The sequence below is a fragment of the Eretmochelys imbricata genome, chromosome 9 (assembly GCF_965152235.1).
Source record: "Eretmochelys imbricata isolate rEreImb1 chromosome 9, rEreImb1.hap1, whole genome shotgun sequence".
NCBI classification, from domain to species: Eukaryota; Metazoa; Chordata; order Testudines; family Cheloniidae; genus Eretmochelys; species Eretmochelys imbricata.
In genome coordinates this window covers 84,417,730-84,697,570 of record NC_135580.1, presented here as the reverse complement: position 1 = coordinate 84,697,570, position 279,841 = coordinate 84,417,730, and the positions used below count along the sequence as shown (strand labels likewise).

At 42.9% G+C, this 279,841-nt stretch overlaps 2 protein-coding genes across 3 annotated transcripts; one reads left to right on the top strand and one right to left on the bottom strand.

The window, feature by feature from the left end:
* The first annotated feature begins 72,044 nt into the window (after positions 1–72,044).
* TMEM164 (transmembrane protein 164) lies at positions 72,045–156,523 on the top strand. The gene is made up of 6 exons (XM_077827298.1): positions 72,045–72,571; positions 114,224–114,273; positions 126,052–126,118; positions 145,718–145,796; positions 150,333–150,433; positions 150,891–156,523. Exons 1-6 carry the CDS (start codon positions 72,104–72,106, stop codon positions 151,092–151,094), a joined length of 969 nt encoding a protein of 322 aa, XP_077683424.1. The 5' UTR covers positions 72,045–72,103; the 3' UTR covers positions 151,095–156,523.
* Positions 156,524–161,618: 5,095 nt separating this feature from the next.
* Positions 161,619–265,571, bottom strand: AMMECR1 (AMMECR nuclear protein 1). 2 transcript variants are annotated; one of them, XM_077827299.1, is made up of 6 exons: positions 265,150–265,571; positions 224,147–224,257; positions 193,407–193,521; positions 184,053–184,143; positions 182,042–182,138; positions 161,619–165,927 (listed from the first exon to the last, which is right to left on the bottom strand). In XM_077827299.1, the coding sequence occupies exons 1-6, from the start codon at positions 265,569–265,571 to the stop codon at positions 165,813–165,815; spliced, it is 951 nt and encodes a 316-aa protein (XP_077683425.1). In that variant the 3' UTR covers positions 161,619–165,812. The 2 variants fall into 2 exon arrangements, with proteins under 2 accessions (XP_077683425.1, XP_077683426.1); XM_077827300.1 differs by lacking the exon at positions 224,147–224,257.
* Between the last annotated feature and the right edge of the window lie 14,270 nt (positions 265,572–279,841).

The following is a 279,841-nucleotide window of genomic DNA, read 5'->3' as shown; positions in this document are numbered from 1 at the left end:
AACTTAATTCATTAAGATTTTTTTCAAGGATATTGCAGAAAATTGCCATAATCTGTTACACCAACAACATGCTGAAATGTTCCCAGGACACAAATCTAAAGGTTTCCTATCCCAGAGAGCTTTCAATCTAAGAATGGAAAAGGAAGAGGCATTAGGAGATCCAGATGGCAGAACTTACTTAGACATACGGATTCAGATTTATTTAAATATTATTTATTTCATTTGCTTATCTCAGTGAACCTCATGGAAAAACTGAGTCTTTAGTACTGTAATGTCATGTTTGCTGGTAGAAAGTTAAAACATTCAGTGTACATGGAGCAGAGGCGGAGCTAACCACAGGCCTAAGCAATGAATCAAAACACTTGGAGCCCCAGTCTACAACCTTGTAAGGCACATGCTGACCCAGTCTCTTCTTCCAATAGCAAGACCAAATGGGGAAGAAACCCATCACCAACCCAGATCTCTCTGCCTCAGAGTAGAAGGCAACTTATCACCTGATCTCTCCCTTCTTACAACCTGGAGGCCTGCAAGATGTAACAAAGGCCCCTGTGTTTTTTATCTGAAATATAAATAATGTGCCTCATAATCAACACTGGTGAGAGCCACTCAGATTATTCATGCAACAATCTGAGAACTAGAGCCTGCTATCCGCCCCGTGATTCACCCCCAAATTTGCAGACATTCCCAGATTAAATGTGGAATTGTGGAGTCTGCAGCTTATGTGGAGAAGAGGTAGCATAAGATCAGTGTGATACTGACCTCTGAAGAAGGACATGTGGTCAGTCAGCCTTCCTCTTCCTTCTAACCTCCAATCCATGTGCAGGGGAAGAGAAAAAATTTTGTTCCTCTTCTTTGAGGCTTGAGCATGTATTCCCTTCTCGAATGGAGGCATGGCCAAGTCATTAGTTTAATTTGTTTTTCACTTTTCTTATGTGAAATCTTACACATGGGCTTTACTACTTTCACTTTGCTAGACTTTATTGCAACACTCTTTGCCTTGTTTATTGTCTAGTGACCAGGATCATCATTAAAGATAATGGCTGGCTTGCACAAGGCACCACAGGGTACATTTTGTGCAGAATGTATCATTACCTAATCTGCCTAATACGTGTTTAGGAATGGCTAGGCATGAAGATAAACTTGCTATGGTATTTTAAATAAATAAAACATAGGTAGAGTAATATGCCATTTCTTTTTAAAAAACATTGAAAGGCATAAGAAGATGTACTAATTTGCAATCTGTTCTGACTTGTTTTATACTTCCTTTAAACTAAGGCTTCAAATTAGCTGATCTTGAATTTACAGATGACATATTAGTAGGCAAGAAAACACATGTCATGTTATGTTTGATGACATAGTCAAGACTCTTTCATATAACTATATTAAAATATTATCTTTACAAAACTTGAATGGTTGGGACATATTAAAGCTGAAAGTTTTATGTTCACAAAGAGCAAAACACTTCTGAAAGAGACACCACCATCAACCTGAAATTGAGTAAATTTTTAAAAATTAGTTAAAAGTAGTTTCAGATACTAGACCTGGCCCTGAGTTACCCTTGCTACTTTTTCTAGCTTACAACCATATTTTCCTACTTTTATAATAAGGAAACAGATGATACGCAAAATTCTGACATATGCACAAAGTTAACAAACTAGAAAAACAGATTTTTCGCCTCTCCAATCTCTTTCGGTTATAGACACCGTGTGTGTCACTTGTAGTTAAAAACATGAACTGTGATTTTTAAGTGGATGATGTCCCTTTTAAGAGCTCACCCAAGACACTACACTTATTAAACTGTTTTGAATTTTTTTTCTGCCTTTGAAGAATGAAGGGCTAAGTCGACACTGCCAGGATTCAAAATTGTGATTTCAGGGAATCCTGACAGTGATTCTCTGGTCAAACAAAATTCTAAACTGTCCCCTTCAGTTTATATTAATGCTATGGATTCTTGACTTAAATGTATATAAGCCAGGAAAATCAAAGTTAAGATTCAACCTTATCCTGTTCTGTAAGGTTATGTAGGCAACACTACATGCTAATATAGGAAAATCCTTGCAATAACTTGGCATTATATGCTCCAAGATCCAATCATACCTTTTCTGGCTTTGGTTGTTTAAAGTTTGGCAACCCTATGGTTATTTTTTTCTGTATTTCTTCAAATAAGTTTGTAGGTGATTACTGTTTCTTTTCCGTAGAATGACAACAGTGCACTATGTACTTTGAAGGCAAGTCTGAAAACAAGGGCCCTGATTCTCCCCTACACTACAGCTGCTTTAGGCCTTTCCAGTAAAAGGGAGCAGAAACAGTTCTTGGGGAATACCATCAGTGTATGGAACCTCCCAGCCAGTATAACCATTCTGTGCCAGCTCCTCTCCTGGGCAATAGCATGAAGGGAATGCCAGGGGAGGGAGGAATGTTGAAGCATGGGTGGAGCAGCCTAATCTATACTGTAATTTATGCCTAAATCTGGGCAGCAGTGCTTAATTTGTAATGAAAGAGGTGACAGGGCTCAAGCAATTAGGTGTCATGGCTCAAGCAATTTCTATACCTTCATAATTGATGTGGCAAGTCGAGAGGTGCCAGGGCTATGAACTGCCAAGCCTAGAGGTGCCGGAAATTAACCACTGCTGGGCACACTCCAAAATACCAGAAATTGCTTCTCTGTTCCTGCCCTCAACAAAGGAATTAATTAATGTTACCCCTTTTTGACCCAAGAGGTTAGTATTTGGGATCTTGCAGGTTGATTCCCTTAGGAGCAGAAATTGATGATATACTTTCAGGTATACTTTGATGCAATCCTCTTTATTTACAAAGAATGTACAAAGTCCTGTTTCCCTGAACACAGTAAGAATCAAACAGTAGGAGACAGATTCTTTGCTGACAGTTCCGTGTGTTGCCCTTGCCTCCAGGCACCACCCCCCGCAGCTCCCATTGGCCAGGAACTGGGAACCGAGGCCAATGGGAGTTTCGAGGGAGGTACCTGGAGGTATGGCAAGGGCAGCGTGGGGAGCCCTGTACTCCCCCATCCCCCAGGGGCCGCACAGGGAGGTGGTGAGCGGCGCAGCGTGGGGCCAGGGCAGGCACGGAGTTGAGCCTGCTCTGGCCCTGGTGCGTGCCGCTGCCACCCTGGAGCCACTTTAGCTAAGCGGCACCGGGCCAGAGCCTGCACCTCAAACCCCTCCTGCACCCCACACTCCTCCTGCACCCCAACTCCCTGCTCTGAGCCCCCTGCCGCATCCCTCCTCCATTCCAACCCTTTGCCCTGAGCCCCATGCCGCACCCCACATCTCTCCTGCACTGAGCCCCCTGCTGCAGCCTGCAGCCCCGTGCAGCCCAACCCCCTGCCCTCATCCCCCTGCTGCACCCTTCCTGCACCCCAACACCCTGCCGCACCCCTCCTGCGCCTCAACCCTTTGCCCTGAGCCCCCGTCGCACCCCATACCCATCCTGCACCCCAACTCCCTGCCCTGAGCCCCCTGTCACATCCCACACCCCTTCTGCACCCCAGCCCCCTGCCCTGAGCCCCCTCCTGCACTCTGTACTGCTCCTGCACCCCAACCCCCTTCCCTGAGTCCCCTCATACACCCCACACCCCTCCTCTGCCCCAATCCCTTGCCCTGAGCCCCTTCCTGCACACTGCACCCACTCCTACACCCTGCACTCCCTCCCACACCCCAACCCCCTGCCCTGCATACAATTTCCCCAACCAGATGTGGCCCTCGGGCCAAAAAGTTTGCCCACCCCTGCTCTAAGTAGACAATGTCTAGACAAGGTTAGCACTGTGAGTAAACAATTTTCACACATTAGTCATTTCAATGATTTTTTAAAACAAATCTTCACTAGTTTAGTTAACAATTCTTTGGTGGAAACATGACCTTTTTAAAGTGTGTTTTATGGAGGGATTTAAAGTAAGAGAGTGCAGAGGCATGGTGTGACTGGTCCTAGTGGGGAGCCAGCTGTGGTCACTCAATTAGGGTGAACTGCAAAGAATGGGGCAGACAATCCCCATAAAGCTGGTGGATATTCCAATACCTAGATTTACCAAATCAGCATAAAAGAGCTTCTTAATAGAGACTGGGAGTGGCTGGGTAATTACACATTTTGAATCTATTTCCTTAAGTTAAGTATCCTCACACCTTCTTGTCAACTGTCTAAATGGGCCATCTTGATTATCACTACAAAAGTTTTTTTCTCCTGCTGATAATAGCTCATCTTAACTAATTAGCCACTCACAGTTTGTATGGTAACTTCCAACTTATCTGTATGTGTGTATGTGTGTGTGTGTGTGTGTATATATATGTTCCATTCTATGCATCCAATGAAGTGGGCTGTAGCCTACGAAAGCTCATGCTCTAATAAATTTGTTAGTCTCTAAGGTGCCACAAGTCCTCCTGTTCTTTTAACAACACAGTTCCCTTAAAGTGATCTGGCCTCAGGTCTCCATCCAGGTACGCACGTCAAATATGATGAAAATTTCTGTAAATCTTATTTCATCATATAAAAGAAAAGGTTCTACCAATCCCAAAGGATCAGACACATTACCTCCCAGGTTTCAGAGTGGTAGCCGTATTAGTCTGTATCAGCAAAAATAATGAGGAGTCCTTGTGGCACCTTAGAGACTAACAAATTAATTTGGGCATAAAACCCACGAAAGCTTATGCCCAAATAAATTTGTTAGTCTCTAAGGGTATGTCTATACTGTGAAATTAGGTTGAATTTATAGAAGTCGGTTTTGTATAAAGCGTTTTTATACAGTCGATTGTGTGTGTCCCCACACAAATGCTCTAAGTGCATGCAGTCGGCGGAGTGTGTCCACACTGCCGAGGTAACTGTCGACTTCCAGAGCGTTGCACTGTGCGTAGCTATCCCACAGTTCCCGCAGTCTCCGCCGCCCATTTGAATTCTGGGTAGAAATCCCAGTGCCTGATGGGGCTAAAACATTGTCGCGGGTGGTTCTGGGTACATATCGTCAGGCCCCCCTTCCCTCCCTCCTTCCGTGAAAGCAGCAGCAGACAATCGTTTTGCGCCTTTTTTCTCGAGTTACCTGTGCAGACGCCATACCATGGCAAGCATGGAGCCCGCTCAGCTAACCATCACCGTATGTCTCCTGGGTGCTGGCAGACGCGGTATTGCATTGCTACATAGCAGCAGTTTATTGCCTTTTGGCAGCAGACAGTGCAGTATGACTGGTAGCCGTCGTTGACGTAATCCTGGGTGCTCTTTTAACCGACCTCGATGAGGTCAGGGGCACCTGGGCAAACATGGGAGTGACTCAGCCAGGTCATTTCCCTTTTAAGTTTCGTCTCATGGCGATTCAGTCCTACCGGCAGTGCACTGTCTTTTAATCAGCAGCCAGCAGAAGATGATGGCCAGCAGTCATAGAATCATAGAATATCAGAGTTGGAAGGGACCTCTGGAGGTCATCTAGTCCAACCCCCGGCCCAGAGCAGGACCAATCCCCAACTAAATCATCCCAGCCAGGGTTTTGTCAAGCCTGACATTAAAAACTTCTAAGAAGGGGATTCCACCACCTACCTAGGTAAAGCATTCCAGTGTTTCACCACCCTCCTAGTGAAAAAGTTTTTCCTGATATCCAACCTAAATCTCCCCCACTGCAACTTGAGACCATTACTCCTTGTCCTGTCATCTGCTATCACTGAGAATAGTCTAGATCCATCCTCTTTGGATCCACCTCTCAGGTAGTTGAAAGCAGCTATCAAATCCCCCCTCATTCTTTTCTTCTATACACTAAACAATCCCAGTTCCCTCAGCCTCTCATCATAAGTCATGTGTTCCAGACCCCTAATCATTTTTGTTGCCCTTCGCTGGACTCCCTCCAATTTTTCCACATCCTTCTTGTAGTGTGGGGCCCAAAACTGGACACAGTACTCCAGATGAGGCCTCACCAATGTCGAATAGAGGGGAACGATCACGTCCCTCGATCTGCTGGCAATGCCCCTACTTATATATCCCAAAATGCCATTGGCCTTCTTGGCAACAAGGGCACACTGTTGACGCATATCCAGCTTCTTGTCCACTGTCACCCCTAGGTCCTTCTCTGCAGAACTGCTGCCTAGCCATTGGGTCCCTAGTCTGTAGCGGTGCATTGGATTCTTCCATCCTAAGTGCAGGACTCTGCACTTGTCCTTCTTGAACCTCATCAGATTTCTTTTGGCCCAATCCTCCAATTTTTCTAGGTCCCTCTGTATGCTATCCCTACCCTCCAGCGTATCTACCACTCTTCCCAGTTTAGTGTCATCCGCAAACTTGCTGAGGGTGCAATCCACACCATCTTCCAGATCATTAATGAAGATATTGAACAAAACCGGCCCCAGGACCGACCCTTGGGGCACTCCACTAGATACCGGCTGCCAACTAGACATGGAGCCATTGATCACTACCCGTTGAGCCCGACAATCTAGCGAACTTTCTACCCACCTTGTAGTATCCAGCCCATACTTCTTTAACTTGCTGACAAGAATACTGTGGGAGACCGTGTCAAAAGCTTTGCTAAAATCAAGGAATAACACGTCCACTGCTTTCCCTTCATCCACAGAACCAGTTATCTCATCATAGAAGGCAATTAGATTAGTCAGGCATGACTTTCCCTTGGTGAATCCATGCTGACTGTTCCTGATCACTTTCCTCTCCTCTAAGTGCTTCAGAATTGATTCCTTGAGGACCTGCTCCATGATTTTTCCGGGGACTGAGGTGAGGCTGACTGGCCTGTAGTTCCCAGGATCCTCCTTCTTCCCTTTTTTAAAGATTGGCACTACATTAGCCTTTTTCCAGTCTTCCGGGACTTCCCCTGATCGCCATGAGTTTTCAAAGATAATGGCCAATGGCTCTGCAATCACATCCGCCAATTCCTTTAGCACTCTCGGATGCAATGCATCCGGCCCCATGGACTTGTGCATGTCCAGCTTTTCTAAATAGTCCTGAACCATTTCTTTTTTCACAGAGGGCTGGCCACCTCCTCCCCATGCTGTGCTGCCCAGTGCAGTAGTCTGGGAGCTGACCTTGTTCGTGAAGACAGAGGCAAAAAAAGCATTGAGTATATTAGCATTTTCCACATCCTCTGTCACTAGGTTGCCTCCCTCATTCAGTAAGGGGCCCACACTTTCCTTGGCTTTCTTCTTGTTGCCAACATACCTGAAGAAACCCTTCTTGTTACTCTTAACGTCTCTTGCTAGCTGCAACTCCAGGTGTGATTTAGCCTTCCTGATTTCACTCCTACATGCCCGAGCAATATTTTTATACTCATCCCTGGTCATTTGTCCAATCTTCCACTTCTTGTAAGCCTCTTTTTTGTGTTTAAGATCAGCAAGGATTTCACTGTTAAGCCAAGCTGGTCGCCTGCCATATTTACTATTCTTTCTACACATCGGGATGGTTTGTCCCTGTAACCCCAATAAGGATTCTTTAAAATACAGCCAGCTCTCCCAGACTCCTTTCCCCCTCATGTTATTCTCCCAGGGGATCCTGCCCATCAGCTCCCGGAGGGAGTCAAAGTCTGCTTTTCTGAAGTCCAGGGTCCATATTCTGCTGCTTTCCTTTCTTCCTTGTGTCAGGAACCTGAACTCGACGATCTCATGGTCACTGCCTCCCAGGTTCCCATCCACTTTTGCTTCCCCTACTAATTCTTCCCGGTTTGTGAGCAGCCGGTCAAGAAGAGCTCCGCCCTTAGTTGGTTCCTCCAGCACTTGCACCAGGAAATTGTCCCCTACATTTTCCAAAAACTTCCTGGATTGTCTGTGCACCACTGTATTGCTCTCCCAGCAGATATCAGGATGATTGAAGTCATGAGAACCAGGGCGTGCGATCTAGTAGCTTCTGCGAGTTGCCGGAAGAAAGCCTCGTCCACCTCATCCCCCTGGTCTGGTGGTCTATATCAGACTCCCACCACGACATCACCCTTGTTGCTCACGCTTCTAAACTTAATCCAGAGACTCTCAGGTTTTTCTGCAGTTTCATACTTGAGCTCTGAGCAGTCATACTGCTCCCTTACATACAGTGCAACTCCCCCACCTTTTCTGGCCTCCCTGTCCTTCCTGAACAGTTTATACCCATCCATGACAGTACTCCAGTCATGCGACTTATCCCACCAAGTCTCTGTTATTCCAATCACATCATAATTCCTTGACTTTCCCAGGACTCCCTGTTCTCCCTGCTTGTTTCCCAGGCTTTGTGCATTTGTATATAGGCACTTGAGATAACCTGCTGATCGCCCCTCATTCTCAGTATGAGGCAGGAGCCCTCCCCTCTCACACGCTCCTGCTCATGCTTCCTCCCGGTATCCCGCTTCCCCACCTACCTCAGGGCTTTGGTCTCCTTTCCCCGGTGAACCTAGTTTAAAGCCCTCCTCACTAGGTTAGCCAACCTGCTCGTGAAGATGCTCTTCCCTCTCTTTGTTAGGTGGAGCCCGTCTCTGCCTAGCACTCCTCCTTCTTGGAACACCATTCCATGGTCAAAGAATCCAAAGCCTTCTCTCCGACACCACCTGCGTAGCCATTCATTGACTTCCACAATTCGACAATCCCTACCCCGGCCTTTTCCTTCCACGGGGAGAATGGACGAGAACACCACTTGCGCCTCATACTCCTTTATCCTCCTTCCCAGAGCCACGTAGTCTGCAGTGATCCGCTCAAGGTCATTCTTGGCAGTATCATTGGTGCCCATGTGGAGAAGCAGGAAGGAGTAGTGGTCCGAGGGCTTGATGAGTCTCGGCAGTCTCTCCATCACATCGCGAATCTTAGCCCCTGGCAAGCAGCAGACTTCTCTGTTTTCCCGGTCAGGGCGGCAGATAGATGACTCAGTCCCCCTGAGGAGAGAGTCCCCGACAACCACCACCCGCCTCCTTCTCTTGGGAGTGGTGGTCGTGGAACTGCCAACCTTGGGAAAGTGCATCTCATGCCTTTCAGCTGGCGGAGTCTCCTTCTGCTCCCTTCCCCCAGACATATCATTTGGGCCACTCCCCATAATGGTACCTGTGGAGAGAACATGAAAACGGTTACTTACCTGTATCTGCGTTGCTGGTACATGGACGTTCCCCCTTCTTCTTCTGGAGGTCACATGTTGCCAAATTTCTTCACTGGCCTCCTGTCCCCACTGTGCAGCCTGCTCTTCTTCTGGAGGTCACATGTTGCCAAATTTCTTCACAGGCCTCCTGTCCCCGCTGTGCATACTGCACTGTCTTCTGCCGAGCACCCAGGAGACGACGATGGCTAGCGGTCGTACTGCACAGTCTGCTGCCAGCAAGATGTATAAAGATAGATGAAGTGGATCAAAACAAGCAATTGACCAGATTTGTTTTGTATTCATTTTCTCCTCCCTCCCTCCGTGAAATCAATGGCCTGCTAAACCCAGTTTTGAGTTCTTGAGGTTTTGAGTTCTATCCTTGAGGGGGCCATTCTGTTTCTCAAAAAGCCACCCCCTTTGTTGATTTTAATTCCCTGTAAGCCAACCCTGTAAGCCATGTCGTCAGTCGCCCTCCCTCCATCAGGGCAACAGAAGACAATCATTCTGCACCTTTTTTCTGTGCAGATGCCATACCACGGCAAGCATGGAGCCCGCTCAGATCACTTTGGCAATTAGGAGCACATTAAACACCACACACATTATCCAGCAGTATATGCAGCACCAGAACCTGGCAAAGCGAAACCAGGCGAGTAGGCGATGTCAGCGCAGTGACGAGAGTGATGAGGACATGGACACGGACTTCTCTCAAAGCACGGGCCCTGGCAGTGTGGGCATCATGGTGCTAATGGGGCAGGTTCATGCGGTGGAACGCCGATTCTGGGCTTGGGAAACAGGCACAGACTGGTGGGACCACATAGTGTTGCAGGTCTGGGACTATTCCCAGTGGCTGCAAAACTTTCGCATGTGTAAGGGCACTTTCATGGAACTTTGTGACTTGCTTTCCCCTGCCCTGAGGCGCAAGAATACCAAGATGAGAGCAGCCCTCACAGTTGAGAAGCAAGTGGCAATAGCCCTGTGGAAGCTTGCAATGCCAGACAGCTACCGGTCAGTTGGGAATCAATTTGGAGTGGGCAAATCTACTGTAGGGGCTTCTGTGATGCAAGTAGCCAATGCAATCAAAGATCTGCTGATATCAAGGGTAGTGACCCTGGGAAATGTGCAGGTCATAGTGGATGGCTTTGCTGCAATGGGATTCCCTAACTGTAGTGGGGCCATAGATGGAACCCATATCCCTATCTTGGCACCAGAGCACCAAGCCGCCGAGTACATAAAGCACAAGGGGTACTTTTCAGTAGTGCTGCAAGCACTGGTGGATCACAAGGGACATTTCACCAACATCAACATGGGATAGCCGGGAAAGGTACATGATGCTTGCATCTTCAGGAACTCTGGTCTGTTTCAAAAGCTGCAGGAAGGGACTTTATTCCCAGACCAGAAAATAATCGTTGGGGATGTTGAAATGCCTATAGCTATCCTTGGGGACCCAGCCTACCCCTTAATGCCATGGCTCATGAAGCCATACACAGGCAGCCTGGATAGTAGTCAGGAGCTGTTCAACTATAGGCTGAGCACGTGCAGAATGGTGGTAGAATGTGCATTTAGACATTTAAAAGAGCGCTGGCGCAGTTTACTGACTCAGTTAGACCACAGCGAAACCAATATTCCCACTGTTATTACTGCTTGCTGTGCACTCCACAATACTGTGAGAGTAAGGGGGAGATGTTTATGGCTGGGTGGGAGGTTGAGGCAAATCGCCTGGCTGCTGGTTACACACAGCCAGACACCAGGGCGGTAAGAAGAGCACAGGAGGGCGTGGTGCGCGTCCGAGAAGCTTTGAAAACCAGTTTCATGACTGGCAAGGCTACGGTGTGAAAGTTCTGTTTGTTTCTCCTTGATGAAACGCCCCGCCCCTTGGTTCACTCTACTTCCCTGTAAGCTAACCACTCTCCCCTCCTCCCTTCAATCACCGCTTGCAGAGGCAATAAAGTCATTGTTGCTTCACATTCATGCATTCTTTATTAATTCATCACATAAATGGGGGGATAACTACCAAGGTAGCCCAGGAGGGGTGGTGGAGGAGAGAAGCACCAGGAGAGGTGGTGGAGGAGGGAAGGACAAGGCCACACAGCACTTTAAAAGTTTAAAACTTTGAAACTTATTGAATGCCAGCTTTCTGTTGCTTGGGCAATCCTCTGGGGTGGAGTGGCTGGGTGGCCGGAGGCCCCCCCACCGTGTTCTTGGGCATCTGGGTGAGGAGGCTATGGAACTTGGGGTGGAGGGCGGTTGGTTACACAGGGGCTGTAGCGGCGGTCTGTGCTCCTGCTGCCTTTCCTGCAGCTCAACCGTACACTGGAGCATATTGGTTTGATCCTCCAGCAGCCTCAGCATTGAATCCTGCCTCCTCTCATCACTCTGCCGCTACCTTTCAGCTTCAGCCCTCTCTTCAGCCCGCCACTTACTCTCTTCAGCCTGCCACTTACTCTCTTCAGCCCACCACCTCCCCTCCCGGTCATTTTGTACTTTCCTGCACTCTAACATTGTCTGCCTCCATGCATTCGTCTGTGCTCTGTCAGTGTGGGAGGACAGCATGAGCTCAGAGAACATTTCATCGCGAGTGTGGTTTTTTTGCCTTCTAATCTTCGCTAGCCTCTGGGAAGGAGAAGATCCTGTGATCCTTGAAACACATGCAGCTGGTGGAGAAAAAAAAAGGGACAGTGGAATTTAAAAAGACACATTTTATAGAACAATGGGTACACTCTTTCATAGTAAACCTTGCTGTTAACATTACATACATAGCACATGTGCTTTCGTTCCAAGGTCGCATTTTGCCTCCCCGCAGCACGTGGCTAGCCCCTCCACCCTCCCAGTGGCTAACAGCGGGGAACATTTCTGTTCAGCCACAGGCAACCAGCCCAGCAGGAATGGGCACCTCTGAATGTCCCCTTAAGAAAAGCACCCTATTTCAACCAGGTGACCATGAATGATATCACTCTCCTGAGGATAACACAGAGAGATAAAGAATGGATGTTGTTTGAACGCCAGCAAACATACACTGCAATGCTTTGTTCTACAGTGATTCCCGTGTACATGCTACTGGCCTAGAGTGGTAAAGTGTCCTACCATGGTGGATGGAATAAGGCTGCCCTCCCCAGAAACCTTTTGCAAAGGCTTTGGGAGCACATCCAGGAGAGCCACAAATGCCAGGGCAAATTAATCATTAAACACGCTTGCTTTTAAACCATTTATAGTATTTTAAAAGGTACACTCACCAGAGGTCCCTTCTCCGCCTGGTGGGTCCGGGAGGCAGCCTTGGGTGGGTTCGGGGGGTACTGGCTCCAGATCCTGGGTGAGAAATAGTTCCTGGCTGTCGGGAAAACCGGTTTCTCCGCTTGCTTGCTGTGAGCTGTCTACAATCTCATCATCATCATCTTCCTCATCCCCAAAACCTGCTTCCGTGTTGCCTCCATCTCCATTGAAGGAGTCAAACAACAAGGCTGGGGTACTGGTGGCTGAACCCCCTAAAATGGCATGCAGCTCATCATAGAAGCGGCATGTTTTGAGCTCTGACCCGGAGCAGCCGTTCACCTCTCTGGTTTTCTGATAGGCTTGCCTCAGCTCCTTAAGTTTCATGCGGCACTGCTTCGGGTCCCTGTTATGGCCTCTGTCCTTCATGGCCTGGGAGATTTTGACAAATGTTTTGGCATTTCGAAAACTGGAACGTAGTTCTGATAGCACGGATTCCTCTCCCCATACAGCGATCAGATCCCGTACCTCCCGTTCAGTCAATGCTGGAGCTCTTTTGCGATTCTGGGATTCCATCATGGTCACCTCTGCTGATGAGCTCTGCATGGTCACCTGCTGCTTGCCACGCTGGCCAAACAGGAAATTGAAATTCAAAAGTTTGCGGGCCTTTTCCTGTCTACCTGGCCAGTATATCTGAGTTGAGAGTGCTGTCCATAGCAGTCACAATGGAGCACTCTGGGATAGCTCCCGGAGGCCAATACCGTCTAATTGTGTCCACAGTACCCCAAATTCAACCCGGCAAGGCCGATTTCAGTACTAATCCCCTTGTTGGGGGGTGGAGTAAGGAAATCGATTTTAAGAGCCCTTTAAGTCGAAAAAAAGGGCTTCGTCGTGTGGACAGGTGCAGGGTTAAATCGATTTAATGCTGCTAAATTCGACTTCAACTCCTAGTGTAGACCAGGGCTAAGGTGCCACAAGGACTCCTCATTATTATTACCTTCCAGATTAATGCATGTTTCAGATCTTACCCAAATACACGCTACAGTCAATTCTTATTAATTAAACTAAAATTTATTAAAAAACAAAACAGAGAAAGTATGATTAAAAGATCAGTATACATACAGACATGAGTTCAATTCATTTAGGTGCAGATTCATAGCAGAGAGAGTGAGCTTTGTGGTTGCAAAAAGTTCTTTCAGAAATAATTCATAGTTTATAGTCCAATGTCCAAATATCACATTCAGGGCGTACCAGCATAACTGGGACCTCAATCTTGCGACTCAAACTTCCCCTGAAGCAGCTTAAGCAGATCTGAGATGACAGACTCAGGACCCCAGGATCTTTTATATAATTTCATGTCCTCTTTGACAAGTTGGGATTTCCTCAGGGAACAAAAGGTAATTAGGATGGCTTTGAAGGAGGTACATCACCTGTACTTAGCTATACAAATTAACATAAGGCCATTTGCTTTTGCCACCACCGTTCACAGTACATTTCAAAGAGAGATGAATCCCAAGATATCCCATGTTTACAATTCATTTAAATGATATCAGAATACAGCATAGACAAGGACTGTTGATTACATTGTCCACCCTACTCATACATATGTAAATACACAAAAGTGTCACACATGGCCTATTGAATTAGCGGAAGGGTTCCAAGAGTAGCCCCTCCTCTAAAAAATGTTTGAATGCAAGAATTTTCCTTTCTTTTGGTAATGATTTGTTTAGGCTGGTCCCAGTCTGTTCTTATGGTGGTAAGTGTGTAGTTGCTGGTGAGTATTTGCTTCAGGTTGGGGGACTGTCTGTAAGTGAGGACTGGCCTGTCTCCCAAGGTCTGTGAGAGTGAGGGGTCATCTTTCAGGGTAGGTTGTAGATCCAGATGATGAAGATGTCATCAATGTAGCTCAAGTAAAGTAGGGGTGTAAGGGGATGAGAGCTGAGGAAGCGTTGTTCTGTCAGCCATAAAAATGTTGGCATATTGAGGGGCCATGCGGGTACCCTAGCAGTCCCACTGACTTGAAGGTATAAATTGTCCCCAAATCTGAAATAGTTGTGGATGAGGACAAAGTCATAAAGTTCAGCCACCAGGTTTGCCGTGATAATACTAATGCAAATACTCACCAGCAACTACACACCACACAACAAAAACACCAACCCAGGGACCAAACCCTGCTACAAAACCCGGTGCCAACTCTGTTCACATATCTATTCAAGGGACACCATCATAGGACCTAGCCACACCATCCGGGGCTCGTTCATCTGCATATCTACCAATGTGATATATGCCATCATGTGCCAGCAATGCCCCTCTGCCATGTACATTGGCCAAACCAGACACTCTCTGTGCAAAAGAATAAATGGACACAAATCTGACATCAGGAATCATAACATTCAAAAACCAGTAGGAGAACACTTCAATCTCTCTGGTCACTCAATAACAAACCTCAAAGTGGCTATTTTTCAACAAAAAAACTTCAAAAACAGACTCCAACATGAAGCTGCAGAACTGGAATTAATTTGCAAACTAGATACCATCAGATTAGGCCTGGATAAAGACTGGGCGTGGTTGGGTCATTACAAAACCTAAACTTAATTTTCTCAATACTAATTTCTCCCTACCGTTACTCACACCTTCTTGTCAACTGTCTGTAATGGGCCACTCTCTTACCACTTCAAAAGTTACTTCTCCTCCCTTGGTATCCTGCTATTAATTGATTTATCTCATTAGACTGACCTAACATTTGGTAAAGCAACCCACATCCTTTCATGTATTTATACCTGCTCCTGTATCTTTTACTTCATGCATCTGATGAAGTGGGCTCTAGCCCACGAAAGCTTATGCCCAAATAAATTTGTTAGTCTCTTAGGTGCCACAAGAACTCCTCATTTTTTTTGCTGATACAGACTAACATGGCTACTACTGAAACCTAAATTCAATATAAAATCCTTTTTTGGAGAGTCTTTATCCCCATATGAAGGTTCAGATTCAGTGATGGCATTGACTTCAATGGGATTGTGCCTGTACAGGCCAGGGGTGAATTTTGTCCTGACAGTCAAGAGAATGCCTCTATAAAATGACATGTGAGCAATATCACAAACCCAGGCTCCGAAGTGAGGGTCCTCGTTCCATATTTGGGTTTTCCATTTAGAACCCGAGTATCTAAAATTGGAATTTCTGCACCTAAACTTGGTGCTCAAATTTGAGAGTTGGGCTCACATTTGATATAATGCAACCGGTAGCAATTAAAAAGTAAATCAAAACTCAGTTTTGTGTGTCTGTCAGCAGTCAGCCATGTAAATGAAATTTCAGAGGAATGTGCAGTAGAGAAGTATAAACCATACTTCCCTCCCCCATCCTAGCAGCCTGTAGTAATGGGGCTGTTAGAGATTGAACTTGCACACATTCTTTTGTAACTGTAAGGACGAGCTGATAGTTATCAGATCTATAAGACCTTAAATGTGCATGTTTCTCTTTCCCAAAGATTCACTGGGCAAAACTGACTTCAGTGAAGTTAGAACAGGGATAAATTTGATCCATTAGCTCCAGAATGTATTTTCTCAAGTGAAAGAATCTATTATAACTATTTTAGTATAAGTAGGCTCCTGTGCAGCTGCACAGCTATTACATACCCAGAGATTAAACAGTATTTTTGCTTTCAACACTTCGTCATTATTTCAGTTTTTAAGGCAAAACAAGTCATCAATTTGAGGTCCTCAAGAGTAAACCAATATCATGCTCATTTATATATTTACTGGTGTAAAACCACATATTAAGAAAGGAATTTCTGAAAACCCACAGCACAAAAGGGGATCAGAGACATGATCCAGACATGAATTAGAACAAGACTTAGAAAATGGCTATGGAGGAAATGAATATGAAACACTTAGAAAATCAATTCAAACTGGTTTCAGTTTCAAGTTTCAGAGGCTCCTATTTACAATGGGAGAGATGTTATACCAATAAAATAAAAACCAGCAGGATCTTATTAAAGGGGGTAAGACAAAATGTCACATTTATTGTGAATACAAAAAGAATCGTAGCAGGCAGTCAGTTATAGCTATAATATTTCATTCAGTTTCACATTCATTCAAACATTCGTTCATTCACACACACAGGTTCTGCAGCTGCTGTATAGTTACCAGTCCTGAATGTAGCTTGAGTTCGTGGCTTGGGTTTGCAGCTTGTGGCGGCTAACTGGCCAGGAAAGCCGGGCACAAGGAAGAGCTGGGTCTCTGTTGGGCATGCACCGATGCCCTTCCATCTTGGCACCAGAATGTTACCCTTCAAAGTCTTCCATCTCACCCACCCTTTTTGTAGGCTTTAGTTTGAATCCAGAGTCTATAGGTCTTGCTGTGTCACGCTTCCTCTGGGTTCGGTACGATTGATCACCCGTCAATTGCAGACATGACTTTCAGCCTAGGACCTGGCTTTGATGTTTCTTCAATTGTACTTTTGTTCTTTTCTTTTGAGGGTGGACTCCTCTTACTTCGTCAGGGCTGTTGTCTGCATCTTCAACCGTTGGGTGTTTACACTTTATTTCATCAGGATGGGCTGGGGCTGGAGGTTGATTCCATCATCCATACATATCTCATTCACACATCTAAACTAAACTAATAAGATTACAGCAGGGTTTTGCAAAAATGAAGGTTGCAGCAAGCTTTTACAAAATGGAGTGAACATTTTAAAATGGAGTTTGGGACAAGTTAAAATGGAGTTTGAGTTACAATATGGACAAGTGTAAGGAATAGCAAACAGTGAACAGAAGTTACAATATAGACAAGTATAATGAATGACAAACAGTGAGCAGAAGTTATAATGTTGAAACAATGTAAGTTTCAGCGATTTAAGCAGCAATTGGATTGAAAGTGAAACTCAATTAGCCAGGTATTGGGATAACCGGTTTTATGAATGAGTGTTGTTTCATTCATAAAACTTTGCTTCCGAAGTTATATTAATAGAGTGAACGATTAAAAACAATTTCATTGATCAGTTCTACACCAGCGGAGTGGATGTTCCTTTTCCTTTCTTGGAATGTCCCTGTTTTAGCATCATACAAGGGAGAAGTTACAGGTGTTGCATCCGGTTCTTCAAAGGGGTCTTTTATTGGCAAACTGCTGGTGGCTTTGTGCATCCAAAAGAACATAACAGTGTCATGAAAGTTCAGCAATAGTAGCAAGAACATAGTTATGCATACGAACCAAACAGAAGGCATCAGCCATTTTCGCACCATGGCTGATTCCTTTATTCTGACCGCGGGGCTGGTCATGGCAACTGGGTGCCAGCAGGTGCTAGGCTCTCCTCTGGACTTCTAAAGGCTTTATTCTGGCCTTTGATCTCCAGAGTCCCCTTTACCAGCAGGCCTGAAGCCTTAGCTGGCTATAAAGGCGAATCACTGGAGATATCACTTTCTCTTCCTGAGGTTGAACCTAGGTTCCCTTTTGGGGCCTGAAGCAGGGTTGCCGTCATGATCACTCCAGTTGTTTCAGAACTGGATTTAGAGGTTGAAAATCCACAGCGTCTGGGTCCCAGGGTGGTGTTATTTTCTTGCAGTGGGAGGCGTGGATCCAGCTGACGAATCCCTTGCACTTGACCGCTGTATGGGTGGTCAGTAGGATCTGGTAGGGGCCTGTCCCACGAGGTTCTAAAGAAATCTTTCTCTGATATACCTTAATATAAATCCAGTCCCCAGGCTGAAGGGGGTGGCACAGTGTGTCAGCTGGTTCCACCAGGGCACTTTGGACCTGTGAGTGGATAGACCTAAAGCAACGAATTAGCATCTGACAGTATGTTATAACAGTATCATCATTTAGTTGCAGGTCAATTGGCAAGAGAGTAGGGGAGGGGATGCTGGCATACGCATAGATCTGGCCATAAGGATTTCATATGGGGACAGACCATGTTTGTGTGTAGGTGTGCTCCTCATGTACAAGGGGTAGGGCATCAGGCCATTTAAGGCTGGTTTCAGCACAGATCTTAGAGATTTTGTTCTTTAGTTCCCCATTCTTGCGCTCAACCGCCCCCACACTCTGGGGGTGATGAGCACAATGCAAGTGTTGGGTGATGTTAAGAGCCTTGCAAATCTGTTGCATGATTTGGCCTGTAAAATGGGTATTTTGGTCGCTGTTACTCGAAAGAGGTAGACCAAACCGAGGAATGAAATCCCTTAACAATTTTTTTGCTACGGTGGGGGAATCGGCCTTAGCGCAAGGGTAGGCCTCTATCCATCCAGAATACATACAGACACAAACAAGAACATATTTATAAGAACAACATTTTGGCATATTGATAAAATTGATTTGGATATTTACAAAAGGTCCCCATGGAGTGGGGTGCACAGCGGATTTTGTCCGAACTGGTCTGCTGCTATTGTGGGCTAGGCAGGTCGGACAAAAATTGCAGTACTGCTGTGCCATAATGGAGAAATTTGGGGCATACCAATGACGCAGTACTGAAGCGATCATCCCCTCTTTGCTCACATGCGCCAATCCATGGGACGCACGAGCGAGATAGGGGAGCACAGCCTTAGGCGCCACCAAGCAGCCGTCTGGGGAGCGCCACAAAGCGTCTGGATGCAAAGTACATCCATCCGGCCTCCATCTGTCCTTCTCTGGTTCTGGGGACAAATCTTGCATAAGAGCTAAATCATGGAGAGAGGCAGGCATGGAGGGGAACTGTGAACTAAAGAAAATAAAATCAAATGGAGCCGGAGACCCGGAAAGGGCCACCTGTCTGGCAGTAGCATCTGCCAGTGCATTTCCTCTGGTAACATCATCATAAAGTTTCTGGTGAGCACTACATTTTACAATGGCAATGGCAGAAGGGAGCTGAAGGGCAGAGAGAAGGGCATCAACAAAAGGCCCATTACTAATCTTTGCCCCCCTTCCCCCGAAGTGAGAAATCCTCAGTGTTTTCATAGTTGCCCATAATCATGAACCACCCCGAAGGCATATTGAGAGTCTGTGTAGATGGTAACAGACTTGTCTTTGGCTAAAGTACAAGCACGGGTAAGGGCGACAAATTCTGCGACTTGGGCTGAGTGTGCTCCCGTAAGGGAGGGGGCCGCCACAGGCTTGTGTTGGGAACAAACAGCATAGCCGGCCACAAGTAGGCCTGCAGGATTTCTGAGGCAGGACCCGTCTACATAGAATAGTAGATCAGGATTATGAAGCGGGGTATCCTTCAGATCAATTCTAGGAGTGGAGAGTTCTGCTGTCTCAGCTAAACAGTCATGGGGTTCTCCAGCTGCTGTGGGAAGTAGGGAAGTGGGGTTAAGGACAGGACAGTGAGTAAGAGTTACATTTGAAGCATTTAAAAGCAGCATTTCATATTTAGTTAGTCTCGAGTTAGAGAGATGCTGGGTTTTGCTTTTTAGAAGCAGGGTGGTCACAGCACGCAGGATGGCAACACATAAGGGGGAACCCAAGACGAAAGTAGCAGAAGCCTCCACAATGGAAGCGGCTGCAGCTACCGCCCGAAGACAAGGAGGGAGTCCAGCTGCTACAGGGTCCAAAGGCGAGCTATAATATGCTATGGGGCGTTGTTTGTCACCATGCGTTTGGGTAAGGACCCTCAAGGCTATTCCCTCCTTCTCGTGGCAATAGAGAGTGAAGGGCTTCTGGTAGTCAGGTAGGCCCAAGGCAAGAGCCTTGGTAAGAGCTTCCTTAATTCTAGTAAATGTTTCCTCGGCTTTTGGGGTCCATGGAAGGGGTTCAGGGACCTTATCAAGCGTTAATTCTTGCAGGGGCCTAACAATAGCTGTATACCCAAGGATCCACTGTCGGCAATACCCGGCCATACCTAGGAAGCCGTGCATTTGTTTCTTATGGTTGGTTTAGGGACCTGGAGGATGGCTTGTATTCGTGCAGAGGACAAGCGTCTCTCTCCAGCTGAAATATCATGTCCCAAATAGTGGACTTTGGGCAGACAGAGCTGCAGTTTGGACTTGGAGGCTTTATGACCCTTCTTGGCTAGATCTTGCAATAGTGTAAGGGAATCAGTTTTGGAGGCCTCTAAAGATGGCGATGCCAACAGCAGGTCGTCTCTGTACTGGACCAGAGTGGACCCCATTTTGAACACAATGTCATCCAGATCCCTTTTGAGGATCTGCGAGAACAATACGGTCGATTTGGTATAACCCTGGGGTAACCTGGTCCAAGTGTATTGACACCCTTGGTAGGTAAAAGCAAACAGATATTGACTATCTCTGTGGACAGGGATAGAGAAGAAAGCCGAGCAGAGATCAACAACCGTGAAATAAATGGCAGAGGGAGAAATATAGGAGAGAATAATAGCAGGGTTCAGGACAACTGGGTAGGTAGGGAGAATGGCGGCACTGACAGCACGGAGATCCTGGACAAAGCGCCAGGTCTGCTTGCCAGGTTTCCTTACAGGTAAAATGCAGGTGTTACATTTACTGACTGTAGGAATAACAACTCCTTGCCTAATTAGGGAGGTAATCACTGGGCGAATTCCCTCCTCGGCCTCCCTTGAGAGAGGGTACTGCTGAACTCTAGGAAGGGGTTTTGCCGGATCTAGGCGAATTTGAACCAGTTGGGCACTCCTGATGCACCCTACTTGGTTGGCATGCTTGGCCCATAAACAGGGAGGAACCTTGGCCAGCAATTCCTGTTGCAACAAGGAAGGACTGGGATCGGTCTCCTCCTTTGGAGCGCCCAATTGCAGGACTGCCAGGACCTCATTTTGGCTGGGATCTGGGACATCCAAATACACACCGTCTGGGGTGCAATAAATTGTACAATTTAATTTGCACAGCAAGTCTCTTCCCAAAAGGTTAACAGGTGAGCAGGGGCTGAGGAGGAAAGCATGGTGCTCAGACAGAGAACCGATAGAAACAGTCAGAGGTGAGGAGATGGGATGGGGAATAGGAGTGTTGCTCACTCCTACTGCATTCACTATTTTTGAGGTTACTGGAAGAGAAGGGAAGTCGTCCGCATGGAGGGTGGACCGCGAGGCATGGGTATCTAGCAGGCAAGAGGTAGGGGTGCCATTAATTATACAGTTTACATATGGTTCTGTCTGGTTTAAAGGGACAAGTGGAGCGATGATGTCACCTGTCTCCTGGCTATCCTAACGGCTTTGAGGGAACAGGGGAAGAAAATTGCGGTGCAAGGGCAGGGTCAATTGACCACTCAGGGTGATTGGGACAATTGTTTTTCCAACGGCCCACTTGTCCACAATTGAAATTGTTATTATTTTTTCCCTGGGTACGGAGATGGTAGGGACCTTTGTTGGGTCTCTCTCCTCTTCCCCTTAATGGGCGCTTGTTGTGGGGTTTCTGTATATTCTGGATCTGGAGGGTCATTAATTTAGTTTCGATGTCATCCTTTTTCTTTCCTAACTGACGGGAGTAATTCTGGGCTGCTGCCAAAATTTTGTTAGGGTTTTTTCCCTCCCAATCCACAATACCAATCTTTAATGGTTCCTAATTGTGAATTGAGTCCCTGGACAAAGGCGGCCACTATGGCTTGTTTGGCACCTTCCTCTGCATTACCTATGCCAGAATATCTTTCAAAAACCTGCTTAAGGCACTGCATGTAATCAGCAGGGTTTTCTCCTTTGTTTTGTCTACAAGTACTAATTTTAGTCCAATCTGTCTTTTTTGGGCAAATTTTCCTGTTATTGACGGGTTTGTTTTTTTGCGGTTAATGGTCTTTCCTAATTTCTAGCTGCTATGGTTACATTTCTTAAGCCGTGCTGTTGTAACTGCCCTACAATGGAATTTTCCTCACCCTCTTCTTATGCTCTGTATACATAAGTTTCAGAGTAACAGCCGTGTTAGTCTGTATTCGCAAAAAGAAAAGGAGTACTTGTGGCACCTTAGAGACTAACCAATTTATTTGAGCATAAGCTTTCGTGAGCTACAGCTCAATTCATCGGATGCATACTGTGGAAACTGCAGAAGATATTATATACACAGAGACCATGAAACAATACCTCCTCCCACCCCACTCTCCTGCTGGTAATAGCTTATCTAAAGTGATCACTCTCCTTACAATAAGAAAAGGAGTACTTGTGGCACCTTAGAGACTAACCAATTTATTTGAGCATGAGCTTTCGTGAGCTACAGCTCACTTCATCAGATGCATACCGTGGAAGTGGGGTGGGAGGAGGTATTGTTTCATATTCTCTGTGTATATATAAAGTCTGCTGCAGTTTCCACGGTATGCATCTGATGAAGTGAGCTGTAGCTCACGAAAGCTCATGCTCAAATAAATTGGTTAGTCTCTAAGGTGCCACAAGTACTCCTTTTCTTTTTGCGAATACAGACTAACACGGCTGTTACTCTGAAACCTCTCCTTACAATGTGTATGATAATCAAGTTGGGCCATTTCCAGCACAAATCCAGGTTTTCTCACCCCCCCCCCCCCACAAACCCACTCTCCTGCTGGTAATAGCTTATCTAAAGTGACACATTGTAAGGAGAGTGGTCACTTTAGATAAGCTATTACCAGCAAGAGAGTGGGTTTGTGTTTGTGTGTGTGGGGAGGGGTGAGAAAACCTGGATTTATGCTGGAAATGGCCCAACTTGATTATCATACACATTGTAAGGAGAGTGATCACTTTAGATAAGCTATTACCAGCAGGAGAGTGTGGTATGGGGAGGTATTTTTTCATGCTTTGTGTGTATAAAAAGATCTTCTACGCTTTCCACAGTATGCATCCAATGAAGTGAACTGTAGCTCACGAAAGCTTATGCTCAAATAAATTGGTTAGTCTCTAAGGTGCCACAAGTACTCCTTTTCTTTCTGTGTACACAGTTAGCTTGACCATAGTTTTAGGCCTATAAGCACTCCCATCTCAGAGAGATGCTTTTTCAAACTTTTACTGGAGTCCCAGGTGGGCTTTAATCCATCATCCATTACCTTTAATCCTTTGAGAAAGCCTTGTGATTGTCTTGAATTCATGTGACTGTGGCATTAGACTTCCCTGTGCTTTTAAAATGAAAGGGAACTTCAAAAGACTCATTCATGCAATCTGCCTCTTGTCAGTAGCTGAAATCCATAAACAAATATTGCCCTGGAGCTTGCATGTGATGATGTGGCATGAAACATTTAATTAAACTGAAACTCTGATGGAGCATTTCATACATATATAGTAATGTTAATGATTACACATTAATACATATTAGGCCTAGATATTTTCGTGGCTCCATATTTAATTTACTCATATGTAAAAACATTCAAAATGTTTTAAAAAAATATACTGTAATTGCAGTAGCAGTTACAGCAGTAAGAGTATTGATAAAGTAAGAGTAAATGTTTGTGAAAAACCCTGGTTTCGAGCACCCCAAACCTGGGGAGAAGTTTAGATTCAGATCTGAATCTGAACTCCAGTCCTTTCTCTAGTATTGAGTTCCACTATATTAAAAAGTTAAAGCCACCTGAAAGTAGATTCCATTATTTGTGGTGCAATCAGGTTCTGACCATCTGCTCAGGTATCAGTATTATATAACACCAAGAGAGTCCATGATAACTATTCATCTGTAGAGAAAGAAACTGTGTCACACACAGACCTTTTTTTTTTTTTTTTTTTCACTGGACAAGCAGAGATAGTTCAGTTAGATGATTCCAGATGAGTTTCAGCTGAAGCCCACGTTGTGTGTATATTAATGAAGAAGTTAATTCATCCAGCAGGAATGTCCTCAAACAGAGGAGATGGAAATATTTTTGGAAACAATCAGGAGGTACTGAAAAAAAATTCTTAATGATAGCACAAGATACATTTTGCTTCACCAAGAAAACAACTGCTTGAACTACTCCACTTCTTGCTTCTTGTATTTTTAATTAAGTATTAATCATCAGTTGTTTAATAATAATAAGGTTCTTCAGGAGCAAAACGGGGGACTGATTTGTTGTATGGGCAGTGCAAGTCCACACAAAGGATTGGATCTAAGCTGCACTTCTCAGGAAAGTCTTCTCAGGAACAGCGTTGGGGCTTGACATCACCCCTCCTCCGCCTGAAGTGTGCACCCTGGAAGCAGCCCTCTGTGGGGCTGCTTTGCTGTAGAGAATAGCTTGCGTGCACAGCATGTAACTAAATGCTGCTTCTCAGCAGCAGTGCTGGCAACTTCATGCCTGAACACAATGTGGGTATGTTCCTAATGAGTCTATGTACATTTATAACATTCCTCTGCACACTATTTTAAGCCCTGAGCTTGCCCAGTACCTGCCAGCAATATTCCTGGCTTTGGCTTGGTGCCGCAAGTGCATTCCTCTTCTGAACAACAATTTTACTCATCACTAGAAAGTAAATTCTACACGACATACACATCCGATGAAGTGAGCTGTAGCTCACGAAAGCTTATGCTCAAATAAATTTGTTAGTCTCTAAGGTGCCACAAGTCTTCCTTTTCTTTTACTCAGAGTCAGGTAAGCAGAACACAACACACTGAGTTTAATTTCACTCACTGTTCATTTCTTTGATTTCTCTTCCCTCCCGTAGTTTGCTTTCGTTTTACATTCATTTGGTGCTCCAATAGAAACAAACAGTCACATTATCTGCTTTAAACACTTTTTCCTGTGAACCCAGGGCCCAATCCTGCTCCCACTGAGATCAATTACAAAATTCTCATTGTGTTAAATGGGAGCAGGATTGGGTGTGTTGTAGGGCGGCAAACATTTTTAACTACTGTAGTTAATTTTTGTCTTTTCCTTGTGCAGAGGAGAAGAGAGCCGAAGAGCAGCTACAGCATGGTTTAGTAAACTAAGCGTGGGAATAGGAGCCAGGAACACTTGAATTCTGCCACTGACTCCCAATCCGTAAAATAGACACAATAATACCTACCTACCAGGATGTTGTGACAATTAAGTAGATAATGTTTGTAAAGCATTTTGAAGTGTTTATTAGAAGGGAGAAAGGGTAACATTACAGATCCTTACTCTCCTTTTTTGTTTCCAAAGCAATTACACACTTGACCAGACAGCCTGCTTTCTCAGACATTCCTTACAGCTCAGATACAGAGGAAGCGTATACTCAAATGCCATGATGATCAGAGAACTATAGAAATTAGATAATTAGATTAAACTTGAAATGTTAAGGATTTGACTATGGAAGTGGGGTGAGATTGTGGATGTATCTTAGTGCTATAGAACTGAAAGACCTGACATTGCTGTCTCTATTTTCCACTATTAACTGGCAGATTAGCTGGGAAGTACTCAGCCTAGTTTAGGGGAATTACAAAATTCTGGCCACTATAGTTTTATCACCCTTGCAACAGACTACATAAAATTATCAGTTTCTTTGTGGCAGGAATTGTCCACCAAATAAATCTGAATGAAAGTCCCCTAAATTGTTATACATTAATAAATACAGTGATAAAGTCATACAGTAAGAGCAGGGGTTCTCAAACTTCACTGCACCATGACCGCCTTCTGACAACAAAAATTACTACACAACCCCAGGAGGGGACCGAAGCATGAGCCCACCTGAGCCCTGCCACTTCGGGTGAGGGGAGCCAAAGCCAAAACCTGAGCCCCACCGCCCTTGACAATGGGGCCAAAGTCAAAGCCCAAGGGCTTCAGGCCCAGGTGATGGGGCCTGGAACCGGAGCCCTGCCACCCAGGGCTGAAGCCCTCAGGCTTCGGCCATAGGCAGTGGAGCTCAGGCTTCGGCCCCAGGCTCCAGCAAGCCTAATGTCAGCCCTGGCGACCCCATTAAAATGGGGTCACAACCCCACTTTAGGCTTCTGCCCCACAGTTTGAGAACTGCTGAATAAGAGCATAATCAGGAAGAAGGTTCAACATATATGACACCGCACATGATTTGATCTATGTTGCTGTTGTGCCACTCAAGTTTCCCCACCGAATGGCAAGGGGCAGCTGGTACAAATGCAAACTCCCATTTGTACAGAATGAGCTACCAAGTGGAGCAGCAATACTGAAAACTGAACATTCAGAGATCTGCATCTGTCTAATCTATCTGCATTTGAGCCACGATGATACAATTTATTTGAAATCCCTGTTGAGCAGTTGCCACAACATTGGTTAACTGGGAGTGATTAAAAACATCCTTATTTGGGGCTGCAGTGACACCCACTTCCTTTCCGAGAAGCTGGCTGCCCACAGAAGGGAAACTTTATTCACCTCACAATTGCACACACATAAGAAAGAATAAAATGCTAGGTCACTGTACATGTTTACTGAAAGAATATAATACTCATTACTCAGATGAATTGCTACAGACAATAAGAATAGCATTCCCCTCTGTCTATGTACTCTACGTGCCACGATATTCAAACTACATTACTAAGTCAAAATCTCTGGTCTAAAGGATTCATTATATTCCAATGATTTAAATGACATGTATATACAAGTTAAATCTGTGGGTATCCAGAACTAACCAGGCCACTCAAAACTTCACTGGAAAAGTGGGGATAGAGCTCAAATCCTCGTGCTCCAAAAGCAAAGTCCCTGCTACCACAAGAACTGAAGGAGAATTCCTATTAGCTACTAGTAATATAGGCCTATGACACAGAGATTAGCTGTTCTAAATTTACAGAGCAGAGGGTATGATGTACACACACTAGCCAGTTTGTTACAATATGCATGGTAGGCTAACATAAATACCTGTTTACAAAAGAAACAATTATGTAAAGTAGATAGTTCCTGACCTGGCCACCATAAACAATAGAAGGGAGAAATATCTTTTTTCCAATAAAAGAGGACAGTGGGATGGTTAGGTTATACAACACCTCAGGTATTAGAAATTCTGCTGCAAGCCAAACAGTCTGTAGACAAAAACAAGGTTGTTGCCTGCAGAGCCCGCTGTACCCCTGGCACATACGAGCCCAACAGAATTGAAGATATTAGATTCCAGTCCTACATGAGGAGAGATTCTTGGAGCTACATACATTCTTTCAGAAGAGCAAGGCTCCAGGGGAAAGCATTCTTTAAACTCTACACACCAGGGGAAGCTTTAAAAAGAAAATACTGAGCCTATTTACACCAGGTGCTGTTACGCAAAGAAATCTGGCTCTGTGTAAGCAATTTACTTTGCCCATGTTTTGTTTCTCTTTTAACCGTTCTGACTATTATTGTTTGGAAAGATGGTTCTTCTCTCACAACACAGCAGCTACTGCTTCTTGGTCATAAACTGAACTCACAGCTAGAGCTCTGCAAAACTCTTGTGGTTTTGTTTCAAGGAGATTTATGTGAACTTTGTCTTTGGTTTTGATCAATGTGGATTTGCACTCGTAAATCTTGCTTAAGTTCCAGATTCACCAACGTGAAAATCAAGTGAAAGCACTGACCTTCATGTACATTTGCTTTACCATATGGTGAACAACTCTCATTTAAAGTCAAATCTTGTAAGCAGCACAGATGGTTTCAGAAACAATGAACCCACATGTTCTCCATCCCAACTGTAAACGACTTGGAGGTAATGGATTTGGGGGATTTCCTGGGACAATTCCCAGATGTAACTGAGTCATTTTATGTAAATTGTGAAGTTAGTTTTGCTCCAAAATATCCTGCCTGTTGACCCTCAGAGCATGGTACAAAGTCCATCTCTTACTTAGGTTGAGACTGGCATTTGTGGGTGAAGTAGGCTACAGTTTGATTTAATTTCTGGTTGGTTATTTTCTCTTTGGGGAAAGAGGACATTGCTGGCTTTATGTTTTATGTCATCCAATTTTTAATTCTATTAAAAGCACTTAGAGACTGGGATTCTTTCTTATATTTAAATATAATACTATCTCTGGTTTTATGTTATTGCTGTTTCCTGTCCTCAGATGCCCTTTACAAACATACCTTGCTCTATTAATTCTATTTTAAAACGCTCCACACACAGATCTGTTTTGGTTTGCCGTAAGGTTGCAGGAAGCATTACATTGCATTTGTACAGTTTTACAATTTACTACCAGATTATCAAATTAACAATTTAATTTTGCATTCATTTTTGATCAGGTTAATGTGAGAGAGGAGAATAGAACATGGTACTATAAATACTTGTGGGTTTGCTTTTCTTTTTTTGCAATGCCTAGACCTGTCAGATACATAAAAATAAAACAATTAATCACGTCTTGAAATGTTCCTTCAGGGGATTCCAGTTGTGGTCTGCAAATAGAAGCTAAAGCCAGTTTAGATCCTACTTGAACTAAAAATATGGTGGTTTAACAGATACTGCTGTACTTTGTAAAGGAAACTTGACATTACAAAATAGATATTTACATAATTAAATGTTTATTAATGATATGTCACTTTTACATATTTGTTCATAATCTATTAGCAGTTGGATCAAATATTTGGACATTACTTATTTAGGGGATGTCACAGGTTCAGTCGAGCACCTCTCCCGGTATTCACCAGACAGCTGTGACAGGATCTAACCATTGAATCCTTGGGCGTTTTAAGCCCCCAGAGTCTGAATGGAGTCAAGGCACTGTTGCTATCTTAAGGCCTTGGGGCAAATTCTCAAGGTACAGACTGGTCCAGCGCTCCCACCTGAGAGAATCACTTGATCTCCGGACGAGTCCCTGGAACATGTGTTGACCCCTCAGACTTCCCAGTAGCTTAAACACACCCTCTCCCAGAACTCCACCCAAAGACATGAGCCTTCTAGTTTACCTTCTTAAGGAGGCATGTGATAGGTTTAGATGCTTAACACACATAAAGACAGACTGTGCACAATATTCTCAACCACCATTACTCTTTCTTTAATAGCATGAGAAAAATGCTGATGTATGCAGAAATACTAAACCCTACATACGTTTCCCTTTCTCTATTTCATTGCCACTCCTGAACATTCTCTGGACTCAGGACAGAGTCATCTGAGGCCGTCCAGTGTCTTTCTGTTCACAGTGCATGCCTTCTCCCCACTGCTTGTCTCCTCTCACCTTGTCCCCTTCTCCTCTCCTGACCAAATTTCCTGGGTGTTTTCCTGAGCCTTCCCCTACAAGTTATTTTATAACCTCCTGCTCTGTCACCTCTGTCTCTTTGTCCGTCTGATGGGGAGTCTGCCCCACACTGGCCCATAAGAAGTAATAGCGCTCTAGGGAGGCTGTGCAGGAGGCAGCCAATTAGAGAGGGTCTGCGAGGAGCAGCCAATCAGGGCTGGGCAGGCCCATATAAGAAGGGCTACAGGGCAAAGCAGCTTCAGTTGCACCCTGGAGCTCAAGGAGGGAGGACTGGCTGCCTTGCAGGTGGGAGAATGTGTGCACCCTGGACAAAGCAGTGCCAGGGACCAGGGGTGCTAGGGAAGAGCCCCTGGCTTGTGGCTGGGAGTTGTAGGCTGACACCCTGAGGCAAGGGCAAAGAAGCTGCTGGGGCTGCGGGGAAGTGGCCCAGGGAAACAGACTGAGAGGTTGGAAGGGATGCAGCATGTGGCTGCCATCTACAGGGTCCCTGGGCCAGGACCCAGAGTAGTGGGCCCAGATCCCTCTGCCACTTGCCCCTGAGGAAGTGGCAGGATTGTCAGACTGCAGTGCTGTTCCCTGGAAGGGGGGGAGCACAGTGTGTAGCACAGCTAGAGGGCTGTGTCCTGAAGAGGATGCTGCAGATCTTGGAGTGACACAGGTCCAGGAGCAGAAGTGACAGTGGGTGAGACATTACCAAGAGTCAGCGTACCAACCTGTGGAGCTGGCCTGCAAGATGACCAGCAGGAGGTGTGAGCATGGTGAGTTGTATCCTGTCACAGTCCTGCTTAGGAACTATTCACTCTCCAACCCTGGTCCCAATCCCCCAGTCTCCTGTTGAGGGAAGCTGGAAAGAACTGTAGGATGCAGTTACTTTTTTGTTCTCCCAGATAAGGGCTATTCAGGAGCTGAGAATCCTTAATGATTGGCTGTGATTTCTGGTCTGGGCAGTACATGCTTAAAAGTTTGCCACCACTGGTGGATACAGAGAGGCATTCATGATATAGCAATTTTCACAGCAACAACTGCAGAATAACATCATAATATCAACCAGAATTTGTAAGTCATATATCAGTTCCCCAAATCATCATAGAGGGTCTAGAGACAGATACACCTAAGTAAATGAGAATAAAAAGTCTGGAATAATTCCAAGGAAGTCAGATCAATTACTCTGGTTTAAACTAGTGTCCACAAGTTTGAAATCTGTCCCCATGTCTTCTCTTGATGTGAGCATAACCCCCACTAATGTTCATGAGGGATATGTGTAGTATAATTATTAATACAAATAAAAATAATTCATGTACAATTAATTTGCACAGCACTTTACAAACTGACGATTTGGGCGATCTGTTTGATATTGGGACGGGAACTCTCTCTATATCTATGTCAGACTGCAAACTCTATTTAGCATGTAGGGCTTGCTACTTTCTCTGTTTTCACCTCCAGGTGGGACTTAAATTCCAAGGGGAGGTGACACATAGGTAACAATGGAGAATCATTAAACCTTGATTGTTCTCTGTTCACATGGAAGCATCTTTAGACAAAGAGTTGTGTACCACCTAGACGAACCAGTCTGCCTAGGTGGGTTGGTAACTAAGCAATGGATTATCTGGTGAGGCTCACCAGGATCATCTGACAAATGGGACTGGAGGTTGTAAAAGAAAGGGTCCCTCTTATCAGCTGTCTTGAGGGAGAAGAGACCAGAAGCAGAAAGCTGGCTGCAGGAGTGAAAGAAGACTCCATGTTCTGGAGGGTAAGCCATGTACAGGAGGGCAGAGGGAGAGGAAGCCTCAGCTCAAAGAATGTTCAAGAGGGTTAGGAAACTAAGGCAGGGAAATGAATGTAAGTGTTTTATTGTTTTGTCAGGATATGTATGTTTCTTGTGCTAAACAAAGTAGAGAGTAAGTGTGACCCTGGAACCTCTTGATACTGATGGACAGAGGACACAGGGTGTACATAGAGATTTACAGGGATCCTCTGGGTCAGTTAAAAAATTGACTAAAGGGTGGCATGCAAGGTCTTTACTGAGAGCCAGTAACACACTGGTCATCATAATCACTGTGAAATATTTAATATTGCAGATATTTAAAGATTTACGTACTTATGTTGGAAATTATATTCCTAAAGTGTGTGAGTTAAAGCAGGTCACCTGGAGTGAAACGTGTTCCTTTCAGACAGGCAGAGACATTTATTGCCTAGTTATATCAAAATTTAATACGGAATAATTTACAATGGAAGCCTATTTGTATACTAAGCCACCGGCTAATCAAGATTGCAAAATCTACAGGAAGGACAACAGCAGGAGTGAGTCAAGTTTACGGGTAATGGTCAAAGGATTGTTTTGATATATCCTTGGTTGCTAAAGGACAGCCTGGTATCCTTCACCCAGAAGTAAGATGATGGGGAGTTGCTTCATAAACAGAATTTCACAAACACACCTAGCTGTCATATGCTGGAAGGATTTTGGCTGAGCTTTCGCTCTTGTGACATAACAATGTCCTGTTAGTTAAGGTTAGGCTCTAGTATGAGTTTTATTTTATTTTACATGTAACCCTTTGTTTCCAATATTTCTACGTGCTGTCATTTGAATCTCTGTTCTTTATTAAATAAAAAGACTTGCTTTCTCTATGAACAAATCTAAGTGTTATGTGTTAAGTGAAGCTGTGCTCTGCTATGTAGCTGGGAAGCTGTGGTATACTGTTCTTTTGGGAACAGAGCCTCTGGGACTGCGGAGCTGGTGCTCAGGCTGGAGGCAGCATGTGGAGCCCTGTGGCCCCCCCGCCAAGGAACCAGACCTGCTGGCTGCTTCCCGAGTGCAGCACGGTGCCCCAGCACGGTGCCCCATTAAAGCACGGTGCCTTTATGGCCCAGCCAGCAGTGCTGACTGGAGCCGCCAGGTTCCCTTTTCGACTGGGTGTTCTGGTCGAAAACCGGACACTTGATCACCCTATGTGAGGTCCCTTTTTTGTGAAGGGGTAACAGACAGAGTCTGTGCCCAGCAACTGGGCCAGAGAGGCCAAAAAAAGAGAATGCTGGAGCCTACCCAAACTGTTAAAGCTTAAAAACACACAGGCCTAGTACTTGGGGGCCCATACAGAGCAGCCTGGTGAGTGAGCAGGAGAGCTTTACCAGGGCTGTGACACAAACCAAGAGTAAGATATAGCCATGTCCCAAAAGCAAGGCCACATTTCAACTCTAGGACCACATTTCAACTCTGGGAAGATGTGGAGAGATCATTAGGGAAGAGAATGTGGCAGGAAGAATTCCTGTCAGAGTGCGGGGACCACAGAATGGGTGCTTAGCAGGCAGGGAGACTGTTCCAAGAACTGAGTGTATGAAGGAAGTCTCACAGTTTCTTGACGGTGAGAAGACAGAAATCAAATTTTAATAAGGCCTGGTCTACACTACAAGTTTGTCGGATTTAGCAGCATTAAATTGAATTAACCCTGCACCCTTCCACACAATGAAGCCATTTTTTCAACATAAAGGGCTCTTAAAACCAATTTCTGTACTCCTCCCCAATGAGGGGATAATAAACAGGAAGCCAAGGAAGAGGTTGATGTGGTTGTCGCAGGAGGCCAGGAAGTGGTGTTTTGAAAAGGCTGAGATGGGAGGCAGCCAAGAGAAGGTTGCAGTAACCTACCAAAACTTGGACAAGGATTTAAGCCAGGGGTGGGGAAACCACGGGCCACTTCCGGCCCATCAGGCCTTTTAATCCAGCCCCCGAGCTCCTGCTGGGGAGCAGGGCCGTAGGCTTGCCCCACTCTGGCGCTCCAGCCGCCAGGGAGTGGGGTCGGGAGCTTTCTGTGTGGCTCCCAGAAGCAGCAGCATCTCTCCCCTCCATCTGTGGCTCCTACGCATAGGGACAGCTGGGGAGGGGGCTCCGCACACTGCCCTTGCCCCAAGTTCCACCCCCACAGTTCCCATTGGCTTGGAACCACAGCCAATGGAGCTGCAGGGGTGGCACCTGCAGACGGGACAGCATGCAGAGCCACCCAGCCGGGCCTCCACACAGGAGCTGGAAAGGGGGACGTGCCGCTGCTTCCAGGAGCTGCTTGAGGTAAGCACTGCCTGGAGCCTGTCCCCCTGCCCACATCCCAACCCCCTGCTCCAGCCCTGATCCCCCCGCTCTCGCCCTCCAAACCCCTCAATCCCATCCTGGAGCACCCTCCTGCACCCCAAACCTCTCATTCTCAGCCCCATCCCAGAGCCTACACCCTCAACCAGAGCCCTCCCTCTGCACCAGCATGGAGCCCCCTCCCACACACTAAACTCCTCATTTCTGGCCCCACCCCAGAGCCTGCACTCCCCGCCACAGCCCTCACACCCTAACCTCCAATTTCATGAGCATTCATGGCCCTCCATGCTATTTCCATACCCAGATGTGTTCCTCACGCCAAAAAGTTTGCCCATCCCTGGTTTAAGCAGTGGGGACAATGAGGATAAGGAATAGAATCCGGTGGTACTAAAGAGGGAGACCGGGGGAGGGACAGACAGGAATTAGTCAGAAACTTGGCATGAAATGAGAAGGAGTCAGAGATGACGCAAGTTGTGAGTCCAGAGTACTGGAAAGACAGAGTTGTCAGTGATGACAGAGAAGGAAATAGATCCCTTAAGCAAGAGTAACCTGACTCCAGCATTTCCACTATCAACCCTGAATGTAGCATTATTACTTCCAACTTATCTATTGTGGGACTTTAACTCCTTGCAAAGTGTAAATACTGACTATTAGCCCTTTGACCAAAAACAAGTGAAGCATATTTTCCAGACAGTACTCTGGATGAATTTAAATTGACAGCAGTTGTGTTTGTATGTTACTACAATGAATTCTGGTCGAGGAGACTGAAAAAAGACAGAAATGGGGACCATTATTTCAAAATAGCTAGAAAAACAGGGGATCAGAGTGTTTCTTACATCAAGACAACTGGAAATACACTTAGCAGTCAGGTTTTAATTTCTCCCTCTTGTTTTATTGCATTCAGTGTTTGTTATTTGACTTATAACACTACCCACTTATGGTGCTAACATTAAGGACCATTCAAAATTTCCATTATATATCATTGTTGTTGCTTAGCTGTGTGTATGGCTATCTATACGTGTCTATCTGACCTGAAAATTGGAATTACAAAGGCATTTGTTTGAAAAAACTAATTGGATTTTGTTTTAAAGTTCTAAAAATGTTTTAAAAGTGAGATGTGGTGTTTATACTGTTGTCTGGTTAGTTATTTGTGTGCTGCAGCCTTTGCATATAATTTTTTGGAAAGCCAATGGCTTTCCATGTCTTATAGGGCCTGACTCAACTCCCATGCAAGTTAACTTCCATAGGAGTTAGATCAGGCCCCTCATGGGCCAAATACTCCTCACCTTACTCCTGTGAGTAGCCCCAAATGCCAAGGGCAGGTGTTTCAAGTGAACAGTGAATGTAGCAGCAGGTTCCCTTTAGAGGTCCAAAGTTATTTACAAAAATAAGTCTGAAAAGTAAACACCCCTATTTCTTCCCTTTCCTCGACTGGTCTCATCTCTTCACCATTTTACACCTTTTTGTGTTTTTTTTTTTCTACAACTCTTCCTTTTTTCTTTCTCTCTATTTTCTATTTCCTCTCAACACCTCCTGGCCAATTTTCTCCCCTTAGGGAGGAGCGGGATCAAAAACAAATTATCCTTCAAAGCACAATGGGCCAAGTCAATGGGAACTGCAAGCATTCAGCACCTCTCTGGATTTAGCTCCATAAAAACTATAAAAGAGAAAGTGAGCAAACAAATTCAGAGGAAGGTACCATATGAAACAAAGAAAGAATGATCTATCGTGTCCAGAAACCAATGCTTATTAAATGCTTGATCCTTCTCCCACTGAAGACAATGACTTAACTCCTTTGCTTTCAGCGGTGTAGGATCATACTCTAATTTGAGGATTATCAATAAAGATGAATTAATATGTAAGGCCAAATTCATCCCAGCATGACTCCACTGATTTCTCTGGAGCAACACTAGAGATTAATCTGGCCCATATGTTGTAGAAGGTCTTGGCACCGGTGCAAGATAGTTTAGGAAGAATGGTAGGAAAAGGAACGTGTGATAAACAGAAGATTTACACAGTTTTAAACTGATTAGCCAGATTTTGACTTCAGACTAATTATTGTTCCACAATGTAACTTAGTGGAAATTCCTCTTAATACTGGATTAAAAAGTTTAATACAAGCAAGCCCTGTTCAGCACCATAGGAAGTCTAAAGTAATGCTAATTCTGATAATCTCGTAAATCTATAGTTGTAAATAGTGCTCTTGGCTGTTAAGTGATACTTTAGCCTCATACTGAAATTTCTGTAATGCAGGCTGTTTGGTTTTAAAAAGATGAATATTGAGGTTTATTGGGACAAGAATAAAGTATCTGCCATTCCCAGGAAATAATAAAATAATTATTACAAAATAATAATAATTATCACGAAAGCTCATGCTCAAATAAATTGGTTAGTCTCTAAGGTGCCACAAGTACTCCTTTTCTTTTTAATAAAATAATTACTTACTACTGTACAACTACAAAGTGCTGTACAAACATCAACTAATTCTCACTGTATCTCCATCAATAGGAAAGGATTTTTCTCCCTGCTCTACAGATGAGGAAACTGATCAAGAGAGGATGAGGTCAACATCTTAAAGTGACCTCCGAATTTTAGGTGTCTCAGGTTTTGACTGTCCAGCTTGAGAGAGCTTGATTTTCAGAGCACCTGAATTTTGATTGATTTAAACTCTAGTTGTGGGTTCTCAGCCACTCTGAGAATCAGGCCCACGACATCTCATGCCATGCACCCCAAAATTGGGGCATTTACAATCAGAGGCCATTTCTGAAAATGAAGGTGGCAACTTGTGCAAAGTCACAAAGGAAATAAATTCCAGATTTTGCATTAGAACGCCTACATTCCTAGTTCTACTCCTGTGCTCAGACCAGTAACCATCCTTTCCTTTACTTGCAAATAGCCAAGAAAATTATCTGGTCTATTGATCCTAAAAGACATATTGGTTCACTGAAATGGTGCACCTCTTTAAGGCTGCTATGCAGCTGTAATCTGAGAAATCCTAGATTGCTGACAGAATCTGTCAGCATTGTACACATGCCATTAAGGAGTGTGAGGAAGCCTGATGGGCGTTGCTATTTGTCTCAGTGCTGGTGTGCATAGGGCAGTGCTGCTCAAACTTTTGTACTGGTGACCCCTTTTACATAGCAAGCCTCTGAGTGTGACCCCCCCTTATAAATTAAAATTTTTTTTATATATTTAACACCATTATAAATGCTGGAGGAAAAGTGGGGTTTGGGGTGGAGGCTGGCAGCTCGCAACCCCTCCATGAAATAACCTAGCGACTCCCTCCAGGGTCCCGACCCCCAGTTTGAGAACCCCTGGCATAGGGGCATTCACTCTCCACAAGACAGAGCTGGTGTATTCAGCAGCTGAAGAAACTGCCTTAGAATAACAGTTGGTATATTTATCAATGGCTTGCCTCATCAAGACTTCCTTGGGGCACGTCTTCACTAGCAATGTGGCTCTGTAGTCGCAGCACCAGCACTGGGGGAGAGTTCTCCTGGTGCTATAAAAAACCCACATCCACGAGGGGGGTAGCTCCCAGAGCTTGCAGCACTAAGGGGCGTGTTTTTTCACACCCCTGAGCGAGAAAGTTGCAGCACTGTGAAGTGCCAGTGTAGACGAGGCCTTTGTGAGAAAAAGCGAGACAGGAGGAGCAGCAGGAGAAGAACAGATGAAAGGTTAACCAGGAGGAGAGAGAAAAACAGGGCCCAAAAGAAGAAATAAGAATGTAACCGAAGTGCATAGCTACATGCTCAAGCCTCATGCTGCTACTTGGTCACATTTCCCTGCACAGCCTGCCCTCAGCTTGTGCTTACATATGCAACACTCCACTGCTATGTCAGATGTGGCCCAAATTGTTTCCTGGCCGCCTTGTGAGCGTTATCCCTAACTGTTTGCCTTCCCAGCCCACCTCAAGAAAAGAAATTCTGGCATCGATGGCAGTGGCATGTTAACCGTCAGCAATGGGGTGCTTCAGGCTTCTTTGCCAACCAGCCAAAAAGACACTTGTTTCAAAGAAAGCAAGGAGGAAAGAGTTGTCTGGTGGCATTAATTATACTACAGGGATTGAGAGAGTGTCATGTCCCACTTCCCTCTACACAGTCAAAATGGCAGAGTGGGCTGAAATTAAACAGCATCTGTGCTGCCACCTGCTGCAGGATTTTACATTTATTCGCTACAGTAGTTCTTGGCTTCCATTTTCAAATAGTGTGTTTGAGGAAAGAGGACAACGGGGCGTATTACAGACAAGGTGGAGCTGGTGCACAGTATAAATTCCCTTACAGAAAACCTTTTAGGTTGGAGTTAAAGGTGAAATATCTATCAATCACTTAAAGGGGAAAAAATCTTTAAGAGAGCAATATGTCCAAAAGCTCAGTCATGTGTGTGCATACATACAATCAGTGATTTTGCTTGAAATCAACAAGGTAGAAGCCTCGCTGGTAAATTTGCCTGCATAGCTTCTGTGACTGCATTTATAATCACACTAACTGTGCATTCACAAGCCTGTATATATGGGTCTCTGGTTTTCTCCACAAAATAAAAAAAGGAGCCTGAAAAGTCAAAGTAACAGTGACATTCCCATTTTAGAAAGTATGGGCATGTCCAGTTAAAATGACTGAAACAGCCTTTGACTACATAGATACTGGTAGGATTTGGCTAGATATCAGTGCTGCTCAACTGTACTCATCCACTCGCCTTAGGTAAGTAAATATGGGGGGAGGGATAGCTGAGTGGTTTGAGCATTGGCCTGCTAAACCCAGGGTTGTGAGCTCAATCCTTGAGGGGGCCATTTAGGGATCTGGGGCAAAAATTTGGGATTGGTCCTGCTTTGAGCAGGGGGTTGGACTAGATGATCTTCTGAGGTCCCTTCCAACCCTGATATTCTATGATAGGCAGGTGATTGAACTGTCCATATTTTCACAATCCCCATGGCAAGAATGGGAGAGTAGATTTGATACTTCGGGTAGGAAGGTTTCCTTACCGTTTTGCAAGGCTGCCCAGTAGGTTTTCTTCAAGGTTGTTATGTAGTCTCACCATGAGAAAATTACTGTCTATATAGAATTGTCTAAGGTGCTTGGTCACCAAGGTACAAAAGTATCTAGGGGATAGAACAAAATACTGTGAGTCAGGAGTGTTAGCAGTGCTTTTTGAGACCAACTGATGACAGGCCCTATATAGGTGCAAAGTATTAATATTAATAGTATCCTGTCTCAGAGGTGGAGACAAACTGAAATAGCTACCCGCAGACAAGGTTTGATGCATGCCAGCAAGCCTGGGGCAGGCTCACCCTGCCTCTGGCCATGCTGATCCTGTTACATGGATAGAAGACTTAGGGCCAACACCAGCATAGCATTCACTACAAAAAGACTGTGAATTCTGTTGGGGGAGGAGGCTGGTAACACTGAAATAAATTTATGCAAGCCCTAAATAATATACACAGTGGACTTTTACATAAGGGTTGCAGGAACTTTTGGACTGTTTCATAAAATTAAAAAGCACAAATTAGCAGATTCTATTTACAAAGGACAGGGAATACCCTAAGCAACATTTAAGTATTTTATATAAAGTGGAACAACTTCACCAGGAGACATGAAGAGACCCATCCAAAAATACCTTGTAGCCTGGTGCACTCACCTAGGAGGTGAGAGACCTGGATTTAAGTCCCTGCTCTGAATCAGGCAGAGTGAGGATTTTAACCCAGGTCTCCCACTTTCTGGGTCAGTGCTCTAACCATTGTGCTATAGGCAGGGGTGAAAGTAAGTTGAGTGACTTACCAGTACGCTGGGGCCAGCTCTGGCCCCTGGAAGGGGCGGGGCCTAGGGCAGAAGGGGCAGGACTGAGGGGGTCAGAGCCAGCCCACCCTGTAAGGTAAGTGCCCCCCCTTTCCTCCTCCTACTCTGGGGTAGCAGCAGCAGCCCGGGGCTCCGGCGGATATTTAAAGAGTCTGAGGCTCCCCTGCTTCTACTGCCCCGTCCTTTAATTAGCCACTGGAGCCCTGGGGAAGCAGCGGGGCTCCAGCGGCTATTTAAAGGAGCAGGGCAGCAGAGGCAGCTGGAGCCCTGGCCCTTTAAGAAGTCCCAGGAGCCCCCGCTACCCCAGAGCTCTGGGGGCTATTTAAAAGGCCTGTGTCTCCTCTGCTTCTACCGCCCCGGTCCTTTAAATAGCCCCCTGGAGTAGCGGTGGCGGGGCTCCGGTGGCTAATTAAAGGACAGGGCGGTAGAAGCAGGGGAGCCCTGCAGCCGCTACCCCATGGCTCCAGCAGCAGGGCTCTGGAGGCCATTTAAAGGGCCTGGGGCTCCAGCTGGGCTGCCCCTGTATGGTGCAGCGGCTCTTGCCGGTATGCTGTACTGGGGCGTACCGGTTTACTTTCGCCTCTGGCTATAGGATTTAACAGTGTCACCACTCCTTCAGGCTCTGTTTTGTTCTGGGCCTGATCCAATAGGCATGCTCAGAGTCTGCCTTTCAGATTGTGCCCTACAAGGCAGATCGTTTGTGCATCCCACTGGGGCTTAGGCGAGAGTTGTTAGGCGCCATGCTGCTCGGAGGTGTCAGGCCTTAGGGAGCTTTGTCCAGGCCTGCTGGCAGAAATTTAGCTTCCTAGGGGATTTTAGTGGTGGAAACTTCGGTGCCATGGGAATTCAGGCACTACAGGGTTAGGTGAAAGCTGAACAGGGGCGGGGGGGTTGTTGAGGAACTAAATTTTAGACTTAGCCCTGGTCTACACTGGGGGCGGGGGGGATCCAAGTTACGCAACTTTAGCTACGTGAATAACGTAGCTGAAGTCAACGTACTTAGATCGACTTACCATTGTGTCTTCACCGCGGTGAGTCGACTGCTGCCGCTCCCCTGTCAACTCTGCCTGCACCTCTGGCTGGAGTACAGGAGTCGATGCAAGAGCGCTCGGGAGTTGATTTACGGCGTCTAGACTAGATGCGATAAATCGATCCCCGCTGGATTGATCGCTGCCCACTGATCCGGCGGGTAGTGAAGACATACCCTTAGGCACCTAAAGTTGCAGTTAAGAACCTAAATCCTTTTGTGGAAATAGCTCTAAGTTTTGCAACATAAGAATTCTGAAAATTCTCATTGAAAAAACAAAGCTTGTGCCTCTTTCATTCTTATAGAACAAAACAAGTTGGCAGGAAAAATCAAAATGAAAGATGATCAGATTATACCAATGAAGTAAATAAGGGCTGGCATCTCTATCCATCTGAACAGCAGCAGCCTGAGATGTTGTCACTGTAAATTTTTTTGCGTTGGGGGAGGTGGATGAAAAGTAGCAGCAACTTTGGGGATACAGTAAAAAGTTTCAGGAGAGTGGACTGTTATTGAAAACATTCTGTCCAATTTACTAACATGAAATTAAACTGATACAGAGCACGAAGGGCAACCCCCTGTTTTAGATATCTCAGTCCAACACCAGTGCCCAGTTCTTAGGGAGAAAGAACTGACTCTAATCCGAAACCAAACTCTTCTGCTGCTCACACAGCTCCCTGTTCAGGGACCACTGCCAGTGCACAGAACCTTGCATTACAAAACCTTGGACCCACACAGCGTCTCTTCCCAAGACTGAACATTTGCTCACATGCCAAGAAAAAGAACTTGCACGACTATATCCAACAGCCCCTCCTTGCGACACCTACTACATCAAGTATAGACATACCACGCTATCAGGCAATAATTTATTGTACAAAGCATTCACTCTGCTCTCATCTAAATAAGAATTTCACCTTAGACTTCAATGGGAGCAGAGCCAAGGTCCCAATCATGCAAATCTTTACACCAACGAGTAGCCCTTCCAGGAGTAGTTCCATGGATGTTAGGGAAGACTTGTGCGACGAAAGCTTTGAGGGACCAGGCCCAAAGCCCTTAACTAGGTGCATGCATGTGTGTGAAGTATACAATAGGGAAGTGTATTAGCTGGTGTGGGGCAGCTCCAGTCAATGAACTCAATGGAACTACAGCAATTTACACCAGTTAAGAATCTGACCCAGCGTTTTTAATGTTACTGCCCAGGACTCAGGAGCAGAAGGTGGCATTTCATTTGACTACAGTTGCCTTTTACAGGCATTAATGCAGGGCTAGGCTGTATGCAGAAGAAAATAGTTATCCAGTTTCAACGATTCATGTCCAGTAATAGTAGAACTACTCTCAGTTGCAGGGACTGAGCCCACTGACTTCGATGAGACCACTTGTGTAAGCAAGCGCCACTCCAATAAGCAAAGACTGCAAGATCAGGCCTCTAACTGTAACCAATGATAATGCAACTTCTTGTAGTTGAGGATAACTTAAAAGGATGGCTTAAAAGTGAGATGCCACCCACTATAGTATGCTAAAATACCTAATGCTAATATTTCATAGTTCAGTTGTGCTAGGGATTTCACATTAAGGTGATGCTGTGGATGATTTTATTTATTTATCTAAAATTAAGTCAAAGACAGAATACAATATATGTCACACTCTTAACAAGGCAGTTCACTCAGAATGGACCGGAAAAGGGGACAGAGGCAACTAGCCCTGAACTGTTTCAGAGTAGCAGCCATGTTAGTCTGTATTCGCAAAAAGAAAAGGAGTACTTGCGGCACCTTTAGAGACAACCCCTAAATCAAACCAGTGCAGCTTTCTTATTGAGACAACATTTTAATGTTTAGAGACCTCTGGGATAGACATTTCCCAGGCATATTCGCCTGACTAACTGAAATCAAAGACAGGTAAGCCATCAAGAAATCACTGTACACTTTTTAAAAAAAATCCTCTTTCACTTACCACTGTATAAATTAAAACTATCAGCAAGCTCTTCCTGTGAAAGCATGAACAAGCAGAGGAGGCACTGACTGTGGGATTCATCCCAATTCTGAGATAGGGGAAACAGCCCCAGTCACTAAACATGCAAGGAGGATAGTCCTCTGTTTGTTTCAGACACTTCCAACTATACAGGTGTACCTGAGCCAGACCCTTAGATTCGTGTCTCAACTTCCTCCAACCACCGTCCCCTTCCCCCTACCAAACTCCCCAAAATCCTTTTGAGAAACTTGGACTCAAACCTTGTCAAGGTTCCTCCCCCACTCTGAACTCTAGGGTACAGATGTGGGGACCTGCATGAAAAACCTCCTAAGCTTATCTTTACCAGCTTAGGTCAAAACTTCCCCAAGGTACAAAATATTCCCCCCCGTTGTCCTTGGAATGGCCGCTACCACCACCAAACTAATACTGGTTACTGGGGAAGAGCTGTTTGGACGCGTCTTTCCCCCCAAAATACTTCCCAAAACCTTGCACCCCACTTCCTGGACAAGGTTTGGTAAAAAGCCTCACCAATTTGCCTAGGTGACTACAGACCCAGACCCTTGGATCTTAAGAACAATGAACAATCCTCCCAACACTTGCACCCCCCCTTTCCTGGGAAATGTTGGATAAAAAGCCTCACCAATTTGCATAGGTGACCACAGACCCAAACCCTTGGATCTGAGAACAATGAAAAAACATTCAGTTTTTTACAAGAAGACTTTTAATAGAAAATAGAAGTAAATAGAAATGAAGAAATCCCCCCTGTAAAATCAGGATGGTAGATATCTTACAGGGTAATTAGATTAGAAAACATAGAGAACCCCTCTAGGCAAAACCTTAAGTTACAAAAAAAGATACACAGACAGAAATAGTTATTCTATTCAGCACAATTCTTTTCTCAGCCATTTAAAGAAATCATAATCTAACACATACCTAGCTAGATTACTTACTAAAAGTTCTAAGACTCCATTCCTGGTCTATCCCCTGCAGAAACCAGCATATAGACAGACACAGACCCTTTGTTTCTCTCCCTCCTCCCAGCTTTTGAAAGTATCTTGTCTCCTCATTGGACATTTTGGTCAGGTGCCAGCGAGGTTACCTTTAGCTTCTTAACCCTTTACAGGTTAGAGGAGCTTTCCCCTGGCCAGGAGGGATTTCAAAGGGGTTTACCCTTCCCTTTATATTTATGACAAACCTAAACTTTGTCACTCAGCTCTAATTCAGGGGCAGCTGCAGTCCAAAACTGGCTTTTCCCTGCCCCACCCCAGTAAACTACCACTAAACCTGCTTTCTTTTTTTACTGCCAGCGCAGGAAAACAAGTAATTTCCTGTGCCCTCTTCCTTCCCACACTGCTGATCTCTGCCTTCTGCCTCCTTCACTCCTTTATTGCTTCTGCTACTCTAGTCTAGGCCCCTTCTCCATCTGCCTCCTTCACTCCTGTGCCTGGCTTTGCTTCAGGGATTCACTCCAGCCACTCATTCCTACCATCCTCTATTTAGCCTGGGAATGACTAGGGAAGTTATGTTAACGAGTCCAGTCTGGGCCCTTCCCTTCCCAGCATGGCCAGCCATAGGCAGACCATTACAGTGCTCAGATGTGAAATGGGGCTTCTCTCTGGCTCCTGCTCTGAAGGGCCTTAAGAGAATTAGCCACTTACCTGCCTACAAAATACTTTGCCTGGGATCTTGTCCTGCTGTCACACATTCCTGGCAGGGCCAGTCAGTGTCAGAGCAGTCAGTGTCAACTCAGCCAGCTGCTCCAGCTTAGACCTGGGGAGAACGGACAATAGACACAAATTTAAAAAACAAAACAAAAGACTCTCTTTCCAGCTCTATCCACAGTATAAACAAAAGCCTTGCTGGGGCTGGGCCCCACTAGCATCTAATGGCTAGGGGCACTGCTCTAAACCAAACCAAACAGCTTATCGATTCGCTGCCTTTTCATAGATGGCTGGATGTTAAAGCATGATCTGAAATGGCAAAGCCCATCAGCTAACCCACTGAGCCATCACCAGGCTGACTTTCAGGAGATTCTCTATTTTAGTTAGTATAAACTGAACCACGGAGCTGAGCACCCTCCATTCCCATTGACTTCATTTTGTGGGATCAGGCCCACTTCTGGGGTTCACAGTGAAAAACAGCATCACGCTGTGTGAATCTGCATCTCCCCACCATCAGAACTCATCACCATTAACTAAAATAGAAGAGCATTCACATTTCTGAGGAATGGTAACATCTCCCAGAGTTAAAGGAATAAGAATTGTATTGCTAATTAAAAAGAAAAATGAATTCATTTTTCTAGCGTAATAGTGAGTCAAGAACAAGACATACATATTTTAAAAGGGCGAATAACCACTAGGGGGCACGTTACTCCATAGAGTCCTTTTAATGAACTGGTAAGTAAGCAGCATTGTTTGAGTCGAGAAACTAAACGTGCAACTCTGTCCTGACTGTAATATTGATGTTGGGCCCCCAAGTATTTTACCACAGGCCCAGACTTATGCGGCAAACTAGTGAATGTTCCTATTTTTCTCAATAATTGTCCTGTCAAAAACCCTAAAGAGGTTCTGTGTAATAATATAGACTCAAAGTGGATATTGCTGTGCCTTATCTTTGGTGAATCAGCATGGAAAAACAAGAGCAACCCTGAAGGAAAGCTCACTCCCCGGAGGCATCCTACAGCACCTTAATGAGAAAGAGAGGGATTGATCAAGAGGAGTTTCATAGCCATTATTCTTAGCAGGTATATGATGTAGAGGAAGAATCATTCTGTATTATACAGCACCTATTCTCCTCACTCACCATGAAATTAATACAAAAATATCTTTAGTGCAATTCTGTGGGAATTTTTGATGCTTGACTCTGTGTTTTCCTTTACATAACAGACTTTAGAATCAGATACAGCATCAGGTATTTCGCCTCTGTAAAGGCCAGGTTCAATCCTTGTTATGTCAATAAAGGGAAAGAGTTACTTGCTTGAGCAAGAGTTGTAGGATTGGGGCTAATCCTGCAAATGGCCAAGTTCAACTGTAAAAGAAGTTGAAAGTACTAACTTGGCAAGACTGGGCCCAAAGTTAGTGCTTTGTTGCTTTGGCATTGAACTCTAGTTTTCCACTCTCCGATGTTATATTTTTAAAAAAATAATAGGAAATGCTAGAAAGAAAGGAGTCTGTAAAATCCCTTTGGTTCTGAAAACTAAACTCCAGTGCCTTGACCGTTTGCTGAAGTACGCAACAGGAGAAACTGCACTTACCATAATCAGCTCATTTTCATAATTAGATGGAACTAATGTACTATAATAGGTGTTAGGTAGCTGGGAAACTATTCTACGTGGTCTCCAAACAAACAAACCTCATAAAACAAAACATCTACAAGTGTTACTTGCATGTTGCTTCTAGCACACAAACACATTACTACACATCACCCAGCAAACACATCTACATTCATGTCTAAATGCAAACAACCACATGGATGCAGTGTTAATGTTGCAGGAATAAGCATTCAAAAGGGAGGAAATGTGGAAGTGAAGGTTCAGTGCACAAATTAAACCCTGCCTCCTTCCACAAATGCATTACGGTATTACCAAACCCAAGCATTCAAAAATCATGAGTCAGGCCCACAAATCATGAGATTGGCTTACAAATCATGAGATTTTAAAAAATAATAAAGATGAGGCTCTTTTTATTTGCCTTCTAACTTGTGAGCCTTTAGGCTTAGCGTTTCCAAACTTTCCTCTGCAAACACTGAGGTAGAAACTTACTTTTTATGTTTTTATTTTATTTTTATCAATTAAAGCTGAGTTTCTGGTGTTCTCACTTAACTCCAGGAGCTGGGGCTTTAAGAAAAATACTAAATATTACAAGACTCATGATAAAATCAGAGAACACTGCACTCTGATTCAGTAATTATGTGATCACATACTTCTTTACAAATAATATAAAATAATAGATTTTTTTCTACAACTGTAGTTAACTAGAGATTGCACTGTTAAATACTTTCTCTCTTCCACCTTCCATCTTGTCTGTTTAGATTGCAAACTCTCTGGGGCAGGGACTGTCTCTTACTATGTACAGTGCCTTGCACAATGAACCCCTGATTTCGATTGCTGCTTCTAGATGCTATTGCAGTGTAAATAATAAAGACAATATTAGGTTGGTGTTATACACTAAGTACAATTTGCTTGCCATCAGTTTTACCTTGCTCATTTCAAACACAGGGCTTGATCCTGATTGGTGTAAGCAGCCACAACTCAACACTGAAGCTAAAGGGAGTTGCAGGTGCTCAGCAACTCTCAGGGTCAGGGCCTTAAAATTTACCAGTAAATTTTCAATTTTTAAAATTTTTCCAATGAGCTCAGTCTTGAGGTTCAGATTTAAGAATCTTGGGCCAGATCCTCAGCTGGTGTAAATCAGTGTAGCTCTAGTGACCTCAGTGACACTACACCAATTTATGCCAGCTGAGGATTCTATGATTCTATGATTCTATGATCTGAGCATCCCCTTCTCTTACACTGCTGTCATCCTGGGCAAGCAGTTTGCGTCGCTCCTGTCACCATCCTCGCAAATTAATTTCAAGCTCTACAAAAGTGTTATTTCCCATCATTTCCTGTTAGTCTCTGATTGTCCAAGTAACATCCATCCTCATCCTTCATTGTCATCTTCCCCAGGATACCTGCGTATTGCTACATTTCTCGCCAACTCACAGGTTTATTACTCAGGCACTTGCCACCCACCACTTCTCATCCATGGCAATTTGAATTACCACTGAAATGACAAAACCAATACAAACACTCATTATGTGCTTTCATTTGATAATGTGTGTTCACCTAACCCATTATCTCTCTAGTCATATTGAAAAGGCAGGTACTTGGCCTTACAATTTTTGTAACACATCCTCCTCATGCAATAAATACCTCAAGTTTAGGGCCAACTTCTTGTATAATCTTGATTAATTACATGGGCCAACTCAGTGCAGGAAGAATACTGACACACAAACCATAATTTCTGAACCTTTCATAAAATATTATCCAACCTGAAAGCAGCCATGAAGTCAAACAGAAAAAAATAATAATTTTGATCCAAACTGAGGGATCCATCCAATCTGATCTGCCTAGCAAATTCTAAGCAAAGATCAGAAATAGACAAAAGAAACGCAGTTCCCTCTAAACTTATTTTCCAGTGGTGTTTATAAAATGTCTTTATTGTAACCTCACTGGGGCAGGGACTGTGTTTTTGTTCTGTGCTTGTACACTGCCTAGGACACTAGGCTCTGTCCATGACTAGGGCTCCTAGTCATGTACTGTATGCTAGTGCAATACAAATAATAGTAATAATTAATAACAATTTATTTGTGAAATATACTCAATACAGAGTAATATGGAATTGGTACAATATTGACACGTGGAGCTGAATTCTCTGTTGGTGTAAATGAATGGAACTTCCTTGAAGCTAGTCGAACGCTTCCCATTTATAGCAGCATAGAGCTTAGCTCCTAATGTAATCTGTTGAGTCCAACCAACATATGTGATTATTCTAGCATTTATGCACTCTTGCTTTTGTTTCTATGATATATTTGGCCAAATTAATCCCTGGTGTGAATTCACTCATTTCAGTGGCATTGCATTGGGGACAACTGTGGCTCTCTCTTTAACACAACTTTAAATAACACAGAACTACTGGGTTTTCTTTAACGTTTTCCAGGTCAAAATAGATCTAGCTGAAGTATTGCCAACTCTCTGGAGAGACACAGGATTTTGACTGAGGCTGGAGACTGGAGCCCAGTCTAACAATGATGTGACAAGCTCCAGAAGCGCCTAGCAAATTTGAACCTTTGTGTTGGCTGTCTGCCCCATTTGCCCATCTCAGGGCCTGGGGCAGAATACCATTCAGATCTGCTGCAGGCAGAGCTCCCTCCCCATAGAAACCTGAAGAATTCTCAGAGGAGGGGGAGCTGAAGAGCCCAGCAGCTCAGGGAGATGCCTCCCCTCCTGAGAGCAAAGTGGACAGGACAGTTCCTCCCCATGCAGCGCCTGGCCTTGGAGGGGGCTGAAGCCATCCTGGAGCTGCCCCTCCTAGTTTGGAAGTGAGGAGGGGACCCTGCTCCAGCCCCTGCCCCGAGGCATGGAAGGGGGGAAGAACCGCAGGAGGAGCAGAGGTGAGGCTGGTGGGCAGACCTGATGTGGGGCAGAACTGACTGTGTGGGGGAAGAATTAATTGCTGGGCAGAGGATGGGCAGATCCGAGGGTGAGAGCTCCTTACGCTGGGGTGAGAATCACCTTACCCACTACATTTTGGAGTGTGGCCTACACTAATTTTCTCTCTTTTACCTATGCCCTGTGGAGATGGGCCGGGAGAGTTCAAGAACCAAAAGACAAATCAAAAGCCCTTCACATTATAGTCTCTTTAAAAAAAACTCATGTTTTTTGGATCTGACTCATGATTTTTTATCTCTAAAGTTTGGTCATATTTAACATACTCATTTTCCAAATTGTTTTCTCATCACGTCTTAAGGTGCTTACTTCCAGAGTCCGAATAAATTCCTTGCCCAGAAGCTGCTGAGTAAGGGCCTCTAATCTAATTCCCATTAAAGTCAATGAAAAAACTTCCATTGCCTTCATTGGATAGTAGATCAGCCTCTAAGCTACTATATCTGCTCCCCAACCACCCATCTATGCATAACCAAAAACAAAAATACAGAATTGCATAATCATTTCTGCACTTCTCATACACAGAAGCTACTTTGTTATGGAATTTGTGCATTTAATATAGTGACTAATAACTAATGCCTGAGGACAAGGCATTGTTGAGTCTGTTTATGTTTGCTATTATGGCCCTGATCCTGGAAATAAGCATGTGCTCACATTTACTTTGAAATCAATCAGAGTACTCACAGTAGTAAAGTTAAGGATGAGCGTAAGTGTTTGCAGAATTGGGACCTAAGTGAGACAATGTGTTATAGCTTAGTTCAGTTTATATGGGTCTGCACTCTCTGTTCCCATTGTTTGAACACACAAACCTCTGGTGCAGGAGGAATCCATACTCTCTACTTCACATTAGAGCTCACTGAAAAGTTAAAACAAACGTTTTCACAAGGATAAAAACTGAAATTCTAAGTTGCTTCCATTTCACGGGGCTCAAAACAAGCCCTTTTTTCAATATTTTTTCCACATTTTAAATTTTTATTGAAAACACCAAAACTGTTATTTAAACGGCAAACAATTAAAAAAATATATGTAGATAATGATTGAGATAATGTGTTTGATAAGTTTCAATAACAATGTCAATAATGTGAAAAATTTAGCAAAAAAACCAAAGTTCCAGTTTTGTTGTGAATGTTTGTTTCGAAAAAAATGATCTTCTCTTGAAAATAAAGAGGTGGAAGAAACTGACCAGACCCTGAAAACAATGAGCCATTTCCAAATTACTATTCCATGTGTGCCATATATCCCCCTACTTTCATGTGAACTAGGGAAATAGCCCAGGGTGAAGAGTTATTTCCTCCTAGTCAACAAGGAGTTAAACATTTCTATCAGCCTTGCCCCGGCACATTAAAAAAATATTTTCTAGAACTGCAGGGGGAGATCCTAACCAAGATCTAGTATGTCTTGTGACAGGGTCGGGTCGGATGGCTACAGGAGAGTATTTTTTTTTTTTGAAGCAAAAAAGCTATTTTTTTTATTTGCATAACACACTTAGAAAACAAAACAACAACAGATGCAATGTGTAACATAACAACCAATCACAATTGTTTTCTCATTAGCTTCAGGGGAGGGAAGTGTTCAAGCTTTCCCGGGCCCAGAGCGGGGGGTTTCCTCGACTCTCGTGGTCTTCCACCCTTCCGAGTTACCTGGTGGTCCAGAGCAAGGGGGCTTCATCGACTCTCAAGGTCTGCCACCCCCTTGAGTTACCTGGCGCCACGCCCGAGTGTCACCAACAATTCCCTCCTCTGAAAGCACCCAACAAAAGGGGCAGGCTGTGGGGTGGACAACCCGGGGGGGGGGCACATGCACCCACGTGTGAAAGGACCCCTCTAAGGTGGTGGTGTCCACAGCAGCAATGCCTGGGGCTGGGGTCCCTTACTCTCTCCCCCAGTCAAAGGGTCAAAACAAAGGGAGCCAGATGGGGACACCGAGCAGAGAGCCTCGGACAGTGCCCACCGCTCCTCAAAAGCATCAATGGAGTTGGTGGACGCCGCCCAGAGGAACTCCGCCGGGATACGTGAACGAACTGAGGATCAGAAAACAGCCCCACAGTCACAGGAAACTCCATCGGCCAACCTCCTCTCTCTGGTTTTATAGATGGCTGTTTTAGCCAGGGCCAGGAGGAGGTTAACTAGGAGATCCTGCGACTTTGTGAGGCCACGGATGGGAAGTGCATAAATAAAAAGGTGAGGAGAAAAATGCAACCAAAAACGTAATAAAAGATTTGTGAGGAGCCGGAAAAGGGGCTGCAATCTGGCACACTAACTATACGTGCACCAGGGTTTCCCTCACATTACAAAAAGGACAAGTATCCGGAATTGGGGTAAACCGTGTCAGAAACACGCCCGTGCTCACAGCTCCGTGAAGGAGCCGCCAACTGATGTCCCCGAGGGGCCTCGGGACCAAGGTGGAATATAGGCTGGCCCATCGAGGTTGCTCACCCTCCAAAGGTGGCAGGAGGTCCCGCCACTTTGTATCGGGGCGGGGCACCAGGGTGTGGGCGTGAAGGGTGTGAAGCGTGAGTGTGTATAAATATTTCCGTGGTGCTATTTGAAAACTGACCGGCTGCAGTTCATGCAGCCGGCTTGCAGTGAAAGGGTGAGGGGTTTGTTGGGATCGGCAGGGTAGGGGCCCAATGGAAAGGTCCGGTGGGCCTGGGGTAGAGGATGGGCGGGGTGGGCCCTCGCGCAAGGCTCGGTTGACATAAGCCCGAGCAGCGGGGGTCAAAGCGGCCTTCACCTCCTGAAGTACGCGCCGGGGGGTACGAGGGCTGGAGAGCCCCATGCACCAAGCGAGTGTCAGGGGATCCAGCCAATCTCTCTGGTCGTAGTCCAGGAGGTCTCCGACCCTCATGACTTCCGCCAGGACCAACCTCTGGTGCACCAGGCGAGACTCCGCCGCCTGCACACGGAGTTGGGGATTGTGCAGCAGGGGCTCCATGAGGAGATCTGCTCCCACGGTGGCCGCCACGGACCTGGTCGTTAGAAACAGTTTCCAGGTCCGGAGGAGGTCCTGGTAGAAGACCGGCAGCCCGGAGAGGTCTCGCGGAAAACCCCTCGGAGAAAGAAAAGAGCTGCCGGTCGTATCGGAACCATTGGAAGTGGCACAGGAAGGCGTGCGCCAGTATGCTCCACGCCGAACTACTTGCACTATAAAAGAGCCTCTGCAGGGCCTGGAGGCGGAAAACGCGGACCTGAGTGTACAGACACTTCAGGCCCTGCCCTCCTTCCTTCAGGGGTAGATGAAGAACTCCAACAGGGGCCCAGTGCATTCCTGACCAGAAGAACTCTAGAATCAATCTCCGGAGGTGGGTCAGGAAACCCGGGGCCGGGGCCAGGGTGTTGAGCCGGTACCAGAGCGTGGACAGGACTAGTTGGTTAAGCACCAGTGCTCTCCCTCAGAGGGAGAGACATCGGAGTAGCCTCGTCCATTTCCGGATCCGTTCTATCACCCCGCCCTCTAAATTTTGCCAGTTCTCCGGCGGGGAAGGGTGCGTGGCGGAAAGGTAAACGCCGAGATAGAGCAGTGGACCTGCACTCCACCGGATGGTCTGAAGTGCGGGTGGGAGGGAGCTTACCTGCCGCCAGTCCCCCACCGCCAAGCCAGAGCTCTTGACCCAGTTGACTCGGGCGGAGGAGGCTGCCGAATAGATGGCCTGGCATGCCTCCACTCGTGCCAAGTCGCCCGGGTCCTGGACCACGAGAAGTATGTCATCGGCATACACCGACAGGACCAGCCGCAGCTCCAGCTCCCGCAGCACCAACCCTGTCAACCTCCTGCGGAGGAGACAGAGGAAGGGCTCGATCGCCAGAGTGTACAGCTGGCCCAAGAGGAGGCACCCCTGCCGTAATTCCTCGCCCGAAGCTGAACGGTTCGGTCAGGGTCCAGTTGAGCTTAACCAGACACTCTGCGGAAGCGTACAGCACCCGGAGAAAACCCACAAACTGGGGTCCGAAGCCAAACGCCCTCAGAGTGCTCAGGAGGTACCCGTGGTCCACCCTATCAAAAGCCTTCTCCTGATCTAGGGACAGGAGGGCGAACGACAGACCCTCTCTACGCCCGAGTTCCAAAAGGTCCCGAACTAGAAATAGTTTATCAAAGATACTGCGGTCCGGGACAGTGTAGGTCTGGTCTGGGTGGATCACGTCCGCCAGCACGGACCCTAGCCGCAGCGAGATTGCTTTTGCTACAATTTTGTAGTCCGTGCTGAGGAGCGAGACTGGACACCAATTTTGTAAATTGCGGAGGTCCCCCTTCTTCGGCAGTAAGGTGAGCACAGCTCGCCTGCACAAAAGAGGGAGGACCTCACTCTGCAGAGACTCGGCCCAGACGGTGACTAGGTCTGGGCCAAGGACGTCCCAAAACACGCGGTAGAACTCCACAGTCAGCCTGTCCATGCCTGGAGACTTATTAGTGGGCATACGACGGAGGGCTTCCGAGAACTTGGCCAGAGTGAGAGGCAACTTTAGCCGGTCTTGGTTGCTCGCGCTGACCATAGGGAGCTCCTCCCAGAGCACTCTGCAAGCCCCAGAGTCGGTCGGATCTGGGGAGAAAAGACTTGCGTAGAAGGCTCGGGCCCTCCCGCACATCGCCACCAGTTCCGTGAGGGGGGTGCCGTCTTCTGCCAGGAGGCAGGTGACATGTTTCTTGGCCCCCCTCGTTTTCTCCAGGGCATAGAAGAAACGGAAGCCACGATCCATCTCCCGAAGGAGGCAGATGCGGGATCGAACAAAGGCGCCCCGGGCCCGACTGTCCTCGAGGGCCCGGAGCTCCTCCCGCTTCTCCCGGCACGCTCCGCAGAGGAGCGGGTCCTCGGGGCTGGCGGCCAGACGTCTCTCCAGCTCTAAGACCTCCCGTTCCAACTGCTCTATCGCCGCATTTCTCCGTTGGCTGGTGCCCCGGGTGTAGTCGCGGCAGAAAAGCCTGGCGCACACCTTCCCCAGGTCCCACCATCGCTGCGCCAAGGGAAAGGCATGCCGCTGCCCTCGCCAGGCCAGCCAGAATTCCTGGAAGGACATCACGAAGCCCTCATCCTCCAACAGGCTGTTGTTAAAATGCCAGTAGGCCGGCCCCGGCCTCTCCACACAGAGGGAGGCTGTCACGGTGGATAGATGATGGTCAGAAAATGGGGCCAGCTGAATGCTGGAGGAGTGGGCTTGTGAGAGATGGAAGCATGATAAATAAATACGGTCCAACCGGGAGTGGCTCGACCGATGGGCTTCCACCTGGACAAAGGTGAACATGGAAGTGTCATCCGGATGGTGGTCGCACCAGATGTCCACTAGGGAGTGATGTTCGACTATCTCCCAGAGGGTGTCCGCGGCGGCCGGGCACTGCTCGGTCCCCGAGCGGTCCTGTTCCTCGAGGGTGGTATTAAAGTCCCCTCCCAGGACCAGGCACTCGTGAGAATCTAAGGTGCCAAGGAAGGCGGACGCCCGCTGGTAGAATTGCAGCTGCTCTGGGCCCGATGTCGGGGCATAGACGTTAATGAGCCCCTCCATACGGACCCGGAGATGCAGCAGGTGACCTGGCATGGCCTCGGCGACCCCTAGCACCTCGGGCCGTAGGTCAGGGGAGAACAGGGTCACCACTCCAGCCTGTTGAACTGTGACATGGCTAAAGTAGACCCTGTGCCCCCACTCCAGCCGTCAACTGTCTTCGGCGGTCAGGTCCATATGGGTCTCCTGCAGGAAAATCACAGAGTACCCTCCCTCCCGAACGAAGGAGAGCACCTGGTACCTGCGGAGAGCCATCCTACAATCCCAGGTGTTCAACATTGCAATGGTGAGAGGTGTCATGGGGAGGGTCGGGGGAGTCCTCACTGGCAGGGATGCTCGCATCTCCCAGCGGGCCACACAGCAGTCCATGACCCATCCCGTAGGTGAGTAATTTTTCATGGAAGACGCGGACCAGCCAGTAGGCCGCAGCATCCTGCTTCCCCATCTCTTTACCTTCCCCCATGAGGGCCCTTGTAGTCCGGAGGATTTGAGAAAAGTCCCCCCATCGCTGGAGAGCAAGTTGTACCTTGTTGTGGGAGCCACGGACATCCTCTAAAAACTTCTGCAGCTCTCCTCACAGCTCATGGGGGGATGGGGTTACGGCTTCCCGGTTGTTCCCCGGCAGGGCCCTTGGTGCAGCCCTGTGGTCCACTACAATGGACAAGCAGGGTGCGGACCCCTGACGGGGTGCCTGATGGGCTGGAGCTTCTAGGCCCACCTCAAGCTCTGGGGCAACAGGGGGCGGTGGAGGGAAAATAGCAGCTCCTAATGGGTCGGGGCAGGAGAACACAAAAGCCGCTCCCTGGGGGTCATCATTTGGGAAAGGGAAGGAGATAGCCCCGGGGGTGGCAATGACATTGCAGGAGGTAAATTGGATAGGGGTAGGGGCAGGGGCAGAGGCAGGGGCAGAGGCGAGGTTCTGGGTTTCGGGAGGCAAGCAGCTGGATGGTGGCGCCTCCCGATCAGGCTCAAGAGTTAAGGGGGTGGGAAGGGAGCTCTCAGTGACACTAGGCACGCGCTCTGTGGTGGATTTAGCGGCCACAGCATCAGGAGGTGGATTATCTTCTGTAGGGCCCCTAGCCGGGAAGGAAGTCGATTGCTCCACACCAACGGGGGTGCTCCTGGCGACTCGTGTCCCGGCCGCGTGGCACCGGCTGTCACTTGAGCAGGCTCGGTGGTCATCAGCGGGGTGCCATCAGTGGCTGGGTCGGTGGAGGAGTCCAGGGGCTCCTCGGAGGTGGGAGCGGAAGCAGCAGTTAAGGGGAGGGAGCATGGGGAAAAGAGGGGTGGAGTGAGGTCACCCAGATCGAGATTTGCTGGCAAAAGGTCGTCCTCCCCCTGGGTAACTGGGGTCAGATCTAAGGCCTCGATCTCCTCGAACATGGAGGAGAGGACACTTTCCGCTGCCCCGGGGTTCTCCCCGGCAGCACCTGCCACGATGGTTGCCTCAGAGTTCATGGGGGCTTCGGGTAGCGTCAGGACAGAAGGGGCTTCCTTGAGGGTCTCGGAGGGGAGGGTCTCCCATGGAGGGGAGACACTACCCTCCGGTGCTGCCACGTCTTTCCCGGCTGACACCGGTGGATGGGATGCACTCGTGGGCAAAGCGGAAGGTTCGGCATCGGTGCCTCCCTTCCTGGTCTTCCAGGGGGCCTCCACCTCCCGTAGATGAGGCGGAGCTCGAGCCTTCCACTTGCCTCGCTTCCCCTGGACTAGGGCCCAGTCCTCCATGGCATCATCTGGGGGCTAGTTAGCAGGGGTCGTGTCAGGGGGAAAAGGTGATGGCTCAGGGACTTGTGGGGGGGGGGGAAGGGTGGGAGGATTCTCCCTGGGGCAGGCTCTCTCCCATGCCTGGTGGTATCTCTGCCACACCCTCCTCTATAGCCCCCGCTAGATTGTCAGCAGTGAGGGCAGGACTCTCCCGCTCGTCTGGGCATCGTAGGGGAGGTGCCCCTTGGGCCTGAATAGGAGTAGTGGTGGTCCGAAGAGGAGGGGGGGGGCGGGTTCGGGTACTGGGCGGCCAGGGGCATCGGCAATGACGGGGCCAATGTCCTGCTGGGTCTCGGGGATCCCAGGTGCCCCTCCTTGCCGGGCTAAGGAGCAGTCCCTCCGGACATGCCCCAACGCCCAGCAGAGGTAGCACTGGGCTTCCCCCGTGGAAAAGTACACCCAGTAACGGGCCCCCTCGTGGGGGACTAGGAAGGACCCTTCGAGCACCACTCTGTCATGCGCCGCTGATGGCAGTAAAAGTTGCACTTGCTGGTGGAAGGAAAAAATGTGACGGAGGGTGGGGTCCTTGCAGCCCAACAGGAGAGGACTGATAACAGAAACAGGTTTCCCCAGGATGGAAAGGGCAGGTAGCAGGGCAGCACTGGGGAGAAAAGGAGGAACAGAGGTCAGGACCAGGTGGATGCCCTGGTCCTCTAGCGCCTCTAGGGGGACAAACACCCCCCCCCACTGCCAGGCCCCTCTCCACAGCTTCCTGGGCGGCAGCCTCCAATGCTAAGAAGAAAACGAACTTTCCATACAATTTGGAGGCCACCACAATGGCCGAGGGCCCCACCACCCTCGCCTACGCCCGCACGTAGGTCTCCACGTGGGGCGAGGTGGGCACCAGGAGGCATCAGACACCGTGTTTCCTTGTCATGGTGGGAAAGGGGCCCCGGCCACTATTAATGGTGGCGGAGGCGGTGGGCGGGAGAGATGATGAGGCGGCAGGCAGGGGGGCTGCTGCTGCCTGGGCATACGTCCTGGGGGCTGAGGGAGGGACATCCACAGAGCTGGCGGAGGGGGCAGCGGGGGAGGACGCCGTGGTCGGTGGCGGGGCTGCAGCAGTGGGGGTGCCCCTGCCATGGGGGGCCCCGTGGTTTTAGCGGGGCCCTTCTTCTTGCCTTGGCCTTTCCCACCGGCTGGGGGGGCTTCCCTAGAGTCTGGGGAGGCAATGGGCATGGCAGCGGCAGAGGTCACCCCGGTGCCCTCCATTGCCGATGCCCCAGCGGGGACGGTGGCAGGTGATTAACAGGAGTTGGGGTCAAGTAGAAAGGAATAAGTTGTGGGGTGGACAATTTGGGGGGGGCCACATGAACCACACCGTACACTTGTCCAGAGAGTCCTGTTTGGTTGGCTGGTGCTTCTGGCCCATGCGATGGAATCAGGGCGAGGAGCTGAGTCCAGGGACAGATGTTAGTCCACCAGCAAAGATGGTGGAGTGAGGGGGTGAAAATCGTAGTGTGGGGGTTGGGAGGACACAGATGGATCGGGGGGAAGCTCCGTGCCACACACCCTGTGTCCCTACAAACACAGTTAAGACACAGTCAAGGCCTCCCCCCACACGAGAGCACAGTTCGAAAGTTACTCAGTCTTAGGCCCCCTCCACGGCGATTTGTAGATTCCCCAGGCGGTGTTCCTCCGGTGGACAGCTTTTTCTCTGTCTGTTCCAGGCTTTCTTTTTTGCTTTCTAGAAATGCTGGAGCAAGTGATAAGATTCCTCTCGACTGGAGACGGGTCCGCAGACAAACAGCAAGCGGCTGGGTCTGGGGGCTGGGTCCTTCCACTTCCCCCCACCCCGGGGAAGTGGGCCAGCAGCCCCCCCCCACTTCAGGCGGGGATTTCAGCTGGAGTGGCAGCAGCATCTGAGGGCGGGCAGGGGGTTAACAGCCAGCCGGCAGCTAGCCAGCACTCTAGCAACAGCAGAGAAAGAAAAAAAAAACAACAAAGAGAAAGGAAAGGGGGAAAAGTGTCTAGGCCGGTCAGGGGGGAAGCCAAAAACAGGAGCAAAAAGCAAGGAAAGCCTAGGCCAGAGGGTAGCAGCAGGAGAGCAGGCTAAGTAGGTCCCCTTTCCTGGGTAAGATAACAGGGAAGGTTTTTGTTTTTTTTTTGAAACAGAAAGAAACCTTCTGGAGACAATTTAGACAGACAGGCTGATTAGAACACCTGCAGCCAATCAAGAAGCTGCTGGAATCAATTAAGGCAGGCTAATCAGGGCACCTGGGTTTAAAAAGGAGCTCACTTCAGTTTGTGGTGTGTGTAAGGAGCTGAGAGTGAAAACACATACTGTTGGAGGACTGAGGAGTACAAGCATTATCAAACACCAGGAGGAAAGTCCTATGGTTAGGATAAAGAAGGTGTTGGGAGGAGGCCATGGGGAAGTTACGCAGGGAGTTGTAGCTGTTGCACAGCTGTTCCAGGAGGCACTCTAGACAGCTGCATTCCACGGGGCCCTGGGCTGGAACCTGGAGTAGAGGGTGGGCCTGGGCCCCCCCCCCCCCCCCAAACCTCCCAACTCCTGGTCAGACACAGGAGGAGTTGACCTGGACTGTGGCTTCATGAAAATGGCCAAACTGAGGGCTGCCGTGAAGCTCCAAGGTGAGCAAATCCGCCAATAAGCGCAAGACCCACCAAGGTAGAGGAGGAACTTTGTCTCCTTTGAAAGTATTAAAATAGCCAAGTGTCTCCCTCTGTCCTGCACTTACTCTAGAGAAATATACTATGCAAATATCCTTATCTATTAGGGGTGGTTGCCTTGCCATGTTATAAGGGTTATCGCCATTCTGGAACACATTCTTTATCTTATTAATTATCAATGGCTGTATGGTCCAGATCTGTGAACCAACTGGTAAGCGGAGTCTTTGATCAGTTATTTAGTCATCCATTTCCCTTGATTTGTCTGAACAGTACCTCGTTGTTTTTTAGATGATAAATGTTGTATCCTTTGTCATAAGTTTAACAAGTCATACTTGAGAGATCAAACACTGGATGCATCTTATGTGGATGCACTTTATCTAATTCTTTTAATGGTTATTTCCCCCCCCCCCCTTTTTTTGGTAGAAATAATTTCCACATCTTCATCCCTGCTCTATTCAAAATGTATTCAAGTATCCTGAACTCTTTATGATAAAGAGTCTGATCCTGTTCCCATTGAAGTCAATTAAGTCTTACCATTGATTTCAATGGAAACAAGATCTGTCTCAAAGCCACAACAGGACTGATGACAGGGAGCACTTATCCTGATCCCTTGCAAGAATAAATGTTTCCAAAAGTCCTGTTATTGACATTACAGGGGTTATAAGAGCACTTCCACCCACTTTCTACAGTTGAACCCAGGCTAGCTTTCTTTTTTGGAGACCCCTCAAATGTCTGTGTTTGATAAAATCTGTAACAGCCCTTGGGCTGAAGATCCTTGAGCTAAGCCAGCCCTGATTACAAGAGGAACCCCATCTGAGGGGAATCAGGTGATCTAATATAAAAGGCAGGAGGAAGCTGCAGCTGGGTAGCTAAGAGGAGCAGACAGACAAATCTCTGGATGGAGTGGAGGAACTGGAACTAAGTATGAAGTGGATTATGATTTTGGATTTTATGTTGAGGACTCATTGAGGATTGTTTGGATTATTTTGTGATTAAGGACTCTGAAGTTTGTGTGGAACTTCATTTGATGTTAAACCAGCCCCAGAAAAGGGTGCTGTGAGCCACAGCAGAGTCTAAAGGGCTCCCCAGATGAGGCTACCAGGGGTAGGCTGCTTGCAGAGCAACCTTTGGCCAGATGCTCAGGAAGTGGCTACATCTCTCTATAGTCAAATATCTCCTTGCTCTTTATCGCTGCTGCCTGTCTTTTGGGCTGTAAGCTGTTCAAGGCAGGGTTTGGGTTTTCCTATATATCTGTATAGTACCTAGTATGCTTTAGTTCCAATGTCATAGAATTATGGTAATTGGCTTATTTATAGCTGGAGTAAAATAGCAACTGTTTTACAGAAGTGCTTAATTAGCTGCCACGGGCAAGAAAGCTGGTATGACTAGTTCAGACTGGCTTTATAGAACTCTCCCAGCAGTGTCAGCAAAATCCATTTAATGAAACACAAGATTGCTGATCAGTCAATGAGAATTTATTCTGACAATTAGCTATCTCTAGGGTCACTCTTGCTTAGCAACTTGGAAGAGATAATTGTATGCTCATCATGTGAAGCACAGTCCATTGTATGTCTACTGTATAAATCTTAAGTAGTTACTAACAAAAGAATGCCCTGTCTTGTCAAAACATTTAGGATCAGATTTTTGGGGTTTTTTTAAGGCCGCTTTGGGGTGCATAAGTGGCACTAAGTAACCTTAAATGGCTGGAGAAGATGTCTCTGCTAGCAGAAAACTGGCCTCCTAGACCAGCCACTGCCCCTTCCTCCCCAGAGTAAGGGCAGGGGGTGCCATTCTGGAGATGTTGTGAAGCAGAACTCTACCCAGTTCTCATCTAGCCTAAGTTACAGCCGCTTCTGTGCGAGTCTAGCCAGGGCCAGTTTACAGCTTTCCGCTTCCATCAGCATCCCCTACTGTGCTGGAGCATTGGCTAGAGCTAGGGCAGGATGGCAAATCTGCCCCTTATGCCCATCCCACTATTAAAGAGGAATGAGCATATCTGAAGCACAGTTAACTGGTTCCTTCTGTGGATTGATCACAAAGATGCAGCACTAGCTGTATCTTGTATCCGTGTCCCTTCAATAAGCAAATTAGTCAGGTGCAGTTATAAAGTAATTCTTTAGTGGACTATACAACTAAATAGGCTAGGCCAATTTACAGGGGTCCCATCTCCTCTTAATTTACTCAGAGGCTCTTTGTCCAGCGTGTTTCTCTTCTTCCTCCATAGAAGCTGGAAAAACCATTGTCAAAATGCTCCTCAGTATTGTCTTGTTCCTTCCTTGATTAAGATACTTGCCCGTTACAAGAACTAGCAGCAGGTTGCGTTGCTGTAAACGTTGGAAAGAATGGTATTGTGGCAAAATGATCCCCATCTAAACTATTTGCAAAGGCATTTAAGTTAGCAAGGAATTTCCTAGGGACTCCTTGAACCAGGAGTAGAGTTACACTGGTTTCCATTAAAGTCTTTTTGTTTTGCCTTTGGAACTGTGTAGCTTTATTGGCATGTATCTCTTGTCTGCCATAGTCACCATCAGCTTTCTATTTGCTTTTGTGAGCAATTCAAGGTGTTGACTTTGATCTCTAAAGTCCTGTTTGGTTTGGACCCTTGCTTCTTTATAGATCACATCTCTCTGTGCGGCATAATAGTTGAGATCAGCTGGTATGGTCCCTAGCTATTAATGTCTGGGGCTTGTGACCAGGTGTTCAGAGAGGGAAACCCACTGTGCCATGGAAATCAATTCACCATTGTTCCCCTGTTTACTGACTTTCAGGACACAGTCTAAAGTCAGTCTCTTCACTCAGGCTTTCCTGTGAGGTCAGATGGCTGGAAAGACTCAGTGACTTTGCTGAATTTTTTTATGTTGATTATAGTTTTTGCTGTGCATGTGCTGGCAGGCCCAAAGATGGGTGAATTTTATAAAGCTATAAATAAATAAACCCAGGGAGATCATTCAAGCTTGATCTTCATTCTGAATGAATCTACTATCCACGTCTTTAAAGTTTCAATTCTCTATTGTTTGCTATCCATGTAGTAATTCTTATAATCTAAGTGTGGAGAAAAAATACCTCTTCCATTTAATTGTCTGTTAATGTACTTTTATGGAAAACTCAGTCTTTTGTATAAATATTATTAGATTTTTTTTATCCTTAAAATCCATCTTCAATTTTCCTTTAACATTTAGCTGTTTCCTTTAGCATTTAATGACAACCCCCTGAAGCCACAGTTAAATGTCACAACAAAAAAAATTGGTGGTTGAATTCTTCAGAAAAAGGAAATTAAGGAGAAAAACCCTTCCTTATGCTAATCACTGATATTATTCATTCTCCTCCTCTGACAGGCAAGTTTCATTGCCACTCTGTTTAAAAACACTGATCTTTAAAAAGGTCTCACTGAAAACAGTGAGCCCGGTAAGCTAGTAATAAAATAGAGCAAGAATTTCAAACTCAGTCGAGATGTTGGGTTTTTTCCCCATGTAGTCATTGCATCCCATACTAGGCGAAATCAGGGACGAATTTGGTCTGTTGTGACCATGTGTAGCTGTTTCCAAAAGACTGCCTCTCGCTGTGCACCATGCAGTAGCAGCTCTGGTCAGTGCAGACGCAGCAACAAACGGAGGAACTTGAGAGGTGATTGTTCTCAGGGAAGGCTCTTTGGCTTGAAATGCACTGCTTCTGGAGTGAGGCTTCTTCCCCTATGGAAAGATGCAAGACTTGCCTTTTTTAATACGGACAAAGAGGCATAGCAATTCCTATAGTGGATCAGAGCCATAGTCCATCTAGTGCAGTATCTTGTCTCCAACAATGGCTAGTATCAGATGTTTCAAAGGAACAAACCTTCCAACAGCCAAGACTCTGATCCTGCAAAACACTACTGAAACGTATGAGTAGTCCAGCTGAAGTCAATGGAACTACTCAACCTAAAAGTTAAGCATGTTTGCAGGATTGAGGCTCAAGTACAGTAAATGGTTCTGTCATAAATATAAAGGGAAGGGTAAACCCCTTTGAAATCCCTCCTGGCCAGGGGAAAGCTCCTCTCACCTGTAAAGGGTTAAGAAGCTAAAGGTAACCTCGCTGGCACCTGACCAAAATGACCAATGAGGAGACAAGATACTTTCAAAAGCTGGGAGGAGGGAGAGAAACAAAGGGTCTGTGTGTCTGTCTGTATGCTGGTTTCTGCAGGGGATAGACCAGGAATGGAGTCTTAGAACTTTTAGTAAGTAATCTAGCTAGGTATGTGTTAGATTATGATTTCTTTAAATGGCTGAGAAAAGAATTGTGCTGAATAGAATAACTATTTCTGTCTGTGTATCTTTTTTGTAACTTAAGGTTTTGCCTAGAGGGGTTCTCTATGTTTTTGAATCTAATTACCCTGTAAGATATCTACCATCCTGATTTTACAGGGGGGATTTCTTTATTTCTATTTACTTCTATTTTTATTAAAAGTCTTCTTGTAAGAAAACTGAATGCTTTTTCATTGTTCTCAGATCCAAGGATTTGGGTCTGTGGTCACCTATGCAAATTGGTGAGGCTTTTTATCCAACATTTCCCAGGAAAGGGGGGGTGCAAGTTTTGGGAGGATTGTTCATTGTTCTTAAGATCCAAGGGTCTGGGTCTGTAGTCACCTAGGCAAATTGGTGAGGCTTTTTACCAAACCTTGTCCAGGAAGTGGGGTGCAAGGTTTTGGGAAGTATTTTGGGGGGAAAGACGCGTCCAAACAGCTCTTCCCCAGTAACCAGTATTAGTTTGGTGGTGGTAGCGGCCAATCCAAGGACGACGGGTGGAATATTTTGTACCTTGGGGAAGTTTTGACCTAAGCTGGTAAAGATAAGCTTAGGAGGTTTTTCATGCAGGTCCCCACATCTGTACCCTAGAGTTCAGAGTGGGGGAGGAACCTTGACAGGTTCTAATCCTAGTATGTGAGAAGAGCCTAGAATCTTAATCTTCTTTATCATGTTTTTGAGATACTTAAATTCATGTAATGGCAGCTACATACGACTGTGATGAGCACTTTAATAATGTGTAATTTTTAAAGGAAGCATTTTTTCTTTTACCAGATTCAGTTCTCCATACTCATTTGAACTATAGTATTTTCCTGATATGCTCAAAGGATATTTAGTACAGCTGAATCCTTTATCACATGGACACACAAAGAAACGTCTCCGGTTCTCAGAAGTGTCCTAGAAGTTGCATCAGTGTCGTCAAGAAAACAATTTTGCCTATTTGCTCTAATATGGACAGAATGGCTAGGCTCCAGATGAAATATTAACCAAGTTTTTCTGTCTGTTGCACATAACAGATGTTTGTTTCCTTTCTCTTTTGCAGCCAATGTTTGCATCTATCAATGCTACAGTGTTTTTGTATGGAGGAAAACTAATTTAACCTCAGGAAACAAACGACATAAATGTTCCACTGAAAGCTGGTTCACACATCGTTATCTAAACAGACTCACTCACTTACTGCTTTATAACTAAACCTTCAGCTCACTGATTTAAAAACATGAGAATTTGACATGCTTTTTTAAAGCATTTATTTTGGATGCTTTGTGTTGACATTTAATTATCTTGATACTCCCTGACATGTGTTCTTGCTACATTAGCTGACAGAAATATGGATAAATGGAGCAGCCTACTAACTTCTTCCTAGAAGATACATGCTAATGAGTCCACACTAGAGGAAATCGGCAAGTATGCTACTTTCTGGGCTTTTCAGTTGAGTAAACAAGCCTTTCTTTCAATTAATTAAACAAATGTACTTCATCAACTACTTAATGTGCAGAAGATCAGAATGATTAATGACAATCACTGTGGAACTGGATTTATGATGGCCCATGGAAGGTTGGACTAGGCTCACCCATTATGGCTTAGCCAGAAGGAATAGCGGCTGACCTTTGAGTTGTTCTTGGTGCAAAGGTAACCTCCCAAGTGTGAACCAGACTTACAACAAGGCAGCAATATTTGCCTGACACAATTAATACATGATAAGTGTAAGTAGTCCCAGTTTCTCAGCTAAGTGTTTACAGTGGAGACTGTCCCAGTTCCAGCAGGGTCACTGACTGTGGCCGGGAGGCAGGGCTTGGGGGAGTGGGTCTGTAGGAAATCTAGGGGTGGTGCTGGGCTGTGAAGGGGCAGGGAAGATCTGTGTGTGTTGGGGCACTAGGGAGTGGGTGTTCTGTGGGGGATGCTGGGCAGTTGTGGTTGGGATGTGGGCAGGGGTGGTGTTGTGCAGGGCGCTGTGCATTTGTGGGTGGGTCTGGGCATAGGGAGTCGGGGTGTTTGGGGGGGGGGGTTGGAGCTGTGTGGTGTGACATAGGCCCACCCCCAAGGGGAAGGAGCTTGCTGGCAGCAAAGGGCCGGGCAGGCCACTGTGCGTCTGGCAACTGCCAATTTGTAAATAGTACCCTCACATTGGGCAGAGTGGGGCTTGCCATGCCATGCCCCATTGCCTCTGGCTGGCCCATCACTCCAGGGACTGACCTCCCCACGCCACGCTCCATTGCCCTCATGGGGGGCCACAAATATGTTTGGCGCCGGATCCACAAAAGGTTAATCCGGATTTTGCCTCTGTTCCCATGGAGTCAATGGGAGACTTACAACTGACTTATTAGGAGCAGATAGGAACCTTCTTTATTCTTGGGATGGAAGACATTTATATAAATTATCCTTTTAAATTCCTATATTTTTGCATTTCCTCACAGATTAAGTTTAGATCTCACTATGATAGGTGTCTGAGAAATACAATAAACTGAGCCACCGACAGGCAAGCAATCCCATGCCAAGTAATAGGAAGCACAAGCCTCAGCCATGTGTGCAAACATCAGACACAGCAATTTATTTCCTTTTAGGTGATCAATTCAATTATTGACATAAGAGATGTCTGTTTACAATGGCTTTCAGGAAAGTGATAAGATATCCAGTGAAAGGCAGAGAAGGAACAGCAAATAGGAAAGGCTTATCATTTTGCCAGTAAGAGGATTGTATGTGCATTAAAGAGTGTAAACTCCACAGGGCAGGAACCATGTGTTCTGATTTATTAGCAGAGCACCGTGCACATCAGCAGTAGTATGGGCCTGATTCAAATTCCACTGAAGTCAGTGAGGGCTCGATAGAATGAGCCTGCTCTTTAGGATCAATGTTCTTGTTTTAAAATGTTCTTGGGCTTTCCAAGGTAGGTCATGTTTTATTAATCAATGGCCCTACTGCATTACACGAGTACTTAGGCCTGGACTACACTGGGGGTGGGGTTTCGAACTAAGATACGCTATTTGCGTAGCTGAAGTCGAAGTATCTTAGTTCAAGTTCCCGCCCGTCCTCACGGCAGCGAGTTGACCGCGGTGGCTCCCCCGTTGACTCTGCTTACTCCTCCTGCCGAGGTGAAGTACAGGTGTCGATTCGGGGATCGGTTTATCGCATCTAGATGAGATGCGATAAATCAATCTATCGGGGATCGATCACTACCCGCCGATCCTGGTAGTAAGCTGGGAGCTCTCACTACTAACTATAGGATTCATCTGAAGTCTGACTGGTCACTGTATTCAGGTAGAAGTAGTTTGCAGATGTGAGGATACAGTGGCAAACTCTTCTTGGAGCAGTACACTCCATCTTGAAAAATAAGTTTTTGCTGAAATCTTCTTTGGTTTTAGTAAGAAGTCTGTAATCCATTTCATCTTGATAATGTTTAAGATGAGCCCTTAATAAATCCTGAGATTTATTCATATAATTAACTTCATCTGTTACAAAGATCCTCTTTGTTCATACTAATAAAAGTGAGGGCTTTGTCTGCTGCTACTGATTCCACTTTTCAATTTAAAAAGGGGGCTGTTATGGTAATCTTTGATATGTCTGCTAGTAGCCTTGCTTTCCTATTCTAGTGGGCTTCTAATTAATTCAACACTAAGATTAAGATCTAAGATATTCTATAAGGACTTTCCCTGAGACTTATGCCCAGCTATAATACTGACCTTACCTAAAAGGACAGGCTACTCAGTCTGGAAATGCAACACTTAGGTGGATCAGTTTCAAACGTGTGTGTGTGTTTCCTCTGGTTATATACTGTAATTCTCACTGCTTTCACTTCTTCATTTTGTGCCTTTGGCTATAAATTTAATTCATCTCTCTCTCTCTCCAAAGAAGGTTCCCTATAACACTGGATTCTATTTTTAAAAATAAACCAAAACTCTCTCACAAGAAGCTCAATGCTAGGCTTGCAGTTCTCTTCTCTACCCACTTTTCTCAAAGCAATAGACCATAGTTTATGAACAGTAGCACAGAGTATTCTGTCTCATCAGGACAGCCTATAGCTTGTTTCTTTCTTTGTGTGTGTGTGTGTTTTTTTTTTTTGCTGCCCTGAACAACTTGAAACATATCCATCCCTTCCGCTCCCTCAACTATGTACAATAAAACCATCACTGTTGCCACAAACACCACCCAGATCTGCTTTATATTAGAGACAGCAGTCCAATTCCCTGTTACTATGTTTCTTCCAATTTTCTCATCTTTTGTAGGGTCTATCTCAGGGACTTCTTTCCTAAACCCTTCTTTTGTGAAGAGAAACTGACCTACTAAGCTGCTTAATACACTATTTTAAACTCTCCTATGTAGTATTTATCTTACAATACATATAAATGTGGAGCTGGAGGGGACCCTAAGAGGTCACCAAGTCTATTCCCCTGTGCTGGGGCAGGACCAAGGTATTTGTCCAACCTGTTCTTAAAAGCCTCTAATTATGGGGATTCCACAACTTGTCTTGGAAGCCTATTCCAGAATGTAACTGCCCATGTAATTAGAAAGCTTTTTTCTAAAATCTAACCTAAATCTCCCTTGCTGCAGATTTAAGCCCATTATTTCTTATCCTACTGTCAGTGGACATAAAGAATAACTGATCACCATCCTCTTCATAACCATCCTTAACATATCTGAAGACTGGGAGAAGTAGGACAGTCTGCTTTTAAACAGAGGAGGAGAACTAGTTTTAAAAAAACCCCAAAAACTACTTGATAATAGAGTTAGAAAACCTCTCAAACAACCACTTTTTAAGAATTGTAAGAATATATGAAAGCGTCCCTTTGGCTTCACAAACACAGAAATGTTAATCTTAGCATTTCAAGGAACAGGAGACTGATTGGATACTATCCCCTATCCTTTTTGTGCTGCTAAATGATGCAGTGCACCCAGTATTTCCAAAAGCATTCCATAAGTGGTAATGTAAGGAAACCAAGAAAATAGCACTAAAACATTCTCTCTTCTCAAAGAATATTCATTGCAATAAAAACATATTTGCCTTTTGTTAAAGATAGAATTTGTTTTAACTGAAAATCAACTGCAATGTTGTTTAATGTATGAAATTTTAAAGGTTTCACATTGAAATTGTAGCAATAATTTCACACCGCACTGCCACTTCACAATTCAATAATTTTCATAACTCTACAAAGAAGGTCCTGATTTTCCAGACTTTATATTATAACCAAGAATAAATACTGCCCTAGAAATTAAGTGTTTACATCTGAGACCTGTTCTAATATTATAACCTGTAAAAATCTTAATGGCACAGAAGTTCAAGTTTCTATAACTTTGTAACCCTCTGGATGACAAAGCATCTTGGTTTTGAAGAAGAATTCTCTATCTGAGGACAGGTACAACACTCTACCACAATGATTAAATTTGTAAAAAGACAGATGGCTACTTGACATGTCCTTAAATATTTAAATTTAAACTAATGTTGCTTTTAGAATTATTGTTTTACAAAAAGAAAAGGCGTACTTGTGGCACCTTAGAGACTAACAAATTTATTAGAGTATAAGCTTTTGTGAGCTACAGCTCTCTTCATCGGATCTGATGCTCAAATAAATTTGTTAGCCTCTAAGGTGCCACAAGTACTCCTTTTCTCTTTGCGAACACAGACTAACACGGCTGCTACTCTGAAACCTGTTTTACAAAAGTCACTCTTTGAAATACCAGATTTTTATAAACAGCTAGTAACAGTACTTACATATTTTTCTAAATGCTAGGTATGCCAAGTCTCTAGATCAGTGGTGGGAACAGTGAACCACGGGCACCGGGAGCTGCAGGCAGCAGTGCAAATGTAAACAAATGGTCTGGCAGCCTGCCAGTGGATTACCCTGACAGGCCACCTTGTGGCCTGCCTGTTACCCACCACTGCTCTGCATCTTAACACAATTTTCCTGTTCTATAACACAAGTTAAAAATATTAAAGACCAGATACTAAGGGGATATACAGAAAACACCCACATCATTAATAAACTTTGCTCTTCCTCCCACGGCTTCCTTATGTAGAAGTCTGTCAATTACTAGATACAAAATATCACCTAAATTCCTCCTTTTTTGACCTTGCCTCAGCTCAAATCCATATTCATACCTCAGTGCTCAATAATACTCAGCACCTTATAAGTTCAGGCCCTCTGGTATTGCCCTCTTTTATGGATTTACTTAAGTCCCATGCTAGCCAGACTACTCCCTATAATTATAGGATGCAGGCTTTTTCTGCCCGACTGATTTCTTATCCACCTCAAAATTCAATTCAAAATCCCTCCTGGTTTTCTAATTTACAGATTTACACATTTCTGTCTATATAACGATTCAGCATTTCTATACCACTTAACCAGTTCATCACCTACACCCCCATAGAGATAGCATCTTTATTTACTGATGGGAAAGTTCAGATAGAGATGGCTGGGGCAGGAGTTTCTGCCTTCCAGTATCATGCTGAAATCACTGGACAAGACTGATCCGGTAATGTTAATATCCACCTATTTCCCCACCTTTTCATTCCACAACTCCAACCCTAAGAGAGAGGTTTTTGGGAAATCTTGGTGGGAGTGAGAGGGCAAGGAAGGGAAAAAAGTATATTCCATTCACTACTGTTACCTCATCCTATCTAGAGCTTTAGATCCTACAGCCACACATTGTGCTGGTGGCTTCCTGGCTCCATGTGTCCTTCCCACCATTACATCTACAACATGTATTCAAGAAGGTGTGAGTGACAAAGGAAAACCAGTCTGGTGCTGCTATTTCACCTGATATGCAGTTTTATTTATAGAGCAACAGGAAAAAGTGTGTTAATAAACAAAAAAAAACCCAACTACATACCTTATTTTGTTTTTTAGGTCTGACATGGCATCTGTATCTTTAAATTCTCTTGCAATTTGCACTGTTCCATAACCCCCACCTGCAAAGGCAAGGCCAACTGTATTTGAGGAATGATTTCTGACAAATAGAAATACAATACACATAGGTTGCTAGATAACATAAGAGAAGCCTTGTACAAAATTCTCATATTTGTTCCCTCATTTTTTGTTCACAGTTGACTTAACCAATAAGCTTTTATAGTGGGTTTTTCAACCAATAGTTGCCAAGTGGTTGAGGCAAATAACTTCCTCCCTATTTTAATGGGGTGGGGGGAGACTGAGGGTAAATAACTTGTCCAGGGTAGCACTGAAGGCTATGGCAGAGCTGACTGGAGGTCCTAGAATAACTACAATGAAAGTGGTCTTATTTACAAGTCCTTATCTATACTAGTTTGCCTTTGTAGTTTATTTTGAAAATTGAATGTACCTGATGCTGACAATTATGAAGATGGAGGGCCTTAACTGTTGCATTGGAATACAGAACTGGCACACACATGCTATAATAAGACAGACCAAGTTTTTTCACAGCACAATATGTCTTAAGTAGTGACATTATTATTTTTAAGTTGAGGTTGGCAGCAAGAATTGGTTCAGATCATCATACACAGTGGGTGGAATCTTTGAGAAAAGTTTTATCACATGAGACAGTTGTCTAGATATGTTCACTTAAAGTCCTACCAAGTTTGACAGCATCCCCTTAATCCCACAATTCTACTTTAGTACTAATCTTTCCTATGGCAGCAAAATTATACAAACACATTTTATAAGTACACTACACAGCTACAGGCCAGATAGAGTTAGCTCTTGCCAGTTCTTAAGATCAAATTTGCAAAACGAGGGTTCTATTTGTGTGCATATAACTTTGCATCCACAATGATTTGCAGTGCCAATGCACACACAAAATTCAGCATGTGTATACTGAGTATAAGAGGAGACAGAGTCACTTCTGTTTGAGAACACAGTGATAGTACAGAAAAGTTTCCCTTCAGGGTTGTGAGCACTTTAAATATATGCAAATTGGGGGGGGGCAGTTGAAGCCCCTTTTGAAAATTTGGCCTTTAATGGTGCAGCAGGTGAAGTAGTGGGCTGCTACATCTACTATGACCCTTTGCTTTGGAGGCACTTGCACTAGAAGCTGGTCCTTCTCATGGTAGTTGTGCTGTTTTTGATGAACTGATTCGACAACAACTACAATTATGATCATGAGAAAACAACCCCATCCACGCCAGCATTTAATACAGGAAACAGCTCTAGTAACCCCATTGCAGAAGTGCTGTGTGGTTTGTTTGGTTTTTTTGGGTGGTTGTTTGAAAACAGCACGAAGGAATCTGTCCTTCTACCTTTTTTTCACTCTCTTTCCTGCTCCAGTGTCTGGGATTAAAACAAAACACATGGGCATTTTAAAGATGTCTGAGCTGGGGCATAAAGGAGGTAGTGGCAGAAGCAAGAGGGAGCAGGTTGGGCCAGTGGCATTGAAACAGTTTTTATAGTGGGGGTGCTGAAAATCATTGAACCAAACGGTAAATCCTGTATATGAGGAAATCACTTTAAGTTCCATCACCCAGGAGTTGTGGTGAGTGAAGAGGAGGCAAGAAGTGGGAAGCATAAGGAGGAGACTGATGGCACGAGGTGAGTGGAGGAGGGCTGAAGGAGGAAGGAGGGTGCAGGGGTGGGTGAGGGGAGGAGGAAATGGAATGAGGGGAGGAGGAAAGGGGCAAAGGAGGGCGCGGGGGGGTGAGTGAAGGAAGGTGCAGAGGGTGAAAGGGGGAGGAGGATGCAGAGGTGAAGGAGGGCGCACAGGGTGAGTGGAGGAGGAAGGATGGCACAAGGAGGGGAGGAGGAGGAGGAAGGAGGGCGCAGTGGGTGAGGGGAAAAGGGGTGGAGGAGGGCACAGGGGGTGAAGGAAGGTGTAGAGGGTGAAAGGGAGAGAAGAGATGAAGGCAGGCACTGCAGGGGGGGAGGGGAGAAGGCAGCAGGAATGAAGGAGGGCACCGGGAAGAAGGGAGCAGGACGAAGGAGAGGGGTGGGGAGAGAAGGCAGCAGGGGTGAAGAAGGTTGCAGGGGGTGAGGGGAGGAGGAAGGAGGGCGCAGGAGAGAAGGTGGTGAGGGGAGGAGGAAGGTGCAGAGGGTGAAAGGGGGCGGTAAAGGTGGGCAAGGGGGGTGAGTGGAGGAGGAAGAGGGCAGCAGGGGTGGGTGGAGAAGGGGGAAGAGGCAGCAGGGGTGAACGGGGTTGCAGGGGGTGAGGGGAGGAGGAAGGAGGGCGCAGGGGAAAGGGGGTGAGGGGAGGAGGAAGGTGCAGAGGGTGAAAGGGGGAGGTAAAGGCGGGCAAGGGGGGGGTGAGTGGACGAGGAAGGAGGGCGCAGGAGGAGAAGGGGGAAGAGGCAGTAGGGCTCAGTGGATGGGGAAGGAGGGCGGCAGGGGCGGGTGGAGAAGGCGACAGCAAGAGGGCGGAGGAAGCGGGGAGCGGGCGGCCCGGCGCAGCCAATCGGGGCCGGTTCATCCCTGTCTCGGTGTGAGTCAGGCGCGGCGCTGGGGTGATGTTGCTGCGCCGGGCAGGGACTGGGAGAGCCGCCCGCGCCACAACCGGGGCGGGCGCCCCCTGCTGCCTGGGCAGCTGCTGCTGCCGCCGCCTGCAGCCGCCGCTGGCCCCGTAGCCAGGGGCGCTAGGCCTGCCCGCTCCCGGCGCGCTGAGGGATCCGACCCCTCGGCGCGCGGGGCCCGGGGCGGCGGCAGGGGCCGCGCGGGGCGGACACCAACGGGAGGAAGGGGGCGGGGCCCGGGGGCGGGGCTGCCGGTTCCCCTCCCGCGCTGAGTGGTTCCCTCTCTCCGCAGACGCGCCGCCGAGGGAGCAGGGCTCGGGGCTGCCGGGCTGGGTGCGGCTAGCTCCTGCCGGGGGTCCCCGCTTTTCATGCTCCGCCAGCCAGCCCGCATCCTGGCTGGGGTCCCGCCCTGGTCCGACTTGCTCCGGCACAGCGAGGGCGAGCAGGAGAGGCAGCACCGCGCCATGGCCCGCTACAGCCTCAGCAACCTCCTGGACTGGCTCTACGGCGGGGTGGACCCCAGCTTCGCGGGCAACGGGGGGCCCGAGTGCGCCGCCTTCCTCACCCCGCAGCAGCGCCTGCTGGAGAGCCTGGTCTTCCTCACCGTGGGCGTCCTGGAGATCCTGGTGTCCCTGCGGAAGATCAGGCGGCAGCTGCCCTCCAGGGAGGAGAGAAACCATCCGGCCCAGCAACCCCAGGCCAAGCAGGAGAGCCTGGGCAAGAACCTGCTGTTAGTGGCCCTCTGTCTCACCTTCGGCCTGGAGGTGGGGTTCAAGTTCGCCACCAGGACGGTCATCTATCTGCTGAACCCCTGCCACGTGGTCACGATGTTGCAGGTAAGAGTTATGGGTCACCTCTGTCCGCGCTGGGAAGTTGGAATCGACCCCCTTCTCTCAGCTCACTCACCTCATGCGTGGAGAGACGCTAGCAAGAGGTGCCTTGCCAAAAGCCACCTGTTAGGATGTGAATGGGGTGTGGGGTGTCCTGTGGGAGGCTGATAGGATGCTGCTGCAGCCAAATCCCACGTTTAAAAATCTCTCACTATGTCATTAGAAACATCTTGAATATATTAGGTATTAATTGAAAGTTTTTGAAATAATCTGAAGAACTTTTTGCCCTTGTATTGCCTTTGGCCCTGATGAAGCAAAGATTTAACCTGCCTGCTTAACAGTATACACTCGGGACAGTTGTGTTGACTTCAATGGGGTTCTTTATTCCCATACTTTACATATTGCAAGTTATTGTAGGAGCAGATCCCTTGTTTGCATCTTGTATTTGTTCATGCTGTGAAAATGAAAAGAAAGTAGTCAATTTCATTTCCTGGCTCTGATACACCAGTCCAGGGCTGTAGTGTTAGGGTTGCAAACACAGCAGGGGAGTGTGTGTGTGTACTATTTTCACTGGATTTTTTTTCAATGTTATGCAGATATTTCCCTTGGTTTTAGGCTTTAGATATGTATGTTCATCAATTTTTTTCACCACCCAGTACAAGATAAAATGATACAAATATCAGGAATTCAAGATCTCTAATGTTTAATAAGCTGTTATATCCGGGGAGGGCAAACTACAGCCCACAGGCTGGATCTGGCCTGTCGGGGATTTCAATCCGGCCAGTGGGATTGCCAGCCCTGTGGTGCAGCGGGGTTTAGGCAGACTCCCTGCCTGACCTGGCCCCACGCTGTTCCCAGAAGCCGTCATCATCATATCCCTGCATCCCCTGGGTGGGGGTGGGGGGGCGCAGAGGGCTCTGTGCGCTGCCCTCACCTGCAGACAACTGCCCTCTGCAGCTCCCATTGGCCAGGAACAGCCAACTGCAGCCAATGGGAGCTTTGGGGGTGTACTCGTAGGTGAGGGCAGCGTGCGGCGGAGCCACCTGCCCTGCCCCACCCTACCCCTGGGAGCCACTGCCGGACATGCTGGCCACTTCTGAGAGTGGTGCGGGGCCAGGGCAGACAGGGACCCTGCCTTAGCCCCGCTGTGTGTTGCTGTCATTCCGGAGCTGCTCGAGGTAAGTGCCGCTTGGACGGAGCCTGCACCCCGAATCCCTCCTGTACCCCACACCCCTGCCTTGTGCCCCCTCCTGCACCCCAGCCCTTTGCCCTGAGTCCCTTCCTGCACACCACACCCCCTCCTGCACACCAAGCCACAGCCCTACATTCATGGCCCTATATACACTTGCCCCACCCAGATGTGCAGGTTAACAAATCCAGGCTCTGACAGATCAAGCAAATTCCAGATAACACCAAGGGGACTCAAGCATCTGTTCTTATTACAGTAATTGCTAGGGCAGAGAGTCAGTCTTTTAAGGAGTGGGACTGAACTGTTTCCAGGGTTGTCAACTAATACCAATACTTTGAACTGCACCCGAAAACTAATTGATAGCCGGTGAAGATCCCATAACACTGATATAGTGTGTGAGCTGTGTGTCACACCATTTAATAACTTTTGCACTAGCTTCCCATAAAATGGTAATGATTCTTGGTGGAAGAGAGTAACATAGTGGCATAATCCATCAGTCAACAGTGTTAATGTAATGAAAAGTGGAAATTCTGCAAGGGCTTCATAAATATTTAAGCAATGAAATAATATAGCCATACTCCTCCGTGCATTGAGTATGTTGCAAAGTAAAATCTTTTACTGGAGGAAAGCTTTCTCCTAGAAGCTGTGGAGAGACTATCTAATATCATTAAAAGAAAAGGAGTACTTGCGGCACCTTAGAGACTAACCAATTTATTTGAGCATAAGCTTTCGTGAGCTACAGCTCACTTCATCGGATGCATACTGTGGAAACTGCAGAAGACATTATATATACTGTGGAAACTGCAGATACAAACGTTGGGGGGGGTGGGGGGGAGGAGGGTAGGAAAAAACAAGGGGAAATAGGCTACCTTGCATAATGACTTAGCTACTCCCAATCTCTATTTAAGCCTAAATTAATAGTGTCCAATTTGCAAATGAATTCCAATTCAGCAGTTTCTCGCTGGAGTCTGGATTTGAAGTTTTTTTGTTTTAAGATAGCGACCTTCAGGTCTGTAATTGCGTGACCAGAGAGATTGAAGTGGCGGATGTGCAGGTGAACGAGCCTCTGATAGTGTGGCATTTGTGCTGGAAATGGCCCACCTTGATTTTCATACACATTGTAAGGAGAGTGGTCAGTTTGGATGAGCTATTGCCAGCAGGAGAGTGAGTTTGTGTGTGTGTGTTTTGGGGGGGGTGGGGGGTGAGAAAACCTGGATTTGTGCTGGAAATGGCCCACCTTGATTATCATACACATTGTAAGGAGAGTGATCACTTTAGATAAGCTATTACCAGCAGGAGAGTGGGGTGGGAGGAGGTATTGTTTCATGGTCTCTGTGTATATAATGTCTTCTGCAGTTTCCACAGTATGCATCCGATGAATTGAGCTGTAGCTCACGAAAGCTTATGCTCAAATAAATTGGTTAGTCTCTAAGGTGCCACAAGTACTCCTTTTCTTTTTGCGAATACAGACTAACACGGCTGTTACTCTGAAACCTATCTAATATCATTATGTCTTGAAGTATCTATTTCGTGCCCTTGAAGGGAATGGCATTTTGCAATAATACGGTATTTCTATATGTATTTAGAAAAGCTTGGCACCTAACAGCTCCTTAATTTATGTGTAACGTTTAGCCAATGCCTTTTTTATTAATGGTCTTTTTTTTCCATAATGAAAACAAAACATCCAACAGCTTTTTTACTCAGTCAGGTGCAAGTTCTTTTTAAAGCAATTTTTTCCAAACCTTGGTTTCTGACCAATTATCAGGCCTTTTGTAAGTGATGAATAAGATTATGCTGGGTCACCCACAGTTGGAGTTTAAATGGGACTCCTGTAATTTCAGCCTTTCACATTTGAAGGGCACAGGATTCCCATCTCAATATATGAAAACTCACAGAAGGAAAAAATCAGGTATAATTAATATTTATCTGGTGCCCAAAGTGCTTGAGGTACTTCACAGAATGTAGGAATGATTTAGGTCTCTGCCCTTTAATTTGTGTGTGCTTTTGAAGTAGACTGTATTTAGAGGTGCCTTTATTTAGATGAAAGCCTTTCTTGGTCCATGTTTTTGTAATAATCTTTTATGCTTTTAGAGAGATCTAATAGATTCTTATAGAGAACAGTAAGTATTACTGCATCCCTGAGATATTTTTAGTCCAGACCTCCCAGATGGCTGACAGAATGACAACAATGAGCTCGGAACAAAAATTGGCTGGTGTATTTTATTTTCAACTGGTCATTTTCCTCTTTGTTTCCCAGCTTGCTTAACCTTTCCTTCCCATATATTCCTTTCTAGTCTCTCTTGGTCTCTTCTTTCTTGTTCTTGTTCCCAAGTTTCTGGCTCCGTAATTGGTACAATCACTTTTCCAGGTGATGATCAGGAAATGAAGATTTTTCTATTGTCTAATTCTACAGTGAAAGTAAAAGGAAGTCTTCCTGGTTCCTCATAACTCCTGTTTACTGGAGTCTTCTCCTCACTTGCTAGTTCAAGTCTTTTGGGGGTTACCTCGACCCCAGCTTCAACCCCTTCAAGATGGCTGTCTTGCACTACAACACATCTTGCATTATATCCACTGCTAATGAACTGGTTAATGCAGAGATTATTTCTACGTAATCTCAATTTGTTCCCAGTACCGTCCCTAAAAACATATGAAGTGAGCTGTAGCTCACAAAAGCTTATGCTCAAATAAATTTGTTAGTTGCTAAGGTGCCACAAGTACTCCTGTTCTTTTTGCGAATACGGACTAACACGGCTGCTACTCTGAGTACCTTCCCTGCTATTTGCCCTCCTGCCCCCGACTCCACCCTGGGGTTAAGAAGGAACTCTCTTTTGTTGCCCTCCTACAGGTAAACCAGACTGCTTTTTTGAGTTACAGTGAACTGAAACTCGAGGCTAGCCGAGAGGTTATGTTCCTGGGAGGCTACAGTAGCTGAAGTCCCATAAGAGCTTACCTTCAACTTCAGTCCTGTTGATCTCTTAACTGTCACAGTGCTGAAGCTGACCCGCAGAACTTCTCTGCAGACGCCCATCTTTGAGATTGGCACTCTATGGAGTACTAACCCTTTCTTGATTTTTCCTAAGGTTTCTGATGATCTTCTGCAGAGCTTCATAAAACTAGAGTTAAATTAATCTTGATAGCAATCATGGGCAAGAGGTCAATATTTTTTGGATGATTAGAGGATTACATACTTTCAAAGGTCACTGAAGGATCTGAGAGAAACAAGGTGGGTGTGGTAATATCTTTTAGCTTCTGTTGGTGAGAGAGAGACTAACAGAAGTTGGTCCAATGAAAGATATTGCCTCACCCACTTTGTGTCTCTAATATCCTGGACTGACATGGCTACAATAACATTACATACAACAACTGAAGGACCCGGGCCTTTCTGTTGTAATAACTCTAGATTCATTCTCTTGCCTTCTCCATTCCAAACATCGTTAACTGTCTCTTATGTGATGATGATTTTTTGGAGGGGGGGGTAATGAATACTTAATCTGAAATTATATTTAAATAGTCTGGTCTCTGCCGTTCAGAGCTCTGGATTAGTGCTGTAGTAGTCTTACCGCCAGTACTCTCTTTCCACCTGCCTCTGACAAAGGCTACTCCAGTTGCCTTTACTTCCACATTTTCCCCTTTAAAATCATTGCTTCATATGCTTGACTCAGTAGTAACAGCATCCTAGGTGATAGTTAGTGCATCTTAAGCAGCAAGTTTCAGAGTAACAGCTGTGTTAGTCTGTATTCACAAAAAGAAAAGGAGTACTTGTGGCACCTTAGAGACTAACCAATTTATTTGAGCATAAGCTTTCGTGAGAGAAAAAAACCTTTTGTAGTGATAATCAAGGTCGGCCATTTCCACCATTTGACAAGAACATGTGAGGAACAGTGGGGGTGGGGGGGGGAGAATAAACATGGGGAAATACTTTTACTTTGTGTAATGACACTGGGAGTGGATTATCAGTACAAAAAGTTTTTTTCCTCTTCTGCTAGTAATAGCTCACCTTACCTGATCACTCTCGTTACAGTGTGTATGGTAACACCCATTGTTTCATGTTCTCTGTGTATATAAAATCTCCCCACTGTATTTTCTACTGCATGCATCCAGTGAAGTGAGCTGTAGCTCACGAAAGCTTATGCTCAAATAAATTTGTTAGTCTCTAAGGTGCCACAAGTACTCCTTTTCTTTTCATAATGAGAGATTATTTCAGGAGCTCTCAATGAGGCTCATTTCATTTCTCTATGATTGTTGCCTTTTTTTTGGTGAGGATGGTTTTCTTTTAAAGCTATGCCAGTCATGTTTCAGCTTCTATTCCAGCGTTGCTGTTTCGCCTTTTAAGATGGTTAGGGGAGAGAGTGACTCTCTGCCTTGCAGATCTTTTTTTTTCCATTTCCATCACAAAGAGACAGTTATTAGAACTGTGACAAAATTTATGCCCAGGGTAACTACTAACTTTCCATATCAATCAGGAAATTTATACTGCTGGATTTCAGTTCTGATTCTGCCTCAAGAAAGTGAGAGAGAAACTGGTGATATCTAGATTTCAGAATATTACTTCCATTTAAATACTGGATGTTGAGACTAGCATCAGACTACATAGCCTTTAATTGCCTGTCAGATGAGGGCATGCTGGACGCATCTGAGCTGTGGCACAAGCAGGTGTTGCTCCCTGTTGTATAAGGTTAGCCGTAGGATGTCAGGATGTCCCTACCCACCACAGGCAGAGTGGGATAAAGGACACAGAGAGAGACTTTTCTGACACCCAGGTCAATTCCCCAAGTAATGTAAATCCCAAGGTCAAATCCTGACTCCAATGAAGTCACTGGGAATTTTGCCATTTGCTTCAATGGGCCAGGATTTTACCTCAGGAATTTATTTAGTATGAGTAGTTAACATCTAAAGGTATCCAAGCAGGTGGATCCCTTCCCTACCTGTATCCCCCACAGGTTTTACGTTCCAGGCTCATTTTCAGTCCAGTAGAGACCACTTCCCCCTCTTGAGGGAGAAAAGCCAAACTGCTTCCCTTTATGATATGCTTTGGCAAATTAAGAGAGACAGCCAAAGCTTCCCTTTCCCACTGTTAGCCAAATGGCTTAGTCAGGCTTGCATAGCTTACTTCTGTCAGTGTACTGTAGCCAGCGTCTGCATTGTATCATGCATGAAGTTCATCCTTCAAGTAAGAGGAGGAAACTTTCCAGAGCCTGCTTTCTTGCCTTTTTTCTCTCCCTGGAGCCTAATCGCACCGCTCATCTGTCAGAACTTTAGTGTTGCAGACCTAACAAAACCAAAATGGGGAGGACAAGTTTAGCTTGTTAAGCATTGACTTGATTTCCCACCCTCAAATGCTTCCTTAATCCCCAGGTGTAGCTTGCCATGTTCCACTCCCATTGCTGATAACAGGCATTTGTCCTGTGTACAGCAAAGCTGAACTTGGTCTAGTGTGTCTCACTTGCTTGTTGCTAAGTAGATTAGGTCATGTTTGTCTGGAGATCTCCCACTTCCCTTTCTTTTAGATTGAGGGTAAAATTTTCAAAATGTAGGCTCTTGAGTCATCTAGATGCTATTTTCAAAAGTTACTTAGGTCCTATACCCTTGTGACTTTCAGTAGACAAAAGTCAGATGGACTTAAGTGCTTTTGAAATTTTACCCCTAGCTATTAAACTAGGGTTGCTGATTCAAGCTCTTATCTGGTTACAGTATAACAATAAACCCATATCAGTCTTCCTGGGAGCTTCTGTGTGCCTGCTACCGTCTTACTCCCTTCTTACTCCCTCACCAAAGGCTCTTAAAGTAAACTGTCATGGGATAAGAGGGAAGGTCCTCTCATTGACTGGTAACTGGTTAAAAGATAGGAAACAAAGGGTAGGAATAAACGGTCAGTTTTCAGAATGGAGAGAGGTAAATAGTGATGTCCGCCAGGAGACTGTACTGGGACCAGTCCTATTCAACATACTCATAAATGCTCTGGAAAAAGGGGTAAACAGTGAGGTGGCAAAATTTGCAGATGATACTAAACTACTCAAGATAGTTAAGTCCCAAGCAGACTGCAAAGAGCTATGAAAGGATGTCACGAAACTGGGTGACTGGGCATCAAAATGGCAGATGAAATTCAATGTTGATAAATGCAAAGTAATGCACATTGGAAAACCTAATCCCAACTATACATAAAAAATGATGGGGTCTAAATTATCTGTTAGCACTCAAGAAAGAGATCTTGGAGTCAGTGTGGATAGTTCTCTGAAAACATCTACTCAGTGTGCAGTGGCAGTCAAAAAAGCAAACAGAATGTTGGGAATCATTAAGAAAGGGTTAGAAAATAAGACCGAAAATATCATATTGCCTCTATATAAATCCATGGTACGCCCATATCTTGAATACTGTGTGGAGATGTGGTCTCCCCATCTCAAAAAAGATATATTGGAATTGGGAAAAGGTTCAGAAAAGGGCAACAAAAATTATTAGGGGTATGGAATGGCTTCTGAAAGAGGGGAGATGAATAATTAATAATAATTTAATGGGGCGTGGGAGGGGGTTCAGGGTGCAGGCTCCGGGAGGAAGTTAGGATGAGGGAGGGGACTCTGGGCTGGGGTTGGGGCACGGGAGGGGTGAGAGATCTGGCAGGGGGTGAGGGCTCTGGGGTGGACCCAGAAATGAGGGGTTCAGGGTGCAGGAGGGGACTTTGGGCTGGGACAGGGGGTTGAGGTGTGGGAGGGGGTTCAGGGTGCAGGCTCCAGGAGGAAGTTAGGGTGCGGGAGGGGACACTGGGCTGGGGCAGGGGGTTGGGGCATGGAAGGGAGGAGAGGTAGATACACTGGAGGGTAGGGATAGGATACAGAGGGCCCTAGACAAATTAGAGGATTGGGCCAAAAGAAATCTGATAAGGTTCAACAAGGACAAGTGCAGAGTCCTGCACTTAGGACGGAAGAATCCCATGCACCACTACAGACTAGGGACCGAATGGCACGGCAGCAGTTCTGCAGAAAGGGACCTAGGGTTACAGTGGACAAGAAGCTGGATTTGAGTCAACAGTGTGCCCTTGTTGCCAAGAAAGCCAATGGCATTTTGGGATGTATACGTTGGAGCATTGCCAGCAGATTGAGGGACGTGGTCGTTCCCCTCTATTCGACATTGGTGAGGCCTCATCTGGAGTACTGTGTCCAGTTTTGGGCCCCACACTACAAGAAGGATGTGGAAAAATTGGAAAACATCCAGCGGAGGGCAACAAAAATGATTAGGGGACTGGAAGACATGAGTTATGAGGAGAGGCTGAGGGAACTGGGATTGTTTAGTCTGCAGAAGAGAAGAATGAGGGGGGATTTTGATAGCTGCTTTCAACTACCTGAAAGGGGGTTCCAAAGAGGATGGCTCTAGACAGTTCTCAGTGGTAGCAGATGACAGAATGAAGAGTAATGGTCTCAAGTTTGCAGTGGGGGAGGTTTAGGTTGGATATTAGGAAAAACTTTTTCACTAGGAGGGTGGTGAAACACTGGAACGTGTTACCTAGGGAGGTGGTGGAATCTCCTTCCTTAGAAGTTTTTAATGTCAGGCTTGACAAAGCCCTGGCTGGGATGATTTAGTTGGGGATTGGCCCTGCTTTGAGCAGGGGGTTGGACTAGATGATCTCCTGAGGTCCTGATATTCTATGATTCTAAGACTGGGATTTTTCAGCTTGCAAAAGAGATCATTATGGGGGATATGATAGAGGTCTATAAAATCATGACTGGTGTGGAGAAAGTAAATAAGGAAGTGTTCTTTACTCCTTCTCATAACACAAGAACTAGGGGTCACCAAATGAAATTAATAGGCAGCAGGTTTAAAACCAGCAAAAGGACGTATTTTTTCACACAATGCACAGTCAACCTGTGGAACTCCTTGCCAGAGGATGTTGTGAAGGCCAAGACTGTAACAGGATTAAAAAAAAAAAACAACAACCTAGATAAGTTCATGGAGGATAGGTCCATCAATGGCTGTTAGCCAGGATAGGCGGGGATTGTGTCCCTAGCCTTTGTTTGCCAGAAGCTGGGAAAGGGCAACGGGGGATGAATCGCTTGATGATTACCTGTTATGTTCATTCCCTCTGGGGCACCTGGCATTGGCCACTGTCAGAAGACAGGATACTGGGCTAGATGAACCTTTGATCTGACCCATTATGGCCATTCTTATGTTCTAATGACTGTTTTGTCACTAGGTTCCCTTTGGCTTTTCCACATAGCATATTCAACTGGCAGTGTTCGGTCTTTGGGAATGATCTATGTTGTGTTGGCAGGGAGTGGTAACAGAGGAACAGATTTATATTGCTCACAAAGTAGGAAGCACCCTACTTCACTTATGGCTGCCCAAAGGAACTGCCAAAAGGAAGTTGCCCATTGGAATGGTTCCTGCTTTCTTTTAGGAAACAGCAAGCGGGAGAGAACTTGTTAGTCTGTGACTTCATTAAAGAAACTGGTGTGTATCTGTGACTATGAAATCACCTAGCCCAGGGGTTGGCAACCTTTCAAAGAAGAAAAGCCATTTTTTTGTTTTTGTCGTTGACCAAAATATTTGAGAGCCGCATCACACGCAAAGCTACTTGTAGAGTTAGAATTTATCAACTAATAATAATTGAACATATTAAAGTTATTACTACTCACCAATACTTCTAATGCGACTAGCCTCTAGGTGCTTCAGCGAGAACTGTATCAGACTGCCCACAGCATGGGTATGTAGCCACAGTGTTAAACCCTCCTGGGTCCATACTGCTGCATCTTCGCTGATATCTTTAGCCAGGGTAGCTAGATTAAAGCTAGCAGAGTTGTGGTCATGCTTCTTATTGCAATGTAGGCACACCCCCTGCATTTGTACAGTTCCTAGCACAATGGGGACCTGATCTCAGTTGGGGTGTACTGCTGTTACTGACATACAAATAAGTTTGGACCCATCTCTCCTGCAAATACTTGTATTCAGATTTGGGCTTGTTAAAATGCATTTGCTACAGGACCTGCAGTGACATGACAGACCCTCAAGTGAGGCTCTGAATAAGGCCAGTATCGCAGGGGGTCACAGTAATGCGATGTCACTGTATAATATATGTGCTCCCTGGTGGCTGAGTGGTCTCTGCCCTTCTGAATCACAGAGTGCCAGGAGTATTGCGTACCCGAGATGACACAATAACTACACCCATGCTGCAGTGGATTATGTATTTATGAGAACCTCACCCTGGCTTTGTATCAGACTCCGAATCCCCTGCATGCAAACCTCCCACCACTTCTGTTGGGTGCTAGTCTTCCTTCATTACAAAGCAGGGGATTGGGGTGCAGGAGGTGGTGCAGGGTCTGAGAGGGAGTTTGGGTGCAGGAGGGGGTTCTGACCTAGGGTAGGGGATTGAGGTGTGGGAGGGGGTGTGAGGTGCAGGCTCTGGCCGGGAGGCAGCTCCTGGCTGGTGGCGCAGCAGGGCTCGGCTGGCTGCCTGCCCGCCCGCCTGCCCTGGCCCCACGCCTCTCCCAGAAGTGGCTGGCTGCTGGTACATCTCTGTGCACTCTTGGGGGGGAAGGCAGCTCTGTGCGCTGCCCCAGCCCCCAGCACTGTCCTCACAGCTCCCATTGGCCGGTTCCCAGCCAATGGGAGCTGTGGGGGCGGTGCTTGCAGGCGTGGTAAGCGCCTCCTGGCCAGAGCCTACACTTTGCACCTCTTCAAAAACGGCTGCCCTTGGCTCCAGAGCCACAGGTTGCCAACCCCTGACCTAGCCAGAACAACTGACTGATCAGCTGATGTTGGGGACCCATGGCCAGAAATCTATGTAGCAAACTTTTAAAATGATCTGTGTCAATGAGCTCTCCTAGGAAATGGTGTTACAGGCCTGATGTATATTTAGTTTTCTGTTTTTCGGGATTTATTAATTTAATATTTCAGTGCTTTTTTAATAATTCTTGAGTTTTATGTAGATGTTCAAAATTAGGTTTGTTTGGGGTTTTTTTGAGCTTTTTCTTTGTATGCACTACAGGTATATTATCTACATTACTCATTACAGTAGTATATGTTGTGTCATGAGTAGTCTTTTTGTATGGTTCCTAGTGTGCTTTCATTAAGTTTCAAACAGCACTATGTTAAAGTGAAATAGGGAACCTTTAGTGTGCACCAGCAGTGTCTACATGGACCAATTAATGCACAACACAGTAATGCAATTCAGAAATCACACCTGCATAGTCCTCATTACTGCTCCATATAGACAAGCCCTTAGATACAAGTAACCATTTTTGGTGTTTTTCCAGTGTCTAATGGATAAACACAGATTCCATTTTGTTAATATGAGGATGTTTTATTGGCGTTTCAGGTAAAACTGAGAATCAGAAGCCCTGCATATGTTCCACACAGCTCGAAAGGGTCTGGTGCTCCTGTGATCATGCTCAACGAGCACCCTCACAATATACAGAAGTCATGGCTGTTCATCTTCAACCAGCCAGAGATAGGAACTGGAAAGGGGATGGGCCTTGTGTAGTAGGCAGAAATGGCTACAAAATGGCAGCCACCGAGACAAACAGGTGGAATCCCAGTACTGCCGGTGTCCTTCCATGGCAGAAAAATAACATTCAGTAGTTTGAAATCTCGTGTGCTAGCTCTCTCTTTCTGTGCTGAGGACAACAGGTGTTGGCAAGATGTATGTAAATGTTACTTTAGCCCTTTTCTCTGTTCTTATAATAGATTCCAGATAATCCTAGTGCTGGGCCTAAATATTAGGAGACAAGATAAAGGAAAAAGAATTAAATCTGCTGCAGCAGTTTAGATCACTCCAAGGGGAAATCAACAATAGCTGTTTATAAAGGTCTCTTCCTCATGCAAATATTTTCTGTTTTCATTTTTTTTCCAATGAGAGTAGTTTACTTCAGAACAGCAAAGGCCTTGGGCTGTGAGCCAAAAATACTTTCTGGAGGTGAAGTTTCTCTTCAGATACTGTGTTTTGAAAAGACAGTAAAACACCTTAATCATAATTGTAATGGTGCAGTCTGATAATGAAGTCACATACCTTACTGGATGCTGAGTGCTGCAAATTAAAGTTTCTTTTGATCAGAAGTGCTGATGTCTGCATCTCTTTAAGCTAAGTTGTGTTCAGGTCAAACCCACATTGGCTTTTCCTACTCATGTGTTTTCACAGAAAGGGCAAGGTGGTGTTGAGGTTGCGGGGTGTTATGAATCATGGGAGCTACCAGGTCAATGGAAGCTTATTTGCTTTTATCAGAGATTCAGAGAAGTTAGTCATCCTGGATAGTTGAGTGATGTCTTGGGTTCCAGATCTGCGCTTAGGTTCTGGTCGCTTGTTTTCTAGCCTGGCAGCCTGATTAGTTCTTGGAAGAGGAAGGGGGAGCCTCACATTACTCAACTGTGACTCCTCTGACAAAGTGGCAACAGTGTTTGTACCAGTGGTCCAATTCATTCTTTCTGTAGCCAGAATGGCAACTGTTTTGTGGGCTTTCCAGTCTTAGCCACCTATCACCATAGTATGAAGTGCTGAGACAAGGAGTCTGTGCAGCTGAGGAATTAATTGGGAGTGGGGTGGAGGCAAAGGAAGGCTTTTTCTGTGGAAAGGGAGGATGATGTTGATAGTTGAATCTGATTATCTGATTTTTTTTAATTTTTCCTTTACATAAAAAAAATGGGTTTACCCCAGCTGTTTCAAACTCCTCCTAGGACTGTACCTCTCAAAAAGAAGACAGCATTCTCCTGGTGACCAAAAAAAAATAACCAAAAAAACCCCAGCATATAACTGCCTATATGCTGTAAAACATGGAATGAACCAGGTCGCTGTGGAGGAACCATTGTAATGTCTCTACAGCTAGTAGTGTGTTGTAATTCTTTTTACCCTTGCCTGGTTGGAAAGGGCTATTTTTAGCCTTGGCATGTTTAGGAGAACAAATGCTATATTTTTAAACATTTATGAATATGTTAGCACCTACAAATATGCTGAAAAGATGTGAAGAAAAGCAGCTGACAAAAGCAGATTCTTCTGAGCAAGAGACAGATGGAGGGAGGTGTCAACAAACGTGGACACGTGTGATCCAGTGGATATAGTGCATTTGGACTTTCAGAAAACCTTTGAGAACGTCCCTTAGCAAAGGCTATTAAGCAAAGTAAGCAACCATAGGTTAAGAGGGAAAGTTGTTTTGTGGATCAGTAACTGGTTAAAAGAAGTGAAACAAAGGGTCGGACTAAATGGTCAGTTTTCAGAATGGAGAGAGGTAAATAGCAGGGTCCCCCATGGATCTGTGTTTGGACCAGGGCTGTTCGACATATTCATGGTCTGGGGGAAAAAAGGGGTGAACAGTGAGTTGGCAAAGTTTGCAGATGATACAAAATCACTCAAGATCGTTAAGTCCAAAGCAGACTGCAAAGAGTTACAAAGGGATCTCACGAAATTGGGTGACTGGTCAACAAAATTTTGGATGAAATTCAGTATTAATAAATGCAAATTAATGCACATTGGAAAACATAATCCCAACTATACATACAAAATGATGGGGTCTAAATTAGCTGTTACCACTTAAGAAAGAGATTGTGGATAATTCTCTGAAAACATCCGATAAATGTGCAGCAGCAGTCAAAAAAGTGAAGAGAATGTTAGGAACCATTAGGAAATGGATAGAAAATAAGACGGTAAATAGCATAACACCACTATATAAATCCCCAGTACACCCACACCTTCAGTGCTACATGCAGTTCTGGTTGCTCCATCTCAAAAAAAAGATATTAGAATTGGAAAAGGTACTGAGAAGGGCAACAGAAATGATTAGGGGTATAGAACATCCTCCATATGAGGAGAGAGTAAAAAGACTGGGACTTTTCAGCTTGGAGAAAAGATGACTAAAGGGGGATATGATAGAGGTCTAAAAATCATGAATGGTATGGAGAAGGTGAATAAGGAAGTGTTCTTTATCCCTTCATGTAACCCAAGAACTTGGGGTCTGTCACGGTTCCCCTCTAGGGTGCCACCTGTAACTGGGATATAGCTAAGCCCTCTGTTTTACCAAGCTAAGTTTCCTCTTGCATTATGATGTTGTAACAAGCTGCAAAGCCCTCCAAGCTTGCACTCTCAGCAACATCCACAGGCAGGGACCACACCCAGCTGTGTTCATGAATGCTCTGACCAGCCACTCATGAACTAACAGTAGAGAGACTACAGCCAAATACCCCCAAACTCCCCAGCCTAGGACCCTGGAGCTGTACCGTCCTGCCCTAGTCAAAAGCCTGACCAGAAAACATTATAACAATTACCCAATCTGCCCCCCCCCCCCCCCCCCAATGTGGAGAGGAATATGCACTGAGCTGAGATTTTTCCCCAAACAATTCACTCAAACCGCACTGTTTTTAGGTAAAAATAAAAACAGAAAACAGATTTACTAACTATAGAAAGATAAATTTTTTAAGTGATTATAAGTTATAGCAAACAGATCAAAGAAGGTTTCAGAGTAACAGCCGTGTTAGTCTGTATTCGCAAAAAGAAAAGGAGTACTTGTGGCACCTTAGAGACTAACCAATTTATTTGAGCATAAGCTTTCGTGAGCATCCGATGAAGTGAGCTGTAGCTCACGAAAGCTTATGCTCAAATAAATTGGTTAGTCTCTAAGATCAAAGAAGGTTTCAGAGTAGCAGCTGTGTTAGTCTGCAATACCCACCTGCTGAAGTGAAGAAACAGATTGACAGAGCCAGAAGAGTACCCAGAAGTTACTTACTATAGGACAGGCCCAACAAAGAAAATAACAGAACGCCACTAGCCATCACCTTCAGCCCCCAAGTAAAACCTCTCCAATGCATCATCAGGGGTCTACAACCTATCCTGAAGGATGACCCATCACCCTCACAGATCTTGGGAGACAGGCCAGTCCTTGCTTACAGACAGCCCCCCAACCTAAAGCAAAAACTCACCAGCAACCACACAACAAAACCACTAACCCATAAACCTATCCTTGCAACAAGGCCTGTTGCCAACTGTGTCCACCTATCTATTCAGGGGACACCATCATAGGGCCTAATCACATCAGCCACACTATCAGAAGCTCGTTCACCTGCGCATCTACCAATGTGATATATGCCATCATGAGCCAGCAATGCCAAACTGGACAGTCTCTACATAAAAGAATAAATGGACACAAATCAGACGTCAAGAATTATAACATTGAAAAGCCAGTCGGAGAACACTTCAATCTCTTTGGTCACTCGATTACAGACCTAAAAGTGGCAATTCTTCAACAAAAAAAACTTCAAAAACAGATTCCAACGAGAGACTGCTGAGTTGGAATTAATTTGCAAACTGGATACAATTAACTTAGGCTTGAATAAAGACTGGGAGTGGATGTGTCATTACACAAAGTAAAACTATTTCCCCTTGTTTATTTCCCCTCCTACTGTTCTTGTCAACTGCTGGAAATGGCCCACCTTGATTATCACTACAAAAGGTTCCCCGCACCCCACCCCACCCCCCGCTCTCCTGCTGGTAATAGCTCACCTTTCCTGATCACTCTTGTTATAGTCTGTATGGTAACAACCATTGTTTCATGTTCTTTGTGTATATAAAATCTCTCCACTGTATGCATCTGATGAAGTGAGCTGTAGTTCACGAAAGCTTGTGCTCTAATAAATTTGTTAGTCTCTAAGGTGGCACAAGTACTCCTTTTCTTTTTATAGATCAAAGAAGATTACTTGAGAAATAAACAAAAATGCAATCTGTCTTATACACTATACAGGATTTGAATCAAACAGTGTCTCACCCTGTTAAATCATCTAAAAACTGCTTGTACAATCTATACACAGGCAAGAATCCTCTATTTCAGTCTGGGACCAGCACTTCCCCAGTTTAAAGTCTTTGTTCTTCCAGAGCTATTTCCATGTGTTGAGTTGTGGGGAAAGTGAGGTCTCTTGGTGATATCACTTCCCCCTTCTATAGCTTTTTCCATATGGCAGGAACCCTTTTGTTCCAAGACAAGTTCCCAGCCCAGTTAGTGGAAAAATACTGGTACCAAAATGGAGTTCAGTGTCATGTGATTTAGTCACAAGACCTTGCATGCTCCGATGAGTCATGGAAGCCATTATCCATAGGTTGACTGAAGTGTCCACAGGTGAGGATAAACTCTTCCGTGGCCCATTGTCTTCTTTGATAGGCCATTCAACTTGGATAGGCCATTCATAATGTGCTGTTTAGACTATATGTAAAGCTTTGTGGGTGTTACCCAAAGCAAGCACATTTGAAATACAGCTGCATAGTCAATATTCATAACTCCAGATACAAAAATGATACATCATATTCTGCAAATCATAACTTTTCCATTGACACCTTACATGACTAATTATGTCATCATCATTCCACTATAGTGAATATGGGGTGCAGAGTGTCACAGGGTCATCTAATGAAATTAATAGGTAGCAGATTTAAAACAAACAAAAAGAAGTACTACTTCACACAGCATACAACACGTGGAACTTGTTGCAACGGGATGTTGTGAGGGCCAAAACTATAACTCGGTTAAAAAAGAACTAGATAAGTTCATGGAGGATAGTTTCATCACTGGCTATTAGCCAAGAGGGTTGGGATGCAACCCTATGTTCTGGGTGTCCTTAAGTCTCTGACTGTCAGATGCTGGGACTGGACAACAGGGAATGGATCACTCGTTAATTGCCCTGTATTGTTCATTCCCTCTGAAGCATCTGGCATTTGCCACTGTTGGAAGAGAAGATACTGAGGTCTCTTCTAACCCTGAGGTCTCTTCCAACCCTAATATTCTATGATTCTATATTCTAGTGGGCAAGATGGACCATTGGTCTGACCCAATATGGCCATTCTTATGTTCTTAGATGCTGCTTCACCCAGTAACTAATACTGCAGAACTGATCTCTGAATGTTAAATTCAGGGTATGAGATGTGGAGCAGCACTCTGAGTGGTTCATAGAGAATGCAGCATATACCAAGAGGGTCTGACCAATATTGTCTCGTTGTTTCCTTGTGCTCCTCCATTTGTCTGTCAGTATCCATCTTGTCTTAGAAAGTGAGCTCCTTGGGGGCTGGGACTGTCTTTTTGTTTTGTGTTTGTACAACACCAAGAACAATGGCGTTCTGGTCCATCACTGGGACTTTGAGCGATGATAATACAAATAATAAATCCTAAGAAAATTAGATTTGGTGTAGGCAAATGCAACAATACGCAGGAGGAAAAGTAATTGAAAGCAGATATTGGGAAGGAGAAATTGGAAAGCAGGAATATAAGAGAGAGCGGGAGTAATAGTGGAAAGTAAATTGGATGAGAGTTTGCAGAGAAAGATGAAGGAATGAAGTATGGGGAGACAGCAGGGAGTTAGTGTAAACTTTGGGCTGAATGCACAGAAGATTCATCACTTGGATCCTGGAGCCGACTGTCCCTTTCAGTTTGGCTTTGTGAGTTAGGCAAAGATTTAGGAAAAGGACCACTTGGAGTTCCTGTTTCCCCAAAATATCCCCCCAAGTCCCTTCACCCCCTTTCCTGGGGAGGCTTGAGAGTAACCAAGGTGAGCACAGACCAGACCCTTGAGTTTTTAGGACACTAAAAACCCAGTCAGATTCTTAAAAACAGAACTTTATTTTTAAGAAAAAAGTAAAAGAAGCACCTCTGTAAAATCAGGATGGAAGATAATTTTACAGGGTAATAAGATTTAAAACACACAGGATTCTCCTCTATGCAAAACTTTTAAAGTTACAAAAAACAGGAATAAACCTCTCTCTTAGCATAGGGAAAATTCACAAGCTAAAACAAAAGATAACCTAATGCATTTCCTTGCTATTACTTACAATTTGTAATTTTAAAGCCATATCTGAAATAAGCATCTAGGAGATTATTTTTCCTGCTCTGGTCCCTCTCTGTCCTGGAGAGAACACAAAGCGAGCACAAACAAAAACCTTCCCCCACAGATTTGAAAGTATCTTCTTCCCTTATTGGTCCTTTTGGTCAGGTGCCAACCAGGTTATTTGACCTTCTTAACTCTTTACAGCTAAAGGAGGGATTTTATGCTACCCTTAGCTGTATGTTTATGACAACATGAGTGTTTCTTACATGATACTTGCCTAGGGTCAGAAGATACAAATTGTCAGAGTTCTTTGGTGGATCTGCCCCTAGAAAGTATCCCATAGGAAACACTCATGCAAGGGCAAATGATTCCACTTCTAACTTCTATAATTCTAAAAGGAGAAAACTACAGGAGTGGGGTCTGCCTGAGTCCTTCATTTAAAAAAAACAAACAGTCCAGTGATTTGGGAAAATCTGTCTTCCTATAGTTTAGTATTAGAGTTCATCTCTGAGATGAGTGATTTGATTGCATATCTAGATTGATGCTAACTGCAACTGATGTGCCTTAGTTTTGTTGGTCACTGTAGAATATTCTGTTCCAGTTAAGAATCTTGGTGAGACAGTGGAGTCCCTAGAAATGTCTCTGGGGGTTAATTGAAATCCTGATTGTCTTGTGAAGTTTTCCTCTGAGGCTTTTAACATTGTAGAGTCATTTTCTGCAAGTCATTTTGTTCTTTCTAGTTATTCCTGATCACAACAGTTTATTTTTGAATAATGGGACTTTGATATTGAGTTTAAAGGGACATCCTCAACTAGAGGATCACTTTTCTGCCTGAAAATTTTAACCTCTTTTAGGTTTCAGAGTAACAGCCGTGTTAGTCTGTAGTCGCAAAAAGAAAAGGAGTACTTGTGGCACCTTAGAGACTAACCAATTTATTTGAGCATAAGCTTTCGTGAGCTACAGCTCACTTCATCGGATGTAGTATCATCAAGGGGAGCACTGGGCAGGTGGCGTGGGGCAAGCCCCTGAACCCACTCCCTGGCTGGAGCTTGAGGGTTAGATAAAAAGGTCTGATGGGCCAGAAGCGGCCCGTGGGCTGTAGTTTGCCCACCCCTGGACTGTAGTGTCGGGCAGGAGTAGAATGAGTGCTTTGGTCACTCTGCAGTGTTCCTTTTGGCTTATTCCAGAATCATGGCTTCAGAAGAACCTATGTCAGGCATTCTTAGGGGGCAGGGAAAGACTAGAGAGGAAAATGAAAAAGAGGGAACATGTAAAGGGTTCCTTCCCTTTTTTTAGAGAGTGGGAGAGGTGAATTTTGCTACCAAGTTCTAGATGTTTTGCCCCACATGAACATGGCTTGAAATTCCAGATAATTTCAGTTTGCTTCCTCACAGGCACTTTGTTTTGTGACAAGGGGCTACTAAATGAGTTAAGAAGTGGTTATTGGCTGCTTTTGAGGAGACCATCCAGATTTAATGACCTGGGGACTAAATAGTGACCGTGGTACAGCCTACGCAGTTTGATCAACAATGTTCTGATGCGATAACTAGAAACATATTCTCTGTCTACACTTGACAATGTAGTTATTGATAATTAAACACATGTAAGATCCAGTGGTACAGTATGTCTACACTGGCTGTCTTGTTTAGAATGTGGTTTTGTCCAGGGTCCACACTTAACACTTTGTTACATTCCTGCAGTTGCACTGTCTTCTGGATACCTGTTCCACGGTTCCAGAAGTCCTTGCTTCAGGTAGCTGTGCCTGGAAGATTTCAGAAGGTCTTCAGGCATCCCAGGGGAGTTGTGGAAAAAGTCAAACTCCCATAATTCCCATGGGGAATTCCTATAGGACCCTAGGAATTGGTGATGTTGTCAAGTTCTCGTCTCAAGATGGAGGTCAGGAGCTCCTTGTTCAGCAAGACAGGTTTCTGCTGGACCTTTTTGAAAAGCTGTGGTGTAAGGGTGTTTTGCCAGTACCTATAGTGATTAAGACACTAAGACTAGCAGTTGATAGGGACTATATTGCGGTGATTGTGCTCCCAACATGTCCAGAATAGCTGTCTCCCTGTGGTGTTGAAGGATTATCACTAGGAGGAATGCTGTGTTTGATTCTGAACCATTACAGCAGAATAGTGAAACTGAGTCATTCTTGAAATTTTAAAAGGGCTTTAGAAATTGCAAGGCATTATATTTACCCCGGTTGCCAATTAATCAGTGCCAGGTGGATTTTACAAAAAGAAAAGGAGTACTTGTGGCACCTTAGAGACTAACCAATTTATTTGAGCATAAGCCTTCGTGAGCTACAGCTCACTTCATCGATGAAGTGAGCTGTAGCTCACGAAGGCTTATGCTCAAATAAATTGGTTAGGCTCTAAGGTGCCACAAGTACTCCTTTTCTTTTTGCGAATACAGACTAACACGGCTGTTACTCTGAAACCTGTCATTACGGTGGATTTTAGTTGTTAATGCTGTAAACCAATATTGTGTTAGCTGGTGAGATGGTCGTTCAACCTACAGAGACTAATGGGGCATAGGCTTAGGCTAGGATGTGGCCTTTCTTGGGCCACTTCATCTAGCAGGACTGTTCTGCTTCAACAAAAAATGGTGAGATTTCTATTGTGCTATAGTTCCTACATTTATCTATTATGCTTGGCTGTACTTAGTAAACTAGTACAATGCACTGCAGGATACAATCATAAAGCAGATCCAATTCTCTTATTAGTAAATTGCTGTGACAACAAATGATTTGTATTTTATTCAGAGGTATGATACTGTAGTCAGAGTACAAAAGATGGAGGGGAGGGAAAATAGCCACTGATTTTTGCTCTGTAGCACTTTTTTTTAAAATATTTGTCATCTTTTTAAATGGAGATAAGATGATTATTTGGATTCTGTGCTGTGAAAGAGGACCCGGACCAGTTAGAACTCACCTTGGTAGACAGAAAGTAGAGGAAGGTTGGTTTCCTGTACATTTTAAATACTATGTATATAGGGTGTCTGCAGTGGTGTTGTAGTTGTGTTGGTCCCAGGATATTAGCGGGACAAGGTGGGTGAGGTAATATCTTTTATTGGGCCAACTTGTTGGTGAAAGAGACAAATTTTCAAGCTGCACAGAGCTCTTCTTCAGGTTGGCGGAAGGGGATGGAAATTAGATTACCCAAAGAATGAACTTGGAAAATCTCTTTAGGTTTCTTAGTTTATATCTCATAAGCTTTGCACATCTATAACTTTGTCCATGCAGTTATTTTAGCAACCGCACAGCAACTAGCAGGACTTTTCTTATATTGCGTTTCAAGCTAGGGGTAGGGTGTATGTGCCGTAATGAACAAGTCTGTTAGTGGAGATGAAAGTTTTCTTCTGAGAGAACACACTTGCAATCCAACCTCATTCAGTACCTCTCTTATAAGGGATGAGTCTAATAGTATGTATGCGGATCTCTACTGATGATACTGGTTTTGGGAGAATAACTGGGCTGAATTTTTAGGGTCTAAAATATATGCCCTGTGTAAAACTTGTAGTCTGTTCTCTACGTTTAGCTTTATTGATATTTTCTCTGAAAAGTTTTACTGTTATTACTAAGATGTACTCATCATAAACAAATATCCGAATGTGCTGAGCATTTACCTTATCTAATTACCATTATTTGCCCAGTATTAAGTTGGTATCTGTTGCAATTGATGTCACACATAGCCAAGAAGTTTATTCACCTTTTTTTCCCTCCTGTTTGCTCATGCTTATCTCTTTCTCCCCATCTTTACTGGAAAGACAGAGATTTGTATATAATGTTGTTTGAGTGGGTTTATTATTGGTGTTTCTCAGAATGCCTGCCTTTTTAAATTCCCCGAGACTTTGCTTGCATTCTGGTCAGTCTATAGTCATCCCAACAAACTTCTGGGGAAATTGGGACAGTGAAATTAGTAGATTAAAAATGAAATGTGATTGAATAATATGTATATTTTTTGAGTAACTTGTCAGTGGAAATTAAAACAATTGAATAAATTATTTCCCTAATAGAACTTGGCTGAATAATGCAAAAAGTTATTTAGTTGAATAATTTAAGTGACTGGAAAAAAATGTCTGAATCATAGAATTGTAGGCCTGGAAGAGACCTTGATAGGTCATCTACTCCAGTTCCCTGTACTGAGGCAGGACTATTATTTCGATTGGTGATGCTTATTACAATCTTATTACACAGGAGGGCCATATAAACCTAAACACAACCTTGTTTTAACATACTTTAATAAGATTTATAGTCACCTATATTGATTTATATTTTAAGTTCAGTTTGTTTTGTATGTATTTAGGACAGTTGTTCCTATGTATAGTATTGTCTATTTAAAAACAAATAAAGAAATCAGTGCATAAAAAGTATATCAGAAATATAGAAAACGAGGGGGGGGGGGAAAAACCAGTAAAAAATACACAACCCAGGGGCGATGGGGGATTGGTGAGGAGGCAATGGGAGACAGGGTGTTTTTCCCTAAGGCTGGCCCTGGAATTGGCCATTAGTATATTATTAGTATATTGTTTTTGAAGCAGGCCTTATGAAATGCTTTTGTGGGCTGTGTATGCCCCTTGGGCTGTAGGTTGGGCACCCCTGACTAGACCATCCCTGACAGGTGTTTGTCTAACTAGTTCTTAAAAACCTCCAGTGATGGAGATTTCATAACCTGCCTAGGTAATTCATTGCCGTGTTTAACTACCCTTGTAATTAACCGTTAAACAGCCATTGCTTAAACAGTCAATGGTAGTTAGGTGCCTAAATAGTTCTGAGGATCTGGGGCTGGAACGCTACCGTGGCTTAGGCCAGGAAAGAGATAATAAAATTGAAGAGAACCAGACCTAGAAAGAAAAGGCAATGGTATTGAAAGCAAAAGTCCAAGCCACAAATACATTCTGAAATACATTTTTCCCCTTCTGAGGATGGATTAAATAAATAGATCATGTCAGTGTAGTGTTAGTAGTCACCAGTGACGGGGAGAGAAATAAGTAAGGGCTAAGTCCTCAATGGCGTTGATTGGTGTAACTCCATTGACCTCAGTGGAGCTACACCAGTGTACACCATCTGAGGATCTGGCCGTGGGTCTCTTTTCTCTCTAACTTCTGTAATCATAAGCCCATGTTTTATGACTGGACCAACAGTTAGATTAGTATCTGTTCTGTCACGATGTTACAAGAGAAGAAGAAACTAAAAACATTTGCATTATAAATGGGGCTGGTAGCACAGCCATTTAAAGTTGTCCAACACCTCCTGTTATAAGATCCTGTTTTCAGTTGCTTCTAACTCTGCCAAACCATTTAGGCTGAAAACTTCCATGCCAGGTATATGCTTCAGGTTGAATTTTGGAAAATTTCAACCAGAACATTTCAGATGTTTTTGAGAATGAGGCTAGGGAAAATGTTGTTTTGCCAGTGTTGATACATTAAAAAAAAAAAAATCTGGTGACCTTTTCTGTGAAAACCTGTAGTGCCCCCATGCTTTGGAGCAGGAATGTGAAATTTGGCAGGTAGTTGGACTTTGTTTCAGGGATGTGCATTTTGTTTACCCTGTGAGAATCTGTCCAAATTTTGCCAAGTTATAAGCCTTTGAAAAAATTGCAGTTTTCACATGCTTTTTAGACTTAGATTTTAGCAGCTAAATTTTCTGAAGATTCCTTCCACATTGAGCATGTGCCTGGTGCTGAACAAAACTTTCCCTGCAAATGCAGCTTGAGGCTGCTGTGCTGGGTCCAGGCACCTGAGCTGAGAGCTTCTGTGCTCTATGACTGCACCTACTGGGCTCAGGCAGCATGGAGGGAGGAGGAAGCTGTCTGATTTGAATAAAGAGTGGACAAGAGCTGGACTTGCAGGGGTAATGACTTAGGACAAGGAGCCTGGGAAGAGAGGGACTGTGTGGAAACTGGGCCTCGAGGCTGGTTGGAAGTGGGAGAGGGAAACTGAGACAGGCAGCTGGGAAATAGTTGGGTACTGTGAGCTAGTATGTGGTGGTGGGAACTGCTGAGCTTGGATGACAAGATGGGGGGGATTGGAACTGATAGGGGAAGGAGGCAGGGAGTGAGCCTCAGTGGGAAGAAAGGAGAGGCAGATCTTCGCCATCTCCTCATCAGAACTGGTATTAGCTGGGGAAAGATCCTGGGACAAGCAGCCTGGGGTGGAGGAGCCAGAGTTGATGGGAAACGGGTGGAGGAGTGTCAGCTGGGGGCCAGGATAGGTGAGAGAGATTGGGTGAGAAGCAGGGAATGGGGGAACTGTGACTGGCTGGGCAATGAGACTGGGAGTTGAGGGGAGGGGGGAGCCTGCCATGGGAATGAAAAGCCTGAGAAGTGGATAATGAGACTGGGTTGAGGAGCCAGAGGGGGGCTGGGACAAGGACATATTCTGCAATTAATAAAGAACCATATTTTCAACTAAATTTTGTGATCTGAATAGATTATAGGACTGAGAACAACATATTACATGTAATTCATTCACACACAGGCCTCCCATACATTTCATGTGCTCAGAGTGAACTAGAGTAAGAAGAAGCTAAGACACATTTTCTGCTCTGTTTGAATTGCAGTAAATGTTTCAGTGTTTGAATACAGGGTTCTGTTCTAAGCTGGTCTGTAGAATCGTGCCATAAAGGCAACTTCTTTGAGATGGGCACTGGAGGCCTGCATGCTGCTGTCTGTGAAGTATGCAACCGATAACTCGGTTGGGGAGGCCAAAGGCACTCAACAGAAAATAAAGAGCAATTGTGTTCACTTCTACTGCTGAACTGAGCTACTGTAAATCTTAAGAGCAATGTTAGAAATCTAAAGAGAGATGGATTAGGAGCAGTTGTAATATAAAAGTGCTATTGAAATTGGCACAAGAACCACTGAGAATAAAGAACTGGGAAGCCAACACAGTGATAAAGAGTTGGGTAAGAACAGCAGCAAATACTATGCAGACCCTTAATTGCACATTGCTGGGCTTTGTCTGGGCTGTTCAGACTCTGAAAGTCTCACATTATTTATTCAGTGATATTAGGTTACTATATATTAGTTCAACTCTTAAAAATCCATACTCACTTCTGGATATCTCCATTGATGTCTATTGGTCCCATTTATATTAAAAGGACCGGGACACTCGTTCAGGATGGTATAAAATCATCAAACTGTCTGCTAGTCTGTTTTTTAGCTTTCTGCCAACTGCAATAGCTTTGCCTTCCTTCTCTAAGTGCAGGATAGTCACTAAAGAATCTTTATTCTGGGATGTGTCATAGTTTAAATATCTTGTTGGAACGATATTTAGAAAAGAGAGATTTCAGAAAAGCCAGAACTGTTCTCCTTCAGGAGGAAAAAACCAACCTATCTGAATAATTTTCTTATTCCAACTTATTGAAAGTCAATTGGACTTCAGGTAAAATTTTCAGAAGTGCCTGAGTTCATGTACAGGCACCTACATAAGCGGTTTGTTTATTTGTTTTAAGAAATTAAGCGACTGCTGAACACTTTTTGAGTATCCGGCACTTATGTAAATACCTAACTGGGGATTTCGGGTAACATTTTAGAAAGTGCCTAGGTCCCACTGACTTTCAGTGAGATCTAGACTCCGAAGTCAGGTAAGTGCTTTTGAAAAATTTATCTTTAAGTTCCTAATTTTAAACACACACTTCTGTAAATCTTGGCCTTGTCTTTGTTTTGTTGGGTACTAGATGTAAGGGCCCAAACACAGATGCTGCATCCAAACATCCTCAAAGTGTGGCCAGTTCTGTTCTCACACAGTGTGTACTTTCTCACTTGAGCCTTTTTTTTTTTTTTTTTTGAGGTTATACTGAGATTGACCCTAATTCAAATAGTCCATTAGTCATAGGAGAGAATAACCTGATTGATTTAGCTGTAGTAAATTAATAATAGGTGGTATGTTTCATGAATGGGGTGTGAGCTGAGTCTTCCAGACTCATGTTAATGCTTGTGTGGATTATTTGCATTATCCACCATTGTTTGCAGATGATGCCGTTTAGTCCATGAGTAAGGCTAAAGCTTTTGTCATGGGTATTTTTAGTACAAGCAATAAACAAAAATTCATGGAAGCCTGCGACCTGTCCCTGACTTTTACTAAAAATACCCTGGGGGGAACAAAAGAAATGCATCCTTGGCTTGCTGCTGCTCCTGCGGCAGGGGCTGACCGCTGCTGCTCCAGCCCCAGGGAGCTGACCCAACCCCAGCCGCTGCTCCGGTGGCCCTGGGGCTGGCCACCAGCCAACTGTTCTGACGGCCCCGGGGCTGGCAGCTGCTCTAGCCCTGCCCCAGAGGAAGTCCCAGAAAGTCACGGAATCCATGACCTCTGTGACAGAATCGTAGCCTTATTCATGATCAAGTAAACTTTACTCTCCTATGAGACAGCTCGCATGCCATTAATCGGCCACATGCAACACGATGGATCTACCACTCCCCCACATGGGTACTGTGAGGATTAGTTAGTTAATGATGTAATGGGATGTGCAAGTGGCAGTTTATTTTAATAAATTAAAAAACAAAATAATGCTTAATGTAGCTCTGGTTTGACTCATTTAGAGTAACTAAAATGCATGCTGATTTTGCAGAGAAGAAAAACAGAAGAGTTGAACACATGCAAGTGTTTCCCCAAATGTAGCTTGGAGGTTAAGTTTAGTGGATAAATGAACTCTTGTGCCTGTGGATCAATTTGCTATCCCAGCAGCTCAAGCTGCATAATGTGGTAGAGTAGCTTGGTATGGCTTGGGTAATCTTTGTTTTATTTTATAAGGGCTTCTTGAGAAGAGGGATGACCAAGTTGCTTTTTAAACTATTGGAGAAAGTTACCCAGTACTTTTTCAGTGGATAGTTACTCTTCCATAATCTTTTGCATTATTAATGTTTATCTAGTCAATGATTGATCTAGCACTGGAGAACTAAATGTCTTTTATTGATACCATATACGTATGTTAACTTCAACTCCATTAAGCATTTGTTTCAGTACCAGCAGTATGCTTGCACTTTTTATGGCATGAATAAAGACACCATCTCTTGCTCCAAAGAGGTTGCATTCTGAAACACAATCTGACAAGAAAACACTGGGAAACGCCTAAATTGGGGAGAGGGTGGGATAATATTGATAGGAGTTAGTTAGTGGATCTTGCAGAAGAAATGTTTGCAAGGGGGGTCTAAACAAAGAGAGAGTGGGAGACTCGTACTGGCAAAGGGTGTTTGTTGTAGGAGGGCAGCCTGTGAGAAGCAAAGTAAAGGAGCAGTGATGCACATGTCATTACAGAGTAAAAGGGCTGCTGGTGGCTGGGATATGAGGAAGTACAGATTTTCTCTCTCTCAGATGTCATTGTTCCTCTTTCCATTTCGTCTCCCCCAAAGTGGTCCATGTTAATGTAAGCAACCCACAGTATAGTCAAACTGATGACTGTCAAAATACAACCTGTATTCTTTTAAACTGGCTGTTCTAGTCTGTTAAATAATACAAGAGTTATAAACTCTAAATTGCTACCTGTCTGTGTCAAGCTGTTGAGCCTACAATTTTGTTTGTCTCAAAATATGAACTTAAAAAAAAAAAACAATTTGAAAGGTAAAGGTGACATTGTTGAATCTGAACATGAATTTTAACCTCTCTCCTGGGCTTTCTCTCTTCTAGCAGTTAGGAGAGTGGGGATTCCTTTCCCTCCTTTGTGGCTCATGCAGGGGATACATGAGTAGGACCGTGCCCGATTGCCTCCTCTTTTTAATTATATCATAGAGTTAAAAGGACCTGCTAGTTACTTAAATGGTTTGTTTTTTTTAGTGCCGCTCTAGAAGTATGAATATAGTCTTACCAGTTTTTGTTCTACGTTTGACCGTGTCTCTTCCTTCCCCACCTGTTTCTAGTGAAGCTAAATTAAAAAGGGTTTCTCTGTATACATTTGTCAGTGATAATAGAATGGAATATAGGCCTCAATACGAGTGAAGATGGCACTGGAATGTCCCCAAAAGCATGTTTTTATTCTCAACACCGTAGGTTTTCCTGCACAATTAGAGGATAGATGTTGTCAGCCTTGCCACAGCTCTCCTTATTCCCTTGCTCCACGGTGAAAATAATCTGCACAAGCTCTCTGCCGCTAGTAGGTTACTTCTTCCCCAGTGTTAGATAAGCGTTGCTGACTAATGTGTTGGGGAAGGTGGGACAAAAACTGCCCAGGTTGGCAGAATAGGCTGACTTAGTGGCACCCCAGCACATCAGGTGACACTCCAAAGGGCCCAGACCCGTCACAACAAGCCTCTCAGTCTCAGCTGTTGAGAAAGGAAAGTGTTGCATAAATGAGGTTTTGATTGACTTCTAAAGCCCGCCTATCTGCTGATAGATAGGAAAGGGAATGTAATCTAGTACTGTAGTTAAGAGTAGAGCATTGAGAGTCAGGACTTCTGGGTTGTACTCTTATTCTGCCATTCACTCACTGTGACTTCACCATGTCACTTAACCTCTCTCACTGAATTTAACCACCTGTAAAATGGAGATAAGAAACTTAGTCTTAGGAGAGCTTGAAGCTCTTGTTGGTTCCTGGAAGATGTGCCAAAAAGTGAAACTACTTATAGCTGGCATTCAGCCAAATAATACAAAAAAATCACTGGATTTCCCCCATCTAGTATGGATACTCACTAGTAGATGTGGTAACATTACTAATAGACAGATGGAATCCAGGTCTAAATGTCTGAAAAAAGGCAACTGGCAAAATTACCTTTAATTTAGATGTAGTAATACTGTTGTACTCTTTGGTCTATATATTTTTCAGAAGAAGCGTTTCATCCTTTGGAGAATAGCAGTAGGGAGCTTCAGAACCACTAGTCGCTGGAGGATTTTTGAAATGCAGAACAATCCAGATGTGGTTGACTAGAGATCCGAGCTGAAAAAATATAGATCCATCAAATCTCAGAGGAGCTTGGAAAACCCAGCCAAGAACTCTCTTATAAAATGAGCTCTTGTGTTTAAGTGGAAACCAATGGAGAAACTTTCTGAGCTGCTCTTTTTAGAAATTCTCTTACACCAACACTGTCTGTCACCAGAGTAGGGCTGTCAATCAATTAAAAAAATTAATCGTGCGATAATACAATATCATTTATTTAAATATTTTTGGATATTTTCTACCTTTTCAAATATACTGATTTCAATTACAACACAGAATACAAAGTGTACAGTGCTCACTTCATATTTATTTTTGATTACAAATATTTGTACTGTAAAAAGCAAAAGAAATGGTTTATATTTCAATTCACCTAAAACAAATACTGTAGTGCAATCTCTTTATAATGAAAGTTGAACTTACAAGTGTAGAACTATGTACAAAAAATAACTGCATTGAAAAATAAAACAATGTAAAACTTTAGAACCTACAAGTCCACTCAGTCCTACTTCAGCCAATCGCTCAGACAAACAAGTTTGGTTACAATTTTCAGGAGATAATGCTGCCCATGTCTTGTTTATAATGTCACCTGAAAGTGAGAACAGTTCACATGGCACTGTGGTAGCCGGTGTTGGCCCCAGGGGGCTACTACCACTGAATGGATCTTTAATGGCTCCCAATGGAGAAGATTACTGTCATACCAGTGAAAAAGGTCCACAGTAATTAACTTGCATACACTGCAGTTTATTTGAAAAGGAATTACACAAACAGTAAAGGGTTACATTAAGCACATAACTCCTGTGTTAGACATTAAAGAACTATATGTTAAGAGTTATATGTTCCTCTTAGTGAGCCTCTCTTTCACAAACATACACAAACAGGCTCTGTGCTAACCTCACACAGTCCCTGCTTGGCAAACAGAGAAGGTGGTTACCAAATTCTATGGATGATGATGTCTCTCCACATCTGGTCTCCTCAGCCCTCTGGTCTGTCTTGGATTCCCTCGAGGCAAGGCCTTGGCTGCTTGGAGACCCCTCTGGCTCTCAGTCCTACTCGAGCCCACGGAGCAGAGTTTTGGCTACTCTGTCTAGCAGCATCTTCAAATTTCGATTAAGGAATTCCCCCAACAGTAATTTAATTTGTTTGATTTTTATACTTTTTTTTCCTCAAAGGAGTCACATGTCTTAAAAGCGTGCCCAGTGGGCGTGTGGCTACTAATTTTTACTGAATTAATACTTTAGGAGGAGACTGCAGAGTGGTGCCAACTGAACATTAACCCACATTCACTTCCTTATCAATCATTCACTTCAGCCTCCTGCATGATGTCCTTCAACAGGGTCAAGATGCCCCGGTCAGCCCATGCTCCACTCAGGATGTTCTACAAGTGTTGTTTGCTTTCAAGTGGACATATTTGCTGACCCAAAGATCAGTACTGATCATACACGCAGCATGGAGCCAGTCAGTTTCACCTCTGCCATCTGTCCGATGCTAAGAGAAGGCTTTTGCTCACAGAATCTTCTTTTGCAGTCATGTCAAGCCATGTTCTTACCATTCGTTCAGTATGTTCCGTTTCATCATCTGAGTCAGATGCCACCAGCAGAAGGTTGATTTTTCTTTTTTGGTGGTTCAGGTTCTGTAGTTTCTGCATCGGAGTGTTGCTCTTTTAAGACATCTGAAAGTAAGCTCCACACCTGATCCCGCTCAGATTTTGGAAGTCACTTCAGATTCTTAAACCTTGGGTCGAGTGCTGTATCTATCCTTAGAAATGTCACATTGATACCTTCTTTGCGTTTTGTCAAATCTGCCGTGAAAGTGTTCTTAAAATGAACGTGTGCTGGGTCATCATCCGAGACTGCTATAACATGAAATATATGCAGAATGTGGGTAAAACAGAGCAGGAGACGTACAGTTCTCCCCCAAGGAGGTTAGTTACAAATTTAATTAACACAGTTTTTTTTAATGAGCATCATCAGCCTGGAAGCATGTCCTCTGGAATGGTGGCCAAAGCATGAAGGGGAATATAAATGTTTAGCATATCTGGCACATAAATACCTTGCAATGCCAGCTACAAAAGTGCCATGTGAATGCCTGTTCTCACTTTCAGGTGACATTGTAAATAAGAAGCTGTCAGCAGTATCTCCTGTAAGTGTAAACCAACTTGTTTGTCTTAGCAATTGGCTGAAGAAGAAGTAGAACCAAGTAGACTTGTAGGCTTTAAAGTTTTACATTGTTTTGTTTTTGAGTGCAGTTATGTAACCAAAAATAAAATCTACATTTGTAAGTTACACTTTCACAGTAGAGATTGAACTACAGTACTTGTATTTTTCAATTCACCTCATACTATTTATCATTTTTACAGTGCAAATATTTGTAATAAAAATAATATAAAGTGAGCACTGTACCCTTTGTATTTTGTGTTGTAATAGAAATCAATATATTTGAAAATGTAGAAAAACATCCAAAAATATTTAATAAATTTCAATTGGTATTCTATTGTATAACAGTGCAATTAATCGCGATGAATTTTTTTTAATCGCAGTTAATATTTTTGAGTTACTCGTGTGAGTTAATTGCGATTAATGGACAGCCCCACACCAGAGTTTTTCATGACCTGTGACATATATAGAAGGCCTAGTCAGCTAGATCAGATTTGCCTTAGTCCAGGCTTCAGCACATTCTCCAGCCTCTTGCTATCTACATTCAACAGCATAGTTTTAAATCTAGCAACACTCCTAAAATAGACAATTGGAAAACTCTTAAGTAATAGCCTGGTAATAAGTTGGAGACAAGTTTCCAAATGCAATGCCTCATGCAGTTGCTCCTCTAAATTCCCTGTATGTGGAGGTTATAATAGTGCCACTTTAGTAAAAAGGCCAGTTTACATAATAAACTTGGCCTCCTTCTCCCCACCAAAAAAGACCTGTAAAATGTGAAAACAAAATGCATTAAAGAGGCACTGTTAGGTTTAAAAATGTTTTCTTACTACCTTAAATATGGTATTAAATGTTAGATTCCAGGTTTTTTTTCCATTTTAATTGACTGTTCAGTGCTCTGTTTAGTTTTTCCATCTCTCAGCCTGGTTAATGAGAGTAGATTAGTCAGTTTCACACTTGTTTAAAAGTCATTAGTCAACTTCATTTTTAAGATCTCCTGCCACTGGCCCATTGCTGCAGTGCTTTGTTTGCAAACACTGCAGGAGACACTTATTTAAATAACTCTGTATTTGGACTGGAGAAACAAGTAATGGAAACGTTTCTATTTTGCCAAATTTGACCTGACAATCAAAGCACAAAGTGCTATAAAGAGCAAACAGTGAGAAAATGGTGTAAAGGGGCTACTCGAACCTCAGAAAGACAAGGAAATCAGAGCAAATACAAAAATGCTGGGCTGTTAGTAGAAGAGCTAGATGAATACTGCAATCACTTTCCTATTATATATTTCAAAACAATAAATAAATTTACTTTTACTACATTTGCTTTTGGCAAGTATTCTAGCAGTCAAACTTTACTGGTGTGAATAAATATGAAGGACAAATTTCAAACTTAAATATTTGATGGAAGCAAATTTCCAATTGTATAACCAGGAATGCAAAATCAAAATTTTACATTCTGATATTCAATTTATGTTGTTAGGATGTATGTAATTAACCACCAGAAAACAGAAGCAGTATCGCATGACTTATATGACTACCAGCATGACCTTTGAATATCCTTAAACTTTTTGAAGACCAAGAAGAATTTGCTGAATTTTTTTCCGGTTAATTCTGAATAACAAATCTGAGAATGTTTGGCTCTCTGTAAGCAGTGAAACAGGGTAGGGGTGAGGGAAGAGAGATTCATTGAGTATGATCTGTTTGTTTATGATCTGTTCATCCAGCTGTTTTCTGTTCCTTTGCAATTATTCATGGTTTTAAAAAAAACAAACATCCACCCCCCCAGAATATCTGTTTCTGAAGAGTGGTATTTAAGGGGGGGTGCGTAAGGCTTGATGGTAGACTGAATGCGGCATTTTCTTGCTTTGGATGACCTTCTTTTTTGGTTTATGTGTCGACTTTGTTAACAGAGTTCTGTGCAGTTTAATAAAATCATTTCTCCTTGTTGCTCAGGCCTCCCACCCTCCACTGGATTTTCTCTTCTTTCTCTGCTGGCTTTCCCCCACCCCATGCCAGCTTAGTTTGGAGACTTGTATAGCCTGAGTCCTGGTTTTTACCACTGTTAAAGCTGATGCATCTGTTAGTAAAGAATATGTTTGCTGCTGAAGGCCACCCTCTGACTGTCTATATCCCTATACAAAGCTTGTACATACAACAGCTAAATAGATGTTCACAAAGTCACTGGCTTTTATCTAAATACATTTGTTGTCCTGTCAAGGAGTACGTTGGGTTTTCTTTCTTTCTTCCCATTTCTTGAACACTTGGATTTTCAGAGTTTACAAAAATAATCTTTCCATCTATCCGTCCATCCGTCCTTCCATCCTTCCTAATTAATCATATTTCCTCTGAGCTGAATAACTAGGTAGCTGTATTCCCCTTTTAGTGATTTTAAAAAGGAAGGGAATTGGCAGGGGATTCTTTAAATAGCAAATGTAACATTTTCTGACATCCTTCTCTTCCCACCCAGTCACTCCTGCCCAGGTACCCACAAGCAGCGAAAGTACGTTTTGAAAAATGCTGCTCTTCCAGTACTTGGGAAATGGATGGTTGACATTTTGACAGTATCGTCGCCACCCTGAAATGTGCCTTCTGCTGTGTGTTACTGGAGGATAGTGAAACCAAGGTTGCATTCTCTGCTTGCCTTCCTCCATCAGCTACTGCTCCTTGCTTGGGAGGGAAGGAGAATTGACATGGAATGATGATGCTCCTCTTTGGCTGATTTATGAGTGTAATAATAGGGGCCAGATACTGATCTCTGTTATGCTGGTGAAAAGCCAAACCGAATTTGATCCTGTTTGTTCATTTTCCTGTAGAGCACAGTGCATCTGTCTTCAAATGGAAGGATCCTTTCCTGTGACTTAGATTACCTTTGATCTGGGAAAAGGAAGCATGGCAGACCAGACTAAGGGCTTGTCTGCACTGGCAAGTTTCTGCGAAGTAAAGCAGCTTTCTGCGCTCAAACTGCAGATGCGTACACACTGCCACGCCACTTGGTAGAAGACTTTCTGTGTCTGTTTACTTTACTGTACCATGGAGCTGTTGCCTGCTGTAAGGATAGGTATCAAGTTGCTGGTATGTGAGTGACTATGCCAGTATGGGAGTAGGTATATAAATACCCGTCTTTAAACCTTTGAGGATACCCAGTAAAAACTAGATATTTTCAGAAGACTGAGCAGATAGCAAGCCGAGGGTACTTATGCCATCATTTATAATTTTAAAACCAATCCTATGATACCTTTGCCTATACACCATCCCAGCTCTCTGCCAGGAGGTTGTGAAGCTTAGTCTGTTAATCACTTTGGATGCTAAGGTGAAAGATGCTATACAAGTATGTAATTGACATGAGACTTGAAAATAAATAATGTGTCTAAACGTATGTGTTTTACATCCATTATTTTAAAATGTTCATATTGGGCATTCTAGGTAAATCTGCACTTTTGGGAAGGTGGGGAGGGGGATCACATACACATTGCTTTAAAAGGTCAGTCCCAAGAGAGAGACTTGCGAAGCTAAAAATATCAAAGGCCTCAGTAACCCCCATAAAGCCCTGCAGCTCTGTCTCCTGCTGAAGAGGCTGACCTGAAAATGAGAAGCAGTGAATTCTGTTCTCTTCTGTATTTACTTAAGAAAATACTTCCTTACTTGCCTCTATTGCAGTGAATGTATTTTCTGTTAGATCTATATGCCCAGGCTGGGAGATCAATCTTTGTAATTACTAGAGTGACAGAACTGTTTCAGTAGATGCCATTTCTTGTTCTTCTCTGGTGGAAGTCGGCCATCCTACAGAGAGTTACGTTACAATGTTTCATATACTTTTAAGTAATTGGATCTTTCTGCAGTGTGTGCCACAATAGGAAATGGCTGGTCCAGTTTGATGGCCTGTTTTTTCTTTTGACCATTTGTTTCCCATATACAAAGTGCAACCACATACATATATTGTTTGTTGTTTTTTAAGATTAAGGGAAATACCAAACAAAAGTGAAGTCTCCACTGGGAGAGTGCTTTGTGTGTCTCCTGTGCAACATGTGGCATCAACTTTACTCCTCAAGTGACATCTGCCTTCTGCCAAACTGCTATCAATTTAAACATGCAGTGTATGGGAAACGAAACCACAAGGTACATGGAACCACAATGATAAATTCCTACCATTAAGACCATCAGTTCAAAATACATTTTTAAAGTAAACTAAAGGGGCTAGAAATATTGTTTCAGAATACTTTTTTAGCAGGGGAGGGAAATTACAGGCCCTCTGTCAAATGCAAGTAAGAAAATGTACTTCAAATTTTAATGTGCTTGGTGGCTAGAGGAAAATCCAGGCACTTTAAGTGCTGTCCAGAAAGTTGTCATGGTCCCCATGGGAAAAATGGTCTGGGCCGCAGTTTGAGGGATTAAAAAATTCCCAAAGGAAGCAATAACTAAACATGAGTGGGGAAGTGTGTAATGTTTAGCGTAAAGGTGAAACATGCCAGGAGCGTTATTACTCAGTGTTTTACAAACATTAATCCTAACAATCCTCTGTGTGCAGTGGGAGGAGTGTCATTAACTTCTGAATGGTTGGGGCATCTGTAGGGGAGACGTTGAGTTCGATCTTGCAAGGTGCTGAGCATTGTCCTTCTAAGAGGTGCTCAGTATCCTCAACATCACTGGGAATTGAGGGCACTCTGGATTTGCTCAGCAACTCACAAAATAGATCTTTGTGACTTGCCCAAGGTCATATAGGGAGTCAGTCCTTATGGCCATAAATTGGGGACCTCTAGTCCTGTGCCCCAATCACTAGCTTAGGACTCTCTTGTTTTAAGAAATAGGTGTGTGAAGTTTGTATGCATGACCAAAGGTAAATTAATTAGAATATTACTATGGCTTGGAATTGCTAAGAAAATTTTTGGTCACCTATTTTCATGAACCCTCCTTTTCAGGGGCTGAGGCTGCCTTAAAATTTTGGACTGGGATGTGAAATGTTTTGTCTCTGTCTGATGCTTGCTTTAAAAATGGCTCTTCCAAAGACACTACTGTGCAAATGTGATACATCCCTCTTAAGGAAACAGTGATTATAGCCCCAGTGCTACAAGATCTTACTCACACGCTTAGCTTTGAACACTTGAGTAATTCCATTGGCTTGTGTAACTGCAGGGACAGGAGTCTTGGTGCCTAATTGTAGGGTTTAATATGCTTTATTGGTAAATAAAATACAGACTGTGCACAATTAAGCAAAGTAGAAATTAACCCAATTGACTGAAGTGAGGCATTTTGACCTCTCACATAGATAACATGCATTTAAAAGAAGTTTAATACATATTCCTATCAAAATTCTGCTGTCCTTCCCCTATCTCTGCTGTGCTTTCTCTAACCTTTCATGAATGATTGGGCTTCTACTGTGTTAACCAGCTTTAACATATTGAACTGTTAACTTGTGAATTGTATGGCTATGACAACGCTAATCAGCGCAGAATACCCAGTGCTTCTTTAAAATAACAAAAAAAAAATACCCTCTGCAAGCTTTGGAATATCTTGCGGGTGGTTTGTACCATCTGCTGGGTCAGAGAATCTGTCCTTGGCCAGTAGCTTTTGACAAAATATTCTTTAGAGGATTCTTAGCTTCTGTCATTTGGGAAGTTGTCCCCATGGGTCAAAACTTCAATTCTAATGGAGACAGTGATGAGACCTGGATGTAAATTAAACGTGTCTTTTATTTCACAGGCTTCTCATGAGGCTGGAGAAGGACCATTCCCTATAAGGTGATGAATACCCTCAGTTCTCACTGAAGTGAGCAATATTGCCAACCCCAAGCATTTAAAAAAAATCATATTAGCATTTCACCTGTGAGTTGATACCTTTGAAGAAATGTCACTTTTTAAACACGTATGAAGATTTGTCGGATATCAGTCAGATTTGCTCTCAGTTCCTTGGGGTGGTGGTAGTGGCTGTGTCTGCCTTTCTCTCCTGCAGAAGGAGAAGGCACTAACTGGGTGCTGAGGTAACTGAATATTTTTTCAAGTTGGCAGATTTTCAGACTAGTCTTTTATTTCTCTGAGGCATTTTCTTGGTTTTGTTAGGGGCACATTCTTACAAGGTGCAAAGTGGTTAGCTGCTCAAGAGGGATTGAGTTAAATCCATCCTCCGATCTCCCTCCTACAAATTCAACTCCTTGGCAGGTGCTCAGGCTCTAACCTCGTGCCTTTGCCATGTTCCATCTTGTATTGATTTTAATGTGCTCGAGGGATATGTTAGAAAATGGCTGCTGCATAATTTAATCGTTTGTTTTTGTATTCTAACAAGTTTGAACTAAATGGAAGAATCTTAACTGTGTATTTATTTCAATGCTGGGGAAAAGTCCCGGGGCAGGTCTAGATACTGTACCGATGCAGAAAACACACCATTTGTGGAGTGGTCACAGCAAACTCCTTTTCTCCACTGCCTCATCAAAGTCCCACTGCTAGGGTGCAGGTAAAGTAGTCTAGTTTCTATTGCCAATTTATTTTGTGGCCTCTGCTGAACTACTGAAGTCTCATTCCCAGCTGAGAGTGCCAACAAAGCTGTTATAGTGCCTAGATATTCTTTGAAAACAATGCATGATAGAGCCCACTTAAATTAAATGAATTTATTTGTTCAAAAAGAGGAAAGTTCGTTACATAGAAACTTAAATGTTACATGAAAAGAAGGCTTCTATTGCAGTATGAAAAAATCAAGGCTTTCCCCCAGAGGACCCACCACCCTTTTGGTTTTGAGCGCTTCTCTAACCATACTCAAAGTGCAAGATTCAGATTTGGATCCAGACTTTAAACACCCCAAAGTTTGTGTGTAATGCACTGGTTTTGTATGTGTATAATGTTGCTCCCTAGTTTGTGATCAACAGAGACAGGATAAAAGATCTACAACTGCTGTCTGCTGAGAGAGTGCTTCTTTAGCTCAAGTGACAGGTCTTTGCTTTTGGAGCTGTAACCCCAGAGTTCAAGTCTCAGCTGATCCTGGGTATAATATGCCAGGATTGTCACTCTGTCGGTGTCGCTTTGAAACCTAGAATGTCTGAGTCAGTGTGAAGCAATGGAAATAACAGCAAGTATGGTTGAGAGCTCTTTTTGTTTAGAGTATCACCAGGTTCAGTCATCACATCTGAGGTGTGTTACTGTCCAGTTTTTAAGTTCTCAGCCATTTTGACTTTATGAATTATACCTGTGCAGAATGATTGACTAAGTTACCACACTTTTGCAACAGTATGGCTTTAACTACTACAGTAAAAGCTGTGTTATCTGGCCCTTTACCATCCAGAAAGCTCTATAAACCGGCATTTCTGATCTTCATTGAAATTCTGGTTTATAGTCCGGTTGGTGCGGCGTCGGCAGGCTCCCTACCTGACTTCATGTGGCTCCCCAGAAGCAGTGGCACGTCCCAGCTGCTCCTAGGCGGAGACACGGCAGCTCTGCACACTGCCCCTGCCCTGCCCCGAGCGCTGGCTCTTTAAGGTTTTGGATTTTTTAGTGTCTTGGGATAGATTTAAAATGTGTCTAACTGCTCTGCTCAAGAACTCTCTTCTGTCTGTGTCACTTTGTATAACATGTCAAGATTGCTGGGGTAAAATACGATAAAAGGCCACGGAGCTAGTTTAGTATTTTAATATTTCCCTTGTGCAACATGAGTATCTTTGCGGTACAGACAGTAGGCTAATGCAGCCACTAAACCCATTTTGGAAAGTTTAATTCAAAGCAGAATCTGCCTAATCCTTGGCGTGTGTGTGTGTGTGTGTGTGTATGTGAGAGAGTCCTACAGGGGCTATATGCTATTCAACTGATATGCGGGAAAATATCATCGAAGAAATATGCTCCTTTTTTTGCCTCTGCACACAAAGCATCAGTTATTGGACTGTTCCTACGCAGCCATTGGATTAACTTGATTGTTAACATAGTGAAGTGAAATGATTTGCTTTTTTTAATGCAAGAAATTCTGATTTGGTTTTGAGGTTTCTTGGTAAGTAAGTGACTTGAGGCCTTTTCAGTTAAATTTAATTGATATCTTTTTTGTACTTTGCAACCACAAACGTTCTGTCTGCTGACTGAGATGAGATTTTGAATGCTCCAAACAGTAACTGAGACTCATTCATTTGATAGAATGAATGAAGCAAATAACTTGAGTGAGTGAATAATCCAGTGTATGTTACCCTGTTAAAAACCTGCATTGGAATCCAAATATTCACTGTACCAATAGCTGTCTGGTTAAAGGCTCACTTTCAGACTCTAATGACACAGTTCATAATATTGTGGTGTTTAACCTTCCCACTGTTGCTGTAGCATGGTCATGGTCTGGTAGTAATTAAATTGAACATCTACCAGGTGCATATACCAGGCATGCCCTGCAGCACCAGAGAGAGGTATGTTTGCTGAATATACCTGATATTTCACTTCGGAGAAAGAGTTCTCACATAGAGCAATTTGATATTTGGAGTACTGGCCTGGCAACAAAAGAAGTCATTGGATCCTCCTTTTAACCAAATAGAAGATATTTTCCACTGATGCCCTCTATTCACGAGGGCAAAGTAATGAAGTTGAATTGTTCTGCAGTCCAAATTATATTAAGATCTTGGCTAGTTTGGTGCTTGTGTGTGTTGCACCAGAAGGCAATAGGTGTTAAAATGTAATTCTTCTTTCCGCTAGTGATATTAATCACTTTGTATCCTGGTTAAGATGCAAAATATTTGAACAATTGGATTTGAATTCCAGCACTGGGGGATGATGACTTTAGAACTAGTAGATGTCATCCTCTCATACCTAGTTTTTATTCATAGATTGGAAAAGAGAAAACAAGCTTTCCCACTTTTTTCAACTCCCAATTGTTTTCTTAATTGACTGAAATGAATTAATTGACTGAATAAACCGAGATGAAAATATTGTTACTGCACCTGCAGAATAGGCTACTTCTGTCAAAAGCTGGTTTAGAGACTCAGGTCCTGGGTGACTTGTCAGTGACATCTGTTGTCAAATGTCACCGGTGTGGTGCTCTACTCTGTTCAATGTTGATAACAGTTGTGCGTGTGTGTGTTCTCCCTGTGTGCTGTCCCAGCTCTGCACAGATAGCTGGCACAGCAGATCTCGAGTGAACCACCCAATGACCACAGACTCCGATAAGGTACGAAGGCATCCGGCCAGGTTTATTGCCAAACGAAACAGTCTCTAGCTCCCCGGATCAGATGTCTACAGTTCTGCTAGTACATATGTGCTCCCTGACAATGGACCAGCTCAGTCAGTGGTGGGATTCTCCACTGCCCACTAGGCCAGAAAAAGACATCCACTCGGGGTTGCATTCTTATACACAGGTACAAACAAGTTATACATCACTCCTGACGTATCGAGGTACAATCACTCTGTGTGTTGGGGTGCTGCCTCTCTTCTAGTACATGTTGGTTCGAACAAACAAGTCTATCCATCATATTATCCTTTTGAGCCTGTCTTTTAGGATGGGTCAGCCTGTTCCTCATTATTTCTGTGGATTGTGTTTGTACCGGACTGTTCTGTTGCCATCCTGGTCCATGTTTATCCTATTAGTGCTTGATACCCTTTAGATATGTGTATACATCCAATTAGCAGCCGCCTTCTTGTCAACTTTTTTGAGCAGGGCCTGCCTGTGGCTCACAGCTAACTTTGCTTTATGTTAACAAAGTCTTGACCATTCCTTTGGTTCAGGCCTCAGGCACCTGATACCAAGGGTTTATGTTTCAGGGCCTCATCTTACTACAACTTCCACCAGTTGAGTAATTTGACTGTCTTTAAAACTTGGCAGAAAATACGTACTACTTAATATCATTTTTTTATTTAATTTAAATTATATTAATATATTATAAGAAGGCTAGGCCTTACCATAGGTTGTCAATTTGAAATTTAATTTTAAATTATATTAAATTTGATTTTCTTTAAAAAATAAACCTAGTTAATTTAAACTAAAAAATCCAATTTTTTTTTTTTGTTCTTAAAAATCATCAATTTTTACCCACCTTGTCTGCTGTTCCAGTATCATTGCATTATCCTTGATCTCAGGAAATGTATATCCATTTACTGCTGCAGTTCATACCAGTGCTTTGGAAAGTCACCACTGTTGCCTTAGATAACTAGCTTCAGTATTTGCAGTATTTGCCACCTCTTCCCGCAGTTCCCATTGGCTGGGAATGGTGAACCATGTCCACTGGAAGCTGTGAGCGGCTGTACCTGCGGACGCTCAGGTAAACAAAGCGTCTCGCGGCCCGCCAGGGACTTACCCCTGAACAAGCTGCTAACCAAGTTTGGGAATCCCTGACTTAGCACAACAGGGCCTTGCTGCTGATTGGAGCTCTGGCAGCTATCACAGTAGAAATAATTAATAATGATGTAGTTTGCTCTTGCACAGCAACAGTATTTGAGGAGCTCTTGTAATGGGGGAGCATTAGAGATGGCCTGGACATCAGACTTGAGCCCTTTGGACTTGGGGAAAGAAAGTTTTAGATGCCACTTTTGCTGCTCAGATCTATGTGAAGGTGGTGTGGAATCTTTAGCTTGATAATATTTTTAAACCCTTTCCTGGTACAAAGGCCTGCTGTAGCTGGAACAACTTCTGACTGGATGGACTATCTGTGACATGTGGGAGAAGGAGAGAAATGTTGAGGAAATTAATTTTTAAAAAATCATATCGATAACCAGCTTTTTTTGTTTAATATTTCAGATTTTTCTCCTCGCCTGTCCCCCATGTCGTGGTGCAATGATTCTGTTCAGGTAACATCAGTTCTCTCTCTTACTGCTTTCCTATCTATTTGCATAATGTATATAGGTTGTAATGCTTTGACTTCAGCTATGTTTTAAAATTATATATCTGGGCTCTGTGTGTCATGCACTGTAGCCCAGAGCTGGCTGGAATGAAAAGTAGAAGGCTGTCTGAAAGTGTACATGACTTAAATCAGGGCTTGTTGCCATACTTAAACTTGTTTCCTTATTTTAAGGGTGTTTGATGTCTCTAGCAATAGGCAGTGACCCAGCAAACTCAGTGATGGATGCAGGTGTTCTTGCACTGATTAGATTCTGGGCTTGTGTAATCTACATCACATGCCTTATGCCCTTTGATTATCTCCCCCTACCATTTTTTAAAATGTATTAATTCCTCTATGTCATTCTGCAGGTTCTATAGGATTAACAGATCATTCTAAATGCCATAAAGATAGAGTTAAACATTAAATAGTTGTACCAAAATTCTTACCAGTTGCTCAAACAGATTGACAAATATTTAAAGCTTAATTTCTTTTTTTAAAACATGACTTACTGGTGCTAACTGGAAAGTTAGAGTTTTTGCAGTAACACTCTGTTTCCAATAAGAAACTCAGTGTGACCCAGTGGATAGAGAGCTCTGGACTGGGCCTTGTGAGACCTATGTTCTATTCACAGCTTTGCCTCTGGTTTGCTGAGTAACGAGGGGAAGTCACTTCACCTTCCTGTGCCTCAGTTTCCCTATCTGTAAAATAATGTAACTTAACTCCATTTGTGAAGTGCTTTGAGATCTATGGATCTAAAGCACCATATGTGAGCTATGTATTGTTGTTGTTATTACTTAAGATGGAAGCTGTAAGTTACCAAAATGCAAGACAATGACATTCTTGCAACGATTAACATCACCACATTTAAATCCCAGTAAGTACTGATCTCAAAGTCCGGGTGTGCGCAGTCCTGGCCCTTTAAAATTCCTTTTTTTTTTTTTTTCAGAGAGAGGGCATTGTAATTTTTTATGTATTGGAGGAGTTCACCGTTCATTGGAACTCACCCTGCAGGGCAAGAGGAATTTGAAAGGGCTGGGATTCTGTGGGTGTGTCCAGTGATGAGCTGCCAAAATCTTAACAAGCGGTTCCCTCCTCACCCCACGAGGGGGTTGTGGCTCCCCCCCCCCCCACTGAGCCCTGTCCCATCAACCCCTGTCCCCTGACTGCCCCCGGATCCGGGCAGGAGGGTCTCGTGGGCCACCGTAGTGGGTGCCCACCCCGCCCCGCTCCTAAGAGCCAGAGGGACCTGCCGGGGGGCGAAGTGAGGAGTCCCAGCAGTGCTTACCTGGGGCGGCTCCCAGGAAGCATCCGGCAGGTCCCTCTGGCTCCTAGGGGCGGGGTAGCATAGCTGGGGGGAAGCAGGGGGAATGGCCGCTCCCCCCACTGATCATATGAAAAGTGGCGCCTTAGGCACTGACTCCGTGGGTGCTCCGGCAGCTCCATGCCCCGCGCCCAGCCCCAGCTCACCTCCGCTCCGCCTCCCCCCCTGAACACACCATCCCGCTCTGCTTCTCGGTCCCCCTGGGTTACCTGCTGTGGCATGGCCGGCCCTCCTCATGCCCCCCCCGTCCCCCATCCCAGCTCCCCTTCGCTCCGCCTCCTTGGGCCTGAGCGCGAAGCCGCTGCTGGCTTCTCAACCCTCCCAGGCTTCCCGCACGAACAGCTGATTTGCGGGAAGCCGAGGGGGGTGGTGGAGAAGCAGAGTGGGGTGGTGCATTCAGGGGCAGAGGCAGAGTGGAGGTGAGCTGGGGCCGGGTGCGGGGCGGGGAGTTGCCAGTGGGTGCTCTGCACCCACCAAATTTTCCTGGTGGGTGCTCCAGCCCCAGAGCACCCACGGAGTGGGTGCCTTAGGTGCCACTTTTGGCCGGTTGTTAAATTTAAAAGCCCTTTTAGAACCGGTTGTCCCTCGTGGGACAACCGATTCTAAAAGGGCTTCTAAATTTAACAACCGGTTCCAGCGAACCGGCTCCAGCTCACCACTGGGGGTGTCTACACTGCAATTAAAAATCCATGACTGGCCCATGCCAGCTGACTCAGGCTTGTGGGGCTATTTAATTACAGCAGTGGTTCTCAAACTTTTGTACTGGTGACCAGGGCCATCCCTAGCTATTCTCGGGCCCTACACAGTCCCCCCATGGGGATGGGGCAGGCCTTCGCCGGGGGGGGGCTGGCTTGGGGGCCAGGTGGAACCCGCCCTCCAGCACTCACTGGCGGCACGGACCGGGCTGGGGCCGGGTCACTCCACTTACCACGTAGTGAGTGCTAGGTGCCTGCCCTGCTGCAGAGTCCGCAGGGAAGGGGCGGGCTGGGTGGGAAGGAGCGGGGTCAGAGGCTTTGGGGAAGGGGTGGAGTGGGGGCGGGGCTGGGGCAGAGCAGAGGGTGGGTCTATGGGGAAGAGACGGGGTAGGGGCTGGAACAGCATGCAGCATGCAGAATGTGGTGCCCCAAATTTCCTGGTGCCCTACGCAGGTGTGTACTTTGCGTATGGGTAGGGACAGCCCTGCTGGTGACCCCTTTCACATACCAAGCCTCTGAGTGCGACCCCCTTATAAATGAAAAACACTTTTTTATATATTTAACACCATTATAAATGCTGGAGGCAAAGCAGGGTTTGGAGTGGAGGCTGACAGCTCATGACCCCCATGTAATAACCTCGTGACCCTCATTTTGAGAACCCCTGAATTACAGTGTAGACATCCAGGCTTGGGCTGGAGCCTGGGTTCTAAGACCCTGCGAGATGGGAGGGTCCTAGAGCTTGGACTGCAGCCTGAGCCTAAACATCTACACTGCAATTAAACAGCCCTGCATCCTGAGCCCCATGAACCTGAGTCAGCTGGTACAGGCCAGCCATAGGTGTCTAATTGCAGTGTAGACATAACCTATAGCAGTTGAAAGCCAATGAACCTGATTCGTTGTTGTTCTACGCATACAGCGTAATGAAGCCACAAAGATACTGTAAGGCAGTGGTTTTCAAACTTTCTTTTTCGTGAACCACTTGCAATTGCTGAGGGTCTCAGCGGACCACTTAATGATCTTTCCAAATGTTGCTTGTACCGTTAGCTAACTATTGTAAAGCGCTTTGGATAAAAGTGCTATATAAAAAAAACCTTAATAATTAACGTTTGTTTTTGGTTCTACAAATAAAAGCACACAACTTATATTGAAATCAGTAGTCTTACCTTTCTAATGCGATTGATGTGCCCTCTCTGGCTGCCGCAGCCCTGCACATCCCAAATCCCCCTCGCCCCCCTCTTCTCACCCCACTGTCCCCTCCCACCTACCCCTTATTCCCCCCAAGGCCACCACCTCACCTTACCTGTGTGTCCTCTCCAGGGTCCCGGCACCTAATTAGTGGAGCCACACCTGAGCAGCTCCACTAATTAGGTGGGTGGCTCTTCATTCTCTCGTGAGTGGCTGCCTAGGTGCACACCTTAGAGGGAACTATCCACGGACCACCTGAATGGAGCTCGCGGACCACTGGTGATCCACAGACCACAGTTTGAGAACCTCTGCTGTAAGGGATCCCCGGGAATTCCACAGGGGAATCTACAGCAGGAATAGAGTTGCTGTGGCAATTCACACCTCCTTTTGAGGGAGGGAGCATGTTCAAAGCGGTATCTTGCTGAGGCAACGGCCCATCTGTCCTGGGCAGCTGGGTACAAATTAGAGAAGCCAACAGGCTACTGTATCCTGTGCCACGGGCCACATTAACATCTGGCAGCTCCAGCATAGGAAAAGCGAAAAGCCAGTTTTGCTCCTCTCCTTCTCCGCCATTAGGGTCAAGCTCAGCTAGGACTGTGGGCTTCATGTTTTCTCTAGAATTGTATTTTTTTCAAAGTGCAGGTGGAGAGTGATGTAATGCCCATACTCTCAGCTAACCGTTTTTATTGGGGGAAGACAGAGGAGGGGAGGAGAGTAATGGGAGGAATTATTTTTTTATTATTTTCATAGATAGCGTCTCTTCAGAGGCTTTCTGATTTGTGCTGATTTTCTATTGCTACATGAACAGAAAAATAAAACTTTCTCTTCCCAGTGTCCGTAAAACTGTAACAAGCCTATTTTGAGTCTAATCTGGTGTGACGTTACGCTGTAAACTGATTGAGCACGGCTTTGGTATACATAAGGAGCTTTTAAGTATTCCTGTTGGATAACAATAATACTTAGCATTAGCGGTGTACACTGGAGGATCTCAAAGGACTACCAGCATTCATCTGAGCCAGGCTTGGCAAATATTCTCAAAGCTCTTTATAAAGCTGGGTAAATCACGTTCTCTTCATTTCACAGATGGGGAGACCATGGCACAAGAAAGGCTAAGTGACTTGCCGAAGGTGGCATGGAGAGTTGGTGGTGAAGCCAAAGCTTTCAAAATGAAGTCATAGTTCTTAGTCATCCTCCTTACATATTGGCAGAGCCTAGAATGTGTGACGTTCCAGCACAATAGTGGGGTAGTGGAAAGAGTTAGTAACGTGATTTTTCTGCCCCAGCTAGTAACCTTTTCTGTTTCTCAACACCCAGTCTTTAGTATTGTTAATTACTGTGCAAGTGTCTGCACAAAAAATGCTCACTGTGAGAGCTGTTGGACATTTTACATTTAATATCAGGGAATAGGCTTTCAAAATGCCATATTGACTCCAAGGAAATCTCTTATGTGGATGACTTGCAGCAAATTCAAAAACAAAATGCAATCAGGAGAAGGGAGTGAACACTGTATGGATTCTATTGTGTGGTCTTGGGTGTACCGAATTTTGCAAAAGCTACATTCTCTTGTTTCAGATATGCAAAATACATGTCCTCTGCCAATGATCAGCTCTGTAACTGATGCCTAAGATTTGGTTTCCTCTTGCAGTCTCCATCCTGATGTGTCCTGACCCCAATAAAACCCTGCCTCTGAGAGAGAGGAAAAATTAGTATTTTAATTTCACAGGTTGTGTGTCAGTTTGGAAGAAGTGGGGATTCTGAAAATTAAGTGGTATGAGCGGATGGAATTTTTAAAAGAGGAATGTGGGTTGTCTACTTTTTGGAGGGCTTTCTGTGCTCTAATGTCCAGATATCAGGCTCCTTTATTGCATTTAGGATTAGCTTTTTATATTATAATAGAATCTGCTTACACTTGTGCATGGACCTTCTCTTTTCCTTTCGCCATGTGAACATGTAGACTTTCTTAAGGGAACACTGGCCTTTGGCTCTTGGATTGCTGAACACAGTGCAAAGTCTCATAAAAAAAACTTCATTTGATTTCCCCCAATTTCAATCAGAACTGTTTTTTCTTTTTAAAAATGAAAACCACCCTTTTTCCTGGGTCTGGTAATAGCTGTTCCTGCACCCTGATGTGCCTGGTATTGTGTGGTTTTTGAAATCACAGTGACTGATTTATGGTGTGCTTTGCAAAGACATTTTTATTTTAATTGAACATTGTCCCTACAGAGTCCAAAGGAAAGAATATGTGTAATTGGATTATCCCTTACAGTATGTCACTCGAGAGAACCTACAGTGATAAATGCAGTTTCCATGTTCTTTGTTCAAGGTTATTAGAACTGTTAGCATGAATCCCTGTGAAATTTCCATATTAGTTTGATTGATAAAATAGCATGTCTTTGAACCCTTGCTATATGAGGCTAAATCTTGCAGTCCTTACTCCTTGACTTCAACAGGAGTTCTGCCTGAGTAAGGATGGCAGGATATTGCCTGTAGAGATAAAAGGTAAAGTGTTTATAATAAAGTGACTGGATATGTTAAAAGGGGACAGACCAAATAGCCCTGATAGGATTTTTAATGAGTTTGTCCAGGGGACTGTGTGACTTGAGATTTGTAACAGGATACAAATCCTTGTACCCCATGGTCATTGTTTCTGGTCCAGCTCAGTTTGGGTAGAGACTGTAAAACCTCACTTTCTGATGGCTATGGTGGCTTGTGTGAAATGAAGTCTAAGTGGTCTCGGTTCAGTTCAAGTACTGTGAAATGTAAGAACAAGAAGTTATTGCATTTCCATGTGGATCATTAGTGGCATTAATTGACTGTACAACATCAATCTCCGCAGTAGCTATATAAAACAATTTTCTGAGAACTCTTAGATGCTTTTAGTCAACCTGATAATGAGCAGAAACTCTAGCCTGTGGGTGGCAGCCCACCTTAGTGTAAAAATCTAATACTGGCTTCCAGATGGCTAAAATTTTGTTTTGGTTTCTAATGATACATACGTTCCTACTGTTTAATCCACAGATGTGAGCTCAGAAATGATCCTACCTTTTAGTCATTCACCTCCTTGTCAGTTCTGGTTTGTATGGATGTCCTTATTTAAGAATCTGGGATTCTTCCTGTAATGAGATTTTAGCGTTAGCATTTTCAGCAATGAGATTTGCGGGCTTATCTCTTCTGCCCCTTCTTGCTCACAGGTCAAGATAAGCTTGTTGGTGTGAATGTTTGTCCTGTTCCTGAAATTTAATTATGTAAGTTAGAGTAGCACTTAGAGTTGCTAACCATAACTGGGCTCACACTGTAGTAGACATATAGTATAAACGCAGTAAAGGTCAGCCACTGTCCCCAAAAGCTTGCTGTCTAAATAGACAGGGCATTAGGGGAGATGGAGGTGAAGTGACTCCCAGTGGCTATGCCAATGATGCCACAAGAGTATAACCAGGTCTCCTGAGTCCCATTCCAGTGCCCTGTACACTCAAAGAACTTTCTCATAAATTTGAGGTCAATATATCTTTCTATTTAGTAACTTGACTGTTTGCTCAGAGGGAGAATGTCAAGAAATGGGCCAGGCAAGTAATGGGCTTAGGGAAGAACGCTAACACATAAAGCTTATGACTAAAACATCAACCATGGAGCAAACCATAGAAATCTTCACTTGCTGGTTACAGCATCAGTCTTACTCCATCTTGTGTCTTGTCTGTCTTACTCTGAAGCACTGGTCCCCAACCTTTTTGTGGCCAGTCGCACATTCATGTTTTCAGAAGTGTGGCAGGTGCCAAAAATTTTTCAAGGCTTATTTTGTACATTAAATAATACGAAAAACGTCATTTAATATTATTTAATATGACTCCATAAGATAAAAAAGATAATTTTACATGTAAAAGGTATTAATTAAATTATTTGGCAACTAATCTTTCACCTTACCATGTGAATTTGCTCATGGTGATGGGTTAAAATCACTGTCACATACCATTTTCTTCAGACTTGGGAAATGTATGAGAGACTTCGTCTTCATATGTGACATCTACAAGATCAGTTTTGCTTTGAATGATTTTACAGAACCTATCATTTGAGCCACATGTTTGTCTTTTTCCGTGGAGCTCAAGATTTAAAATGTTCAAGTTGTCAGCGATGGCGGCAAGAAAAGCCAAGTCCATTAACGAGCTGGAGTCTTCTAGTTGCTCGAAGTTCTGATTTGTGGACTTCAGAAATTCTTTGATACCTTGAATTAGGCTTAAAAAACGTGCAAGAACTTTACCTTTGCCCAGCCATTGTACTTCTGTGTGCAAGATAAGATCAGATTGTTTATCATCAATCTCTTCCAACAGGGCCTTAAAAAGTCGGTGTTGCAAAGGTTTCACTCGAATAGAGTTAATTATTTTAATAATGACATTCAAGATGTGTTGAAAAGAATGAACTTTGACACACAAAGCTTCTTGATGGATAATGCAATGTTAAGACATAAAGTTGGGAAAGGATTCATTCTTCTTGCAGAGTGCAATGAATCCATTGGCGCTGCCCATTGTTGCTGGTGCCCCATCAGTGGTGATCGCAGACAGCTTGTGCAGTGGCATACTACTTGATGTTGAGTATGATTTGAATAAATTATAGATGTCCTCACCCTTTGTTCACCCTTTCATAGGCAATAATTAACTCTTCTTTTACGGTGAAGTCACTAAATACCACCCTCACCATAACTGCCAACTGTGCTGTATCCAGTATATCTGTCGACTCATCGAACTGCAGTGAAAACCAGTCACATATTTCCAAGTCATCCTTTAGCTGAGTTTGTATGTCGCTTGAAATTGCATGTATCCTCCTCGTAACTGTGTTGTCTGATAACTGCAAGTCTTGTATTGCTGACAAAATCTCACGCTTGTTAGGAAATCCTTGAAACAGGCAATCAGTACCAGTCAAAAATGCTTCTTTCAACAATTCACCATCTTGAAACGTTTTTTCTTCTTTGCAAGCAGATGAGCAATTTTAAAGGAAGCAATAGTAGCACTTTTAGACTTTACCACTTGTCTAGTGAAAACAGATTGATGGGCGGATAGGTTTGGTTTGAGTTGATTCATTTTCTTCTTTCTCAACTCAGATTTAAGTGGATGGCAAGTGTCAAAAGAGCTGTAATTAGTTTGGAAATGGCGTTTGACATTGTTTTTTTCAGCACTGCAACAGTACCACCACACAATAAGCAAACACATTTCCCTTTATTTTCAATAAAACAATAGGATTCCTCCCACTCTGCGTTGAAGTAATACGTACATTGTCTTTTATTTGAACCACTCATTTTTTTAAAACCAAAATGTTTAAAAAAAAAAAATCGCAAAGCATGAGAAAACAGCAGCATCAGTGCAGCGGAAGAATGCTCACCTACAGGGCCAGCTCCAGGCTCCAATGGAGCAAGCAAGTGCCTGGGGCGGCATTCTGTCCATTCTTGCGGCGGCAGAGTCCGAGTGGTTTTTTTTTTTTTGGCGCTTTGGCAGTTCCGGCAGCGGCAGTCTAAGCCGCTTTTTTTTTTTTTTTTTTTGGCAGTTCTGGGTAATGCGGAGAAAAGCCGCGGCCCCGCCCCTGCCGGGGACAGAGAACACCGGCACTCGCAGCCTGCAGCCCTGGAGTTCTCTGTCCCCGGCAGGTGCGGGGCTGCGGCTTCTCTCCCCTGCTGGGCACTAGTTTTCACACCGTGTCACTAGGCGGGGGCACATAAACACCCCGTCAAGCGCCGTGTTGGGGATCTCTGCTCAAAAGTATGTTTTAAATTTTTTGAAGCAGTCAGTGTCTTTTCTGGGGCAGTGTGTTTTAATATACAAGTGTTAGATCTTGAAATCTCCTCCGCGAGTATCTAGAACGATACAAACAGATGTTCCAGATATTGTACCAATTACTCCTTTTAGGTTAAAAGGACTGACATTTAGGCTCTTTCTACCATATTAGTGGCTGGCTTGCTATCGTATGTACTTAAATGACCCCTTATTACCATAATATCAGACAGTCTTTAATGCATTTATCCTCACAACAATCCTGTGAGGAACTTCTATTTATTTCCAATTTACAGATGGGGACCTGAGGTACAGAGAGACTAAGTGACTTGCCCAGAAAATCCGTGGACGGAGCAGGGAATTGAACCTGGGATTTATGAATTCCTAGCTAACACCCTAACTACTGGTTCATCCTTCCCTGTGTAGTTCATAGCTAACACTGTGTTTTAAAGTGCTTAAACTTTCTTCTGTATTTGCCTGACAGGGATTGTTGTGTCTCATTTTTGTTGTGTTTTAATACTGCTAAATAAGATAATTGTAAATTTTAGTGTAGATGCTAGAAGCCAGCGGTTAAACATGACAAGGTACAGGCACATATCCTGGAGCAAATTTTGTGTTTAGTCATGTTAATTAACAAGTGTTAAAACACAACTGAAAATTAAAGTTTAGACATAGTGTGTACTACACTGCATTTTAAAACCCGTGGCAGCGAGTCTGAGCCTGGGTCTACAGACTCAGGCTTGCAGGACTCATGCTATTGCACTAAAAACAGCGGTGTAGACATTGCAGCTCAGGCTCTGAAGACCAGGGATGGGGTTGGGCTCGGGCTCATGCACAGAGGTAAACTAATCTCTAAATGTGGAATCGGGGAGGAATTTCCCCCCTTGGTTCATTGACAGGATCTCTCTTGTAGTTGAACAAGGATCCTTTGCCTGGATTAGGTGGGCTTCTCTTACTTGGTGATCACTTCTGCAATTGCCTGCAACAGGCACTGGTGGACCGTCTATCTTTCCCATTTCTCTTTGTTAGCCAAGTTGCAGGGTTGCTAGTCCCATTTTTCCTACCTCCTGTTCCTTCTCACCAAGTGCACCATTACCCAAGAATCCTGGTGTCCAGCCTGAGCAGCTACAGTGCTCTGCTCCACTTCAGAGCTGTGGTTCTCATCATTTTCTTGGAAGACATTTTGGGTGAGGAGAAAATAAACACAGACTCTGCATTCATTCTTCAGGTGGTTTGTGCAGGTGGGCTTGAATTCAATTGTAATTTAAAATGGTCTAAGAGTTAGTGAATTTGTAAGCAAACATAAAAGTAACTTTCCAAAGATTTATTGGTGCCTGGTTTTAACTTTATATTTCTGCAGGACAGTCATCCCTCGCTATTTAACTTTTGTTTCCATGCATAGGAATGTCAGATTGCCTCTTTTTAAATTTTGGATTGAGCTGCGATCCTGCGTGCCCGAGGAGAGCACACTGTGCTTTCGGTCAGCATTCGTATTCTCTTGAGTTTTAGTTGGATATACAAGAGGACCTATAGAGGACTAACCCTGGATGAACTGAGGTTTTTGAGAGAACAGAGCCATGTACTCCTTTTGTGAGTGAAATGCATACTGAGCTCAAGGATATGCTCATTTCTCTATCACAGTGTAATCTTACAGCAATGCATGCTTGGATTCATAGGAATGTGTTGGCTGTGCTAGCCCTTTTGCCACTGGCTTGCTCATTTCAGCATGTTAATATGATTACAAGGTAGGGATGAGTTGTTAAGCTTGGTCCCCCTTGCAGCTCACATCCTGCAGGGTTCAGGATGCACAAACAATTGAACTGCTGGTGTAGCTCCTTGTTCTTGGTCTTGGGATTGGAGAACAGGGGAAAATAACTTGCAAATAAAATGTTCCCCAAATGATGGGGAAAATGTATTTCACAAATACCATTCAACCCTTTGTTGAATGGAACAGCAGAGATTATTCCTGTGAATAATTATTGGGGGGGGGGGGGGGAGGGAATGCAATAATTTGTAACTAGTGTTATTCTGAACAGATTCTTTGGCCAGCTCTGTTCACCATATGGAGCTTTATATGCACTGTATCTCTTCTGTAATGGAGATTTAAACAGGACTGATCCCACTTATTATGTGAGATGAGACAGTAGTTCAAGGTGAAATGACCTGCAGTTATGGGAAATACAGCATTTTAATTGCAATAGTGTTTTCCCTATATATCCCCTTCTCAAGATTTGCCGTGTTGGTTTGAATGCAGAATGCATGAATCTTTCTTATATTTTAAATTTAGACACCACTCATAAAAACAGTGCTGCTGCTTAAATTTCTGAAGCCTTAGTTTGACATCATGCATTTTTATTGTTGAATAGGAATAAAGGTGTTTGGTGAAATACCTATTTTAAGCTCCCCAAATAAAAACCCTCCAGCAGCCTCTGGCATGACCATGATTACAGACCAGCAGTGCAAACCACTTAGGAATCCAAAGCTCATTATAGAAAGCACTCTTACTACAGGAAATTATTTAAATGTTTATTTATTAAGGAGGTTTTATCTGGTTTATGACAGTTAACAGTGGGCTTTAGCCCACGAAAGCTTATGCCCAAATATATTTGTTAGTCTCTAAGGTGCCATAAGGACTCCTAATGGCTTTATGCAAATTCAAGTGAACAGAGCTTATGCAAAGCTTTTGCTACTTTATGGAAAATCATTCTACAGTACATAAAATATGTTGAAAGTGCACATTTGATACTTAATTTTCAGGCTGTGAAAATAACATTGCCCCTCTTTCTTCTAAGGTTACAGATGCATATGTTAAATGGGGCCCTCTTGGCATTGCTGTTTCCTGTGGTTAATACACGCCTGGTGAGTAAACCATGCCTTGCTTTCTCCTCTGACTTTTTATTCTGTAGTCCTGGAGTTCACTTTTATGTTCATTTTCTAAAATGCTGTTTCCCTGGAAAGAGGTTTGACCTTTGCAACAGGCTCAAAGCAATAGAGATTTTTTGAGCATCTCTTCAAAGCAGTAACCAAACTATCCAGATATGCACAGCACCCAGCCTCCCAAATGCAATGGAAAGTTTGACCTTTTATAGTTCCTCACTGCTTGTAAATTGATGATCCCAGAAAGCTCCTTTAATCCCATAGCTTTGTTTCTATAAGGGTTTCCTCCCTGCAAAGCTATTTGCATAATGAATTTGCATGTGCTGTAGTTGTGTTGGTAGCTCTGTATTTTGCTAAATTATCTGAGATGTTGAGAAAGTGCTGTCCTGAGAGAGTCTCACACAGAATGGATGGAAATTGGTCCTGTTCCTGAGAGAGCTTGCTGAAACACAAAAATAGTACGTTTAAGTGGCTTGTCTTTCAAAGAATTGGAACATAGAACTTGCCATATTCACTCAGATGGTGGGTCCATCAAGTTGGATGTCCTGTCTTCAGCAGTGGCTAACATCTCACTGCACTTGGAACTTGTGGCAAAGCTGCCTGTTGTAAATAGGGATTCTTTCCTGATTGCTGCCACAAACAGCTGGCCCTCTGAATCACTACACATTTTTGTTCTTAAATGTTTGTTTTTAATTGAATTTGTGCAAGAGAGCTGTATTGTATTGTTCTAACAGGGATAGCAGGCTCTATATGCAGTTAGAGAGTATGCCTCAAACTACAAGAACTTGTTGCACTAGCATTGTTCTACATACATACATCCAAAGAGAGGAATTCACATTGAAGGGGAAAACAAATCTGAACTGAAACAAAATCCACCCTGTTATATGCTGCCTTGCAGCAAATTGAGAAAGGTAATATCTCTCTGAAATGTGATGTAGAGGGTTAGGATACAACATGACAAGTTAAAGATTTGAAGCCTGACACTACACTGCCTTACACTTAGGTCATCTTGTCTTTACTAGAAAAAATGTGGATTCTTAACTTGACATAAAATCCTCGTGAAGGCAGGGTAGTCTGTACTTTGCACACAAATTAGCAAGTGAAGTTAAGGCCTAGGCTCTCCTTTATTCTTTATCTCAACCTACTAACAGATGTGAGAATGCAAACGGTCTTGTCTTCGCTAGACTTTTACCTCATGTTTTATTAACTCAAGTTAGCAAAATTGAGTTAACCCACATTTTTTTTTCTAGTGAGAGTAGAGCGCTAGTGTCCTCTCCATGGCACCTATTCTGATTCAGGGATGTTCTACGCTCACTCTACACAGGTGACAATGATCATTCAAGCTGCAAGGCTGTGCAGAATTGGGTCCAGAGTGCCCATCTGGAATCTCTTCTCTCTGCAATTACTTGCTTGTGTGGGTTCACATCAAACACTAACATCACAGGGAGTTAACATGATGGCATTCGCAATGTCAGCCAACTGAAAGCAAACAGTTTATTCAGGCAATCAGTTCCATCTTGGTCTTTCAACCAAGGGAAGGGTTCATAGCTTTCAAAAGATACTTCAGTGAAGAAGGCCCAGAAAGGGTTTTCAAGATGCTGTGTGGGCTAGACATAAATGGCTATATTTTCAGCTTGAGGCATGGACACACATTTGGGCATGCCTAATCTATGATGTGAATGAACATGTGGCCAGCTAGGTGTGTTACGCTTGTAAATAGAATGGGCATGTAACAGTATTTATATGATTAAATCAGGCATAGCAGTTGTATGCATGCTGTTTCTTGATCCAGAGTTTTCAAATCTGGCACAAATTTAGATGCTCAGGAGAAGGTGATAGCTTAATTTATTGGGGTCTGGAATAATAATTTTCCAACTGTGAACTGTTTGTAAATGGTATTGAGGGTCAGTGGTAAGACAGACTGACCCGCTGACTCTGAGCCACATTAAAAATGCCAATAGATTTAAGAGACATCTATTTTCCTGTGCATATAGTAAGTACATACCGTGCTTGTTCACTGAAACACTCTTCAGGGCATTGAGAATATGGAGGATAGGTACATTTCATTCTATTTAATGACTGATGTTCCATGTTGATGGAGAATATGGTACTTGGTTACAGAAATTTTGTTATTGTTGCACTTATAGTAGGTATCATTTACAAGGGGGGGGCAGCTTTTAAATTTATCGGCTTAATGAAATATTCCTGTAACTCACCAGCTGGCTGATCTATGAAGGGGTTAATGATATTCTTCATTAGCAAGATTACTGTCTGCTTTAGTTGAGTGAGGTTGAAGTGGTAAGTATCATCATAAAGCCAGTTACTGGTTGTCCATTTGCAAATCCTGACAGTCTTACTAGCACTGATCTGCATAAAATCAAATTAGTCTCATTTGTATTGAATTTTATTAATCCTCCGACTTGGTTTTGGTTGATCACTTTGGTATCTAGAACATGTGAAGGTCCATCAACCTTGGCATATAAGCATTTTTTCTAAAAATTCAAAACATTTTATTGAGAGACCATACCATTTCCAGAACAAATGTATTAACAGCATTCATCTGCAGGATTATACTTTATAAATAAACATGAAAAATAGTTTCTTATGATACTTAGGGTAGAAAAATGTAAGGTTAAAGATGAAAAATCGGTGGGGTTTTTTTTCTTTTCTTTTAACGCTGAGAGTCCCTCTCTGTAATATAGTATGAGGCTCTGCCATAATTGATATAAAACCCAAAAGACCAACTACCCCCAGATGTGAAGAAGGTACAATGGAGGGCAAATAGAATGATTTTGAGTGAGAGGAACTTTGAGAGTTCTTTGGAAAGATGAGCCACTGAAATTAGTTTCTGAATGGAATAAATAGATTATATTGGTGTTTCTCAAATGTTGGGGTGTGAGCCGTTGAAAATGTTGTTACAACCTAAAGCAAAGAAAATCATGTTCCTTCACCTTGCACGCTCTTATCCTTCCAGGTAAAATATCCTGTCTACCCCTTGAAACGCGCGCACACAAATTAGATAGGTTCATCATTATCACTGATCCATTTATTATTATTATTTTTAGAGTAAATATAAGGGGTTATGAAACTTTTTGACTTTGACTAAGTGGTCACCAATCTGAAAAGGCTGAGAGAAACAGGATTAGGTGATGCAAATCAGATTGAGCCACTGTCAAGTGGAAGAAAAAATGAGGCACGAGTATAAGAGAAGTAAGCAGCTGAGGAACTAATGCAGAATTGCTTTGCATATGACTATGTGCATTAATTTCTACAGTGGAGCTGTTCTGCTTGAAGCTGGCAATTGGGGTTTGCCAAATAAATGTAATGGGATTACTCGTGTGCTTAAATTTAGATGTGTGCTTAGTTTACCAATTCAGAGATCATAGTTAACGTGAGCATCTAGGACAGTGTAAAGTGTTTCTGAAGTTAAGGTTTCTCTCTTGAAATGAATAATGTCAAATATATTTTTTAGAGCAGGATTGTTTAAGATGCTGCATAATATGATGATGCTAAAAGAATAATCTTCCATTTAAATGCTGGGATTGGCGCACTCTGTTTGAAATTCATCCTTATTTAGAATGCCAGCAAATGGCCTAAATATCACTTAAATCTCACTTAAGCCTTCAAAATAAGAGTTTTACCTGAATAAGAAGACCTTCACATTTAAATCCTGGTATAGTCAGCGTGCAGCAGATCCTCTCTGAGACCCAGTAATTCCAGAATATAGACCAGGGGTCGGCAACTTATGGCACGCGTGCCGATTTTTAATGGCACGCTGCTGCCTGCCAGGTCCCAGCCACTGGCCCCGCTCAGCACCCTGCCGAACCCAGGCCGGGACCCCAGCAGGCAGCAGCTTGCCATTAAAAATCCTGCCCGCCATGGCCCGCTCTTCTCCGCCCCGGCCCCCGCGGGGATAGGGTGAAGAAGCTTGGTCCTGCCGGCTGCTGCTGCAGGGCAGGTAAGGTCCGCCCTCCCCTGCCTCTTCCCCCAGTGTACTGGGTTCCTGCCCTTGCCCCTCCTCCTCTCCCTCCCTGCCACCCATCAGCTGATGGCCCTTGCAAGGGAGGGGGAGAAGCGGAGCCGCAGCGCAGGAAAAGAGGTGGGAACAGGGCCTTGAGGAAGGGGGGTAAAATAAGGGCAGATCCCCTCCAGCCCCCTGCCATGAGCCACTCTAGGCAGGGGCCTGGGAGCACCCTCATGACCCCAGCCCACACCCCCAGCCCTCTGCCCTGACCCCTACACCCCCCCACACACACTTCTGCCCTGACCCCTGCACCTCCTCACACCCTAGCCTCCTGCCCTGACCGCTGCACCCCTCACACATACCCAGCCCTCCATGCCCTGATTCCTGCACCCTCCTCACACGCCCCCAGCCCTCTGCCCTGACTCTTGCACTCCCCACATTCCTACCTGCACCCCTCGCACCAAATGGGAGCTGCCCTGGTAAGCACTCCACACCCAAACCTCCTGCCCCAACCCTGAGCCCCCTCCCTCATTCTAGCTCCTGGCCAAACCCTACACTCCAACCCCCAGCCCTGTGCTCAGTGCCCTCCCACCCTCAGCTCAGTGCAGAGAGAGAGGAAGAGAATGGGCTAGAACCAGGGAGAAGGTAGGTATGTACCCACTCTATGTGGGCAGGGCTGGGATCCCAGACTGGCAGCGGGCTGAGCGGGGCCAGCAGCCGGGACCCTGGCTGGCAGGAACCGGCGGACAGAACCCCAGACTGGCAGCGGGCTGAGCCGCTCTGCCCACTGCTGGTCTGGGGTCCCGACTGCCGGCCCCGCTCCGCCCACTGCCGGAATGGGTTTCTGGCTGCCGGCCCCTGGCCAGCCGGGGTCCCAGCCGCAGGCCCCGCTTGGCCTGCTGCCAGCCTAGGTGAACGGAACCCCAGGCTGGCAGCAGGCTGAGCGGGCCAGCAGTGTAAGATCAGCATTTTAATTTAATTTTAAATGAAGCTTCTTAAAAGTTTTGAAAACCTTGTTTACTTTACATATGACAATAGTTTAGTTATATAATATATAGACTTATAGAGAGAGACCTTCTAAAAAATGTTAAAATGTATTACTGGCACGTGAAACCTTAAATTAAAGTGAATAAATGAAGACTCTGAACACCGCTTCTGAAAGGTTGTCGACCCCTGATATAGATCATGGTGCACAGGCCAAGCAATGCATGAGCAACTGAAAATTTGACAAATAGTCATAGCTTCTGGGTATTAGCCTATAAACTACAGTGGTAGTAACTTTTAACTATATTCTATGTATTTTTTTTCTGTGCTACTGAGAAAACTCTTATTGCCATCTGATAAATGTTTTTGTGTTGTCCTGCAGGAGTCCTGCTCCTTCTAAATTGTTTGTTTACTTTTTAAAATAGAACAACAAATTCATAACGCTGAATTATTTTCAAGATGTCGAGCAGCAAAAGGTCGAATGATGATAATTTCAACGGCTGCTAATTGGGAGAACTGGGGAGGGAAATATTGGCAAAATTTTTCATTTCTATGTTGTGTCAAAATGTTGTGTGATTTGAAATTCTGCAGCTGGCGGTGGCCTAGTTATTTAATAAGTCCTCAGAAAGCTGATTAAGTAGAATGCATAGTGTGGTTATTTGCTTGAGTTTATAGTTGTACTTTCCCTCTCCTATTCATCCCCTTCCCCACTTGATTCTTGTATTTCAAAGGTACCAGGGATTTAGCCTCTAGTGACAGAAGATAGCTCTCCCTTCTGCACTAAGACCTGGGCTTTGCTCAGGGGCTCCCATATGGGTGGGGAGAGGACAAAATCCTTCTCCCAACCCTTAGAGTGTAGAGCAGCAGCAGAATCATTTCACACCGGTTAGTGGTGGTGGTTCCATCGGTCTCCTCATCGTTAAAATCTTTTATGTTTTGAGTCTTTAGTTCTGTAATAAAGATCCTCTGTAAATGTGTCTATGCTCTGACATTTCTATCTGCTCCCCTCCATCCCATGATGACTGAAATGTATTCTGAGCCGTCCTGTTAGAATTGTGAAATGTTTTGCTCCTGTTTAAACAGCTGTTTTTTAAAATGCTCTTGCTTATGACTCCTGGTATAAATAATAGGTGTTATGGTGATAATTATAATCGCTGTTAACACACAACACCATAGATTATGAAAATTTAATTACTGTTCATGATAGCTTGTGAGGAATTAATTGCTGCTTATCGACTCCACTTTCAGTATAAGCATGTCTTTTAGCTATGGATGCTTGTGCTCATTACAGACTGAATACACTGAGTTTCTTCAGGATTTGTGTCTTCCTTTCTTTAATCAGGATAACTACCTATACCAATTCCTACAGTGAAGCAGTCCCGCATGCAACTGGCAATTACGATGTTTGATAAGTAAGAAATACATCTGCTGCTAAAGCGAAAATAATCAAATGTACTTTTAAATCTATAAATATGTGCTTAAAATGTGTTAAGGCTGGACTAGACTGCTATCCATAATTTAGACCTAAATACAACCCATGATTCCAAAGTAAAATTTACACTCAACTTATTTGGTGCTACTGAGTTCACTGAGGCCAAGATTTCATCCCTTGTTTATAAGTTACCAGTGCAGTGTCACAAACCTACTACTGGCTGAGAACCAGGGAGTGAAATTGACCAGTCTCATCCTAGATGAGTAAAGTATGAACACAGTGAAAAGTAAAAATAAAATTCTCTGGTTTTGGTGGTGTGTCAGTAATGTGGGTAGAGAGGCTTTAAAATTTGACTGTCCCATTCTGAAGTAAAAAAATCTGCCTACTCACAATTCTCCACCTAATAAGACAATAGTTCCAATTTGGAGTGGGTGTTAGCAGGGGTTACTAAGTCATACTCACATACGCATGTCAGAATCCGGTTTAATACAATGTGTGTTGTAGCTGGGCTGTTCAAATGGAGTTAAATCTGCATCATTGCTTGTCTGTTCTTCTGTTTGTTCTTAGTTCTGTGCAGTTGCACTGTAACATAGAATCATGAGAGAAAATCATTGCAGGAATTCAATTTAACACAAAGAGCAAGTTAATATAAAACGTGTTGTTTCTACAAGAAGTTTTTTTAAAAAGTGCTCCACTGTTGAACAGCTGCTTCAAATTCAGACACCTGCTAATTGAAGAACGTGCAAGATTAGATACTTGGTACCAGACTCTTCTAATCTAAGGTTTATCTCCCTTTCAGTGCACTGGTGGATAGTGGGGATACATATTGCTTGTTTGGAGGCACTGGAGATTCTCCAGGGAATATTCAGATGCTTTCAACTTCACGTGAAATTCTGCGACTAATTATGTTCGGAGGAACCCAAGACCTTTTGTCCTGTATCATGTACCTCTGAAGTAAGCCTAAGACACATTTATGGTTTAACACTTTGCACGGTGTAGCGCTGGTCTCTATTTTCTATCCTCTTCTAGCATAGGACTATATGGGTGCTGTTTTGTGGCATTGTTGCTGTGGCCCAAATTCTCTGCTGGTCTAAATGGAGGCAGCACCATAAACTTAAATGGTGTTTCACTCATTTACACTAGCAGAGAATTTGGCTCAGTGACCTAAATGTACTCAAGTAGTTCCCTTCAAGTTTAATGGAATTGCAATAAATTAGAATTTACACAAAGACTTTGTCCCTTTTTGTCTCCTGTGTGACCCTTTTTTGAAAGAATTTGACTGTCGGGAATGGAGTTTGGTTCAGGTGTTGCTTAGACATATGTACTGCATGGCGAGTCTGTGGTCATCCAATGACCAGGTGGGCTTCCTCCCTCTACTACAAATTTGTTCTCTCTTTCAGTTCTGCCATCTTGCTAGCAAAACAACTCCCCAGCTTAACTGAATCCCAGCTGCCTGTTCAACTTACTCATCAAATCTTCCTCTCCTTTGGCCTCCATTTCTCTGCACAGGAATGTGCCAATTTCTTACAAAATATGATATGACCATCTCCCTTCCCCCCCTACGGCTTTCACCTCCTCCTTCCTTGTCACACTTGCAGAATTTTCCTGTCTACTCTACACTTGACTGAGCGAGCTCATCTTATCTCCTGATCTCCCTCGCAGGGGTGGGAAAACTACGCATCCAGCCCTCCAGACGTTTTAATCCGACCCTCGAGCTCCTGCTGGGGAGCAGGGTCCGAGGCTTGCCCTTGTCCACACAGCTCCTGGAAGCAGCGGTATGTCCCCTCTCCGGTTCCTATGCATAGGGGCAACCACAGGGCTCTGCATGCTGCCCCCACCCCAAGCGCTGCCCCCGCAGCTCCCATTGGCCAAGAACCGTGGCCAATAGGAGCTGCAGGGGCGGCACCTGCGGATGGGGCAGCGTGCAGAGCTGCTTGGCCGCACCTCCGCATAGAAGCTGGATGGGGGACATGCCGCTGCTTCTGGGAGCTGCTTGAGGTAAGCACCGCTCAGAGCCTGCCCTCCTGACCCCCTCCCATGCCCCAACCCCTCCCCCAGCACTGTTCCCCCTCCTGCCCTCGAACCCCTCAGTCCCAGCCCAGAGCACCCTCTTGCACCCCCAATCCCTCATCCCCATCCCAGAGCTCCCACCCCCAGCTGGAGCCCTCACCCCCTCCCACACTCCAACCCCCAATTTTGTGAGCAATCATGGCCTGCCATACAATATCCATGTGGCCCTTGGGCCAAAAAGTTTGCCCACCCCTGCACTAGAGGATCCTCCTCATCACCTGTCCAGCTTTGTGTGGGTTCCATGGGGCTTTCTCCTTGGTCCACATCCTCTACAGGTTATTGCTGGGTAGTCTCACCCACAAACACAAATTCAACTATTGTTCTGCTCTGTGCTGATAACTCAGAGCTTTAACTCTCTACTTCAGACTTGTCTCCGTCTACCCAAGCTAAAATATCTGCCTGTTTCTCTGACATCTCTTCACGGATGTCTAGCTGTCAGCTCAAGTTTAACATGGCTAAAACAGAACCCTTAATCTTACTACTCAAGTCCTTTTCCCCCACCTTCTTTCTTGATCACTCTGGACAACACCCCATCCTGTCTGCTACTCAGGCCCGTAACACGGGCATCATCTTTGACATGGACCTCTTGGGTCCTCACACCCAGGCTATGTTTAAACCTGACAGATTCCTTCTGCATAACATCTCTAAGGCAAGGCCTTTCCTATCCATCCACACAATTTAAATCTCTCATCCAAGGTCTCATCATGTTTCAATTTCCATAATGTCCTTCTCTCTGGCCTTGACAAATGCAGTCGTACCTCACTCATGTCTTTTCAGTGAATGTAGCTGAAAATATCATTTTGCTAGCCAATAGTTTTGACCATGGCACCCCCTCCTTTGTCTCCCTCTGCTGTTCCTCCTCTATTGCATCAAACATAAACTACTTGTCCTCACTTTTAAGGGCCCTAAAAGCCTATACCCACCCTACCTATATCTTTCAGTCACTGCTGAAATGTTGACTTTCACCTCTAATCAGTCCCTGGTGCCAGCTTCCATTGACCATTTGTTACATTTTCAAACAAGCAGTGCTTTCTCCCATGCTGCCCTTCACACTTGTGAGGAACTCCACCTAAATATCTGCAAATCCACTTCCTTGTTCTCCTTAAAACTTGCCTTTCCCATGATGCTTATAGAAAAAACTTGAGTTAGGCCACGGGGGTGCTGAGAACACTGTTTATCATGTTGACTAATATTGTTTCCTTGTACTCCCTATCTGTCTGTCTATATCTAGTCTTATACTTAGATTGTATGCTCTGTTTGTATAGCACCCAGTACATTGGGGTCCATGAGTGGGGCTCCTAGGCACTATGATAATATAAATATTTGAGGATATACAGCTGTGAAATGTATCAGACATCTCATAGGCAACAGATGTTTAATGCTCAGCTGAAGTCCTCTTTTAAACAGCCTGCTAATTTATCAGAAATTTCAGCAGCCTGCCCAGCCAGGCATGCATCAACAAACCATTGCTGAATACAGAGATGAAGCAAATGGGATGCAGCAGAAAATGACAGGTGTACAGTGCTGTGTGCGCTTCAAGGTACTGACAACAGCAAGTGGTAAAACGTGGGGTGAAAGATAAATATTATTCTAGAGACTGGTGAGTGTGTGCCAGGGAGTTAGCAGCGGATGGCAGGATTCAAGATGACAATATCCCATAATGTTTTACGTATTCAGGCTACTGCTTGAATGGCTCGGCTGGTGAATTTTCTATTTTAAGAATTGGCAATATTGCACTGGAGGTGGGAAAAGAAAGGTAAATAATTTGGGAACGTATAAGATAAATAATTTTAATAAATAAGATAAATAAGAAATGTAAATAATTTGAGAACATGGCCATGCTGGGTCAGACCAAAGGTCCATCTAGCCCAATATCCTGTCTTCGACAGTGGCCAATGCCAGAGAGAATGAACAACAGGTAATCATCACATGATCCATTCCATCGCCCATTTCCAGCTTCTGGCGAACAGAATAGCCATTGATGGACCTATCCTCCATGAACTTAACTAGTTCTTTTTTGAACCCTCTCATAGTCTTGGCCTTCACAACATCCTCTGGCAAGGAGTTCCACAGGTTGACTGTGCACTGTGTGAAAAAATACTTCCATTTGTTTGTTTTTAAACCTGCTGCCTATTAATTTCATTTGTTTGACCCCTAATTCTTGTGTTATAGCTATGGACGTAATGTATGCAGCATGATACAGAAGAGCAGGAGACTGGGAATCTGGAGTCGTGTTTTATTGTAGTTTTTGCCACTGTTGTGCTGCGTGAGATTAGCCAGCTTAGTTTGTATTGCAGACAGTTGGCTGTTGGGTGACTGAACTAAGGATGGCTATTCCACTAAAGGTTGGGGGTATTAGAGAGCTGTGCCATCAAATTTAAGGTAATCTCTCCCCTCCTTCTTAAATTTAACATTTTTCTCAGAGGAAAAAGACCATCCTAGAAAAAACTTTTTACTAATGTGTGTGAGTCCCCCCCCCCCCTTTTTAAAAGGAATACATCAGTCTGTAAATGTTTCTCTCTTCCCCACCCCCACCCCCCAAAAAAACTGTTCAGTGCATCCTTCAAAGGGTGAGAAAGACACAGCACCTCTGATACTGGACAAAAAATTTTTTTTGCACACAGGAAAAGTTACTAAATGAACCAGTGTGCTCTTGTTCCAAATGTTACCTGTTTAAAGTACCTTCTGGGCTTCCCTTTATGGCCACAATAGTCTGTTTGGATCCCAACTTAAGCTACACCAAAAATATTCAAAGGCATTGCAAGTATTCCTATGAAAGGTATATTGTAGTCTAATCCTAAACCAGCAAATGAACAAACATTGTTCTGAAAAGCAAATTTTTATGGATCTCTGGATCAGTGTCAGTACATGCTTTGTGGTATTTCTGTCAGAACTCTTTCTTAAAATAAAATCCTAGTAATTTCATAGCTCTGCTGATTTGTCTGGCTACTGCTAGTGGAAATGGTAAAGAGTTGAGATGTTCATTGAAGTTCCAATTGAAAGCTTTCTCACTTGGTAAATGCTAACTTTTCAGTGACTCTATTCATTAAAAATGTCTCTGACTGCAATGGGTACCTAGGATGGTGATGTGGAAAAGTACAACTTTAACTATCAGGTCTGTTTCCGCAGGTGAATTTAAAAAAAAACAAACTTCTACCTACCTTGGCAGATAACCTCTCCACATGGTATATAATTGCCAACACTTACTAGCCTTGGTAAAAGATATATCAATTTATGTTGTTTCTTTACTAGCTAAATATTTCTGTGAGAATTTGTAACGCTATTTACTGAGCATGTGGAGCCGGAAGTCAGTCTCATAATGCATCAAAATATTTGTTGGACAGAGACAAAACAGTTGAGTTTTCTTCAAAGTGAATGTTCATTAGAGCACTTGTTTCTTTTCAGGAATTAGGGGATATTTTTGTTCTTATTTAAGCTATGATCCATTCTCTAAGATATTAACATTCCTTGCTTATTTTAAACAATCTGTAAGAAAGTAAGGTGAATTAAAAGATCTGTCTGATGGGGAGAGAAGGAAGGAAATGAAGTAAATTCAGACTTTCATGAACTAATGTGTGGTCTCAGCAGTGTGGGAGAAGAAATATGAGAGCCCAAGACATTTGTGTTATATGACAGCGGCTCTGAACCTTACCAGATTACTGTACCCCTTTAAGGAGTCTGTTTTGTCTTGTGTGCCCTCAAGTTTCACCTCACTTAAAAACTACTTGCTTACAAAATCAGACATAAAAATACAAAAGTGTAACAGCACGCTATTACTGAAAAATTGCTTACGTTCTCATTTTTACCATATAATTATAAAATAAATCAATTGGAATATAGCTATTGTATTTACATTTCAGTGTATCGTATATAGAGCAGCATAAACAAGTCATTGTCAGTATGACATTTCAGTTTGTACTGACGTCACTAGTGCCTTTTATTAGCCTGTTGTATAACTAGACAAATTACTAGATAAATTGATGTACTCCTTGAAAGATGTATGCGTATCCCTGGTTGAGAACCACTGTTCTATGATATGAAAGAAAGGGCACAGCTTAGCCTGTGATTGTGTAAGCCACTCCACAGTTACAGATGTGTGGAACTCTGTTAGTAGGGTGCCAGATGCGTGCAGGGGTTCACCCACGCAGATCAGTTTGCTGTATTGCAGCCATAGCGAGTAGACTCTAGTGTAGCTGTCGCAAGGACTGAAAGTGCTTGGGCAGTAATAGGTTTTGTGTGACCCTTCGTATTGCATTAACAAGACTAGAGAAAATCTCTCTGCTGGGTTTAAAGCTTTATGTTTTGTCAGCTCGTGTCCTGAAAATGTTGTTGTGGATGAAATTAAAAATAGGACAAGTCTGGAGGTGGTGGGTTCACTGTCTTTGCTGAGGCTGCTGGGATGGATGGGGCAGTTATGGCACTCCCAGAAGCTATTGTACTGTTTGGATCCAGAGATGTGTGCATTTTAAATATGTAACAGAGTCAAACTTGGATCAGTATTTACTGTGCAGCTTTCCAGGGGACCACGATCATATTTGCCATATTATGAGTGTCCTAGATTTTCTGTTTAGTTGACCTTTAGTTGGTGAGGTATGAACTACCTTTGTATACTAAAGGATTTGTTCAGAACATCATTGTATTGTAGAGGTTTTTTTTAGTGATGCCTCAAGGGGAAAAAAAACACTTTATTCTGCAGATTGAAGGACAGTTTACTGCATTTACCATCTTGGGTTCAGTCCCTATAAATATTTAAGAACATGCCTAACTTTTTCCATGTGAAATGACTCACATAGGCAAAGTTAAGTACGTGGTAAAGTGTTGTTTGTTTCTCAGGTAACACCAATCACTGGTGCAGATCAAGTATTTAAAATAATAGAGATGAAAAAAAGAACCCCTACAGCTGACACTGCTGAGATCAACCATGTCTAGCATTGCTGGTTGGACAGCAAAACTAGCTGGACCTTCTTGGTCAATTCCACTTTTCTGGTAGTGATGGGCTAAGACCAAATCCCCTTGGATGTTTCCAAAATTCGGGCAGAATCTGAATTCTGGGGCTCTGACCTATCTTGACTTTTCTGGGTTTTGTTCACTAGCAAAAATACTGTTTTGGTTATCCAGTGTGACGGGGGCAGCCCCCATTCTTCTGTTACCTAAACTCCCCCAGATTTTTGTTTTCTACAGTACCTTCACAAATACATGTTCATTTTTTTGCTCTTTAGTCTGTGCTCATGCATACTTGCACTTCCCTTTGGTAGCAGTTGCAGCCTCTTGGTCTCCAGCACTATGGCCCTTGCTAACAGAAAGTGTGAGTTGGATGAAATGGCTGAATAAGTCCTAATTTAAAACATGGATGCTGTACTTCTCTCTACCAAAATAAGATAGTTTGTGCAGCAGACTAGCCCTGAGGGCAACTGTTGGTGGAGATGCCTGGGTGAAACTGAGATAGTCGTCAGGGTTCATCAGCATTTATGTAAGTTAGTTCAGAAAATCTAGGAGCGTGGCAGGAAATTTGAATAAAACAGTCTGCCTGTAAAATACCAGGAAAGGAATTGCTGTAAAGAAATGTTTAAATGAATGTGCTTCAGAATCCAATAGAAATGTCCTTGTGTAGCTGGCACCATTCTACACCCTTGACGCTCTTTATTTTAAAGGGTCCTGCTGTCTACAGACTTTAATGCTAGCAATATTTTAACAGTTTTTGTCATCGTCCCCCTGCTCAGCATTAAAATATGGGAAATACCCTTGCTGATCCATGCTAGGTTGCCTGCCTGGTGCCCAAGCCAGAGAATTGTGCAGATCCTGTGGAAATAACTGGTATCATATGTCAGTTTCTTGGCAACTCATCTGCTTTGGCTTCTTGGAGAATTCCAACTCCTGGCAGGACTGAGTTAAGCTGTATTTATAGTATACTTGCTAAGTATACTTGCTACTATCCAAATGTACTCATCAAATAACTTTTAGTTTTCAGGTCTCAGGGCTACACTGCAAAAAAAACAACAACAACAAAAAACCCCACAACCCCTCCCCCCCCACAACCCTCCAAAACCTTATGGCAGCAAGTCTCAGAGGCCAGGTCTGCAGACTCAGGCTTGTGCCACAGGGCTAAAAATAGCAGTATAGATGTTCTTACTCAAGCTGGAGCAAGGGGGGGGTGAGTCTCGGAGCCCAATCACCAGCTGGTGTGGGAACATATACATTGCTATTTTTAGCCCCATAGCACAAGCCTGAGTCTGTAGACCTGTGTTCTGAGACTTGCTGCATGTGGTTTTGTTTGTTTGTTTGTTTTTTGCAGTGTAAATATAATCTTATAAGGCGGTTGTCCTGAATATTTGACAACTGTTTCTTCACTATAGAAAAAGCCATTCATAGCCATCACTAAACCAATAGATAGGAGCTCAGATGTCCCAGGTTCCTGCAGTAAGGGCTGATTCCAAAGCCTAACGTAGTTAATAGAAAGACTTCATCAAATTACTTCATTAGGGCTATAGCCAGCCTGCTTAAGGGCTACAAGAACTTGTGTGCATAGAAGACTGCCCTCCATGCCAGTAACTCCTCTTTTTGCTATACCACTGTGTAAATCTGATGGGAATCTTAGATGAGAGACCATCCTTCAATATTCCATGCATCATGCACTTCTCCTTTCCACGGACTCATGAGCAGTAACAAGGCTGCCATGCCTTCAGATGAAGTAGAAAATTCACTCGTCGGCCATAGCCTACCCTTTTTGGGGATGAGAGCTGCAAGACTTCTTGTAATGTGCTCTCTATTTTTGGAAGCTACCCAGAATACCCCTTAGCATGTGTCCTGGGGAGGGCTACATTGAATCTGCATCATTCTGGGCTGTAGGGACAAGCCGCAGATGTGGCATTATCATTTATGCTCTTTGCTGAAAAAACAAAATGCCAAATCTGTTCTAAAGCAAACTTTACTAGAAAATGTAAAACTTGAATAGTTCGAAAGTAAATTTTCCAAAGCTCCACATCAGCATATTTTGATCATGGGTTAGTTTGATGCAGAGGGTGTGTGTGTGTGTGTATGTGTGTTGCAATTTATTATAAAACAAACAATACATAATTTTATATCCATGTTAAAAATTCTGTGGGTAGACAATACATTTCCCAAGACATTTCTGAATTCCACAATATCCATATGTTTTAATATTGAAACCACAAGCAACAAAGCCAGTAATCTTTAAAAGGAGAGAAGTTTTATTGGTTATTTGAGTAATGTGTGGACTGTGGTTTGCTCCCATTTTAACAATTATGGGGACCTGGGATAGATGGTTAGAGAGGGATGAAATATCTACTAGCAGAAGAACACGACAGTTCATCCATCTATACCTGTCTTGGATCTTTGCTTGTTTGAGTGTTCTAAGAAAAGGAATCAAGTTTGGAGAGTCTCTTCCCATAGCCATTTCAAGTATGTTGTTTTTTCCATGGCTAGTGGGTCCTGTCTCGTGGTGACTCAGGCCTTTTTACATTAAGTTGTTCTGTGTCTCTGAGCTGCTATAGTACATTGTGCAACAACCAGCATTTGGGAACTGTGTTCACCTCCTCTGACCTCGTGTGTAGCTCTCACACAGTAATCCTAGGAGAACCACCTGTACATTCAGAAGGTAAAAATGTCTCATGTTCTGTCCTATTTTCAGAAATGGCATTAACTGTGATGCATCAGTGCTAAAAGGGTGTCAAAAGAGGTAAATGCCAAGTCACAGTGCAGGAGCACACCGGAGAATAGAAGTTAGATGGAGAGGACCTACTCGGTCATCGAGTTCATCTCCCTGTCAATGCAGGATTGCTTCCTATAGTATTCTGTCTAATGTCTTGCCCAGCTTAGTTTTAACTTTCCCAGGCAGTTGGGTTTCTGCTGCTTTCTCAGGAGCCTGCTCTGAAGACTTTACTGTCGGGAAAGATTTCCTGACATGGAGGCTAGCTATCCCTTTCTTAATATTGCCCTTGGGAGACAGGAAGAGCGATGCTGGTGGTAACTGCAAGGAGATTGCAGTTTGGGACAGGCAGCCAGAACATAATGTCCAGCCTGCCTCAGTCACCAGAGCGTGTGAAGCTCCCAGGGGATGGGAGGTGGATATGTGGCCAGGGACAGTGGCCTGGGCCTCTCCTTTGCCCATTGCCAGGGACATCTTTGCTCTTTGAAGTTAACACCATCCTCAGGAGGTCTGGCTTTGCTTCCCTCAGTGAGAAGAGAAACCCACGGGGGCCTGGCACCCTTAGCGATGGTCCCCTTTCAGCTTGTTAGGTCTGGGTTTAGGGACCTTGGACCTTTGGCTTGCAGTTGCTTACCATGCTTTATGTTCATGTTCGCATTTCAGAGCCAAAGTAACTCAAGCAAAGAGTGTTCATCACCCGTCTCAGTTTGTGGGCAGGACACCTCAGCAGTGCTGCCTTCCCTTTGAGTTATAAAATGGGCACGGTAAATATTCTGTTGTGAATAGAGGTTACCTGCAGAATTCCTTAAATCCTGGATTGGCAGGTAACCCATTCTGTGCTCTCTGCACTTACTAGGCACCAGTAAGTGTGTCACCATCTTAGTTCTTGGTGCACATACAAATGCCTAAGTGTTTCATGGAGCAGGCAACACACCCAAAGCAAACACTTGCTAAATCCTAGCAGTGGGGTGAGTCAGTTGTTCTGTACAGCTTTACAATTCCTCTCCTGTTTGTTTTGTTCTTTCTCTTTGTTGTAGCCTGGCTGTACAGTGTGAGTCTGTTTTTTGGCATTTAAATGCCTTACTGTGTAGAAAGGAAGTCAGTGTTGTCTACTCCACACCAGGAAATGCTCTTGTATAACTAGTCAGACCTTAGAACAAACAATCTTTCATGGCATGAAAATGTCATTTTGTTTAACACAATAAAAACTGTCAACACTGTTGCAACAAAACAAACTGTCCTCTGCTCTCAAGTGTGTCCTGAGTGTGGAGTTTGTATAACTGACCCTCACGTTGACTCAACTAGTGCAAAAGTCCTTATGAAACCACAGACAATGGATGGAGAAGGCTTCTCAGCAGGAGCAAATGTTGCATGTTTATATCTGGAACTATTATTTCTGATTCTCAGGCTGTCCAAGTGGCAGAGCTACAAATCCTTTTCCATTTGCTAAAGCCATTTTAAGCTCCTTTCAAGTTGATTGATCTCTGATTTGCTCCCCTTACAGCAGTGTCTTTCAGGAAATAACCCAGAAGAGAGAAGAAAGGGTTAGGATTCAGAAAACTTCCAAGGGTTCTTGCAATGCTTTCCCTTTGCAGAATATTGCTCTATTGTTTAATATTTTTATTACAGAATATTTGAACAATCTGTTTTAAAAAAATAATTTGTATGGAATGTTTATAATTCACTTCCCTAACAGCTGGATGAACATCCTGGAGTTTGCAGTCAGGACACTGGTAGGGCTGAGCATAGTCGGCCATTGTGAATCAGGGCTAGCAGAGTTGCCTATTTAAGGAGATTCTTACGCTGGAGTATGATTAAAAGAAAATATTTTGTGCAAATAAGATTTTTGCCAATAGATTCCTATCCTGTCTTCCTGCTGCTATGAACTCTTATTTTAAACAGTTTCATTCTCAGGCCAGCCTCTCTCTTCACTTATCCCTCTTTAGTGAATCCATAACTCTGTGTTTAATGCATTGGCACTGGATGACTTAGAAATTGTTATGCTGCACAATGCCATGTCAGGGCGAGCTGTGTTTCAGGGAAGGCTTCCCCTTTCTACCAGTTACTCTGTTTACTAAAACAGATGAGCCCACAACAGCGGGGTTTGGATCTGGATTAGCATTAGGTTATGGTTTGGGTCTGAGATGGAGCCAAGGCCAATGACTGGGTTTGCGTTGGATGGTATACATTTTGCTGAGCTGTTCTTGTGAGATTTCAGCCTAAAATGTGGTAAATTATTGTCCAATTTTCACACCTGAACTAGAGCAGAAAAACAGGTATATCTGACCTTGGAAGTGAACCAGAACTCGTAACTATGGAGGCTGTTATGGATCCTGGTATTTGAGTCCAACTCCTCTCTGTCTTCCTCCCACAAATTTTGAATTTGAAGTGCTGGGAATTTCCTTTCCACGTCTCTCAAGCAATGTTAAGATTCAGACTTGTGCTTCTCCCTGTGAATTTTGTTGATTTTTAAGAGCAGGCTGGCACAATTGCGCATTAATGCATAGTTGCTGTATTTTACCCAAATCTGGTGGTTTGAAGTTTACAAGTATAGTGGCTCTCTAGGAGGGTACAGTTTTATTTTTTCTATGTATTCTAAAATATCTTGTCTATAAAGTGGGCCTTTCCTTCACTTTTTTTGGACAGACTTGCAATTTGGTTGTGGGGTTTTTGTTTTTTTTTTGTCTGTGCTCTGTCATTCCTTGTGGTGAGTTTTACTTCCTTATCTTTGAATAGCATTGAGGTTTTGTACCTTACACTGCTGGTAATTGGACAGAAGCAATTTACTGAGGAAGAGCAGAAAACTGGCTCAGCTAGTTCCTCTTTTGTCTTTCTCCCTGCCTGTCCTTGTCAGGGTTGCCTGCCTGCAAGTATTACGCTGTTTTGTTTTTGTATTTGCTATTGGAAAATCTAGACTGCCAGTGCCAAGGGTTAATACATTTGCCACCCCTTCATTAACACAGGTAAATGGCAAAACAATGTAATTGCAAGGAATTGCAGTGTGGCTTTAGGATGTGATGGCTGACCATTCAGTTGGAATTTGGTCAGAAATACCGCACAATGATTTAGCTCAGGTAGGGATGGTTGATTTTTAACACCACTCTGTAACACTCTCTGAGTTAGTGTTGAACCACTGTCCCAGGTTAATGAGATGCCAAGTAAATAAAGGTGGTTTATTTATTACAGGGACTTCCAACACAGATAATCGCATTGTCTTCCTAACTTTCTCCATGATTTCACTAGGAAAAGGTATTCTTCCCTTCCTGACCTAACCTGCTAAGCAGTGATGTTACTCTTGTTATAATTGCTTTTGCCTTCTAGCCTGCAAGTGTCTGCATTTTGGTGAAGCCAGAAAAGAAATGATCCCTATGCTGTGTATGGATAGTTTGCAACATAGTTTGTGCTCACAAAAGATGCTTTGTTAATCATGAAAAATGCTTATTAATGTTTTCCTTGTTTCCTCAGCTTCCCTTTGAGGTGGAAATTTATTACATCCAGCATGTGATGCTCTATGTTGTGCCCATCTATCTGCTGCGGAAAGGAGGTAGGCCTGCAATCAGTCTGAGCCATATTACCCCACTGATATCTGATAGGTTGTAGTTAACTAATTAAGCACAACCTGTTTCATTATGTCTCCAGTTCTTCTAAGACAACACTTTGCTTTACCTGCCATTAGCACACCAGTATTATTGCTGTTTATTATTTGTTTTGAGGTAGTGCCTCAAGAAGCCCTGGGTATGGCCCAGCACCCCATTGTGCTAGGTGCTGTACAAACACAGAACCAAAAGACATTTAATGCCCCAAAGAGCTTACAAGTGTGTATCATCCAAACATGTTCTCTTCCTAACAGACATCTTTGCCACCTTGTGACTTCAAAGACACTTGATTATGTTTTCTTACCTTTTTGACCAAGGTTTGTGATTAAAATGCACTTGATTGCAGGAGTTTTTTGTTTTTGTTTTTAATTTGAAAACTTGAAGAAAACAAAACAATTTAAACTTCTGCCTATGAATATCGTCATCTTGGATGCCTCCAAGCATGGAGTACCTGGGGAGAACTGTTGTTCTTAATGAACAGGGAAGGTTTCTCTTGTAGAACTACCTCCCCAGGTGAATATGAATCAGTCTGCGTAAAGCATGTTGTTTAACTGTGAAGCTTTGGAGAAAATCTAGTGCAAGGTATTGGTGAATCAGGGATAGCTTGATAATAATCAGGGATAGCTCCTCCTAACAAGGTACTTTAGTTCTTCTTCAAGTAGCGTCCCTATGGGTGCTCTCCTTCTGGTGCTCATGTGCCTTCGATCAGAGATTTTTGGTGGCAGAACCCATTCAGCCCACACATGCACCCTACTTGTCCTTGTGCCCCCTGTCAAGGCTATATAGGGCTGCGCGGGCAAACCACCCTCAGTTCCTTGTCAACTGCCTGGGCTTGAAACAGAGAATTCAGCGTGTCCGCTTCAGTTGGCCAAGCTTGCATTGTCTAGTTTGTTAGCTGGTAGTTTATTTTCCCCCGCAAACCACAGCAGACCAGGGGGGATGCGGGTTTACACACACACACACACGCTGTCAGGAGGGTATTAGCCTTCTGCCTGAATTAGGAAATTTCCCACACCATTCGTGTCAATTGCTGATGGATATATAAAAGGTATACAGTCTCCATCCGGAGACTCTCTAGGTGGATTTCTGATTGTATCACTTCCTGTTATCAATCTACCAATATACAACCTCCATTCTACAAGATCTCTTTCTACCTCTGTGGTGCTGCTCAAGAAGGAGAGGTTACTCACCCTGTGCAATGAGTTCTTCAAGATGTGCCCCTTAATGGTTGCTCCACTGCCAGCCCTCCTTCCTCTCTGCTTCGGGGTTTCCTCTGTGGGACTTTGCGGTGGAGAAGGAAGTGCAGGGCACATGTGTAGGCTGAATGGGCGCTAACGAAAATCACTGATTAAAGGTGCATGGGATGCATGCACATCTGAAGTGGAGCACAACAGGGACGTACATCCTGAAGAATTCCAGTTACTGCACAGGATTAACGTTCATTTATGTAATGTCTCAATGAGTCATAAAATTGGGAATGTTACAGACTTCTAATTAGTGCACTAGAGAATGGAAAACGAGATGTTTTATTCGCATATATTCTACGTAGTACATAAGAAGCTAAACCAAACTCTGCTGTACTCCCACCTTGGGACTCGAGATATTTCCAAGTTTCTGATGTTTCCGTCTTGTGTTTTGATCTCACTGGAATTGATCTCACTGGAGATTTTGTAGCCTTATCATATATACTTTAGCCCATGTAATTCCATATTTGTTTTGCTTTGAGGCATTGCCTAAGTGTGTCTCTTGGAGGCTCCCTTTTAGTGATTAATTTCTGGAGTATTTTGTATGGGTTTATCCTCCATTGGGACTGTGTCTTGCAACGGGAATGGCTCAGTGTAGTAAGTCTTCTCCACCTCTACCATATCTGTGGCATTGTTCTGGCTCGCTGCTAAGTGATCACGCTCGTTACAGTGTGTATGGTAACACCCATTGTTTCATGTTCTCTGTGTACATAAATCTCCCCACTGTATTTTCCACTGAATGCATCCGATGAAGTGAAGCTCATGAAAGCTTATGCTCAAATAAATTTGTTAGTCGCTAAGGTGCCACAAGTACTCCTTTTCTTTTTGCTATTTATCAGTTTACAGCTATCTGCTGCCATCTAATGTTGTTGTGAGAGCAGTGAACTTCCAGCCTGGCACTTTCTGCTGGCTATCAGACATCTTTTGTAATCACCCTTGGCTGAGGCTGTGAAGCCAGTTGGTTCCAGCTTGTTTTACAGTTGGCCCCTGTGGTAGAACCCTTTTTACCTGATCGATTAATACCCCGTTAACACAGGACATTGAACTATTGTACAGTAATTGTGTCCCCGGAGACTGGTTCTTGCCAAATCTATAATATGTCTATTCTTGGGAAAACTTAAATTCTTTACAAACTTGGTGAGGTCCAGCACAGATAGAACATCTACAAGAATGACCTAACGTCTGTAGAACCGATGCTAGAAAATGATTTCCTGTTAATATTCTGCCCATCTCACAAACAGATTTGGTTGAAACACTTTTTGACTCCATCACAGGTTGTCTTCTGCTGTAACAATATCTCATGTGGCTTGATCTGTGATCACTGACCTTCAGCAATACGCAGTAATCGGCCTATTATCTATCTGTATACCTTGGGCAGAAGTTTGTATCAGTTTGATTATGTGGATTATGACCTTGGAAAATAGGTTACATGTGCAGCAAAATAATAGTTTATTGGACTCGGAAGCATATTAGAAAGGTGCAGGAGTTTGATAATGGGGACAGTGAGCCTTTCACTTCAAGGTCATCGGTTTTCAGCCTAGCCCATTATCTAATGGCTGTTTAGCTTATGTGAACTGAGTTGGTTGTAGTCCAGTTCCTGGTTGATGCATCAAAAAGCGACAGTCTGAAGTATTGTGGCATTGACTGATGCTCATCCCACGGCCATGCCTGTCAAAGTGGTCTTTCAGAACAGGAAAATTAATGGTGTGGCATAGGGAACAGTTACACAGGTTCAGCCCAAGCAGCTGTAGCGTGCGTGAGACCATAAATGTAGAACTCCAGTTCCATTTTGGAACTTTTCACCAGCACCAGGATATTTTTAAGAATACACCATTCTAGTGATGTAGAAATTGGTGTGTGTGTGTGTGTCTCTCCATCTTTTGTTCACTCTCATTGTGATCCTATTCCCTGTGGCAGACAAGGCACGATCACATAACACGGCCAGCCTTGCAGCTTCTGCTTTGTGTCTGTCCTGGGGACGGGGGCATTCTGGATTGTAGAATGCTTTGTCAAAGAAATCCCACTTACACACAGGAAAATTTCCTTTCTGCTCCCACTGAATCCCCAGCATGGGAAGGAGAGGCCTTTGTTTACTTCCAGCGCTCTGTCCCTGCTTGCCGATAACACCATGGAGAGGTATGGAAGGATTACCCGGTGCTGGCCATAAACAGCTCCTACACGGAGCCCCTACCCACTCAGTCCGTGGCAATCTATTCAGAGACCCTCCCAGGCCACAAATAAGGAGGCTAGTAGTCTGAAGAAATGAGTTCTGTGTAAACAGAAATTAAGGACTCTAACTGCATCCAAATTATGCTAAAATCTCTCCTGGGTGAATTTGAAAGGGAAAAAGCTTTGGAAGGCAATTTCCTGATTGATGGATGAGGAAGACCCTAAATCCTGAGAATATCGACCCCAGATGGTTCGAAGAGCTTCTTTGTCTGTTGAGGGTTAGAAACAGTTTCTGACTGGAGAACACACCTCTCTTGCCAGCTCTGCTGGACTTACTGAGATGACAGATGCTGACCTCTAGGGAAAGAGTGACCATAGGCTCAAAAGGGACAAATAAAATGCAACTGTAGAGTTGACAGAGGAACTGAACTGCAGCACCAATCTTTGGCTTCAGGTGAGAACAAGTCCTAATAAAATGTGAACCAAGGGGATGGGACCCCACCATAAATCCTTCCTTCCTCTGGGCCATCCAAGGGAAGGTTGGTCCCCAGGATTTGGTAGCTGCCAGCTCAAAATCCAAACCTGCTGGAAGGAATGCTACAATTTAGGTGTGCAGGGTTGATTTAGGAGAGTTGTTCCTCCTTGAACATCAGTGAGAGAGTGTTGTAAGTACTTGCATACATATTCACTCTGCAGAATGAGCTGTGCAAAGTGATAACACCTGCTTCCGATGGGTATAATACTTGAATATCTTGACTGAAGCACCTCTGAAAATCAGACTGTATATTTATGGAGTAAAATTAACACTCCCTGTTTGTTTCAGTGGAAAACAAGCAGGATTAGTGAGAGTTAATGTCTCGTATAGTATTTAATGCTAAAATTAAAATACATCTAGCCCCAAACACTGGATCAGAAGAAGGGAAAAGATAATATTTCAGGTGAAAAACAAGGGTCTCTCAAGTATTCACGATCATGAAAGTTAGTTATTAGGTGGAATCATAGTAATTCAGTTAAATATTAATACTTTTTTTCTTTTCTTTCTTTCTTTCTTTTTTTTTTTTCCTTTGGAAGGTATCTACACAGCAGAGCCACTTTGCAATTTCTGGTGGGCTCTGTTATCCACTGGGATGATGTTTGTCTATCATTTTAGCATCTTACAGATTCTGGGACTGGTAAGTGACTACTCATAAAGCAAACATTTGGGCCAAAGTTTCAAAGGGTTTAAGTGCTGGGGCAATTATGTGCTCAAATTGGGCAATTGCACATGCTAATGGCTACTTATTCACACAAACACATTTTACTATGCCTAAATTAGACATGCAGTTGCATACACATTAAGTGCACAACTGCTTGCCTTACTTCTGAAAATCTGACCGTGTACTGAATAAATAGGTGAGTGAGTGCATCCAATGAAGTGAGCTGTAGCTCACGAAAGCTCATGCTCAAATAAATTGGTTAGTCTCTAAGGGCCACAAGTACTCCTTTTCTTTAGGTGAGTGAGAGTTGCCAACATATTAACTTGATTACTTTGATTTTTAGGGGAGTTAAGAAATCCCCATTTTAGGTTTCTGTGTCAATACAGCACAATATAAGATTGATTTATAAACTTGTTATTGTCCCTTTCCCCAGGTCACGGAAGTGAATTTGAACAACATGTTATGCCCAGCCATCTCAGATCCTTTCTATGGGCCCTGGTATCGAATCTGGGCATCTGGACATCAGACTATCATGACTATGGCTCATGGAAAACTTGTAATATTATTCTACAGTGCTGCCCCTGTCTTTAAATATAGTGTGGATTTGCTTAGACTCCCATCTAAGAAAATAGACTGAAATTTCTCCCTGGGGAGTAGCACTTACAGGAAGCGGAGGTACCTGTATTCATATTGGAGAAGAAAGAGGAGAATGAAAGGACAGTGTGTTAGTGTGTTGTGTCTGCTTCCCCTCCCTCCCCCCATCAATGTTTCTTGCCTCAAAAGATCTCTACGATAGAGTGAGGATTTTCTTCTTTCAACTACTGTTTTTCACTGCCCGTAGCCAATGGCAAAATTAGTGGCCTTATTCTGGGAGGAGTTGGTGTTTCTTACATATTTTATGCAGATTACAATGGAACCTTCCTAACCACACTATATAATTACCCCAGAAAATGGCAGGCTCTGCCTGCATCCCAGCAAGGAGAGTGGCAGTACAGTCCCCTTATCAAGACTTCATTATTGTTTGCTGTGTATCCTTCAGTACATTTACTGATTGCATTATAAAGTATTAGAAAAAGCTGAATTACTACTCTAACCGAAAGTGAACCAAGCAAACAGTTTGCAATGCATCATCCTGGCTTAACTTTCGTTATTTGAATTTTGCAAGTTGGTGAAGCAATATGCCGGAGGTCTCCCAGTTATTCGTGTGAATTAGTGAGGTTCTATTGCACTACTTTAAGCTGGTTGAAGATAATGGGGAACAAAAAAAAATTCAAAATATTTTTAATTTATTTTTTAGATTGGACTGTTCTTTCTCAGTGGCTGTGGATCTTCACCTGTGTGGTTTGAGCCCAGCATAGTACCAGCTCTGAGGTTGCTCTGACTTGAATGCATGAAAAACCATCAGGTTGAAACAATTGTTTTAAAAAATCAAGCAGGCTGTAAATTGTGATGGGTGATGTTTCATCTCATCCTTCAAGTTGCCCCTGAACAGAAAGAAATATGAATTAAAGGGACACTGTCAACCTGGTTTAAACTGAGAAAACAAGTTACAAAACCCTACATGAAGAATTTTAAATTTTATTTCATGCTTTTAAAAAATTCCTGCCCTGTGTTCTGTATTGAACAGACATTAATTCAGTATGTAGGGAAACAAAGAGAAACTGCTATTCTGGTTTCTCTCTCTAAGGGTCTGTACACCGTATGCAGTGATTTAAACTAAATCAGTGCAATTCTAGTCTGGTGGCAGTTATATCAGAGTAAAGGTACGTATACCAGCATAGCTTGTTTCATTTGCTAGTATAACAAGCTGTACTGCTAGAAACACCTGTATACTGGTATAACTGCCTCCACAGTAGGGCACTGCACTGATTTAACTAAACTTATTGCAAAAACTGCATGCAGAGATTCAGAAAGAACAACCAGGGGAAAAGCAAATTCAGTGTGTCCATTTACTTCAGTTTTAACAATGTTCAGTATTAAGACGTTATACTGTACAGACAAGTGGAAAGGGGGAAATCTTGGCAGTGTTCTTTTTAATTTTTGAAATCTGAGTTCATGTTGGTTGTATTTCAGAGCTGCATCACAGGAATTGGCTGCAAAAAGTGATTTTTAGATTGCTTGTGTTGCATTGCCATAGCTGTAATAGTATACAGAGCCACCATACCTCTCCCTTCAGCTGAGTCGCCCTGCGATCATGTTCTGAAGTTAAGATACAGCCATTTATACCTCAAGGAGAGAGCTCATTGCCTAGAAAAATTATCAAAGTTACAAACTTGCATTGTTTTTTATTTTCACAAAGGCAGATTTTGATGGGGGAGAGGGAACACAAATGACTTCTCTAAATAGTTTCACTCCATTTAATTAAATATATATATTTACAGCGGCATTCAGGAGTATCCTATCAATCGGTATTCTAATTCGTAAACCCTTTTCTGGGCACACTCTGTGCCTGGTGGCATATATTAAATATGATGAATAACCTATGCTGCCATAATTTGATAAAAAGGCAGATTTACTCATTGCACAGTTGTGATCAATTTAAATTCCTGTTAGCCAGACCAACAAAATGCTCCCTATCTTCAGTCTCCAGCAGGAGTTCGCCTTTGAGAGCTAAGCCCCTGATACTCACAATGAATATCTGTTTACAGTGTGGCTCTCAGGCCCTGATCCTGCAACCACTTAAGCACATTTAACTTCACTCATCAGAACAGCCTCACTGCTACTCCTGTATGTAAAATAAGCACATCTTGCTGAATCATTTGCAGGAGTGGGGGGAAAGCACCTGTGTTAACAAAGGTGTTCATATTGCTAGATATTAAGCAGTTCCCCCTACTTGAATATATGTTCTCTCATAGGAACAGCTGAGCTAAATCATACAGCACTTCCTCCTATCCCCTAAGCTTGTATGATGTTTATTTTGGTTTATTTATCTAGCTAGCAGTCCCTTAGCAAAATGCCCTGGGCCAGACACCGCTGCTGTAACTACAATGAAGTGCATTTAGAAAGAGACCATTGGTGTTGCCAAGGGATGCAGTTGGCCCGTCTTTCAACACTGGCACTATTGCTTGGATTTAAGTTTTTTGATTCTTGCCTTTTTCTAACCCATGTTTTTAAAATGTTGTGGCTACTGACAGATTTTGACAGCTCCATTCAGAACAGCAGCAGCCTCCCAGGTATAAAGCCACGTAGTATTTTTGAAAATACAGCATTTCCTGCCTACAGCTGTGTGCTTCAGGGCATTCTAATAAGTACAGCCACAGCTCTTTTAGGCCACTACTAGCCTCCAAAGATCAAATAATGAGGCTAATGGGGAATTTCCAATGTGTGGCTCAAGGGGTACCACCTCCATGGCAGGGTATTTACTTGAAGTGAATAATTTCTAGCTCTTTTGGCTGGTTTAAAAATGTAGGAGCAGGAATGGCAACTTTGAGACGATTTAGTTTAAAGTCAGGGAAGCCCCTAAAGCAGTTCCTAAAATCTGACTCTCATTCCTCAGCTGATCTCTTACGACAGACACAGTCTGTAAGGTGCAGCAGAAAGGTGGGGATTGTTCCATTCGTAGGATGTTGGTTTGGATGACAGTGGGCTACTCAGAAGCTTGGCAACTTATTAAAACATCCTACGGGAGGGTTACATCACTTCTATGGTGGAAGATTTATTTTTCTCCTATTGAATGGGTGGGTTTTACAAGCACTTACAATAGAGATGATGCTCCTTGGTTGGCTTCTGTTTATACTGGAAATGAAGAGGTGAAGCCAGGTGGCCAGGAAGCGTGAAAAGGAGAGGAAAGCACAAGGTGAGTGACTAGTCAGTGTGGAAGGGATAGCTTGCCTCTGGCCATCTGAGCTGCCTGAGACAGATCACTTTGTCTTCCACTAGTTCATGTGTGACAAGTCATCCGCACTACCAGGGAAAAATCACTCATGGTGCTGATAGCTAACATTTCACCTGGAGAAGGTTATTCTCCATTGTATTCAGAACTCCAGTGACAGGAAAATAATTTGTGGTCTTTAATATTATTGTTTTTCCATTTTTAAGCAGATGACATGTCAGGTGGGAGCCTGAATATTGTAGTTTATTTTAATAAAACAGGAGCGGGAGAGGGAAGCCTAGAAAGGAGAGACAGACTCATAGAAGTGAGGGACAGGAAGGGATCTCCATAGGTCATTTAATCCAGTCTCCTGCACTGAGGCAGGGCTAATAGACCATCCCTGACAGATATGACTGGCTAGGCTTTGTGCCAATGGAGTCAATCCCAAACTGAAGCGAACTCTGTTTATCAAGTGCATCCTTATTTTGGGGGTGTCTCCCCCTCAGTGGAGAACTTTGTGTATGTTGAGGGTAAAATTGTGTCTTTAAAAGCTAGCTCCAACTACTTAGCAACATGGTGCTCTGATCAATGGAGGTGGCCTTTCTGAGCACACCAAACTCTGCCCTTATCTCCTCTCTACTCTACAGGAGGAGCTGTTAGTAGCTACAGTTAACTTGTTTACTTATCACACAATTTGTTTATGCTCAGGCTGAGAAGCATGAACTAAAGATGGTAACTCTTCTGCCCCCATGTAATGTTGGGCAGCAGCCAGTGCATGGTAATGGATTCTGGTGCCAAGGCTTTCAGTAGTCTGAAGACACAGCTAGTGCTATTTTTCAAAGGTTTAGACACACCTTTGCAGTGTTTTACCATTGATCTATTTTTGTCCATCTTCTGCTTAAGCGCATTGGACTTTAAAAACCAAAGATAAATTTGCATCTTGTTTCTCTCATAAACTGGAGATTAACAGCTCTTAGTCATGTTCAGAAAAAAAAATTTTTTTTCTTCTGAACATGTCCAATATACATATAAATAAATGGATGTAAGGCCATAGCCCCCAGATACACCCTAGACGTGGTATTAGTTTGACTTCTTAGTGCTTGACAAATGCTGCTTGTAGGCAGAGCGTTTTGCTGAAGCTGGGAGACATGAGCAGTCAGTTCAGTTGTGCACTTTATGTTTTTAGAGTACCTCAGTGTAGATATATTCCCCTCTCTCTGTAGCCTCAATCAGGGTTTTGATATTTCTGTATATTTGATAACTGAATGTTTTGTAAAAACCTAAGTGTCTTTCCCTCTCAGAAACGGCTATTTGCAGTTAAGTACTTGATTCTGTGTCCCAAGTCTCGTCTATAAATCACAGGCATTGGTTTCCTAGGCATTTGTAACTACGTGAGGAGAAAAATATAGATGTGCATTTTTTCTTGTTGCAGTTATTTCCAATTGCATTTGTCGTTTTACTAGGTGAACTTTTCACAATTTTATTTTAAAAGACGGGGGATAAAGGAGAGCTGCAGCATACATTGGGAAAGTTAGTCGTCCTAGTTTTAACAAGGTAAGCATCTGGTATTAGTCTGTAAGCAGAAATGCTGCAGGTATGTTTGTAAAGACAACACAACTACTTTCTGTGTTTTATGCTAATTACAGTGACGAGATCCATAACAAACAGTTCTTTTGTGACCTTGTGCTCAAGGTGATATTGCTGTAACTCTGTTTTTCTGCTTAGCGTTGTTTAGTTAAAGCCGAGCTGTTTTTAAAATGGCTTTATTTTTCTTGAGGGTCAATTTTATACATTTTTTATTTTTGCATTTATTCTGAGTCATAGTTCTCTCAGTGCGGCACGTAGAGTGGTGAGTGCACCCACAACGCTGTTGCCAGCCATGCTCTGCCAGGAATCTGGAATTGCTACATGCACTGAGCTGAGGCACAAAGCTGTCTTTGGAAACTTGCAGTTCCAATTATCCTGCCCTTGGTTCCAACCATCATATTATCCTGGGCAGGGACAGGGACCAATGTGGGCACTCAGCTGCCACCTCTGCTGTTAGTTCAAAGTAATTTGTAAAAGTGTTCTAAATTTTGTAACCTTTTTAATGTGCTAAAACTTGGTTATCAGGTAACATTTGCAGATAAGGGGTATATTTGTGTACTTGGTTTTTTGTATTTTGGTCTGTTTTTGTTGGTCCCTAACTGAGATCCTGCTCATTGGGCAATTAGTTGTTAAATCTTTAATTAAAGGAATAAATACCTTCTACTGTGTGTGGGAGCAGTTTTGTCATCATTTTAGCTATGCCAGGTCCTGAGCCTACCTGAACAATCTTGTTGCCTGATTATAACCAATCATAGCCAAGAAAATTGAACATCTTCCACTACATCCCTTCCTACACTAGAGCACAAAGGAGAGAGATGAAACCACACCTAAGGTACATAAGTACTCCTTCTTCTCTATTCACTGTTTAAACCTCCCCTACCCACAAGTGGTGGGTAGAAGGTACAGGTGGCAGGAGATTTCTTCATGGGTGAAGATTTGAAAGTAAATGCTTTTGAAAACTTTGCACATGTCTTGTTAGTTACACTCTGCCTACCTCAACACCCTCTCCATTGAAGTGGTAGAGCATTCTTCCTAATTTTCTGTACTGTCATGCCAATATTTCACAGTAGTCTCAGAAGAATTACAAGGTATGGAACAGAATATGCACAGGTTTCAACCTAAAACAATCTTTTGGACCTTTTATTCTGCAATATTTGCACATTTTGTCACTGCTGCTCAACTGCAGTGGACAGGTAAGTCCTAACTTTTAGTTTGTCATTACAGATGACATCGAGCCCTAATTAGCAGGTTTTTATTTAAAAAAATCCCCACACTTCATGAGTGCTATGATCAACTACACTTCAGACCAGCAGTGGTTTAATTGCAAAAGCTGTTTAACATCTTTACTTCAATCCCATGAACAGTATCATTATGACAGGCTACTATATAACTTGCAAATGGTGTTCATGGAAAAGGAAAGTGACAAATCGTGCACATATATATTAAACAGTATATAGAGGCCATGAGCTGTGGGTTTCATCCAATCAAGGAGCAGAATCAATACTATGTCGTGGGATGACCAGTCACAATGTGTGAAGACTGAAACCATTGGCGCTAATAACTTGAAAGCACAGCTCAAGCCACCAGAGTAGATTTCTACCTCTGTGAATGAGAGGCAAACTAATTTACTAAGCTAGAAGTCTGAATAATAACTCTGACAAGGGGCTAAATTTAATCAAATTGTTCCCTACCAATAGGTGACATAGCTATAATTGTCAATCAATTGTATTGTTTATATTTGTTTTAATAGCAAATGTTTGTCAATTTTAATCTGTCACCCAAGAACTGTAGCCTTAGCTCACAGTACCACAAATTTTTTTGAAAAGCAAGTTGATTCATAGACTGGAGCAGTGATCAAGGTATGGGGATTTTTTCATTGGTAGGTATAGCCACCTATGAGTCCATCACACTTTGGGAATGCACCATGCTCCATTTGGGAATATTACCATGGGGAAAAGGAGAGTGGCTCTCTACTTGAATATTGCAGGATAGAAAAGCATACATACTTCACTACTACTACTTTGTAAACATGCCTTTATACAGGTGACAAAATCTGATAAATGCCAAGATGGAAGCTTTAGTCAGATATGTTAAGGATGGGGTTGATTGCCAGAGCATTACCTATCTATATGGGTGGCAGAACGAGAGGAAAATACTTAGTATTCTGCATGCATTGAGTGATTTTTTTTACTTTAGCAACAGCAATCAAAACAAGTCAATTCCTGTGTATTAGTGATGAAGTGAATGTGTAAAGGCTTTTTTACCAAACTACCTGTGCCCAGATCACTATCATTCCATTACTTCCCCAAGACACACCCATGCCCCCCACCAGAGAGGAAATTTCTAAGAAACTTTTTTTTTTCCAGCTAAAGGGTACCTCCAAAGCCTTTCCGCAAAATGTCAAGATGTAAAACTGCTAGGAGTTGGGGAAAGGATTATTAAACAGCTTTAAGGTACAGTTCAGACTGTAGATTTATCCTTCATAGAAATAAAGTATTAAAAACAGATTTGCTGCTTGATGCTATTAGTCACAATTTTGAAAGTACTAAAGTGATGTCAAAAAGGTAAAATTTACTTATCTAATTTTTCATTCTCTGAAGTTGGCACCATGTTCTGTGATCCATTACAACTGGGTTATTTCTCCTAGTCTTCCAAGTGCAAGAAGCGTCTTTGTTTTAAAACTCTCTAGCTGTACAATGTACAGCCAACAGGTGGCGCTGTTCAGAGACCTGTAACTCCCCAAACTTAGAAGACAAACTATACATTCTGATTATTAAACATAAAATATTAATATTGCCAGGCAGGAGACTGTATCTACTTACTTTTTTAGACAAAGAGTGGAAAGAAGACTTGTGGCAAAGTCAGATCCCAATTTGAGTGAATCCCAAGATTTGACCCTCTCTGAAGGAATACTCAGGGAGGGGAAAAAAGGAAGGATTGAGAGTTCCTCTTCAACTGGAATTTAATGCAAAATTGGACACTTTGGATGGGGTCTCATGGAGTCCACTTAGAAGGAAAAATTACAGAATATGTAAATTTTACTTTTCTGCCTTGTGGGCAGCTGGTGCTCTGAGCACTACAAGTGGGAAGTAGACAATCTCCAAAAATGGGGAGAAACCTTAAACCATCAAGAAAATTGAATCCCACAATATACAGACACTCCCTGACTTACACAATCGTTCTGTTCTGGAAAGCCTTGCGTAACTCGAATTTTGCGTAAATCGGAAACGTATACCTGAATGTTATGCAAAAAGCCCCAAAGACTCCTATTTCTAGCTTACGGAACTTTTTACGTAAGTGCAAATTTGCGTAAGTCAGGTCTTGTGTAACCCGGGGAGCGTCTGTATGGAGTACAGTGAGGGGAACATCCTCTGGGGTATTAGTGTAGACGTCTAGCCCAATAGCTTGTCTTTACAAAGCCACCTATTGACATACCTGCAAAAGCTACACAAACGAGCCCAAATTTTCACATTTGGGCACCTAAATCCACAGAAGACACCTCTGTAAGAGTGATCCGATTGGCAAGGATTCTGAGCACACTGTTCTCAATGGATTTGGTTCCTAATTTTAGTCACCCAAATTTGGGGTCAAGGATTTTGCGGAAAGAAATGCATAGTCTCCCCACAGCTGCCAAATCCCATCTGCTACATAGGAGGGGCAGCATCATTTTTACATGAACTGTATAAATGAAAGGAATTAAATTTACGGGGTAGCTGGAATTTTTACATATTCACAGCTGCATACGCTCACCCTTGCTGTGGAATGTGATCAAAGTTGTACTCTGTACTAGCACAATGTGAAACAAACCAGTTGAGGACTTAAGCAAGACTAGTAACACTGCAAGTCATCTCTTTTGAAATGATGTGGGGAAAGAGAATGAATGTACACTGATCACTATCTAGACCCTCAGGGATAGTGTAGATCAGGGGTCAGCAACCTTTCAGAAGTCGTGTGCTGAGTCTTCATTTATTCACTTTTAATTGAAGGGTTCGCGTGCCCTTGTTTAATGTTTTTTAGAAGGTGTGTCTCTATAAATCTATATATTATATAACTAAACTATTGTCATATGTAAACAAGGTTTTCAAAATGTTTAAGAAGCTTCATTTAAAATGAAAATGCTGATCTTACGCCGCTGGCCCGCTCAGCCTGCTGCCAGCCTGGGGTTCTGTTCACCCAGGCTGAGCGGGGCCTGCGGCCAGGACCCTGGCTGGCTCAGCCCACTGCCGGTCTGGGGTTCTCTCCGCTGGCTCCTGCCAGCCAGGGTCCCGGCTGCTGGCCCTGCTCAGCCTGCTGCCAGTCTGGGATCCTGGCCCTGCCCATGCAGAGTGGGTACATACCTACCTTCTCCCTGGTTCTAGCCCATTCTCTTCCTCTCTCTCTACACTGAGCTGAGGGTGGGAGTGCACTGAGCAGAGGGCTGGGGTGTAGGGTCTGGCTAGGAGCTAGAATGGGGGAGGGGGCTCAGGGTTAGGGCAGAAGGTTTGGGTGTGGAGTGCTTACCTTGGCAGCTCCCATTTGGTACGAGGGGTGCAGGTGGGAATGTGGGTGCAGGAGCTCCTGTTTGGTGCTCAGGGTAGGAATGTGGGGAGTGCAAGGGTCAGGACATGGGGTGGGGGGGTGCAAGAGTAAGGGCAGGGGGCTGGGGGTGTGTGCTGGAGTCAGGGCTGGGGTTGTGGGGGGGTACAGGGGTCAGGTCAGAGGGCTGGGGTCGCTCCCAGCCCCCTGCCCTGAGTAGCTCACAGTAGGGGGCTGTAGGGTATATGCCCTGATTCCATGCTCCTTCCCCAAGGACCTGTCCCCACCTAGTCTCCCTCTCCTCCCCGGAGTGCTGTGGCTCTGGTTCTCCCCCTTCTGCGCAAGGGCCATCAGCTGATCGGCAGCAGGGAGGGAGAGGAGGAGGGGCAGGAACCCAGCATGCTGAGGGAAGGAGGGAGCTTGCCTGCTTTGCAGCAGTAGCTGGCAGGGGCGGGCAGGATTTTTAATGGCACGCTGCTGCCTGGTGGGGTCCCAGCCTGGGTTCGGCAGCGGGCTGAGCATGCCATTAAAAATCTGCTCCTGTGCCATCTTTGGCAGATGTGCCATAGGTTGCTGACCCCTGGTGTAGATAATACTTAGTCCTGCCATGAGTGCAGGGGTCTGGACTAGATGACCTACTGTGGTCCCTTCCAGGCCTACAATTCTACTTTAGGTGGGATTTATGGTGTTTGTTACATACTCAATACTCTGTGTATTCATTTCCTGAGCTTTATACTGTTTTGTCACATCTCCCCAATATGTACTATATAAATGATAGCAGCAGTTGTACCAGTATGACTGGTTTTGCAACAAGAAGGCTCTATATAAAAGACCAGACCCCTCCCTCGTGGATTTGATTTAAAAGTGACTGAAATCAATGGAAGGGGCATACACTCAGTAAATCGAGCTCTGAAGGAACTGAAGTGTTACATATTAGGCAGGTGACATCACTTCAGTTAGATTGTCAATTTCTCTTTGCCACAGAAATACTAAGTGGTTCATGCCCAATTTATTGCTCTAGCTGGGAAAATGAACAGACTGACTTCATTTAGAACAAAATGTACCTCCAAATACATCATTAAAATCCAAATTCCTTTTTGGAACTCTCAAATGTTCAAAAAGTAACTGAGCTGGCCACACAATTTAGCAAAGAAACATGAAAACAGGAAATGGTGATTCTTTTTCCTTATTTTATTGGGTAAATGATTTAAAAGGTAAGAACAATAGTGTTAAAACTACTACAATATCTTTCCACAGCCATATCTCACAGACCCACAGATAACCTTCTATATTTTTTTTGTTTTTTTCCTCATTTTTACCTTTTTTAAGCCATACTCATATTAAAATGCCCATTTCAACAGTTTCTTCACACTAATAGCAATTAAATGTTGGAAGGGAGGATCTAGTTATAATGGAAGGGGGTTCAGGTAATCTGTGATATTATTGTAATCAATAATCAAGTTACTAATAAGGAAGGAAAAATAGGGGCCCTGTAAGCTACTCCAGGTAGCTCAAAGCCCGTAATGTGTCACCATTGCATTCAAGATAACTCATTATGCTGGTGAACAATTCAAAGTAATTTTTTTCATAACATATAAAACACTAAAATAACTTAGAAACTAGATCCAAATATTTTGAAAAGAATCAACTTTGATATACAAAAACAGTCATAAGTTGTTACAAAAGTTTCAAACAAAAGTTTGTCTTCTCAGTGCGTTTATGTACCAGCACAGTTACTGGATCCAGAGCAAAGAAAGAGGTTTTTATTTTTTTCTTTAACAGTAATAAAAAACAAGGAGAACATATCTTTGTATATAAAGAATCATTGCTGGTCATAAGAAAAAATGTAACCAGAAACCCTTAAATCTGAGAGGCACACTTTGGGTTTCTATATTTATTTTTAACATAAAAGGAAAGTCACCAGTTTATTTAAATGAAGGAGGTACTCAGACTCCTCAAATAAACTTAATTCCATTAACATCACTAGCAAAAATCAGTTAGAAACTGTACAAAAATAAAAAAGTTACCCTTTAACCCTGCAGGGCTTTTGTAAGGACTGGAAGGCAGGCTTTAGGAGCAGCATGTGTGCATGGCTGGAGGCTTCTTTGGTTCGATCTAACACACACAAGAGATGTAACCTACTCCAGGCAAGAGTTTGAAAAACCCGCACATTTGAAGACAAGTAAAGAGGTCCATATACAAATGTCAGGGTGTGCCACATCAATTGCCCTGATGAACTTCATACACCAGGTCCAAACTCACTACTGTGCCCTCCACCTACTGTGTCTAGCACTGTGGGGGAAGTCAGTGCGATAGCACAATCTGGGCCAGAAGGAAGGCCACTTGAAGCATGACGGAGCAACACTTAGAGGGGCTTGCTGTCTAACTCAGATAATAGCACATGGATCTGAGGAAGAGACTTTAAAGTGACAATTAAAGCCTTTTAAAATGGAATAAAGCAAACTGATTAGTGTTTCTCGGAAGCTAAAATGTTAACTTAAAAAAAAAACAGTGAAAATACCCAACATAAAAATATTTCCACTGAGCTATATCTAAAAGGCTATTAGTGTAGTTAAATAAGAACATTCATGAAACTGATTTCACACGCTATTCTTGATCAGGTTTAGAAAAACAGACCTATTCTGTCCCAGGGCATGTCTGAGTGAAATACATGCAAGTTTATTCAAATATACCCATAAGTATATAAGAAACATAATAAACAGCATTCTCAGCACTTACATATCAAGGAGATAGGTGCCCCAGAAACATAGTAGATAGATTTGATTATTCTAAGCATGAAAAACCAGTGTATTTCTACATATCTCCTATAAAACTGACTGATTGACCCATATATCTGTAACAGTTTTTTAATGAATGACAAGACACTGGTCCAGAAGGGCCTGGGCATTAATTGATTTTAAAGCACACCTTTACAATTTGTATAACACTCTTAGAACTATTCTTTTTAAGCAACAGCTACTGAAAGATAGACAAAAATTCATTGTGCATTATGCTGTGTACAAAAAGGAGACAAAACTATCCTTTTTTTTCCCCCCAAGCCATGATGGGAAGTATTGCTGACCTTGTCCTTCAAAACCTGCAGGATTGTTTATTTCATCAGTATATCATTATTACACTGGTAAGAAATTCTGTATAACATCTGCATATATTGAGGATTTTTAAAAAATCTGATATGATTTTAGAGTCCGCATGACCAGTCACGTGACCTGCTCAAGGTTGATTAGCACCTTTAAATACATATATATTTTTATATATAATCTTTTTTTAAAAAACTTCTAACAATGAGCTCATACAGAAGCATGAGCATGCTGTAACGAGATGATGGGTAAAGATGGGGTAAATGACCTTTTTTTTTTTTTTTCTTTTTTTGCAGCAGACAATATTATTCAGCTTGTGCTCAGTTTCCCTATAAGGGCAAGAAAAAAACCTTTCAATCAAGTAGCCACTTGTTTACAGTTTCCACTTAAAAGCTAATCCACTTTAAAATGTTCCCCAAGTAGAAACAAGACAATAGAATCCTCCAAAATATCCTCTGTATAAACATCTATTGATTTTTGCAGTGTCCACTTCGCATCTCTCTTGGCTACTGAATTTTCAGGCCCTTTTGTTTGCTTATAAATTAAGGCATCACAACTGAAAGTGTTTGGACATCAAATGCTGTGGATGAAGGAATACCAAAGACCTTCTATCTTAAAACTAACCAGCAAAACCTGCCTCATATTACAGGTGAGCAGTAACAATTTACCCAATTACCTTTTAAAATATAAAAGTTTTAGCATGATCCACTAGCCGCCTGCCATTTGCTACAGCAAAAGTATTATTAGCGCCGTCTTTTTTCTCTTATCTGTTTAGAATATATATTTTGTTTCACACGCACACATCCATTATTTGAAATATTTGGGGATTTCTGCTTAATGTATTTTACACATCCGCACGTAGAGGGTCTTTTTCTATGATGCATGGGATATATTATCCCCTTGAAGAGGCAATAAACTACTCCTGGTGCTAGTGGGAGTTCTACAGCCACACGAAGCAAGGAGAGAATAGGCCCCAAAATGTTCAGGTCTTGCTACTCTACCACACATACCTTTTATAAATCCCATCTCCGTTACTGCAGCTGTAACAACAACAAAAAATTCTGATCAATACACTAAATGAATTTCTACCTCTTCTTAGTGCAGAAATGTTACCAGAACTATTTCACAGTACTTACAACTCTCCAGGACTGCTCCTGTAAGAGATGAAGCCATCTGAAATCATGGCATATTTGTCCTGTGCTCTTTCTCCAACACCCACACTGTTTTTTAAAACAGTTAATTGTTATCTGGCTAATCATGACCTAATACAACTTAGGAAACCCACAACTAAAAAGAAAGAATATGATGAGGAGAGAAGAGAAATTCTTTCACAATTTGCTTGCTCAAAAGAACCCCAGTTTAAAACATAATTGACACTAGATCAGTAGAGAATTGAGCGTGGTTTGCTAAGCTATCTGGTGCTTTTAATATTCTTCCTATGATTTTTATGTAACTGTATTTATGTCCTACACAAAAGGCACAAAAATCTAAATCCATTTCTTCCTAATATAACATTGCCTCTTCACCAACCATTATTAAAACAAAAGTGACTCCTAATTTGAGAACATCAGAACGACGTCTCTTCTTTGCATTACAAACACTGTTTTGGTGTCTGATCCTGAGAAGGGCAGAATACCCTCGATTCCCACATAATGGAATATGAGTTGAGGGCACTTAGTACCCTGCTGGATCAGGCACTTTAAGTCTGTAATCAGTTAGACCAACCGATCCTGAAATACTTCCTATCATCAGTGCCTCTTATGCTAGGTACAACAGCTTCTCTTCATCTGAAATATTGCCCTTCAAATTCTGTCTGTAAGTACTGGATCTGAAGCTCATGTATTTAACTACATGAAGTAAAGAGCTTTTACTACAGTGGTGGGAATGTATACTTAATACCTGAATCTCTGATATGTTTCATTCCCTGTTACAACTATTAATGCAACAGCAACAAATGTCTTACTCTAAAAAAGGATATCCCTAATTGTAACCCTTAAACGTTAAAGTCTTCCTTCCATCCACAGTCACAGAAAACCTTGATTGATATTATTCAATGTTAATGTAGTATAAATTTCAAATTTTATAAAAAACACAAGGGTTATATATGCTGCAAAAAAACCCCCGCAGTGACTCAATAAAAAAGAATTATGGGAACTTCGTAATAATGCAGTTTTCTCACCCGTTGCCACGATGAACTTCTCCAACCAAGGAGAAGCGTCAACATGGCAACGGAAACTATCATCATAAAATGGTACAGTAATAGAGATAGCTAGACCAGGAAGGGGCGGGGTCTCCTGGGAAGAGGTCTGCAGAGAGGTCCAGTGACTGGTCATGTGGCTCAGTGTCAGGAATAATGGTTGTATGGTGGAAGGGGGTGCCCAATGCCATTTTGGAAGTGATGATGCTGTCGATGGGCAAGGTACTCTGTGTAGCTCATGGTCATCTTCTCACTACGGTACCTAAAAATGGGCAAAGAAAAAAATCTCAAAGGATTTTTAAAGGAAACCATTAGAAATACTAAAGTTAGGCTTGGAAGGATTAGATTTAATCGGTAAACAAACTTCACTGTACACACACAAACCGACAAATATTTCCATTGATTAAAAACTAAAATGTACAGAGTGGCAACATAACAAATATGCTGCTTGAGAACTTAAAGTAATATCCTTAAATCAAACTCTATATATTTTGACGTGATGTTGACAATTTGTATTTTAATAAAAAAAGCTTTTCTTCTTGAATCTGTGTCTACTGTCATTAAATAATTATCTGCACTACCCCATAATATCCCACTACTGTGAAAATGTAAATAGATAAAAATGCTTAAAAACAAACATGGATATTATCCACCAAAATTACAAACAATCAAATAAAAATCCAATTCTGCAAGTCCTAACTGAGGTTATGGCATAGTCATGTGCTTTCCAAAAATAGAGATTTCATCATTTTGCTATTAGGGAGTCGGACTCTAATCTCAGTTTCAGTGATGTAAACCCAGAGTAACTCCATGGATTTCACTGGGGTCACTTTGGATTGCTTTATTTCAGTTTCATTAAAGCACCTATCTGGGTGACTTTTTACAACTGAATATATACAATAGTATAAATGTCTTCAGAAGGTGTTGCCCATGAATAGTAGCTGTCCAAGGAGGTGGTGGTAAAGCTACATCAGTTCGTACCAGAGTTACTCCATATCCTTAACCAACTCACCCCACAAAGTCAGAGAAGATGCAAGAACCATACATGGCCCAAAATCCACGTGGCCTCCTTTCACATAATGTCTTTAGTTGTAAATGCCCACAGTCTGGACCCAATTATACTTCTATACGGGTGCCGATGCAAAATAACTCCATGGAAGTCAAAATGGAGTTACTCACCTTTTTTGTACCAAAGCCTGATATACACCTAAAAGTTAGGTTGACATAGTTATGTTGAGTATCAGAGGGGTAGCTGGCTTAGTCTGTATCCACAAAACCAACGAGAAGTCTGGTGGCACCTTAAAGACTAACAGACTTATTCGGGCATAAGCTTTTGTGGGTAAAAAACCTGAGGAAGTGGGTTTTTTACCCACGAAAGCTTATGCCCAAATAAATTTATTAGTCTTTAAGGTGCCACGGACTCCTCCTTGTTTTTATAGCTATGTCTGTCAAAGGTGTGAAAAATTCCTGCCCCTCAGCTCTGTAGCTCTGCCAACTTAATCCCTACACACAGCTAGGTTGACAGAAGAATGCTTCCGTTGATCCAGCAACCATTCCTCGGGGAGGCGGCATTCCTGCAGTGAGCGAAAAAACCCCTTCTGTCACTGCAGGAGGCATCTCCCCGACTGCGACACAGCTGTGGTGCTGAATCTGTGCCTCTACAGCACCCATTGTGTGGACATGGCCCACGTATAACAAAGAAGAATCTGGCTCCTGATAGATTCTTTTTAAACGCTCTTCATAAAAAAAATTAATAAAGTTTACCAACAAATCTGCAAACTACTGCCACATTTACACTTACGCTGTACTGTAAAATTGGGAAAAAGAAAAGGAGTCCTTGTGGCACCTTAGAGACTAACCAATTTATTTGAGCATGAGCTTTCGTGAGCTACAGCTCACTTCATCAGATGCATACCGTGGAAACTGCAGCAGACTTTATATATACACAGAGAATATGAATATGTTTCATATTCTCTGTGTATATATAAAGTCTGCTGCAGTTTCCACGGTATGCATCTGATGAAGTGAGCTGTAGCTCACGAAAGCTCATGCTCAAATAAATTGGTTAGTCTCTAAGGTGCCACAAGGACTCCTTTTCTTTTTGCGAATACAGACTAACACGGCTGTTACTCTGAAACCTGTAAAATTGGGAATTGTGCATTTATGTTGAGACTATTCCTTGCGCTCTATTGCCACAAACTGTGATTTGAAAGACCAAAAATATAAGGGAAGCACAAATGTACTTGACACGATAGTGTTTGTGAGTGATGTATGTATTCATCAAATGGCTTCCAGCCTTGGCTGAAAGATGGGTTGTACGTCTCCTCAGTTTGATGTGAATGAAGTGTGGCACTTACTATGTTGTGAGGATCTTAAAAGGAGTATGGCTTCTGGTCTCTGTGTAAACTGATCTTTGAATGAAATCCCCTTCCACTCTGAAAATAAACCATCAACTTGGCAGCTAATGAAGTTACTTGAATGTGTGTCAAAGCAGGACAAGGGCAGTCTGCCTGAAACTAGAATCACATCTGCTTGTTGAACCAGATGGAAAAACAAAATGCTATTGCTATCCTTATCCTGCATCTTAAGTCACTTTTTAGACATTCCCTGTGAGAGAAGAGAGAATTAAAGTTAATGCCAAGACTAGAACTCAAAGGATAGCTGGAGCTACCGCCATCACTCTGAAGTGGGGATCATGAGCAATGGACCAGTTTTGGTGTATTTCAAGGGTTCTCAAACTTTCTTGCACACCTTCTATCTACAGAATTACTACACAAACCTAGGAGTGGGGAGCCAAAGCCTAAGCCCCACCACCCTGAGTGAGGGAGGGGATGGAGGTGGGGGGAAAGCCAAATTCCAAGGGCTTCAGCCCCAGGAATGGGCCCTGTAACCTTAGTCCCGCCACCCAGGGCTGAAACCCTTGGGCTTTGGCTTTGGCTCCAGGCGGTGGGGCTTGGGCCTCGGCTTCAGCCCTGGCCCCCAGCAAGGCTAATGCCAGCCCTGGTGACCCATTTAAAAAAGTTTGAGAACTGCTGGTCTATTTAAAACTTTTTTCACCCTTGACTTCTGGAGTAGAGAGAGAAGTTATGCCTCCTGCCCGAATTCTCTCAATATTCTAGAAGGGAAAGGGGGCAGCAGAAGCTGACAACACAATTATTTCCATATAAAAAGCAACTGGAGCTGTGTTTCAAGATACCTTATCTGACAAGAAGTGTTTAATGTTTCACTGTTACCCTATATCACAGATGCCAGTAGGAGTTATTTGAATTGTTAAACACACACAACTAGCAGATGTGGAATACTGGAAAACAGGAACAGTCCTCTAAATACATATTTTTGACTATTTACTTCACTGATGAGGGCCAATAATTCTCCACTGGTTTGGGTGCTATAGATGTAAAGAACACACTCAAGCTGGAGGTGTTATTTTCAGCTCAGGTAGATGTACGTGTGCTAGGTTTGAACACACTAAAAATAGAAGCGTACCTGCAGCGGCATGGGCAGTGAGATGGGTTAGGCACCTTGAGTACAATCATTTCCCTGTAAGTCTTATTCTCTGAAAACAGTAGGAGACTAATATTCCTAGGTTCTTGTGACTTGTGGAAACTCCTATATCAAAACTCTGATACTATTAACTCTAGCAGCAGGGGTCTCTCCTACCATCTCCAATTAGTTCCTTTCTAAGCAAAAGGTAAAAAGTTATAGAATTGAAAAAATAAAGCAGTTACATTTTCTATACTTGGAAACTGAGTTTGGTTCTGCAAAGACTAGCTCTTCCCCTTGAACCTCAGGACTGAATAATTTTCTCTATTTGTATTCTTCACAATGATCAAGTTGACCAGCAGAATTCTGGATCGTGAGTTGTCAGTGAGCCACAAACACTGTATTTTTCAATGACCGCATCCCCACTCACTTATTTTCACAGATCACAATATCATTCTGCCTTCCTCCTCTCTGAATCTAAAACACAGTAGCCTAACTTGGTGGGCTACAGCACTGAGTATTTATCTTAAGAGAACACAGCTCTTCAGAAAATCTCCACGTTAAGAAGGCAGCTTCTATAGAGCTAGGTGATTAAGGTATACATTTAAGAAACTTATCTCCTCCACCAGAAGCTGGAGATCACTCAGTCAAAGTTGGTGGCTACCTTTGAATGGACAAACCTCATACATTCTATGATAAGATCTGCAAGAACACAGTGTCTTTTCATCAGACAGATGCCCACTGTCTTTATATGGAGATGGCTTTTGGGCCCTACGGTTGGTACCACATCAATAATTTAGTGCCTTATCCAAATTTACTGTTTAAATGAAATGATACTCAGTGATCAGTGATACTCACCATGGGGGTGGTGATTGGGGAAACTGTCTAGTACAAGTTATGAATTCTGGTTGATTTGTGGAGTTATGGAATGTTACTATGAAAACTGCTGTTATCATGAATACCGATATAGATCAGATATATGCGAATCCTCCACTTCAGACAGAACCTGCAGTGGGTACACACCAGGCAAGACACAATGGGGCATACTTAATGTTAATGATCATGCTTTGATCACACAAAAGTTATGCTAAAAAATGGATGCATCCTAGGGGAAAACCAGCTTTACCCATCCTCTGACGGTGCAGAGTTGTGGGGGGAAGGAAAGTTACCAACCACAAAACAAACAGCAACAGAGAGAGCCAGACAGGAAGAGGGAGCACTGGACAGAAGAAAGCAAAGTCACAAGCTGGGGGAAGGAAACTTCATGAGGGAAAAGCTACCCTATACGTAACAGCCTGCGCTGCCTGCCTTCCTGGAACAGATGGCCTCCAAGGACTCCCAAGAGACAGAGACAAACACCTACAAGATCTCTATCAAGCATTCTTAAAACTACAATACCCACCTGCTGAAGTGAAAAAACAGACTAACAGAGCCAGAAGAGTACCCAGAAGTCACCTACTGCAGGACAGGCCCAACAAAGAAAATAACAGAACGCCACTAGCTGTCACCTTCAGTCCCCAACTAAAACCTCTCCAGTGCATCATCAAAGATCTACAACCTATCCTGAAAAATGATCCCTCACTCTCACAGATCTTGGGAAACTGACCAGTACAGCAAATACTCTCCAACAACCACACAACAAAAACACTAACCCAGGAACCTATCCCTGCAACAAAGCCCAATGCAACTCTGTCCACATATTTATTCAAGTGACACTATCATAGGACCTAATCACATTAGCCACGCCATTAGGCTCGTTCACCTGCACATCTACCAATGTGATATATGCCATCATGTGCCAGCAAAGCCCCTCTGCCATGTACATTGGCCAAACCGGACAGTCTCTATGTAAAAGAATAAATGGACACAAATCTGACATCAGGAATCATAACATCCAAAAACCGGTAGGAGAACACTTCAACCTCCCTTTCCACTCAGTAAAAGATTTAAGGGTGGCAATTTTGCAAAGAAAAGCTTCAAAAACAGACTCCAACAAGAAACTGCTGAGCTTGAATTAATATGCAAACTAGATACCATTAACTTGGGTTTGAATAGAGACTGGGAGTGGCTGGGTCATTACACATATTGAATCTATTTCCCCATGTTAAATATCGTCACACCTTCTTGTCAACTGTCTAAATGGGCCATCTTGATTATCATTACAAAAGTTTTTTTCTCCTGCTGATAATAGCTCATCTTAATTGATTAGCCTCTTACAGTTTGTATGGCAACTTCCACCTTCTCTCTCTCGCTCTGTGTGTGTGTACCTATCTATATATATATATATATCTTCTCACTATATGTTCCACTGTATGCATTCGATGAAGTGGGCTGTAGCCCACGAAAGCTTATGCTCTAATAAATTTGTTAGTCTCTAAGGTGCCACAAGTACTCTTGTTCTTTTTGAGGATACAGACTAACACGGCTGCTACTCTGAAACCAAGAGACAGGTGATCTAACAAGGCGCATTGTGTTTAGGATCTTAGTTATGATCTATAGGATCTGACTCTCTTTTGCTTTATATGATTAAGTAAAAGAGTAATTATATGTTAGACTTGTGAAGCATTTAGCACAGATGTTTTGCACATAAAATGGTGGTTAACCTTCCATAACTGTAGCTCGTCATGTGCTGCATATGTCCTTTGCACTCTAGGTCTGCATGTGCCCTGAGCACAGTCGCTGGAAATTTTCCCCTCAGTGGTACCCAAAGGGTGTCACACGCCTTAGTGCCGGTATAAAGCGACAATCGACCCCTCAGTTCCTTCTTTCCAGAAAACTCTGATGTAGAGGGGCAGGTCGTGGAATGGACACGCACAAAACATCTCAAACAACAACAGTTACAGAAGGTTACTAACTGGTTTTTCTTCTTTGTGTGATTGCACATGTGCATTCCACTCTAGGTGACTCCCAAACAGTTGGCTAGGTGGAGGAATCGGAGTTCATGGACACACTGACTGCAGAACAGTTTGCCCAAATTTGGCATAAATCTCTGGCCTGTTGAGTGATTGTGTAATGGGAGGAGAACGTGTGCACTGATGACCAGTTCACTGCTTTACAAATATCGTGAACAGGAATCTGCGCTAGGAAAGACAGATGTGTCATTTGAAAAAACAGATCGGTTATCCACCCAGGTTTGGAAAGTTGATACTGCTGCAAGGTGAACCTTGAAAGAGGAGATTAGCTTAGACCTGCTGCTTCAGGTGCAATAGATATTCAAGTCTTTCTTATCAAGATGACTCCATGGGCGAGACTCCATGTTGCAACGCCCACTTTGAAAGGTAAGTAGTCCTGGTGGAGGGCTTTCTACTACCTGACAGAATCTGAGAAACTTGCTTTGAGCAAGCCTGCTCGCTGGGATTTAGCCATGAAGCTTCCAGGCTGATAGGTGAAGGAAGCTCAGGTTTGAGTGGAACACCGACTGTGGTCCTGAGAGATCAGGTCCTGGGGTAATGGAAGCAGGACTGGTGTGGCCACTGAGAGGCGCAGCAGAGTGGAGACTAATGTTGGCAGGACCATGCTAGGGCTACCAGAATGACCTGGTCTTGGTCCTGCTTGATCTTTAGCGGTACTCTGTGCATGAGCAGGATAGGGGGAAAAGGATAGTAAAGATGTCCCATCCACAGTAGCGGAAAGGTTTCTATAATAGAATCCAGAGTGTGGCCTTGTAGGGAGCAGAACTGGGGACCCTTTCTGTTGTACTTGATTGCAAACAGGTCTACGTGGGGTGTCCCCCACTGCTGGAATACGTCCCTCACCACATCCAGGCGAAGGGACCACTCTTGGTGACTGGAGAAAGACCTGCTGAGGCAATCTGCCAGCTCATTTTGTGTTCCTGGACAAGAGAGGCAAGAGCAAGCTCCTCCATGCCCGGTGAGATAAAACATGGCTGTAGTGTTGTTCATGAGAACAAACAAGTTTCTGCCCATAATGTGGGGCATGAAGGTCTGACAGGCCAGGTGAACTGCTGTGAATTCCCTGACATTGATGCGGAGTGAAAGTTCCTCCGGAGACAAAAGGTCACGAGTTCTGAGGGGCCCTAGATGAGCTCTCCACCCTAGTGCTGACATTGAGACCAAGGTCATTGCCGGTTGAGGGTGTATAAAGAGAATGCTCACACAAACAGCGAGCAGATCGAACCACCAATTCATAGATACTAAGGTCAGAAGGGACCATTATGATCATCTAGTCTGACCTCCTGCACAACGCAGGCCACAGAATTTCACCCACCCACTCCTGCAAAAAACCTCTCACCTATGTTTGAGCTATTGAAGTCCTCAAATTGTGGTTTAAAGACTTCAGGGAGCAGAGAATCCTCCAGCTAGTGATCCGTGCCCCAGGCTACAGAGGAAGGCGAAAAACCTCCAGGGCCTCTTCCAATATGCCCTGGAGGAAAATTCCTTCCTGACCCCAAATATGACGATCAGCTAAACCCTGAGCATATGGGCAAGATTCACCAGCCAGATATTACAGAAAATTCTTTCCTGGGTAACTCAGATCCCACCCCCATCTAACATCCTATCATAGGCCATTAGGCCTATTTACAATGAATATTTAATTACCAAAACCATGTTATCCCATCATACCATCGCCTCCATAAACTTATTGAGTTTAATCTTAAAGCCAGATAGATCTTTTGCCCCCACTGCTTCCCTTGGAAGGCTATTCCAAAACTTCACTCCTCTGATGGTTAGAAACCATCATCTAATTTCAAGTCTAAACTTCCTGGTGGCCAGTTTATATCCATTTGTTCTTGTGTCCACATTGGTACTGAGCTTAAATAATTCCTCTCCCTCTCTGGTATTTATCCCTCTGATATATTTATAGAGAGCAATCATATCTCCCCTCAACCTTCTTTTAGTTAGGCTAAACAAGCCAAGCTCCTTGAGACTCCTTTCATAAGACAAGTTTTCCATTCTTCAGATCATCCTAGTAGCCCTTCTCTGTACCTGTTCCAGTTTGAATTCATCCTTCTTAAACATGGGAGACCAGAACTGCACACAGTATTCCAGGTGAGGTCTCACCAGTGCCTTGTATAATGGTACTAAAACCTCCTTATCCCTATTGGAAATACCTCTCCTGATGCATCCCAAGACCACATTAGCTTTTTTCACAGCCATATCACATTGGCGGCTCAATCATCCTATGATCAACCAATACTCCAAGGTCCTTCTCCTCCTCCGTTACTTCTAATTGATGCGTCCCCAGCTTATAACTAAAATTCTTGTTATTAATCCCTAAATGCATGACCTTACACTTCTCACTATTAAATTTCATCCTATTACTATTACTCCAGTTTACAAGGTCATCCAGATCCTCCTATATGATATCCCTGTCCTTCTCTAAATTGGCAATACCTCCCAGCTTTGTATCATCTACAAACTTTATTAGCACACTCCCACTTTTTGTGCTGAGATCAGTAATAAAAAGATTAAATAATATTGGTCCCAAAACTGATCCTTGAGGAACTCCACTGGTAACCTCCTGCCAGCCTGACAGTTCACCTTTCAGTAGGACCCGTTGTAGCCTTCCCTTTAACCAATTCCTTATCCACCTTTCCATTTTCATATTGATCCCCATCTTTTCCAATTTAACTACTAATTCCCCATGTGGCACAGTACCAAACGCCTTACTGAAATTTAGGTAAATTAGATCCACTGCGTTTCCTTTGTCTAAAAAATCTGTTACTTTCTCAAAGAAGGAGATCAGGTTGGCTTGGCACGATCTACCTTTCGTAAAACCATGTTGTATTTTGTCCCATTTACCATTGACTTCAATGTCCTTAACTACCTTCTCCTTCAAAATTTTTTCCAAGACCTTGAATACTACAGGTGTCAAACTAACAGGCCTATAGTTACCCGGATCACGTTTTTCCCCTTTTTTAAAAATAGGAACTATGTTAGCAATTCTCCAATCATACGGTACAACCCCTGAGTTTACAGATTCATTAAAAATTCTTGCTAGTGGTCTTGCAATTTCAAGCGCCAGTTCCTTTAATATTCTTGGATAAAGATTATCTGGGCCCCCGGATTTAGTCCCATTAAGCTGTCTGAGTTTCGCTTCTACTTCAGATATGGTAATATCTACCTCCATATCCTCATTCCTATTTGTCATGCTACCATTATCCCTAAGATCCTCTTTAGCTTTATTAAAGACTGAGGCGAAGTATTTGTTTAGGTATTGGGCCCTGCCTAGATTATCCTTGACCTCTGCTCCATCCTCAGAGTTTAGCGGTCCCACTTCTTTCTTTTTCTTCTTATTTATATGGCTATAGAACCTTTTACTATTGGTTTTAATTTCCTTTGCAAGGTCCAACTCTACTTTACTTTTAGCCTGTCTCACTTTATCCCTACATGTTCTGACCTCAATAAGGTAGCTTTCCTTGCTGATCCCTCCCATCTCCCACTCCCTGTATGCTTTCTGCTTTTTCTTAATCACCTCTCTGAGATGCTTGCTCATCCAGCTTGGTCTACAACTCCTGCCTATGAATTTTTTCCCCTTTCTTGGGATGCAGGCTTCCGATAGCTTCTGCAGCTTTGATTTAAAATAATCCCAGGCCTCCTCTACCTTTAGATCCATAAGTTCTTCAGTACAATCCACTTCCCTAACTAATTTCCTTAATTTTTGAAAGTCAGACCTTTTGAAATAAAAAACCCTAGTTGCAGATTTTTTTGTTAATCCTTCTGTTCAGTTTGAACTGAATTAGCTCATGATCACTTGAACCAAGATTATTATCCCCTACAACCATTTCTTCTATGAGGTCCTCACTACTCACCAAAACCAAATCTAAAATGGCATCCCCTCTAGTCGGTTCAGCAACTACTTGATGAAGGAATCCATCAGCTATCGCATCTAGGAAAATCTGAGCCCTATTATTACTACTTGCACTCGTCCTCCAGTCTGTATCTGGGAAGTTAGTCTCCCATGATCACACAGTTTCCATTAGTATTTACTTTATTAAAAACATTAAAAAGGGCCCTATCCATATCCAAATTAGATCCCGGCGGTCTATAGCACACCCCAAGCACTATCCCAGGGGAGGCTCTAATAGTTTTCTTCCCCAATGTAATTTTTGCCCAGACGGACTCTGTCTTATCCATTCCATTGCTTCTTATTTCTTTACATTCTACCTCATCATTGATATACAATGCTACTCCACCACCTTTACCTTTATTTTGGTCTTCCTAAACAGCACATACCCTTCAATACCTGTAGTCCAGTCATGACTACTATTCCACCATGTTTCTGTTATCCCTATAATATCTGGTTTCACTTCCTGCACCAGTAGCTCTAGTTCCTCCATTTTGTTACCTAGGCTCCTCGCATTGGTGTACAAACATCTTAATTTTTGCTATTTGGCCTCACTCACATTTTGTACCATATTAGGCACGGTCATTCTACAGCCAGTATAACCTATTAGACTGGTATCCACACTGCCCTTCCTCCTTGTATACATTCTCCTACCCACAGCTGTATCCTTTCTTACTTCATTTTCTTCCCTCTCAATGCTAAAATCCGGCGTGGAGATTACCTGGACAACTTCCAACCATCTTCCCCAAATTCCTAGTTTAAAGCTCTCTTAATCAGTTGTGCCAGCCTCCATCCTAGAAGTCTATTTCTTTCCCTACTCAGATGAAGTCCATCCCGAGAGAACTGTCCTCTGTCCATGAATGCCTCCCAGTGGCCATACATCCCAAAGCCCTCCTTATAGCACCACAATTGAGGGAGACGAGAACCCCAGGAGGTTCTGTGAGTAGAGTGTCCAGATGGTGGTGGTTTGGTGAGTACACTGAGGTCAGCCATGTCTGGAGAAACTTGAGGGGCCTTGCATGTTGTACCACATAAGTACATGTGACCTAACAGTCTCATACAATTTTGGGCTATTGTGATTGGATGACCTCTGAGGTGTGTTATCAGGGATGTGCTATACTGGAAACATCCCTCTGGGAGGTAGGCCCTGACCTGAGTAGAGTTGAACACTGCTCCAGTGAACTCTATCCTTTGTGCCCGAGTGAGGGTAGACTGCTCTACATTTATCAGAAGGCTTAGGGACTTGAACACTACCTGAGCCCTGGACCAGCTCTTGTCTAGTCAGTCATCTAGATAAGGGTAGACCTGCACCCCTAAACTTCCTCAGGAAGACTGCCACTATTGCCATACATTTTGTGAACACCCATAGAGCTGCAGACAGGCTGAATGGGAGGACCATGAACTGTTAGTACAAGTGGTTCACTACGAATCTGAGGAACCTTGTGTGTCCTTGGTGTATGGATATATGAATAGGCATCTCTTTAATGGAGGATGGCATACCAATCCCTGGGATCCAGAAAGGGAATAACTGTTGAGCTGACACAGGTCTAAAATCAGTCTGAGACCTCCCTTGGCTTTTTGGATTAGAAAATAATGGGGGTAGAACCCCTTCCACAGCTCCCACCCAAAGCAGAGATTGAACCTCTGGGGCCAGAAGCTCTTTGTGAGGAGGGTCACTGAAGAGGGGGAAGGAGGGAGGGTGGGAAAGAGGGGCAGAAATAAACTGGAGGGTGTATCCCACTTCCACTGTGCTCAACACCCAAAGGTCCATGGTGATACAGGACCATATGCTGAGCAAGTGGGAAAGGCTAAAGGCAGTTTGTAAACAAAGGAGAAACAGGGTCTGGCATAGAAGTGTAGAACAGAAAGGGACCTCAAAAAGTCTTCTGGTCCAGTCCCGTGCACTCAAAGCAGGATTAAGTATTATCTAGACCATCCCTGATAGGTGTTTGTCTAACCTGTTCTTAAAAATCTCCAATGGTGATATAAAATCCTCCCTAGGTAATTTATTCCAGTGTTTAGGAAAAGCTTCCTAACTGTCAGCATAGTTAATGTCCAACCTAAACTGCCCTTGCTGCAATTTAAGCACAGTACTGGACAGGCTGTTGGGGCCTACAGTGCTTCCTTGAAGGCGCTGATGTGTACAGTTCAAGGGACTTAAGGGTTCCCCTGGAGTCTTTTAATCCATGAAGCTTCAACAAGTACATCCTGCAGCGTTTGCTGGACCTCCTGTGGGAGTCCCAAGGACAGTAGTAATGAACTCCTGCTTATGTCCACTGCCAAAACCATGGACCTGGTTGCTGAGCCAGCCACATCCAAAGTGGCTTGCAACGAGACACTTGCCACTGATTTTCCCTTGTCCACCAGTGGGGAGTACTCTTGCCTAACCTCTTGTGGGACCAAGTCTTCGAACTTCTGCATGGAGTCCAACATGTTAAAATCATACCTGCCCCGCAGCGCCTGTTGGTTTGCAATTTTGAGTTGTAACCCTCCTAGTAGAATAAATTTTCCTACCAAACAAATCCAGTTTCTTTGAGTCCTCTGATTTTTGGGGTTGCACCCTGATAGGGTGACCAGATAGAAAGTGTGAAAAATTGGGATGGGGGGGCAGGGTGAAGAGGTAATAGGCGCCTATATAAGAAAAAGACCCAAAAATCAGGACTGTCCCTATAAAATTTGGGACTTCTGGTCACCCTACACAATGAATATGCCCTGGAAACTGGGGGAAACCCCCACGGATTCCAAAAGGGCCACTGGACTGGCGTAGGTCCCCAGTGACCTCCTGGCCATGCACTCGATAGTAACCCTGAGCCTGGGCAGCAGCAAATGACTCCAGCACAGTATTGGTAGTGCTCTGTGTTGCAGATGTAGACACTCATCTGGTACTGGACTCGAAGGTGCCTGTGTAAGTGCCAGAGTCAACGGTGCCGACTTCTGCAGTACTGAGCCAGAGGAGTGACCTGGTTTAGATCTAACTCGACTCTGGTCCCCATGCCTGGCCATCTTCGTTGGTGATTGGTGCCAGGACTCGGGTATGGCAGGAGAAGCACTCCTTACCAACGCTGAGTCACTCAGTGCCGAGACTCACCAACCTGGCTCAGATGGAGGTCTCAGTGCGGTTCCATGAGCAAAAACTTCAGCCTGGCCTCCCGATCCTTCTTTGTGCAAGGTTTAAAGTCTCTGCAGATTTGGCAATGGTCCCCACCATGAACTTCACCTAGGCACTTGCAGCTTGAGTGCGGGTAGGTCAGGAGCATAGCCTTGTTGCAGGAGGTGAGGGCTCAAAGCCCGGTGACCGAGGCATGCCTCAGCACCAGAGAACGGACTGCTAAAAACTGCTAAATCACCAAGTTACAGAACTTCACTAAAACTAATTACAACTAACTATACAAATATAAGAAACAGACCACTGAGAGAGCCTGCCAAAGCAAGGTCACTGGAACTGCTATCCACCACAGGTGGTAAGAAGGAACTGAGGAAGTGTGGGGTCAGGTGGGTGATTTATATTGGCACTATAGGTGCATGGCATCAGAGGGCACCTGAGCCGCCCTGATGGGTACCACTGAGGAAAACATTTCTGGTGCCTGTGCTTGGGGTGCTTGCAGACTTACAGTGGAATGCACATGTGCAATCACTCGAACAGGAACTACAGTTCCTCAAGAGAAAACTAAACTGTAATCAGAAACTTCACTCCTTTAGGAGGAAGTTCTAGGAGAGGGTGTGTTTAAGCATGGGGGAGTCTGAAGGGTCAGCACAGCACTCAGGGGCTAAGCAGCTTGACAGCGGGTTCCTGCTCTCAGAAGAGGGTGCCAGAAAAAAGGTTAGGGTTTCAACAGTAGCCTAGGGAACTGAGAATTGGAGCATTCAGGCTCCAGAGGCGTAAAACACACAAGAGATGCAGAGACACAGAAAGTTTCCCTTCATAACAGTCCAGTGGGTAGCCAGCAAAGGAGCACGTGGCCAGATCTGTGATACTGGGATCTTACATCTACTTTGGATTGTCACACATGAAAATAAAGGACAGACACTTTGTCCTGCCTGTTAGTTTCTTTTCTCCTAGTTTCAGTACTTGGGGTGATATACATGGGACAAGTATTCCTACATCTCTCTCTCATGTTGCTATATTAAAATAAATGAAAAAGAGTGGCTGTCTACAAAAAGATGTGGGAAGTAATTTTATATTTAGCAGTTACTATACTGGTATCACTGTTGGAGTAATGACATCTGGAGCTTTCTACAGAGGACTGGCTTTTGTTATGAATGTCAGTGACAAATCTGGTTCTGCCGCTACCTGCATGCAGAAAGGAGAATCTAAATAGGAATGAGACACACAAACTAGGAGAAAAGAGAATTAAAACCCAAACCTGTCTTTCCTTTTAAAGTGTCTAAGATACTTCATAACAAATTTTTAATCTATGGGGACAATCCAAAATTAAATCAAGTGTTCAGTAGGAGGCAGGAAATTTCATGCAGTTTTAGTAGAGAAACAGGTTCTGTAACACAGATAGACCAAATTTGACTTTTGCTCAAAGACTGAGTCTGAGCAATAATGCTTTGTATAATATATTGGCCTAGTGTGGGTGATCATGACTTTCTGTAGTGGCTGTTCTCAGCAACCATGCAACCTGATACTTAGTTCAGTGCTATAGGTGGCCTATGCTTTAGTGCTGAAGATCCTAAGTTCTGTTCCTTCTAATGTATGAAGGTGGGTGCTTACCACGGGGCTACCCTGAAAATCTGAGAGAGAAAGAAATCAGTGGCTTGCTAAGGATGCATATATTACTCTTGCTGTGCCTTAACAGGATCTTTAAGTTTTAGTTCTGCAAAGGAGTACTAATGAGAGATTCTTCTCCATGGTTCTTTCGGGAACAACATGTCCTGGGGTATTGTGCTAAATGAAACAAAATATGCCAAATGGACTTTAGAAGGCCTTATTTTACTATAGCCTCATGGCCCGTAGATGATGAACTTATAGAGAAAGGTCTTATTTGAATAGACATAATGGCTTGAGAAGAGTATTGACAGCATGATGGTTGACTGAGGTAGAACTTCACTACCACCTTTGGAAGGAATTTAGGGCAAGAGTGTAGCACTACCTTATACTTAAACCGATTCAGTCACTGAGGCTTGAAGGGAATTAAGTGTCTAAAATGAAGTAACTGTCACCAAGGAAAAATCTTTCTAGAGACATTTTATCAGCTTTCCTGTCTCCAGGAATGGTAAACTATTACCAATGGTATCTTTGGAGAAGTGAAAAGGACTTATTTGTATTTCTTTTTTCTCTGACTCTTAGTAGATAACCACCTGACCAAATTGAGAATTCTGCAGTCTTTCAATTTTGTAATTTATGTATTTTTCAAGTGTATAACAATGTACCTCTCTAGGTGCATGCAGAACTGCCCCTATAAAACCACATTTCTACATCATTCAGTTGACAGTGTGTCCACTACAAAGGAGAAGGTAATTCTCAAAGCACTAAAAGTCAACAAACGCTGCCTGGTTTGTGTGGAGGGAGTGAAGTCCCCAGCCCAACAATATAGGGACTGTCAGCCTGATTAACCCAGCTGTAGGGGTAATGTTATGTAATGTATCACCTTCCTTTCAGAAAGGCTGGGAGGGTACTGTAGTTTCCTAGCAGGGGCATATGAAGCACCTGCACAAGCTGAACTTTAGAATTTTGAATGGTGACAGTGCCTAATCTCCCTTGAACCCATGAGGGGATATCTATTACACTCAGTGCACTAACTTTGAAAACTAAGGGCTACCACACCCCTATCGTTTTTCCAAGTTGCAATCTTTAAGCAGCAGCATGAAATAAAATACACAGAGGACTCTTGGAAAGACATACATTAAACAGCAGTTCATTCTTCCCTTGCTGAGTGGTGTTAACTCCTGTTACGATTAATGGAAGTTACAGACACACACCAAAAGAAGAAAGGACCACTGTTGCAGAAGATATTGTTAAATCTGTTATTATGAAGGAAGACTTTACCATCAATATTTTAGCAGATGTCTACAGGAAATAAACAAACTGGGGCAATATTGAAATAACAAAACATATCTGTCATGTATCCCCTAATACATACCTGGTCAGTTTTATGGTTTTCCTGAACTCATTAGTAATTGGAGCTTTGTAGCCTCCTTTCCTCAATAAGGAATCTATGGTCTGAATATGGTCCCATCCTGTTGAGTTTTATCAGAATAAAAATCAGCAAAGAGCATGTAATTAAACAGACTTTACATTAAAATATTACTTCATGTTATATTTTTGCATCTACTCTGCTGAAGTCCATTATAAACATTCCCATAGATCTGTAACAAGTAAATTCCTGTGTTCCTAAGAACAGCTTCTTGCAGGAAGTACCACATACAGGATTCTTCCTACATCAGAGTAAGTTTATTGTGCAAAGCAAAGATCTTGCACATAGTTTAAAAGTAGATCCAAGACCGCCGCGTTTTCTGGATATGGGGAAACAAAAATTATATCCTTCCAAAGTCTAAAAGCTGTAAAAGAAAACGAGGACTTCATCCTACTATGGCAAGGTCATATATCACAGTAATCCTTTAAATCGTATTGAAATAAAATATATAGAACCACTTGAAAATCAAGTTTCTATTGGAAATATTGCATGTAAGCAATCTTAACTGGCTCAAAATGTGCTTTCAGAGGTGCAGGTGGAGGATAGAAAAATCCTATCCCTCATCATCAAATGGTATGGGGTCTCACAGACCTCTCTGTAAGTGCCACTGTTAACTTTAACAGTGATTTTTCCAATTTCAGAATTACAATATTAAACAGTTTGCTGGCGGTTGGCTTATAAATTTTTGGAGTATTAACCCATAATTATTTTAGGTTAATTATGGTTCTCACCCAACAAGTCTTTTACACTATTTTAAAGCAATATATAAAGATCAAATTTTGAATACATGGTATCACAATAATATGTAGAAAATGAACTGTGCATCTTTTATTTATAAAACTGTTAGATGTGTTATTTCAGAAGTACACAATTGCTTAGATTATTCAGATAGATGCCTAACAAGACTAAATATATCATTTTGCTTTGTCTGTTTAATAAACCACATGTATAAAAACCTGTTTTTTTTAAAAGAACCCAAAATTATATATATAAAAATTTTGACCTAAAGAAGTTCACATAACAATTACATTTTATAAATATAGTGAAAGCTGTCTTAAGTGACCATATAAGGGCTCAGCAAAAACTGAAAGATGCAGATCTATAAGTACAGAACAAACAAAATTGTACTGGAAATCTTAGGGATAATTTTAAGTGGTCACTTGTAGACAAGGAGTTGTATAGTCAAGGTGATCCTTAGTGCAGATTCTTCTTTATCTCTTAACACAACAAATCCAAACATAAGAAGGCAAATGCAAAAACAATGCAAAAAATGAAAAAAAACCCCAGAGTCACGGCTAGAGGAGAAAACGTTAGTAAGTAGTTAGCGGATCAGCACCATATACTGGTATTAAACAGAACTAGTGTATATTGTTCTTTCAAATGATGAACTTACAAGTCTGTGCATCTTTTAAAAGGGACACACTTTCATTTACAGAAGTATTTTGGGATATTCAGTATGAAACCAACTCCCTTCTACCCACCCAAGAAACAATGGGAAGCCAAAGCTCTTAAAGAGGATTAAGTGCCTGCAGTGAGAGCCTAACAAAAGAAAAATTTGCAGGTTGCGAAATAACTCCATTGTTAAAATCCATGAGCAGTCATCCCATCACTAAGTTAAATGAGTTTTGCATTTCACTGATTGTAGCAAGTTGGGTGTATGAAAAATGGCAGCTTTTAATTCGCACTGTACCACCCCCTACATCTTTTATTTTGCATATTGTTGCTACTTTACTGTTTGTTTCTGACTTCCTTAACAAACTGTTACAATTTACTGAAATCTTCTCAATAACGGGACTGATTTTATATAGGCATGTAAGTGGCATTTATAAGAGTCATTCCTTACAGTTAAGTATTGCTCCATCATCTGACATCAGTGCAAGGTCAAATATTGCATTTTAGGTTTATATGTATATTTAAATTCTTCACCAGATCATATGAAATAAAGTGCAACAATGACCTTGCTCCTTTGCAACCTCCGGTAAGTAGGTGGCGGTGCGTTTTGATCCTTTTTCATTGATGAATTCTATTCTAATGCCATGTACACCCACCTGAAAGAAATTGGCAGTTTTATTAGTACATTTAAAAATAATACAAGAAATTTCTAATGTGAAAAATCACAAGATGTGAGCCTTTTAAAGAAAGGTTTACCCAATTTTAGATTTTTTTAAAAAACATTTTCCAGGTAATTCCAAAGTGAATTTAGCCCTCTTTAATGGCGTCCAACTGACAGCCTGGTCAGGGCAGTGGCAGTACAAGCATGCCCTACAATTCCCCACCAAAGTACTTCATCTCTGACCTGAAGGGAACACCATTTGAGGGGAGAGTAGTTTGGTCTCCATGCCCATTCAGTGCTTGACCTCTCTTCTGATCCTGCCAACAGGGGTGTTATTAATGGATGTGAACACCTGTCCACCAAAAAAGTGAACCAAGGTCACCAGTTCCATTTCCTAGGCAACCAGTGTTGTGGTCTAATGACTTGTTGCCATGACAGCCGGGATCTTATCTGAACTGGCAACCTAATGGTGAAAGGTTTGAGCTATTACCAATCCCTTGAGCTTTCCAGTCCATGAAATTTCCACTAATGTATGAAGAAGAGGTGTACAGGAATGAAAGGTATTTCAAAGCTTTGGGAAGCTAATCAACTTCAAATTCATATTTCCATACATTACAAGACTGTTTCCTAGTGTAAGGTCTACTGCCTACGATGAAGAAACCAACATTGCTGACAGACAGGAGCGACATGCGACTTTCATGAGATGTTCCAAATTCCTATAAGAACTAGGCTGGATGCTCTTTCGAGGCACTGTTTGCAAAAATAATGCGTGTGTACACAGCACTTCCCTATTTTCAAGGGTACAATAATTCTGCTGTAAACACATGTTCTTGATCAATTTGTCATAAGAGGCCTCCAGCTAGGAGTGAAGTTTCTTACCAAAATTTAATAAACAGTTTTCAGTTACTTTTAAGTTACACAAAAGTAAACAAAATGTTAGTAGCCTCAGATTTTTATTCTTGTGCTCCTGTAAATAAGATTTGTTTTTACTTAAATTTGGAAGTCTTCAGGTGCATGTGGAAACATGAGTATTGTGTGTTTAAAAGCTTATAGTGTTATTTGGTTTAGATACCTGTTTTTTGGCACAAACTAATTTGATTTCAACAAAAAGTATAGAAAGATTTTTAGAATAAAGACTTACTCTAGAACAACTGCATGGCAGCCAAATTCAAAACCAAGGATTAATATAATGGAGCACATAGGCTCTCCAGGGCCAACTGTCCAATTAATACACAGATATTTCAAGGTAAATATTACACAGTTACTTTTGCTCTAGCATCTTCATATGGCTATAAGTGTGGGGTGAGGGGTGGGAGTTTATTCTGGCGACCTTGACTTGCAAATCCTCCTCCTCTTTATCAGTGCACCATGTCTTAAATATGATGAAACTTTTCTGAATGAAGATGTGAATCTCTAACCTCCTTCATAACAACTGGTCTCAATTAATCTCTTACATTTCTGAACCTAAACTTTCAAGTAAGCAGGTGTAATTTTGTTTTAGAAGCCAAATCTTACTCTTTGAAGGTGTAATTCAGAACCAGACTGTTCTATTATGGCAAACTGAAATTTGGGAATGAAAAGTCTTTAAGCAGATCTCGCCTAATTTATTCTAGGATCAAGGAAACCAACTAGTAACTTTATTCAAACTGTAAGACCACATCTGAATAATGGGAAACTTCACACTAATACAAAGTGATGCACATCAACATGGTCCATCCATGTGAAGCTCAGGTGCCCCCTTTTATTAGTGTAGCAATTTTCATCTGTTTTTTTTCAGATCAAATTTGCAAGACAAATTGATTAGAGCAGAAAAGTAATTACAGATTGAATTAACTGCCAAGATAAAACCCAAAATGTATCCTGACCAAAACATTTGTTTACATACAAACACTACCAGTTTTAAATTTTCCTACATACCAGAAACTGAAAAAAATCTATCAGTCCTCAAACACAACAACTGCAACTCCTTTGAAATCTCTTTATTACAGCACGTAGATTGGGATCGGGGTCCTGTACAGTCTTTGCATATTGTCTAGAACAGTGGTTCTCAAAGCCAGCCCACTGCTTGTTCAGGGAAAGCCCCTGGTGGGCCGGACCGGTTTGTTTACCTGCTGCGTCCGCAGGTTCGGCCGATCACAGCTCCCACTGGCAGCAGTTCGCTGCTTCGGGCCAATGGGGGCTGCGGGATGGGCGGCCAGCATGTCCCTTGGCCCACGCCGCTTCCCGCAGCCCCCATTGGCCTGGAGCAGCAAACCGCGGCCAGTGGGAGCTGCAATCAGCCGAACCTGCGGACGCAGCAAGTAAAGAAACCGGTCCAGCCTGCCAGGGGCTTTTCCTGAACAAGCGGCGGATTGACTTTGAGAACCACTGTTCTAGACAATATGCAAAGACAGTATAGAATGGTCACTGCCATGAACAGTTTACAATCCAATTTAAGAAAAGGCTCAACAAGTGGGTTTAGCAAGCAATTTGAGGTAGAAAGGGGAGGACAGACAAGTGTAACTACATGAGCCTGTCAAAGTTACGTAGCCTAAGGAGCATACAACATGACCCCTGATTCCATTTTAAACCTTAACTTTGTTTTAACTTTTCCTATTTCCAATTTGTACAAAAATATTTTATTTAGCCTCTGCGTATGGTAATTTTCAGGTTATTATTATTAATCTACCTATTTTCATGAGGCTTCTATTAGGAAACTCACAGAGCAGTCACCCAGGGTATTGGTGGTGCTGTGATAACATGTATACACCCTCATCACTCTTCTTGCCTGCTTTATGATAGTAAGCTCGAAGGGTATTGACATTCTCATTGTTTTAATTCATAAATGACAATATCTGTTCTTAGGATCCATAAAGGTAAGGAGAGCAGTGGGATTAGAATCTAGATGAACAGATGATGTGATACATATTCTCACTGCAGTCACACCCTGTATTTGGTGGTGGGTTAGAGAAGTGCTAGAATTTCATCAGTGTTAAAGCTCTCATTTTACAGAACCTGAGGTACATTTCAGTATACAAGGGAACAATGAAAGATTTTAGGATGGGTTTAATTTCAACTCATTAAGTTTTCTGTATAAACTTTTTTGAGGAAGTATGTGATTGCTTCACTGATATGAACAGATACAATTATAGTAATTGGTGGAAAAAATGAACGTACAGAGCTGTCTTGTGCTATCACCACCATGCTGCACAATTAGGCATTTGACAGTTTCATAGTACTTATGGTATATATTCAATTACTCAAGGTATTTTGTAAAATATGTTTTTATTTTAGCATGTCTTCAAAATCAAATTTAAAAATTTTGTGGAATATATAAAGTTAGGTCCACCTTCCTGTGCTAATATCCTGTGCAACAGAGGTGATCATGAGAACATATAGTTTACAATATTCATGAGGAATTAACCAGAAATACAGTAAAAGCTTTGTTATCTGGCATGTTGGGGGAATAGCGGTTGCCGGTTAATCAAATATTCCAGTTAACTCAGAGTTACACTTTACCAATGGAATACCAATTTTCAAAGAATTACAATACAATAAAATGAATAAAGTATAAAATACAGTAGTGCAGTACACAAGTATTCGCCAACTCAGTAGTAGTGCTGCACTGCAGCGTGGTTGGTGTCTTGAAGCACTTAGGTGTATACAGATAACCTACGGTATAGAAAACTTATCTTATGATATTATAGATCACTATGGGCAGTGCATGATGTACACCCAGATCACTAAAAATACACAACACTAAAACTATACTGAACATATTTGATCTTTCTTTGGTGACTCAGAAGGCACTTCAAGGCTCTTGCCTCAAGGTTATCAATTATCATTGTAGATGTGGAAGGTGTAGTACATTGGGCTGAATCTGTAATGGCCCGATAACACAGCCTGGAAACTGCTTTTTTGAATCAATCCCTGATATCAGCTTGCTGTCTTCTGCCTCTTTTGCATAAAAGTAGAGTGCAGAATGTGCAATTGCATAACTTTCTGGGCAATATACTAGTTCCCATTACTAGATTGGGGATTTGTATTGGGAGATATCAGAAATGCCGGATAATAGAGCTTTCCGGTTGATAAAGTGCCAGATAACACAGCTTTTACTGTACTGATGACGTGCTGAATATGATTCAATATCCAACCAACAAATAATTGCACTCCAACAGAGAGTAAACATAATTCTCATTGATGAGTAGATTGTGCGTCATAACCAATTAAATGGACTGACAGAGTTCATGGAAATGTCTTGCTCTATTTATGATGTCCAACACACTTCTGACATATTACTAACCCTGCCCCACAACTACACAAGAACAGTGCATTGGTATAACTTAACTTGTGAATTTAAACCACTAATAGCTAACAACTGCCAACCTCTGCATGGACATTCTTCTTTTGGTGTAAGTGGGGTTTTTTTCAGTTTAGCTTAAGTTGACTGCAACAGGCTTAAATTTTGGGTGGTTGTTTTTTTAAAACTCTCTCTTGGGTGCATCTGTTCACTAGAAACTCTAAGATTATGATCTAATTTTGTACAGAGTGATGAAAAGCCATCTCTCAGTCATTACTATTAACTTTCATCTCATCATCAAACCCCACAGCCAGAGTCTCAGGAGTCTTCTACAGATTGGTAGCATTTCATTGAAGGACAACAAATTCAGGATAAAGGACCATTTCACATTATTTCAGGAACCAGAAACTGACAAAATACTGGCCATTAAGTAGCCTGAATTTATGACAGTATGCTTAATGTGGAACTACTGAAGAAACTTGGCTAATTTTCTGTGCTGCCTGTATTCTGACTTTTCTTGATGTCAGGAAGGCTTGTTTCAATATCCCAAAGCTTTCTCAAGGAATCTGAATCACTTTGTGGTAAGAAGCCACAGATGATCTTAAGAGGAGAAAAAAATGACTAAAAGGAAATGTACTGGGGAAACCCAGCTGTGATAGGATGTGAGTGACAGAGAAATGATAACATAGCTTTTGCTTCCTTCGGTATTTTCATAAAAGAGAAATGCAGAAAATGTATAAATTAGTTTGTCTTTCACACATTAACAAGGTATCTACTCTCAAATAACCAGCGTCTGTAGTACCAAAGCTTGCTTCCTGAAACATTTAAGCATATTTCATACTTGTCCTATCCATTTGTAGGATTCAATTTTTTCCTCCCAGGGACTCCTGATACAGCATCCTGAACCTCTCTCCTGGGGTAAGGGATTCAGTGGCCTGAGATGCAGAATGGATAGGAATCCCCTCTTTTTTTTTTTTTAGGATCTAAGCAAATCAAACAATTTCCTTAAAAAAAAAAAAAAAAAAAAATCTTGAAACCCACTGTACTGTTTAGTAACCTAGCAGAACATGTTTTAAGTGTTTGATTTCCTCTGTGGAGCATTGTACTGTAAGGAAATGCCTCGCTAAATAGTTTAAAGATTCCCACTCTGACATGAGTTGAGAGTAAAGGAATTCAAGAGCAATAAAGCTACGAGCAAAAAAATTAATAATTTTGGAGAAGAGGGAATTGCAGAATCTGTGCAGGGCAGGGATGACCTTAGTGGAAGGGTAAAGAAATCAGGAAGGTGATTGTAAGGTGGGTGAAGGGAGAAATAAAACTGAGTTTGCTTTGGTGATGGATGGCTGCAAGGGGAAATGGAATGGGAGAAAAAGTCCCATCAGATACACTGGAGGATGTGAAAGGCTGCAGATCTTACTGCCTCCATGTCAGCAGCATTAAACAGTTATTTTACTTCCATGAGCTGCTTCCCCACTTGCCCTCTGGTGTCCACGTTCTCTACTAAAGAAGTATTATCATTCAAAAACATATCCCAGAATTCATGACACTGCATGTCTCACCACCTTTCTTTGATGGAAAGGCTGTGACACTCCACATAAGTAGACATTGGACAGGGGTAGTGGAGAGATGTCTCGTGGGAGGAAGACTCTGTGCTTACAGAAATGAGGAGACAATGCATATCTGCCCAGCATCCATTGCAAACCACCACGTGTGTGAACTACGGATGCATAGTGCAATCATATACAGTCATGCGTGAATGGAAACCCTGTGTTTTTTATGAAGTGTCTTCATGAATCACTGTACTGATGTGATCCTTTGAAAGTAAATAGAAAAAGGTGAAAACCTTTATAAAAGGTGAAAATGGTGGCAATTTGAAAAATCATATGGGAGCTAATGGCAGTCAATTCACTCATGTCTCCTGTTTACTCGCCTGAAGTCTCTGCTGCAAAGAGGATCTCTCACTGCTTGCTGCAACTGAAAAACTGATCTCTTCAGTTTGGGGAAACAATTCATTAATCAGTAGAAGGAAGATCTATCAGTCTGTTTCAGGGTATAGGAGGCACTCCTGTCCTGAGCCATGTCTTCAAATGATCGTCTCTAAACCACCACAGCACTGCAAGCTGTCTGGATCTGCAATTTTGAAATATTTTGACTTCTGTCAGCAAATTGCTGAATTAGCTCCCACAAGATCTCAATAGCATACCTACAGAAGTAAGGTCTCCTAACCAGGCTGATGATTTTTCAGGATGATCTGGAAATGAGCAGTTATACCAGATGGAAGACCCAGAATCTCTCTTTAGGTCATATTCTAGCCATCTTGAAATGTCTTTTTGCCACTGACATTGCATAACTGCAGTTCCCTTAAAAGAAACATGGATGACATAAGCTGTCTCACTGTAAGGGGCATGTACAGTGACACATCATTCTTTTAAGGACTAACATTTCAGTATAAACTTCTTACTTTATATGGAATGCCTGTACGTCATTTATAGTTATATATAGAACCATCACTTGAAAAGCATGGCAGAAAAAATGACAGGATTTTGCCATGTCTCAGGAGACTCATTATATTATGGCCACCTCTTTTGATTGCTTTACCATGTTAGAGGCTTTAAAAGTAGATTATTAAAATATTTGACAATACTCTTACCTTTCCCACCCTTCCAAAAAAGGCTAATGATTTCCATTATTGAAGTGTCTTAAGAAATTTCATCGCAAATATTTTTCTACAGAATTTTTAAACCAATGTATAGAGTTCTATAGCTGGGATATAGCTCTCTATTTAATTCTATAGGGAGGATTACAAATTCTATCAAAAGGAATTTATATTTTATTACCATCGAAAGTCATTTCTCTCAAATCCTATTTTTATTTCTGTTATTAAATTCTATAGGACTTTGCAATAAAATACAGAAAGTGAAATTGCTGAAGTTACATACATACAGACGTTTAAGGTATAAATTAGAAGATGGGCTCCAAATCACAACGTTCAGATCCATACTTTCCCGAAGTTTGGTGGGTGTTCTGAGCTGGGGTTTTGGTTTAAGCCCCTCTCTCGAACAAATACATATTTTGGTCATTTTAAAGCAATATGCTTATTTGATAGAACATAATGGCTCCTTTGAAACAGTTTGTCATTATGTAAAAATATTTATCTGGAAACTTGAAATGCCTATTTCAACTTGGGAAGATAACGATCATTACATTATACTGTACTAGACGATAGCATGAAGCCAATAAAATATTAGTGTGCATTTAAAACATTATGAAAAACAGTTTCTGAACATGCCCACAGTCAATTTTCAAGAGTTAAAATAAATTTAAATGACTGAGTTATTAAATCCTTCACATTACTAATTTTAGCATCAAATGCTAAACTGTAGCAAGCAGACTAGACAAAATCTCAACCAGACAGTTTGAATTATTTACTAAATTGATTTAATTATTGGCCTGTAAAGTTTCATTTAAAAAGCCACTGTAGTTATTAACGCTTGAAAAATTGTGTTCCAAACATATATTGTACTTCTGTAGCTCAGAGACAGACAACTGGATTGTCTAGAAAAAAAACTGCTCTTGGTTTAGGACAAAGCTTCAGCTCAGAGTAAATTTTTGACAGATGAGATATAAATCATGAAGAATGGTGTTTATGGTGAAAACACTGATCGTTCCTCAAAGGAAACTTGCACCCATTTTGCTCAGCAGTAGAGAAGACATGAAGCTGCTGTCACTACCAATTAACTGTGAAATGCATTATATTTAAGCTTTCAATTACTGTACAATTGGCACTTCAGAGGCTAACGCTGGAGACAGTCACCCCAGTGAAAATGAGGCCTCTTGTGACCTTACCAGTGAGAGCACCCAATTGTGGAGACTATACACCCGTTTTCAACCTACAGATACAGCCAATAGAAAAGCATTACTGTTCACAATTTTTAAAAAACGAACACTAAGCATTAGAGCTCTTTTATGTGTGTTAAACCATTATTAACACAAGACAGTGGAATTTGTTTTCTTTTGTACTGGACTAGACCATGTCCATTATTTACGTAAGTGACAAATTTTCAGTAAAACTGTCGCACTCAAATATACATTGTAATTAAAAAAAAAATGTAAACATAACAGCAATTGCTTTGTAACCTGTGCGTTTTCATGCTGCTGTGCCAAGACAATGTGTGCAGTTTCCCTTTAACCATAACAAGTAAAGTGGATGCTGCTCTTCACAGGATAAGTATTAAATTGAAAAAATAAATGGTATATTTGGTTCTCATTGTTTTCAAGGGATTAGTGGGGACAGGTGCTAACTGTCTGGCTTGCACCTTTTTCTCTAGATAAAGTGTTATTTGGCTTCAGCCATCCATGCTTATTCCTATATCTAAATGAGGCAGCTGTGTGGGACTTTTTTTTTTTCCTTCTACCTTCCCAATGAGTGCACTATGTGATTCCAGCAGCTTAAGGTCAAATGTAGTATCAGTATAGATTGTCTGGTACAGCCTCTTTCTAGAGACTTATCTTGTTCTAGCAGAATGATGGACTATGACTATCTAGGTCTCCTCTATAACTACTTCATTACAGAAAGTTCTGATCCAAAAAACTGAGGATGTATTTCAGACTATGCCTATTTTAATATTGCAGGATTTAATCTTAAAAAACAAACAAACAAACAAAAAACAACCCTGAGACATCAGTGGTGTTTTGTTCATGTGTCTTTTAAGAACACAGGTTTACTGTGATCATCCAGTGGGCATGAAAATGGCTCAGTTCCACTTTACGGTTTTCATATCCTAAGAACTTGCATGGTAACACCAGATCTCCCAGGAGACACCAGAGATGCATCATCTTATGTGTATAAAAGACAACTAAGACAATCAGATAACTACACTAAATATTCCAAAATGTCAGTTATTTTCTTATTAGGTTGGGAGGAACTAGAGGATACTGATATCAAGGTCATTTTCTTTAAAAAGATCTGGAATCCTTACCTCCCAGTCCAAGTAATCACATACATCTTCAAAATTAGTGAGCAGAGACACTGAGCAGAAAAGCCGTGGCAGCTCATCCCTCGTCATTGGGGGGAAACGGCTATCTTTAAGGGCACTGTTGAAAACAAAACAGATTTTTAAAGCTCTTTTTTTTTTTTTTTTTTTTGGTATGTGTGCCTAAATTGAACTACCTAATGAACCAACTGGGAAAGAAAAAGGTAAGAGACAGCAAAAATAAAAGCTGATGGAATGATGACTACTCTGACAATTAATTCTTAATAGTGCAATACACCAGTATGGTATATCCTTTTCTCTTAGACAAATGGTTTCCAGATTTCATGGCTGGACAAGTTATATGGTCAAACCAATTGACTAGATTTCCTGGGTGGTCACTCCTTGCTGAGTTGGTTTTGCTACAGGGACAGTCTTAAGGAGGAACAGATTTTGGGGAAAAATATATAAAAAACAGATCAATGACAAATCTGTTTTGAAAAGATTAAACAACATAATTTTAGGTAGGGGAAGAGAGTTATGCTGGAAAAAATATATTTTGACATCTTGAAAATAATCAGAATGATAACTCTGTAAGGAACTATTGTGTTTAACATATCAACGTAGACAATCTGAATGAGCAAAATATTCATGCAAATTAAGAAATGTTAATGTAAAAAGGTAAAATACTTATAATGGTACCATCAAAGAGACTCAAATTTGTGAAACTATAGGACTTGAAACTATTCTGCAAAACAGATGTATGATAAGTAATAGAGCAGCTAATGAACATCTAAGATAATCCGCTGATAACGTAAGATCCTGTGGGCAGGTGTGTAATGTAGCAGTTCAAAATCAAAGGGGAAGTGGTACCATCTACATTCATCTCAGTAACATCTGCATTACAAAAACAGGAGAGAGTGGTTAACCAGAGATGTTGGAAACAAATCTCAAAGATAAGAGCAGTATATTGTGCAAGATTTGGTATAAGGAGAACTGGGCAAATCAGAAAGGGTAAAATGAGTGCAATATACCTGCATTTATTATTTTCTAAGCTTGGGACAGGAGATACTTATACACAAATGTGCCTATGTTTAACAAGAAAAAGAACTGATCTGGCCAACTGGTTGTTTCAGCAAAAGAGGAGAATCTAACAGTGCAGAAGCCTAGTCTAAGGAGCTACCTAGTCCTCAACAGCCTTCATTTTCCACCCACTGAACGTAGGATACAGTCACTAGTTCTATGAACCCTATTTGGAAATGACTAGAGATGACACCTCTTGGATCTGGTACACAACTGTGTTTCTAAAGGTGCTCAGGGTTCATTGAAATGTCTGGGTCAAACTCAGCCATTGTGTGTAGTCCTATCAATAGCATAGTTTGGTTCAATATAGCTAAATACAGCTAAATTTAGCTCAGATGGAGTTGTTGTACAGAGTGCAGTAGACGCAAAAAAGTTTAAGCTGGAACGGGGAAATTATCGTATGTATAGTTGATCCAGCCTTTTAACAAGGATCAATATGTTTTATTGTGGTGTAATGCTTGAAAACATTTAATGAAAACCTATTGGAACTACTGAGGTGGTGAGAATTACTACAGGCCCCTTTTCAAACATTGGTAGTTTTACACAAAAAGAGGAGGAGAAAATCCAATTTTATTTTTGGATGGACTTAAATGTAGTTCATTGTATAGGTTGACACAGGATGAGGGGTAGCTCTACCAAGCATTAAGGAGTATTTTAGGATGCCCAGCTTCAAACCATGGCCAATACAGAGATTAGAGAGACAGGAAAACATGGGGCAGGTACAGCAAATAGAAAAGTTAAGTATCTTTTTATGAATGAGGAATATACTTATTAGGAAGGAAAGATCGTAGCATTCTGTGCCTCAGCTTTCCCACTGGGAAAATGGGAATAAATACCAATCTATGTAAAGCCTAGAGAAACTCTGTATGAAACCATACTATATACATCTCAATTATGATTATCTTTGGCAGGATTATGGAAGTACATTTGTGTATGTGATTGCCTTCATTAGTTCATCTCAGAAGGTGAATGATATTCTCCAAGACCCCATAGAATTATTTTCAAAACCAGCTGCGCAACTGCTGCAAGTTGAAAAATCAGACCCCAGTTCCTCTCCTCCCTTGTCCCAGTGACATGGAGCAGTATCAGAAAACAAAATCTATTTTAGACATGATAAAGTACTGATAATGAGAGGGTACGAGGCCACGTTTGCCTTTTATAGCTCTCCATGTGCCGTTGTTCCTGGGTTTGAGTGAGGCACTGCACAACTAGAGCAAATGCCAGTGGGAAAAAATGGCAGTTTAGGAATAGACAAGTAGATGACAAGAACGTTGGTAGAACCAGACCTCTTCACACTGGTGAAATTAGAATTGACATATATTACCGTTTTCTAATGAGGTTTCATTCATTTGTGATGCTCAGGCTGGAAGGATGAAATGGTTGAGTACCACTGCAATAACATGTATTTAACCTGATGTTGGTTATAAATTACTATTTCAAGGCTTAAACTGCTATTTTTCAGTGTCACTTAACAGAACAATTCTCAACAGCAGTAAGTTAATGAAACATTTTTGTTGATCAAATAACTTTGCATTACTTACTGCTGTGCCTTTCCATCTCTAGAAAGGCAATGTTGTAATTATCATTACTGGATAATAAGAAATACACTAAGCGAACATATATACAATCCAGACATTTTCCTGCACCTCTTAAAATCACACAGTACAAAATTATGTTCTGCAAATCTCAATTTGATATTACTAATTTCTAATTTTAAAAATCAAGATGGTAGGCCACATAAATCTATTGCCAACCTAAACCTGGCCTATGTTAAAAATCATAGTTCAATTTGTCTGACATACGCAGGTTTGTGATTTATTACTAACCAAACAATGCCTACAGAATTCTCACCACTTTAATATTCCCTTTTTTCCCCACACACACTGTGCCAGTGGTATAAAAATACACTGATCGAATGCATTGTAAGTCTAAGAGACTTAAGTCATCCTGGTGTTTTGGGTCAGGTAAATGATTAAGTCATAATATTAAGGCATGATTCAAATTTTTTAAAATTAAATTGATAGTCTTGTTCTTTCCTTTAGTCAGAAAGATGTTTAATTAAGATTCCTTGTTACTTTTGTCAATATGCTTTGATTATTATATTGCATTAATATGCTTGGAACTGTTCACTTTTTTATTTTTGATGAATTACACTGCATATTATTTTTGGGACATTTCCCCCATCCCACAGGAAAAGATACTGTTAAAGATTATGGCAATTCATTATTAGATTTCAAGTTTCTCAGTAACATAATGTGCCTGTACAGTATTAATAGCTTATTGAGTTCTACTGATGAAAAGAGGTGGATATTATTAAATCTAAACCAAAAATTCCAATTCTCTCAGGACAGACCTGTACAGACTGTTATTAGAAAACACTCTTCTAGGTACTGTGGATGCTCCGATCCACCTTTCTTAATTTGTGCATTAATTGTCATGTAAAACATTCCATACCAGCTGAATTTGATACCTTCAGGAACCATCAAGTTGTGCAAGAGAAGAGACTATGTGCAAGACTATGTAATCACATGGTCTTATTTTTGTAACCTTCACTCTCCCTCTCCTTTTCCTCCTTTTATTTCATCCATCATATTTGCTTGTTACATCCTGCTTCAAATTAAAGACTAAATTCATTGGGGCAAGGAATATCTCACTATATGTCAAATCATGGGCCCAGTGAAGTTAGTGGCCAAAATTCCAGGTATAAATTCTCAGCTGGTGCAGACTGTCAAAGCTCCATTGACTTCAACAATTTTACACTAGTTGAGGATCTGCCTCTTTGACTTTAATGAGGCCAGAAGTCATCCTATATGTTTAATGCAGAAATCACCACAACAACACCTCAGTTCCAACTGCGGCTATTGTGGGGTTATATGCTACTTCAGTAGTAAAATAAGTAACATTCTGGGAGCTAATCTGAACAAATCATAACAAATTTGAGTAATGCCCAAGAACTGATATATGAATCCCAGTACGAACCTATCAAAGACAGAAAGGCACATGCAGCAACACAATAAGATGAAAGTCAAGTGTACAATAATAAAAATGAAAATGTATGGCCACCTCAATTTGAAGCCTGAGGCAGGAAAAAGTCTTTAATGTTATTTTCATAGTTGGCAGCTGACTGAAGGTTTTAAAATTTTAGGAAAATTAGCATTAATTGTAATTTGCATAGAATATCATTAATGTGCACCTTCACTGTATACTCTTGTAACTGCTCAGTTATATCATTATCACAAAATTACACAATATTATGGAGGTGCTGGTAACAGCTGTATAGTTAACGATGAGTCAGAAGTTTTCAGTGTAATAGAAGATTTAAACCTTTATTTTGTAAGTCAACTGAAGTGCCAGTAAGTGAAATACAGAAAGTAAACTAGCTACAATTTAATATTTTCATGGGGGTCTGATGAAAATTGGGTTGATACGGACAATGAGAGTTCCAAAGTAACTCCTATTCAAGGAAACTAAAACATCTGGGATCCGTGTTTTGCTCCTCATGCTCATTAATACGGTCGTAATTACAAATAAGTCGTGCTTATTTGGATCATGATGATTAACTTTGTTTTCATAACTGAAAAGAAAAGCACCAACCCAAACTGCCATATTTAGCAGCTACAAAGTAATATAGCCACTCGGGTAAAAATGGGGGAGAGGAGAATTCCCTTTCTGTGCATGCTTTCTGTAGATAAAAGTGATATGAAACTAACTACCCACTTGTGCCCCACACCTGTAATAATTTACACCTATGTGCAAAAAAAATAAATCAGACTTTAAAAATCTGACCGCTTGTGTCAACACGTACACATACAGGAGCACATGAGCTAAGAGAACCGTTCAATTCTACAGAAAGCAGAACAGCAACATTTTGAACAACCTACATACATTTTAAATCACAATTTATAATATTTTATATCATAAGCTGTTATGAGATCAGGAAATGTGAAAAACCTATTCTACTGCAACATTTTCACGAGTTGCTTTGCCTGTGCTGGAAAGAAGGCAAAGTACCACAAGAAATCGAAGAGGCCAACATCATCACTCTCTGTAAAAACAAGGTTAACAGGAGCAACTGTAACAAATATCGTGGCATTTCCCTTCTTAGTATTATGGGAAAAGCCTTTGCCTGAGTTGTCCTGAACAGACTTCAGACCTTTGCAGACAGAATCTATCCAGAATCACAGTGTGGCTTCAGAGCTGAAAGGTCTACCATCGATATGATCTTCTCGCTGAGACGACAACAAGAGAAATGCAGAGAACAAAAAAAAAGCCCCTTTACATAGCCTTCATCGATCTTAGAAAGGCTTTTGACCTTGTGAGTAGAAGTGGACTATTCGCGCTTCTAAAAAAGATTGAATGTCCCCGCCCAAACTCTTAAGCATGAGTCGATCCTTCCATGTTCAAAGTTCAATATGATGGCTCAGTCTCTGAGGCTTTCCAGATTCGTAGCGGAGTTAAGACAGGCTGTGTACTTGGCCCAACTCTGTTTGGGATCTTCTTCTCCCTGCTGCTGAAACAAGCTTTTGGTTCCTCAACTGAGGGAATCTACTTGCACATGAGATCTGATGGAAAGCTGTTCAATCCTGCAAGACTCAGATCTAAAACCAAGACTTGGGAGGCCCTTATCCAACACCTCCTCTTCGCTGACGATGCAGCAGTGACAACCCACACAGAAGCCCATCTCCAAAACCTCCTGGACAGTTTTTCCAAAGCCTGCCAAGACTTTGGCTTACTATAAGCCTAAAAAAGATGAACATAATGTGCCCAGGAGTTGCAGAAGCACCCTCCATCAAGATCAACAGCTATGAACTTGAAGTGGTGAACAAGTTCACATACCTGGGGTTCTCTATCGCAGTCAACCTCTCACTTGAACAGAACTCAACATCTGCATCGAAAAAACCGCCACAGCAATATCTAGACTGAGCAAGAGGGTATGGCAAATCAACAAACTGACAGAACACACAAAGATCTCTGTGTATTGTGTGTGTGTTATCAGCACCCTTTTGTATGGGAGCGAACCATGGACCTTATATTCTCATCAGGAAAAAGGGCTCAACAGTTTTCATATGTGTTGCCTTCGTCGAATCTTTGGTCAAGATATAACTTTCTCCCATTCAAGTTACAGTTCAATCCTAGAGATATAGCACACATGAAAATTGCAACTGACATGAAGTTGCACATTACACAAACTTGCTTCTTGAAGGGTGAGAGTAGGTTTAATAAACAACTTTTACGACTTTTCTGTTAAATTTAGATGAATGACAGCTTGACTAGAGGTAGTGAGGAAAATATCAAGTTGGAAAAACAAGGTGGAATACAAAGGAACTACTGAGGAAAGAAAAACCGATTAAAAAAAATAGTTGCCAATTAACTACTCCTTACTTCCTCAATCCCCAGAGCTCATTCACATCCATTACTGCTGACCAAGAAAAGCCATGCCATACCAAACAGCTGAAAAGTAGTAATGCAAAGCAAGGGGGCTTCAAGTTGCTCAAACTCACCTAGGAGATGGCAATGTTTCAGCAAGAAGTCTGCTGCTCTTGAAATTAAAAGTTTTAATGGTATACATAAGCAATACCAAATCACAGTGTAATGTGATGAATGCATAATTTATGGAGCAAGAAAAGAGTATTGCAAGTCAAACATACTTAAAGCACATCTATGCAAGCCTGGGTGTCCTACTGAGGGTAGTTCAAGTTACTGTCAATCAAGAAAAAACTAAGCATTACTGTCAGTTCTCATTCATACAAGACATGCTACACAAGTCTCAGCTTTTCACAAATAAAATTTAAAATGGTTTATAAATTCTCAAATGCATTTTTCTGACTTTGGTTTATACTAGATTCTGGAGCACACTTCACATTTGGGATATGGAGAGGGATAGAAAACATAGCTGAAGGGTACCCAAAGGGGAGGGAAGAGGGGGAATGAAAAATAATCACAGAAATGGGAAAGAGAAAAAGGACTTGTTTAGGGTAGTCCAAGAATAACTAATAGGATGAAATTTAGCGAAGAAAAATTAAGCTATCAGTAATATTTCTTAATACTGAGTATTATTGGATTGTAAAATCTCCCCCAAGGAAAGCTGCCGCACCACTTGGATAATTTGTCAGAATGGATAAAGCAAACTGCAATACTAAAGTATTTTCCATCTGTAATTTCTATGGTAAGATTGGTATGACTTTATGAAGGAACACATACTAGAATATGGAAATGCTTGCTTTGAAATAATGGATAGGTCCAGTTGTAATTGGATTGCAATTTTGTTAATGACAAATATTTAATCAGTCACAAGTGACAGGCAGTGCATTTCTGGTTAGTGAGTGCATGTTTTGTGAGGTGTTCTGAGATACGAGGCTGAATGGCACATGGAGATAGCCCAAAGAACTACAGTACACACTAGAAATGCACATTTTGGAGTGTGTTATTGATAGTTGGAAAGATTTAAAATGAAGGAATTGCTCATAAAGGGGAAAGCACACTCCTGTAATGACAAATCAAGGTTAAGTGACTTCCCAAAGCACACAACTAGTCAGTGGTACGGGATGGAACAGAACCCAGTTGCACAGATTCCCAGTGCTCTACAAGTCTCTCTCCTGGACTAGACTGCCTACGATTGCTAGCCCTCTAACTCTACACATTCTATAAAAGATACAATTGTATCTGCCATAAAAAGGCTAACTTGGTGGTAGGGAGTGAAAAATAAAATCTTGGTTGCTGTCAAAGATCTTATCTTAAATTATCTAAAATAAGTTCCCTCTCACCTCCCAACAAAGAAAAACTCAACGTAATAACTTCAATTCTTATGGTCAAGGAGCCTTAGTCAGATTTGTCTTCACAAATTTGTTTACATTAGTTTGTTTGCAGCTTACTACAAAAGCATTTCTAAGGTAGTGTGTTTTAAGCTACTGTATGTGAGAAGGAAAATGATCATAATACCTTGAGCGAAAATAAATGGAATTTAGACTAGGTAGCTAATTAGAGAGTCTTCTTTCAATTTATGAAATAAAACTTTAAATTGATCATTAAGTCATGGTTTTCATAATTGTTGATAGTAACGGGAATCACAAATTCAGGTTTTGCCAGTAAATCTTGAGAGTAAAGCCAATCATTTCTAGGGTTTAATGGATTTGGCAAACAGAGACAAGAAAAAACCCTGACAGTTAGATCCCAGCATACAACCCATTTGAATCTCAGAGCCTAGGTCTGCAGACTCAGCTTGCGGGGCCTGCACTACAGTGCTAAAAATAGCTGTGCTGACTTTCAGGCTCTGAAGGCTGGGGAGCAGGGTGGGTCTATTTTCAGCACTGTAGCACAAGCCCGGATCTTGCTGCCGAAAGGGTGTTTTTTCCTGCCATATAAAGCTACCCTTAAAGAACATCCAAGTAAGGTCACGTCTGTACTTACAGTGCTGCATCAGCACAGTTGTACCGATGCACTGAGCCGCTGCCACATGTCAGGCGAAGATGCTCTATGGCAATGGGAGAGCTCTTCCGTTGGCATAAAAAAACCACCTCAGTGAGCAGCAGAAGCTACGACGGTGGGACAAGTTCTCCTGCCGACATAGCGCTATCCACTCGAGCACTTATGTCAGTGTAACTTGTATCGCTCAGGGAGTGGAATATTCACATCCATGAGTTACAAGTTTTGCCAACATACGTGGTAGTGTGGATATAGCCCAAGTCAGATACTGAGAGAAGTATTCAAATTACTTATAAACCAACAAGGCAATTATATGATCATAAGGTTTGTATGCGTTACATACAGTTGACAGTAGGTCAAAAAAATATTTGCTCATTAACAAAAACCTCTCTGCAGAAGGTTTAAATAACCATCAATTATAATAAGTTAATGTCTGTTACAGGAATTGGCATCCAACAACATTAGCAGGCAACTGTATCTTCTTATTCAAATAGAATTCATTTGGAAAGGTTTTCTCTACATCTGTATTTATCGCATTTTAATGTAAGCATTACTAAGTAAATGATTTTTAAAGGCAAACAACTAAGAAAAAAAGAATTAGGATACCTACTACAGCAATATTTGATTATGAATCATAAGTACATGCAAATGCCTAGCATGGAGAATGTCTTTCACTTCAGTACAAATATGCCTACAACAGTTCACACTTCCACAGCCCATATGCCATTATTTACATATGAATGGATGCCATTACATGCAAAACGTTTGAAATTCTATAAAAACTGCTAGAGTAAAGATCACTTGAACAACTAATTTGCTGCTAATACAAATAAAGCGTTCTACTTTTATTGGGGCTTTCTGTGCTTTTCATGCTTCAGGCTCATTTCTCCCTTCTCCCTCACAACTAAAAGCGGGATCAGAGAATTAAAAAAAAAAAAAAAGCAGATTCTCATCTCAGTTACACATAGGTGGTGGCTTGCGGAAGCTAGCCCTCCAGCCCCGCCCCTTCTGTGCCCACCAGAGCCCAGCCCCCACTGTGGCTGCTGGCCCCTGCCCAGCACCCCTAGTCCTCCCCCACTCTGGCTGCTGGCCTCTGCCCAAGGCTAGTGCTCCCTGGCCCCAGAGCGCCAAAGAGCAACCTGGGAAAGGATACACTGCCATGTTCCCAATCTGGCATTTTTGCAACCACTGAAAGTTTACTAAAACTGCTGACTGATATCTAAACCAAATATTTCCTTCAGAACACACCTGCAATGTGTATGGATGAACTTGGTATTACCTAATGTTCCATTAATTTCAACAGAATATTAGTAAAAGAGTAAGAAGAGAAGAAGTACAGCAGAATTTTTTTTAGAGAAGCTGATTATTCTAAACACTACCATCAGTGTTCAGGTCAAGAAAGCAGACATGGAATGCTGATGGCAGAACAAAAACATCACTATAGATGAAGCAAGAAAACCACTGATACCAAAAGGCTGCATGAAGGTGAAACCTCAGGACACAAAAAAGCATGGGATGAACCAATTAATATGGTCAGTTAAGCCTGGTATCAGAATTGTGTAAGATGACGACACATTTTATATAATGTCACTGATCTTATTAAATTATATTTACGTAGCAAGTTATTTTTTAAAACTTGTATTAACTAGAAGCTAATCTCTCTGCATTAAAGAAATCCAGTTTCTTCCCTTTTCTCATAATTAAATTTACATAGAGTAGTACTTTCAAAGCAAGTTAAAACATTAAGTTTCAGGAGCACTGTTAAGTAGACATGATATTTTCAGCACCCAAAAGCATGCTCTCAGCATTTCATAGTACAAAGATTGACACAGTACTTATCCCAAACATTTACAACAGAATGTTAGATGTGATAAGAAGGGGTAACAAACATATGAGAATTACAGCAATAAGATCACATATTACTCAGATGTAGACATATGACTATCCTGGTGATTCAATTAAAAAAGACTTATTTTAAAAAGATATATTGATGATTCACTTGTGAGCATTAATGAAACACCAAATATTAAGAAGGAATCTGAATAAGGACAGGGAAGGCATTCAGTATTTATACGTGGCATGGATGAAGGCATGTAGAGGTTTATAGGAGAATTATACAAACTGGGCATTGAGATTAGCATCTCTAGAAGATATTTAAATAGGTTATAGCCATGAGTAGAGAATTTTGCAGGTTATTGGAAATTAGATCAAGAAATTTTAATATGATTTAGTGGAAGGAGAGGCAGTGGAGACATTCAAAGATGAGGGACAATACAAGTATTATTGTACTTTTACAGATAAGATAAATGAAGCACAGAGAGGTTAATGACTCATGCAATTTAAGTGGCTTGCATATAATGAGTCAGTGACAGAATCAAGAATAGAACTCACATGTCAGGACTTCCAAAACCTATTCTTTAATTCTATTACACCCATTCTTTTACACTGTATTAATCCTGAGAGAATTCTGAGCCAAAAAAATAAAAACTCTGCACACAAAAAAAATCTGTATACAATATTTTAAAATTCTGTATATTTTATTTATCAATAAATAAATGTGGAAGCTCCAGCATGGTAATGGGGATCACAGGCCATGAGTTGCACAGAGGTGGGAGATTGCCCTGAGTCCTTCACAACTCCAGACATGGACTCGGTGGTGAGGCTGCACCCAACCCTGACACAGTGCAAGGGCCAGGCCTGTTCCAGAAACACCCTGAGGCCTTGCCCCTCCATGCCAGGCACAGGCATGGAGGGGGCAGGCAAGCTAGAGGAACACAGTCTTGTATGCATGCCCAGCCTGGCCCCCCGATCCAGGTGTGGGTCAGGCAGGTACAGCCAGGCAGGATCCAAGCGTGGAGGGGCTTAGTGTGGGGTGAGAGGGTTCTGTGTAAGGCAATCTGGCTGAAGGCGGCTCACTGGGGGGTTCCGGGTGCAGGGGGAATAGAGCTCTGCAGGGGGGGTCTGGGTCCAGGGGACTCGTCGGGGGGGGGGGGGGGTCCAGTTGCAGGGGAGGTGGGGCTTGTTGAGGTGGGGAGCAAGCACAGAGGGCTCAGTGGGAGGTGATCTGGATCCATGGGAGATGGGCAGACAGGATAGCTGCTCCCCATACAGTGACCCTTCCCCCCCACAGCTGAGGAGCGATGGGAGACAGGAAGCTGGGGGGCGGGTGCAGAGCTTCCTGCAGCCGAGGGAGGTTTCTGGGGGTGGGTCTCAGTTGGCCCCAGCCCCAGCAGCTCCTTGCAGGGGAAGAGGAAGTCCCGTCCTCCCCTGCCCCCCGCACAGCCAGAACTAGCAACTGAACCTGGCGCAGGGTAGGAGCCACAAGCCAGGGCATCCCTAGCCCTACTCCCACCCCAAAATGACACACCCACACTTCTAGGGAGGGGTGCATGACCGCTCTTGCAGCTGCCCTTTGCTTCCCTGTCAGAAAGTCAGTTTTCTGAGGGGAAGCAAAAAAATCTGCAGGGGACATGAATTCTCCCCCCAGGAATAACTATACTTACACCTTTACTGCTGTGCAGAACATAACAGTATGGCTCCCAAAGGAATAATCAAAACAAGACTGATTAACTCAAATGTGATTAATCCAATTTCAGAAAAGGAATTTTCTATAAATTGGTGCCACTTGTTAAAAACAAACTGCAGTAATTGATTTTGCTACAATAAGCAGTGTTTCCTATATTTGGAATAGGAAATATGGCAAATACAGTAAATTTATGACCAATTATGGTAACTGTTTTGGCACTCACTGTAGCCAGCAATTCATATATACTGTACCCAAGAGTGTCTATGAAATATTTGCAAAAAGAAAAGGAGTACTTGTGGCCCCTTAGAGACTAACATATTTATTTGAGCATAAACTTTCGTGAGCTACAGCTCACTTCATCATCTAAGGTGCCACAAGTACTCCTTTTCTTTTTGCGGATACAGACTAACACAGCAGCTACTCTGAAACCTATGAAATATTTGTTGAAGACCCAACTTTGCAAGATAGTTTACCTTTTCACAAAGAAGGTACATTAGACATTTTAAAGGCTCCTTGAAGTCCTAGTGGCTTCATATTTATCTAAAAGATATTCTCTGTGCCATACCACCACAGTTGCATTCAGCAGAAATACTCTAGCAGAAGACACCTTGGTGTAAAAGAAAGGGGACTGCTGGAAAGATATGTTGCTTAAGGGCCCCGGACCTTGTGCACCAGTTGGTCCAAAACACCTATTCTTTTTGGCTTTTGGAGAGCCAGGAGATGCATGAAGGTAAAGAGTGACAAAAGGTGTCATGAGTTTCACAGGTGTGTATTAAGGGTTTTTGTTTTTTTTTCCATTGTTGGTTGATGTTAATCCTCCCCACTCCCCATAGTTTTAACAGAGAGGAAATTAGGACATTCTTGTCACACAGATCATCAATATGTTCTTAATGAACCCCCTCCCAGCAGACATTCAGCTTGGCAAAGCTAGACAGACAAGCAGCTTCCACCACATAACACAATGCTTCTAATTTTTAAATTAGAAGACCCAGTGCAAAGAGTGCAGCACTCTAGAGAACAAGCATATTACACCTGTAAGATTCTCCTATCTTTCTCTGTGTAGGAAAGCAGACAGCCTGATGATTAACATAGCACACATTAAATTGATTAAAAACTGGCTGAGAAGTGTCAAAATGTAAATGTAAACAGAAAATCATTATCAAGCAGGTGTACTTCTAATGGGGTCCCGCAGGGATTGGTTCTGGGCCCCACACTATTTAATTTTTTTTATCAATGACCTGGACAAAACCATAAAATCATCACAAAATTTGCAGATTACATGAAGACTGGGGGAATGGTAAATAATGAAGAGGACAGGCCATTGATAAAGAATGATTTGGATCACTTGGTAAGCTGGGTACAAGTTAGCTAGCAAACAATATGTGTTTTAATGTGGCTAAATGTAAAAGTATACATCTAGGAACAAAGAATGTCGGCCATACTTACAAGATGGGACACTAAATCCTGGGAAGCAGTGTCTCTGGAAAAACATGTGGGGGTCCTGGTGGACAATCATGAGCTTCCAGTGCAATGCTATGGCCAAAAGGACTAATGTGATTCTTGGATGAATAAACAGGGAATCTCGAGTAGGTGTAGCAAGATTATTTTATCTCTGTATTTGGCACTGGTCTGACCTCTGCTGGAATATCTGGCAATTTTATAATCAAGATTGAATTAAAAAGAAAAGAAATACTCTGGTTCAAAAGAAAAGATTTTGGGAAATCTCTATGGCCTGTGTTATATAGGAGGTGAAATGAGATCACCATATGGGCCGTTTTGGCCTTGGAATCTATGCATCTACCAATCTCGCATTTGACAATTCTCTCACAGGCTTGATTTATTGCCAGCAGAAATTTGCCAACATAAATATGAACTGCAAAGAGTAATTTAGATGTATCATCAAATCACTTGAATGCAAGGAAAAGAATTTGTTTACATTGTCTTACTTTTTGGGCAGACTGCAAAATTTCCAGGAAACAAAATAGCTGTGAATGACGTTTCACTTCCTGAACCCGCCCTTACAGTTGTGAGGCAGACAGGGAAAGAACAATATTTGTGTTTCTTGAACGTTGTGTTGGTAACTGGCAACCACAGTGGTAATTTTTTAGAATACTCTTGTTGCAATTTGGTTCAGAGCTCATGCTGTTATTATTAAACCTTCCTGAATTAGTGCAGTGTAGCAGGCAATGTCAACTTCCAGAGCCAGGTGATGGAGACAAAACATCAATTTGGCATTTTTGCTTTTTTAACCAATTTCTCAAATTTCTTAAATTAGGAGTATGTTTCCTCCAAATCTCAAATCACTTGCATAGAAGCCTATGTCCTCATTCTTCTAGTAGTTTGAATTCAGCCACCTCGTCTTAAATGTCATATTCTTGGTTTCTAGTCAAGCAGATTAATGAACATGACAATATAAAAAAACTATTAATACGATCAGGTTTGTATCCTATTTACAGAATTTGCAACACCAAATACGATGGAAGTGATAATCCCCAGCAATTTGGAAAAGATAAATTGTTCATCTCTTATTTTAATTAATAATTTATATTATATTTTATATAATTAATAATTATTCCAAATGGGAGTAATATAACATAGTTCCCTTAAAAACCCACATCCCTCTCTTCAAGATTTATCAAGAGGAGACAAGCTCTTTTACATATTGCTCTATTTTTCTTATATGCTTCAAAATGGCTAGTTGTAACATTTACCTTTGAAATAGAAAAAATGTATATTAATCTTAAACAACTAGGAGTGAATGACCTATTAGTCCCCAGTTAAATATATCTTTAATGTTAAATATACCACATTTAATGTTCACTTAAACAGAGTTCTTTTAAAAAGCAAAAAGTCCACTTAGATTTGAAAGACTAAATTAAATTTTAATTAAAAAGATAAAAAAATAAGTAATCAAAAATCCAGAAGACAGAAATTCTTTAGTATTTAAAAATCCTTATGGCCTCTTTGCAAGTGATCACAATTTCTTCAAGTTCAGTAACTGTAAATATTACATCTAATCGTTCATTCATCTTTTTAATCAAGTTATATAAAGTTAGCAAAGTAAATTCTCTATCTCTGGATGGGATGAAAACATCCATGCTGTGAGGATGATGTTGGTGTGAAAGGGATGCTGAAAGCCAAGTGGGCACATCCAAATCCAGGCCTCCATTCCAAATTTGATCCCATTCTTAAAAATTTATCATATGGCTTTTGTTGGCTTTATTAGGGTTGATAACTTTCTAATTGCACAAAAACTAACACTTTAGCCCCGCCTGTTCCCTGAGGGCCTGCCCACTACATTCCCCTTCCCTTGGTGGCTCACTCTCCCCCACCCTCACTCACTTTCACTGGGCTGTGGTAGGGGATTGGGGTACGGGACGGGGTGAGGGCTCCGGCTGGGGGTGCGGGCTCTGTGGTGCAGGAGGGGGATCTAGGCTTAGAGTGGGGCCCAAGGGATTCGGAATGTGAGAGGGGGGCTACAGGTTGAGATTGGGGTGTGGGAGGGGGTACAGGCTCTGGGCTGGGGCCAGGGATTAGGCATTCAGGGTGTGGGATGGGGCTCTGGATTGGGGCAGAGGGTTAGGGTGCAGGAGGGGGTATGGGCTCTGGACTGGGGGGTGCAGGCTCTGGGGTGGGGCCAGAAATGAGGGGTTTGGGATGCAGGAGGGGGCTCCAGGCTGGGGGGGCGGGGCCGAGGGATTCGGAGTGCGGGCTGCGGTGCAGGAGGGGGTGAGGGCTCTGGGGTGGGGCCGGGGATGGGGGTTCAGGGTGTGGGAGGGCTCAGGGCTGGGGTTGGGGGGGCGTGAGGGCTCTGGGCTGGGGCAAGGGATGAGGGCTTTGGGGTGCAGGAGGGGGCTCCAGGTTTGGAGGGGCTGAGATCTGGGGGTTGGGGCACAGGCTTACCTCAGGTGGCTCCTGACTGGGGTGGGTGGGCGGGCTGGCTAAGGCAGGCTCCCTGCCTGTTCTGACACCACATTACAGTGCTAGTAGGCGGGGGGTGGGGAGGAGGCTCCATGCATGCTGCTCTCACCCATAGGCGCTGCCCCCCCAGCTCCCATTGGCTGGGAACTGGCCAAATGAGCATGCAACTACCACAAACTGTGCATGCCAAATGAGTAACTGTACATACGAAAAAAGGGGCTGTGAAAGGGGACCACCACTATTTCTAACCAAATATTTAATCACCTCCACTGCAACATTTGTCACTATGGAAATTCTGGGGTAGATTTAGTGGAAAAGTACGTTCCCAACTTTGTAGGCCTGGTCTGACAATCAAGCAAATAGGTATAATCAGGTGTTCTCCACTGACTGAGTTTGACACCCAGGACCCTACACCTAAGGAGAGGAAATGAAAAAGTCAAAACAAAAGAACGTCTGTGGAACACATTTTACAGAAATCCTCTCTACTGATTTTAAAAAATCCTAGCTACAACTGTTACATTGATCTATTTCTATGGGTTTCTCTCTTCCACCTGCAATTTGCAATGCTTGTAGTTTAGTTAATTTATGAAAGCAACAAAAGGCGCCTGGCTAACCACTTACACCCTTGATGAATTACTTAGTAAGGATGTGTTGGAATCTAAGCAGCACATCTTATCTGAATTAAAGCTATCACAAGCTTAATATTGTGTCTTCAGTGGCATACAAATTAGATCGTGAAATTCACTTATAAAACTGACTATGTACAGTACTGTCCCTCTAATAAGAGCTATTCTGCATTGTAGTACTAATATAATTTTTTCAATTAAAACAATGCTATACTGCACTCTTAAAATTGTACATTAATCATAATTTGCTTGACAATTCAAAAGGCTTGAGGTTCTTTTATAAATTCACCATCATCCTACAATTTAAAACATACATAGGTGGTTATAGGGTTTGTTGGTGTCATTCACAGAGTTTTAGAATTTAGGCTTTCATGTGCAAGGGGAAAGACCATGCGCCAAATATTGATCTTACTTGCTGTGCTCAAAGGGAGCAAAGTAATACCAACTCATGCTGCCTGAAACAAAAGTGAAACCAAAATTTTAATACATGGTGCAATCCTGTTCTCACTAAATTCATGGTAGTTTTATCTTGGACTTCAGCAGAAGTAGGTAAATGCCCCAAGGAAGCCTCACTGTGATTGGCTATATTCCCCACAGTAGAACTAAAAAGGTTAACTGGAGATGGAGAGCTCAATCAAAGCACCTGGAGGCTGGGCCAGGCCCAAATGAAGATAAGACCCAGCTGTGAAAGGAGCTGGGTGGTGAGCATAAAGAGAGGAAAACCCAGATGAGAAAAAAAGCTGCAAGCCAAGAAGGGAAGAACTTCACAGGCCTTCTGTAGTTATTAGGGCGCAGAAGACCGGCCTAGAGGCGGCAGATGTACACTAAGTCCAGGGAGATGCTTTTGGCAAGGGTCTGAAGGAAGACCAAGGTAGGAAATGGTCCATGGAGATAGCAGAGAGTTCAAGAGAGCAAACCCCTTAGCTGCTTGCCACAGGGTTCCTAGACTGGAAGCCAGAGAAGAGGCAGGGCCTGGGATCCTCTACTGGTCCACTTGAAAAGATGGCACAGAAACACTGATGCAAGGAGGACACTCTGGAAGGTGTTACTCTGCACAAGAGTGAAAGGACAACACTGCAGAGCCTGGGATGGGATGAAGAGACCGCAGAACAGTGAGCGTAGCTGGGGGTGATTATTTGCATTTAGTTTATTGGACTTTGTTTACCCTGGAAGGGGTGGGATTAACAGTGACCTGGCCGGAGAACTGAATCATGAGAAGAGAGACCACTACAATGCTGGAACAGCTGCCAGCAGGACATGCTAGAGAAGGAGAGCCTTGCATACATGCCCAGCCACGAGACGGTGTGCCAGTGGTGAGTTCACTCTTCTACACGCACTTTTGAGTTGGTTACCCATCTTTCTTGAATGTAAAATATGTCTTTCTACCACTAGATGCTACTGTTACAGAGAAGCTTTCTGCAAGGTTACAAAAAGCAGCTCCTCCATTGCATATGGCTTCAACCATCTGAAAGCCCAACAGACATTTAGAGTGCAATTAATTAGTATGAATGAAATGTGGGCGGGCCAGGTAAAATTCAGAAAGTGCCAATTTGAAACACAAAACAACTGGTTTATAGCTAGAAGAACTGAGTCAATGTTTTTCACAATATTAGATTTTTCAGCTTATGAAGTGTTCTGCTAGTGTTAGAATTAAATTCCATGCACACCTGTTTTGGGAGTTTGGGTATTTTCTACACCTCATACCACAAAATAATAATAATGGCTCATTATCTATGCTCTGCAAAAGCATAGGCAGGAAGGGGAAGAAGTTAACAAAAACAAGAGAGATGTACAATTTATGAAATTTCATGGTTATAATTCAAATTGTATATTTAACAAATGTATTTGATCAAACTAAGTAAATTATATGGTATACTGGCTTCAATTAGAGGTTTTTAAACCTCCATTTTCAGGCATTTCTGAATAAGAGGCATGAATTGGTCGAGCATGACTGAGCCCTAAAATATGAAGTGACTTTTTTGTAGGGGAGAGTCTGGTCAGTTCTTATGGTAACTTAGCTTTCAATTACTGCACAAATTGTGACATGTACAATTAAAATTTTCTAGCTCTGGAGGTTATACTGAAGGAAACTTTTAGTTAACTTATCTCAAATCAAAGCACTAAATTTGAGCACTAAAATTTTGATACTTGTTCTGAGATATTTAAAATATAGATGTAATATCCATTATCTCTCATTCCATAATTCCACCTGCTTTGAAAATCTATATTTTAAACAACAAATAGGTTTCATCCACTTTCTAAAAAGCAGAACCCCAAAGGGTCTCCCCCTGAATGTCAGAAATTCATCCCTTCTACACACGAGTTTGGAACAGTCCTTGGTAACCTACATGTTTTCAAAATGTATTTTCACACATTTGTGAACTTTCACAAGCCTGGTAAGAGTTTCTGGAAGAGAAAACAAGTCACTGCTTCAGTAATGAGAAAGCAGAACACAAACAGAGGGGTTGCCCTAACTAATGAGGCAGCATGCAGATCAGAGACCTCCACAGACAAAGCACAGCTGCTGGTCTTTGCAGTAAAAGATTAGCAGTCTAGGTCAAGAGAAAAAAGCTTCTTTGTGGAGAAGGAAGCTGAACTGCAGAATGCATCCTCAGTGCAGAGGAAAAAGGGAAGTCAGCTGAGCCTGTAAACTATGCAGGAACTTCTGGGGACAAATAACGGGCAGTGCCAATTCTTTAACAGAACGCGTACAAATACATAGTCGAAGATAGCAATCACAACCTTTTGGAGGATTGAGAATGTAACATCCTTTCCAAATAGCTGTCATGTGAAAAGGCTGTTGCCTCCTTTTCTTATGTTTTATAAAGATGGAATGTATGTGTGTGTTTTCACTAGATTTTTGCACCAGCATCATACCATCCAGGTTGCTGTAAGAATGTCTGCAAGCTGCTGCTCTAGAAACAGCAGAAGAATACTTTTTTTGGTCTCCTATAAGGATTGAAGCAATTTGAAAAAATCTTAACACAGTGAACTTAAAAAAAAAAAGAAGAGAGAGAATTCAGACCTCTAAATCCCCAGTTATGAACTAATTTAAACTAGTCTCTTTTAAGTCGCTAAATCAGACAAATGACCAATCACAGTCGGACCACATTTCTTCTGTTTTTGGCTATTAGTTGAACTGAAAATAAGCCAGTGATTTGAGGAAAAAAGTCATATCCAAAATTAAGGATCTATTTCACCCTGCAATATTATGGAAGTACATGAAGTTAAATATTGTACATATTAAAAGTTATGCTGTTTATAGAAGTGCTTTTTCTCTTCTCCTCCTGTTAAATCAAACCAGATCCAGAACAAAATACATCTACTCAACTGAAAAATGAATGAAATGTAAGAAAGTTTTAATAGTGTTCATTTGAATTAAGTCTGAGTTCCACCCTGATAAGAGAAGCCTGGCTTAAATATAGTTTCAGTCACTGAATTACAGGATATGTTAGCAATTACTGTTTTCACAAAGGCCCTTCCCAGTGAAGCTGGTACAGCAGGGTATGACAGATGGATAAGCTCCCTGGAGCAATTAGTTGTACTCATGATTGTTAAAGTGCTCTTTAACAACTGTTAGAGATACAAAAGTTCTTGTGGGAGTTATTTACTTTTAGTACCGCTCAACCTGCCAGATTAAGTATGGGACCACAGACTCTTTTGCTATTAGTAAATTGTAGTAAAAATAAAGGACTATACCAGCCCTATAGATAGCAGACTTGAGTTTAAACTATTGGGCTTTCCCAATCTGGGTTAATTGAAAAGCAAGTTTAAAAAGTATATTTTTTTAAATGCTGGAGCGTACCTCTGCCATTTTTCTCAATTTGTCTCCTTAAAGGCTAGAATGTAAACTAGTCACAGTGTAGGTGGAATTAATAAATATATCTAAAAGACTACACTTAGATCATAAACAGTTAACTTTTAAATACTTTTTCTAAATTTTGAAGTGAACAGAGTGAAATTAAACATTCACACACAAAACAACCATTCAAAAGTTGAAAACTGCATTGTAAAAGTAGATTCTGATGTGTTTCTAAGAAATTGGAAACAAGATATTAGAGGTTTTCTCAATTGTACTATTGGAATGTCATTTATGACTCAAAAGTATCAGACATTAAACTGCTGTTTATAAAATAGATCAACAGGATTTTTTAATATACAACAATATATGTAAGCGCCACCAAAAGTTTTTTGTCAATGTCAGCAAATATACACCCTTTAGGAAGATTGTTCAAGGGTGAAGGAGAAGAGTGCTTTAACAAAGTTGACTGACAAGTGACCACTCGGAGCGTAACTGTGATTCTAAAATGGTTCAATTTAAAAAAAATATTTAGAAAAGGTTTGAAAACTTGGCTATATTTCTGACACAAAAGTAGCCCAATTTTAAAACTTACAAATATAAGAGCCCATCACTCAAACAACTTCAGAGATCACATTTCCAATTTCAGCAGGGGCTATCTGAGCTGAACTCCCAGTCTATGAAAGGCTCACCATAACTGCTGATGCTTTGTATGGTAAGGTGGGCAGGGACAGAAGCCTGTGAAATTAAATTTTCGGACTGCTCAGTCTGAATTTATTAAAGCTTTAGATGCTTTGATACAGTTCTTAACATTTTTAAGGCAGCCTGAGCTCCCCCAGAGCTGGGTACACCATTTCCCCTTCCAAGAGCTCTTCGGCTACCTCAATGTGCAGCTCTATAAAGGAAGCCAACTTTTAAAGTGGATGTAGCTTTGCTATTCATAGTCTCAACATGAATAGCTTTGAGAAACAGCTTACATCTGTTAGCACTGTATAAAATCTAGCAAAGTTATGAGCACATGTATTTTAATTCTCATTATTCTGATTGGAGCATAGCCAATTTCACAGGCTACAAAGTCCTACTGAACAGCGAGAACACTGGCCTTTGGATCCTGGTCCATCACACCCAGTTTGTGACATTTCCTCTGCCTACAACCTCAAGTGTCAGGGAGAAGCAGAATCTAAATGAAGGAGGGGCTTACAGACAGAAAAATTTAAGAGGCTCCCTATTCCATAGTCGCTTCTACACAAAGCAGCAAAGTTTAGAACTGTTAACGGCTTGCATGGAATTTTCAGAGCCCTTTCTTTATCCTCTTCCTCTTACATCCCTGGTAAGTTATGGAAGAACTGTATAGTTCAAATAAAACACCCCACTAAAGCAAATCAAGCCTTTCAGTTTATTATTGAGTTGGGTCTCCCAGCACACAACCACTGATCCTGAATCTCCACCAGCTCAGTCTGTCTTAAAAATCGAAATATAAATCACATTGCAACAACCAAGAGACCATCCTCATATTCAGCATATATAAGTACTGTTTAGTTGGTGCAATCCATTCTTTTTCCATCTAGCATCTAAGTTGAGGGGCAACTCCCACTCCTGTGCCTCTAAAGAGACAGGCATTTAATCACTGAGAACAAGCTGAAAAACAGGCATAAATACTCCCATGAGAAGCAGCAAATAACCACTCTGGTGCCAGAGCCAGACTAAACCAGTGTCCCAACATGCACCAAACCCTTCTGTCTCATTCAAAAAATCCTTACACTCAGCTGCTTTGAGACCAGTTCCATTTATGCCACTAGCTTCATAAGCCAATGTATAGTAATGTCTTGTACTTTCCAGCCCCTGCCCTTAGACTGTGATGGGATAGGGAACTTCTCTGGCACAGTTCTATTGCACAACACCAAATACATTCACAGTGCTTTATAAATCAACAAGCCACGAAAACTCTGCATTGAAAGTAACTCCCATTCCAAAAGATCTGAGGAAATTTTAAGTGGCACAAAGCTCAAGTGAGTTATTTGAGAAAAATATGGATTAGCAACAGTGACCCAGTTTGGCAACTGAAGGGAGATAGTTATTGTGATGAAGTTTAGTGTTTTAGTCATCTCTGGGGGGAGGGGGGGTAAAATCGCTTGGAAACCAGTAATTCAAGTTTCAACTTCTCACACACCCCCTAACCCCCCAAAATCTTAGGTTAGGATGTCTGACAGAGCCAAAAGATTGTCCCAACTCAATTGGCTTTCTGGCTTTGAAGCAAAAAGATATGCACTAGCTTCATAGTGTGGTGGAAGAAAACTGTATAGAAAGAACTTGAAATGCCATAAAAGCATCACTGGAGTCCCAACCTGCACAGCTCCTCCCAGACACCACTCTGGAAAGACTGAGTGATCACTGGATGTCCCAAGTTACCCATGAACACACATTCAATGGAGAACTCCAACACCATCTCCTATCACTGCTCAGCACAAATAAGAATCAATCAGCACTAAGTACTTCCAACTTTTCTGTAAGCATGAATTCTATAATAAGCACACATGGTTCCAATTCCTGTTTTCCATACGTCTGTTATATTTCAGCTATCATTCTTAAAGTCAGAGTAAAACTTCTTAATCCCTCTAATATTGATAATACTGCCTTAGTTATAGAAAATCATACCAGATGAGAGAGATTAACAGTTATGCTGAGCTGCATCTGAAAAAAAGATGGTTTTGACTGTCCTGATGTGTATATTTAGTGAAGAGAAAACACGAGTAGAAATCTTCATTGGGCCACACATTGAACCAAGCCACTTCTATAACTTATATCAATTGAAAAATTCCACTTTTCTAGGCATTTAAAATATTGAACTCTCCAAATAAGTCTGTCACATAGGTCAGTAATATATTCGTCTTTACATACCTATATGCATAAGTAGTCTGGTTCTCTGTATGGATGGTAGAACAGTGATCTGTTTTCTCAAAAAACTTAAGGTTTTATTCCTTCCTTTTCCAATAAAATTCAAAATAATTTAAATATTATCCTTTTTATTTGTAATGTTTTTTCTTTGATTTCTTGCAGGAAGACTTTCATCCACTGTTTAGGCACAAGGGTCTAGCCAGGCTTCCTCAGGATGAACAAACCAATCTTAGAGTCTATACTGTCTTACGCCTTAGTCCCTTTTTAAAAAGTAAGAGCTCTTAATAGATTTTTACAGTAAGTTTTCTGTTTCTCTATGGCAATGTTACTTTTTAAATTAAGAAAAAGTAAAAGATCTTTTTAAAAAGAGATACAGGAAAGCCGTTGCAAAGCAATGTTAACTTTACCTACCCAAAATTCTCTCTAACTTCAAGGCACTCAAGAAGTGCAAGAATCCTTAGCTCCCAGTGAAAAGAATGCTACAGCTTCTTCAGGAGATGAAAAAGCATTTTCCCCCATATTCAAACAAGGTATTAATTCAAATACTAATGTCTGCCACTTAGGCAAAACTGCTGCAAAAACCAATGTGTAAGAGACCCTCAACTAAATTATTTGATGTGCCACACCCCATGCATTGTTTGCTCTTTAATGACACACACTAAGATTTCACTTACATTATTTTAGAAACGTTGATAGACAAGCATTTAATTAAAAATTTAAGCAAAGTCATTTTACTTTTATTAAAGACAGCTTATTCTTTAATTCTGCCTTCTGAGGAAATATATAATGGTTTAATGTGAGCAATATTTTTTTGGAAATGGTGGCGTGCACACTATTCCATAGTAGTAACACAATCATATTGAATAGACTGAGTCATATGCAATAACTAGCTTCAGTTGGATAAGTTAAGGTTTCTATGCCTTATTTAAATCTAAATTATTTGTTCTGTTGGTTTATATCACAATCCAACTTATTACTAAACTGAATTCAAGCTACATATGGTAGGCCTAAACTTTTGTCTTGAAGTGGTCCTATTTATAAAGTTCATAGCTAAAATATTTCTTGGTTCAAAGATTTTTAGAAACATGAGTTATTGCCAAGTCTCAGTAAAGTCAGCCTTGCACACAGATCAGCATGTCTGTATTACAGAGCACGTATGGACTTGCATAATTGCTAGATCATAGTCTGTGCCTAGACAGACATACTTTCAGTCCCAGAACAATAGTTTTGTCAGTTATGACCTTACCATTACTTAAATGTAGTTGTGTTAGGTATTCAAAAAAAAAAAAGAACTGTGCTAATCTCACTGCTTCACTTCACACTTTAGTGTAAGTGGTGAGACCCAATTATGTTTTTGAAAGGAAGCAAATGGTTTCCTACTTTGCCAATAAAAGCTCTCTGGAGGTGTTCACTGATGTTTCTAATGTCTTGTAAAGCAAGCCCTGCTGCCTCAAACATGCCAATACTCTGGTCTCATTTTCCTTGAATAGTTTAAGTAATGTATTGACCATTCTGTACAATCAGTAGCAATCCCTAGCAAGGTATTAATAGAACATGATAAATTTTGTTACATCTACTTAATGATAGTAAACACTCATTAAAAATGTTGAACAAAAACAGGTACCCCCTCTCTTATACAGAGATCTCAAATGCACAAAGTAGTTTAACTTAAGATAATTAAGAGTAGGGAACACAACATAAATTTGGAGGAACAAGCAAGAACGAATGTAGCATGAGATTATATAAAGCACACTGCTTTCAATAATTTATGAAGAAAACATCAACAGATCTTTACATTTAAAGACTACATAACTATTAACATAACCAACACGAAAGGGAAAAAAGCTGGTTTACAGTATATACTGTGAACCTAAACAAATTTCTATTGAACTCAAAATCAGCTTGCCTATGGCAGACTATTTTGGGAACAGTCAGAACTGCTTAAGTCATGAATTTAAGAGCCCCGTTCCTGACTATGCTTAACAAAGTAACCTGTAGTACTCCTCTCCCATTTATTCACTTTTATTCAAATGTAATCATTAAATTGGAAACTCAGATTTCATTTCATGAACTGGCAGGGTCTAGAATATGCAGAGATGATGAACTCTGCTTTGAGCAGGAAAAAATGAACCCTATGGAGCTCAAACTGCTCAGGAGTAACAAAAAAAGTTGACACTGAATGAAACTCATTTCAACTCTGTACGCTGAAGTCAGTCACAGCTACCTTGGCTATCCTTTGTGTGTTAATCATTTCATCAGTTATGTTGTGGACTGGTAGAGCTCTGAACCTAGCATGGAGCTTAGGTGTGGTGAAAGAGACTAAAGATGTATAAAGCCATAGGGAGTAATACATGGAAATGGTTGTGTGAAGTTAGTGTGAAGAAGGGTGGTCCAAGAACTGAAGAGATGTAATGGAAGTTGTATGTTAATCTATATATTGACCTTAAAATATAAACACAAAATGCTAAAGTTCAACTGGGGGGAGGAGAAGAACAGAACACAAATATATATCTATGAAACTTGCTAGATAACTTGAATCCCCATTCACTGTGATCAATCATCCAAGTGTTTGTAATATGAAAAAATAGTTCATACACTCAAATGTTTAGTTCCCTGTCAGAGTGGGAGAAGAGAACTGATATTTTTCGGGGGGGGGGGAGGGGGATGAAGGAGAAAAGAATTTAGTGTTTTGTTTGTTTAATTATCAATTAAACTATCGGGAGATGTATGCCAATTATTGACTTTACTGGTGTCCTAAAACTCAAATGTATCTTCCTCTAAAATTTAAGTTTTAAGGGGAGAGAATTGTGTAGCACTTCCCCCTTCCTTGCATTTTCTAGCTAGAGTCCTAACTCCCTCCTTTTATTCCTGTCCTCCCACAGACAACATTGTGGGGAGGAATGTTGAATGTTGAACATGCCTCCTCTAGACCCAGCAGATACTACTCTCAGCTGGAGGTGGTTAGTGGAGAACGTAAGATACACCTTTCATTCAGAGAACAAGTGCACTGTGTGTGCTCCCAGGTCCCTGCTGGTACAAGGCATAAAAACTACAATGCGGATGTGCAGATTGTAGCCCACCAGGCCAGTCCACTTCAGGTTTGTGGGCTTCCAAAATCAACTTTTTTTACTGCTCTTCTCTCTCCCCTTCTGTCACAGAATCAACCTTCCTTTGTCTGCCTCTCCTCGCTAGTTGCCTTTCCAGGAATATACCCAAGTTATGATACACATTGGAGGAACAGTGAGTGTGAAACTGATGTCATTATAGTTTTATGCCACTGCTCCTGCTAGATCAAGAAGAAATTGTTTTGTACTCTGCTAGCTTAATCTGCCTTTCAGCTATGGTATGACTCAAGTGGGAAATATACAGTGAATTATAACCAAGTTAACAGGTAACTAAAGGATTACTAGCAAATAAAAACAAATTTATTTTATTGAGCACCTCAACTGTAAGTCTTCACTGCCAAAACCTAAGTCTTATTGCTGAACAGAATACATGAAAAAGTTTGTCAACCTGTTCTGAAATGTTGTAGTAACCTGCTTCCAAGTTCAGTGTATTTTCTTGATGAAGCTGCAAAACACAAGGTAATTTTTCATAATCTGGATTGATTTATTTTATACATTCAGGTGGATACTCAGTTCATACAATCAGTCTGAAGGACTGTTTTTCCATGGTATAGTTCTTAAATTCTATAATATTAAATACTGCAATGCCTTTGAAAAAGGTTAGATTTATTTTTACCCAGTTAGCTTTTTGCCAAACTCATGTCAATCACTACATTCAAACTTTTACTCAGACTCAAAGGCCAGAAGGGACCATCATGATCATCTAGTACAGTGGTTCTCAACCTGCACTCTGTGGACTGCTTGCGGCTCAATCAGCACAGAGTTGTGGCCCATGTGACATTCTCAGGGCTATGCTGGAAGGATTGGATGCAGCCCACAGCCCACGATGGTAAATAGGTTGAGAACGGCTGATCTAGTCTGACCTCCTGCATGTTGCAGGCCACAGAACCTCGCCCACCCACTTCTCTCATGCAGTCCTGCAATAACTCACTTCCTTCCGCCTCCCACAGTTTTATGTATCTGTAAAGAAAATTGAATTCTACAAAACAGATTTAATTAGAAATGCATTACTAACTTTTTAAACTATGGGTATTCTCATCCCTTCCTCACGACTTGGGCAGATGCATCCAATTAATGAGTCATTCAACATCAGAAATTTCCTGTTCAGAGCATGCTGGCAATACCACTAATAACCTACATTGCTCAAAATGCAGAACAACTCATTTTCTATCATATTACTACCTTTTTTTTTTTTGGGTCTAAGACTGTAAAAGATGGTTTCCAGACTTGTGGGCTTGGCTTCCAAGAAGGGTAGGGTGGGAGAGAAAGCTACTCATTTTGGATTGCCAGATCCACTATCCTTACTTTATTTAAAAGAAATTTAAATTACTGGGAAGCGTGGAGGGAATTTGCAATCACCTGCAGAATGAATGAAGTCTGATATCCTGATGTGCCTAATATTACTGACATCTTTATCTCAGCCCAATATGAAGGAAATCTACTATACCTTGATTAGCACAAGGGTGTTCTAACTCACTCCTTGAAACCACAGCCAACTGACATACTAGAAAAGTTAGCCTCTTAGTATGGTGAGTAACTTGGAATTCCTAATTCCAAGTTTTGAAAATGTAAGTCTAGCCTTTAAGAGGATTTCAATCATCTGATGAGAGTGCTTCCTTAGTCTTTAGTTAGAAAGGTCTGTGGATGCTGAAGGGCTCTGAAAAATCCACGTCAATCCACAGTCTGGAAGTTACTAAAAGGCTTAGAATGAATCAAGAAGGCATCTTTTGCAAGAGCTTCCTTTTTTCTAAAACAGCGGCATAAGATGTCTTGAAGGCAACATGTGATCAAGGTCAGGAGCAGCTTAGCCTGCAACTTTGTTCTTTGACTATTTTGATAAAGTTCCATTCTCGGGTGCTGATGGCCCATTCATGAGCAGTCTGCCCTGTGGATTAGTTTGCCTCCAAAGCATTTTCACTAATTTTTCTTTGCTTTTGGGAACTTTCTTTTATCTTCCTCAAGAATGTCATAGCCCACATACTGTTTAACAAATTAGAACATCCTAGTTTCGAGTCCCTCCTAGTGGGGCTTGTGAAGCCTCAAGTCATAAAAGCTGATGGCCATTTGAGACTCTTCTGGTCTGGTTCTCCGAGTTTCTTTCTGGAAAGTTCCCTTGTGTAAAAGGCTGAGAGCTGCTTCCCTGATAATTTCACTCTTTCCTTCACTTTTTGGAGATAAAAGAAACTTGTCTGGAAAATGCAGATAATCCACTCAAAGTTTTTCTTCTTTCTAAACATATATGCTGAACAGAAAGTCGCCACCACAACCACAATCTCATGCTAGCCAATGCAAATCAATAGTCTCTCTGCACATATATGCCATCAAATTTCAGAAACCCTGTAATTTACTCAGAATCCCAGTGCTCATACCTAGAATGTTTCTACCATACTGAAAGCTGTTTAAAAACCAATGTAAGTTTGAGAGACTTCCTGTAAAAATAATGGGGATTCAGTAGAACCAGTAAAGATTTTGAAACAAGTAGTAAAAATTAAGTATGCTCACTGTATTACAAAATAGGTTGGCTTTTAGGTCTTGAGGTATAAGGTTTCCCTTCATGTGGAAAAATACTGAGCTGTAATCGCATTCTCCTGTGCTCAAGCTTGATAGCATCTTCCTATTAAAACCTCTTTCTGGATAGCTTAGTGTAACTTTCCGTATTAGCTGTCCATTTAAATGGTGCATTTAAGCTATTTTAATGCCCTTACGTTAGGTGCCACTTTTCATATTTTTGTTACCCTTTCCAACTTCAGAATTTGGGATGTAATAAGGGTCTTCCAAGTATCTTCTAAATCACACAAGAGTACCGTGCCACGCAACTCCTGGACAATGAAAGACTGATTGACACTGCAGTTATCTTGCATGTATTAAACACTCTTCCATGGATTCTCTTAAGATTAGATAACCTGGCCTCTTCACATCAACTTCCACAGGTTTACCAATTCCATAGTATTTACAGTATTCCAAGTGCTTTCTCATATTTTCTCTTTGTTTTATTGTTTGTCATTAGACTTCACTTCTCTGTTCTGACTTCTTCATCCTAGCCTCTGATGGAGGTTTTCTGCACAAACCTGCAATACCTGACCCAAAACAGCAGAACAGACTTTTAGACTTTAAGCGCTTTGGAAGTTTTTCACTGTCTGTACAGTTCCTAGTATGATGGATCCTTAACTTCCTTTAGAACTCTAGGTACAATGTTATACAAATACTACTACTAATAATGTATAATATATTTTACAAGTCTTGTTTTACTGATCTTTTTTGATTGCAGAGTCTTAACAAAGCATAGCCAGAGATGTTCCAGGTATTATAACTGATACAATGAAGACAGCTAGGTTTTCTCCAAGTTTGAGGCACCCAAGCAAATGAATAGTTGAGCTGCTTCATGCATTTGCCTGCTAAGCCTGAAGTAGCCTCAGGATTTTATTAGCTTAATCATTCACCGAGAGAGACATGATTATACTCCATTATGTCAACGGTTAATATTAGCAGTGTGGGGTTTTAACAATAGAGGAAGATCCAGCACTAGAAGCAAGTCTCCAAACGCAAGCGGTCTAGAAATACCAAGTAATAGGGATGGGATGGTAACCATCCTAGAAGTCTACATGCACCAGAATATATTTTCCATTTTGAAGCACTACAAAGCAGTACATTGAATTGTAACAGAAATTTTAACAGCAATCCCACCCACCCTTTAGAGAACCTAAAATCACAATAATCAGAGGAAACCAAGTACAATACCTACTTATAGCTCTAGTGATTTTTTTTTTTTCATCCTATGCAAAAGGAAAACACACTAAGGTGAATGATTTTGGGTGTGGGTCAAAAATAAAGGATTATGCTGACAGGGAAGTGAGAATTATCACTTACCTCCCTAGTCCAGAAGTTTCCCACTCAGGGGCTGGGATGTATCTGAAGAGTAACATGTAATGGAAATTTGTAGGATTAAAATAACTGCAGCTGATTGGAAGCACCCGATGGAGAAGAGGTGAGAATACCTGCTGTTTTAGACCCGTGAATATGATAATCCCCAAAACTGACTTTCTGGTCTTCTGCCCTCAAGTTAACTATTAAGATCAAAAGTTGTCTATCCACTGGGGGAAAACTACTATGAGTCAGTTACAGTAAGTTGCTGGAAAACCATATTTTAGACAAGAATCCAGCTATGGATTTAATTGAAGCTATTAACACCACAGTACCAATGGTCACAAAGAAATTTAGATGGTGTTAAAGGGGTTAAAAATTTTGGCTGACAAGTTCAGAAACAAAGAAATCACAAAATTCAGGTTCTGTTTTGATTTCCCTATTTAAAATATTTAAGTGCAGAAGTTGAAACAACAAAGAACAATTCTTACCTAGTAAGTGTGTACTCCCTGAGTCCTGAATGCAGGTTCATGGCTGAAAAAGTACCTATGCATCCACGCAATCTTTTATCTCGACCAATCTTCCACGTTACAAATAGCGGGCTGTGTTAGGGAGGAAGAAAAGGCATGTGTGACTGCAGAATTCTTACAAGTGTTACAATACTGATAGTCAATGGTATTTCAATAACATAATATTTCTCTGTTGCAAGACTGAACAAAGCCTACAAATTAGCTGCTTTTGCACTGGCCATAGTATTTGGAAGCCTATTTTACTATTTGTTTGTCTACTGTAGAAAGGCCCATGTCATTCAGATACAAATGCTGGAAACTAGACTAGTCTCTAGCTACAATACTCAATAGCCAGAAAAGCAAATCTTTTGCTAGCTGACATGATGCATTTTGTATGTTTGCTTATATTCCATAAGACTCTCCCCAGAAGCAAAGAAATCTTCCCTCAGACATCTTTGCTATAGAAGGACAGTTCTTATGAGACCTCCACAGAACAAAGGATAATATCGCATTCATACTAGTCATACAGAAAATCCTTGCTCTTTTTCAATTGTGAGCTGAGCACTAACAGAATCCCCCATAAGGCAGGCAAAAGGCATTTAAGGACAGATGCTATCTAGATTTTAAAATATAAGCCTGTACAAAGGAAATTTTCTCCACTATGGCCAAGTCTTTCTTGGCGGCTAGCCTAGCTTCTGAAAGATGATAATCAGTAGTGCAAAGGCCAGAGTGGTATCTTCTCTGTAAACAGTCTAATTCAGCAGCCAGCTCTTTTTTTTTTTCTGAGCTCAACATAAATCTTAATCTGTGCATGTGTAACAATTTTGCTAATTCACCCCCCCTTCTCAAAAAACCCTACTCTAATTAAGTGAGCAGTAAGATTTTGTAAGGTTGGTCTAAACCTCTCAGTCCCACTTTCACCATTCAGAAACTTCAAAGAATACCAGGAAAATTTCAGCTTCAATTATTTTGTTTTAAAGCAAGCCTCACTCAGGGGAAACATGGATTACTGACTCCTACCAATAACACTAAACCACTTTAGTGGTGACCTGTGCATACACTCATGTGTGTGCAGGCCATTTGAAGTCAATGGACATACTCGGATGTTCACAAAGTTAAGCACAAGTGTCTATAGGACTGGGGCCTTGGTCTTACTCACCTCAATTTGTGGGGACGTGGGACAGATTATATTAAGTCAATGTGTGACAATGAACTCAGCTTCTTAAACATTAACATTTAGATAATCTGATTTAATAGGATAATGTCAAATAGTTTAGGGCCTAAACATACATTAGTTTTTGTTAAACATAAAGATCAGCAGAATTTTTTTATTTAATGAAAAAAAGAATTTGGATCTAAGCTTTCCCCTACAGTGAATGCAGCCCCAAACATTACAGCATTGTGCCAATGCATGAGAGCCAGAAAATTACATTGACTTGGAATTTTCTAGTCCAGCGGTTCTCAAATTGTGGGTCAGGACCCCAAAGGGGGTCGCAACCCCATTAAAATGCAGTCACCAGGGCCAGCATTAGACTTGCTGGGATGCAGGGCTGAAGTTGAAGCCCAAGCTCCACCTGTACCCAGGGCAGTGGGGCTCTGGCTCCACCCCCAGGGTCATGTAGTAATTTTGTTGTCAGAATGAAGTTTGTGAACCACTGTTCTAGTCTACTCATAGCCAAGATGGAACATAGCAGTCAAATGCAAAAAAGGATAAATGATTAAAAACTTTTTTAAAAATTTTAAGATATTGAAGGTATTAATGCAGGTAAGGCATGTTTTAATGAAAACTGAACCTAGTTCATCTTTGAGCAAAATAATTTACATGTCAAAATCTAAATATTTTTGCAATTCTTTCTGCTTCCACAAGCTAGAGCATTACATTCATATGGCCTAGACTGAACACTTCTCACACTGTAGTCTATTGGTTGAGACATCACCTGGTTCTAGCACTTGTTCTATCCTCCCTGCTTTCACCAAGGAGCCAGGGCTTGGAGAAGGGGCCAGGGAAGCAGAAAACTTGACTCAAGTTGGTAGATTGAACTTGGGGAGTGTCAGCATTTGTAGCAGGGATAAAGTGGGGGGTGGTGGTGAGAGGGAGATAAGGAATACCACAGGTGGGCTAGGAAGTAAAAACCGCTACGGCCAGGGATTCCAGCAGGCAAGCAAACAGAGAAGCAGGAAGTGCATGATGGAGGGGACAGGAGGATTCACAAAGTACATCAGAGAGAGGCCATGGGCACTGAACAAATTGGCAAGTTGGGACAGAGGGGAAAAAAGCAGTCTCTCTCTGGGACAGTAGATGGAGTGTCTGGATGGGGGAAGGAGTCTGGACACTAGCAGAACTAAGCCCCGGGGAGCCAGAGCAGGTGGAGTTGTAGGCAGAGGGAGAGGAAAGTTCATGTAGTTCCTGGATCCCCAGTCCCCTGAAATCTGCAGGGTTGTAATTCAAGTCCTACAGAGTTCTTGAGATGAACAGCCTCAGCTGGAAGTTCCAGAATGCCGAGGAGATGGGGGTGGGAGGGAAAAGAAAAGCAGGAGGAGTCTACTGCATTTTCTGTTAAAAGCAAACAAATTACTATTTCATGAAATACAAATAAGAAGGTACAAATATCAGTCCTTCAGACATGTCCTTGTTTTAGTCTTTCCTATAAGCAATTTGTCGCGTGGATGACTGATCACAATGGGGTCATAATTAGGGGGGGAGATATACACAAGAAAAATTGTGTACCTCTGGTCTAAACCCTGATTGTTCATCTCAAGTAAAATCTGGCTTCACATTTCAGGGAAAGTCTCTGTTCACAGACAATTGTGGCAAAAGATGTGTGCCATACTTGGTATCAAGACTTTGAAAGCATTGTATAAAATCTGCTACAGTAAGGCATGCATCTATCTCTTTCTACATCTGTCTAGAGCTCAGTTAGCAGGCAGGCATTATGGCGCCATGACCTTCATCCAGTCTAACAATATCCTGGAGAAATAAATCCTCTGAATAAATACATCTAAACCAGCTGCTACTGCCTCATGAACGTTTGGGTATGCTGCACTGATTTTTCTACTCAAAATGTCCTTTGATTGGTCATCTTCTCCCCCCCACTTCCCCCGGTTACCAAGGCAAGTCTGGCACAAGCCACCACTGCCAAGTCTACCTGGTTTTGCACTGATTTTTCTATCAAAAATATCCTGAGGTGGTCACTGCCTTCTAAGAATGGAGGAATGTCTCACATTAGATTAATCTACTGGGTTTGAGAGTCAGGAGATTACAAGGTGAATGCACCAGCTCCTATGTTTCTCTAAAGAAACAAGCAAGATTAATAAATCTTATATGGGTCCAGGAATAGCTCTGAAATGGCTGCATCAAAAGAGATAGCAACAACAAATCTGTTTTGACATCAGCTGAGAATGAAGCTAGATAACCCTGGGAATACTGCACCACAAACTTTTCTAATTATAAGCTTTGAAAACCTTCTTGTACTCTCCTTTCACTTTCCATAGCAAACTCCCTTTCTTTGAGGGACTAGTCAGATGACACCCCAGAAGCTTCTCCTCTTTTGCGAGACAGTCACCTCTCCCTTGCCACCTTTCCTCTCCAAGCCCTAAAATATTTCAAAAACCTCAAGGTATTTCAATTTTGAAGCAGTCTAAGAACCAACAATTAGAGGGCCTTTTCTTATGGTATGAAGATCATAGTTCATGAGACCATGAAAATATACAAAGTGCCTTTGAAGATGCAAGACCATCTTGGGATTGTAGAATGGCAGGTGGCAGCAATTGTCCTATTTAATATGACCAGTTTAGAGGGTGGCAGAGTCTGCCATTAGTGTCCCTCCAAACACATGGCAAACTTTGAGGAGAGATCATGGAACCTAGATAATCCCTTACTTTCAGAGATGAGCGAGTTATCATACCAATTTTTGGAAACTAATCGGTTACAATGTTCTTGTGAGTCTGGGGCCACGTCAGGTCCTTTCCCCCACAACCCCCAAATAATTCAGTCACTGCAAAGCTGAATGAGCCCTGAAACTTTACATGCTGATGACTTTCAGAGCACTAAACAAGGTGATCTGCCCCCGGTGGAACCTTGTGACTCTCCTTTATTAGGCTGGAAGAGTTCACCTTCTTCTAGTGATGATGAACTGAGGAGGCAGTTTAAGATGTCTCTTACTTTTTGTATTTTATTTATTTGCTTTTTGATAAGCTTGAAAAGGAGGTAGACAGATCTTTGCTTTTTTTGCTCTTTTCATAGATTTTTAAGGCCAAAGGGACCACTGAGGTCATCTAGTCTGACCTCCTTTCTAACACAGGACATAGTATTTCACCCAATTACCGCTGTATTGAGACCAATAACTTGTCTGACTATAGCATACCTTCCAGAAAGGCATCTAGCCTTGATCTGAAGATACCAAGGAAATTGTTCAATTGTGATGGTGCTCAAAACAATCTCCCCTTGCTCAGATAAGTCTGAAATAATATTCCAACTGGAGCTCATCACTGTTTTCTTACCCTTTTTGTCTCAGGTTAGAGATTTATTAGCTGTATTATACTAAATTATAGTGTATGGAAGTTAGAATTCAGATGCAAATATACTGGTTTACTCAAATACTTTGTTCTGAGTTAACTTTTTCAATCCAAGTGGGGATTCCTTCTAGAATTAACTGATATGGCTGCTTTAAAGGGTATGGGGAAGCCTGTAAATAAACTACTGCTGAATGTCAAAGGGGTTAATGGACCCCTGCAGGGTCACTGACAGAAGTAAATATAGATAGGAAGGGCTCAAGATACATTCATTCTATGATGAGAGTTCAAATTTGAATCTGGATGCATAGCTACATTCTAGTTCCATCACAAATTGTCAGGCTAAATGGGAGAATTATTGGTTAAAGTTTAAGAGGCCATCTAATGCAGGTGGTCAGACTAGATTGCCATCCTCGCCTTAATCTCTGAATCTATTAAGTCCTTGCCTGCTATTAAGACCCCTTACAGCAAACAGATAGTACAGAAAAACTAATGTAAACTAAACAAATACAGGAAAAGGATACCAGCTTCACTACTCTCTACAACATCCATCTGCTTTTTACCTGTTAAATTGTAGATTTGGCTTCCCTTTGTTTGCATGACTCTCTTAAACTGCCGCTGGTTTTAAGGTGCCTTGAAATCACAGCCACTGCTAAACTTGCAAAGTGATACCCATCCAGTGGCTATCACAGGTTCTCACAGTGCAGTGCCTAATTCGAAGCACAAGCATAAAGCACAAGAATGGGAGAATTATCTAGTGCAGAAGTTATAAGTCCTTAGATAGCTGGCTGATCACTTATTACTGGCTCTTCTCATTTCCAGTTGTCAAATGTCATTAAAAAGACAGCTAAAATACACTAAATATTTAACTAATATTACTTCTCCATGTAGGCAGCTGCTGCAGTTGCCATAGGATGTTAGGAGATTGTGAATGGGAGGGAAAGTTGTCCCCAGAACAGCGTCTACTAAAGGGTGGTCCACCTGAAGAGTTTGAGACGCCATTGTAACTACTGCACTTTTGATTAACTAAACAATAGCCTGTAGCTGAAATATAAGCCTGGGAGTCAGTAAATCAAGGTTCTAACCCTGGCTATGCCAATAAATTGGCTGTGTGACCAAAGACCATTAATTCCTCCCTCTTTATGCAATATTCCACTAATGAAGTAAACGAAGGACAAAGGAATATTCTCTTACTCCCCAGGGGAGTTCTGAAGCTTGATTTCTTAGAACTTGTAAAGAACTTGGAAGAGCTTTGGGTGAAGGGTGCTATCTTAAGTATAGACTGATAGACATGTTGAAAGAAAACTTGGAAAGCGGACCCGTCACAGCAAAAGTTCCAGATGTTCCCATAATTCTGCCATGACACACTATAGTACAATTTCTGTGTAAATTACTATTAACACCCAAATATTCTTATTAAAGTTTTACAGCTGACATCACCTAAACTTTACCTGTGACCTATTTTCTATGCAATGTTACTGGAAGCATTTAGTCTGAAAGCAAAAAATAGTTCAAGATACTTCAGTAGTCAGTCAGCTATAACTGTAAGAGTGAATGAGCCAAGGACTTGTCATGCTTCCACCATCAAGTATTTACATTTAAAAATCAATATTCTTTCAGTATAAAACAATTCATGCAAGCTGCCATTCTATTATGTATACGTGCATATTTACAGTGTTTACACTTTGTACATGTTTACACTATATTTAGGTTCTGCAGAGTTTGATTTTTATAATGACTATCAATTTTTTTTTAGTTTTTTTTATTCATTTAAATTTTCACAGTTGGGGGAAATTAGGGGGGGAAATCAGACAATTATTTAATGGCAGATATTGAAATTCAAAAAATAATCCTTATAAACTTAACACAAGTTGTTGACATTGCCCAAATTACAAAATAAACACAGTAAATATACTTAAATCAACAAATTATAACTATTTTAACTATTCATTTGTTAGTCCACTTGTAGCAAGCCTGATTCAAAAGTCTAAATCATTAGATTTTGACACTAAGTTCACAAGCAACATTCTTCTTACTTTGCCTACCTGTAAATTTCAGTTATCAAAGGAAATATTTGTCATGGGTTTGTGTGCAATTTACCATAAATAGCTAATCTTTCCAATCCCATATATATATATATAAATGCATTGTCTCCAATGAATGGGATTACTTCGGTGCATATCAGTCTAAGTACCCAATTTAGACACGTTCCAGAACAATGAAAAATGGAATAATCATCTAAATGTCTACAAATATGTTTCCCTTTTAATTTCATGGACAGTCGAGCTGTTTTTTGTTGTTGTAGGAATTGTTTCAGTTTGGTGTGTATGCTCAATCGATATTCAAGTACTGTGAAATATCTCTGGCTTGCTGATTTTTTATCTTGGGTGGAAACTAGGTTTTTGTCCTCACTAGAGAACTCTTGTGAGGATATTTTTCTCCTCCAATCCCTCTCTCACAAATAAGATTCCCAAAATAGAGCATACTCCAAAATACTTATCAGTATTTCATTCTAATACAACTGCAAATTAAGCAAAGCCAAAGTGTATGCACATTTAGGGTAGGCCTACACTGCACTCCCAGCTAGCACATACACTGCACTCCCAGCTAGCACAGGTAAAAACAGCAGTGCAGACAGTGAGGCACTGCCTTGGCAAGTGGAGTAGAAAGACGCCAGAACCCTAGGGTATATCCCCAAGAGTGTCTCCCATGCCTACACTCTTGTTTTTAGTGTCCTGCTGCCTCAGCCTTTCCTGCCATAGTGAATGACTCTGGCACGAGAAGAAGGCTCTAGTAGGGGAGGAGGCAGGGGGACACTGGGCTCACCTCTGTCACAGCCCCACTGCTTCCCCTTTGCCACACTGCAGTGAAAGGCTCCAGCAGTGGGGAACTGTCAGAGCCTTCCCCACTGCCTCCCCATCAAAACCTTTTTACTACCATGCGTAGCTACACACTGTAGTGTGAATGCAGCCTGCCTTTCGCTCCAGTGTAGCTACACATATCCTACAGGCTGCTGCAAGTGCAGGCAAGGCAGTCCATGCAGCAGCGAGAGCCACAACAGAGAATACTAATAAGTTCTGTATAAAACTGCCAGAACCTATGGCACCTGGAGAGGCAATGTCTGACAGAGATTACAGCCCAGAATTAGGTGCCACGAACTCTTGATAATAGCTCCATGAGCTTTGACACTGACTCACTGTGTTAATTTGGGCAAGTACCATAGAACTGGAAGGGACCTCGAGAGTCTAGTCTGTATTCGTGGCAGGAGTAAGTATTATCCAGATCATCCCTGACAGGTGTATCTATGTCTCCATTTATAAAGACCTCTTCATTTACAAAAATGAATTAAACCAATATCAGGAAAAATTACATAGAGATTGTACATGAAATAGATTTTAAGTGTTTTTCTACGGAACATTATGTACTACCATATTAGGCATTCCTGAAGGAAAAAAGTTGCTTTCTTGTCCTCCCCAATCCCATATCCTTACTATTTTATTCTACCCACCCTTTCCACAAACAAGTGTGCTTATGGAGCATGGTATTCAGATTTTGAGCCGTAGGGAATCTGGACTGTACTAGTGCCAGTCTGAATTCCACATTTTTCCTTTTTGAATAATTATAAGCTTGTCAAAATATAAAAAGGGGGGCTGCAGTGTTTAATAACATCACAATTCCATTAAGTTCAGTAATACTATACAAGCCATTTAAATAAATCTCAGAGGGGGGGCATTAAGAGATGGCCTTAAACTGCAGAACAGCCATTCATAGAAATAAGAGGAAAAACAAGAACTAAAAGAATAGGGGTTCAACTAGCAATGCTGCACTCGGGCACAAATGAAAAACTCTTAGCATACAACTTCAGGCTCTGGCTTTTGCTGGGCTTTATAGCATTAAATAAAGGTGCACCTCTATTCCAACAACTGTAATCATTCACTAATACCTGCATGTCCTAGCCATTGTGTGAATGACTAATGGACACATGAGATGGGTTTAAATGGGAGGCCGCAACTTTATTCACTATCGCTTGAGGAGGGGCACTACACTGAGAGCTGGGGCAGGCACATATCAGGCGTTTCATTAGTTCCAGTGTGGGTTACAGGGCTTTAACCATAAACCGAACACCAACTCAAGACTGACACTCCTCAGTCTGCCCCATAGACTCACTTCAGTTGTGAAAACTCTCCCTCCCCCCTGTCCCCCAACTACCCCAATGTAAGGGGAGGGTGGAGTGACAAAAGGCCATAAGGCTGGGTTGGGGGAACCTCAGTTGGCAAAGCTGTCCAGCTCCTCTCCTAGGAGCACAAGGTCCAACTGGGCAATGCCAGTTTCTATTTACCTCCGAGAGCTGGCCCTTCTAGCCTTTTCTCACACTGGGCATAAGCCACAAGTTGTGATGAGTCAATCATAACAGCATTACAGAAACCTCAAATCTTATTGCTTCTAACCCAACTGTGCTATGGGGAGGCTATGAGGAAGGTGAAAAAAACCACCAAGCTATGTGCCCATTTAGCCCAGTGGGCACAACTCCTTACTGACTTCTAAACACAGATGATTGGTTAGACCTGCAGTATCATAAGTGACACAGCTCCTAATCTACAACTAAGGGGAGGAAGGGTAGGACAGCTAACTGGAAAGCAAGAGACTTTTGCAAAGCCTGGACTAAGCTCAAACAGGCAAGGCCACACAGCAGCCAATCAACTGACCCCATCCCTCTTTACTTAGAAGATGGCTAATCAGAGAACCAAAAAGGGAGGGATTGGTTGGGGGGGGGGGGGGAGGAGGGAGGAACAGCCCCCCTCCCTGCTACACCTGTGTTTGGATTTCTCTCATTCCCTGCTGTCCAGTCAAAGTACCACTCTTGCCAAAGGTGGTAATATTTACTCTACTGCAATGGATATTTTTATGGCTCACTAAGCAGTTGACAAACTTTGCTATCTGAGTTCAGTTGTCTCAAAGAGCTACACTGCATAACTCTTTATATTGATTTTTTTTTTCCTGTGTGTAATGAGAAACTAAGTGAAAACAATAATGAAATATGCAATTGATTATATCTAGAAATAACTAAAGTTTTAAGTATTGCAGATTACCATATGAAGAGAGAAGTAGCAAGCTTTTTTTCTTACAGGGCCATGCTTTGGTATCCATCCAATGTATTTTTAAATGCAAGACTAGTTTTAAAAACTGTAAAATGTTCTAACTACAAACCACCCTAAAAATGGAGATGCTACAGTCTAAAAATGGAACCCAGTACACCCACAGTCCCCTTTAAGAGGACAGCGTGATCACATAAGTATATTTACTCTTTGCTTTTCTGGCAAGACTAAAAGCTTTAAACTATTCCAAAATTCCAGTAACAAACAGTAAAGAAAATGGAGAAGTAAACGCTTAACTTAGCACTGCATTTATATGTGCTAAGCAACTCTCCATCTCCTCCCAGCCTTCCCCCTCAGTCTTTTTCACATCCCTGCCAGAACACTGTGGAGACCCTCATTTCCTCACAACTTACATCCAGCTTCATGATAGTCCTTCTGGACAATAACATTTTTGGGGTTGAAGTCACTTGTTGAAAAATGTCACTGATTGGCTTTAGTTCCTTTTTTAACACTATCTGCAGCAAAACATCCTTTTTGTTTTTCTAAATATGATATTTTACAGAACTTAAATACCCTCCTAGTTCAGTGGTATTCAACCTTTTTTCATTTGCGGACTCCTAAAATATTTCAAATGGAGGTGTGGACTCCTTTGGAAATCTTAGTCTGCAGACCACCGGTTGTAAACCACTGCCCTAGGTATCAATGTTCTTTTGGAAAGTGAACAGCTCCTGAACAGCTTTGACCTCAGTTTCTTGACACTAATGACAGTCCATGATGTGACACTGAGAACAGAATGAGGGTACTAGGTAGTTGTCGTCTTTCTAATACTCAGGGAATACTGACGGACAATGAACATACAATGCAAACCTTAGGGTGATCATAGCCTCCATTAGTGCCATCTTTGGTGGGAATTCCTCTATTACAAGGTAAAATAATTGAGTACATACACACAAAAAGCATTCAGTTTAGGAATAAGCACTAAAGAATCACAGACCGAAAGGAACCAAAAATTTACCTTTGTCCCCTTCCTAGACACTATTTTTAAGGCAGACCTACACCATTCCTGAAAAATTTTAGGTCACTGTTGGTTTAACCATTGAAAAATATTACACAATTTACAATGCTGCAAAACTTCTGATTTCCAATTATTTCTGAAGGAAAAAACTGATTCAGTCATCCTTTGCATTAATTCAAGACGGCAACTCCTTTGAATGTTGCTCTTATATTTCATTCATACATTTAGGGATTTCCTTCTTTACTCGAACAGCATTTAGAATCATTATACTGGAGTTTTCCTTTAAATCATTACGTACCTCAGTTAATCAACAGATTAAAAGTGAACTGTGTATATACTAATTTGTTAGCCAGTTCTGCTTATCTTAGCAGCTATCCTTAAAGGGTCAGAAAACAGCTATTATCTTAAAACCTAGTTTAAACAGGACTATAAGTAGAGCCAATGAGAAATTATGGGATCAAATCCTTCTTGAACAATCTCCTTCCTGACTGAGTCCACAATACTTTTATTAAGAAGCCAGTTTAAGAATTTGTTGGCACCTATCTCACTCAGTCAGCTAGCCACCAATTTATAGCAGAGTTGCACAAGAGGGCTGTCTGTGCTTAGCTGCTGTGCTAGGGAGAATAATGATATGTGAAGATTTGAGGAGTGGCCATGAAGAAAGTAGGTGAAAGTTCTGAATCCTTATTACTATGTCCCAGACATCCCTTGATTGGGCAATTTCACACACTGATATCTGACACTGTCTGAAAATGTCCTCCCCCTGTATTTCCTCTTCCCACCTCTTTCAAAAAGTCTAGCCAGTTTTGCATCAATGATTTATGAGCATCTATTGCATATGGTCTTGTCAACCTTTACAGTTCACTTTTTAAAAATATACATCCTACATAATGACAAAAATCCAATAACTTAGAAGCGATTTTACTCCAAGTTATGTATATCAATTTAGTACTTTAAAAAGGTATATGACATTCCTGGAGGCTTAAAGTTAGGTTCTGCTCTGAAAAGTGACTAAACATTGCACTCTTATTTAACAGAGATGTTCCCTGTGTGTACTCAGGCACATCTGCTGACTAGTGATGGAAGATTTTACTACATCTTACCCTTAGTATAGCAGAACCAACACAACTATAGAAGAAAATGGATTCTATTCCTTGTGAATCAGCAGTATTGTTTAATCTAAATTTACTAGTCATAAGGCAAGGCACTTGAGCAATCCTCCAACTGAGCACAACAAGGGTAACTAAGCACAGAACTTGGCTTGTAGAACCTGTTCCTAATGAGAATGCAGGAGAAGAACCTATCTTAACTATCAGATCCCAGGTTGAGTGTGCAGGACTGGCAATTAAGAAAAATGTTTTTACTTGTAAACTGAGCATATTTATTTATTAAGGGTCACCAAATAAAAGAAACCCACAATGACATTCGTGCAGAATCACTTCTCAGAGCAGAACCAGACTTTAGCCTTGTCTATATTTAAGTCCATTTTGATGTTGTTAGCACACACATGAGCTTGTAATTGAGTACAAGGGTTTCTTGCACCACTGGAATGGTACTTGCTCAAAGCAAGGCTCATAACCATTGCATCTTCTACAGAGACATTCTGCAGCATTGATGTTTACGTTTATATGAGTTCTTTTAAGTTCTCATGGCACCTTACAAGCAATCTTAAGGCTTTTCTTGTAAAGAATTTTCATGCAATACTGATACTATTTATTACAAAATACATACTACTGTTTAAACACTGAAAAGCACCTCTCCAACCCATAACATAGGTACAGAATACAGTGATACTGCAACAATTTTTGAACAAGTTTACACGAGCCATGATGGTTGGTTTGTTTAGTGAGAATGTTTAAAATTACAGCAGTTCAACTGAATTTCAACAGTGCATTTCTCAGTCTCCATATTCCATTGAGGCCTTGTCTTCTCTGTTGAGACTGCCCACAGGCAAGCTGTTTTTATAGTACTGTAATTACATGGACACAATCACTAGAAACTCCAAGATAATCAAACCATTTTACATGTCCAACAGCTGTCATACTAATCGTTTTGGATGGTAGCTAATTATGGAGTCAAACCAGAGACTTATAAGTAAGAAAGCTTCATATCTATCAGTCCTTAAAGTTATTCAGTCTAAAAAAAAAACCTTAATTTAAAAATATTTTTTTAAAGTTTAATTCCCAAGATACTAATGGGAGAGGGGTTCTACATAAATACAGGGCTGAATACCTAAGGGGGAAAAGTTATAGTCAGGCTGGAAAAATTCACTTACCACTAGCACTTGGGCAAGGTTCACCTGGCAGATGAAGGACCTAAGCTTTCTATGAGAGCAAGGTTCTTGGTTTTCAATAAAAAGCTTTAAAACACTTCTAGCCCACATGGCTGCAAAGATAACTTTCTAAGTGTGATCTGAAGGCAAGCCAATGCAGTATCATTGGCGGCTGCAGAGGCTGCTTCACAATCTTTGCTGATGAGCTTAGCAGCAGCATGAAATTAAAACTCTAGTCAATTTCTGTTTCACTGTTCAAGATCATGGGTGCAACAGGGAAACCAGTACTCATTTCAGTTTCATATTGCTGCTTGAGAAAGCTGTGAGCAATGGCAGGCATCCCTCATCCACACAGAAGTGAAGAGGAGGGAGGTACAGAGTAACAAAGATGAGAGAGAAGAGACTGTGGTGGAATCAAATTGAAGAGCCATCCTTCCCTTTGTAGCACCCAGGAAGCTGTGGAGTGGGGAAGGAGAGAAGAAATTTTCTTCCTTCCAGCATCTAGAGAAGGACAGATCACCACATTCATCAGATCTTCTAGCCTAAGACTGAATCCCCACACAGGGTCAAGGGACAGTAACCTGGTTTAAATCATAGCATTAGGACATCTGGGCTTCTCACCAGGGCATTACTTTAATACCTCCTTGGTTCCTCACTCTTTTTTTCTCTCTTTCTGGGTAGTAGGCTGATTCCTCTTTCTTATAAACGTTTGTAATTTTATTCAAGCCCTGGCTACACTTATGGCTGCAGGTCCTTCTTCATAAATAGAAACAACAGTCCAACACTATAAAGCACAAAAACCCTATAAGAAACCAGAATGTGATCTTTTAAAACGACCTTCCCATTGGTGTCTTACACATGCTCATACTCTATGACCTTAGTGTTCACAACAAGTACTCTCAGAATATTGATACAATTTGTATTGCCAGCCTCATACTATTCCGACTATGTAATTTGGAATATAATGCATCAAAATGTAGTGATTGACTACAAATGTTGCATTCCTCAAACACAAAGAGAGGAAGTACTATTCACTATTGATATTACTGAATAGAATGAGTTGGGAAAGCTTGGGCTTGTCAGTCCTTCCCCAGTCTCTACCTCTCCCCACATGAGAGCCATCCAGAATGTCAGATCCCAGTTGCCTCTCCTCCCCCATGAGATCAAGTATCAGGAGGAACCTCATGGTGCCAGCCCTACATGTGGCTTCTCACAGGAGGAAAAGTAGCAACCCCATGGGGACTTCACTCCACCCCCTACCACTTGGCATCTTTAAAACCTCCGAACTTGAACGTATCACTTTTCTAATTTTGTCAATTCACTGTTGATTGGTAGTTTATATGTGGCTCTGTCAGACGCATATTTCTCCACCTATTATGCTCCTTCCCACATTTGCCCCACACAGAATCCTTCTCTTCCTCATCTCTTTTTCACTTCCATCCATATTTCTCTCCATTTATTTGCAGTCTCAAACCCATCTTCCTTTCCCCATCCTACCCGTCAGTATCCTCCTACATAAAAACAAGCAAAGACCAGAACTAACATGTCACATGCCCGTCACTGATTACTTTGGGGAGAAGTGATACAACATACAATCCTAGTCCTGTTTTGTTTTTTAGATTGTAAGCTCTGAAGGACAGAAGCTGCGCCCCTCCATGTGTTTGTACAACAACTAGCACAATGGGGCCCTGATCCTGGCTGGAGCCTTTGAACACAGCAGTAATAAAAGCATTCAAATCCCCCCCTCCCCCCACCAAAAAAAAAATCCCCAAATAATAAAGCTATAGAAGAGTGGATTTTAAGTTTCAGAACTCAAACGATAGCTCATGCTAGCAAAAGACTGCTTAATCTATAAAGACAGTTCAGTAAGTTGTTATATGCACTCAGTTTAAGTTATGTACCAAAGGAAAGTTGGCACCAATATCATAAGCAGCCAAGAATGGGTACCAGTGCCAGCATATTTTAGGTTATTAAACTACCATAGCATATAACATGAACACAATTACATAACTATGTATGTTTATACTATACAACTGTTCAAATTTATACTCTGACCGATTTATTTAAGCAAACTACTTTCCCCCCAATTGCACAATTATGAAGCAGAACAGAAACATCCAAATTTTATAACTTGTGAAAGTTAATAGATCAATTCAGTGTCATTTTAAGTTTTTCACATAATTATTTCTCAGAGTATGCCACTCACATGAAGAAAGATTCACCGCTCATTTTGTCATGCACAGCTATACCTTAGAAAAATAATCCTGCTTCCTCACATTCGTCATTTAAATTATTAAACTAGTTACATGTACTCTTTTGACGACACATGCAGATCATTAAAATGAAATCTATATTATGCTTTTTACAAGTTTAAAATTTTGACACAGAACCATTCACAAACTGCAAAGTTATCAGAATAAGGCCTGGTATGTGTGTGCAAAAGAATAGTAGGCTTAGCTGCCACAAAAATTACAAACTGCAGTTTTCCTTTAATAGCTAGGGCCCTGCCAAATTCCCAGTCCGTTTTTGTCAATTTCACAATCACAGGAATTTAAAAATCATAAATGTCATGGTTTCAGCTATTTAAATCTGAAATTTCCAGTGGTGTAATGGGAGATTACAAGGAGATGTGGGGTGGTGGGCCACAAGGCTGTTGTAGGGGGTGCTGCAGTACTGCTTGCCTTACTTCTATGCTGCTGCTGGCAGCAGCCCTGCCTTCAGAGCCGCCACCAGCAGCGCAGAAGTAAGGATGACAAAGTACGGTATGGCCACCAGTGTTCCCTCTAAATTTTCCCACCTAGGTGAGGAATGAATTTTGTTATGTGCACCAATATGGAGGTGATGTGTGACATCTCCATATTGGTGCACATAACAAATTTCATGTGGCAGGGGTGGGGCTGAGGGGTTTGGAGTGTGGGAGGGGGGCTCAGGGCTGGGGCAGAGGGTTGGGGTGCATGAGGTGAGGGCTCTGGCTGGGGCCGGAGATGAGTGGTTTAGGGTGCAGCCTGCCCCGGGGCTACAGCGAGGAGAGAGGACTCCCCCCTAGCTTTCTCTCCCCACAGCAGCACCTGGGCTGGGGTGGGGAGGGTACCTCTCCCCTCCATGGCAGCTCCAGGGCTGGGGCCGCAGGATAGACGCCTCTTCCACGGCCGGTCCGGGCCAGAGCTGGGTTGGGGAGCCTCTCCCACAGCCACGGCAGGTTTATTTGCAGTCCGGCCCGCTGGTAACAGTCCGCGGCTTCGGGCTCCCTGTGGGAGCCTGAAGTGGCAGAGCATCCATCACCGGCGGCCCAGAGGAGCTGTAGCAGCTGTAGGCTCCTTTCCGCCCTCTCTTCCTCCTCCCGCTCATCACTGACAGCCTGCGGGTGACAGAGCGCAGGGTCGGAGAGAAGCCAGCTGAGAGGAGCAAATGGGTGGGGATGGAGGGTGCAGAGAGAAGACCTGGACCGGTGGGCCTAAAGGAGCACAGGGGAGGGGACAGAGGAGGAGTGGAGCGCTGGGCTGGGCCCCTGCTTAGCGTGGGCCTGCCGCTATTATAAATGCAGTATTGTTCGGGCCGGGCTGTGTTGGAGCCAGGGAAGGGGGGGGGCTCTTCCTGCCACAGCTCTGAGTACCTGCGTGGTGCTTAATAGGCTGTTGCACAGCCATGCAGCTTAGAGGGAACTTAGATTGCCACCCTTACTTCTGTGCTGCTGCTGGTGGTGGGCTGCTGCCTTCGGAACTGGGCTCCTGACTCCCAGCTGCGGCTCTCTGGCCACCCAGCTCTGAAGGCAGCGCAGAAGTAAGGGCGGCAATACCATGACCCCCTAAAATAACCTTGCGACCTCAACCCCTGAAACTCCCTTTTGGGTCAGAACCCCCAATTTGAGAAATGCTGCTCTCCCCTGTGAAATCTGTATAGTATAGGGTAAAAACACACAAGACCAGATTTCACAGGGGGAGCTCAGATTTCACGGTCCCTGACGCCTTTTTCATGGCTGTGAATTTGGTAGGGTCCTAATAATAGCAACCTGTGCACAGCACCAAGAGGCAAGAAATGTTGATCCTCTCCCCAGCTCTGCACTCATTCAACATGTGGCTTTGATCAAGTTACTAAAGGGTACATCTACACAGCAAAAAAAACCCTGATGGCAGCAAGTCTCCCCCACGGGGCTTGCACTACAGGGTTAAAAAAAAACTATTAGACATTCCTGCTCGGGCGGAGCCCAGGCTCTGAGACCCTCCCCTTGTCACTGGGTTTCAGAGAGCCCAAGTCAGTTGACCTGGACTCCGAGGGACTCACAGCTGAGGGTTTTTGTTTTTGTTTTTGCAGTGTGGACATACCCAAAGACACCAGGATCACAGATACTGAAAGCCTTATAAGTCACACAATAAAAGCTTTCTGCTGATATGCGTAGGTCTGTGAATGATCTCATTCCCAATTACAAACTACAGAACTAGAGTAAGTATTCACAATAAAGGGAAAGGTATTCAACAAGAAGTTTGACAATATAATGCCTCAACTTCAAAGTTAAAGGTCAGGAAGGTAATATGCCCCAATAAGTAATTTCCCCCCAAAAAGCATGTCCTTTCCTAGTCTGTAATTACAGTAAGGTACTTGTGGACTGAAGAATATGATCAGCACATTTAGGCACCTCTCTAGAATCTTATTTGTTAATTTTTGGATGCACATTTTAAAACCTGTTTGACAGGAAACAGCTAGCTTTAGTTAGGAACATTACCTGCTATGGTTGGGGATGACTTAGCCCTCCAAAAACCTTGCAGAATATAAAGCAATTGAAATATAGCAGCTCTCATAACCACCTCACTGTAAAAGAAAAGAATGGAGGTCCTTTCACCACAAAGAGTTGCACAAACATCTATTTGCTACAGCCTTAAAATTAATTTCCCTCCCCAGCACCACTAAAGTCTCATTCATTCAGTCGTCTGTTTTTAAGAACTGAAAGGCAAATTTTGAAGATATGACAGTTTTCACAATTTAGGACTATGCATCAGTATTGTCTTTGATGCAAGAAAGCAAATGATTTCAGAGACAATTTAGAGCTTGCCTGACAAACAACTGTATGCTCAGTGCATATTAACTCCTAAGCTGGGTTCACAGGAACATGCCTTTTTGTAAAGACTTTGATTGGAGCTTAATGAATGAATATTTATTACTCACACCTTTAGAAAGATTCCCTACACATTTTCCCTTAAAGGAAAATCTACACTTACTGTGAAAACAAAACACATTTTTTCTTTCCATTAGTTGGTATTTCTGCCCTAATTACCAATAACCACATAATTCAAGTGGAAAGCCAGTATTTTAGCAGAATAAATAGGTTCCACTAAACTCTTATCTGAAAGAGCCAACCAAGACAACAATGAAGACAGAGGCAATCCTCAAAGGTCAAAGTTGTACCAGAAATCCTGAAGACGTGTCAGGTGTAGAGGGTATGGCTACATTGCAACATAAGTCCAGGTTCAAACGCAGGCTCAAGCCAAGCCCTCCTCTCCCCCGCCCCACCTTAACCCAGAACTCGGACCCAGGGTCCCAGAACCCCCTGGGGGTGGAGAGTCAGAGCCTGAGTCAAGCCCGGACCCAGGGTTCAAGCCCTATTGCTTTGCAGTATAGATGTAGCCTCACCAGATTTGTGTTCTGGGAATCCACCAAAAGTATCCCACAGGCCAACTTCCTTGGATAGTCAGTTTGGCGGACAGTCAAGTTTTCCAACATTGCACCATGAACAAATGGTGAAAGCGGCCACATTTAGGGAAGATGCTAGGAAATCTTGAATATGGGTGGTTGAACTCTAGCTTGCATAATGCAGTGCATAATGGCGCCCCAGACTGGGACTCAGGGTTCAACAATTCCTAATCCGAGTTCACAAAAGAATGTAAATGCACAAACCCAAGGTTAACAAACACAGGGTCTGCTAATTCGAGATGTACTAGTCCTGGGCTTACTTTGCCTTACATACCCTTAAAGGGCTTCCTTACTGTAGATGACCAACAGTGCACGTTTCACTTGGGGCTATGACAAGAACAGCTTTCCTTTCAAACTTTTGAGTGCTAGATTGAGCAAAGCAGGCAAAGTTGTTTAATTTATGTAGTCTTGTTTCAGGGCAAAAAAACCCAAACAAATCGTACCTCATTAAGAGCCATGTATTTTGGAGACAGTTAACCACATATAGGCGCTCTGTCCATCTGTTCATTTAAAATGCTGCAATGTGTGCAGAAAACACCAAGGCACTTAACATATATAACTATGCAAAAAGAAAAACTGTGCCAGTAATCATGGCAATTAATCAAACTCACAAAGTTTTAGCAAATTTCAGATTAATTTTCCGCTTAAGTGGCATTGTAACTTAATTCACATTAATCTGAAATATTTACAGCAACCTGATGGAGGTTTGGAGCTACTCAGGCTGAACTGTATTACTAATGTGTCCAGCTGCCAGCCATTAGAAGGCCAAGCTACAGCTCAGCTACAACCACTGTACTATTCTTTCAGAACACCTACCTGCATTCTTTTCATGTTAACTTAAATATGCAAACTTCATCAGATTCAAAAATTCTACTACATAATATTAGATCAAAAGAAACCTGATTCTACAATACTAGACCAAAGAACGCATTTTTCAGCGTGTGATTTTTCAATATGTGTTTATAAAGTTTTAAAAATAGGATCAGAGGGATTTTAAAATCATACTAGATAATAATGCAAAACTAAACTTAAAAAACCTCCTCAGTAGACCTTCTAATTTCTCGTAAGAATGACAACTCACTCATTCTAGCCTTGGAGTAAATTAATCTTATGGATCATAAGGAATAATGTTAACGTGATCTAGGTTGTACCATTCTTATAATGGTAGTAGGAAACATAAAGCATCCATTGGGGCAATGATTCAGTGGCATACAGACAGAGCATAAATAGTAAAGTTACATTTAAGACAACTGGAATTAATAAGCATAATATTACTTTCACAGAATAGGTTTCATCTGTCAATATGCCCTCTCTGAGTCAAACCTAAAAAGTTCCTGATGGTCCATTCTAGTGTTTTTAAAACCACAATATTTTCTCATATGTTGTCAGTCAACGCCAAACATAGTCTAGGATAGGTGTTTATTGACCTGATAAATGATTGGTAAAGTTATGGAAGCACCGAATGCACCAGGGATTATAAAATATAAGAAATAGCATGTTCAAAGCAGTTTTTCTTAGAAAATGCAATTCTTTACCACTATAAATTTGAACAGCAACAAGTTTAGGATCAAATCCCTTACTGTGAAGGAACTAGCCTAGGAAGTGAAAAAGTATCCCCTTTAACTACCTGCACAAATACTCAATATGTCAACAATCTGCAAGGAGTCCTGACACCCTTACTCCTGTGAACAGTCCTGCTCATTTCCACAGGACTACTCATGAGGTTGCAGGATAGGTACCATTCAACATTGTATGATTTTGTCAAATAATTCTCCAAATACATAGCAATGACCTTAAGCAAAAAGACTTAAGTTTCTATAACAAAGCTTGAAACATTACTTCTAAACTAGACACTCTCAAACTCCACAAACAGTGACAAATACAAAAGCCAACACTTCACTGCTGTAATTATGAATATAAAATCTTCAATAAGAACGCTTTAAATGATTGAATTTTTGACAAATCCATCAACCTGGAAACATAGGAAAATACCAGTCTGCATATTAAGCTTCATGCATTACCACTGATGTGGTTTGTGGATGACAGTTGCGGTCCTTTCTGTGCAGCTAATGAGCAGTACAATAACTAACAGGAATAAAGAACTTTATTCTGAATATTAATCATACAATATTTTAAAAAGAAAAGGAGTACTTGTGGCACCTTAGAGACTAACCAATTTATTTGAGCATGAGCTTTCGTGAGCTACAGCTCACTTCATGATGAAGTGAGCTGTAGCTCACGAAAGCTCATGCTCAAATAAATTGGTTAGTCTCTAAGGTGCCACAAGTACTCCTTTTCTTTTTGCGAATACAGACTAACACGGCTGTTACTCTGAAACAATATTTTAAGTGATCCATTTAAACTACTTCAACTACATTGTGTAGAAGATACACACCTCCTCAGAGCAACGTGCACTTCTTTCAATACATAGTACACTGCAACAGGTCTGTCACAAAACTTTTATAAAACTTGCAATTTCACAAGAGTGTAAATGTGGGCTTTTGTTACACTATTTTGTAATAACAAGGAGTCTGGTGGCACCTTAAAGACTAAATCTGTTAGTTTTTAAGGTGCCACCGGACTCCTTGTTGTTCTTGTGGATATAGACTAACACGGCTACCCCCTGATACTATTCTGTAATAAACCTCAGAATTCATAAGCAAATCCCAATTTAATTGTTACACAGGAGAGCAGCTCCAAAACAAAGCTTAGCCTGAGGAACAAACCAGTGACCCAGAGGGCAATATTATTTTACCAGTATTTCATTCGTGTATCAATTAATCAAAGTTTCTAAAGGCCAAACCTTAAGTTAAATCTTTATCCCACTACACTGGAGAGTCAGCAATCTCCACCATCTATTTGCTTCTCACTCTGAAGTAAAATAAATTGCTTTTAATGGATTACCAAAGTAATCTATATAAACTCCTTGATAAAGAGGTTGTCATAGCTACAGGGCTATCTGCGCTTCTGTCCCCTTTCTTGTCTCTCTGTGCATCTCCTCAGGTGTCATGCCTCTTGCTTATACCTATCCTAAGGCATAATTCTCCCACAGTTACACAAGGCACTGTAGCACAGGGCTTGGTTAATTAACTGTGCTTACCCAGCAGGTCCAACTGGCTTCAGTACATACTGTTCTTCTCTTCGGGAATCTGACTAGTGGCATATATTGTGACCAAACAGCCTTCTTAAAACCAAAGTATTGTTTGTTTTAATATAGGAACAAAGCATTTACAGAAAAGGATTTAAAACAAAGTCCACATGCCTGCCTATCTTACCTTATGTCTTCCCATCCCCATGGAAAACTACTCAAGTATAACTTCTTCAGAGACCTGCAAACGCTGTCAGTCTGGCTCCCCCAAACAACTGTCTCTTTTCTTGAGACATCTTTTTTTAAAAACTGCCAGACTTCTTTTGTTCTTGTGAGTGCCTGGGTTCTGGCCTTGCTCATCAAAACCAGTTTTGTAAGTTGGCTGGAGCCAGAAGGTAGAATCTTCAAAGCTAGTAGATAAGGCATTGTCTCTTAATACCCCTCAGGGGTATGTCTACACTGTAGCTAGGAGCATGCTTCCCAGCGCTGGTAGGCAGACGCACATTTGCTCTGTTGAGCTAGCATGCTAAAAATAGCAGCATAGCCAGAAGAACTGTGGGTGGCAGCTTGGCTAGACACCCAACCACACACTCAGGTGGTCAAAGTGGATTTGCACTCAAGTGGCTAGCCTGAGCTGCCATCCATGCTACCCCTTCTTCCTACGCTGCTATTTTTAGCGTACTACCTCAAGCAGAGAGCTCACGTTTATTAACCAGCACTGTATACAGTAGTCATAAATTACTGAGCAACTTCAATTCTGTCAGTTTACTTACATAAATTACACTTGTTTTCTAAACACATTGCCTCTGCAGACACACACATTTCCCTCAGTTTCCCTCTGCCTCCAGGATTTTATAAATCTAACTCCAAAGCAGAGGATAGGTGGGATCGTCAGGGTTGCTCTGCCAAAGCAAACATATGGAAAACAAAATGATTTTAGTAAATAACCTCTTTCTTTTTGACAGTCCTTGTTAAGTTGCACTGTAGGAGACCAGCTAGCAGCAATCATCTTCCAAAAGTGGGTTAAAAAGAGCTGCTAGCTGGAGAATGCAGTGCAGCTCTTCCAAACAGAGCATCTGATTTTGTTGCAACACTCAAGCACAGAGAGAGAGAGATTCATGAATCTATGACCAAACTATGCTTTCTCCAATATCAGGAAGCCCATTTCTTTCCACTACGAAACTAGTTTGGATCTATGACTAGCTATCACTACTCCTCCTGGTTCATCCTTCATTCCCATTTGAAGAATCAGAGAATAATAACCTAGGCTTTTACTGACAGATCTGAAGTTCTTAGCCAGGAATTTCTCTGGACAATTACTGATATGGCTAAGAACCAAACATCTATATCAGTTGTTATGGTACTGTATATGGGAATGTTTGGATAACCCTTCTACCTTCCAAGTTAGCTCCAAAAATCCTCACTTTTTTATTGACAGGAATATATTCTATTTCAGAGCCTGAAAGGGCTGGAATAGATTCGGGGGTGGGGGATGACCCAATATTCAATTAACCTGACTTTCTTTGACACCATAGCAACAAACTTTCTTGCATGTCTCCCAAAGGCCCTCACTGACAGGGAAGGCCACCATATCTTTCTCACTCAGCTGCAAAACAAACAGTTTGAGTGGCTTTTTGGAACTGAGGTCAAATGGGATGTCCAGGGCACAGCTATTTTGCAAGCATCACTTAGAGAATAGCTTCATCACGTAATTAATACAACACTAGAAACTCTTAAGACTGGAGCTCTTCTTGCTGCAAGACCAAACACCCTGGGAAATCTAGATTAGACCCTTGATTTCTTGGAAGGTGCTGCCTTGGTCTCAACTGGCAGACTTAAGATCATCTCATTGAGTCTCCAGAATGAATTCCTTCTTTGATAGAGCCAGAAACAGTGAAGGAAGATATCATGACCAATAATACCCATAGAGAGGAAAATATCTTGGAAAAGGTTTCCACCGAGGAGCTATCTAGTATGAAAAACTTATAGCTGTTGCGGGCAAACTAGGAGGAACAATAGCCATTGATGGATACAACAGTGACTCATTTCCAATCCAAGGGAACACCTCCAAAGAGACTGCATTCACCAAAGCGACTGCATTCACCAAATCAGCCATTCTAAACAATAATAGTCGGAGTTCAGCCAGAACAGAATGACCCCAAAATAACTCCAATACAGGGAAGCAGCTGCACAGTGCCTGATCACTTGTAAGTACCTCGTTTTAGATGCACTGATTTTTTTTAATTAATTCCAGAGGTGGAGCCTCTATTGGATCTATTTGAAAATTGCTGATCTTTCCCTAGTGAATTCTTCCACAAGGTTTTCAGCTGCTCTAAAGACCCAAACTTTAGTGCCAAAAGGGTTTTGGAGATAATTCTGGCCTGCTAGGATAATCTCTTTCAGAGAAATTTCCATTGGATCCTCAAACCATCAGATCCTCCTGGATCAAAGGAAGGCTTATGTCGGTCTGTAGCTCCTTTCCCTACTAACTCAAGATGACAAGGCTGCATAAGCAGCACATCCCTTGGAGGAATGTCTGTCACTTGGGCATTGGGGAGGCAGGTCATGTTAATCAATAATAGGTCTGAAAGTCTCAAGCCTGATTTTAGTGTATGGACTTTTGCTTTTAAGTATGATGTTAAACAATTAAGAAATGCTTAGCTCAGATTTCATTCGTTATCTATATTTTAATACTGTTCCTGCAAAATAGCATAGCCATAATTTATATTGAGAGAGCACCTCCACATAAGAGTTACCGTATGAGATCAGACCAGTGGCCCTCCTAATCCAGTACTCTGTCTCTGGGAGGCTTCAAAAGTACAAGACAATTGTGGAATAGCTCATTATTATTTTTGGGGTGAGTGGCGGGTGGGAAGGTTTCTTCCTAATCCTGCCTAGTGTAACTGTGGATTTTCTCCATGTTATTTCTTTCCATCGATAATGGCAAAAAAGCTCTTCATCTGCTCCTGAACATCTTTGACGCTGTTTTTAGACAAAACTACTGTGAACCACTATGGCACAGGGAAGGCAGTCTTCAAGCAGACAGATCACAAACCATTATGAAAATGGTAAACACCTTAAAATTCCTCCAGAAAAATTGGTATCAGCCAGCAAACATCATGGAGCACTGATTACAGAAGCTCCCAATAATATGCTTAGCAACCAGGCAGCTACTTTCTGCACCAGCTCAAGTTTCCATGTTAACCTGCAGCCCAATGTGGGGCAAACTGTGGTAATTCAGTCTTGAGGCGACTAAAGAATTGATCACAATAGTCAGGTGCCTGCTGAATGTTTAAAACCTATTTTTTATTAGCATCAATGAAATCTAGTGCCAACAAGTTCAATAAGTTACATGTGTAAAGAAGTGTGTGTGGAAAAATACACCTTTATCTGCAATAATTTAAAATTTCTTACAATTTTACTGAATGCTTCCTTGGTTTTCCACTATGAAAGGATAAATAGAATGCAATTTATCTTGCCTATAACCTTTCATTCTTTGCTTTTACCCATCTTCTCTCCATACTAAATAGTCCCAATCTTTTCATCCTCTCCTCACAGGAAGATTTTACATTTAATTCAGATATTATGGTAATGGGTAGGTTAAGTACCTAGCATTGTGCCACCTATCACTTCAATTTCTGCTACATCTTTGAGATGAGGTGACCAGAACTGAACACGATATTGCATGTAAGGGTGACATGCCCAGATTATGGTGCTCTTTCTTATGAAACTGTGATCCTAACCAGTAAAAACTGTAGGTCACCCTGTTAGAGGCAATTTGTTTTAATAGGTTATATTTTCCACTCAGATTATTCAGTCCTTGGCCCACTAATTGTAAAGATGAGCTGGCTGGGAGGATGCTATACCGAAAAACAGCCTGTCTGCCCTTGCCATCTTTTTTTTGGCTGGTAAAAAGCTACCGTGGCTTTCCGCTTAAGACACATCCTTTCACAGCGACAGACATCCCTTCAGGCACTGCATCATCTTCTGGGAAGAGCTCTTTTTACTTCCCTTTGAAAGCCTTAGACATTTTTTTTATTTCAGAAGGTGGAGAAAGCAACTAGGGGAGAAGCTGTTCTAGATTTGATTTTGAAAAATAGGGAGGAACTAATTGAGAATTTTAAAATGGAAGGCAGTTAGGGTGAAAGTGATCATGAAACGATAGAGTTCATGATTCTAAGGAATGGCAGGAGGGAAAACAGCAGAATAAAGATAATGGATTTCAAGAAGGCAACTTTAGCAAACTCACAGTTGGTAGGTAAGATCCCATAGAAGTAAGTCTAAGGGGAAAGAGTTCAAGGGTACGTCTACACTACCCACCGGATCGGCGGGTAGTGATCGATCCCCAATCGCTCTGCCGTCGACTCCACCGCGGCGAGAGACGGAAGTGGAGTTGACGGGGGAGTGGCAGCAGTCGACCCCGCGCTGTGAGGATGCGAGGTAAGTCTACCTACATCGACCTAAGATACGCAACATCAGCTATTCTCGTAGCTGAAGTTGCGTATCTTAGGTCGATCCTCCCCAGTGTAGAACAGGCCCAAGAGAGTTAGCAGTTTTCCAAAGAGACAATATTAGGGACACAAGAGCAAACTATCCCACTGTGTAGGAAAGATAGGAAGTATGGCAAGAGACCACCCTGGCTTAACCAGGAGATCTTCAATGATCTAAAACTCAAAAGAGTCCTACAAAAAGTAGAAACTAGGTCAAATTACAAAGAATGAATATAACTAAACACAAGTACATAGGGACAAAATTAGAAAGGCCAAGGCACAAAACAAGTTTAAACTATCTGTAGACATAAAGGGCAACAAGAAAACATTCTACAAATACATTAGAAGCAAGAGGAAGACCAAGGGCAGGGTAGGCCCATTACCCAATGAAGGGGGAAAGACAATAAAAGAAAATGTGGAAATGGCAGAAATGCTAAATGACTTTTTTGTTTCCTTTTCACCAAAAAGGATAGTAGCAGCTGGATGTCGAACCTAATGAATGCCAGTGAAAATTATGTCGCAGCAGAGGCTAAAATAGGGAAAGAAGAAGTTTAAAAATTACTTAGACAAGTTAGATGTCAAGTCACTAGGACCTGATGAAATACATCTTAAAATACTCAAGGAGCTGACTGAAGCGATATCCAGGGCTATTATCTTATCTTTGGAAGATGGGAGAGATTCCAGAGGGACTGGAAGAAAGCAAATTCAGGGCCAATCTATAAAAGGGGGAATAAGGACAACCTGGGGAATTAGATTAGTCAGCTTAACTTCAGCAACCGGAAAGATAATTGAGCAAATAATTAAGCAATCAATTTCCTAACACCTAGAAGATAATAAGGTGATAAGTAATAGTCAACATAGATTTTTTCAAGAACAAATCATGTCAAACCAACCTAGTTGCTTTCTTTGATAGGGTAACAAGCCTTGTCGATGGGGGGGAAGCAGCAGATGTGGCATCTCTTGATTTTAGTAAGGCTTTTGACACCGTTGCACATGTCCTTCTCATAAACAAACTAGGGAAATATAGCCTAGATGGAGCTACTATAAGGCAGATGCATAACTGATAGGAAAAACATTCTCAGAGAGAAGTTATCAGTGGTTCAGAGTCAAGCTGGAAGGGCATATCAAATGGGATTCTGTAGGGACTGGTCCTGGTTCTGATCAATATGTTCATCAAAGATTTAGATAATGGCATAGAGAATACACTTATAAAGTTTATGGACGATTCCAAGCTGAGAGGGGTTGCAAGTGCTTTGGAGGATGTATTAATAGGCGTGTTTGTAAGCAAGACATGAGAAGTAATTCTTCCACTCTCCTCCTTGCTAAGGCCTCAACTGGAGTATTGTGTCCAGTTCTGGGTGCCACATTTCAGGAATGATGTGTTGAAATTGGAGAAAGGTAAAGGAGAGCAACAAAAATTATTAAAGGTCTAGAAAACATGACCTATCAGGAAAGATTGGAAAAAAAAAACAACTGGGTTTGTTCAGTCTGGAAAATAAAAAACTAAGGGGAGGGGGCACATGATAACAGGTTTCAAGTACGTAAAACGTTAATACAAGGAGGAGGGTGAAAAATTGTTCTCATTAAACTCTGAGTGAATCAAAGTCTGAAGTATTGTAAGCCACCCACAGCACACATTTGGACACCATATACCCCTCAGTCACCAGCTGCTTTGGTCTTTTCCCACATGGATACCCAACATACCCAAAGAGGAATTTCTTCCCCAAAAAGTCACTCTTTTGGCATCTTTATCCAAATGGAAAGGTTGGACCAGCCTTGCAACTTCTTTGGCAGCTAACCCCAACCAACAAGTCAGCAGGACATCTTAGGAAATATTGGAACCCTTTTTGTGGCACTTGATAAAGGTGATCCTTTAGCTTCTTGTATGCAGCTGGGAGGGAGGTTGGTGCCAATCAGATTTTCTTAGGGAAAATTCCCATTAATAATGAGCTATTGGACCTTTCTCCTTGGACATTAGGAAGTACAACAGCCAATGAGTCTTAGATAGCTAAAATTTCCAATACCAGACTCTCTACCACACAAGCTAGAAACTCTTGTCCAAAATGTCAAGTGCCAAAGAGAGACATGGAGGTGACCTGTCCTCCGAAAAAGCTGAGGAGGAAAAAAAATTATTCTTGCTGGTCAAAAAAGGTTATTGCAAATACCCTACCCCTTATTCTTCCTCTGAATCAGACAAGTGGTCAGAAGTACTGTCCAACAGAGAAGATAATGTTGCAGTTAGGCTGGCAGAGTAAATGAGACAGACAACACATTAATTGGGAGAAGACTGAGTACCAGCAGTGTATTTTATGATCCCCAGATTACTAAGGAGGACCCTGCTAGTAAGGCCACATAACTCCTGAGTTAAAAGGAAAGCAAGGAAAGGTGACATGAAATGAGCTGAGCCAAGGGGCCAGAGAAGCTGAGGGAGCGCTCCTCATAACCCAAAGGAGAACAAAAGCCTCAGGATATAAATGCATCTCTGCATTGACAGCTGTCCCAATAAGCCTGTGATCCCACCTCAGGTAGAAACAAGGCTGATCAGAACAACTCACCGAACCAAGAACAATCCAGGAACTAGATCTTTAATAATCTTGGTTCCATATATTTGGTGCTGTAAGAGGGCACCCATGCAGCATCAACAAGAACAGCTTTCCAGAAAGTTACCAAAGCTCAACATTGCCACGGGTATTAGGGCATATCGTTTAATCACAAAAAGTGGGAGTATGCCTGGGTCACCTCAAAGTATAAGTAGCATGGGGTAAAGCAGGCAGCAGCAGCAAAAAGAAAGCAGTACCTCGTAAGAGACTGAATACTGACAGCCAAGGAGAGAACCTCTTCCTTTCAAAAATAGATCTCAGGAGGTTGCTCTGCAGGAACAGAGTTTTTAAAATATTTTTCTGAAAGTATGTTTAGTTAAATTTGTGATCATTTTAGCTCACTGCTATATGTCCTCATTGTTAGACCTAGTTTCACTTCTGTCCCTCACAAGGCTGGTCTTGTATATATGACTGTACATTGTAGTGCTGCAACTCACTGAACTTCATGCATGTGAAAAAATATTCCATATAATTTCAAGCTTTGAGTTTTGGGCACATGCAGGCTGAGTATGAGATGAAGAGATGTTTTTCACATGAACTTAAAGGCTGCTGAAAGATGCAAACCCCTTATTTAACACTTGTAAATAGCCCCTATAGTACTCCCGTTAGCCTGGATTTCTGTTAAAAATGATACCGAAACCCTTGAAAACCAGCTATCAACCTAGTATAGGGGAAAGGTCTTCTGCTTTTGTTATCTATGACAGCTTGAAAGGCAATGTAGCTCTGTTTGACCAGGCAGCATAAATTATAGCACTGACAAGAGCCACTCTATAATCTAGACAATCCACTATTATAAGTTTAAATAACTGACTTTATGTTTGAAATTATGTTTGAAATTAGCTCCGTACTTGTAACTTCATCAGTAAAACTTCACTGATATAACAAACCACACTGTGTAGATGTTCCGTTTCCAAACGTACTTTTGTTTTTAGTAACCCTCTTCTGATAACCATGATCGAACTTCAGTTGCCATCAAGTTTTCTTAGCTGGTGGTCCTAGAAATCTGCAGCTAAAAGAACCATACAGATTTAAAACTGAAAAGTTCTGCAAACCTACAGTCTATGCTATCAGCTGGGAATGTAATTCCCAACTTGAGGAGACAGACCTACACTAGCTCTCACTGACTAAGTGCACTAAAAGTAGAGCATGGTCATGGTGATGGAAGGGGCGAGCCATCCTGAGTACATACCTGTTCGAGATGCAAAGTATGTATCTGGGGTTGCTAACCCCCGCCTCGCCACTCACACTGCCACAGCTACATGCTATTTTTACGGCAATAGTTCAGTTTTCACAGCTAGCCTAGGTATGTCTCCTCAAGTTAGGAATTACAGCCCCAGGTTAAAGTGTACATATACCCTCAGAGGGAAACCACTTAGATTCTTAAAAAGAGAATATAGATCTGCAAATCTAAACAGCAGTAAAGCTTATATATGCTAATGTTAAAGGATGCTGCATAGCATCCAAATTGTGAAGGCCTAATATATAATACAAATGACAGATTTAATAGACTGCTCAAGAGAAAACAACACTTTTACAGCGCATCACTACCAAAAGGAAGTATTTGAATATTGTTAAATTCTTAACTATTCAGAGATCTCTAGAGAGCAAAACAGACTACTGCTCTTCAGAAAGGGATTTGGACAAATGAAATATTCAATTTTAGGCCCCAATATGTCCTTTTTCAAAGGCAAATAGGTTGAGGTGAAAGCATCTAAAATACAGTGTCACAAAAAGACACCGTCAAAGTTACATTCAACAAAATACACACACACAGGATATTTTACATTTTCAGTATTTTTGGATTCTGTGATCTTAATGAAATCATGATTAATATAGGGCCTTAGGTATAAGATAACGTTAACACATTATATCGTGAATATCTCTAGCTGGAAACCTCCAAGGGGGAGGGGGGAGGGGAGAGAGAGAGAGAATGGGACCAACAAAAGATATGGATACATTAGCCAAAACAGAAGATGCAACAAGGAAGTACATCTATATAGGCAATGGCAGAACAAAGGAAAAGCGGTTTCTCCACATACACATCCTTTAGGGTGGGAGGGAACAGCCGGTCTCTCCAAAGCTAATATGGTGACTGACCACAGATGATGTATGAGCAGTACCAAACTCCACAGCAAATGCTTCCAGCTGAAAGAATGAAATCTTGGGTCCTTTCGCAATAGCATCTACACCTCCTATTTCTTGTACTGCAAACTCCTGGCAGATTCCATCCCATTTGCACTTAGGAAAATTCACTCAAATCAGAAGCACGTGCAGCCGACAGTCTCACACAACACCTCTCTCAACAATACAAGCCTTACTAACCTGTTGACCATCTGCCTTATGCTGTACTTATGCAGTTTGCCCACTTCCTATGTCCTGCTGAATACAGTTTAATACCTATAATTCCTACCTAGTACCCATTTTCAACTAAAACTGAAAAGAGTCACTAATACCACAACTATGACAGGGTATTTAGAGCTTTTATCATCTCAACACTTTCTCCGTTTTATAAGAACATTAGGAGTTAGAATATGTCTCTGCCAATAGGTTTTTCTGTAAAAAGAAAAGGAGTACTTGTGGCACCTTAGAGACTAACAAATTTATTTGAGCATAAGCTTTCGTGAGCTACAGCTTATGCTCAAATAAATTTGTTAGTCTCTAAGGTGCCACAAGTCCTCCTTTTCTTTTTGCGAATACAGACTAACACGGCTGCTACTCTGAAACCATTCTTTCTGTAGTCTCTTACAGTTTCCTGGTACGCTATCATTTTTCCTCTGCTACAATACAGAGGCATAGTCATCAATCTTACTTTTGAACATGCTGGGAATTCCCTACAGAACACTGCTACTGGCAGCCAACATACCCTGAACCTCTTTCTGTACTGCATTTTCTAAAAAAATCTAAAGATGCTTCTTTGTAAAACTCTCTGCTTCACAGTCAAATATTTCGTGTTCAGTGGTAGAAGGGAGGAGAGCAATTACAACTAATAAAAGTTTTGAAATGTATAAGAAAAACAAATATGACAAACAGCAGAACAGTTTGGATGCAGTCACAGACAGAAACAGGACCTACCAACTGGGCACCTTGAACACCACAGAACCCACTCCCTTCAGTATAAAGTGACATGTCATATTGTGACACAACTTCAGTATAAAGTGACATGTCTTATTGTGAAGACTAAGGCAATAGTTATAGATGACCTCTAACAGTTTGTTATGCAAAGGATAAATTTTTATTATACATAGCAAAGGCTCCATAGTCACACAAAACAGTGTTCTAGAAGAACAGTTTAATCTTCTGACATTAAAGATATTAGTTTAACTTTTGTGAAAGTGAAGTGAACATGTACTACATGCTCAGTTCTTTAGAGAGTCAATATAGGGCTGGCCAGACTGAAAGTTTCTCTTAGATCACAAGGAAGTTTTCTACTTTGATCATACATTTACGAACATTTTTATATAATTGTTCCTGGAAAGAAAAGTTGACTGATGAAGGCAATAGTGTGGAGTATAAAGCCAGTAAATGTGTGTGAAAAAATAATAATTGGTAGAGAGTAAATGCTCCAGAAATAGTACAGGCAACTGTATGCACAGGTGAAAGACCAGAACACACACAAAAGATACATATAGCCCTTTGGATTTGCCAGCCATAATTAAACATACAGACTATCTACCTATGTATGTTTATTATCGTCTCTCCTAAAATCCAGTGCCAGTCTTAAAAAAAAGCATAATTATTATTATTATTTTAAAGTTTCAAAGAAACCGCTCTTGGGACTGTAGGTGGAGGAATAAAGGGTTTTTTCGTCCAAAGTATGATCAAATCAGCCTGTCCTCTGAGGAAAAACCCTATTCAGGTAACAACAGGTATGAAGTTGTAGCTAAGACAAAGGAACAAAAAAGCTGCAGCTGGGGGGAATGCATACAAGCAGGGTCCTCCAGAACCTTTTCTATCCCACAGGGTCAATTTACACTCAACCTGAGCTAAATCACAATTCTTGTCCAAATGCTGAAAATTGACAGACACCAAGGGATCCCAGTTCATGTAACTTATTTTAATGTTGTTATAGTAAGTAGAAGTCACTGGAATTATCTGAGAAGAGGCTGCTGAACAAAACTTCAGTAAGGAGAGAGGGTTTTTTGGTACAGTATTTTCTTAATGGTCCTTCATTTGATTGTCTCTTGTTCCTTCCCACTTTAATAATAGTAAAATATTAGAATAGAAAGGAAAGAATTAAATTCATAATTCTACCTGTGTATTTAAAATAGTCACCACCACTGTTCTCTCACAGTTCCTAGTCTCCAAAACAGTTCTCAGGTCATTTGTATATTTGCTTGCTTTAAAAACATATCAGCAAAGGGGAAAATACTTACATTTAAAAGCCCAAAATCTTTGGTAACTCAGTTAAGGTTGCCCAGTTGTGCTCTGTGCTATTCCAGAATGCGAAGAGTGGCTAAACTTAAACCGCTCAAAAACTAGGAAATACAAAGTTAAAGTACATACCACCCCCCAACCCCCAGGAGGAAACAGCCACTGGGAATGGTTCAGTAAGGGTGCTGCAAACAGTAAACTATAAAGGGAAGTGGTGGGTTATCTATCTATGGATGTCTCCAAATCAAGACTGGATGCCTTTCTGGAAGATGCCTTAGTCAAACAAGTTATAAGGCTCGATACAGGAGTAACTTGATGAAAATTTCTGTCCTGTGTTGTACAGAAGGTCAGACCAGATTATCTAATGGTCCCTTCTGGGCTTAATATCCATGAATCTATAATAAGCAGATAGGAGGAAGGACTAAGAACATGCCACTGTTTGTGCTGTATATTCCACAGACTGGAATTCCAGCTTTTAACTGCATGCACGCCAGCTGCATTCCTTCTGTTATATGTAGCTGTACTGAACGGTGATGGGATTAATGGGAGCAGCACGACAGAGATATCACTGTGATATGGGGAGAGGTGCATGTGTACCTTCAGAGATCAAGTTTGCCTCATTTCAGCTCTGAATCCTGTAGACTGAGTCACCAGAGATACACAAGGATCTTTTTTTCGACCATGGGGATTATCAGAAGTCTGGTGGCATATATGACAGTGGTCTCCAGGGCCTATTGAGAAGAATCCTTAGCAAATCTGGAGTGGTTTGTGTGGAGTACACTCTGTGTTAGCATAAGCAACTCCTGTTCGCTATGCCTAACATAAACCTGAGTTTTGCCTTAGCAAAGAGGTATTACACTTTTGTTTTACAATGTCATGTGCTCTGTTCCTGAAGTGTTCTGTAGTATCTGTAAGAGTTGAGAGCTAGTATGTGTTGCTGGAGCACTGGGGCTTTGCTCAAAGGGAGCAGAGTTACAGTTAGGTTGCAGAGTGGCGTGTATCTTAACTTTGTATTTCTTGGTTTTCAGAAGTTTAAGTTTAACCACTCTGCACATTTGGGAAAGGCATGAGGCACCACTGGGAAATCTTAACTCTCCATTAATAAAATTTTGGCACACTTAATTTCTTTGGTTGTTAATAAAAATTGCTCAGCATCTCCATGTACCACAGCCCAGCTCTTCTCTTCCCCTACTTCTGGCTATTGGCAACGATTACCTTAGCCACAGAATGCACTGACAGCATGTTAGTCCTTTACTGATCCAGCGACATCTCCTGTCTGTTTGCCTGACCAACACAATGTGATTCTCCATCCTCCCCATGGAGAGGTGGGAGCCATAATGGGATCCACAGGTTGAAGAGCTAGGCAAAAGATGCTGGAACAGTGCAATACTTGCATGCAGTTAGTGGGGACACTTTTTGCAGGGGGACAGATGAAGCCCCAAATAACCCTCACTGCACTGCACTGCTCTGAGCCCTTCCTTTCCACCCCACATTCTCCTGCCATGCTCTGAATTCCCCATTCCCATTAGAAGCAACGTTAGCGTGAGGAAGACTAAGCCTGGAGCCCCTTCCCCACAGCTGGAGGCAGGAAGGAGAAGGTGAGGAGTTCTGAATTCCTTCCTCTCTTGAGGGAGTAGCCAAGTCCTAGAACAGCCCTGGGGAGGAACTGTGGGGAATGGAGGGGATGGAGGAAAGGGAGAGCACAGATGGCTACGCTTCCCTTTTCCCCAAATGTCACTGAAGGGAAAGTTGCCCAACATTCCCCCTTACAGATCTGCTCTGTCAGCACTTCTGATCTCCCAAGAGAGCAAAGGTCCCTTTGAGAATGATCCTTTATTTGAGGGATTGCAGAAAAACTTTTTTTGGAAAGTCAGTTCTTCAAAACGCTATTCATCCAACTGGGTTTGCCGCAGCTGGGCTTGTACTGTATGTTCTTCCCATAGGCGGAGGAAATTCAGGACCAGTAAGTAGCATGAGCATTAGCTGGAGTTTTTACACAGAGGTATAACTGTGTGCTTGCAAAGGTGGGCTAGCAGGGAAAGGGTCATTTCAAAAACATGCTGGAGATTTTAAAAGGGGGGGGGGGAGGGGAAGAGAGTTTCTTTCCAGTCACTAAAAGAAAAGGAGTACGTGTGGCACCGTAGAGACTAACCAATTTATTTGAGCATAAGCTTTCGTGAGCTACAGCTCACTTCATCCAGTCACTGTGCAATAGAGTTCAAATTTGTGACCACAGTTGCTGGAGTACTATTTTTAGTAGTACATGTAATGCAGCATCCACACACATTTTACCAGTGGAACAGTGCTGGTAGAGGACCTGTGTCGTTCAGGGAAGTGGTTTTCAGTCACTGACAAACTCAGGGTTTTACTGACAGGTCCTAAAATTGAATGTGGACACATGCAAAGATGTGCTGAAATAAGGAAGTGTTACTGGTAAAATTTTGTAGAGTAGACCAGACCTAGGAGAGAGAAACCCTGAGTGGCTGAGATCAGTTTAGGGAGGATTAGAGTTATAGTTTGAGCCTAGGTGTTCATTACAAAAAAAAAAAAAAGTTACAGGAACCAGTTGATGTTGTAAACATCTTTTTTAAGGGGGAAGGTCAGAAGTGTATTTTAGGAACCCCTTTGTCAAATGACACTAAGTTTGACCACTAATCCTAACCTGCACCACCATGAGCCACAGAAAATTTCAAGACAATCCAAGTAATGTGGATTTTAGAGCACTTAAAATAGTTGACCTTTAGACAGAAAGTGACACTCCACCTTAACTAGGAGAGCTGGTGACGTGCTTACTGGAGAGAGTTCTACAAGTTATTTATTCTTTATCAATCTACAGCAAATAAACTGTGGGCAGAACTCGGTTCTCCCCCATCAATGAAACCACAGAGTGATAACTGTAGAAAATTGAGGCTGGTTATCTATGTAGGACTGGGATGGAGAACAGATAGAAGGGAAGTGGACCCCCCACACAAGATGATAGCTACTTAGTACAAATCAAGAGAAACAAGGGTCCCTAAGAAACTGGTATCTATAAGGGGGAGCATACAGGATGTAGAGAGGAAGGGGTAATGTAAAGAAACTCACAGCTGAGCCCCTCACATTGGTACACAGAAGTTTAGAAGGGCATGTAGGGAGTACTTGCTGGGGTTGCAGGTGAAGCAGGAGATCTATGGCAGCTAGGAGTATACATCTCCTACACAGAGTACTCACTAGGAGTCACTGTAATGAGGGTTCCATTAAGGTTATTAATCATGTGCCAGATATATCTAGAATACAAAGGACATTCATCAAGTGTCACTGGTGAAGCAAGGGCTCTGTGGTAGCACGAAGCACTACTGAGGGCGCACGGAGTATAGAAGATGGAGAGAGGAATTCATTAGCAGATGTTGGTGAAGCAAGAGGAGGGAGAGAGGGAGGGAAGGGGTCTACCAAGCATGGTGGTCATGCAGCAAGGAGGAAGTATACCATTGCCCTGCAGGTGCTAATAGCTGCACACGGGGAGATAGCAGGGCAGATGAGGTCACTTGTGAAGCCAGGGCTCTGCATGGGATAGTAGATGTACAAGAGCACTGAAGGATACTTACTAGGGGTCACTGGTGAAGCCAGAGCTCACTGGGAGCCCCATAGGGGAACTCAAGGGGCATCATGAAGGGGTACGGGTGTCTGCTGTGAAGTATTCACTAGAGGCTGATGAAGCCAGGCTCCACACTGTTTAGGGCTGGAAGGAGATCTATGAGGTGGTATAGGGGTATGGCGCCTGAAATAGAAAACTCACTAGGGGTGACTGATGAAACTAGGGCTCCGCAGAGGCTGGGAACCATGTGCAGGGGATGAGAATACAAAAAGCAATGAGGGCAATGTGTGAGATACTCACCAGAAATCATTGGTGAATCAGAGGCTGGTAACCATATACGTGGGGGCAGGATAGGAGTATGGTGTTCTGTGTCAGGTACTCACTAGGGGTATCTGGTGAAGTGGGGCAGCTCCTCAGGTGCTGTCAGATATATGGTGTGGGTCCATGGAGGTGATATAGGGCTTTGACGGCTGGTAGCTACACAGGGTGGAAGAGCATGGGATGCAAAGGGACAGTATGGAGCCCAGTGTGGACCACTCAGTAGGGGTCATTGATGAAGCAGGAGCTCTGCTGGGCCTGGCAGCTGTATGTGGTGTGGTATGGTGTAGGGAGTAAATGGGGGCAAGGTGCCCAGTCGGGGATACTCACTAGTGGTCATTGGTAAAGAGAGGGCTGGTAGCTGTATGGAGTAAGGGGTACAGACAATATGGGGCGTGGTGCCTGACGTGGAGTCGTCAGTGGAGCTCACTGATGAAATGGGGTATGTGGCAGCTGGGAAGGAGAAGGTGCACTGGGATATGGTGCCTGGGGAGGGTATATGGGGCAGAGTGTGGGGTACTCACTATGGGTCACTGGTAAGGGGTGGCAGGGTGCCCGGGGTGCACAGAACAGGGTGCCTGGGGGTGCCCAGGGGCTGGAGCCGGGTACTCACTAGGGGGCGCTGACGGAGTCAGAGCCAGGGGGCAGGAGCCAGGTATTCACTGGGAGGGGGTGGCAGTGGGCCAAAGCCCGGGGGCAGGAGCCCAGGGCCGGAGCTGGGTACTCACTAGGGGGTGCTGTCGGGGGGAGGTGCCAGGGGCAGGGACAGGAGCTGGGGCCAGAGCCAGGCACTCACTAGGGGGCACTGGCAAGGGGCGGAGCCTGGGGGCAACAGCCCAGGGCTGGAGCAGGGTACTCACAAGGGGGTGCTGCGGGGGGAAGAGCCCAGGGACAGGAGCCCAGGGCTGGAGCAGGGTATTCATTAGGGGGCGCTGCCAGGGGGCAGCAGCCTAGGGCCAGAGCTGTGTACTCACTAGGGGGTGCTGGCGGCAGGAGATGCCTGTGGACAGGAGCCCAGGGCCAGAGCCAGTTACTCACGATGGGGGGTGCTGGTGGGGACAGGAGCCCGGGGGAGGGGGCCAGAGCTGGGTACTCACTAGGGGGTGCTGGCAAGGGGCCAGAGCTCAGGGACAGGAGCCCGGGGCAGGAGCCAGGTACTCACTATGGGGCGCTGGCGGGACAAGAGCCCAGGGGACAGGAGCCTGCAGGGCTGTTGCCAGGTACTCACAAGGGGGCACTGGCACAGACAGGAGTCCTGGGGGCAGGGGCCGGGTACTCACTAAGGGGCACTGCGAGGGGCTGGGGCCGGATACTCACTAGCGGGTGCTACGGGGGGCCGGAGCACAGGGCATGGGCCGGAGCCAGGTACTCACTAGGGGACGCTGTTCGGGGGGCAGAGGCTGAGCCGGGTACTCGCGAGGGGGTGCTGTTCGGGGGGTCAGAGCAACGGGCCAGGTACTCGCGAGGGGGCGCTGTTCGGGGGGCAGGGGCCAGGTACTCGCGAGGGGGCGCTATTTGGGGGGCCTTAGCCGGAGTCGGGTACTCGCTAGGGGGCGCTGTCTGGGGCTGGAGCACGGGGCCAGGTACTCGCTAAAGGGCGCTGTGCGGGGGTCAGGGGCCGGACCCGGGTTCTCGCTAGGGGGTGCTGCTCGAGGGTCGGGGCCGGGTACTCACGAGGGGGCGCTGTTCGGGGGGCTGGAGCATGTGGCTGGGTACTCACTAGGGGGCGCTGTTCGGGGGGGCTGGAGCCCGGTACTCGCTAGGGGGCGCTGTTCTAGAGGCTGGAGCACGGGGCTGGGTACTCGCGAGGGGGCGCTGTTCGGGGGGCTGGAGCCGGGTACTTGCGAGGGGGCGCAGTTCGGGGGGCCGGAGCCGGGTACTCGCGAGGGGGCGCAGTTCGGGGGGGTAGGGGCCGGAGCCGGGTACTCGCGAGGGGGCGCAGTTCGGGGGGGTAGGGGCCGGAGCCGGGTACTCGCGAGGGGGCGCAGTTCGGGGGGGTAGGGGCCGGAGCCGGGTACTCGCGAGGGGGCGCAGTTCGGGGGGGGTAGGGGCCGGAGCCGGGTACTCGCGAGGGGGCGCAGTTCGGGGGGGTAGGGGCTGGAGCCGGGTACTCGCGAGGGGGCGCAGTTCGGGGGGGTAGGGGCCGGAGCTGGGTACTCGCGAGGGGGCGCAGTTCGGGGGGCCTTAGCCGGAGCCGAGTACTCGCTAGGGAGCGCTGTCTGGGGTTGGAGCACGGAGCCGGGTACTCGCTAGGGGGCGCTGTTCGAGGGGGCCGGAGCCCGGTACTCGCTAGGGGGCGCTGTTCGAGGGGGCTGGAGCACGGGGCCGGGTACTTGCTGGGGGGGGGGGGGGTGCGGAGCCGGGTACTCGCTAGGGGGCGCTGTTCTGGGGGCTGGAGCATGGAGCCAGGTACTCTTTAGGGGGCGCTGTTCGGGGGAACGGGGCCGGGGCCGGGTACTCGCGAGGGGGCGCTGTTCGGGGGAACGGGGCCGGGTACTCGCGAGGGGGCGCTGTTCGGGGGGCCGGGTACTCGCGAGGGGGCGCTGTTCGGGGGGCCGAGGCCGGGGCCGGGTACTCGCGAGGGGGCGCTGTTCGGGGGGCCGGGGCCGGGTACTCGCGAGGGGGCGCTGTTCGGGGGGCCGGGGCCGGAGCCGGGTACTCGCGAGGGGGCGCTGTTCGGGGGGCCGGGGCCGGAGCCGGGTACGCGCGAGGGGGCGCTGTTCGGGGGGCCGGGGCCGGAGCCGGGTACGCGCGAGGGGGCGCTGTTCGGGGGGCCGGGGCCGGAGCCGGGTACGCGCGAGGGGGCGCTGTTCGGGGGGCCGGGGCCGGAGCCGGGTACGCGCGAGGGGGCGCTGTTCGGGGGGCCGGGGCCGGAGCCGGGTACGCGCGAGGGGGCGCTGTTCGGGGGGCCGGGGCCGGAGCCGGGTACGCGCGAGGGGGCGCTGTTCGGGGGGCCGGGGCCGGAGCCGGGTACGCGCGAGGGGGCGCTGTTCGGGGGGCCGGGGCCGGGTACTCGCGAGAGGGCGCTGTTCGGGGGGCCGGGGCCGGAGCCGGGTACTCGCGAGGGGGCGCTGTTCGGGGGGCCGGGGCCGGGTACTCGCGAGGGGGCGCTGTTCGGGGGGCCGGAGCCGGGTACTCGCGAGGGGGCGCTGTTCGGGGGGCTGAGGAGGGGAACTCGCGAGGGGGCGCTGTTCAGAGGGCAGGGGCCGGAGCACTCGCTAGGGGGCGCTGTTCAGAGGGCAGGAGCCGGAGCCGGGTACTCGCGAGGGGGCGCTGTTCGGGGGGCCGGGGCCGGAGCCGGGTACTCGCGAGGGGGCGCTGTTCGGGGGGACGAGGAGGGGTACTCGCGAGGGGGCGCTGTTCAGAGGGCAGGGGCCGGAGCACTCGCTAGGGGGCGCTGTTTGGGGGGCCGGAGCCGGGTACTCGCGAGGGGGCGCTGTTCAGAGGGCAGGGGCCGGAGCACTCGCTAGGGGGCGCTGTTTGGGGGGCTGGGGCCGGAGCCGGGTACTCGCGAGGGGGCGCTGTTCAGAGGGCAGGGGCCGGAGCACTCGCTAGGGGGCGCTGTTTGGGGGGCTGGGGCCGGAGCCGGAGCCGGGTACTCGCGAGGGGGCGCTGTTCAGAGGGCAGGGGCTGGAGCACTCGCTAGGGTGCGCTGTTTGGGGGGCCGGGGCCGGAGCTGGGTACTCGCGAGGGGGCGCTGTTTGGGGGGCCGGGGCCGGAGCTGGGTACTCGCGAGGGGGCGCTGTTTGGGGGGCCGGGGCCGGAGCTGGGTACTCGCGAGGGTGCGCTGTTTGGGGGGCCGGGGCCGGAGCTGGGTACTCGCGAGGGGGCGCTGTTCGGGGGGCCGGGGCCGGAGCCGGAGCCGGGTACTCGCGAGGGGGCGCTGTTTGGGGGGCCGGGGCCGGAGCTGGGTACTCGCGAGGGGGCGCTGTTCGGGGGGCTGGGGCCGGAGCCGGGTACTCACTAGGGGTCGTTGGTGAAGCGGGGGCTCCGCGGGGGCTGGTAGCCGTACAGGTGACAGTAGAGCACATCGAAGCAGAAGCAGCACATCTCAGCCGACACCACCATCTTCCTGCAGCCGGGCCCGCTGGAGCCGGCCCCGGGGGAGGCGAGCAGCGAGGCGGCCGGGGGGGAGAGGCCGCCAGGGCCCCCGCCGCAGCTGGGCGGCAGCGGCGGGGACAGGACGCAACCGGCGGCGCCCCCCGCCAGCCCCCCCAGGCCGTTGAGGCGGGCGATCCCCGGCGGGGGTAGCGCCCCCGGCTCGCCGCCCGCTGCCGCCGCCCCGCCGCAGTGGGAGCTGCCGCCGCCGCCCCCCGGGCCGGCCGAGCCCGAGGGAGGGGAACTGGAGAGTTTCTGCTTCTTCACCCCGCAGCAACCCGCCGCCATCTTGGAGCCGTCTCCCCCCACGCAGCGCTTCCGACCCATAGCGGGGGGGCCGGCCGGCCGGCCGGGGGACGTGCGGCCGCCTGCTCCGCCTCCTCCCGGGCCCGCTCCGCCTGCAACGGGGAGGGGGCAGGGAAGGATGAATGGGGAGAAAGGGAGAGGGGAGTTAGAGCCGCCCCGGCGTGCCAGGCCCCGCGCCTCGCAGACAGCTTCGCCGCCCCCCCGCCCCGGCCGGCAGCTCCTCGTCCCCCTGCGCCGCCTCCCGCCGGGGAAGGGTCCTCAACCCCCCCCGCGTGCCGAAGAGCCCTGGCCGGGCCCCGCGAGCCCGAGGAGGCGGCTGACAGTGTCCGACTGGCACAACGCAAATGACCTGGGTTGGCTTTCGCTTCGGAGGGGGAAAGAAGCCGCCAGGGAGGTGTGTGAGTCAGCCAGCGGGAGCATTGCAGGGAGCCCCGACTGCGCCCACAAACCAGGCAGTCCTGGGATGGCTGGCCGCGGGGACGGGGTTCAGTGAAGACTGTGCTGAGGCCAGCAGCCCAGGGGGCAAGCGGGCGTGACCCTGGTGGACTTGTCCAGTGCTTTGCCTTCTTTCAGAGGAGCTCTGTCCCCAAAGAAGCGAGGGAGCATGCACGTGTTAAAACTGCCCTGGCCAAAACACTAGTCTCTCAGGTGCCACAAGTCCTCCTTTTCTTTTTGCGAATACAGACTAACACGGCTGCTACTCTGCAACCTGAAGAATAATAATTTACGTGTATACTTTACATCTCAAAGGAGCATGAAGCATTTTAAAAACTATATATACAAAGAGGACTGGCCTCACCCATCACTAAAATGCAGCTATCGCTGACGTGGAAACTGGCAGCTTTTTAACAGAGAGAACAGCAGTGCTACAAAACTATTTAGGCAGGGAGTTAAGAATATCATATGTAGTTGAAACAGCCGGGGAAATTTGTATAGGCAGAAAATCATTATCCAAATTAGAATGCAGCCTCAGAAAATCTCAAGGGAACTTTTAGGGCCAGGACTGGTCAGGAGCTCAGTTTTACATCTTACGTTGAAAACAGCATCACAGCAATGTCCTAGCACAGTCCTAGGCATTGATTCATTGTGGACTTAAAGGGAAGAGTACCACTTGCTAAATCTACAACTCCACTTCCTTGTGAGTTGGAGAGGCTTCCATCCAAAAAGTTGCCTAAGTAGGCATGCGGCAATTCTCCAAAAAGAGCCATATTTTTGGAATTTAATGTAACCACCCTCCCACCCACATCATATATCATTTTAAAGCTTATGTACATTTAGATGAGCTCGGATGTGGAGCTGTCAAGTGGTGCCGTAAGCCTGTAGGCGAGGTGAAACAATGGTATCCAAAATGAGAAAGTGTCATGTATTGCACAGTTCCAGAAACACTGCCACATGACTCTGACTACAGTTCTTAATGTTTAAGTTAATATCAACACCTTATTGTGGTGTTTATTGGTCAAAACTACCAAATGACAGTGTAGAGTTTTATTGATTTTTGCATGAGCAAGTATTTATTTTTAGAAATGATGAAGCTGTTTAGTGTGCAACAAAAATAGCAAATATGAGCATTTTGCAATATATTAACATGAAATATTTTCACATCACATATTCTTAATTGTCGAAGTATCTCACATGTGATTATAATAGTGTTCTATATTGTCAGTAAAATTTGCAATCCAGATCAGTGTCATGTGCACCAGTAACGGTAGATTGCCTGTCCATTGTTTATGCTGTATAGTGGATAGATGTAAATGTATGTGAATTCCTAATGTAAAGCCTCTCCATTTGTAAACTTTTGTACATACAATGTAGCATCTAGTCTGCTGGTGGAAGGTTTTAATTTAATTGCCTACGCATGCAGTACAAGCTTTTGAAATTTTCTAGAAACTAGCTTTTTAATTCAGTGACACGTATATACAGGCCACATTGCTGTTAGAGATGACAATTTCTGGAACTACATGAATACCTCCCTCTGCTTACAATAAAGAGAAAAAAAACTTCACAAACTTTGAAAAATGTGTTATTTGTCAAGAAAATTAAAAGAATGCAAAACTGTCAAAAGTCACCAGTGCTGGACAGAAACTTCCTAAAATAGAAACATTTGCGAGAGCAATCAATCTAAGGGGGAGCAGCACTTCAAAGAAGAGATGACATGTTGCATGGAATATCTGTGGAAGTCTTGATTGCTAAGGATTCAGTTTATAACTCAGCATGCCTTTCTTCCTACTTGAGTAAAACAAATCTTAAAGCAAAACTATCTGGTTATACTGCAATAACACTGTCACCTTATGACATTGCATTTTATTAGCTGATTGAAGAGAGCGAGAATCTGATGTACAACAAGAAGGCTCTTCTCTGTCCAAGATGCTACAAAGATATAAAGCCCTACTTCCCTCAGATGTAGAAACTGCAAGCTATTCCACTAGCACATAATAGGCAAGCTTCGAAAAATGTTATGATTCTGCAAGTTCATTTCATTCACAGCATGGACAAGGCAAATCTACCATTGTTCTATGCAGCACAATAACATTATCTGATGCTATCCAAGTTGCTAGCAATCTGAAGCAGGAACTTAAGTCATCCAAATGTTTTGTGGATGTTCTGCTGAGAGAGCCTGATGAACAGTTTTCAAATGAACAAGTGGTTTTGTATAATGTTGCTTCAGTCCTTCAGCTGAAATAGCTATTATAAAGCCTCATAATCTTATCTAAAGCTAGGTGATTGTAGTTTACAGAGGTCAGTACTTTTGTTTCCTTATTGGTGCAGGAGTTCGTATATTGGTTGATAGATAAAGCAGTATATAATTCAGCCAGCAATGAGTACCATCCTTCAGAAAACATTCAGAGAAGGTGCTCTCCGTTTCAAAGTGCATAGTATTTAACAGTTCCAAAATTATCGTACCACTGCACATAATAGCCTTGCTGCACAGCTACAGCATGAGCTTGGGTCTCACAATTTAATTGGCATCCTACATTTTCTTGGATTCTGCAACAGTTATAGTGAGCTGAGGCTGTTCATCACTAGTGCTGCAAAAACTGAATTAGCAAGTCGTGTTCATTCCAAATGGATTGTACCGCTTCATGCTGACAGAAATCTCATTCATGAAGGAGACGATAATATAGACATCAACCTAGAGACCATTGATAGAAAGAATATGTGCCATTCAATGGCTAGAGTGGTAATTCAAGGACAGCCTGCAGATAGTTCAATGTCACAAGAAATATCACTGAAGCATGGGAAAGAAAAGTCACTTACTCTCCACAGGCAATCAGAGTCTCTTATACAGTGTGCAGCATTTGAAAAACCTAGAACACATCCAGAACTGACTCTACATGAAAAAGTACTCTAGAAAACAAACTCTTTTCACCTACAAATGAACGCTGTCCAAGATCTCTCCTGGTGTCTTTTAAGACTACCTCATGATGTCATACCAACACCAAATGGCATTGCTATTGTTCACACTCAGGTGATTCCATTTTGGACTGGTTTCAACCACAAGCTTGAAACAAGAGCACCTACACAGGAGTTGCATATGCACCTACTGGGGACGCTAGGTTAGCTGAGATGATAATACTGTGCTGAAATGTAAGGAAATGTCAGCAAGAGGGTCGCTCTTTTCCTATCTTCTATCAAGCTATCAGCTCAGCTTTGCAATATAGTTTAGTTACCCAACACTCGAACCTAATCACTACCAATTTGGGAAGTCTGGACCATTGAATTCATCGGGCATGCCAGAGACGAGGCTGGTCCTCTGTCTCCCACTACCAGGTCTCCAGGGAAGGGTGTGAGTATGCTAGTTTAAGTAGTCTTTTAGAATAGAGATGTTACTACCAGGGGTCATAGAATTGTATTACTTCTTTGTGACTCTGTGTTTTATATTGTTTATTATTCTTTCATTCATTTTAATAAAGATCTTAACAATTTGGTATTGTCCTCAGTATAAGTGTCCTTGCCACACAACCCGAGGGTCTTCTCACAATGCTGAACTTTCTGTGTTCTCTAACCCTGGAGCCCGAATTGGGACAAGAACCTAAATATCTTCTGGTCAGATCATTGGCAAGCCATAATAAACTAGCCCATAAATTCAGATCAACACCCAAGAGGGCCTGTACCTACATCCCTCTTCTCTGCTGATGGAACAATGAGAAGAACAGACAAAACTGAATTAGGGCATCAGCTGGAAGCTAAAACTGAAAGAATCCATGAGCTAAGAGCAACCAAGAAACCTCAGTGTTTATCAGAGATGCCATGGTTGTCATAGAAATAATGGCTAGAAACAAATTCCACACATTCGATGAATTGGCTGCTGAGTACTTGAGGCAGGTCCTAAAAGGATTTGACAAAGCTAATCCTGTAATTGAAGTCTTTGACATATTTGACAACAGTAACTCTGAAAACAGCAGAAAGACAGTGCCACATAGGATCTAACATTAGATGCAAGAAATACCAGGTGATTGATGGAAACCCTGTAAAAAGCTTCTAAACATGGCATCCAACAATCAGTCACTTGTAAAATTCCTCTGATAAAATATGGTTCAAAATGCACTTGAGAGTGTACGAGAACACCCAACATAAACATTCCTTTTTGCTGGAGACTTTCCCAGTGGTGAAGTGGCAAAGTCCATCACTAGTAGAGCTTTTGAAGAAGCTCAAGACTTGTACAGTACTCAAGAGGAAGTGGACAAAAGGATGCTTCTTCATCCTGTATATTCCCATGTCTTTTGGTGTCAAAGGAATCATAATAATTAGATCACTGTTGCAGATGTTTTGGTCCTTGCTGTTCACTGCTTTCCAAAATTGGAACACACAGATAACATCTGGGTTGAAACAGGCACCATTATCAGCACAACTGACAAGCGTCACTTCATACCTGTGCATGCAATTTATGGAGCACTCACTCCTAATTTCTGCAACATACTTCCTGCTGTATGTGCATTAACAGGATGTGACTCTGTGTCATCAATATTTGGTATTAGGGAAAAAATCTATGTTTAACGTCAAAACAAAGGGAGTTTACTACTTTGGAGAGTGTGATGGACAAGTCACAATTTCTGCAGCAAGGAAGTTGGTAGCAGTTCTGTATGACCAGAATAAAAAAGAAAAGGAGGACCACAGAGACCTGAATTGCTTGTGCCTCAATTTAGCCATCAAAAACAAAAAGTCACTGGCCAAACACACACTGTATGAGGACAGTTTTCCAGAACAAGTCAAAAGAACATCTTGGCAAACAAAGATTTGGATATCTTTGCACATAGATAAACCAGATATTGGGTCACCATTGCAACATGGATGGAAAATGTGGATGGGTGAACTACTTCTTTTGTTCTTCAAGGAGCCAGTGGCATTTGACGTTATTTATGCCTGTGCCAGCAGGGGTCACTGCACAATCAACTGTGTCTGTAGTTAAAAAAATCTTTCCTGCACAGAACTGTGTACATGTCAAGGTAACGAAGACTGTGGTAACCCACACATTCTCGTCAGAGATTATAATGACGAACAAGATCTTGATGATGATCACTAGAAATGTCACCAATGCTATTACATTTTCATGATACCTGTACAAATGTATTCTTAGATTTTGTTTTACCCTTGAGATTGCTGTTATTATGCTTTGAGGTCACAAAGAAATCCAATTTTATGTCTTGAAATAATAAAGTCATTAAACTAACAGAAACAAATGCAAATATTTCAAAGTGGTCATTTTAACATGTTGATATTATCTATCCCTGTTTCTATGGTAATCACAACATTTGACAGCTCCAATCATACCTCATTTTAAAGTAGACATAATAAAATTTCAAGTGATGGATGATGTGCATGTGTGTAAAAAGGGTACGTTAAGAGGACCAGATTGATGGTGTAGGCCTCTTGCCTAAAACTTAGTCTTCTTTGTTTATGTGATCAGTTACAATCACAGCTGCAAGCAACAAAAAATGAAGAGAACAGTCCTGTGTAGGCAGGGAGAGGAATTAAATTATATAATTCAGCCTTTCCCATCTTTGAATTTTTTGTTTCTAGTTGGGATTGGTGAATAGTTAAAAAAGAAGAAACCCAGTTTCCCCTTTCTCAAGTAACATTAAAGTCCGTCTTCCAAAAAGGGCAGTCTTCTCCACTTTTGAAATTCATTCAACCTTCTGTTGCTTTTGGAGGAACAGCCTCTGCAGGTACAGGCGCCGGTGGGTGCTTGTGCGCCCCCAGCCCCACCCCGACCATGCCCCCTCCCTGCCCCAATTGGACCCCTCCCCAATTCCCCGTGGTGCTCTAACCCCGGACACCGACGGAGTTCGCACCTATGTCTGCAGGTATTGAGTTCTGTCTCTTTCTAGATTTTAAACACACTGCCTCTGTGGATGAGGGGAAAGCGGTGGACGTGTAGTTCCTTGACTTTAGCAAACTTTTGACACGGTCTCCCACAGTATTCTTGCCAGCAAGTTAAAGAAGTATGGGCTGGATGAATGGACTATAAGATGGATAGAAAGTTCGCTAGATTGTCGGTCTCAACAGGTAGTGATCAATGGCTCCATGTCTAGTTGGCATCCGGTATCAAGTGGAGTGTCCCAAGGGTTGGTCCTCGGGCCGGTTTTGTTCAATATCTTCATAAATGATCTGGAGGATGATGTGGATTGCACCTTCAGCAAGTTTGCAGATGACACTAAACTGGGAGGAGAGGTAGATACACTGGAGGGTAGATACACTGGATAGGATACAGAGGGCCCTACACAAATTAGAGGATTGGGCCAAAAGAAATCTCATGAGGTTCAACAAGGACAAGTGCAGAGTCCTGCACTTAGGACGGAAGAATCCCATGCACCGCTACAGACTAGGGACCGAATGGCTCGGCAGCAGTTCTGCAGAAAAGGACCTAGGGGTTACAGTGGACAAGAGGCTGGATATGAGTCAACAGTGTGCCCTTGTTGCCAAGAAGGCCAATGGCATTTTGGGATGTATACGTAGGGGCACTGCCAGCAGATCGAGGGACGTGATCGTTCCCCTCTAGTCGACATTGGTGAGGCATCATCTGGAGTACTATGTCCAGTTTTGGGCCCCACATTACAAGAAGGATGTGGAAAAATTGGAAAACGTCCAGCGGAGGGCAACAAAAATGATTAGGGGACTGGAAGACATGACTTATGAGGAGAGGCTGAGGGAACTGGGATTGTTTAGTCTGCAGAAGAGGGGTGATTTGATAGCTGCTTTCAACTACCTGAAAGGGGGTTCCAAAGAGGATGGCTCTAGACTGTTCTCAGTGGTAGCTGATGACAGAACAAGGAGTAACGGTCTCAAGTTGCAGTGGGGGAGGTTTAGGTTGGATATTAGGAAAAACTTTTTCACTAGGAGGGTGGTGAAACACTGGAATGCGTTACCTAGGGAGGTGGTGGAATCTCCTTCCTTAGATATTTTTAAGGTCAGGCTTGACAAAGCCCTGGCTGGGAAGATTTAGTTGGGGATTGGCCCTGCTTTGAGCAGGGGGTTGGACTAGATGACCTCCTGAGGTCCTTTCCAACCCTGATATTCTATGATTCTATGATTTAACATTAGCATGGATAAAAATATTCAAGTAATTATAAAAGTTTAATACCTAGATTTGCTTAGCTTCTGTAACCACATAGTGAAATGTTGCTAGTGAATGTTGTCAGTACAGCACAGGTAATATCACTCTGCCCTTTGGGACAGAAAATTGTAGGGCTCAGGTTGTTCCCCCAGGCCTGGCTTTCTTACCTAGAGCTGATACTCCAGTGCAGTACTGAGAACAATACTATATTGTTAGAAGTGATGTCCCTTGGGTGTGCTTTCTGCTTATCTCCTGTGGCTATCCCAGATAAAATTAAAAATTCCAGGGCGCTTCTTGAATAGAGAAGCAAATATGTCAATATCCTGGGCAATATTCCCTCTCTCTCAGTAAAATGTATTTTATTGTCTATTGATGCATATGAGCTATTTTTGATCCCACATTGGCTGCTCCATTTGCCTGCAAACTTACTAGTCTGAGTAGTCACTGAACTACTACCCTACCTAATTCAAGTGCTTTTCTGTATACCTTGAGCATGCAGGGTTATGTATAAAGTCAAATTTTGTTATCAAAGAGAAAGTAGAACATGTAGAATTGTATTTTTAGTGCAATAGAATACAAGAGTATTCTAAATGTATTAGCTGTATTATCAGCTTCTTGGCTTGGAGAGAAATTTAGACCTGTGGAAAAATGTGCCAAGTTCAGTGGAAAATTTCCATTCATGCTTGAAAAAAGGGTTATTTTGTCCCGCAGAATCTGCCAGCTTTGCAAAACGCTAAGATTTGTTTTTATTAGCCCCTAGCTTAAGTTAAATCTTGTGCATGTGTTATTAGCGTTCAATTCCATTTACGTTTCTTGTTAAAGGGAACTCTGAGTCCATTCTTTTTCTTCTTTTTATACAGTACTTCTTTATTTTGCTAACTGTAGATCTTTTCCTGTTGCATAGTGATTCTGCTCTGCCTTTACATACAGTCATATATGTAAGTGAAATCAGTGTGAACATTAATGTAAATCTTTTAAAGATATGAGCAGACACTAGCATTGTGGTTTGGTGAAATGAATTCAGTTTAGACTTGATTTGTCCAATCACAAATGATAAATGTGGTAGTTTTTCCTTACTATTGCTACTTTTGAGCACTATTTCTTGCCTGGAATTCACCTCAAGATCAGCCTCATATTCTAAAGTCACAAAGAATCTAGAGTTTGCACTTGATTACTTTAAAAATCCAGGGAAAAGATAGGAAAAACCTATGGACTGAATTAAATTGATTTTTCACATTCAGTGTCAATAGCAATGCTCTTGGCAATCCTGTTAGACCAATACTGATGGGACAAATTAAACCAAGAAGCGCTTACTTACTTGTGTGAAGATACTTCCAAATGATTTAAGGATACTCCCAAGCATTACTCTTCTCTAAAAATATTAAGCAAATTTAGTGCTTAGAAAAAGGGGTATCTCAGAGGGCAATCCAACTCCCTTTGAAGTCAAGGGAAAACTGCCACTCATTCTAACGGGGCTCTTCATGACAGCCCTGGACAATCATAGTCCTCTCTTTCTCTGCAGAACAGGTACATTACAAGTAGTTGCTGTGAAAGTTGCCCTAGTGTTACCCACTATTTGGTCTCACTAGTGATCAAGAGGAACCAGTTGAAATTTGTGTACAAAAATTGTCCAAAAGGACTACTTGCATGGGGAAGCTTTGTAGGATCAGTTCCTTTGTCTCCCTTGGTCCCTTTGCTTACACATTTTAGCATGACTAAATTTAAAAAGATTGCTCAGGCTGTGCAAGAAATTTAGAAAATATTTATTAAAAACTTTTTTATAAAATATTTATTGCAGCTAAGTGCAATTTTAATATCTACATGTTTAAAAGGAAAAAATGATATAAACTTTATTGGATGCATTGCAGAAAATATACACCTTGTGATACTTATTTCATTGTGATTATTTATTGGGGTAGTGCCTAGGAACCATGGTCATGGGTCAGGACCCCATTGTGTTAGGCACTGTATAGACACATAAAGAGATAATACCTGCTGTGAGGAGCTTACAATCTATTTATAAGGAGAGAGCCAGAAAATGGTTTCAACAAACAAGACAGAAGTACAGGAAACAATGCGACAATATTGGTCAGCATGATTGGCAGAAGTCATAGCGCACCAGCTTCCTAATCATTGTCAAGTTTTCTGAAGGCATCATGGCAGAGGATAACTTGAAGGAGGGATTTGAAGGAGGGCAATGAGGTGGCTTTGCTGATGTTTCCAGTGAGCTCCTCTCATTCTTGAGTGGGAGCATGGGAGAAATCACAAAGGTGTTTTGTCTGAAAATGTAACAAGTGGGCAATGAAGACTAGCACCATTGGCAGAACAGGGTGGGAGTCAACATCTTGATAGTGAATGAGAGCTGATAGGTAGGGTGGGGATAGACCATTCAGAGCCTTAAATATGAAGATGTGCAGTTTGTGTATGATGCAGTGGAAAAATGGAGGAATGCAAGGAGAGGGGAAAAACATCTTTTCGAAATTTAGTATTTTTATTTTCCATTTTCCAGGATTAATGTAGAAGATATTAAACAACAGTAGTTCTAACTTTATTCTATGAATACCTCCTTGCAAAACATGTGTAAAATGTGCGTGTTTGGAACCCATGTTTTTGTTATATCAAAGACAAGATATTTTTCATCTGAGAGGCCTTTTACTTACTACAGTCTCCAAAATTCATAGGTCAAATTCTACCTTCAGAAGGCCAGATTCTCACCCCCTGCTTATGGCCTCCATTGCCCAGTCTGTCATAAAGCTGGCAGATCTGGCCACTAAGGATTCCCTGAACATAGAGAGTTCCTCACCTATGGGAGAGCCAGATTCCTCCTTCCAGTGCTAAGTGGTCTGAAAATGTGTGGGTTCTCATCACCCCCATATCTACCCAGCTCCTGTGGTTCTTCTTTCCCCCTCACACACACTTTCCCAGGCCTGGGTGTGCTGAGGCTGAAATGCGGTCCCCAGAGAGGGAGGGAAGAGGAGATGTCCCACTGCTTATAGGAGGAGAGGAGAAAGGAGGGAGCGGAGTGGGACCTCAGTGAGCTTCTGGCTCTTTCTGTTTCCTCCTCATCTCCTGTGAAAAGGGTGTCAGGTTTTTGAAGGGGAAAGTGGGGAAGTTTAAGCTGCTCTAAACTGGGCCAGCTGAAAACTAACCCTTAGATCAGGGAGCCATAACTGACTCCTTTGAAGTCTTCCCCATATCACCTTGAATATTAGGCACAGTTAAGAATCAGGTCCTGAACATGTGCACAAAATCCATAGATTGTAATGGAAGTTGTATGCCAATATCTGTGAGCAGTAGTTGTTCCCAAGCAACCAAGGGCAATATCGTGCTATTGTTGCACATATGGAATAATCATTGAAGTCTCCTCTGAGTTTTGCTCAAAAATTGATGTCAGAATGTGGTACCACTGCCAGCTTGGAGACAAAAGATCCCCGCATGTTGTTTTATTGGAACCCTGGCCACATTTCACATTTTGAGCTATGGTGTAACTTTACTGTGCTTTGAAAACAATCTCTGTGTGATTTTAAAGTTAACATTTTCTTTCAATTGTCTTTTACTCTCCTACAAACACAGGTCTTAGTACCGCGAAATCATCTGTGTACAGAACTTCCATCGCAGCATTGGGCCTGGATTTTGTTGCTGCAAACTTTCTAAATATTCCAGAAAGTGACTTGTCAAACCCAGTATGTACATATGTCAAAAGGGTCTTTTGATTAGAGACTAAAAACAGTCACATTTAGAAACTGTTAGTGGAGTCAGAAAAATATTAATTTTAATAAAAAGTATAACATTTTGTAATAAATGTCAAGATGTGTAAATCCACAGAAGGACAGATAGTAAGATTTTCATGTGTGTTCTTTTCACAAATTCATTGTGAAATGGAATACTCCTAAAGTATATTAAGGCAACATCCCGTACTTTTTGAAATATATTTTTTCCCGTATGCAATGTTCACAGCAAAATTTAACTTAGATGTATAGATCCTCAGCTGGTATAAATTCAGCATATCTCTACTATGAAGTTAGTGGAGTACAATTTATGTTAGCTCAGGATCTGTCTCAAATACATTAACAGTAACCTGTAGGACATGTTTTTTGATGTTGCTGTTTGCAGTTTGCCTCCTCCCTTCTTTTTCTTGGAGAATGTAGTGATAGTGATCATACATATTTGTAGCACCTCTCATTTCTAAATGGCCCAAAGTGCTGGGTTAACAAATTTATCTTAATGATTTAGAACAACAGAGAGTTATCTTTTTCCACCACAGAAATGCAGCCACTTCTCAGATGAAACATGGCAACTATTTAACAGGACACTGCAAATGCTGAACAACAGTTTAGGACAGGAAGTGAAGAATACTTTATCCATTTTAAATGAATGAGTAATTTAGGTAAATAGAATGTTATTACTCAAGTTGGAATCTAACCAGGACACATGCCAGGTTTTTTTTCAAAGTGTGCTATCAGATCTTTAACAATCACAAGTGGTCAGGGCTTCAATTTTATATCTCATCTAAAAGAATTGATGTGAAACCTAGTTTTCTTACATTTTTGCTTCTGTCATTACGTAAACTGGCGGTGAATTTTGATGAACAAAATACCGCTACTGATTAGGAGGACAGGAAACGTTACAATGGAAAGAGTTTAAAAATTCCACTTTGATCTTCCTCTTCCTTTTGAGTTCCTTTCATGCTCATTTTTTTATTTCAGATACTTGTTTAATGTCCTTGTTAAATTATATAAGTTCTGCCGATTGCTGCTCTTGGGAGCTTATTGCATATATTAACTAGCTTTCTGTGTAAAGGAATTCTACCTACATTCCTCTAATGTCCAACTCTTCTTAGCTTATGTTCATGCTCCCTTGCTCTGGTATTTCACACAAGCTCAAATAGCACAGAAGCAATATTCTGTCTAACCCTTCAGAGAAATGAGAGACACTTTCCCCCAAAGACTAAAAAACGTTTTTCTTTAAGCTTTTTTTGAATAGCAAAACAATAATTGAATCCTTCTGCTTACCCTCTGCTGCTCTATTACTATAAAAAACCTGTTAATGGCAAGTTGGCCAAGAACTGCTCATGTTGTTCCAAATGGGGCTTCACTAATCACTTTGTATTAAATACCTTTATGCATGCATCACAGAATATTACTGACTTATGTTTTAAACCACTGTTCATTAACTGTGCTATTTTAGACTATTATAATTTGTAATTACACAACATAGACTCAGTGCCTGGTTTTGTAGCAGATGATTATTAATTTAATGTTTCCTTGTTTTTCCCCCTCCTAGAGTCATTACCTTTCTTTTTTTTCTACTGGATACACTAGATTACTTAAGTTTCATATCTGCCTGTATTTCTAGGTTGTACCTGTTATCCTGAATTACAGTGCCTTCCTCATTTCTCAAAAAGAAAAAGGAGTACTTGTGGCACCTTAGAGACTAACAAATTTATTTGAGCATAAGCTTTCGTGAGCTACAGCTCATCCGAGGAAGTGAGCTGTAGCTCACGAAAGCTTATGCTCAGATAAATTTGTTAGTCTTTAAGGTGCCACAAGAACTCCTTTTCTTTTTGCGAATACAGACTAACACGGCTGCTACTCTGAAACCTGATTCCTCATTTCTGCAACTGGTTTCATAAGATCATCAGTTTTATCACCTTACTTCGCTTACTCATTTTTGACAATTTGTATGTAAATGTGGATGCCAGCACTTCAGTGCTGTCAGTCTGAAATCTTTCTAAAGTCTAAAGACTAAATAAATTCACTTAAAAGAGCCAAAAGATTTAAATAGTATATTAATTAATAGCAGACATCACCCGTTGTGGCAAAATGCCAGCAGAGTTCCAGCCAAACGTGCCTCATTGCAGTTGTTACTTTCATCGTTGTCAACTTTAGCAATCATTAGCGTAGCCACAGTAATACTAATCTTCATGGCATGGCATGAGTCACCTCTCTCATCCTCACCCCAATCTGCTTTCACTTATTCCATAGTGCAGACTGTTGTTTTTTATTTGTACGCTATCAAAAGCCAAGCAAATCATGTTCACTGCTTCACCCTGCTAACTCTTTGCTATGATCTCAAAACATTTTTTACTGGAGATATGCAAGTCTCGGGGCCCAGTCCTACCAACTGCTGAATAAATAAAGTCAGTGGGAGGTGAGGGCACTCAGCGCCTCACAGAATTGGACTCTAAATGCACGCACACACAGATCTTAAACCCCGTGCACATGGCAAAACACTGCACGTGCAAAAATTTGCACAGAAGCATAACAATTTGCACAGAAGAAATTTTTTGCGCACACGGCCTGTCAAAAATTAGAGGGAACATTGAGTAGTAGTAACTTCTGTAGTATCCCTGTTTTTCTTTTCTATTTCTTTTTCTAGTTTTTATTTTCTATATTTTCTATTGCTAAAGCCAAATCTGTCCTCATACATGTATAAATAAGAGTAAATCCACTGAAGTCAATGGAGTTTCATGGATATAGAACAAGTGTGAGCTCAGACCCAGGCCTTATAAATCTGTACTTTCCCATCTTAAATGGAGGTGTGATTTAGCTACCCACCAGTCTATTGAGACATCTCCTGACTCCACTGAAGTTTTAAATATTCCTGCTAAGATTCTCCTATGTCAAGTTAACTATTAATATCTTGTGTTGTGGCCCTGATTTCCTTCTATATTTCTTACTGTCTTGTAAAATATGTGCAT

Bases quoted from the DNA above. Each gene is read 5' to 3' on its own strand.
- TMEM164 (XM_077827298.1), top strand. From the start codon at position 72,104: ATGCTCCGCCAGCCAGCCCGCATCCTGGCTGGGGTCCCGCCCTGGTCC. The intron at 114,274-126,051 runs GTAACATCAGTT...CTTTCTTCTAAG, and splicing joins GGTGCAATGATTCTGTTCAG to GTTACAGATGCATATGTTAA. The intron at 150,434-150,890 runs GTAAGTGACTAC...CCCTTTCCCCAG, and splicing joins TCTTACAGATTCTGGGACTG to GTCACGGAAGTGAATTTGAA.
- AMMECR1 (XM_077827299.1), bottom strand. From the start codon at position 265,571: ATGGCGGCGGGTTGCTGCGGGGTGAAGAAGCAGAAACTCTCCAGTTCC. The intron at 193,522-224,146 runs GTAAGAATTGTT...TGTTTTCAACAG, and splicing joins AGGGAGTACACACTTACTAG to TGCCCTTAAAGATAGCCGTT. The intron at 165,928-182,041 runs GTATGTATTAGG...GCCCATTTTTAG, and splicing joins AAAACCATAAAACTGACCAG to GTACCGTAGTGAGAAGATGA.